This window comes from Pseudonaja textilis, chromosome Z, assembly GCF_049901715.1.
Source record: "Pseudonaja textilis isolate UNSWEBS1 chromosome Z, rPseTex1.2, whole genome shotgun sequence".
Lineage (NCBI taxonomy): Eukaryota > Metazoa > Chordata > Lepidosauria > Squamata > Elapidae > Pseudonaja > Pseudonaja textilis.
The window spans coordinates 106,847,106-107,114,876 of NC_142008.1; the positions used below are offsets into that span (position 1 = coordinate 106,847,106).

A 267,771-nucleotide genomic window follows, 5' to 3' on the forward strand; every position below is an offset into this window, starting at 1 on the left:
GTATGCATATTCACAAACACACATGTGCACAAATTTTCTCAATTGTTAGAATTTGCTCTTCAACTTTGTAAAAAATTTGAAGTTACTCTGACCCCAAAAAAGCACACAGGAAATGAGCCTCAATTCCTGTTTCTAACATCAGTGAATAATGTGGAACAGAAATCCCAAATGACAGTTTGATTACTATACCAGACGGGGAAGAAGGCACAAATAATCCTTTATCCTGATTTGCTTTGCAGCCACACTTCGTTGTTAATAGTAAATTACTGCTTAGAAACTGGAATGCTTTGTTTTAGCTAGAGCCTGTTTCTGAAACTCTGTGTTTTATTTGTTCAAGAACAACAACATTCAAAAACATGCTATCTTGTCTAACAACTTTGTACCAAACTAGTAGATGCAGTTCTAAAGTTCTTTGATGAACTCTTGTTGAACAGTGTAACCCAACCATGGGCGCCCACCACTCAAACTATAGCCAGTGTTCTCAAAGAGACCAACAGCAGCTTTAGCCACCACAGAGACCTGGGCCACCAGTAATTTGAAGCCCCGTGCACGAGCCTGTGCCTCTAGAAAATGAAGGAGGCACCGACCCACACCAGAGCGCCTGTACCATCGGCTGACAGCCAATCGCTTGAGCTCAGCAGTGTGTGGCTCTCTATTAAGAGGCTCCAAAGCCACACAGCCACACACATCATCATCATCATAAACAGCAACCCACAACCCACGATGGCTTGCACTATAATAGGCATGCAAGTGTTTAAGGTCTGGTGAGCGCCATAGTAGAAGTTTCAGAGCCACCACAGTGAGGAGTACTGGCAGCACAAGGGCCACTACAAAGGAGTTCAGGAAGAAGCGTAGACCACTGCTCACAACTGCCATCAGTAATAAGGCTAGAGGCCGTGTCAGCACATAAAGTATCAAGCGGTTTTCTGTATCCTTGAATCCATCCTGGTAGGAGAGAAATAGAAGAACATAAAAAGTCCTCAGAGTTTAGAGGAACTCAAATGAAAGATAAATTATCAGGCATACATAACGGTTTCTACCCTGTCTCAGAGAGCTATCATACTCTTGCCTGGACCTGTTCAAAATCAACCAGTGAGCTTTATCCTACAGTAATGATATGAATTCAGATATTCTTGGTTCTCTCCTAGCATTCAAAACCACATGATCATATTGTCACAAATCATTTCCCACTAATTAAAATCCTACCTATTACTTTCATGTTACAAGAAAAAGTCAAAAGCAAAAGGAATGATATCTTGTAAGAAAATTTTTATGCTGTTAAAACTTTAACTGAAAAATTCCAGAAAATAATCTGGACAGATTTGGGACTCTCCAAGACTAGACCCGAAAATACAATTAGACTTCTCCTATGTATTTGATAACAGTTGAACCCATGAAACTTTCAGAGCCCAAATGCAAGTGTTACAAACTTGTTGAAGATATCTTCTGAAAAAAATGTTAAACGTGGATTAACATACAGAAACTTCTCAAAAGAAAAGCAGGAGAACTGATGTAGCTAGATCCATGTTTCTCCTCCATCTCACCTTCAGAAGTTCCAAAACAATGGGGGCTTCATCCTCTCTCATTTCCCTGATTAACAGCTGTCCCTGGTCCAAGGTAGGCATATTGTTAGCAACTGACATCTAAAAGGAAAAAAAATTCAAACATTGACTGAAAAATAATTCAAAAGGGGGAAAAATTCAAACATTGACTGAAAAATAATTCAGACTACAGTAGGAGAGAATCTTTTACTTAAATGGGGAAATAAATACTCATCAAAAGTCCAAGAGAAGGCAAACTCTGACTACTCCATAAAAGGGTACCTCCACCACATCCACCATATAAAATAAATATAATTTGGTAAATATACATAAGCAGTTGGTGAACGTCTCATCATATCTTCAGAATTGTTCCTACTTTACACTATAATGCACAGCCTTCTTTAAATTATGAACAAAACTGTGATAAGTATCACCCTGAAACAGAACAATTAGCACAAACTATTTCATTATAAAATCACAGACTGATACAGCACAGGACTAAACCAGAGATTGTTGATTACAGCACAATAGATGGATGCCCAACTGTACTTTAAGGTAAAACACATTGTGGTTTACAGTATGATGCATGATTATTTGAATTTCAGATTCTTTATTGTCATTGTACATATATACACAGTATACGTACAATGAAATTCACATAAAACCCAGAGACCAGACTCAACATGCACACACGACAATCCCCAAACCGGCCAAAATTCCCCACCTTCTAAAAACACACAAGCATCCACACAACAATCACTGGTTAGCTTTGGGCCACCTGCTCTTTTCTGGCTTCCGTTGTTTTCTTTTGTTATACAGGGTCCCTTACTTCAAAAGATTGTTCTGAAAGGGATTGTTGAGGAAATGATGGGTTTTAGTGCTTTGCATCTACTGCAAATATCATTTTTCTTAGAGTGAATTCAAAAACAGCTTATCAGATGCAAACGAGCAATAAAGTTTTCTTCATAAAATTTATAACAGGAAAACTTCAACACTTGTATTTTGCCTAGCCCACTCCCTTTCATAAGAGGGCTACCTCAGCCACGCCCCTTCACAAAAAATAGAAGCACCTTATCTAGCATACTCACTACAGTTAAGCCTTTTACGGTCCCCCCTCGGTTCCCAATGGACTCACCCAGTTTGCAGGCTACGGCTGACTTCTCCCCTGCAGACAGGCGCATGGGATATTCCAATAACTGTTACATTCTCCACTTTTTCGTCAAAAAGCACGGGAGGGGTGGATAGGAAACAGTCCTGACCCAAAGGCCCTATAATTCAATCTCATCCCAGACTCAAGGCTCCAATGAATATGCGCATGCGCTACGTTCTTTCTTCTTCGACCCTCTATCCCTTCCTACGCAGCCCTTAGTTACTGTTGCTAAGCGGGACTAATGTGGCCTTTGGGTATGCCAAGACAGTCGAGTTGCAGAGATGTCCCAGCTCTTTTTCTTCCTTGGTCTTTTTCGGGAAACTTAGGAAATTTGGGGGGGATGACTGATCCCCTTCTTTTCTGTATGGTATAACAAACAAAAAACAAAAAAAACTTGGATGCGTAAATCCTGACAGGAATTTAACAGATACACCTATGTGCAAATCCCGGCAGACAAATTCAACAGGTAAATCTATACATAGAAAACGATACATTAGCCCTTTGCCTATCTGGATCTTATGGCAGTATTAAAAATACTGTAAACCCTGAGGAGCCTATGTTGTTCGTACATGGGGCGGGGGGGGCGCTTTGGGATTGACATGATATAGGGATTTTTTTTGCCTAAATCTTCAAATTACATACATAAGCTAGAAAACTAGCCTTGATCTATGTAGAATGCAGAATTTTTACTACTAATGGGGGAAACTACCATACCAAGAAATCTTAGAATTGCAGATTAGAACAGAGGAGTGTTTTTTAAAAATAAAAAAAAACTTCCAGGGGAATGGCCGTGACAGCCCACTTCAATATCATGGCCACCAAAGTGCCTAGATTCAGTCATGTATGTCACTAATAGTTTAACCTGACTTAAAAATGGATTTTATACAAGTTTAAATTTTACCTTCCCCCTGTCTTGGAATATAGATGGCTGCACATTTAAATATGTTGACCAATTATATAATAAGTTTACCAAGCCCCAGTTTCAAAAACTACCAAACCCACAGAAATTTACTATGTGGCTGTGCCAATAATTTTGAGTTCAACCAACCCCATAGGATTCAGCTGTGGGACAAAATGAAGGGCTTACACATCTAAGCCACCTTAAATTCTTGGAAGATAGCATAAATACAAACAAAATGTGTACCAATTTGAAGTACTCATGGTGGCAGTATTTGATCTATAAGTTTCTTTGCATCCAGCTGGCTAATGTTAATATTAAATGGAATCCTGAAAACAAAATCAGTGCTGTTCTGAAAATAGTGTGGTTTAAAAGCTGTTGCTGAAAATAAAAGATGGTTCCCAGTACCAAACCACTATATAGTTAATTGGTCTGCACTTCATTATACAATGTACATATTACTTGTTGAAAATGTTAATTTATTTTCAGGATCCATTATATGTAGTACATAGGTGGTCTGAATGCACCCTCCTGTGGTGAGAGGAAATACTGAATGCATGAAGGCAAACGGTAGATTATCATGGGTTTGATTTTATGTGCAGATATTCATTGTGCCAAAATGGTAACATGAATAGCAACTATGGCAGCAAGGCTGTGATAAATAAGTCTTATAGTTAGTAAGTTACTAAACCTTACTTATGCCTATGAAACCCTTGTATCACATTAATCTACATTGCAGGGACATTTAAATGCCTGCTTAATGCCCCAAACCTCATGAGGGCGGAAATTTTGTCTTACAACTGATTTTTGAAAGTAAGTACAGGGGGACAGAGGACTGGTTCTATGGCTCATCAAAGGTCTGGGCTTTTGTTCTTAGAAGAGTACATTTTCTAGTTGTCTTCTGTTTAACATCTACATGAAACTACTGGATATCTTCATAAATCTAATAGGGGAATTCAGCTATTGTAAATCCTTGACTGAAGATCTCTCACTCTGCTCTGGGATTGTCATCCTCTCCCATCAAGCATGCAACGTCAAGGGGAATGTACACAAAGCTGTGAAAAAGAGTACAGCTGTATAACCAGCCAGATCAGCCAAATTAATCTTAATGATCAATGAGGTGACACTGATAGATGTCACAGGCAGATCACTCTCACATTCCCTTCATAAGTCTTGATCCTTGACCTGCTGAGTTAAATGCCCAAAGTTCTACTGATTGCCTGAAGCAAAGGAACAAGTTCAATCCTGGCAAAATCAAATGGCTGTGCTTACTTGGTCCCCTGATTCTAGAGATGTTCCATCAACTTTCAGTGGATTTGCACTTCTCTATTTGAGCTGCTTGTGCAATCTTGCAGGCCTTCTCAAGACTGCAACCTTCTCTGAAAGAGCAGGTAATACCTGTGGTCAAGGGGAACTTTTGCATATATATGTTAATATGCCAGTTGTGACTTTTCCTGGATTGGGACATCTTTCATGTCCTGGTCATTCCCTCTCTCATTAGAGCTTATTGTAATATTCTTTATATAAGTCTGCTGTTGAAGACCATCTTGGAGCAACAGCTGGTATAGAATCTGGCAGCACAGGTAGTGTTGGTAATGTTGTATCACACTCATATGACCCTATTGCTTCACAAGCTGAAAGTTACCAGTCAGCTTGCTTGTGATACAAGGTGCGTGATCAGCTTTAAAGTTTGCCTTGTATGATCAGGCAAAGAGGGTGTGCTTTGGGCCCTTAAACCAATGCTTTTTTAAAATATAGTCTTCTCAAAACTAAAATTGCTAGCAGCCGATGCTGAAAAATAAAGCAATATTAAAATCTCATCAAGGAATTGTATGAAGTGGTAGCAAAGTTATCAATTTTTATTTTTAACATGGTAAGCTTCAATAAATATAACCAATACAAACAAAAGCTCTTTTGGGTTATCTGAAATTTTTAAAAGTGAGAAGGGATCCTGAGGGGAAAAAGAGTTTTAAGAAACACTGCATTAAACAATGTTATATTATGGGAACCAGGAAGTATGCCTTCTCTATTGCAATGCCTGCTCCCTGAAATGATGGTTCTCCAGTCATGTAGCTTCCACCATTGTGTTTAGAAAACCTGTTTATTCTCCTAGGCCTTGGGAAATGTTGAGAAGAGAGGCCTTACATTTGTTATGTCTTCCAAACAGCTTTGTATACTCTTTTTATAGTTGGATAGAGTTCTGCTTAGGCCTGTAAATAACCTTTATGTTAAGGGGAAAAAAACTTCTGACCCACTAGACCTCCACAATTGCCTCATATGTAGCCCCTACCTTGATAACAAAAAAAAATATTTCAAGGGTTGGCAATTCTGAAAGCAAGAAGATATCAATATAAAAACTCTTTTGCTAATTAATTGGGTATTAAGGATCTTACCTGGCAAGAAGAAAAATGAATGAAAAAAGACTAAATGAAATTGAAGATCATTTTGCTCAGCAAAAAAATAGGATTAGGGCAGGTTTTGTGAGATGGGTTTTCTGGATGTTATTGTCCTTAATATGAATGATGCATTTTTCCAGGATCATATCAAGAATAATAAAATATAGGAAACCACAATATTCTTAATATACTATCAATTCATGAAAAAAACCTCAGTATTGCAGCCCTCATGTGAATGAGCTAGTCCTCATATGACACTTGTGATGAAATCTCTCATTTAAAGTGTGAGTATAAACCTTAAAAATTATTTATGTGTAAGGTATGTTTGCTTCTGGATTTCCTGCTTCCTTTATGAAGCTATTAAACTCTACAGACAAGGTAGAAAATGATTATTGATTGTTAAAGCCTTGCTTTTCTGGTGAAAGAGCTGACCATCTTCTGCCTTGCTGCAATGTACTACCTCCAAAACTTCGTTGGGCTTTCTTTCTAGATTTTAAAAAAAACTTTTAGTACTAATTTTAATGTATGTATTTACTGATATTTGCTTTTGGTATTAGTTTAGTTTGAAGAGCAGAATTTCAACTGAATACTAGATTTTCACAGCTAAGGTGTAAATAAATCATATTATGACTTAATTTAATTTATAAACCCAGTTACCAAGATATAGTACTTATTCATCTGGCCCAGTTCTGGCTGTTTATGTCCCAATATTCCTTGGTTGCTCAGCTAGAATTAAATCAATGGCTTGTCAGTATTTTGAATCACAAACTAGCTATACACATTTTAGTCTGGCATGCTTTGCAAGCCTACTGTCTACCCAGAGGTGGGCAACTTTCTTCTTATAGAATATCAAGAGGCTTGATAACCTGTTGAATTGTTCAAGAATGTTACCGAAACTTCATTTTGTTACCTTTTATCTATGCTACTTTAGTAGTAGCTATATTCAATATGTACTATGTCTGAATAAAGCAGCATGAAACTGGGAAAGCCAAGAGTAATAATACCACCTAATCCTTTCTTGTCCCTTCAAGTTTTCACGTTTTAAAAAAGGCCTTAAGTCAGTAGTTTAATGCACAACCTGCTTCTCAAGTTAAAGGCAGAAACCCTGAAGAACCTACCTTACATTTTCTTACCCCAGCTCAGTAACAGATAAAATATTTAAAAATTACTAAAAAAAGTATTGCAGAAATATTTAACATTATTGCATCATAAATGTGATCCAGCGTATGTATGATGGTACACTAAAAAAATACAACTGAATAATGATCTGCATCAAAGCAGTCTTTTATTTTCATTTCAGCTCACAAGGATCTTTGATTCTGTTGTGTTTGTTAGCACCAGGAACTAAAAGGTCCACTCAGGAAGAAATGTACTTCTACACATGATAAAAGGGCTATAATAGAAACAGAAGGAATTAGCCATAAAAGCCATTGTAGCTGTATGATGCAATCTATAATAGCTCATAAAACTGTCTCCTATAAGTATCAAGCAATCTCAAGCCTGAATGACCCCAATTTCCTATTTTACAAAAGGATTATGCTATTTCACAGCAGTATGGTCCATGGTCCACAGAAGCGAAATGGAGAGATCAGCTACCCATTAATCACATTCCTGTTTAACAGAATGGGTAGAAGTCCTGAATTAGGCGCTTTTTTTTTTTGCTAGAACAAAATGTTTTAAATATAGGGATGGATTTGGGTAAAAATAAAAGACTGGGCTGGCAGTTTCTTGTGTGCAATATATATGGATGCTGAGAGGCATGGCACAAGGATTATTGTGGCTGCAGGGATAGAAGCAGCAGTGGCAGGCCATATAGGATCAGAAGAATAACAAAGGACATGCTTTGGATTAGCAGGCAAGTAGTTGAACCCAGTTATTTTTTAAGAAAATTTGTCCCGAGGAATCCAAGCAGAACTCACTTGGTGAGTTGACCACCTCAAATATAGTATATGTATTCTTATTCTTTGCCCCATTCTTATTTTTTGTAGAAATCAGACTGTTTCTGACCAATACTCCAGTTCAAGTATGTGAAGAAGCTGTTTTTTAGAAGGTGTGAACAAGTTGCATGTTTGGTACTGTTTGCACAATCTGAATGGAAGGCAGTCCTTGGGATGCAACTGGGTTTTGTAAAAGCTGCACCATTTGAGGACTGCTGCTTTCAACAGCAGCTTGACTGTTATCTGGACTACCTACCTGCAGGGTCGGTAAACTCTCTAGTACTTGGAGAGTCTGTTCACCCTGTGCATTGCGGATAATAAACAGATTCTGCCCAGTCCCTGAGCTACCATCAGTACTATGTAATTGGAGGCCAGGCAGTTCCTGCAAAGTCTGGATGTTTTCTACTTCCTGAACACACCAACGGGTTTGTTCTCCACTTGCCCTCCTCAACACTAATACATTTTGAATCCCTTCTTCAGTCTGCAGAGTCTCAATATGCATGTCTTGCACACCCTCGAGGTTCTCAACCTCACCTCCAGGCCCTAGCAGTTCCTCTTCTGGAGAATTCTGTACAACAATCAGGTTTTCTTCTTCCATGTTGGATTCCTGGTGGAGGTCCACTTCAGAGAGCTCATGTGAACTAGGCAGAGCAGTTCCAATCTCATTCATTGCTTGAGCTGAGCCCAGAGTCTGAAGTTGGACACTGGCCATCTCTTCTGGAGGCTGAAGCTGCTGTCCTTCCTGGGAAGATATAAGCCCCTGGATCTGATTTGCACTATCCAACTGTTGGGAAGGAGCAAGGCCTTGGATTTCAACACTGTTCACAGACTGATTTGACTGAGGCAAATTTTGAATCTGAAGAGAGTTGGCCTGCTGACAAGATGTCAAAGTCTGGATCTGAAGAGAGTTTACTTGTTGGGAAGACTGGAGATTTTGGAACTGCAGGGTCCCAACCTGCTGGGAAGATGTTACAGCCTGAAATTGCACAGTATTCATCTTTTGTGAAGGCTGAAGTGTTTGGAAATGCACTGTGCCAGCAGGTGGATAATTGGACAGACCCTGGATTTGCACAGTGTTCTGGGATAGAGGCAGACTATGAATCTGTACAAGACCAGTCTGTGGAGGGTTAGGAACAGCCTGGATCTGAATTGTGCCAGATTGCTGGGCAGTAGGCAAAGTCTGTATTTGTAGTGTGCCACTTTGCTGAGCAGTGGAAAGGTTTTGGACTTGCTGAGGCAGAGTTTGAATCTGGATAGCACTTGTTAATGGATTGGGTGGTATATATTGTATCTGCACTGTGCCCAACTGCTGATCCGGTAAACTCTGGAGCACCATAACATTCTGTCCATTGGTCTGCAGTCCTGGTGACCTCTGGATTTGTACATTAGGGATAGGCTGCATATTGGCTCCAGTGGTACTGGGCATTAAAATAATATTCTGGTTGCTAGATACTGGTGGTGCGGGGGTAGGTACTGACACAGGCTTCTTTCCCTTACTTTGACGGAGTATGACAGGTTTGTTTGGAGTAGTGGAAGTATTTGGCACCAGGGTAAAAGTTGTTGAAGCAACAGGTGTAGTCGTTACCATCTGTGGACTAGGCAAAAGAATGAATTTGGGGGGTGAACTTTGCAGAAGTGGTTGCTGCTGCTGCTGCTGCTGCACACTGGGAATGAGCTGCAAGCCCTGAGCTGTCTGCACTAGCAAGAAACTTTGACTGTTGGAAGAAAGAGCTGGGGATGGGTTGCCACTTAGCTCAACATTCAGAGTGGCCTGCATGTTGGGCACAATTTGTACCTCCTGGGTGGCAGCAGACAAGGCAGTTGGATGATTGGCTGCCTCACTGCTGTTATGGGTACGCAAATGACGCTGTAGGTAAGATGCCATGACAAAAGCCTTGCAACAAACTGGACACTGGAAGGGACGTTCCCGGGAGTGGGTGCGTCGGTGCAGTGCTAAGTTGGATGAGTGAGTGAATGCCTTGCCACAGTCTCGGCAGCAATAGGGCCTTTCACCAGTGTGTACCCGCTGATGTTGCCGGAGGTTGGATGTCTGAGTGAAAGCTTTGCCACAAGTCTGGCAGGCAAAGGGACGTTCCCCCGTATGCAGCTGTTGGTGCCGACGGAGGCATGAGGTGTTCTTAAAAGCTTTCCCACAATCCTGACAGGCATATGGTCGCTCTCCAGTATGCTGGCGTAAGTGGTATTGGTAATGAGAGGCCCATTTGAATGCCATGCCACAGGTAGGGCAGGTGAAGGCACGCAGCCCTGTATGCACCCGCTGGTGAATGCGCAGCAGCGAAGAGCGCTTGAAGGCCTTCCCACACTCACTACAAGCATAGGGGCGCTCCCCTGTGTGATCACGGAGGTGATAACGTAGCCCCGAGGAGCCCTTGAATGATTTTCCACATTCTCCACACACATACGGTCGCTCAGGTGGTGGAGGTGGTGTTGCAGTGGTTGTAGGCACTGGCTCAGCCTGTGCCGGGCAGGTCACTTCAGCTTCCTCCAGTCTCTGTTCAGCTGCAGGATGTGAACGCTGGTGGCCTAATAAGCTGGCCAGTGCAGGGAAGGAACGCTCACATACCACACACGTGTATGTGCGATCTGATGAATGTTGACTCTGATGCCTTGCTAAACCTGCTGCGCTCTTGAAAGTTTTACCACACACTGAGCAAGATACTGAGGGTGTGGGAGATACTACAGGTGCCGTCTCCTCCTGCACTGATGGTGATGGCATTTCTGGCAGAGGCAATGGCTCTATTGGAGCCAAGTGTGTTTCTTGGTGACTTAGCAGTTGCTCTTGCAAGGAAAAAGTAAGATGGCACATACTACATCGAAACATCATCTCTACCGTGGTGGTTGGCTCCTCTAAGAAGAGTTGTGCTGGAGGTGCAACGTCAGCATGAGTCTCCAAGTGCTGCTGCAAATAGGTTTCAGATGCAAAAGCTTTACTACAAATAACACAGGTGTGAACAGAGCGGGCAGTGTGTGCTGATCGGCAATGCAGTGCTAGATTAGATGAGTGCGTGAAAGCTTTACCACAGTCCTGGCATCGATAGGGTCTCTCACCAGTGTGCACTCGCTGATGCTGTCGTAGGTTTGTGGATTGAGTGAAAGCTTTGCCGCACATAGGGCAGACATAAGGACGTTCACCTGTATGTGTGTGGCGGTGCCGTCGCAAGCTAGAAGAGTTCTTAAAGGCCTTATCACATGCTGGACAGGGATAGGGGCGTTCTCCAGTATGTTGGCGCAGGTGATATTGGTAATGGGAAGACCACTTAAAGGCTTGGCCACAATGAGCACATTTAAAAGCACGCAGACCAGTATGTACACTCTGATGGATCTGAAGCAAGGATGACCGTTTAAAGGCCTTGCCACATTCACTACACTTATATGGTCGCTCACCCGTGTGTCCACGCTGGTGATACAGCAAGGCTGATGAACCTTTGAAAGCCTTGGGGCATTCTGAGCACTTATAAGGCCGCTCGCCTGTGTGAGTCCGCTGGTGATGGATGAGCCGTGATGACCATTTGAACACCTTGCCGCATTCTAAGCATTCATATTGATGATCACCACCGCCACCACCAGGACCTCCACCTGTTGGGACCACTGAGGGCACTGCTGCTGCCTGCATCTCTATCTGCTGAGCTCCCACCATTGCCACAGATTTCACCTGCTGGAGAGAATCAGTATTACCTGTTTGTCACAATTTCACTAACATGTTAGCAAGACCTATTCAGAAAAATATGTCACTAATTGATCTGCAATTCAATATGTTGCATGCATCTATCAAAAAACAGATTGTACATCTGAGATATAAACAAAATTTTCTCTATGTGATCTTCCCCCACTCCATGTACTTTGCCCCAGAATTTAAATAAGGTAAATAAGCAGTACTATCAAAGTTTAGGGAACTGATGTTGTCTACCATCATCTTCCAAGGAAGCCCTCTGCTTCTGGCAAGAACCAAGAGACCAGAAAAGGAGATAACATATATTCCTAGCCCTGGTTGTTAAGAAGCAAAGATACATATTAACACTGGGATTATTTTTCCAAACAATTACCATGTAACCTAGGAGTTGCACCAATGTATATAGCAAGTGTCTTCAAACTTGGTAAGTTTAAGATGTGTGGACTTCAACTCCCAGAATTCCTGAGCTAACATGACTGGTGGAGGAATTCTGGGAGTTGAAGTCCACAAATCTTAAAGCTGTCAAGTTTGAAGACCCCTGGTATACAGCTACAGCAACAGCCTGAAGAGCTGGTATTTTCTATCCTCAACCTTATAATACTTATTCTAAATATATTACACTGTAACATATTCTAACAGCCCATTAATGGATTAAAATAATGCTAATCCACATGTACATTGCATAAATAATCTCTGAAACTTGAATATCAGGCTGAAATAACAGGAACTGTGTTTAATATAACAACAAAAATAATATATTCAAATATAATAGGTGCAATATTTTAATTGGCACTAGAATACTAGAGCTGAAAGAGGGATCTGAGGGAAGGAAAACTGACAAGAAAGGATATTACTACTCAGATATGAACTCTTGTTCATCTGTAGCAATTGGTAGGCAACTAAAAAGAAACAAAGAGCTGGCTACTAGTGCTGAGCAGTCATGATAAATTGAAGGAGTTGGAATGAGGCAAATCTAGATGCTTTGCAGCCAGAGTTCAGATTATGGATGAGAATTTCATACTACCAAAGTGATGGTGGTGAGTCACAATTCCTATTATATCTCACTTTTGGCCAAACTTGGAAAGGCAATTGACGGATGAAATGCAGATCTGGAGCCACATTTTCCCAATTATATAATAAACCATTAATTTAAATCTCAATCTCTCTGTCTCTCTCTCTCTCCCTCTCCCGCTCTGTGTGTGCGCAAGAGGGGGGAGGGAGAGGGGGGTAGGAGAGAGATTGTATTATTATAAAATAGGGAAATTATGACTCCAGATCTGCATTTCAGCCCCAGTTGCCTTTCCAAGTTTGGCCAAAAGTGAGATATAATAGGACTTGTGACTCACCACCTTCACAGGTATCCCACAGAGAGAGAGAGAGAGATAAAATATGATTCTTGAAGATGTAAAATCTTTAACCAGTGTCCCATTTCCCAGCATTCATGTAATACTTTAGAAGCCAATTGTAACTGAAGCTCAGAAAAAGGGCTACAGGGTGAGTAGAGGGTTTATTTTCCCTTTGAGTTTAATTTCTCTCTCCCGTCGTTTTTGAAATTTTGCATAGATTCCACTTTACTTTAAGCAATGTTCAGCCTCATAACGCTGTGAAGAGGTCAAGCCACTCTTTTCTCCCCCAGTTTCGGCATCCTCCACAGAAGAATCTAAGGGCACCAGGAATGAGGTGCTGCTGTCAAATGTACTGAAATCCAGCTTTAGCAGTTTAGTGTACGCCAACTCCAATTTGGAGCCTATTAGAGGTGTTGGGCTTCAGCCTGCATCCTCCAGCAGATACCACAATGCAGGTTGGGCACTGATAGGAGTTGTAGTCCATCCTAAGGGCACCAAGTTGGAGAATGGTGGCTCAAAGATGAATCTCTTATGAACCGCTAGATGAGAAGGAATTCCACATTCACTTAATTCTCTCAATTACAGCCCGTCCTATTGCCTCAAATATTGTAAGATGAAGAAGCGCCCTGTAATTAAAATTGCCTTCTCCATTTCTCTACCCGACCGCCTTGGGAACAAGCGAATATTCTGTCGGGGTAAGAAAATCCCCTTTTGTGACATGCCCCTTTAAAGCCTTCCCTTTAAGGAACCGAGCTCCGCCGCCCCTCCCCCTTCGCTGCCGTTCGGCCTCGCGACGTCTTTTTTCCCTTTCCCCCTGATGTCCCACTAATGCTCTAAGTTTTCTCCTCACCTGGACCTTTTTCTTCCTTGCCGCGAACCTCGTTGCAATGAGGGGGTGATGGGAGAACTTCCCCGGGGCTATGGGGGGAGGGGCACCCCCTCCACCCTCCTAATGGCTAGGGGCGCGGGACACCCAACCTTTACCTTGCTCACACTAACAGCCCGCGACGCCGGCCAACCCCACCTCTTCGCTCTTCTGCCATTGGCTACTCAGAACATCTTGGGAGTTGTAGTTTAAATACAAGCCTTTCGCCATCTTGGCTATGGGGCACGTGACCGCAAGGTACATATTGTTGGAGGCTCAACAGGAAGCGCTTTCTGTGCTAGTTCGATGTCAGGCGGCTGCGTGGTTGAGCCGCAGATTTGGGTGGGCGCAGAAGTGGCATGGTGCGATAAGAATTCGGGTATTAAGAACACATCAGTATGCATAGATTCTGAAAGCATCGGGCATTTGTTTCAGTTGTTAATTGCTCCCATGACAAAGTGTTTATCTGGTCCCTAATTACCTCGAATGAACAATTGCATCAGTATTTGTAACGCCGTACTCCGTCATACTGTAAAGCTTTAATGCTAAAAACGTTAACTTCAGAAAGATTATGCATTAATTTTATTATTTATTTATTTATGTATTAGTCAAGCAAGTATTAGATAACAGATATAAGTATATAAGCATGGTTATGAATACATGAAATGGATACGAATAAAAAAAGCAATAGGACAGGAATGGTAGTCACGTTGGTGCATGCACGCTCCCTTTTTAGACAATACATAGAGTTTCAAAGTATCAGAATCATTGTTTAAACATAAAAAATGTATGTATGCTTGGATATTAGTATAGCAAAATTTCTGAGTGATGGCTTTTCCAGAGATAGCTAGGATTTTTATTCATACAGTTTTAAAGGAGTTGGAATTCTTTGGCAAAGAGAGAGAGAGACCTGCTGCTGAGTGAAGTTTAATGTTCCCACCTACAGCACACCTTCACACACATCCAACCATGCAAATACAGGCTACATCACTGGTTCCCTGAATCACAACAATGGTACCCCACAACTCATACATTTGTTTGCTTGAAATATATTGAAATATATATTGAAATATATCTATTCCATTGTTCATTAAATTTGTTAAGATTGGGTTCAATGCAACAGCTTTTAGCTCTAATTGATCATCAGTTTTTTTCAGACATATCACACATAGGTGTATTACAGCAGCGGGCCCTAATCTTTTGGGCATTAGGGACTGGTTCCGTGGAAAGAAGTTTTTCTGTGGACCAGAGGGGGCATGGTTTCATGTATTGCCTGCATCCCATGGATTGGGCTTCGCTTGTTTGCGCAGCCCAGTTCCTGCCATGCTGTGGACCACTTCTGGTCCATGGATGGGGTTTGGGGACCTATATTGTAGTACAGATAGCCCTCAGCTTACAACAATAATTGAGCCCAGACTTCCAGTTTGTTAGGTTGCGGCGGCGGCAGGAATCTGCGATCGTGCGCGGTTCCTGCTGCGCTCGCTGCTGGAGTGCCCCCGATCCAGCTGGATTTGGAGGCTATGGTTACCCCGTAGAGCAGGGGTGGGCAAACTTTTTGGCTCGGGGGCCGCATTGACTTTTAAAATTTGACAGATGGGCCTGGTCAGCACAAGATATGATACATATAAAAAACTGCATTTGTTAACAGTACATATCAAACATAAACAGAAAAAAGCATTAAACTTCGCTCTCTTTTGCTCCAGTTAGGTGCTCCCAGCATGCACAAGGAGCATGAAGGGAGGCAACAAGGGCATGTGATGGGTCCCTCCATGGTCCCCTCCCAGGTGACAGCCAGGGCTTTGGCACCTACTTTTTTCCTGAGATGTGTGGTGTCTGCCTCCCTTCATACTCCTTGTGGAGGGACACACATGCCCCGTCACCCCTGCCGCCACTATGTTTGCTCGGCTTCTTCCATGGGGGCACTCTTAAAGTCAACCAATAAGTGGTCCCGGAACATCTGCCCACCTGCCCAGCACCCGCCCTCCCAGAGCATGCTTTCTTCCTTCTGGAGAACGTGCCTCTTCCAGCCCAGCTAGCCAGCAGGTGACCACATGTCCTGGGGCTTGTCATGAGATGCCTGCAGCATGCTCTGTTCTATGTGTCAGGCCCAGCAAGTCCGAGCAGCCGGTGCATAGAACAAGGTGGTGCCAGACCATTGGAGAAGCGGAGCAAAGCCGGAGATTAGTAGCTGCCTCTTTCGGGGCAGAAAGCTTCCCCCAACCAGCCAGCTGGTCTCCTCGGCCATACAGAACAAACAGGCAGAGAAGGAGGAGAGCAGCTGGCCAGTTGGGGGAGGCTTCTTGTGCTGCGAAAGAGGTGGCTAATGATCTCCGGCTCTGCTCTGCTTCTCCAACATCTGGCGCCGCCCTGTTCTATGCGCCGGCTGCTCGGACTTGCTGGGCCTGACACAGAACAGGGCAGCGCCAGATGTTGGAGAAGCAGAGCGAGCCGGAGATCATTAGCTGCCTCTTTTTGCAGCACAAGAAGAACAGGGTGGTGCCGGACCATTGGAGAAGCGGAGCAAAGCCGGAGATTAGTAGCTGCCTCTTTCAGTGCAGAAAGCTTACCCCAACCAGCCGGGGTCGTCTCCTTCTCTGGCGGTTTGTTCTGTATGGCCAAGGAGGAGGAGACCAGCCGAGAAGCATGCTGCCAGGCGGGGCCACGCGGCGCAGGGCAACATGCCACGCCCAGCCCTGGCGAGGAAAGCAGTGGGTGTTCTCCAGGTGGCGGCCTCGGCCCCGCCACCAGGAAGCGGCTGCCCAGCTCCGGAGCTGATCCACACCTGACCGGCTGGAAAGGAAGGGTGTGTAGCGTTGGTGTTGTGTGTGCGATTTTTTGGTGCACGGCACGGGGTCTCTTTTGGCCAGCCCCGATTTTTTTTTTTCAGAGGGGTTTTTTTTTTTTTCAGAGGCGGGCGGATTAAAAGACCAATGGGCGGTTGTGCAGCCCATGGGCCGTAGTTTGCCCACCCCTGCCGTAGAGGTAACTGAAGACAGGGGAGATCCGGGTAGGGGTCCGGGAGTATCGCAACCCCGCTTCTCAGCCGGCACAACTCCCTTTTCCAAAGGCGGTGGAGCGGTGGTCAGCAATGGCCGCCACAAAGAAGCTTGCAGCTGGACAAGATTGTGCAGGAGGAAGTCTGAGAAAGTGAAAGTTTTTGGCTGAACCGGGACAATAAGGAACTTCTAAATACCCTGGAAATTTAATTTCTTAAACAACACATTGTTTCCTAAGAAGATCGTAAAAGGCAGCGGCAGAAAGTAGAAAGGGGAAGTTATTTTCTCTCACTCTCCTTCCCTACGGAAATAGCAGATGGAAATCCGAAAAACCTGCTTTGGCACAGAAGGTAACTAAACTTGAAAATTAAAGTCAAGGGGATATTAAAGATCTTTGAACATTGGAATTAAAAACTAAAATCTTTTTGCTATAAATGGGAAGGGAGAGGTAAAGAACTTATATTAAGATTTTACTGGAGGAGACGGCTTGGAGCTTATAAGACCAGAAATAAATGGCAATAAGACTTCTAAAAAATTATTTTGGAACTGTGTAACTGAATTTTACCCCAGGAAGAGAAAATATAAAAAGAAGAAAGTGCTAAATGAAACAGTTTGTCCTGATTTGGATTGCTTTGTGACTTTGTGACTTTTGGAAACTATTCCTTGAAAGACTAAAAACATTTGGGTTGTTTAAAAAAAAATTTTTTTTTTATAATGGCATTATCTGTTGAAGAATTGCAAATGGAATTCCAAAAGTTAAAAGAAGAGGAACAAGAAGGCAAGGGCTCTTCTGAATCTATCTTTCACTTTTTAGAAATGGCGATTTCTACCTATCAGGAATTACAACAACAAGAAAGCTGGGATGAAGAAGAAGAAGCCATCTTTAATGAACAAATAATTTTAGTTGAGGAAGAAAAGAGAAAGAGGGGAAAGAAAATGGAGAATTTAGAACTTAAAAAAGCAACCAAGAAAGGGAAAAATAAGGTGAAAAATCGATACAATGTCAGAAAGCAACAGAAAAGAGGAATACAACAGAGAGGGGAGACTAAGAGAGTGGAGATTGAGAAATGGTGGGGTAAAAATGCTAGAATCGACAAGAAAAGAAGGGAAAAAGGGAAGAGAAGTCACAAAGGCTTAAAACAAGATGTTAAAAAACGGCTTTTTTAGAGACAAAGGGTAAAATACAATTTTTAAAAAAGATTCTGCAAAAGTACATAAGACTGTATTGTAGATATTAGTATTTGAAATAGAGTTAGAAAATTGGAATATTATATGAGTTAACAATACATTAAAGGGAATGTATAAAATGTTTAAGATTTAACAATAGAGTTTAATTTCCTATGGAACATTGTTTTTACTATATTATAAGCATATTTTTTCTTTTTTATTATTATTCTAAAATGTAGTATTTAGAATGTACTAAGCAGAATCAGTATGGAAAGTATGTATTATTTTAAGTGTTAAATTTAGGGGAAAGATAAAAAGGCGTCATACTTCAACCAGTATTACAGGAGAAATATTGTATTAGAAAGAAAAGATAAATAGATAATTGAAAAAGAACGGACAAAAGATGCAAGTATAATGATTTTAATTGAGATGAAATAAATAAAATAGAATTAAGAGAGTGAATAGAGGAGAGAAAACATATATTAAATACAGAATGTTAAATAAGATATGAAATAGTATATAAGCTGAGCATGAATTTGATTTATGTCTGCATAAAAAGTTGTAACCCGGGGTTAAGCCGCTTTCCAAAAAGAAGTTTAATGTATTTATGTTTTGTGTTTTGTTTGTCTATGTTTGAATTAATAAAATTCTAGAAGAATGTTGGAAGAGAACAATGAAATTGTAAACAAGACAGATGGAAGTATACAATGAATAAAAAGATATAGAAATCAAGACAAAAGAAATATAATTGAATAGGAAAGGGAGAAATAGAAGTTGGAAAAAGATATGAAGTTGAATATATAAGATAAATATGCATATCAAATTGTGTTTGTATGGAAATGTGATAATCTGGAACTGCTGTTTTTAAATAAGATGTTTTATTTGTTTTGTTAAAATTCAATAAGCAGCTCTCAGAAAAGATGTCTTATGTTCTTATATTCTATGTTTTGTTTGTTTGTGTATTGTTTTAAAAAATTAATAAAATTTGTTTAAAAAATAATAATAATAATTGAGCCCAAAACTTCAGTTACTAAGTGAGGCAGTTATTAAGTGAGTTTTCCTCATTTTACAACCTTTTCTTCCATAGTTGTTAAGTGAATCTGAATTCCCATTGCTATCTGTATTTTACACTAAATATTACTAAGGGATGGCTGATGGAGGGAGGGCCTTTTGCTATTAATGGAAAAATGCTCAGAATACTATGATAGTTCAATAGGGACAAATTAAATGGAGGAATGTATTAATTTAGTAGTAAGGAGTGGAATTAAAATTCAGAATAAATATATTTCTAGTGTGTACATGTGTATGCAGGTTTTCTGGCTTGTTCACAGTAAATCTGGCCTGAAGCCAATTAAACAATTAACACAAAACCAAAAATATTCAGTTAAATATTATATTATAGAAAAGCTCAGAAGCCATTACGAAATATTTTGTGACTATTGTGCATCAAAAGGGATTCCTATTTGTAGTGAAATCAATTTTTTTTCTAATTTTGCTACTCTTTCTCTTGTCCAAATTATGCAGTGAGCTTCATGGTTTCCTCCTTTGGGTGAGAGAGCCAATTTCCATTTGTTTGTTATTTTGACAGTAGACAAACAAAATACCAATGTTTTTCTTTGACCATGTAGAGTATCCCATACCCCAGCTTATTTCCAAGGTGTGTTTCAAAGTTCTTGCTCTGTCAATGTCCTGGGATATGATTATTTGTAATGTGCTCTGATATAAATCAGTATGGTTGGATGGAGATTGCTTTCAGTCCCATTAGCAAGCTCACAAACAACAATTTCAACATTTTTTTTTCTCTATCTCTTTCAGTCCTAGGGAGCATGACCTAGGTAACTTGCTGAGTTGTCCTAGCTAGCAGTTACATGGCATCCTGGGAGCCAGCCTAACTATTAGCCTACTGGAAGAGATCCAGCATGTTCCAGGACAGGTGTGAAAGCATAGTTGACAAGAAATTACACAAACACTTTTGCTGTTACACAATAGCCTTTTGGCTGTTTTTCTAACTAGTGATCAGAAAGTCAGAATGTCAATTGCGAATAGACAATCAGAGTTTATATTTCACTACAGAACATCTGTCAGAAGTTAGATAGTGCCTACTGCATTTTAAAAGTTCTGAAAGTTGTTATAATGCACATCAGAATCAACTTTTTTGCCCTCTGAAACTGTTTCAATACATGTTTAGATAAAGTTCTAAATTCTAGTCTTAAACATATAGAATGAATTGAGGAACCAATTACCCAGATTATTTTATTCTGAATAAATCTATACAAAATAAAAGGGTACACTGACACCTTTCCCTGGAAAACAGAATTATTGTAGGATTTTTTTTTCTGTTCATCTTGCTACATATAGTAATTGTTTAGAAGAATCAGTTATATGTTAAAGTTGGAATTTCCAGCTTGATCTTATTCAGCACTGGCATGCATAAAATAACTGACTTTATTTAGACTTTGCACAAATGAGATAGTCTATAGCCCTAGTAAAAAAGTACATTGGTTTAATTAAATTGAAAATGTTTAAGCTGGAAATATTTGAATGGTGCCTTCCAGCTCTGTGATTTAGTGATCCTTTGTTTATATGTGATCCAATAAACACCTGCATGAGTGGAAGCATGGCAATCCAACTTTAGGACAATCTGTCATTCTTAATTACATTTTAGTGACTACAAAGCTTATGTGAAGCTAAGGATTTGCACAGTTAAGTTGAACTAACTTGTAGATGCTCCTTAGTGATCTTTCAGAGGGTGTTTTTAAAAAGATGTCAAGCATGCTTAGTCTCTGGACAGCTTAGCGTACCTCAGAATTCATCAGATTTCAAAAAAATTAAAAAGTTTTGCAGTGCTGTGAGATGGGGAGAAAAGGCAGAGAAGAAGCCTTCTTTTCAAAAGGTATAAGGAGCACAAAGTTTGGCCATTGACCTTTATTTGGATTAGAGGAGAAGTGACAAAAGGCTGAAAGACATTGAAAGAAATCTGGCAGATCCATTTTATTTACTATGTGCTTGTTCCAGGATTGTTGATGACAGCTGCACTACTCTGAACAGGACTGGAAATCTAAATCAGATGGAGAACGACATTCCTGGATTGGTGCCATGATCAGAATTAAAAGTGTTGTGTGGCCATAGGCACAGTGAGCCAAGCCACTGCAAAGTTGGAAAGGAACACAAATGGGATTGCCACCTGCCTGCCTGAATTTTGTTTGCTGTTAGCAGCAGTTTTCTTGCTTTCTTTTTAGAAGTTTAGAGCAATTAAAGCTTTTGGCAATTAGATGAATGATTTACTTTAACAATATATGCACAGTAAGTGACTTTGGACTATTTATGTGCTGACAAATGCATTAATTGAGGACAGGGGGAAAATACTGTATAAAAACACAAATGAGTATTTTGAATACTTACATTTCAGTGCCTAGTGGAAAACTTTCAGAAAAGAATTTGGTGAAAACAGAAAAGAAACATTGCACATCTCTCCTCAAGTGTGAGGTGGAAATCTTACAACTGCTTGTTGGCTTGTTGTATTATAGGTATGATGACTTTTTAATCACTTGTCTTGTAGAATCTCAATAAAATTCTGAATACTATAAGGACTTAATCCCAAACAAATGGGAAAAGGAATGATTTGGGGGGGGGGTGTAATATTGTGCTTTGTACGATCTTTAAGTGACAAGTGTGAGTTCTATTAGTAGATTGCCTGAACCTGACTAGCTGGTCTTTTATAACAGAAATATTACATAGTTTTCATTTAGTGCACCATAGTAGCAAGAAAATTAAGTTTAGAATAGAGATTGGACAAATTCTTTGACTAATCATTCAACTTTATCAAATCTATCTGGAAAGGATTTTTCCTGATACTAAGTTGACGTACTATACATCCATCTATGAGTTGGCAGAAAACTTCCAATATAATTTTTTTTTATCCCTATTGCTGACCTAAGTCTTTTCTTTGTTGTCTCTATTTCAGGTCACAGCAGCCTGTGGGCTTCTCTGAAAAAGCCTATTAGATTTTATACTACTTGATATTGCCCTGTGGATAGTGTTGAAATGAGATTTATGTATGATAACATAATTGCCACAACTTACCTACGTGCTTCTAATGTAGAGGAGTAAATTCATAATGGTGGGTTTTGTGTGATCATGTCACCATGTGTGTAGTCATTTCCAAGGTCCCTTTCAACTCTGTTAATGTTACTGTTACATAGGAATTCAGTCCAAAGAGAACATGGTCCCCAACAGCTGCTTAAAAATGGTAGGCTTTAATGGCTGCTTAGTCCTTCATTCTGTCTATTTATCTGACTCTCCAACTTCGGAGAATAGCCAATTTTTTGTCAATAAAACAAAGTTGGAGTCTTTGTAAATGGGCTGAGAATAAGCACTTTTTCATGGAACAATACAGAAGTAGCAATAGAAGTTTTTTTAAAAAAACTAAGGGTAAAAACAACTGGTTCAAAAATTCCTAGAAACTTTTAGCCTAAATTCAGCTCATGATATGGCTCTGGAAGACCGTCATATATTTCCACCCACTCCTGCCCTGTGTTCTTAACAATGGTTAACTGAACTGTAACCTTTGGGTGATTATTTCAGATATTCTTCAATGCCTTCAATGATGATATAACTTAAATTCTTAAAAATTCAGGGAGAGCTTCAGATATATATGTCTTCAGGGCAGCCTGTGCTGCATAGCACATGCTCCCTTGTTACAGAATTGAAGGTTCAAGGTATACCATGCCAGTCGGCTTTTTCTAAACTTTTTTGTGAGCTCTGATGATTCTCTACTAAGTAACTGGAAATGTTTCAACACTATTATAGAAACTCAGACATCCCAAGGCAACATGTGCTCAAATTCACATAGAGTTCCAAATTACCCTGGCCTGGGAAACCAATTATAACATGGGGAAGAAGTCTGGCATGTCCTCTTTAAAGCAGTGTGCATCAGTTACAAACTTTGCTGATAATAAAATAATTACTGCTAAGGTTACAGGATATCACGTACTCAGAGACATAACTTTATCTTTGGCTTATAGTGTTGACTGAAAAGTGTTGTAGGAAAGATTAAAAACAAACATTTGCAGAGTTTTGAGATACCATGTGTTAGTTTGTGATCTCATTCTCAACAGTCTTTCCCTAACTCCTACATTATGATGTCACCAATAGACTTTCTAATCAGAACACCAACAAGAGTTTTGGATATTTGAAGATAAGCTATCTTCTCAGTGCCTGGAGTATCTGATTTTCTTTGTACAACTTTTTTAAAAATAAGTTAGTGATAGTTGACCTTTCTGCTTATTCCACATCAAGCATCCCATGTTGCTGCAGCTGAGTTATTGTTTATTGTTATTGATTAAAAGTCTTTTCTTCCAAGTTCTCATCATTACAAATGCATTATGGTTCAGGACAAATCCTTTATCAAATTAGAAAGGTTAGTCCATTGGCATCAGTCCAGGGTAAGTTCAGTTAGCAAAGCAGGATATATTATACCTTGGATTAACTTTATGGACACTTTTTCTGTACTGTAATGTTAATGTTGACTGTTGTGAAATGTATTGAGACTTCAGACATCCAGTCAAGATGGATACATTCTAATAACACTTATTAGATTGGGGAAATGAGCATGGGGTTTGATTTCAGATTTCCCCTGAAGAACTAAGCATCGCTGCATCCATTTAGGTGATACCTATGTTATGAGACACAAAACAAAGTTGAGAAGAGATCAAAAAGTTCTGGAAAGAGTTGCAGGGAAGGATATGTTGTCCTAAGAACATAAGGGTATGTGTGGTCATGACCTGACTCCAGGAGAGCAACAGTCCCTGAAGTCTGCCCCAACTATCAGATAACTATGATGCAATAATTATGGCAGGCTGCCATTGGTTGTAAACTACATTTGTCATGATTTCATAGGATGTGCTGAGAGCATTTGACTTTGGTCGTATAACAGTAGCAGATACAGATTACAGATACAGATTAACAAGAGTTGGAAAAGACCTTGTAGGTCATCTAGTCTATTCCCCCCCCCCCACAACCAGACCGTACACCATTTTTGACAGATGGCAGTCCAGTTTCTTCTTGAAAACTTCCAGTGATGAAGCTCCCACAACCTCTGAGGGCAAGCTGTTCCATTTGGTTGATTGGTCTCATCGTCAGAAAATTTATCTTTATTTCCAGGTTGAATCTCTCCTTGTTCAGCTTCCATCCATTATTCCTTATCTGGCCTTCAGGTGCTTTGGGAAATAGCTTGAAACACCCCCACCCCCCACCCACCCCCGTGGCAGGTCCTCAAATATTGCTGCTATCATATCTCCCCTGTTCCTTCTCTTCACTAGACTAGCCATGCCCAGTTTCTGCAGCCGTTCATCATGTGTTTTAGCCTTCAGCCCCCTAATTATCTTGGTTGCTCTTCTCTGCAATCTTAGAGTCTCAACATCTTGTTTATAGTGAGGTGACCAAAACGATGCAATGCTCTAAGGGTGGTCTTACTAAGGCCTTATAGAGTGGTATTAGTACCTCACTTGATCTTTATTATGTCTCTCTGTTAATGCAATTTAGGATTGCATTGGCTTTTTTGGCTGCCGCCACACACTCATATTTAATTGGTTGTCCACTATAACTCCAAGATCACTCTCACAGTTACTGCTATTAAGGGTTAGGATTAGGGTGCTGAAGTCTATATTATGTCCACAGTATTTTGCTGGTTTACTAATTTAGTCACTGTTGAAAAATGAAATAAGATTGGTTTGGCATGATCTGCTTTTTAACAAACCCATGTGACTGCTGTACCAAAGGCAATTGTGTTATTGAGAGCACATCATGCTCTCTTGTCTGGAATAAGTTATCAGGGTTAGGGGAGATTTCTGTCCTTGCTGAAATTAGTTGAAATAAGAAATCAATGTATTTGTTTCTAGGTTACATAATATTGAGTACTTCTGTAGTGTGTATCAGAAGAGTAGGTCTATGCCAAAAGATTCTTATAGTGTAGGAATCTTGAAACATGCCCACCCATGTTTCTGACAACATTGAGGTCGTGTCTTCATCACTCATTGGCTTTTCACACCTGAACTATCAATTTTCAAAGGAGTTTACAGGCAGAGGATTAGACTTCTTCACCATCTGCCTAAAATTCAGCAAGATTGGCATGCAGCATAGCACATTCAGTCCTCGTCAACAAAATTATTATCACTTGACTTCAAAACTTGTTCAATCTTTTGCTTAATTGTAAGACATGGGCCTATACTTTCTTTTCCTGGCTACCCCAACCAACTTCAAAACAAGTATCAAGGCACCCTTTAATACCAACAATGGGCAGATTCTTTTTTGCCCTAGATAATCTGGTTATCTTAAATTCAAAATTACTTACATTAATTTCTGTGCAAAAGCTAAAAGAGAAAACTACCACTGTCTTAGTAATAACAACAAAATCCCCTAACCTGGCCATATAAATGTATTAGTAGTAGATTTTGTTTTGAGCATAAGTTTCCAAGCTTTGCTGACACTAATAATTATGGGGGCTGACAAACGAATAACTCTTTATGTTACTTTTTCCCTAGGAGACTGCCAGCCAGTATTAGCCAAGAATATCTTTTAGAACATTTGAGATGTATTTGCATATGAAATATGTGGAAAAAGAAAATCACAAAAAGGGTTTAGCTTTGCCACTTTGAGGTATCAGCCATAAGAAAAATGCTTGCAAAGTAGTCAGAATTTATTTGCACATCTTGATTAATAAACAGGAGTTTGCCTCTAAAGATATTCAGGCTAACTTCCGATTTGTCCTTTATCCTTCATTTTGAAGTGAGCATGTGTATGCAGTGTTGTTTTTCAACTGTTCAGTCACCACTGACTTTTGATACAAGGCCAGGACTTTCCTGGCAGAAATTGCTTTTCCAAGTTCTTGAAACTCATACTTGTATTATCAATTGTTGTACTTAGTCACCTTTTCTTGGCTTTTTTTATTGCCAAGCATCAGGGTCTTCTCAGTTGCTCTTACCCTTAAATTATATGCTCCAATTATCTAGGCTTTAGCTTTAGCTTTACTTTGTCTAGTATTGAATTATTATTCCTTCTCCTTTTGCTCTTTCTTTCTGCATCATTAAAGTTCAAGAAAACCAGCATGATCAAACCAAAGAAGCTAGATTGACACAGATTTCTGTAAGATATCTTTAATGTGGCTCTGGAGTAAATGTTGAATCATGAAAAATACACTAGTGAATTAAGGTTTCTCTTTGAAATTATTTTTTGGCAGATATCTCCCACTTGGGCTGAATTACCATTTAGAAGGCAATCTATTCTTTTCCAGCCTCTGCACAATATCTCACATCTCAGCTCTTAACCCAGCTCTCTTAAAAACAATCAGGTATATGTTTTCACAAGAGACTTCAAGGATTTTAGAGATAGTGCATTTTGTATTTACAGGCTGAGTTAAAAGACTTGGTTGGAAAAGGTCAAAGTTGGTTCATTTAGTCGACGGGCAGAATTAATTGAGACTATGACACATTGTTTTCATGTACTAGACAATGCCTCTTCCTCTCACCCTTCAGCAGTTCAACTTTCTATCTATCTATATATCCATCCATCCATCCAACCTACCTACCTACCTACCGACCAACCAACCAACCAACCATTTTAGAGCTACAATATAGGAATTGCTGGGTCCCACACCCTTGGGCTTCCTACCTGCTTTGCTCCACATACTTCTGAAGATCACCTCTGAAAGAGGATGAGTCCATGTACCACATAGCTTTCCTGTACAGAAACTGCCTTGTACCATCCTAGAAGCAGGGACCATTTTGAACCATAGAATTATGACCATTTCCAAATTGGCACCCATTTCTGGAATGATATAAAGTGGCTTCTCCAAAAGAAAACCACATGGCACATTGACCACTTCTCTTTTTTGTTGTTAGTTGCGAAGTTGTGTCTGACCCATCACAACCCCACAAACAGTGACAGGCCTTCCTGTCCTCTACCATCCCTGGAGTCCATTTAAAGTCATACCTACTGCTTCAGTGACTCCATTCAGCCACCTCATTCTCTGTCATCGCCTTCTATTGCCCTCAATGTTTCCTAGCATTGGGCTCTTCTAAAGTGAGTCCTTCTCGTTAGGTGGCCAAAGTAATGGAGTTTCATCTTCATGATCTGGCTTTCTAAAGAGCAGTCAGTTTGATCTCCTCTAGGACTGACCAGTTTGATCACCTTGCAGTCCAAGGGACTTGCAGGAGTCTTCTCCAGCACCATAGTTCAAGGGCCTCAATTCTTTGATGCTCAGCCTTTCTTATGGTCCAACTTTCACAGCCATACATTGCAACTGAAAAAACAATAGCCTTGACTATACACACTTTTGTTGGCAGGGTGATGACTCCTTTTTAGTATGCTGTCTAGATTTTATTTTTAGATTTTTTTAAAAAAAATTCTTCTTTTTTAGAAAGGTGATTTTCGAAGAGGACATGTGGCTACTTTATACCATTCTAGAAGTGGCTGCCACTCTTGTGAGTTCACAGAAGGGCTTCCTTCTGAGAGATTGTACAAATGGCACCCACCTTCAGAATGGCATGAAGTCTGCAGGAAGGTAGAGCATTGTATGGCCTGGGTGTTGTTTTGAAAAGTGTTCTATGGAAAAGGTAAGTGTAGCAAGGCACGTTGATGCAGGGAAGAGGACCAAGGATGTGGGATCCAGTGGGGCAGGAAGCTGTGCAAGTGATGCCTCAAGGGATAGGGAAGCCCTGGTATGGGGGGCGAGGTACAGGCCACAGGTGAGCTCGGGAGGTCCTGCAATGAGGGGCTTTTTTGATAGCCTGTCCCTACCCCAAGGCACCCTGTACTTCATATAACGACTCATGTGGTCACTTAATCACAATGGGGAGAGCCAAGATTGTGGTCATTAAGTGAGGTTATCATATGAATGCCTCACTTAATAACTGCAACAATGTAGGACTGTAATTCTAGGCCCAATTGTGGTTATAAGTCAAGAACCACCTATAATGATGTTCTAAAAATGGCTATCAATAAAACTAATAATGACTTTAATTCTGATTTTAGGAAAGCAAATATTTGTGAAGCTATATAAAAAGAGAGACCAAAAGAAGATAGATATGCCTGAGTATATCTTCCCCACACACCCCAGGAATGTGGTGGAATACTCAGAGGATAAAATAAGAATTTTACTTCACATTACTAACAAGGAGTATATCATACATCTGAATGTTAATATAAAAAATATCAAATAAAGAGGACTATGTTTGATTACTGGCTGAATGTTAATAAGGAATTGATAATGAAGGGAAACATTAAGAAATGTGATTTGCAGTCTGAAATGACAGAGCATATTTTAGTATAATATTCTACAGGTAGTCCTTGACTTAAGACTACATTGGGGACAGAAAAACTCACCCTTAATAACTATCCTTGGTAAACTGTGGTTTGTGACTTTCCTATTGACTGTCTTGTCAGAAGTTGCTTGGAAAGACGCCAAATCGGAGACCTGACTGCAGAATGCTGCAGCCATTGTAAATGTGTGATGGCTGCCAATTGCCCAAATTGTAATTATGTGACCATAGAGATGCTGTGGGAGTGTTAAGTGGGAGAACCAGTTATTTTTATCAGTTGTAATCTTGGATGGTTGCTAAACAAATGGTTGTTAAGTGAAGACTATTTGTATTACTGCCTTCTGCCAATTGTGTGGTTAAGAAAACTAAGAAAAGAACCAAGGATTTTAAAAAGTGGTAAGCCATAAAAAGATTTTGGGAAAAGACTGACAAAATGACAAAAAAAGAACTGTAATAATTAGCAACAAGGCCAAACAAAAGAGAACTAAAAAAATGTGAGAGGAGGGGAATGAAAGCATTTTGTAGCTTGGAAATCGGGGGAAAAGCTGAGCTTTTATATTTTGATTCAGATTTAGTTTAATATTATCTCTTGGCTTCAAACCGAGATAATCTTTCTTTAAAATAAAATGGCAGTAGAACCTGAAAAGAATATAAGCACCAATACCTTGTTTACGATATAAATCTATACACTTTATTTACAACTGTACACTTAAGTGAATATTATAGCATTAAATCAGTTATATACATACAGTGCTGGAATCACAACAGCATCAATTTCAGAACCCCAGTTTTATGCTCTCAGAAATTCTAGACAATTTTACCACATAAAAATCACAGGACTTTTTGCAATAAAACCTCACTTTGCCATCCTTTAGTTAGATAAGCCTCAGCAGAGCTGACAAAGAGCTATATAACTGTTCATTTATCATCTTTATATCCAAGTTTCTTGGGTAATTTAGAAAAATGACTCCATGCTTCACAACAATATCAAATAAATTTCTTGCATTTGACTGCTGTTTTAGGAAAGGGGGTCACTAATTTTTACCTCATTCATTCATAGTGTCATGCCCCCTCAGAGCCTGAATCTGCGGAAGAAGATGAGCCAGAACTGGAGCAGATGGAGATCAAAGGGGCAGCTTTGTGGGTGTCAGAGGAACATGGAGAGGAGCAGGCCAAGTCAGGCTAGGGCCTTTCAGGATTGGGACACCTTGTATGCAGGGAAGAATGGGGGCAGGATGACCAAGAGAGGCTAAGCAGTGAACATGAGAGACAGAGTTCAGGCAATGAGCAAGGACCACCCCCTCCTGATCCTCAAGCATGGAGAGTAGAGAGAAAGTAGGAACAGTGCAGGCTTACCCAACTACTCTGGAGGAGAGCGCCTACCCCACTCCATGTGGGGATTGAGATTTAAGGAGACGCTGTGGGGGGGGGGGCATTTGTCAGAAACAAACACTGAATATTGTGTGCCATTGCCAATGTTGGATGTTTCCTGGACTTCTTGTTCTTCTGCTTCCTGGATTAATTGCTTTGTTCCTTTGCTTCCTGGACTAACTGACTTATTCCCTTGCTTTGCTGGATTTCTTGTTTTGCAGCCATTGTGCTCAAAGCATTGTGCTAGACTTGCAGCCAAAGGCTGCTGGAGTGGTGTGTGTGTGTTATCACTTTGCTCTGGGACTTGTCACAAATGTGGGAGCATTTGGGGAACATTTTGAACAATAAAGGGGCAGTTTGAACTGTCAGCTGACTCTCGCCTCTGTGCCATGTTCCAGGTCATCATCACACATAGGAAATTATAAACTGTCTCCATTTTATCTCATCCAGAATGAAGGAAGGAAGCTGTGAGACTTTTTCACTTGGTTCCTTTCAAGAAGCATTAAGAATTTGAGGGATAATTCTTGATTAAGGAAAGTGTCAGGTCCACCATCCTGTCCTGCCATTCTGTTGGAAGGAGTGGGGAGGAGGCTCGCTGGCATTTTCACATGCTTTGACTGTAACTGAGTATTAGGGAGGGAGACTGTCTTCAGAGATGGAGCAGATTACCTCCCAGCCTGACTTTAAGGCTGTCTTGCTCTGAGGGTGACCTGTTATCTTCCTATCACTTCAGAGTTTCCATCACAACCTTGTGGCATCACATTGGCTGCCGATAGATTGATCAGGGGGGTTAGATTTGGGGAAACAAAAAAATGCTGTTTGCATCATGTGGACTTTTTCAGATTTCACCTTGCTTCCCTGCAATAACTTTCTCTCAGTAAAAGTTCTTTCGATTCAATTTAGTGCATTCAAGCGATTTCCTTTCCTGAAGGACTACCTGAAGCAGGTCCTTACAGAAAGACAACTCAAATCTTTTGAACAGAGACAGAGACTGATCTAGAACAGAGACAGGAGATTGGAAAGCAATACTTCCAAGATTAATTCACATAAGTTTTCCTTGAATCGGTTTCTCTTTCCTTGCTCAGTAAGCAGCTTGTTTTGTTTCCCAGTCATCTTTTGTCTGTTTCTCTGGATTGACTGATTTTTACCAAACAAAATGTCTTCATTAGGTGATGGTATTTTTGGTCCTTTCAAAGCTAAGGTGACATTTCAGAACCTCTTGTTTCTCCTTGCAATACTCTTGGTCTTTAGCATCGCCGAGTAGTGCCAAGAAGTTCTCTGCTGGGTCGGACACGACTCTTTATTTCCGGTAGCAACCAAGGTGTTTTGATGTAATTCATAATCACCTTGGCAGGGCTACGGAGTGCTGGGTTGGGTGTCAGGAGCCCTTTCAACATTTCTAATGCTTGGGGAGTGAAATGTTCCCAATGGGCTGGAAGTGAAACAAAACGGGGGCTACGATGCCAGGAGACAAAGCTGCGATAATACTGATCAGAAGGCACAGCTGTAAGCCAGGGGAAGTAGCCAGTTAGCACACAGAATAACAGAACTCCAAGAGCCCAGGTGTCAAGGCTGGGCTGGGCTTCCAGATGAGCTTTGGGGCCCAGGACACACATTTCAGGTGCAGTATAAGGCAAACTTTCAGGCAAGGCCTTAATGGCTTGGCCCCTCAGGCAGCTCAGCCCAAAATCAGTCAGCTTGATGCGCCGGCATTCAGGGTCACAAAGCAGTACATTTTCTGGTTTGACATCTCGATGGATTAGCCCTTTGGATTCCATGTACTCCAGGGCACTTGCAAGCTGCAGGGTACAGCGTTTTATCTGTTGCTCAGGTATGCCAACCTGGAAATATAAGATAACATTTGTAAGCCGCAGCCTCACAGTTGTCCTAGAAATGAGGAGAAATATCTGGATCCATTACTTGGTCCTTTTGAACTCTTAAAGGATAATTAAAATAGAATTCTTCATGATCTTAAGGTACTTTTTAAATATGTGGTGGTTCTTTTTAACAGCTTACAGCTGATTTATCAATTTGATCTGTAAGGCCAGCAAAGGGAACACGAAGTCTTTTAAAAGCACTCACATTTCAGGCAGCTTTCCAAGAAGTAACTTGAGACATAAACAAGAAGAGGAAACCGGCATAAGCTTGGGTTGTATTCAGTGTTTATCACGTAATGCAAACAGTGTCTGGCATCCAAAAGCTAGTATAGAAGATAGTTCATATCTCTTTCTAGTTATATATTTTCAAAATATAATAATTAGAACTTTTTTTTAATAAACAGTTCATACTATCTTCAAAGAAGTACTTTCCCTTCTCTCACAGTAGGAAGTACTTTTTCTGAGCAACTGTCCTCTACAACAGGAATGTGTGCAACAGTTAAAGACATGCTTTTTGTCTCAAAATATTTCTTCTACCCATGAGTACATATAAGGAATACATGTATAATAATAAATAAGTGCACATAAGGAATAAATCAACCAGCTGGAATGTTGCAATCCAAAAAAGCAAATTTGAATTCAATCTCATCACTAAAAGCATGGTTTATACATGGTTTATATAGGCTGAAAGTTCATTATATAGATTAGATAGCCTTGGGTAATAGAAGGAAGATGATATATAAAATTTCTAAATTAACAGGAATAATTCCAGTGTTAGGGAGAGCAACGAAAGTACTGTCCATATCCTTAATAGGAAATCCATCTCTCTCTCTCTCCTTCCCTCCCTCCACCTCTCTTTCTCCCTCTCCTTCCCCCTCCCCTTCTCCGTTCTCTGTCTCTGTCTTTCTCCCTTCCTCTTCCTCTCCCCCCCATCTTTCTCTCTCTTTCCTGCTGTCTCAAGACCACAGTCCTGGGAAAGCTCGGGATGTCATGCCTAGTACTACTAAAATTCATCCCCACAAAGACCCTCAATTGAGAAAATTGCGAAGACATCAATTGGAATTCCAATGGCTGAGTGTGAGCTTGAATCTCCCTATCATCACTTGCATTACAAAGTAACTTTGGTAGCAGCCTTTTTCTTTTTTGAAATATCTTGATGATGGATTATGTGTGTTGAAGGATGATTTCTGCATGTTTCACTATTTGTCATCTCATCTGTTTAGGTACTACTGTAAATTATTTGTTGTAGGTACTTACCTTTGGCACCATGAGAGAGAAGAGGTCACGAGCCAATGCCAATTCTTGTGCAAAGACATAGTGTTGGGGAGTTTGGAAGGCAATCCCAAGGGCAGTGGCAATGCAGGGGTGCGCCCGCAAAGTCAGTGCAATGCAATATTCACTAAGGAAATCCTGTAGTTCTGTATCTTTTTTATGTACAAATTTCAGTGCCATGGGGGTTCCTGAAAGAGAAGAGAGCTTGGTTCATGAAAAGGAGAAGAAATCCATGTTCTAACTTCTCATTCTAGTTTGAACTAGTTTGACATGGAGGTAGGTATTCATTTGATGTTATTCCTTCATTTTATTCCCATAACAAATGTGTAAGATAGGCTAGGCTAAGAAAAAATGATAATAGTATGTGGAAATGACCTTGGGAGAGAGGAAGAAGAGTTGCAGACTGGATAACTGACATGTAAAAGGTATCTTAGTCCACAGAAGGACTGAGAAGCATTTCAGAAGGGACCCTCCCTAGTTTTCTGGAGAGTAAAAGGAGAGGATGTGAGAAGTCATTTCAGTCTTAACAGAATAACAACGTTGGAACGGAGCTTGGGGATCTTCTAGTCCAACCCCCTGCTCAACCCTATACCATTTCGGACAAACTGATGTCCAATCTCTTCTTAAAAACCTCCAGTGTTAGACTACCCACACCTTCTGGAGGTAAGTTGTTCCGCTGATTAATTGTTCTAGTTGTCAGAAAATTTCACCTTATTTCTAAGTTGCTTCTCTCCTCAATTAATTGTTTCTTGTTCTGTCTTTGGGTGCTTTGGATAATAGGTTGACACCCCCCTTCTTTGTGGCAGCCCCCTAGATATAGTATTGGAACACTGCTATCATGTCAGCCCCTAGTACTTCTCTTCATTAAATTAGACATATCCAGTTCCAGCAACCATTCATATGTTTTAGCCTCCAGCCCCCGAATAATCTTTGTTCTTCTTTGCACTCTTTCTAGACTCTCAACATATTTTTCCAAGATATTAACAGAACAGTTGCACTCTTGCAAGATTCTTTTAATATAGCTTTAAAATAAAGATAAAATTAGTATCCATACTCATATTTCTGAGTCTGCACTGATTCAAGGGATTAGCAATGGCTGAATTCTTGCAAAATCCAAGGCACTTTTGTTTTGCTTGAAAACATTTTCCAGATGTGCACAAACTTTACTAATTATTTTGATTCATAGCCTTCCCTATTTCTTCTTTTGCCTTCTGAATCCAGACTTACCTTGGCGATGGTGAACTGCCATCACTACATGCCCAAAGGCACCACTGCCCAGCTCTCGGAGGATGGTGTAACTACTGGTCACCTCCACCTGAGGTAGGTTCTGAGCTGTCAGCTGCACCATTTCCTCAAGTCGTTTTCCAATGTCACCAGGGATTAGTTTCATGACTGCAGGGAAAGAGAAACATAGATACACATAGAGAAGGCTTGAGGTGAACATAGAAGCCATCATTAGATAAGTAGCACCTTATTTGTATGAGGCTTTCTTGAAGTTTGTCCTACTAAGACAAAATATCATTTTTATTATTCCTTTGAGTCCTTGGTTTTCATTTGGAGAAAGAATGTGGTATAAATCTCACAAAAGAAATAAACATTTTCCCTTTCACAGCTGGCTACCTTTGGAAGCCACGGAGTGCCTTTGAAAGATTTTGACAGTCAAAAGTTGCAGGACACAAAACAAAAATGGAATTACAGTATTATAGAATTAAGTACGTAAGATGCTTGGTAGTTTTATCCCTATAGAAGCTTGTTGTAAGATCATAGTTCTGCACAGCCACCCACTTGGCTTTCTGTAGGGGCCTTAACCCTCAACTTTGCTAATTGGCTTGGGCCCTTATGGGGGTGTATTGTACTGAAGGCGGCCAATGGATCAAGAGATGATTCTGGTTTTACCCCATTGCCCATTTCCTTAGGTATCTTTTAGTCTTATTGTTATTCATTTTTATTTAAATATATTACTGTTTTGTACTGCTGGTTTTAGTTTATTGTAAACTGCCTAGAGTCATCTCTGGGTGAGATGGGTAGTGAAAGAAAAGAAAAGAAAAAGAAAGAAAGAAAGAAAGAAAGAAAGAAAGAAAGAAAGAAAGAAAGAAAGAAAGAAAGAAAGAAAGAGGGAAAAAAGAAAAGAAAGGCCAGTGGAGGCTTTACAGATAATTTGGTTTATAGTATTCTGCCAAAAATCATGGCTGGGAATCATTCCTTGCTGTCAAGTATTGCTATACTCCTTCATATATTTTAAGCTGCATGTGCATGATCTATAAAATAGGAATTAAAGAAAACATACATTTAAAAAAATAGAATGAATGCATTAGTAAGAATCATGGTGGATCTTGCAAACTAATGAAGATAATTTGATTACTCCTTTACTTGTCTGCTCTTCAGTTGAGTTTAAAAGCTGAATAAATAGTCCTCAATTTATGATCATATGTTCAGTCATCATTTGAAGTTATGACAGCACTGAATGAATGATGGTTTTGAATGATCCCTGGAATTCCAGCTGTCTCAGCACTCTTGCGGTCACAGGACTGTAATCTGGGTGCTTGGCAGCCAGCTCTTATTTATCACCAGTCATATTGCCCCATGATCACATGATTGCCATTTGCAACCTTCCCCACCTCCAGAAAGTCAGTGGGAAAGCCAAGTTGTTGGAATAAGTCTTCTCTACTCGTGGTGGTGCAGTGGTTAGAATGAATTACCGAAGGCTACTTCTGATGACTGCTGGCTGCCTCCAGTTTGGCAGTTTGAATCTTACCTGTTCAGGGTTGACTCAGCCTTCTATCCTTCTGAAGTCAGTAAAATGAAGAGCCAGATTGTTGGGGGCAATATACCGACTCTGTAAACTTTACAGCTTAGGGAGGGCTGTAAAGCACTGTGAAGGGATATGTAAGTCTAAGTGCTATTGCTATTGCTATTGCTACTCCTTTAAACTACCCTCCTGCCACTCAGCACTTGTGCTGTGCTGGCCACTCACACATTCCAAAATACCTTGCTACAACTCTTGCTGCACCTCCTTGTACCCCAGTGCACCCTTGCACAGCTCATCAACCCTTGCTGTGCCTCCCTTATACCAACCCACCTGGCACCTTCTCCCACCTGGCAGTAGTCCTTTCCTGTTTATTGGCCTGCTTGCAACTTTCTGCTGATTTTCCTCACTAAGGTGGTTGTGGGAAACCAGCAGGAAGTTGCCTTGCCTAACAACCATGGGATTTGGTTAATGACAGCCACTGGGACTGCTTGCACTGCTATTCAAGCAATGTAACTGCAATCCAATGTAATCATAGCACATTATGATTACTTAAGAAAAGAACTCTAGTCATAATTGTCACCTTAAGCTAATGTGTACCTGGTTGCTATTCCTCCCATCCCCACCCCAACACACACAGCAATATGGACAATGAATGAAAAATGCTAGTTATCAGGGAATAACTTATCAAATTCCAGGGGAAATTTTGCCATGCTCTAAATGTTACATCAGGAATTAAAATGTGCTCGAAACTTCACTTACTGTTCAGCAAGATGTTATGATATAAATCAGATTTGCAGCTCTGGAAGATCATATATTTAGAACACTTCTGTCTCCCTGACACCAGCAATTTAAGGCTATATTCTTTAACTTTTGTTTGCATTTTTTCTCACACCAGCCCTATGAAATAGATTACACTGAAATTAGCCCAAAATTATACAGTGAATGTAATGCCATGGGATTTAAACCTGATTCTCCAATCCATGCAGATTCAAATAGAATAACTGCATAAAAAATAATGATTTCACTGCAGACACACTCTTAAGGTGATCATGGGTGTTTTGTCCTCAAATATAACATTACTTTCTATTTATTTTCACTGTTCCTTACTTGTTTTGAAGCAACATATATTCCAACAGGAGAACATAATTCTTTCTGGCAAAACTTCAGAAATAACTACATCCCTGTGTTTACATAAGCAGATAAAGCAAATTCTAGACTGTGTACATACTGAAGGACAACCCTTCAGTTTTATCAAATAGCAAAATAACACAAGACCCAGAATGCTGGCCCAGGCGCGTAGAAAAGTTATGGTAAATGCTGGAGTACATACACTTAAGTTATTAAGTACTGAATGCTTCTGCTGACATATAAATACCATTTTCTCAAAAAGCAACTGTAACCAATCCTATCAAAATTGGAAAAAAATACTTTTAAGATAGAGAATGTGTTTTATAGGCAGAGAGGTTTTACTTCTAACATTTCAAAGCACTGATAGCAGATGGAGGGGAATAATATAAAGAACTTTTGCATTCTCCACAAAGCACGACAATGGATTCCTCCTCACCCCCAAGAGTTCTACATATTCCTTTTAAGTTGCAACAAATGCCGTTGATGCAAGAGAATAAGCAAAAAAGAGCCATAGGAACTTTCAGTCAATTGCACCATTGGACTGTAGGCTTTGCAATTATTAGAAATAACAATCTAAGTGTCTCTACAGCAGATCCTTACCTGCAACTCTGGAGCTGGAGCATATGTGCCTCTTTTCCATGTATTTCTTCCTATTTTGTTGATTAAACAGTCAATCCTGCCTTGTCAGCCTATTCAGTACCTGTTCCATGCAGATCCCTGTAGCACCTTTTATAGTAACTACTTCCCATCTGATTCTGTCCAGTCACATTAATAGGGAACTGTACCAAACCACTCCTATCATCTCTTCTCCACTTTGCCCCAAAAGGTCAAGACTTTGGAAGTCCAGGCAGTTCCATGGGACAGGATTAACAGCCACTTATCAAGGTTATTTTTACTGCTCTTACCCAGATGGTTTCATATGTACCAGATGTTCCTGGAAAGAAATGCTTCTCCTGTCTCTGGAGAACTAATGGTTAAGCTTTGATGAGAGAAAGTCTTGAGACAGAATGAAAGGGGACTTTACTGGGGTCCCCATAGAAACTCACAGTTTCCATGCTGATAGATCAGCACAAGCTGCTTAAGCATACACTACTTTCCTTGCACCCTGGTTTTAACTCTGGGTCTCTCACATACATTTGTTGAATTCAATCCAGATGACACCAGTTTGTTTTGAGGAGTGAACATGTGGATAATTCTGGGGTTCTACACTGGTTTATCTGAAAAACAAGAGCAAATCTGAGCCTTTTCATTTTGTCAAGAATGAAAATGGTGAATAGTGTTTATTTCCCTACTGTCTTGCTTTGCTTTACTTCACTATGTTCTGGGTGCAAGCAATCCCTTCCTTCCTGCTCCAATCTAGGCATGACAGGCAAGGATTTAAAAAGTAAAGTTTCCTTTGTGTCAAACATTTCATCATGAAAACAACTATGTAGTTTTCTCAGCAATAGTATGAATGATTTGTCACTGTCTTCTTTCAGGGTTTTTTGATTGTTGGTGTTGGAAGTTAAAACCCACCCTCTCGTAGGAAAATGAAATATTTTAGGATATACTAAAAAGGCAGAATATTTCCCCTAAAAAGAAAAGTAGAAACTCAGAGAGACAGAAACTCAGCGCCGCCCCGCCCCACTTTGCCAATGGACCATTATTCTGGCCTAGGCTATTTTACATAGCAAAGATCTACTCCAGGTAGAGCGGTAATAGGAATTGCCCAAAGCCCTTTCATTACATCATCATCCAGCAAGGCTCAATCAAGCCTGGGACTCAGGACAGCCTACAGAGTTCCCCTTGCATGGCCCCATGGGAGTCTGACAACCAATCAGAATACAAGCTCAAATTCAAATTCCAACAGAGGGACTCTCAGCATTTCTGCCCTTTTTTCACCCAGGAGCTCCAAGGCATGTGATCCTGTCCACCATTAAGCAGTCACCATGTTTCCAGTGTCTTTCTTCCCCACTTGGAACTGAACCCAGAAGGCTATTTCTTCCAACAATTCCTGTTTTTCTTACTCTTTTCCTCTAAGTACCTTTATTTAGCCAACTTGATCTTCCTGTGTCATCTCTCAGCAAAGCCCATTTTTTACTTATCCTTTTAGCTTTTCTTTTTTCTTTTCCCTACCAGCTAGGACCATCATCTGCTGTTCATCCCAAGCCTCTAATAGCTCTCCCAGTGGGGTTCCATTCAGGACCCTCAAACTACCACTTCCCATGTTTCCTCTTCCAATGTGGGGTTTCACACTTTGGCTTAGTCAAGGCAGTTGGCTATCAGTTTACAGACAAAAAGATGTCTGGGGAGACTTTGGTTCCCTTTGCAAAGTATGTGCATTCCCCTCCAAGGGAACTCTCTGGCCATGTTTTTTGGACTGAGGGAAAAACAGTGCGAGGATTTATTATCCCCAAAAAAGACAGTCTGGGAGAACTTTCTGCCCCCCGCAGACAAGTATTGGCACTCCTCTCCCAGCTCAGGTTCTTGGATTTGGGAGAACTCAAATCTGGGAGGAATTGCTGCTCTTCTGCAAGCAAGTACTGGTGCTCCTATTACTTCACAACTTCCTAATTACCTAAATTCACAATTATCTAAAATCCTGAAGTTTGTTTTTGCGATACACTGGACAAAATGGGCATTGGTTCTTACCTGACATGCCATTTCTCTTCGAGCTGCGAGGAGCATCCAGAAGTGGGTGGTGCTTCAGTCTCTGCAGTTGTAGGCTGAGCTTAATTTTGGGGAATGCTCCTCCCTCCATCCCGTGGCTCCAGCATAGTGTTCCCCAGTTTTGTGAAGACAAGAGGAAACAAAATTCATGCTCTCATCCTAACAGTCTAACTGTTCATTGGCCGAAACAAGACCCCACCAGACGGTGAAAGATAAGAGAGGGGCTGGATGCTCCTCACAGCTCGAAGAGAAATGGCATGTCAGGTAAGAACCAATGCCCATTCTCCTTAGAGCTGCTCGGAGCATCCAGAAGTGGGACATACCAAAGCTGGGCCTGTCCTACGGAAGGGGCGCCGTCTGGTCTGTAGTCCCTTCAGGTTCTCTAAGAACCTTCTGTAGAACCCTTCTACCAAAGGAAGCCTCGGCTGAGGCATACCTGTCAATCTTGTAATGCCTAATGAAGGGAGACGGGGAGGTCCACGTCGCTGCCCGGCAGATGTTGATTATTGGGGCTTGGGTAGCCCAGGCAGCCGAAGTTGCTGGACTCCTAGTGGAGTGAGCCGTGATGCCCTTGGGCACCTGAAGGGCCTGTGACTGGTATGCTTTGGCAATGGCCACCCTTATCCAATGGCCTATGGTTGTTGGCGGAGCCTTGAGCCCTTGTGATTTAGGTTGAAAGGATATGAACAAGGCCTCAGACTTATGAAAGGTCTCAGTGCATTTAATGTAAACCCGCAAGGCACGTCTGACGTCCAGAGTGTGCCATTGCCTCTCCCTTTCCTGAGTTGGCCTGGGGCAGAAATTAGGGAGGATAAGTTCTTGAGCCCTGTGGAAAACCGAATTGATTTTGGGCAAGAAGGAAGGGTCAAGCCAGAGGACCACTCAATCAGGATGGAATACACAAAAGTCCTTCCTAATGGACAGTGCAGCGATCTCTGATATCCTACGGGCTGATGTGATTGCTACGAGGAAGACTACCTTGTATGATAGAAACTGAAGAGGAACCTCCCTTAAGGGTTCGAAGGGTGGTTTTGTGAGTGAGGTAAGGAACCTGTTGAGGTCCCAGGTTGGGTACCGGTGGAGGGTCGGAGGGTATAAATTGGTGGCCCCCTTCAGAAAGGCCCGAATACGGGGATGGTGAGAAAGGGAACTGGCTTCTTTACAGGAGATGACTGTAGACAAGGCTGCTACCTGACGTCTTAATGTATTGGGGGACATTCCCTTGCTGAGACCTTCCTGTAGAAAGTCAAGTACCTGGGCAATAGAAGGGGCAGCTGGGTCGATATGAAGCCCGACACACCATTTACGGAAAATGGCCCAGGTGGTGTCGTAGATTCTTATAGTTGAGGGCCGCCTGATTGCAAGGATGGTGCCAATAACCCTGTTAGAAAGGTTCTCCCTCTTCAAATGTTCCCGCTCAACCTCCAGATGGCTAGTTGGAGCCATTGGGGGTCCGAGTGGAGAAGTGGGCCTTGAGACGGAGATTCTGTCTGCTGGGATCCTCCAGGGAGGGGCCACTGATAGGCTGCGGAGGTCCGCAAACCAAGGGCGTTGGGGCCAATAAGGTGCTACAAGAAGCAGTTCTGCCTTCTCGTGAAGTACCTTTTGAAGGACTATGGGCACCAGCGCCAAGGGGGGGAAGGATAAAGTAGTCCCGTGGGCCATGGGCACCGTAGTGTGTTGTGGTTCTCCGCCCCTGGGGATGGGAATCTTGAGAAAAACCTTGGAAGTTGGGCATTGAGAGGAGAGGCAAATAGGTCCACTACTGGTAGACCGAAGATGGATGCCGCCTCCCTGAACAGTGATGGGTAGAGGCACCACTCCAACTGGTCTATGGTGGCCCTGCTCAACCAGTCTGCTTGGGTGTTTGATACACCCGAAATGTGATCTGCCCTGAGGGAAAGGAGGTGGGACTCCGCCCACCGACAGAGATGCTCAGCCTCCCTCATTAAACGTAAGGATTGAGTGCCCCCCTGTTTGTTGATGTGTGCTTTGGCCGTGATATTGTCTGTGAGGATGAGGATGTGGTGGCCGCGTACCTGGGGAAGGAAGCTGCGGAGGGCCAGGTGGATGCCATGAAGCTCCAGCCAGTTTATGTTGCACAGTTTTTCTGTCGCTGACCATCTGCCCTGTGCTGTAAGGGACTGAAGGTGAGCGCCCCATCTGGACAGACTGGCGTCTGTGGTGACGGTGAGTCTTGGGGCCTCTTTGAGGAGGCAGCCCTTGTTAATGGATGATTTGCTCCACCAAAGGAGGGACGTGAGCACCCTTGGTGGAACCCTGACCTTGAGTCTTGAATTGCTTGATCCGGTTCTTTGGTACGGAAGCAGGAACCACTGGAGGAATCTGGAGTATAAACGGGCCCAGGGAATAATGGAAAGACAAGATATCACTTTACCCAGTAATTGATAGTTCTAGAAGGGAAACCCTCTTAAGGCGCCTGATGATTTTGACAGATTTCTGGATGCTGAGGATTCTCTCCGAAGATAGGAACACCTTCCCCTTCAGAGTGTCGATTACCGTCCCCGGGTGGGTTATCCTGGTGGAAGGGGATAATTGGCTTTTCTTCCAATTGATAAGGAACCCATGTTCCTGGAGAGTGGCCAGGGTAATCTGAGTATCCCTCATTGCCTGATCCTTAGAAGGGGATAGGATGAGGATATCATCCAGGTAACAGTGGAGGCGCACAGGGAGGGTTCTGAGGTGGGCAGCTAGTGTGGCCAGGACCTTGGTGAAGGTTCTGGGGGCAGAGGCTAACCCAAACGGGAGGGCCACGTATTGGAAGTGGAGGTTATTGTAACAAAAACGCAGAAATTTGTAATGGGAAGGTCGGATTGGTATGTGAAGGTATGCCTCTGAGAGGTCAATAGAAAAGAAGGAGGTGGCCGTGGCTGATCTGATTGCCCAGGCATCTGACTGGTGAGCTCAGCATAAGGCCAGCTCGGACCGCTTCTCATCGGGCCTCAAGGCCTCTAAGGGGTCGCTGAGTATGGAGGAAGAGGCCAGACCTACAATGGGCTCATCAATCTCCGGAGTGCCCAATAAGTTGGAAAGTTCTGGATCCAGATTGAAATTTTTTTTATCGTGGGCTGATGGGGCGGGGGGGGGCGCTGAAGAAGCCAACTGCTTGGACACCAGGTCAAGGAAGATGGGAGGTGTTGGGATGACTTCGGCTTCCACTACTGGCTGTTTGAAAATGGAGTCCTCTGGACCTTCCGGGGCAAGAGGAGAGGGATCAGAGGGGGTCTGAGTCTTTAGCCCCAATATATTTCTGGCCTTGAACAGGAGGGATTTGAACAATTGGGGCTTGAATAGCCCTACAAAGGCAGGTTGGTCGGGAGTGAGACCCTCATCCTCGGACATCTCCGCCTCTGATGGGTCCACATCGGAAAGGAGTTCGTTATGTTGTAAAGACCCCAAGTCAAAGTCTTCTTCCTCCTCCCTAAGTAGATCTAAGTCCCTTTCCACCTCCTCCTCCTCCTCCCTTACTGAAGGGGAAACCTCCCCCTGAGGGGGTACCTGATCCTGGAACGGTTCCGATCTGAGTGGGAGGGATCTTACGGAATGAGATTCAGATTCGGGGGCCAGCAGATGGAGACCTGGCCTAACTATCTGCTGGAGTCCTTCTGCGATTCCTTGATGGATAGCCAACTCCATCCAGGATCTCAGTTGCTCCGGAACCTCTTGTATGAGTGGTTCCTCCTGGTGTAGGACAGCGGCTGTGGGTGTGAAGGTAGCCTCTGGTGTTTGTCTGGCCAATGTTCCAGGAGCCTGGTGACCCTGAGAGGGTGAGCTGAACCTGGATAGGGAGGAATAGACTAAAGGAGGGGGTTGAGTAGAGGTCAAGGGAGTGGAGGGTGGTAGTACCGGAGGCATTGAGCCTGCCTGCCTGGTGCATCTATCGATTTCTTTTTCTAGCTCCTTGTGGCGTCTTAAGGCATCCCTCTGGGAGGCTTTGGAGGTATACTTAGCCTGCCTGCACAGATGGTGGGTTTTTGATTTGGCCTTCAAAGAAGGACCCCTAGAAGGATTGCCCTCTGTCATTTCAAAGATAATTAAAGAAGATAAGAAAAAATATGAGGCAGTTGGCATGCCTAGGGGTCAACCTACAAAAAGGGTGGGAGCCCTGGAAAAATTCTTTCACGCCCTCCCCTTTTTACTTCTCTATTATTGTCAATAATATTATTTCCTCTCCCCCCCCCCCTTTTTTTTGTGAAATAAAGTCTAAAGAAAAAACAGGTCTAATCGACCAAATGAACACCAGAGGCCTTGGAAATAAAGCTAGGCCTTGACCAGCTGCCTTCCCAGGTGGGACTGGGCAGAAGTGGTGCTGTTATTGCTGCGCCAGCTGAGCCAGGCTGTGGGAAGCCAACAAGTCAAATTAGGGAATTAGTCTCCAAAGCGAAAGGCTGGAGCAAGGAAATAAATCTGGCTCTGAGCAGGCCTGTGGGTCCTGCTGCTTGAGCTGGAATCACACCGCAGCAATCGGATCGATAGAAACAGAAAAACAAAATGGCAGCCGACCACGAGGTGGCGCTTAAAATGGCATCTGCCTGCAACGTGGAAATACGGGGCCTCTCAGCAGCAGCAAGAAAAACCTCCCCAGGGACAATCCAGGTCCGCAACAGAAAAGGACAGGAAGGAAGAGGCAAAAACCTCTTCCACTAGGAGAAAAAATGGCATTCGGTGGTGGGGGGAACGGAGCAAAACGAAACGAGTTAAATCAAATCATTAGAAGAGGTGAGAAAAAAGGAAAAACGGCAGGGCTTAAGCAACAAAGAAGGAATGGGAGGGGTAGTGTGGGGACTGCTAGCCCTCCCCTTTGTCACCCACTGGGGCGAGAAAAAACGCTTCCCAGGGGAAATTGGCAGTCCAGACCAAATGCGCAGGGCTAAGAGAAATAAGGAAAAAAAATACAACCTGAGAGGAGCGAAAAACAATGAGTCAAACTAAGGATTTCTTGAAACGGCCAAGGAGAACTCTGAATCACTGCCTAGTCTCGCACGAGGCTGAGCATAAACTGGGGAATGCCACGCTGGAGCCATGCGATGGAGGGAGGAGTGTTCCTCAAAATTAAGCTCAGCCTACAACTGCAGAGACTGAAGCACCACCCACTTCTGGATGCTCCAAGCAGCTCTAAGGAGAAACCACAAATTTTCTTCCCTCCCTTCAATCATAACCCACTTGGCTTTCTCCTTCCCTAACAAAAGGTCTTGTGCTCTGGCAAACACCCCCCAAAATGCTCTCCAGACTCTTGGTCTTTCTGCAGTTAGAACATGCACAGAGGAAGCAAGGTTCAGTTGTGTTTGGGAGAAAAGTCCTCTCATACATATGCTGGCATACACATATTTCCCATGGTTTCAATTTAGAATTTAGAGGTACTCACCTTCCTTCCAAGCAGCCTTTGAGCTCAACACTCAACCCCTTTAAAACCTTTTTTTCAAATGACCAAGGTCCAGGAAAACTCACCCATAGACACAATGGGTCTGTTTGCTAGCAAAAGAATCTTACCTGGGTCTCTGGTACGTTGATTAGGTTAGCTTGGAGTCCCATCTGGGTTGCCAAATTGTTGGAAGGAAATAGCCTTCTGGGTTCAGTTCCAAGTGAGGAAGAAAGACACTGGAAACATGGTGACAGGATCACATGCCTTGGAGCTCCTGGGTGAAAGAAGGGCAGAAATGCTGAGAGTCCCTTGGTTTTATGCCCTCTGTTGGGATTTGAATTTGAGCTTGTATTCTGATTGGTTGGTAGACTCCCATGGTGCCATGGTTGAGCCTTGCTGGTTGATGATGTAACAAAAGGGATTTGGGCAATTCCTATTATAGCTCTACCAGGAGTAGATCTTTGCTATGTAAAATAGATTGGCCTAGGCCAGAGTAATGGTGGGGGAGCTGAGTTTCTGCCTCTTTGAGTTTCTACTTTTCTTCTTAGGGGAAATATTCTGCCTTTTTAGTATATCATAAAATATTTCATTTTCCCAGGACAGGGGTGGATTTTAACTTCCAACAGTTGGTCTGTCTTACATTTGGACATTCTTGGCTAATTTCCCATTTATCTGCTAACTTTAGTTTCAGATTAATTTCAGAATCTCTGTAAAGGCTTGATTTAAAAAAAAATGTTTATATATAACTCTTGCCCCCCCACACACACACACCTGTTGCAATTTATTAATTGGTACGATTGTGAAAAGCATTGGATTTAAAAATCCCACCGTAATATCTTTTCATGTTTTACCATATTTCCTGTATCTCATATATCAGAAGTTTTGTAGTAGAAACAAAAGGAATAGCATCTTTAGCATAGATTTTTGGCTCCTTGCTATTTGCTTATAAGGAGATTTAGAAGCTCCTATTTTCTTCCTATCCTGTTCTTTTAGTTTATTTATTTTTATTTATTTATTTATTTGATTTGTCAATCGCTTACAAGATAATAGATATAAGTATAAACATGAGTAAGAATACAGAAAATAGGTACAAATAAATGGGGACAATAGGACAGGGACGGTAGGCACGATGGTGCACTTATGCACACCCCATAAAAAAAAAAAAGCCAGACAGTGCCCGCGGGACTTGAACTGCTAGGAACTAGAGTTGAACATGAATTAGCAAATATTGAAGGAACCGCTAGGTATGAGCATATGCTCCCCTCCCCCTCCAAACACAGAAAGACATACAATGTTTGAGAGGGAGTCTGTAGTTTGATGGTGGTGGTGTTGATGATGATAATTCTGATGAACTACAAAGGTTTCAGAACATTTTCTGTTAATGTTGATCATACTTTTTTTCCTGTGTAAACATATAGAACAAGTTGAAGACAGCATGGCCTTTAAGATGGTGTATTCTAGAATCCCTCAAAAGAGAAAGTAGGGGAAACTGTTATTTATAACTCTGTTTGGAAGATAAGTAACATTGTGTTATCCAGATCATAATTAAACGATTTAAGTACAGGCTTTTGACTATTAGTTTATTGAGCACTTGAAGGTATGACTGGGTTGAAAAAAGTGATGTACAACTTGCACACTTATAACTGTTGCAGTGTCCCCATGGTCACATGATCACAATTTGAATGCTTGGCAACTAATATTGTAATTTACAATGGTTGCAGAATCCTGGGGTCGTATAATCTCCATTTGCAACTGTAGTGTATTTAAATAGAGACTTCTAGGGCGTTGTTCCTATTGGTTAACAGAAGCAACGATACGATTGGTTAGTAACGTTAGTACCTGATTGGCCGCCAATAGCAGCAGGAAGTTTAATGACATTGGTTGCGAGACATGGAGCAGCCGCTATAAAAAGGCTTCTGCGGTTTGACTGGAGTTGAAGTTGAAGTTACTGTTATTATTCAAGAGCTGAATTCAACTCCGGTCTGTGAGTCTCTTTTACTGGCGACAGAACAGCAACCTTCTTAGCAGACAGTCAACAAAGTCAAAGGAGGAAATGGGATTTGCTTGACAACCATGGACATAAAAGGTCATAGAATTTGGTGCAGTACAAGATGCCTGTGGATCATGGACCACTAAAGAAGGACCACAATGTTTAGTGACAGATATTCCAGTTCCAACTGTAGTCATAATTTGAGGAATTACACACATACTGCTTAATGACTGAATAGTTGCTTACTAGATTGCTTGCTAATGTTCCTTTTCTGCAAATCTATTTCCATGAAGTCACCTGTTTTTACAACTAGATATCATTCACACAGGCCAAGTCCCTTGCCTGTCAGCATGCCATCTTGCACTCAGATGGAAGACAGGTGCATGCTGACCTTTCCATATTCCTTGGCAGTGTTCATATTGCAGGTGGATAACTTGCACCCAAGGCCGCTAATGAACATCTGACACAGAAGGCTGCCCCTGGGGAAGAATGGGGGGACTTTAACTAAGCAGGTGGGCAAGACACTGTTTGTTGTACCCTGAACTTGGGTTTCCATGGAGAGTCACTCTCCAACATGGCCCAATGCTCTTGGGAAGCCTAGAAAAAATCTACAGAAGAGCTGGTTCAGTGCTACACAGTTTCAGCTTTGAAAGATCTGCAAGCAGTGCAATGAGGAAAGGGGTATCAACTTTCCCTGGTGATCAGCTGTATGGACTGCCTAGTCTACCTCCACAATAGTCTTAATTAAACAGGAAGCCAAGTCAGGGTCTCTGCAGATTGATCAAAGTTCCCTGAACAAAAGGACAAAGAGCACCTTGGAAAGCAATAGTAAACATCTCTCCCTTTTCCTGCATTTTTCCTCCCATAGCTGGCAGCAAACATTTTAGGGAGGTAGAAGTTTTGTATCAAGAAAAGCTTTAGTGCCTGTTTCATTATTTTTTTTAGTAAACCCTGCCAAAAATATGTCTCCCCTCCCTGCATTGAATGTGTCCAAATAGAGGCCATATATTATTTTAAGGATTACTTTTTTTTAAGTAGGGATGGTAGTTTACAAAATGATCACAGTTTTTTTAAAAAAAAACCAAACCTAGAACATGTGCATTTCCAATTCAATATATTTTTGCTTTAATGTTTTCTGGTTGTTGGTTGATTGCATAAGTCCTGCCCAAACTGTCATGCCCAATTCATTTTGAGGATGACAACTTTTCTTCAGTCATATTTATTAATACTGCCTCATCCTTCCCAGCTTTTTGGTTGATTACATGTATTCTCCTAGAGGAAATGGTTTAGACCTATTCATCTCAAAAGCCCTTCAAACTTGTATTTGTTATTCTGAGCTAACTTTGTTCTGTAATTGAGGCATTGGTTGGGTTTCATTCCTTGATCTAGAGTTGGCAGAGATTCTGCCCCTTTGTGATGTCCATTGTTCCATTCTGTGACAGTTCTCCTTAGCTATTTAGCTTCCTGCCCTGAAGTTGGCGGTAGCATATTCCTAGTTAATGAAGTGCCAGGCAACAGCTGCGGTTGTGGACTCTGTTTACTTTGGCAAGTATGCTTTATGCTGGTCATTACCTTGGCACAATAATAAGGAGATCAACACTCTCTCACTTTTTGAACAGAAGGTTTAACTTTACACACTGAGAGAAAAATCTGTGGTTTCAAATAATGCACATTGAAAGCTGCACTTTTCTATTCTGTATTTTGTATTCCCACTGTATTCACCCCAGCTGGCTATGTTGATCCTTCTATCGTGTTTCTCATATAATAAGGCCGGGTCTTTTTTTTTTTTGAGCCCCCCCCAAAATGGCTAGGCCATCTTTTCAGGGGTGATTTAATTCCCCTCCCTTGCATCCTCGGGTGGGTGGGTGGCAATGTCTTGGGTATTGACCTCGGCGTTGGTGGGGCACTTCATATCAGGAGACCTTCCACCACTGTTGCTTTCCCTTCTCCCCATGCCACTGAGGCATTTGGAGCATCGCTGCAGCATTTGGCACAGCCACGTGGCATTTGGCGCAGCCACGCGGGGTCAGCCAGGGCTCCTCCCTGAAACCGGAGCACGGCGGAGACTCGGCTTCAGGCACTCCTGTCATTGCCTTCCTGGGCATCATTCGAAGGCAAAGCCAATTCTTTTAAAAACGATGCCCTACTATGACAAAGCCTCCCCTGCCTGAGAGGGCAGCCCAACCCCACGTGGGGAGGCGAATCTCCTGGGGCCGCAGCACAAGATCGGCCCACCCCGGGAGAAACACCCAGCTGCCATCCCTGCCTGGCGCCGCGTCCTCTGAGCTGAGCTCCGCCAAGTGAGCGCCGATGCCCGTGTCGCTGCAGCATTTGGAGTGTCGCCACCGTGTGGACATGTGTGGGGATGGGGACGGGCTGGGCAAGGGGTGGAAAGGATGAGTGGCTTTGGGCTTTCTTCATTGGACCTGCCAGCCAAAGAAGCAGTGCTGCTGTCACCTTGCCTCCCATCATTGCCTTGGGTGGCCTCTCCTGGTGGCCCCTTCAGGGTCAGGCTGAAGGGATTTGGGAAGCCAAGCTTGGGTCGGCCTGGCTCTTTCGCTTGGCAGGCAGGCGCACGCCTGTGCCTCACTTTCCTGGCTCTGCCCAGCCCTCCTGGCTCTGGTGCGGCCCTGGCAGGATGAGCAGAGGGCCTGGCAGGGTGGCATTTGCTGCCTTGGCCAGAGATCTGCCGCCAGGCAGGAGGGCCCACCTGTCAGCTACGCTGGGTGCCCCAGGCAAAGCTCTTCATGCTCTGCCCGGTGCCAGGCAGGGATGGTGGCTGGGCACTTCTCCCAGGGTAGGCTGATCTTGTTTTGCAGCCCCAGGAGATTCACCTCCCCATGTGGGGTTGGGCTGCCTTCTCAGGCAGGGGAGGCTTTGTCGTAGTAGGGCGTTGTTTTTAAAAGAATGGGCTTTGCTTTCAAACAATGTCCAGGAAGGCATCAACAGGAGCGCCTGAACCCGAGTGTCTCCACCGGGCTCCAGTTGCAGGGAGGAGCCCTGGCCGGCCCCGCGTGGCTGTGCCAAATGCTGCAGCGATGCTCCAAATGCCCCGGCAGCACAAGGAGAAGGGAAAGCAATGGTGGTGGTCAACACAGGCAGCACCATACCCTGGTGTGCAGCAAAAGTACTTGGCAACAATAGGGAGGTTGGTGGCGAGGTATGGCTGCCAGCAGGGCGCTCCTAATGGCAAGCCCCCCACCCTCCCCCCCATTTCGCATGTTTTAAAATAGGCTTAATTTATGCCTATAAAATTTGCTGGGACTTCCTATTGGGGGAAGCCGTATTGTTGAAGAAACACAGTATGCTTTCTCTTTTCTGTTGCCCATTTACATAATATGGTAGTTTTCAATGTAAATATCAGCCCAGCATTTCAGTAGCATTAGACAAGCTGCTGTGTCTCATCTTCAGGGACTTCAATTTGTATTATTTGGACTAAATAGCATACTCCTTTACCAGACTGTTGTGAGATTCAATGATAATTGTGCATATTAGCTTTTCAATAATTCAGTACACAAAGTATTACTAGTGAATATTAAAAATAGTATTACAGTCAGTACACAGTGGAGTCACATAGATGACAAAACACACATTGAAAATGCTCTCAGAGATTTGCCATAATAACTTCTTGGTTTATGGGAATCTGTGACTGAATAGAAATCTAGACCACTTTAGCTAAATTTTATTATAAAATATTTAATGTAAGAAATAAAGTTCTTTTTAATAAAGAACATCAGTTCTAATTTCATTCTTCTTTCAAGAAACTTTGACTAGCGTACAGGACTTCAATTCCCCTTTTATCCTTTGAATGATAGACAGGGAGCAGCTTGCTCAATGTAACCCAGCTTTGAAGTTACTAAATTGTTACCAGTCTTAAGGGGTTTGAAAGAAAATCAGCCCTGGTTCAACACCCAACTGTTGTACCATCTGAGTAACTGATTAGACAGCTGCTACAACTGTCAAGTAGATCAGAAGATTTAAAAAAACAACTAAAGATACACATGTTGGGGACTATAGACCAGTTCTATGCTACCACCAGGTGGTAACATAGAGTTACAACTATCTTCCCAAAAGATGAGGGCCTCAAGGCAAAGTCTAATAGATTAAACCCTCTTTGAATTTTTTTAAAAGGAGAAAATCTCAGTGAATTCAACAGGCATGGAACTTCCACTTTCAGCTCCTTTTCCATCCCCATATGGGGTATTAAAAATGGCAGGAGAGAATAGCCTATAATATACATGGTAAAAGAAGAAGAAATATAGGTAAGAATGAATGAGGCAAGAAGGGAGACTGAATATTTGGTTATTGAGAGAGAATGGATGTGGATTGTATCACAAAACAAATATAGAGAAGAGTAAATGGTTTAAATGAAACAGCAACACTACTGTGCTTGGAGTTGATGAGATTACGAAAAAAAGAAAAATTCAAAGTTCCAGCCTTTCAAGTTGGCTTTTTTTGTGCTGACACAATAAGGTGGAAGCACAGATATGTCCATGAGAATTCCCAGTAATATTTCCTGCATGTAAGGTTAGCTAATGGAATTCACTTTTCTGTATGTAAACAGAGATCAGGAAAATCTACATCAAGCAATTGTATGTAATCAACCATAGCACGCAACTGCTACAAATTATGTTTTAATCCTAACACAATTTGTGTTTGAATGTCACATACCTGTAAGGCATTTCAATGTTTATCACATACAATATTTCAAGTTCATTTCTGTTTCTCTTTTCATGTAACTCTCAATGCTTTCAACTTCTCTCTTGCCTTTTCTGAATACTGTATTTAGTAAAATACTGTTAGAGATATCTTGGGCTTGCATGCAAATAGCATTTCAGACTGAAGTACAGCTTCAGAAATTAACCTTTCTACCAAATGTGACTAATAAATTTCTAACTGGATTGCTACTCAAATATATTGGGAAAAGTTATCCCTAATCTGGAACCCAGATTACAGACGATGTAAGGAGAAGCAGCACAGTAACATTACAGTTAGTCCTTGACTAACAATCATTTGTTTAATGATAGTTTGAAGTTATAATGACACTGAAAAAGTTACCAATGACCATTCTTCACTTGTACAGCCATTGCGACATCCCCATAGTCAAACAATCAAAATTTGGATGCTTGGCAACTTGTTCATAATGGTTGCAGTATCCCAAGGTCATGTGATCACCTTTGTGATCTTCTGACAAGCAAAGTCAATGGGGAAACCAGATTTACTTAACAACCATGTTATTAATATATGCAGTGATTCACATATCAACTGTGGCAAGAAAAGTCATAAAATGCAGTAAAACTCACTTAACAGCTTGCCTTGCTTAACAACAATAATTTTAGGCTCAGCGGTAATCATAAGACTACCGATATTGTTCTCCAAAGAACAGAAAGAATTCTCACAGGTAGAACAACATCAACCCAAAAACTAGGTCTCTACCATCAGAAGTCTCTATATATCTAAGGGAAAGTTCCTAGAAGTATTTTTTTTTTATTTGTCACTATTTCTCTTTGCAAACAAAATACTGTCAACTAGCAAAATAGAACTGTCAAAAGCATTTCATGATTCACTTTTCATCCTGAGATTTTAAAAACAGCTGGGAAATAGAAAGTTCAGAAATCCTCATGTTGCCAATGGACAATTTTCAAGCATTCTCAAGACTGGGCTGTTTAATAAAGAAAAGAAAACAAAGATACATGATTTTCTATTACCATCTTCCATTTCTTTATCAACATAAAACAAATTATACCCAACCTTTGAACAGTACACAACAATGGGCTATTGACTAAGAGACAGCAAAAATACTATAATTCATTGGCAGAGCATACATTTAAAAAATCCACTTACTGGAGTGGACTGGAACAATGGAACAAACCATTTTTTTCTCAACCATGGCTATTTGGGTAATGAGATTGAAAGTGTCTTATATAATAATAGAGAATGCTGGATGTTCTGGAGATCCTTCTACTTTTTACTTCTGTTAAAGGAGTTAAGGAAATGAGGAAAGAAAAGCTAATGTGAGCAAATAAATTATTACATACATTATTTATATTTTCTGTTTCTGCTTCTGTTTTAAATTTGGTGTTAGCCTCATGCTTTGTTAGAATGTTTTTTTCTTCATCCTGATTGTTTGGGAGTCTTGATCTGTGTTTATTGGTCTTGGAGTTTGCTGTGTTCTCCTTGATTGGTGTTTCTAATATCTTCTGTCTGTTTTGTAGCCTTTCTTTTGTCTTGATTAGCTGGCAACATTTGTGTTTTGTGTATTGGGGGCTTTCAGCATGGCTCATGTATTGGCTTCAGGTGAATGGCCAGCTATCTTTTATTAGGAAGCTAGGTTTCATCTGGGTGGCTGGCTGGGGTGTGTTTGGGCTGGAGGTATCGGTGGGTCTGTTTGTACCCAGATATTTGCTTGGCTTGTGGTGTGGAGATTTTTTGTTTGTGAATACACTTCCAGATAATTGACAGTCTGGTGGTCATCTCTTCTATTCATGCTTTCAGGTCGTTTTTAAATATCTATGGCTTCTCGATAATTCTGTAGCTGGGGTTTTCCATAGTGCCTAGGGTTTTGGTGCCATTGAAGTTGATGCTATGACCTGTGGTTTTCATGTGTTGGACTAGCGAGGAAGTGTGTTCCAGCTTTTTTACTGCATTTTTGTGTTCGTCAAGGCAGGTACTTATTCTTCTATTGGTCTGCCCGATGTATGTGGCAGGGCATGATGCGCAGGGGACTTCATATATTCCTTGGTTTTCCAGGTCAATTTTATCTTTGGGGTTTCTTAAGTGGCTGCTATTTTTCTGTCTGTTTTGAAAGCAGTCTTGATGTGATGCCTGTATAGTATCTTACTGATTTCGTCTATTGTACTTCTTATGTCAGGCAGGACAGCTGTTCCATAGGTCTGTTCATCTTTTAGGTCTCTATTGTGTCTCAGTGTGTTTTTGTGGATCAGGCCTGTGATTCTGCTTTTGTGGAAGTTGTTGGCTGTCAGTACTTTGGTCAGGGTGCATAGTTCAGTCGTTATGTGTGTCTTGTCTGCCAGGCATTTGGTTTTGGCAATTAATGTTTTTGCCATGGAGTTTATCTGTACTGGGTGGTGGTGGGATTGGGCGTTGAGGTAGCGGTTGGTGTGTGTTTTCTTCTGGTATATGGTGTGTCCTAGTGTGCAATCTGTTTTTTGTAGATTAGTACATCTAGGAATGTTTGTTTGTTTCCATTTCCATGGTGAATTTGATTTTGGGGTGTGTGCTGTTTAGGTGTGTTAGGAAATTGTTTAGTTTTGTTTTCCATGGGGCCAAATAACAAATGTGTCATCGATGTATCTTAATCATAGTTTGGGTTTGTGGGCAGCATTTGCCAGGGCTCTGGATTCGAATTCTTCCATGAACAGGTTTGCAATAATGGGTGACAGTGGTGATCTCAATCTGCTTGTATACAAAGGACAAAGATACAAGCAGATCGATGATGATCCAAGCTCTGTAAAGGACCTTGGAATACTCATCTCTAATGATCTAAGTGCTAGAGCCCACTGTAACTACATAGCCAAAAAGGCATTAAGAGTTGTTAACCTAATCCTACGTAGCTTTTTCTCTGGTAATATCACACTACTAACTGGTGCATACAAAATATTTGCTAGACCAGTACTCAAATACAGCTCATCAGTCTGGAACCCACATTACGTATCTGATATTAGCACAGTTGAGAAAGTCCAGAAATATTTCACAAGAAGAGTTCTCCACTCCTCTACTCGTAGAATACCTTATGCCACCAGACTTGAAATTCTAGACCTAGAAAACCTTGGATTACTCTGCCTTCGGTCTGATCTTAGTATATAAAATCATACATTGGAATGTCCTACCTATCAATGAATACTTCAGCTTCAACCATAACAATACAAGAGCACACAATATATACAAACTCAAGGTTAACTGCACCAAACTTGATTGCAGGAAATACGACTTCAACAACAGAGTCGTCAATGTCTGGAATACTCTACCTGACTCTGTGGTTTCTTCCCCAAACCCCAAAAACTTTAACATTCGACTGTCTACTATTGACCTCACCCCTTTCCTAAGAGGTCTGTAAGGGACATGCATAAGCGCACCAATGTGCCTACTGTCCCTGTCCTATTGTTTCTTTTATTTTTCTTATATGTACCCATTTCATGTATTCATAACTATGTATATACTTATACCTATTATCTTGTAAGCAATTGACAAATCAAATCAAATAAAAAAATAAACTTGAAAACTTAGCAGGGAACACCAGTGACAGCTTCATTATAGCTGAATCTTTTGGTATTGCCTTCTTATAGCAAAGCTCTAGAATCTTGAAATCTTCTACCAAGAGTAAGCTTTAAAAAAACTCTATATGCAGTTGCTGGTAACCAATGGATATACTTTCTTGAGGCATAGGTGTATTGTTGCCATGCAACCACAAGATTCACTTTTCTGTCTCTTCTATATTATTTCAGTGTGCCAACTAGACATAAAGAAATAGCAAATCTTAAGAAACCACAAAGAATAAACAAGCTCTTCATCTTTCAGTAAGTTTGGGGGTCACATGCAGATTTATTTGAAGATTCAGTGCTCATAGGTAAGAGCGCATATGGCTCTGAGTGCATAAAAAATACATTTTACTCATTATTGGTTAACCCGTTATTGGCAATCCACTTCAGAGAGGGTAACCTCCAGGCTGCAGGCAGTAATGGAAATATAAAAGAGGCATCTTTACTCTTTCTATCCCCCTGCCATGACAATTTCCCCTTCTGCCCATTTCATTTTGTTTTGTTTCATTTCATTTGTAAAATCTTTTCAAAAATATGGGTTAAAGGACCTGACCTGCTTTCCCTCTTCTTCTTGTCTTAGGAGAAAACCTTCCACCAAGGCCACAGCCTGGGTGCAGGTCTCAGGCCCATATTCCTGAACTTTATTTTGGATTTCCTTTGATAGGATGGTTAAGAATTCTCCAAAATCAGCAACTCCAGGATCTGTTCCTTTGTCTGGCTTTCAGGGTGCAACCACTGATGGCACAGTTCTCATAAACAGCTACAAGCTTCATGGAGTCCCCTGACTTCCAGGAACTGGAACCGATGGAAGTACCGATGCTGCAACTCCACATTTATAGATTCTTCTTGTAGAATGGTAACCTTTATCTTTCCACAAGTGCCCTTTTCGTTGGCTTTAGGACTCTTAAACTCCTGACTCTTAAACCCAGTCCATCCAAGGATTATTCAGTTGCAAATTCCAGTGTCGAAAAAGAGAGGTCAGTAAACTTACAAATATCAGTCCATTAATATATCTCCTCGCAGTAGAGATATGAAGAACTCAAAAACTCCTCTCTTCCTTCAGCAACTCAGCAGTAAGGGAAACACGCAGTTAACAAACCATCAACCCATGCAATCCAGTAATTGTCAGCGAATCGTCAGCAATCAATCAGGTTCTCTTGTTCCCTCTTATGGTGGTTTCCAAAATTACATGCTTTGCAGTTTTAAAGTGACACACACTTAAACTTACAATCATAGTTTATATATATTATTTTACCCAAACTACGTTAGGTAACCTATGTTATTCCTAACATTCTCCCCTTTTGGGTAATATAATAATATATATATCTATTTACAACCTTAACCCATAGTCATCACAACTCTCTTTGTGTTTGACTGCACCTTGGGCTTTTGTAAACTGATCAGCAATATTTTGTTCAGTCATACAATATTCCAATCTTATTAAACCATCTTTTATAGATTGCCTTACATTCAGATATCTAAGATCTGTATGCTTAGATCTCATTTTTACAGCAATATTTGTAGCCATCTGTATGGCTGCTTGATTGTCCTCATACACAACAATGGAATCATGAACAGTTAATCCCATATCCAACAACTGTTTATACAGAATTAAATCAGTACATAATAAGGATAGACATGAAAATTCTGCTTCCATTGTGGACATATTATGTGTTGCTGTCTAATTGACCTCCAACCAATCAAAGCTTTTCCTAATAGTATAGCCATTCCTGAAGTTGATTTCCTAGTGTTTATATCTGTTGCAAAACTTGCATCAGCATATGCACTTAAAATCAAATCATCTTTTGGCTCCAAATACAATGCATAGTGCATTGTCCTTTTTAAGATATCTTAAGATAATGCTTTGCCACTTGCCAGTGTCGCTCAGCGGGTTCAGCGTTGAACCTCGAGCCAATTGATTAACGCTATAGGCAATATCTGGCCTTGACCAATTACTAATATATGATAGACTACCAATTAGTGACTGATAGATAGTCTTATTGAATTTTGAACTCTGAGCATCAGTGCGGCAAAATTCCTGACTCATTGGAGTTTTTGCTGGTTTACAAAGTTCCATCTTATATGTTTTTAGTAATTGAGAAATCTTATCCTCTTGAGATATCTTATAGCCATTGTTGGTTTTTTTTATTGTCAATCCGAGATACTGTTTTATCTCTCCTAATTGCTTTAATTTTATCCTCTTACCTAATAATGATATTATTTCAGTAGCTTCATTATTAGTTTTTGTAATTAAGGCAATATCATCTGTAAACAACAATAATAATGACACTATTCCATTTGTCTCTCTTTTAAATAAACATGGATCAGCTAAACCTGCTTTAAACCCTATATTGTTTAACTCCTTAACAATATATTGGTTCCATTCATAACCAGATTGTTTTAATCCATAGAGACTCTTTTTTAGTTTCCAGCAGTCATTATTAGTTTTATCATCCTTAATCCCTACAGGTTTCTTTAGGTATATAGTGTGCTGCAATGGTGCATGCAGATAAGCAGTTTCTACATCTAAATGATTTATGATATAGTTTTTCTTAGCTGCCCACACTAAAGCTGCTCTCAAGGTTGTTGCTTTTAGACTCGGTGCAAACACTTCATCATAATCACATGCAGTTTGATTAAATCCTTGAGCTACCAACCTAGCCTTATGGGTAACAGTTCCATTTTTACCTGTTTTTAATTTAAATATCCATTTGCATCCAATGGACTTTTCACCTGGAGGTAATTTAGCATTCTCATAGACTCCCATCTGTTTTAATGAATTCAGTTCCTTTTGCATTGCTGTATGCCAGTTCCCTTGATCCTTCGCAGGATACATTTTTAGTTCTTCCACAGTAGTTGGAATTTTATTAACTTGGCAAACTACACTTGCTTGGTACCTATCAGGTGGTCTGCTTTCTCGTGTTGACCTTCTAGGTATTACAGGGCTTACAGGTGGACTTTTATCTATCACCTGTTCCTGGTTATCTATTTCTTCCTGTTTTGGTCCTATTTGCTCTTCCTTTACTTCCTCTTTAATTGGACTTTTCTTATTACTGATATGGTGGTTTGGTCTTTTGTAGGTTTCTATAATTACATCTTTATTCGAATCTTGCTCCAGTTTTTCCCATCCTACATGTTCCAGGAATTGTGCACTAGCACTACAGTAAATTCTAGTTGTCCCCTCTTCCCAGAACCTGTAAGATTTATGGTTAGATTCATAACCTACAAAAAAAAATCTTTTAGCCCTATGCTGTCCCTTATGTCTCAGTTGTGTAGGAATATGCACCCATGCTGGTGCTCCAAATGTGTGCATGTAACTTAGGTCAGGTTTTCTACCATGCCACCGTGTGAATGGTAATTCACCTGTTGTTGAGTTAACAACATTATTCAATATATGATTACCACACATTATTGCTTCTCCCCACAAATTTTCAGGTAATCCTGAATCGACAACATGGTACTGAGCCATTGCCTGTAGTGTTTGGCCTCGTCTTTCTATAAAGGAATTATGTTGTGGCCTATATGGTGCAGACTTTTTATGTTCTACACCTGCCATCTTCAGTCTATTTTGGAATTTATTATTTATAAATTCCTTACCATTATCAGTTACAAGAGTTACTAATTTCCTTTTAGTTTTTCTTTCTGCAAACTTCAACCAATTAAAGAAATTCTGATATGTTTCCGTTTTACTCTTCATTAAATAACAGAAACCATATCTAGAATAATGATCCATTATACTTAATATATAAAGAGCACCTCCCACACTTGGTTTTTTAGGACCTATAATATCAGCAAATACGACCTCTAGAGGCTCTTTAGTTTTAAATCCATTAACTCTATTTGCTGGTATTACCTTGCTTTTTTCTTGACTGCAAGCATTGCAGTGCAAATACTTACTGCAAGGCTTCAGTTTTATACCTTTAGACAGTTCAACCGTTTGCTTGAGCATTTTAAAATTTATATGCCCTAAACGTCTGTGTAACAAATGTATGCATTCATCATGAGGTTTAACGTTATTATACACTGTGTTAGCCACCTCTAATTGATTATCATGTAACACATACAATTCACCTTTTAAAGCAATAATTTTTTCTTGCCCCTTCACCTGAGTCAAAATATTTTTCTCTTTGTGTGGGTTGTTCACAAAGGCAGATAGATTGGAAGTATGAGTCTTATAAGTTTTCTTGTATTTAAATTCTTTTGTCTCTTTGACTCCTGAGTTTCTCCACTGAAATTTGGCATAAGTTTGGCCATGTCCTCATTTGGTGGCCATTGACAAGCTTTGACTGCCCATTCAAATGCAGACACTCATTCCAGGGCAGCAAGTCTGACAATTGAGAATTTGCCTAGATGGAGTGAGAGGTCTTTATTGTTTTCAGAAGTCCTTGCCATTGGAGATCTTCATGGAGAGGCATTCCCTCTTGTCTTTCAATCCTACTGTGCTGGGAAGAGGACCATCTTAAGAATTCATTCATTATCCCATGCTGAATGCCCCAATGTTTTCTTACCCCTTCACCTGAGTCAAGATTTTTTTCTTGCCCCTTCACCTGAGTCAAGATATCTTTCTCTTTGTGTGGGTTGTTCACAAAGGCAGATAGATTGGAAGTATGAGTCTTATAAGTTTTCTTGTATTTAAATTCTTTTGTCTCTTTGATATTGGCCTTAGCATGGATCAGGTCCACATCCCCTGAAGCCCTAGAACTTGGGTCATTAACCACCATACACAGTATAGCAATCTTCCATTCTGAGAAACTCAACTTGTTCTGAAAAAGAGAAAGAAGCAGAAAGAGCCTAGAATATTTGCACATTAAGATATACAACAAAAATAATTTCCTTCTATGCAACTCTTGCTCCAGTTGTTGGCTGGAGCTATGATGTCATAAAATATTTACCAAAATGGTGACTTCTTGTAGAAAGTATAACTGAATGTTGGAAAATCAAGGAAACAGAAGGCAAATTTTATCAGTGAAAGAAATATATTCTAAGACCTTGATGTGAGAAAGGGAAATTAAATACTGAAGACCAGAAATGGAATTTGGAAGACTTATAATATTAGAAAATTCAAATAAATGAAAAAACCTGTGATAACTTTTTTAAAAGGGATTCCACAAAATGTGTTGGATTACATTTCCCTGAACTGCAGTTTCCAGGAAATGTAATATTTGAAATTGGAAGTGTTCACATGCAGCACTCTGTGATCATATGACCTCTGTGATCATATTAAGAGCAACTGCGTTCTTTTTGCTGATGATGTAAAGCTGTTCAATACCACAGACAATACTGCTACCCTTCAAAAAGATCTTGACTGTGTATCAGAATGGTCAAACAAATGGCAACTTCAAATCTCAACAAATAAATGCTCTGTCTTATATATTGGCAAAAAAAATCCGAAAATAAAATACAAGTTGAATAGTCAAGATCTTGTTGATGATCCAAGCTCTGTAAAGGACCTTGGAATACTCACCTCTAATGATCTAAGTGCTAGTGCCCACTGCAACTACATAGCCAAAAAGGCATTAAGAGTTGTTAACCTAATCTTACGTAGCTTTTTCTCTGGTAATATCACACTACTAACTAGAGCATACAAAACATTTGCTAGACCAATACTCGAATACAGCTCATCAGTCTGGAACCCACATTACGTATCTGATATTAGCACAATTGAGAAAGTCCAGAAATATTTCACAAGAAGATTTCTCCACTCCTCTACTCGTTGTAGAATACCTTATGCCACCAGACTTGAAATTCTAGAACTAGAAAACCTTGAATTACGCCGTCTTCGGTCTGATTTAAGCATGGTATATAAAATCATAAATTGCAATGTCCTACCTGTCAACGAATACTTCAGCTTTAACCATAACAATACAAGAGCACACAACAGATACAAACTCAAGGTTAACCGCACCAAGCTTGATTGCAGGAAATACGACTTCAGCAACAGAGTGGTCAATGTCTGGAATACTCTACCCGACTCTGTAGTTTCTTCCCAAACCCCAAAAACTTTAACCTTAGACTGTCTACTATTGACCTCACCCCTTTCCTAAGAGGTCTGTAGGGGCGTGCATAAGCGCATCAACGTGCCTACCGTCCCTGTCCTATTGTTTCTTTTATTTTTCTTTTATTTTTCTTATATGTACCCATTTCATGTATTCATAATTATGTATACACTTTTACTTATTATCTCGTAAACAATTGGCAAATAAATAAAATAAATAAATAAAATAAAAAATCAGGTATGGTTGTCTTAACGACCTGCTAAAAGAATGCAAATTTCCAGCTGTCTGCAAGGAGTATAAATCCTTCCATTCCCCACCATCCAGCCAGAGCTGAAGAAGCTTCTTGAATGAGAAGTGAAACATCTTCAAAGAAAAACCAAAAAGTCCAGTTGCCTCTTGAAAAAGGCACCTTTGGGATGATTAGGCCCACCTGCCCCCAACTACCTCAATTCAAACTACAACTGGCCTAAAATGCAAGCTACTCAATGCAAGAAGCCTTGTAAATAAAATACCCGAATTTATCCTCTAACTAAATACAGCTAAATTCGACATCATATTTGTCTGTGAAACATGGCTTAATGCATCTCTCCCTGACTCCATTACCTCAATAAGAGACTATCATGACTATCATCTGATCATGAAATCCATAGAGGAGGTGGTGTTGCTTTTCTATAAAAAGTCTTTACATCTAAAAAACATCCAAGTTAGCCAAGAGCTTGCTCTTCCTGAAGCCATTATCTGTGAACTGACCTTAAATATCACATTTCAGTTCTTACTATGTTTCAGAGCCCCTGATTGTGACATTGAACATGTAAACAAGCTAAATACACTACTAACATGGGCAGCATCCTACCCACACACTTTTACCTTTCTTGGTGACTTCAGTCTAACTCATATTAACTGGACCCTAAACAAATGTACAACTGAACCCATAAGTGCAATCTTCCACAATGCTGTAACAAATCTGGGACTAGAACAATTAGTAACCAACAATACTAGGCTTAACAACAACAACTCGATCTCATCTTCTGCAATAGTTTGAATTCAATGTATGGAATACAAATTAAAGAACCCTTTTCTAACAGTGACCACAACTTGATTGACTTTTGTCTCAACATACGTCCACACAAAAATCATCACAATGACAAAATCCCCAATTATAATTTCAAAAAAGGCAACTATGATCTTATAATCAACAATCTCTCTTCCCTTGATTGGCAATTTTTATTCACTGGATGCAATACTGTTGAAGATCATTATAACATATGCTTACTAGAAATCAAAAGAGCGATCAAACTATATGCACCAATAACAACTCCCAAAACCAGGAAAAACAGATTACCCATAACAATAAGGAAGTTTCAATCCAAAAAGAGATCACTTTGGCGAAAAAACAAATCTGGTCACGTTGCCAACTTCAAAAGCCAATACAAAAATCTATGCCTCCAGATAAAAACTGAATGCACTAATTATCACATTAACCAAGAGGAACACCTTCTATGCACAAATTCCACCCATGCTTTCTACAATTTTGTAAAAAACAAACTAAAAGACTTAAGTCCATCCCACCCCTGAAAGGACCTAATGGCAAAGACTGCAACGACCACACCATCAAAGCAAGCCTCTTTCACGCATTCTTTGGCTCAGTATTTGTAAACAGCAATGGATCAAGCCCAGTACTTCCTAGTCAAATCACAGACAACTACAATGATCTAATACATATCGATTTTACAGAAGACAGTGTTGAAAAAGCACTGCACAATCTAAAACCATCCCTATCTATTGGACCAGACAGAATATGTACCTACTTCTTTAAAAAGCTATCCACTGCCATAGCCAAATCTCTAAGCATAATCTTTGAAAAATCTTTCAGGACCAGCTCCTTGCCTAACCTATGGTCACAAACCATGGCCATCCACATCTTCGAAAAGGGAGACCCCAGCCTAGTTGAAAATTACAGACCAATCTCCTTATGCTGCATCACCTGTAAAGTCATGGAATCAATTATTAACCAATCCATTATCCTCTACTTAGAGACAAACAACCTACTCTCCAATAAACAATTTGGTTTCAGAAAAAAAACTATCCTGTAATCTGCTACTCTTACACTGCAAAACCATGGACTACACAACTTGATCAGGGCAAAGCAATAGACACAATCTACATAGACCTCTGTAAAGCCTTTGATTCAGTAATACACGACAAACTACTCCTAAAACTAAAATCTTATGATATCTCTGGACACCTGCATAACTGGATAGAAGCATTCCTGTCAAACAGACAACAAATGGTCAAAATTGGAAGCGTCCTCTCAAATTCTGTACCTGTCAACAGTGGTGTCCCCCAAGGAAGTGTTTTAGGACCAACTCTCTTCATAGTCTACATAAATGACCTCTGTGATCATATTAAGAGCAACTGCGTCCTCTTTGCCGATTATGTAAAGCTATTCAACACCACAGACAATACTACTACCCTCCAAAAAGACTTCGACTATGTATCAGAATGGTCAATCAAATGGCAACTTCAAATCACAACAAATAAATGCTCTGTCTTACATATTGGCAAAAAAAAAATCAGAAAATAAAATACAAGCTAAATAGTCAAGACCTTGTTGAGGATTCACACTCTGTCAAGGACTTTGGAGTGCTCATCTCTAATGATCTAATTGCTAGAGCCCACTGTAACTACATAGCCAAAGAGGCATTAAGAGTTGTTAATCTAATCCTACGTAGTTTCTTCTCTGATAATATCACACTACTAAGTAGAGCATACAAAACATTTGCTAGACCTATACTTGAATAAAGCTCATCAGTCTGGAACCCATATCAGGTATCTGATATAAACATAATTGAAAAAGTCCAGAAATATTTCACAAGAGTTCTCCGCTCCTCTACTCATTGCAGAATACCTTATGCCACCAGACTTTGAAACTCTAGACCTAGAAAATCTAGAACTACACTGCCTTCAGTCCGATCTAAGTATAGTATATAAAATCATACATTGCAATGTCCTACCTGTCAATGAATACTTCAGCTTCAACCATAACAATACAAGAGCAAACAATAGATACAAACTCAAGGTTAATCACACCAAACTTGACTGCAGAAAATACAACTTCAGCAACAGAGTGGTCAATGTTTGGAATACTCTACCTGACTCTCTGGTTTCTTCCCCAAACCCCAAAAACTTTAACCTTAAACTGTCTACTATTGACCTCACCCGCTTCCTAAGAGGCCTGTAGGGGGCGTGCATAAGCACACCAATTGTGCCTATCGTCCCTTTCCTATTGTTTCTTTTTATTTTTCCTATAAGTATCTATCTCATGTATTCAAAACTATGTTTATTCTTATACCTGTATCTTGTAAACGATTGACAAATAAAACAAATAAAATAAAAATAAAGATTTAGCTTTTCTTCTGTTCTCTGAGACTGCTCATGTGCTTTTAGGCTTTTTTCACAACTTTAAAGACAAACTGTTATAATGCTGATCTAGTCTAGTATCTCCTCACAAGCAATGTGACAGCAGGACATGTGGCCATGAATAATCTAATGTTCTCCTGATGAAAGTGCCTTGTCATGATATTATTCTAAGCAAATTCAGCAGTGTAGTGTTTGCTAACTTGCTAATAATTTCATATTCTCAAAAAGAAGTCACACAAGCATGCACATAATTTTATCTGCAATCCTTTGCCCGTTTACCTGGAAACTGCATTGAATACTGGTTTTCTTTGGAGCAGATATACACTATACTGATATTTTCTGGATTTTTGAAGAAAGGAAGGTAAACAAAATATCAATAAAGTACAGTACACATGCTGTCCAGCCTCTTCTCAAAAGCTTCTAGGAGCTCCCACAACTTCTGAAGGCAAACTGTTCCATTGCTTAATCCAATGAACATAACCTCTAGATATTTGATCTGTGAGTAAATTTGCTCAAGGAAGGCAATGTACACAGTTAAAGCAATGCTGTTTATTGCAATCCATTGACAAAATAGCCAGAAAATATTTTTAGTTCTGCCCAAATGCAGAATTAGAAAGACATATCTCACTCAATAGATGAAAGACTATTTCAAGATTTTTAGCTCTTTGTCTGTTTATTACAGAATGAATAGGACCATGGACCCTTTAGTGGAAAGGATATCCATTTCCCCCCAAATTTCTCCCAAATGCTGCGGGCCATCATAACAGACTTGCCTTATTTTTGAAGACTCATCTTCCCTCTTGTTAAGAAAACATGCATCCAGAACTGATGCACCTTCAAACCCATTGCTGACTCACCTCTTAGCTCACCTTGGAGAATTCTGTTGCCAGATCTGTGATCTTTGGTGTTGCTGGGGGCACAAGTGGGTGGGATCAGAACTATCCCTGAAATAAAGGAACCACTCTATTTTATTTATTTATTGTATTTATTTATTTTTGTCAATTGCTTACAAGATAAGAGGTATAAGTAAAAACATAGTTATGAATACATGGATACATATAAGAAAAATAATAAAAGAAACAATAGGACAGGGACGGTAGGCACGTTGGTGCATTTATGCATGCCCCCTACAGACCTCTTAGGAAAGGGATGAGGTCAATAGTAGACAGTCGAAGGTTAAAGTTTTTGGGGTTTGGGGAAGAAACCAGAGAGTCAGGTAGAGTATTCCAAACACTGACCACTCTGTTGCTGAAGTCGTATTTTCTGCAGTCAAGTTTGGTGCGATTAACCTTGAGTTTGTATCTATTGTTTGCTCTTGTATTGTTATGGTTGAAGCTGAAGAATTCATTGACAATTAGGACATTGCAATGTATGATTTTATATGCTATACTTAGATCAGACTGAAGGTGGCATAGTTCTAGGTTTTCTAGGTCTAGAGTTTCAAGTCTGGTGGCATAAGGTATTCTGCAATGAGTAGAGGAGTGGAGAACTCTTGTGAAATATTTCTGGACTTTTTCAATTATTTTTATATCAGATACCTGATATGGGTTCCAGACTGATGAGCTGTATTCAAGTATATGTCTAGCAAATGTTTTGTATGATCTAGTTAGTAGTGTAATATTACTAAAGAAGAAACTACGTAGGATTAGATTAACAACTCTTAATATGTTTTTGGGTATGTAATTACAGTGGCCTCTAGCACTTAGATAATTAGAGATGAGTACTCCAAGGTCCTTGACAGAGTTTGGATCATTCTGATACATAGTCAAGGTCTTTTTGGAGGGTAGTAGTATTGTCTGTGGTGTTGAATAGCTTTACATAATCAGCAAAAAGGATGCAGTTGCTCTTAATATGATCACAGAGGTCATTTATGTAGACTATGAAGAAAGATGGTCCTAAAACACTGCCTTGAGGGACACCACTGTTGACAGGTCCAAAATTTGGTAGGAGGCTCCCAATTTTGACCATTTGTTGTCTGTTTGACAGGAATGCTTCTATCCAGTTATGCAGGTGTCCAGAGATACCATAAGATTTTAGCTTTAGGAGTAATTTGTCATGTACCACTGAATCAAAGGCTTTACAGAAGTCTATGTAGATTGCTTTGCCCTGATCAAGTTGTGTAGTTCATATGTTTTTGCAGTGTAAGAGTTGCAGATTACAGGATAGTTTTTTTCTGAAACCAAATTGTTTATTGGAGAGTAGGTTGTTTGTCTCTAAGTAGAGGATAATGGATTGGTTAATAATTGATTCCATGACTTTACAGGTGATGCAGCATAAGGAGATTGGTCTGTAATTTTCAACTAGGCTGGGGTCTCCCTTTTTGAAGATGAGGATGACCGTGGCTTGTGACCATAGTTTTGGCAAGGAGCTGGTCCTGAAAGATTTTTCAAAGATTATGCTTAGAGGTTTGGCTATGGCAGTGGATAGCTTTTTAAAAAAGAATTACAATCATGCGTTCCCATGCCACTCCCATATGAGATGCGTGGGGAGGATTAAATATCCATGTGCATTTGTTGGCTTTAAGGTAGCCATCAAGTGGCGACTCAAGGCGAATGCTGCCTTCTATCTGTAGTTCTTTACACGCACCTACAAAGTTCGTTCCACAGTCAGATCTGAATACTTTGACTGGGCCTTGGCTTGAAACCTTCTCAGGGCGTTGACGAAGCAAGAGGCGTCCATAGATTCGATGACTTCAGTATGGACCACTTAAATGCTGAGGCATGTGAAGAGTACTGCCCATCGTTTGCTGTTAGTTTGACCACCCCTGGTCCATCGGGCATACACAGACCAAGGGCTGAATGCATCGAGGCCTACATTGGTGAACAGTGGTTCAGAGCTCAGTGATAGGTCAGCCTATCGGGTGGTTCGGAGCTCAGGTAGTAGGTCAGCCATCATTTGGTGTAGAGTCTGGCCTCTTTTGCGACAATGGAAGCAAGACTGCAGAACATTTGTAATACATCTTTTGGCGCCTATGATCCAGAGTCCACTTGCTCTGAGGGCACCTTCTGTGAAGTGGCAACCTTGATGATAGATTAGTTCCTGGTGGTTGCTTGTGGCGGCCTTTTAGGATTGGAACGGTACTCTTGCTTCCTCAGTGTCAAAGGGTGTTGGGAAGCTGTTGGAAAGGGTGTTGCAAATCCAAACACCCGTATTTTTATAAAGAGAGAGAGAGAGAGAGAGAGAGAGAGAGAGAAATGCAGGCTTAGATTAACATTGCATATTCACTCCTGTACAGCAAAGAAGCCATAAGGGAGGGAACACTGAAGACATATAAAACAGAATTTTGCCACAACCCCACAATACACATATAGTAATGCAAATTACAACTAGGATTCTTCTGTACGGGATTTCCTTCAATAGATAAGCTGAAAACCTTGAAAGAATAGCCTGCAGTTTCTTGTAGTCTGATCTTGGCTGGGGCTCTCAGTCATACATTCTTCTTGCACCATTTATGAGTAGATGACCCCCTATGAAACCAACCCTTCCTGCGAGTATTTTCTCTGGGAAACCTTGCAGAGAAACCACTTAATTTGACTTTACTTCAATTGCAGTTTGGGGGAAGGGAAAAAACCACCTGCCCTATCGATTTGAAATACAGCAAGAGTTAAATCGAATGTGAACTCCCAGCCCTAGAGAGGATCAGGAAAAGGGTATGAGCAAAAAGGGGATGTTTTAGTGCAGGACACCCTTCCTTCTCCTTCTCTTCCCAGGATCAAAACTTGGGATTTTAATTTAATAAGATTGGTCTCTCCGGGTAACGGATCAGCTGCAGCTGGGCTTTGTTGAAAGCACGCAGTGAGTGGAAATAGGGGTGGGGTGGGGGATTGAGTAGATGAACAGAACTGAGAAATAGTGCTGCAAAAATCAAGAGGACAAACATCTGAAGGAGGTAAAAGGCTGGTTGACTAAGTGGAAAATTCAGGGAATTTTTATACAGTTTTATAAACTGGTCTCCTCTGGCGGTCTGGCTTCTATAGTACTGTGGAAAGGAAACTCCATGAGGACAGTGGTGACACCCAAGCAGGAAAAGCCCAAAGGGAACATCAGTCCAGCCATAAAACAAACTTGCATAGGAAAAGAGATTTAATAAAAGGTATTGAAAGAAGCTCCCTAGACAAAAGCCAAGTAATTAAGAAAGCTAGGGAAACAAAAAAAAGAAATCCCTTACAAACAACAGGTCATGCCAAATCAGCAAAACAAATATAAGAAAACATTAGGAAACTGATAATCCAATCAAACCACCCCGCGGAGTTTACCCTCCAGCGGAAATGAAGACAACCCTTGACAGGATTTAAAACATTAAGAAATACAAACACAAGCACTCACACACAAAAGGAGAAAAAAAGTATAAAAATCAGGGGTTTATTATACAAAGCTAGCTAGCCCCAGGAATGCAGACTTCTTGCTATCTCTCACCTTCCTGAAAAATAAAAAGAACCAGTTTTCAAGCAGTTGTCTGTATCCTTGCACCGGCTCTCCCAGCAGGAAAATCGAATCCTCAGAAGAAAGGCATTTTCCAAGCCTTTCAACAGTTCCTTGTGCTGGACTCACAATAGTAATGATTGATTGATAGGATCTAGTGGGCCAAAAGGTTTCACAGCCATCGCTTCTTGTATTATATGGTTTTAAAACTTTTTCGTGAGCAATGAATGTGGTCAAGCATGAAGCTTTAAAACAGGGTGAAATGTAAACGGTATACAGATACAGATTAACAGAGTTGGAAGGAACCTTGTAGGTCATCTAGTCCAACCCCCCCCCCCACCCAAGCAGGAGACTCTACACAATTTCTGACAGATGGCAGTCCAGTCTCTTCTTGAAAGTTTCCAGTAATGAAACTCCCACAACTTCTGAAGGCAAGCTGTTCCACTGCTCTCTTGATTGCTCTCACTGTCAGAAAATTTTTCCATATTTCAGGTTGAATCTCTACTTGTTCAGTTTCCATCCATTATTCCTTGTCTGGCCTTCAGGTGGTTTAGAAAATAGCTTTACCCCTTCCTCTCTGTAACAGCCCCACAAAAATTGGAACACTGCTATCATGTCTCCCCTGCTCCTTCTCTTCATTAGACTAGCCATTTTTGTACTTGTGCTTTTTGTCTTTCAATTTGTCAGAGAGACCTCTGTGCAGCCATGCTGATTTCTTCTTGGATTTTTTGCTTTTCTTTCTCAGTGGTATTGTGCTGGTCTGGGCTTTTATTACCATATTTTTCATAGCTTCCCAAGCTTCTTGATTTATTTTCCCCTTAAGGATTTTCATCTAAAAGAGCTTTCCCTATGGTATAAAGGAACTAAAACACAGGGGTATTTTAGAAGACATTATAAACGGGAGTCTCTGTAGTTAAACGGAGAAGACTAAAAGGCAATGTTATTTGAAAATTCCAGTCTAGCTATCGACTATTGAAGCATTTTCTTATCCTATAATATATAAAAAGGAACAAACAGTTAGATATGGTGAAATATTGAATGAAAAGGGTAAACTTAAATCTATACAAAAATTAGAGGAAGGTATAAAGATGAATCGGTTTTCATATGCGCAAATACATTCAAGGTATGACAAAGATTCTAAAACAGAAGGTTTCTATGATTAAACTGACTGACTTAGATAAGATTTTGACAGGTACTGATGAAAAGGTGATTAAAAAATTGTATGGATATTTATTAGAAATTAAACTAGAAGAAGAACAAGTTAAAGAAACAATGATTGCTTGGGGGAAGAATTTTGGATATGGGATTGATCTAGAGAAATGGTAAAAATTGTGGTCTCAAAATTATAAAATGACAATGTCAATAACATATAAAGAAAATTTGTATAAGATGTTTTACAGGTGGCATTTTCCCCTGACAAGAATAGCAAGAATGTTCAAGAACAAATCTGAAAAATGTTGGAAATGCCATCAGATACCTGGCCCATATTACCATATGTGGTGGACATGTGCAGATGCTAAAAAATATTGGACTAAAATCCACACGTGGTTGGAAAAAATGACAAAAAACTATATAGACTTGAAACCAGAGATGTTTTTATTGGGAATTTTCTCTGAAATATATAGTAAAGAATTGAAATACCTGATTGTAAATGTATTAACAGCGGCTAGGATTGTATTTGCCAAAAACTGGAAAAATGAGAAAATACTATTACAGGAGGAAATCACTAAGAAAATATTGGAATGTGCTGAAATGAGTAAATTGACATTTGAAATCAGAGAACAAGATGATAAACAATTTTATAAAATTTGTGATCTATTCTATCAATGGTTAGACAATAAAACATGGTAATGAAATATGTAGATTCTTAGAAAATAATAAATATATAAAGATGGATTCTTATTATATCTACAAAATGATTGTAGGATAGATTTGAAATGATAATATGAACTGTCGTAAAACAAATTAAGTAAAATATAGATTATTTCGTAAAACATGAATGAATAAACGTAGTCAAATGATTGATTAACAATGATATTAATGTATTTAATATTTGATTGAAAATATGAGAATATATACAATGTAATTGTAATTGAAGACTACGAAATGGAAGCACAAAACATTCATAAACCAACCAATACACTGTATATATATATATGGAAGATGGGTTGATGTTTTTAAGTTTTGTTTGTCTATGTTTGTCTTAAAAACCAATAAAAAAAATTAAAAAAAATAAAAATAAAAGAGCTTTCCCAAGTTCTCATTGAGATGACTGATTCAGGACCATTTGGTCAGCTTTGCAGCTTTGTGGCCCAGTCCTCTTCTTTATGCTGCTGCTTTTAATGTCCTATGAGTTTCTGATTCAGATTCTGATTCAGAAACTTGCCCTTTGCCCCCTCTTTTATCCATCTCTGCCCGATCTAGCTTTCCTTCCTTTAATAGTAGGAAATTAAAACAGGATCTAGCTGAGCAGAAGATATCTTGCCAAGGCCCTTCAGTTATTGTATTTGACAATTTTAGGGAAATGAATGGAAAAATTCTGATTGCTTCATTTTTTTTTGTAGTGTTTCAATCTATACCCACATGAAGTTTCCTGTTTATATGTATAAAGCAAGAGGGTTGTATTAGGAGCATTTACATCAAATCAACTTTAAATATGTATTCAAAATGTTGAAAGCAAATACTGGTGCCTTTGAGGAGAATGCTGGCCATGTAGTAGCCCACCAGCCCTTGCTTTGTAAAAAGCTAGCCTACTGGGAAGCTGGCAGAAGCCCCTGGGGGAAGATGGTGACCTGCTATGCATTAGAATCAAGAGGGTTGACTATAAATTTGTGGGTCAGACAGAGTAGGCTGGAATGTTGGCTTTTTTTCAATGTATATTTTACATTTAAATGAAGGGACTTTAAAGTTCATCAGAAGATAGTGTGGGTTTATCAGTGTGGATTTTGTAGAAGTAGAAAAAATGAGGAAGTACTAAAATTCCTAAATGTGTGTGTAGGGTGCAGGGAGCACAGGATAGCTTAACCTGTCCTTTCATTCTGTAGTCCTAGAGAATTTAAGGAGTAGCTTGAGAAGTAGAAACCTGGAGCAGGAACTCCTGTTTCTCTGTAGAATGTGTTTAACTTTATAGAATGTATTTAACTCCTGAGCCAATTAAAGGCTTGGCTTAGTCCACTCGGACTTCACAACATTTCTGTTCTCTCTCTCCCCCACTCCCCCCAAAAGAGGTTCTCCTTTCCTTGTAGAATCAGCTATTTCTTGATTAATATCTTTACCATTTGCATTTTCCTTCCCTTTTTTAAAAAGAAAGAACTGATAATTTTCATTCATGTCAGAAGAAGTGACTTAATTCTTGCCGTACCATCTAGAACTGTATTACAAGTTGGCACATGAGGTCCCCTATCTGCAAATTAGATCCAGGCAACAGAATTGCTGGCATCATTTGTTTCATCTTTTGTTTCAATGATGGTTTGCCAAACACACTATAAAGGCCGTGTTTATGAATAACTGTTAGCCCTAAGTGTAAGTTTATAAGCCCCAGTGGTTGCTTATCAGTTGAGTTAAAATTCCAAATAAGCTATCCTTACAGCTTAATAACAACAACAACAATAATAATATGTAGTAGTAGTAAATAAATAAGTAATTTTACTTAAATTGTTCAATACTTGTATAGATTTGGGTTTTGTCCTGTCTCATGTACATAGATGGATTTGCAGCTGTGCAGATGCAGATATATAATTCCACAAAACATCCATAACAAAGTACATTTATTGGTACATCAGGTATCTTCATGACTCACATTTGTGACAAAGTTCTTCTATAATGACCAATCCTTTGTATATCAGCCTTGCAGGTAAAAGATGGTTATTTTCCTAACCTATCTCGTAGCAGTAAGCTGCGTATCAGTTCATGAGTCCAGGCAAGAATGGAGGAAACCTCCCTCAACCCCTTGAGGGTCAATTTAGTGACCAATCGGGATTACAGATGTAGCCGTGTGACATGAACTACATTTCCCAGGATACCTTTAACTACATTTCCCATGATGCATTTTCTTAAGGGGACAACTCACAATTCCTAAGTAACTATCCAACTCCCATAGACTGGCTGGGACAGCATAGGTTTGAAGGAGAATGAGGGAAAAACTAAGTTTCTGGAGGTTGTTGGGTGTTAATGTAAGTTCCTTTTTGGCAGGAGGACACAACTTCCTTCCATTTAAGCATCACAGTAACCCCACTGAGAGATGGTGTGCCTAAAAGCAAACAGGAAAGGACCCATTTTGCGGACAACTTCAGTCATTTTAATGCTGTGTTTCTCAGCCTTGGCATCTTGAAGATACATGGACTTCAATTTCCAGTATTTCTCAGTCAGCACACTGTTGTAGTTTGAATTATTTTTCTGCATCTTTCCTTTTCTTTCTATTCAGAAACATACAAACTTTTCTTGGTTGAGAGCTCTTGGCTTTTTAACTGCTTTGTAAGCTGCCACTTCTGGGTTAATAAGAAGACATCTTCATCCAGTTTCCAAAGTAGGAATTGTGCAGTTGTATGATGTCTTTCTTTTATTTATTTGACATTCCACACATGAATTTGGAGACAGCAGGCTTAACCTTTCTTGTTGAGAGAAGTTCGGTCTCTAAGCCTCCAGGTGGACAGAGGTAGATTCTCTTCCGAGGAGAGAATCCTCTTCCAAATCTATGTGACTTTTTTTCAAGATGGAAAAAGACACCCAAGAAGGGCCTATGTCAGAAGGGCCTGATGGACCAGGAAGAAATGCTGTCTCAAAACATTCTAGTGGTGCTTGAGATCAGTGGTGGAATTCAAAAATTTTTACTACCGGTTCTGTGGGCAAGGCTTGGTGGGTATGGTGTGGCTTGGTAGGTATGGTGTGGCTTGTTAGGCATGGCAATGGAAGGACACTGCAAAATCTCCATTCCTTCCCCACTCATGGGGGAAAGTTACTAGAAAATCTCATTCCCTCCCCACCCCACTAACCTGCTTTACAGCTCCATTGTGTAGGGCAACAAAAGAAGACCTAGCCGATCGGCTGAGACTCAGGAAGCAGAGAATAGATGGGGATGGGGCCAGTCAGAGGTGGTATTTGCCAGTTCTCCAAACTACTCAAAATTTCTGCCCAATGGTTCTCCAGAACTGGTGAGAACCTGCTGAATACCACCTCTGCTCAAGATCTATTTCTGCGGGCCATATCAACAAGGAAGGGATTCCTCACTGCCCCAAAGGTCGGTGGAAAGAATATTTGAAAACAGTCCCACATCCAATCTCAGGATGAGAAGCTTCAAAGTTGCCAGATCTGATCTTGTGGGATGATCTGGCTACCTTTGACCATGTAGTTGGTGCCTGCCAGTGGTCTCGGGAAGAAGTGAGCCATCTCCTGCCGACCCTTTGGGCTGAAACCCAGCAGATCTTAAGTAATCTGAATGCCAAAGGAGATGATAGGAGGATTAAACCAATTTCCATAAACAACAATTCAAGTACTGCTGAGATTCAGCAGCACTGCTTCCACCGCTTCTGTTATCAGCAGGCTGAGGAACCCCAAGAGGTCTGTAGCCAGTTCCAGGAACTCTGCCACTACTGGTTGGAACCAGAGAGCCTCATGAAGGAACAGATCCTGGAGCTGCTAATTCTGGAGCAGTTTCTGACAGTTTTGCCAAAGGGAATCCAAAGCCAGGTCTGAGAACATGATACTGAGACATGTGCCCAGGCTGTTGCCTTGGCAAAGGGATTTCTTTTGCGTCAGCAGTAAATTTGGAAAGTGAGCCACAGGTGAGGAGATTTATTGCATAAATTATGTAGAAAACAGGGGTAATCTATACTTGAGAGAAATAAAATGCCAATTATGTTGCATAAAAAGCCAATCCATGTTAGCAGCATACATGTATACATCTTTCGGTTTATGATGGCTGAGTTCACACAACAAGCAAAACCTCAAACTGGATTAACAGTATAAAATTACAGGTGACTTACAACCAAAACGGAGGGGAGAATTTATATTGTTAAGGCAGTTGCCAAGTGAGACATGCCCAATTTTACAACTTTTTTTTTTTGCCATGGTTGTTAAGCAAATCACTGCAATTGATAAGTGAATCATGTGATAATTAAGTGAATCTGGCTTCCCCATTGCCTTTGCTTGTCAGAAGCTGGCTGGGAAGGTTGCAAGTGGCGATTCCATGACCCCAGGATATTACAACTGTTGTAAATATATGTTAATCACCAAGCACCCAAATTTTGATCATATAACCATGTGGATGTTGTGTCAATTGTAAGTGCGAGGACCAGTCATAAGTCACTTCTTTCAGTGCCATTGCACGAATGATTGTAAGTCAAGGGCTATCTATGGTGAGTTCATGTGCAGTTATGCTCAAACTAACCTTATGATGACTTAATGCATGCTAAGACAATGATTAGGATTTCAGAATACAGAAAGCTTATGAACCTTAGTCATTTCTAGTGCATTGTTCCAAACCAAAAATGTTTCCATGTGGCAGTTATCTATCCAGGAAGGAATGTTCACACACACACACACACACACAAAGCTGTCCTCCATATTGGTCTTGTGGATCGTGTTATGTAGGACATTTTGTATAGCAGGTTGTTCAATCATGTTAGTCTGTGGGATTGCTAAGAATCGACACCAGCTTATTGACACACCATCATGGAATGCTTCCTCACTACCATCACTTTTACATGTGGACCACATTCTGAAGTGTTAAGTTTCAGAAACAATTACATAGCTGAGTTTTTTCAGAGAACCTCAGCTTTCCTATTCCCCATGTTTGGAACCTTGTGGTTTTCAGCATGTAACTCTTCTACCCACAAGAAACCAGTTGAAGAAACAAGGTGAGAAAAGGCTACCAGCTTTACTTCTGATATCAGCATATTTGGCTGTGGGATACATTGATGTGCATATTGCTTAATGCAAATTTATTTATTTATTTGATTTGTCAATCACTTACAAGATAATAGGTATAAGTATAAGCATGAGTAAGAATACAGGAAATAGGCACAAATAAATGGGGACCAAAGGACAGGGATGGTAGGCACGATTGTGCACTTATGCACATCCCTTACAGACTTCTTAGGAATAGGGTGATGTCAATAGTGGATAGTTTGAGGTTAAAGGAGTGGAGGTTTAATTAACCAGGGGAAGTCTGTCTTTAGACATGGTGCAATGAACTCTGCAGATCCCTTTGGAGTTATGCAAGGGGAGAGGAATTATGATTCAGCCCAGCTACTCAGAAGTGCATACACAGCACTCCATACTATTTTCTCAGTAACAATGAGATTTAGTCTCACTTCCTTTTGCTCTCATAATGTGTGCTAGAAACAATAACAAAAAAAATCTTCTAGAGATCAGCTCTTCTGATCTTCTAGAGAACAGCTGGGAGGAAAAGAAGGTTGAATCTTTCTTTCCAGTGGTCCTTAACAAAATGGATTTTTGCCGTTCAACTGAAAATGCCCCTAAAAAAGATAGATATCCTGGGATTTGAGAGCAGGTAGATTATATATATAGTATCTCACATATTATCCTTATTTGACATCAACTGTGGCCACCTGAGTTGGTGTTCATATTGTTAGCGTGCCTATCAATACTTTTCTTGGTGCCTCTTGTATACCCTGTCCTACCTGAAAATTTATACATTTTAATGGGAAGCAGTCCCTCCATACTACTACTATTGTAATTAGCTATGCATGCCATGATGCCTCAGAATGCCTGTTATGCATTTTCAAAATTCCAAATACCCAGATGGAAAAAATTCCAAATGGGTCCAGAAAGTTTGCAACTTTAGGCCTAGCCTTGCAGTCTAATCATGAAGAATTTTTGGAATTTCAGGTTGGGCAACTTGCAGGCACAGCAGGGGCCTCTGGTGCCATGATAGCAGCAAAAAAAAAAAAAATCCCAGCTGATTTTTTTTTTAAGATGTGGGAAAGCCAAACAAAAATTAAGTGTACTAAGACCCCAAAGGTGCCATTGGAGTAGATATCAATTACTATATGTATATATAGCTTTAAAAAAGTAGGAAAGGGGAGAGAAATCCTAACTTCTGAAATCATTATGTTACTTACTTTCCTTTGCTTTGTGACCCACAGTTGCCTTCCTCCCCTCTGAAAAGAAAAAAAAATGTTATGCTTTGGCCAAATATGTAAAACTTAAGGTTAATACCACTGGGTTTGCACGTATTGGTCCCTTCATTTCTTTTTTAAAAAATGTTTTTTATTGGTTTTTAAAACGAACATAAACAAACAAAACATAAAAACATCAAGCCATCTTCCATATATATACATACAGTGTGCCGGTTGGTTTACAAATTGTTTTGTGCTTCCATTTCGTAGTCTTCAATTACAATTACATTGTATATATTCTCATATTTTCAATCAAATATTAAATACATTAATATCATTGTTAATCAATCATTTGACTATACGTTTATTCATTCATGTTTTACGAAATAATCTATATTTTACTTAATTTGTTTTACGACAGTTCATATTATCATCTCAAATCTACCCTACAATCATTTTGTAGATATAATAAGAATCCATCTTTATATATTTATTATTTTCTAAGAATCTACATATTTCATTACCATGTTTTATTGTCTAACCATTGATAGAATAGATCACAAATTTTATAAAATTGTTTATCATCTTGTTATCTGATTTCAAATGTCAATTTACTCATTTCAGTACATTCCAATATTTTCTTAATTATTTCCTCCTGTGTTGGTATTTTCTCATTTTTCCAGTTTTTAGCAAATATAATCCTAGCTGCTGTCAAAAATTTCCAATCAGGTATTTCAATTCTTTACTATATATTTCAGGTAAGATTCCCAATAAAAATATCTCTGGTTTCAAATCTATATGCTTTTTTGTCATTTTTTCCAACCACGTGTGGATTTTAGTCCAATATTTTTAGCATCTGCACATGTCCACCAGATATGGTAATATGGGCCAGGTGTCTGATGACATTTCCAACATTTTTCAGATTTGTTCTTGAACATTCTTGCTATTCTTGTCAGGGGAAAATGCCACCTGTAAAACATCTCATACAAATTTTCTTTATATGCTGTTGATATTGTCATTTTATAATTTTGAGACCACAATTTTTGCCATTTCTCTAGATCAATCCCATATCCAAAATTCTTCCCCAAGCAATCATTGTTTCTTTAACTTGTTCTTCTTCTAGTTTAATTTCTAATAAATATCCATACAATTTTTTAATCACCGTTTCACCTGTCAAAATCTTATCTAAATCAGTAAGTTTATCATAGAAACCTTCTGTTTTAGAGTCTTTATCATACCTTGAATGGTAATTATCCCTGTAACTTTAAGAATAAAGTAAAGAGACAAATACAGGCAGAGATAGAGCCCATAAAGGAAGAAATAGTACCAATAGCTGAGCAAGCTGAGGAACATGAACAGGTAGTAATTCAAAAAGTCCTCATACAAGCCCTGTAATTCCCAGAAGAACTACACGAATATCTAGACCGCCTGATAGATACCAGGCTAACACAGTGTGCCAGATTAATAAAGTTCCATATACTGTAGATGAAATAAAAATGTATCCTACTAAAGATAAGGAAAGTGAATAGGGAATTGAAATCCTTAAAGGATATGAAAGTATATGAAAATGCGAGATTACCTGTTGATATAAAACCCATTGGCTGCAAATGGATTTTTAAGATAAAAACTGAAAAAGATGGTAATATAATCTATAAGGCACGATTAGTAGCCCAAGGTTTTAGACAAAATGCCAATGACTATGACGAGGTATTTGCACCTAGCCTTAAAGCAGCAACATTAAGGGCAGCTTTAGTGTGGGCAGCAAGTAAGAAATATATAGTCAACCATCTAGATGTAGAAACTGCTTACTTGCACGCTCCACTAAGACATACTGTATACATGAAAAAACCTATTGGATTTAAAGGTGAAAATAATAATGATTATTGGTTGTTAAAAAAGAGCCTCTATGGTCTTAAACAATCAGGCTATGAATGGAACCAGTATATTGTAAAGGAACTAAACAATATAGGGTTTAAAGCTGGTTTAGCCGATCCATGTCTATTTAAAAGGGAGCCGAGGACTTCGCTCCAGCCAGAGACTTTCCTGAACTCCGGCGGTCCTGCTGCCATCGTAGACGACCGGCCTATTTGCGGGACTACGCATGCTCCTGGCCAGGGGAAAGGAGTGTTGTGTCTATAGAACTGGCTGGAGTTCCCAACCAGGTCCGCAGTTCAAGCGGGAGCGCCGACCGCTCCCATTGGCTGATGCCGTTTGACAGCCGGCTATAAAAGGAGCTGTCAAACGGCATCAGCTGTTGCTGCCAGCTGATCTGCCGAGTTAGCCTGGCAGACGTGGCAACCCTTTATTCACCTGAATAAAGCCCCATTAAAATGAACGCTCTGGCTCAGCCTCGTATCTCCGCCGCCCCACAACATAACCCACATCAAATTTGTAGCTTGGTAATACAACTCCCAATTAGGCAAACCAAATCCTCCTCTTATTCTAGCATCTTGCAAAAGTTTTAACTTTATTCTCGCTTTCTTACCTTGCCATATATATTTCAATACAATTTTATTTAAATCTTCAAAATAATCTTTTCCAAGCCTAATTGGAATTGTTTGGAACAAATATAAAATTCTGGGTAATATATTCATCTTGATTGTTGATATTCTCCCTATTAATGACAGTTGCAAATTTTCCCATTTCACCATATCTAGCACTATCTGCTGCTTAAGTTTGATATAATTATTCTCTTTTAGTGTCCTGCATCTTGCTGTCAAATGTATCCCCAAGTACTTGACCTTATTTGTGACCTGAATTTTCAATAGATCTTCCAGTTCTTCCTTTTGTCTTATAGCATATTCTTTATCAAGATCTTTGTCTTATCTTTATTTATTTTCAAACCAGCCACCTTTCCATATGTCTCTATCTTTTCTATCAATTTTGATGCTGTTTCTAGTGGATCTTCTAAAATGAAAACCAGATCATCTGTGAATGCTTGCAGCTTAAATTCTTCCTTTTTAATTTTCATCCCTTTTATGTCCTTTTCTTCTCTAATATTTCTGTTTAGCACTTCCAAGGTTAACACAAACAACAGAGGTGATGGTGGGCACCCTTGTCTTGTTCCTTTTCTTATATCAATAGAGTCTGTCAGTTCTCCCTCTATCATTACCTTTGCTGTTTGCTTATGATATATAGCTTCTATTGCTTGAATAAAGTTTTTGAAAAGCCCATCTGTTCCAGCTGTAATAACATGAATCGCCAATTCACATTATCAAATGCTTTCTGTGCATCTAGAAATATCAAAGCCATTTGTTTTTCAGGATGTGTCTCATAGTATTCCACAGTGTCCAAGATTACTCTCATATTATCCTTAATTTGTCTCTTTGGCAGAAATCCATTTTGATCAGGATGGATAAAATTCTTTAAGTATTTTTTAAGTCTTTCTGTCAATATTGAAGCAAAAATTTTATAATTTGCGTTTAGTAGGGAAATAGGTCTATAGTTCTTGATTTGTAATGGATCGGCCTCCTCTTTTGGGACAAGTGTAATATAAGTTTCTGACCATGTTTTAGGTATCTTCTTCTGTAACATAACTTCATTCATAACATCTAGCAATGGAAGGTTCAACAATTCTTGTAATGTTTTATAAAATTCTGCCGGAAGTCCGTCTGGGCCTGGTGCATTTTGCTTCTTGAGTGCTTCAGTTAACTCCATCATCATTGTATTGCTTTCTAACATTGTTTCAATCTCTTTAGGTATCTGGGGTAAATTAGCATTCTGTAAATACTGTTTAACTCTTTCCTCATCAATATTCTCTTGTGTGTATAGTTTTCCATAATAGTGTCATATGATTTCCTTCTTCTCTTTGCTACCATAGCAAATTTGGCCTTGGTCATCTATTAATTGCAATATTTTCCTTGATTCTTTCTCCTTTCTCAATTTATATGCTAACCATCTACCTGGTTTGTTTGCATCTTCAAAGTAGTTCTGTTTAGCACCATTTTCTGTGCTAATTCTTCTTTTTCCATTAGTCCCATTTTATGTTTAATTATATCCATTTTTAACTTAATGTCTTTTTTCTGTGGCATTATCTGTAGCTCTTTTTCATGTTCTTTATACTCATCCTCTAATATCTTAGAGGCTTGTCTTTTCATGGTATTTCTTTTCCTTGAATAGTCTATTATCAAGCCTCTGACATATGCCTTCATTGTATCCCATATGTTCTGGATTGATGTATCTTCTTTTTTGTTTTCTCTAAAGAAGAAAGCCAGATCTTTCTCCATCCACTGTATGAAGTCTTTCTCCTTTAATATAGTATTATTTAACATCCATTTAGATCTTCTCCTTTGTCCTTTCCATTTAATTGTCATTGGATTGTGATCTGCCCAAGTACTTGTTTCAATATTTATTTCTTGAATATTAGTTAACAATTCTCTTGACATCCATATCATATCTATTCTGGACCATGATAAATGTCTATTTGAGTAGAAGGTGTATTGTTTAGTTTTAGCATTTCTTTCTCTCCATGTATCTTTTAAGTTTATTTCATCTACCATTTTAAAAAAAAGATTTAGGGAGAATCTTTCTGTTTTGCTTTGTTGTTTTCTGTGCTGTATAGTCCAGTTTATTGTCTACAATTCCATTAAAATCTCCCATCATAACTATATTAGCATAGTCCGGTTCAATTATTTTCATATGTAATTTTTTATAAAATTCTTCTTGCTTGTCATTCGGGGCATAGATTGCAATCAGAAGTGTTTTCATATTATTGTCCATTATTTCCACCATTAGTATTCTTCCATCATCATAAATTTTGCTGGGATAATATCTTTAATGTATAAAACCACTCCTCTTTTCTTGCATTGTGTCAAAGAAGTAAATATTTTCCCTAATTTTGGCTGTATCAACAATTATTCATATTGCTTTTTGATATGTACTTCTTGTAGGCAGATTATATCAAATTTTAAATTCTATAATTTATGGAAAGTTTTCCTTCTTTTAACAGCTGAGTTAAGTCCATTTATATTAATTGTAATCAGTTTTTTCTCTTCCATGATTATACTGTATAGGTAGGTTTGGCAGCTCTCGTAGATCTTGGTTCACATTGTTCTTTAACTTCCACCTTTCTGCCTACTGCACCTTCTTCTTTTTCAGTCGCTATTTGGCAGTCCTCTTGGAATTCAATTAGTGAGATTTTTTTTTCTGCCTCTTCCTCTTTCCCTCCAAATATTCTGTGTAAAATGATTCAGCTTTTTCAACTGAGTCAATTCTATGTCTCTGTTCTTGCCATGTGAACATTAAACCTTCTGGAATCAGCCATCTATAATTCACCTCTTTTTTAAGTAGCATTTTGGTCAGAAATCGGTATTCTCTTCTCATTTCTCTCACTCTTCAGGGTACTTGTTTCAGGACCACAATCTCATTGTCTTTATATTTCAATGTTTTCTCTCTTGCCACTTGCAATATTTGATTTTAATGGCTTTCTTTGTAAATCTGATGTGAACTTCTCTTGGTAATCTATTTCTCATTGCATAACTTGTGAAGACTCGATAAACCTCATCTATGCCATCCATCATCTTCTCTTTAGTTATTTCCAAAGCTTCAGCCAAAATTTCTATCATCCCAGCTAGGTTTTGTCCCTTTTCTTCCTCTATATTTTGGAATCTGAGATAAAATTCTGATCTGTCCATCTCCTATCTCAACATCCCACTTTTATCTTGTTCAACCACAGTAATCTGCTATCAATATCTCCAATCTTCTTATCTCTTTGTTTATCTTCTTCAATTTTTTGGAATCTCTCCTCATACTTCATCATCATTTGTTGAATGTTCTCGACCTTTTCATCAGTTTTTCCTGTTCTTTGTTCAATGTTCTCTGTTCTCTTTTCAATATTCTCTGTTCTTATTTAAATATTTTGAATTCCTTGCATAATCATCTGCAGGGTCACTTTTTCCTGTTCTTTTTCTTACTGTAACATCATCTGTATTGAGTGTTGTCCTCCAGATGCTGAAGAGGAAGAAGTAGGAGTTGAGGAACCAGAGGCTATTACTTTCCTACTCATTTTGGACAATTCAAAATCTTCAGGTTCTTCTAGACCAGAGGTCTCATTCTCTCAGCCCACGGGCCAATTGCGGCCCGCAGGATGATGTCCTGTGGCCCCCACCGTGATATGAAAGTATAATATTAGTGCGGCCTGCAGGGGGAATTGACCTCTGAAGGAAGTCCCGCCCGCCGTTCCTCGTCATGGCTGACATTCGGTGCTAGGCTAAGCTACACCGACTTCATGCACACTATGCTTGTAACAACAGTGTGGCGGATGATGAACAGTCTGGTAGCAGTCGCCTTTTTTTGCAGTCGCCATTCTGGTACTTTCTACCATCAACAAACGCCATGATCAAACGCAGAGAAAGGCAACTGCTACCGGGCTGTTCATCATCAGCCGCGCTGTTGTGACAAGTAGAAGCGGAAATGATGCCACATGTAGAGACATTCTCCATGCGTCACTAGCTGGCTAAACACTTCGATGAAACGTGGAACAAGAGCGATGCCAAGTGGAATAAACTAAATTTTGTAACACCCTCATCATGTCTTTGTCAAAGCCTGCAGTGAAGAGAAAGATAGGTGATGAGCACAGACAATTTCAGCAAAGGTGGGAGACACAGTATTTCTTTGTTGAGCACAGGGGCATCCCGACATGCCTTATTTGTGCTGAAAAAGTTGCAGTGCACAAGGAATACAGCCTGAAACATCATTTTTCAACTAAACATGCTGAGGAATGTGCAAATATCAGGGGAATGAGAGAACCAACTGGGTTGCCAGCCTTCAAACATGTTTAGCGAGGTAACAAGATTTCTTCACGAAAGCAACCAAAGAGAATGCTGCAGCCGTCGAAGCTAGCTATATGGTTAGTGAGATGATTGCTAAGGTGGGAAAACCATTCACAGAGGGTGAGTTTGTAAAAAAATGCATATTACAGGCTGCAAGTATAGTTTGTCTGGAAAAGAAAAGTCAGTTCAGCAACATCAGCCTTTCTGCCAGCACAGTGGCAGAGCACATTTCTGACCTGTCAAGTGACATTTATCATCAACTGTGTGAGAAAGCTAGATGTTTTGATGCATATTCAGTTGCTCTTGATGAGAACACAGACATAACTGACACTGCTCAGCTCACAATTTATGTCCTTGGTGTGATCGCAATTTTGAAGTGAAAGAGGAGTTGCTCAGAGTAATTCCAATGCATGGCCAGACCACCGCTCATGAGATATTTCGCCAGTTGTGTGATGCCATTGAGAATGCCAGTTTGCCATGGAATAGGTTTGTTGGAATAACAAGCGACGGAGTACCATCAATGACGGGGAGGAAAAATGAACTGGTGGCACTTGTTCAGAGAAAACTTGAGGAGGAGGGTGTAGAAGAGGCTATTGCTCTGCACTGCATTATCCATCTTCAGGTTCTTGTATACCTTAATCCAACAAATTGGTTAGATAGCAGTAAAAACTCAAAAATGGAAGAAAAGACCATAAACACACACAAAAAAGAAAAAATTGTTAAATCCTGAAAAAGGTGGGAAAGTAAAAAATAAAAAACTAAAGAAGAAAAAAGAAAAGTTCTTCAGGTTCTTCAACACTTAATCCAATTAAAAAGTCTCAGGTATAAAAGGGTGCATAAGAAAAAAAAGAAAGCCACAAAAATTAAAATAAAAAAAACAATATGGAAGGTAAATAGAAAAAAATACAAGGGAAGGAGAGAGAGAAAAGAAAAGAGACTACTCCCTTAAAAGGAAAAGGAAGGAAATCATTAATACTAAAGTTTTTCCTTTAAAATAAAATGCAAACATAAAAATTTAACTTCAAAAGACAAAAAGAAAGACAAAAACAAATAGCTATTATGAAAAGTAAACTAATGAGGAGGGGTAGCGCAGTTTAGAAAAAATAAAAAGAGCACACTGCACCTTGTTTGATTATCCAAGGCTTTTGTTAAAATTTATAACTCTCTTCTCCAGAGTCTTGTCACCTTTTTTTTTTCCTATAAGCTTCAACACCAGATTCCAGCTGTTGATAGAAACCCAGAAGAGCATCTGCAATAATACTCTCCCATGCTCTTCCCTCTATCTTATCAATAGCAATGTCCTTGAAAAGAAGTCTCAGTTCTTTCTCAGCTTTGTCTGGTCAAGAAAAAGAAATAGAATATTTCCAAGCCTCTAGTTTGCAGTGTTACAAAGTTTCTTTTGCTTTCACTTTCCCTCTCCTTTCCCAAACAAAATATAATGAAAATAAATTAAAAAAGGAAAAAGATATTTAAAAAATGACTAAAAGGGAGTCTCTAGCCTAGAATATTATAAAGTCAAAAAGGAGAAAAAGAATAGGTGAAAGAAAAGAAGAAAAAAACAGTCCAGTTTCAAAATATAAAATCATGTGTAGAAAATCCAGCAATGAGAAAAAAAAAATACTTTGACATTCCTGTTTAAAATCGCCACTTAATCACTTCTGTCAAAACTTTTACAGATTCTTTCTTTTCCTTAGGGTGTTCTTTCAAATCTTAAAATAAAAAGTTCTCACCAAACCGGCACACACTCTCTTTCCGTTCTCTTTCATTTCGGAGCTGTCCCAACTTCAGCAGCTTTAATGGCTGCCTCTTTGCCTCTGGCAAAAAGAGCTTCTCCTGGATCTACCAGGGACTTTGAGGTATCCCTGGGATCGACAGGATGCACCCTTTACATTCACCATCTCTTCAGGATGGTTTAGATCCAATTGGACCATCCAGGAGCAAAGATATCAGCAGCGATCTCAGACCTCCAAGATCGCATGCTGTATTGTTGTGATGCCAGTTCCGCCCTCCTCCCTTCATTTCTGACCATATACAAAATGTTCAGAAACACCTAAACAGTATTCTGTATAATAGCTAATGTTTTAATGCATGACTTCTTATCTGTTTTCATTTCTTTTGGCTTTATCTGTTGGCATGATATCATTTTGCTAAAAATGTTTTTGGAAAAAGGGGCTTGGATATTAACTTACAGTGTCATTTCAGGAGTCTGACTCATTTCAAGAGGCAGCTGTAAATCTCTCTGAAGACCAGCAGGCCATGTCAGATGCCAGACAAAGGTTTCTTGCCAAGGAAGTCAAGAAACTTGATAATGGGAAAGCAAGCTTGTTAGGTAAGCCTTTAATTTGCAAGTGGTGATAGTCTTGCTCTATTCAGCTCAGTGTAAGGTCATATGGTCAGGCCCATGCCTCATTTTAGATTGCAATATTCTGAAAAGGACTACAAAAATGCTGGAAATGAGGCCAGCTTCACTCTTGAGATGTCCCTTTCAAACTTTGAATGGGCCGTTTTATAAAATTTCACTCAAAACATTTTGAAATTACATTTTGCAATTTCCTAGCTGTATTTCAAAAGAAGAGACTTTCTACAGCAAAGTTAGGAATTGCAGCTTGTGAAGCCTTTTTTGGTAACTCCTGGCACCATACACTTCTGACTTTTGCTTTCTCTCTGGGTTGGAGCAAAAACATACCCAAGTAAGTCTGAAGTAGGAAAACTAAGTTAAAATCCCAGTCTGTGCTGGAAGCATCATATAAAGTAAGGTTATATTTGAATCAAACTTGATACCTAATATTGGAAGAAATATCCTTCTGGGTTCCGTTCCAAGTGGGGAAAAGACACTGGATTCATGGAAGTTGCTTGGAAAGAAGATTTCATCTTGGATAAGATCATATACCTTGGAGCTCCTGGGTGAAAAGGAAAGAGATGCTGAGAGTCCCTTGGTTTTACACCCTCTCTAAGCTTTGAACTTCCTGGGATACAGGAAGAGTATACTGATTGGATGCTGTCAGGAGTCATAGTTAGCTTTTTAGGTTGTATGTGTGCTTAAGTTTGGTTGAATCCTGCTGGGTGATACAATCTTTCCCGGTACCATGTGGTGAGATGGGTAATCCTATCATTTCCTGAGGGCCATGTCTTAATCCCATCACCCTGGAGCTGAAGGAGGTTGGCAGAGAGCTTCAGGAAACTGCTGTGTCTTTAAAACATGTTTCTCCTTTTCTTCATCCAGGGAAATTTAATATTCTGCCTTTTTAATATTTCCTAGAATATTTCATTCTTCTAGGAGAGGGATGGATGCTAAGTTTCTACACTAGTAACAACATGCACTTAGTTGTGCATTCTTGAAATGATACAGAGTAGGTTGGAATTGCCTTTTTGCAAAGTTTGTTTTTACATCTAGCCTATGGTGTAGGGATTTCTTGATTTCCCATCCAAATACTGTAGATAATCCTCAATTTATGATCAAAATGGAGCCCAAAATTGATAGACAAGACAAGTTGTTAAGTGAATTTTGCCCCAGTTTGGGGCCTTTCTTGCCTACGGTTGTTAACTGATTAACTGCAATTGTTAAGCTAGTACACAATTGTTAAGTGAATCTGGCTTCCTTATTGACTTTGCTTGTTAAAAGGCTGCAAAAGGTATTTGTGTGATCCTACCATCATAAATACATCCAGTTGCCAAGCTTCCAAGTTTTGCTCATGTGATTATAGGAATGTGGCAATGGTCATGAGTGTAAAAAAAAATCATGTCATTTTTTTCAGTGCTGTTGTAATTTTCAGTGGTGACTAAATGGATGGTTGTAACTCAAGGTCTACTTATAATGCATTCTGATCCATTATATGCATATCCATCCATGTATAAGAAGGAGGCAAACCTTCCAATTCCACCTGTTGCCCTTGCCAGTTGCAACCTCTTGTCCTCCATTACCCCCAAAATACCAAGTTGTGGTTCCTAAGCACTAAAAAGTTACCAATCTCGAGAGGGCAGAGCTTGTGTCACAGCAATACAGCATGCGATCTTTAAGCTCTAAGATCGCTGCTGATATCTCCATTGCAGGATGGTCCCAATGGATCTAAACCATCCCGTAGAGACGGTGACAGAGGAGGGCACATCCTGTCGATCCCAGGGACATCGCAAAGTCCCTGGTAGATCCAGGAGATGCCCCTTTTTTCCCCGAGGTGGAGAGGCAGCTATTAAAGCTGCTGAAGTTGGGACAGCTCCAGAATGGAAGAAAGCTGGAAAGAAAGCATGTCAGTTTGGTGAGATAATTTTCTACTTATTTTTTTCTGGAGAGAACACCCTAAAAGACTAAAAATTAAATTTAAAAGTGAAGATAAAAGTGCTCAAGCGGCAAGATTAAGCACAAATTAAACCCGAAGGTTTTTTTTTTTTTATTGGAACTTTGGATTTTGTTAAAACTTTAAAACTTTTAAACTGGACTGGTCTTTCCTTTCTAGTTTTTATTTTTTTTTCCCTTCAAAATAACTCTTTGGAAAAGTTTTTTAATTTCTTGTTTTTTCTTTTTAATAATTTTAGATTCTTTATATTTTTTATTACTCCTGATTTTAAAATTAGAGGGGAAGGGAAAGGAAAGGGAAATAAGTACTGCTGCCCGCTGGAGGCTTGGATACATTGTTTTTCTTTCTTTCTTTCTTTCTTTCTTTCTTTCTTTCTTTCTTTCTTTCTTTCTTTCTTTCTTTCTTGTTGATACATTTGCTGTTACATTCAAGGACTCTATGCTTTTCATTGAAAAGATAGTGGGAAGAGCATGTAGATTGTTTGCAAGTGCTCTTCTGTGGAAATACTGATAGCTGGAGTCTGGATTTGAAATTGAAGAAAGAAGAGTGAAGTGACCTTGAAAAGAGAACTGGAAATTTTGTTTTTTGATTTAGTAAAGAGCCTCGAACATATAGTGGCAGTGCTTTGCTTATTGACAGAATTGCATTTTCTCTTTCCTTTTTTTTTCTATTTCCCCCCCCAGTTGGATTTTTATATTTGGACTTGAGTCCTTTGATGCAAGACTACTTTTTTCCCCCTCTCCTTCCTCCCTTTGTTTTACCTCTTTGGCAAGGGGAATATACACATTTCTGTCTTTTTAAATCTTTTCTTAATATTTTTATTTTTTCATCCTTTTTCCGTTTTTTTTTCTTTTTTTCCTTTTTTCCTACATAATTGGAACCAATTGGATTAAGGTATTCAAGTGCCGGAAGACTTTTCCCTTCCCTTTTTTATTTTTAATTATTTTTCCTTTTTCTTTTTTTACTGGAGTGGCAATTGGCTGCTCTTGCTTTTTCTTTTCAATTTTTCTATTGTACTTTAAGATGAGCAGAAAAATACCAGCCTCAGCTTCTTCAATCCCGACTTCTTCTTCCTCACCATCTGGAGGACAACTATCAATACAGGTGATGTTACAACAAGAGAAGGAGAAAGAAGTGACACTCCAGATGATTATGCAAGGAATTCAAAAGATACAAGTAAAAACAGATAATATTGAAAAGAGAACGGAGAATATTGAGCAAAGAATGGAAAAGACAGATGAAAAAATAGAAAATATTCAACAGATGATGATGCAATATGAGGACAGAATTAAGAAAATTGAAGAACAAGATGTACAAAGAGATAAGAAGATTGGACATATGGATACCCGATTGAGTGAAGTGGAAAGAGATAATGGCAGATCTCTGCAATCATTGGGATGGGAAATTGATAGATCAGATTTCTATCTTGATTTCAAAATATAAAAGAAGAAAAGGGTGAAAACCTTGCTGAAATGATGACAGAAATCCTGGCAGAAGCATTAGAGGTAACTAAAGAGAAGATGATGGATGGAATGGATGAGGTTTTTCGTGTTTATACAAGATATGCAATGAGAAATAAACTGCCAAGAGAAGTTCATATCAGATTTACTAAGAAAATAATTAAATCACAAATATTGCAGCCGACGAGAGAAAAAAACACTAAAGTACAAAGATAAAGAAATAGTGGTACTGAAACATGTAGCAAGAAGAGTGAGAGAAATAAGAAGAGAATATTTACTTTTGACCAAAGAGTTACTTAAGAGAGGAATAAATTACAGATGGCTGATACCCAAAGGTCTCATGTTTACCTGGCAGGAACAAAGACACAGAATTGATACAGTTGAAAAGCAGAGTTATTCTATCTGGAATATTTTAGAAGAAGGGAGGAAGATACAAGAAAAGAAGAGTCATTAATTGAATTTCAAGAGGAATGTACAGCAGTAATTGAAAAAGAGGATGGAGCTGTAGGTGGTGTACCCAGAGAACAACGAGAACCAAGATCTACTAAAGCAACAAATCCTTCTTACAAAGTCTAAAATGGATGAGAAAAAAACTGATTACAATTAATATAAATGGGCTTAATTCAGCTATTAAAAGAAGAAAAGTATTTCATAAATTAAAATTTGATATAATATGCCTACAAGAAGTACATATTAAAAACAACATGATTATATATTGAAACAACAAAAATTAGGGAAATTATTTACAGCATTATTGTAAAAAGAGAGGAGTGGTGTTATACATTAGAGATACAATCCCTGCAGAACAAATATATACAGATGATGATGGAAGGATTTTGATGGTGGAGATAATGGACAATAATCTAATGACACTTTTAATAGCAATTTATGCTCCAAATGATAATCAAAAAGATTTTTATAGGAAATTACATAAGAAAATAATTGAACTGGACTATGTTAATATCTGTCTGATGGGAGATTTTAATGGAATAATAAATAACAAATTGGATTATAAAACACAAAAAACAGCAAAGAAAACTAGAAAGACATTGCCAAAATCCTTCTTTCGAATGGTAGATGAGATAAACTTAAAAGATGCATGGAGAGAGAGAAATGAGGAAAATAAACAATATACCTTTTATTCAAATACACATGCATCATGGTCTAGAATAGATATGATATGAATGTCAACAGAATTGCTTTCTAACATACAAGAAATTGAAATAGAAGCAAGTACTTGGACAGATCACAATCCAATAACGCTTGTATGGAAAGGACAAAAAAGGAGATCTAGATGGACTTTAAATAATACGATATAAAAAGAAAAAGACTTTAAGCAGAAAATTGGGAGAGAATTGACTTTTTCTTTAAAGAAAAATACAAAAGAGAATACATCATTACAGAACCTCTGGGACATGATGAAGGCTTATACAAGAGGTTTGATAATGGACTATACAAGGAAAAGAAATATAAAACAGAAAAAAATCTTTAAAATATTGGAAGATGACTACCAGAAGTGGGAAAAAGAACTACAGAAATTTCACCAAAAAAAGGACATTAAAATTAAAATGGACATAACTAAGCATAAAATGAGGCTAATGGAAAAAGAAGAAATAGCACAAAAAATTAGAAATGCTAAGCAGAACTATTTTGAAGATGCAAATAAACCAGGCAGGTGGTTAGCATATAAATTGAGAAAGGAAAGAGACTCGAGAAGAATAAATCAATTGATAAATGAACAAGGACATGTATACTATGGAAATGTGGAGAAGAAAAAAATTATTCAAGATTACTATGGAAAACTATACCATCAAGAGAATGTTCAGGAAAAAAGAATTCAACAATACTTACAGGAAGCAAATTTGCCCCAGACACCCAAAGATATTGAAATAATGTTAGAAAGTAATATAACAATGATGGAATTAACAGAATCTTTAAAAAAGCAAAACATTGGGAAAGCACCAGGTCCAGACGGTTTGCCAGTGGAATTTTATAAGACATTCCAGGGAACATTGAATTTTCACTTATTAGAAATTATGAATGAAGTTATAACAAAGAAGAGAATACCCAAAACATGGTCAGAAGCATATATAGCACTTGTACCGAAGGAGGACACAGATCCACAGTAAGTTAAAAATTACAGAGCTATATCACTATTAAATTCAGCTTATAAATTTTTTGCTTCAGTTCTGGCAGACAGATAGAAAAGATACTTAAACAATTTTATTCATTCCGATCAAAATGGATTTCTGCCGAAGAGACAGATTAAAGATAATATGAGAATAATTTTAGATACACTGGAATACTATGAGGCACATCCTGAAAAACAAATGGCTCTGATGTTTATAGATGCACAAAAAGCCTTTGATAATGTGAATTGGCATTTTATGCTGTTACAATTGGAACAAATGGGCTTTGGTAAAAAATTTACTCATATATCATAAACAAACTGCAAAGGTTATGATAAATGGAAAGTTATCAGACTTCATAGATATAAGAAAAGGGACCAGACAAGGATGTCCACTGTCGCCTCTGTTGTTTGTGTTAACACTGGAAGTGCTGAATAGGAACATCAGAGAAGAAAAAGAAATAAAAGGAATGAAAATTAAAAAGAAGAGTATAAATTACAAGCTTTTCCAGATGACCTGGTATTTATATTAGAGGATCCATTGGAGTCTGCACCTGATAGAAAAGATAGAAGAGTATGGGAAAGTAGCAGGTTTGAAAATAAATAAAGATAAAACAAAGATTTTAGCAAAAAACATGTTAGTAAGACGAAAGAAAGAATTGGAGGAAGTCTTGGGGATCCAGGTCACAAATAAGGTTAAGTATTTAGGGATACATATAACACCAAGATGTAGCACACTTAAGGAGGAAAATTATCTCAAACTTAAACAACAAATTGAGACAGATTTGATAAAATGGGAAAATTTAACAATTTTCATGATAATCAATTATCACTGATTGGCAGAATATCTACAATTAAGATGAATGTATTGCCCAGAATCTTATACTTATTCCAGACAATTCCAATCAGATTAGGGAAAGAATTTTTTGAAGATTTAAACAAAATAGAGCTAAAATACATTTGGCAGGGGAAGAAAGTGAGAATAAAAGTTAAATTGTTACAAGATGCAAGAATAAGAGAAGGGTTTGCTTTGCCCAATTGGTAATTATACTACCAAGCGACAAGTCTGATGTGGGTAAAGGAGTGGATAACATTACAGAATACTAGACTTTTGAATTTAGAAGGACATGACCTGCTGTTAGGATGGCATGCCTTCCTTTGGTATAAGGGAACTAAAACGCAGGGGTATTTTAGAAGACATTATATTCGAGAAGCATTGTTTCTAAACTGGGAGAAGATAAAAAAGCAATATTATTTAAAAATTCCGCTATGGTTATCTACTATTGAAGCTTTTTCCTATCCAATAATATATAAAAAGGAACAAACAGATATGGTGAGATATTGAACGAAAAGGGTGAACTTAAATCTATGCAAGCATTGGATGAACAAGGTGTAAAAATGAATTGGTTTTCATATTTTCAAATACAATCTAGATTTGATAAAGATGTTAAAACAGAAGGTATCTATGATAAGTTGACTGATTTAGATAAAATGTTGACAGGTACTGATGAAAAAGTGATTAAAAAAAAACTTTATGGACATTTGCTAAATGGACATTTAAATTAGAGGAAGAACAAGTAAAAGAAACAATCATTGCATGGGGGGGAAATTTTGGATATGGGATTGATTTAGATAAATGGCAAAAATTGTGATCTCAAAATTATAAAATGACAATGGTGGCACTTACCCCCGGTGAGAATTGCAAGGATGTTCAAGAATAAAATGGGATAAATGATGGAAATGTCATCAGATACCTGGTTCATATTACCACATGTGGTGGACATGCTCAGATGCAAAAAGATATTGGACTATAATCCACACATGGTTGGAAAAAATGACAAAACAACACATAGACTTTAAACCTGATATATTTTTATTGGGAATTATACCAGAAATATATTGTAAAGAATTGAAATATTTGATTGTAAATGTTTTAACAGTGGCTAGAATTGTATTTGCTAAGAATTGGAAAAATGAAAAAATACCTATGCAGGAGGAAATTATTAAGAAAATCATGGACTGTGCTGAAATGAGTAAATTGACATTTGAAATTAGAGAACAAGAGGATAAAATTTTTTACATGATATGGGATTTATTTTATCAATGGTTAGATAAAAAGACATGGTAAAGAAATAGATTAGTAAGCCTTACAATAAAAGTTAATAGACTGATAAAGAATACAATATAAAATATATAACCATTGGATGAATGTGTAGATTAAATCATAATGAAAATTAGAATATCTAGCATAAAATGATGAAAAAATAGTCAAATGAATGTTTAATAATTGATACTGTATAAGCACAAGCTAGACTGATAAGGTGGGAATTTATATAACTTGTGAATAATGTAAAAAAAAAGATAGCACAAAATATTGTAACCAACTGACACACTGTATGTATGTAATTGAAAGGGGGCTTTATGTTTTTATGTTTTGTTCGTATGTTTGTTGTAAAAAATAAAAACTTAAAAGAAAAGTTACCATTCTCTGCTGTACAACATATATGAGGGCTATCCACAAATAGATTGCGTTTTCGTCTGTAGCAAGAAGGGGCGGACCTAGCGTGACCAACTTTGGTCTGTGTGTCTGCCGCTCAGTCTGCATCTAGTCGTGCTAGTGGGAGGTTCATATCATTGCCCGTTATTTCACAGCAAACGTTTGAAATGTGTGCTGCAATTGAAAATCCCTCGAGTTGTGAGGTGCGATCAGTGATAAGGTTTTTGTCGGCAAAAAACCATAAACCGATTGAAATTTTTCAGCAACTGTGTGAAGTGTACAGGGACAACATCATCACTGAAGGTGGAGTGCTCCAATCGTGCATTAAGTTTAAAAATGGCCGAACTACAGCACTCGAGAAGTCCTGAATGCTTTCAAGTGGGAGATTTTTCCTCATCTGCCCTACAGCCCTGATCTTGCACCAAGCGACAACCACTTGTTTCCAAGGATGAAGACCTGGCTTGGAACACAGCGCTTTGACGACGACGCGGAACTGCGGGCGGGCATGACTGACTGGCTCAAATCTCAGGCATCAAAGCGCTGTGTTCCAAGCCAGGTCTTCATCCTCGGAAACAAGTGGTAGTCGCTTGGTGCAAGATCGGGGCTGTAGGGCAGATGAGGAAAAATCTCCCACTTGAAAGCATTCAGGACTTCTCGAGTGCCGTAGTTCGGCCATTTTTAAATTTAATGCACGATTGGCGCACTCCACCTTCAGTGATGATGTTGTCCCCGTACACTTCACAAAGTTGCCGAAAAATTTCAATCAGTTTAAGGTTTTTTGCCGACAAAAACCTTATCACTGATCGCACCTCACAACTCGAGGGATTTTCATTTGCAGCACACATTTCAAACGTTTGCTGTGAAATAACGGGCAATGATGCAAACCTCCCACTAGCACAACTAGATGCAGACTGAGCAGCGGATGCACAGACCAAAGATGGCTGCACTAGCTCCGCCCCTTCTTGCTACAGATGAAAACGTAATCTATTTTGTGGATAGCCCTCGTAGTTTGGCTTATCTCTGGATCCTCTAAGCAACTTGTTTAAAATAAACTGTAAATTCCCATGTTAAATAGGTGTGGAATATCCAAAGCTGTTGCTGGTAGAAAATAACTTTTAATAGATTGAGATATCTTTTAGCTGTTTTCAAGATCTTGATCATATCAGCGCATTAAATACAACCTCTGAAATTCTTTCTGCGCTATCTCATAGGTTCTGGAGTCACAAAGAAGAGGAGAGGAACCATTCAAAATCAAGAAATCGAAGATGAGGGGACACATGGTACTTTGCTAGGGGTTCTAAAAAGGAGAAACCCTACAACTCTATTGACTGTGGGAAATGTTTTGTGAGGCCATCAGACTTGGCAAAACATGACAATATCCACACAAATGCCAAGCCTTTTCACTGCATTGTCCCACCTGACTAGACATCGGAGAATTCACATAGGGGGGAAAAAAAACCCCACACATGCACTTTATGTGGTGCATCATTTGCTCAGAGAGCGTCACTGGTTAGTCATCAGAGAATCCACTCTGGAGAACAGCCTTATCATTGTTCTCATTGCCAACAGTGCTTCAGTCATCAGTCAGCACTTAAAGTGCATGAACCTATCCACATGGTCCAGAAACCTTATATCTGCCTGAAATGTGGGGAAAGGTTTGTTTCTTCTTCTACCCTCAAATACACAAATGGATCCATACAGGAGAAAAACCATTTTCCCATGTCGAGTGTGGGAAACTATTCATCCAATGCTCTAACCTTATTTCACACCAATGGACACACTATGGGGAGAAACCCTTTTGCTGCACCATGTGTGGAAGAAGATTCAATTATCCATTGGACCTCACCCAGCACCAGAAAATTCATACGGGAAAAAAACAGTTTCCTTGTGTTGAATGTGAGAGGAGATTCACTAAGTTTTCAGATCTCCTTATACATTGGAGAATCCATACGAGGGTACACCCATATCACTGCCTGGAATGTGGGAGGAGATTCCATCAGAAAAGTGCATTGGTGACACACCAGAGAATCCACATGAAAGAGATGGCAGCAGGAAAAATCAAATTGTTACAGAAAAACAATGAACTGAAAATCTGTGAAACCGAAGAGAGGGCAGGAATAAAATGCTTCAAAGTTTCAAAATGCTTCAAAATTCACCTCAGCTTGTCTTCCTGATTCCAGGTCCATGAGATGATCTTAGGGAAGAAAGTCTAGAGAATGTGAAGAGCTCATGTATTGTTCGTCAATCACTTTCATTCCTCCTCCAGTGCTGATCTTCAAATTTCATCTTTATCTAAATGTCTGTTTGTCTATCCACACACATATAAGCATGCATACACAGATATTTTTATTCATTAGAATCATTATTAGGTTTTTCTTTTGATGGCTGAATGATTGGTGTCTGAAATATTTTTCATCCTTGCCTTCTGCACCGGAGTATAATCTTTTCTGGGAATTTGAATCTAAACAAAGGTACCTGCTTTTTGAAGAAAGGTACTTGGAGCCTCTGAAAAAGTAATACATTTCCTAATATTATTTCTGGATTTTAGCCCTTTGGTATGTGGTGTTCTTTTAAACAGTTGCACACTTTTATTTGATTTGCACTGCTATACTAATTTGCTTTATATTAAGAAACCTATAGTTTCACTGTACTGATCATTCTTGGTGTGATAGAAATGCCTAGATATATTTCTAAATGCACCTCCATTTCCTAGTTTATATATACATAGATGGTAGCTCTGAAAAACTTTCTAGACCTATTGGGGAAGTAATCTACTCTCCTTTTCCATATCTGAGTCACAAAGATTCTTCCAAAATAGATGAAAATGTGATTTTTGTAAAATCAAGAAGAAATACAATCTAGCTGTTATTTTACTTTTCTGCTTTCACTAATATAGTTGGAATTCATGCATTTGTGTTTGACTTCTTGGCTGGGATTCTGGGAAGTTGAGGACATCAAATTAGCGGAAATTATTCTAGGTGATAATGTTGGATTCATCCAGAGACAGATACTACATAGAAGAAAAAAGTAATCTATATATTTTTTAAAAAATCCTACGCCTTTAGAGCTACCTTCAATCACAGATATTTGTACATATCCTGAGTAAACAAAAACATACATTTGTTCTCCCTTTTATGACTTGAATTACTGTTGCTGCTACTCTTTAATTATTTATCTTTTGTAAACTAGGGTCTGCACACTGGCTAAAAATGTACTGCATTATCTATTTACTACATTGTATTGGGCTGAGAAGGAAATGAAAATAAGAGTGTCCGCACCCTTAGTCCTTCAGATATGTAGAATGGAAACAGATCATAAATATTTGCATATTTAATAAGAGGTAAATAATTATTCAATTTCAATGATTCTCAATGTAGAGTCATGGCATAAGTTGCATTTAATTTTCCAAATTTAAAAATTCAGGGTAAAATGAATATCTACATCTAGCTATAATCTCCATATTTTTTTAGTTGAAGGGCATAGTTATAATTTGGAACATAAACAAAATGGTTGCTGGAAAGTTATGGCCATTCACAAAATGGCTTCCCTGAGGAATATAACTTGGTAAAAAGCAATAAGTTACTAGAATGTAACTTAACTTTCCCTCTAACCAGCCTAGAAGATACTTCTTGCTATCCTCATTTCATGTACTAGGGGAAGGCACTTGCAAATCAAATATAAGGTTATGACCATTCATTTTTATTTCCTAAGTATAGGTGGCCTATAAAACTATTGAAATACAGATTAACAGATAATCAGAGTTGGAAGGGACCTTGTAGGTCATCTAGTCCAAACCCCCTGTCCAAGCAGGAGACCCTACACCCTTTCTGACAAATGGCAGTCCATTCTCTACTTGAAAATCTCAAGTGATGACACTTCCAGAACTTCCGAGGGCATGCTGTTCCATTGGTTGATTGTTTGTCAGAAAGTTTCTCCTTATTTCCAGGTTAAATCTCTCCTTGTTCAGTTTCCATCCATTATTCCTTGTCTGGCCTACAGATGCTTTAGAAAATAACTTGACCTCTTCCTTCCTGTGGCAGCCCCTCAAATATTGGAAGACTGCTATCATGTCTCCCCTGGTCCTTCCCTTTAGTAGACTAGCCATGCCCAATTCCTGTAACCATTCTTCATATGTTTTAGTCTCCAGTCCTCTAATCATCCTGGGTGCTCTTCTCTGTACTTTTTCTATTTTATTTTATTTATTTATTTTGTCAAGCGATTATAAGATAACAGGTATAAGTATAAACATAGTTATGAATACATGAAATGAATACATATAAGAAAAATGAAAAGAAACAATAGGACAGGGACGGTAGGCAGGTGGGTGCGCTTATGCACACCCCCTACAGACCTCTTAGGAAAGGGGTGAGATCAATAGTAGACAGTCTAAGGTTAAAGTTTTGGGGGTTTGGGGAAGAAACCACAGAGACAGGTAGAGTATTCCAGATATCGACCACTCTGTTGCTGAAGTCGTATTTCATGCAATCAAGTTTGGTGCAGTTTACCTTGAGTTTGTATCTATTGTATCTATTATTCTAGAGTCTCAACATCTTTTTATACTGTGGTGACCAAAACTGGATGCAGTACTCTAAGAATGTTCTTATTAAGGCTTTAGTAGAGTGGTATTAGTACCTCACTTGATCTTGATTCACAATGTGAGTAACAGACAAGAGCTGGTGAGATCTAATACTACTACTATTCAGTCTCAAGCCAATCAGCCCTCAGCATCACTTATAATGATAATGGGTTAGACTTCTATTCCTTGGATGAAGGAAGAAGGGATCATAAACATATATAAGGTATTCAGATTATATTTAGACTAAGTTAGTGATAGCTAATGTTTAGCTGAAGTTTAATCCCTTAAAATTAAATGCTATGATTTAATTGCAAGGTTCAATGGTGCCAGCCCCCTTTTTCCACTGCCCTGAGCTTAAAGCTGTACAAAATCCTTTGTACAAAATCCTCTATAGGATTCTACTCATGTATATTCAATTGAAAATAGTACTTAAATATACCTGGGATGACTTCTTGATCTCACAGTCCTGATCTGCTGGGTGATGATCCGCTGAAGGAACTCCCAGATTGAACTAGTCAGGAAGCTGCAAGACACTTTTCTAAATTGTGCCAAGTTGGTTTCCAAATAGGGCCAAATAATGTCCATCATTGAAGCTAACAGGACTGTCTATAAATTCTTAAACTAATGTAAACTTCAGAATTGCCACTTGCTTTCTGGCTTATTTTTTTCCACATGTAGAGTTACTGTCACACAGAAGAAAGTGTCTTTCTCCACATGTATTAATATGTTTGTGAAAATTGGCTAGATATAGGATAGAGCATCAGATGTAAATCCTGCCTCTTTTGTAATACATCAACACATACATGTTCAAAAGGGACAAGATTTGGATTGTGATGCTACACCCACCACCTTGTAGATTTTGAATTCTTATATGCTGTGGTGTATCTTACATTGCTTGGGGGGAAAGGTTCAGGGGTTTCTCAAGACAATGCAATCTCTTTTATTGTTATGGAAAAATCCACAGTCTGTAGATGGAATGCTCTGAGGAGACCATCACTTCATCAGCAGTGATGCCTACTGTTGATCAAACAAAGGACCAAAGTGACAGAACAATGACAGAGAATCTAAAGAGCCCTGTGGATGCTTGTCATCAAGAGATAGAAATTATGTCTAAGGGAAGATAACAGATAGCAGATAAACAGATAACAGATAATCAGAGTTGGAAGGGACCTTGTAGGTCATCTAGTCCAACCCCCTGCCCAAGCGGGTGACCCTACACCATTTCTGACAGATGGCAGTCCAATTTCTTCTTGAAAGTCTCAAGTGATGGTCCACCCACAACTTCCAGGGGCAAGCTGTTCCATTGGTTGATAGTTTTTACTGTCAGAAAGTTTCTCCTTATTTCCAGGTTAAATCTCTCCTTGTTCAGTTTCCATCCATTATTCCTCGTCTGGTCTACAGGAGCTTTAGAAAATAGCTTGATGCCTTACTCTCTGTGGCAGCCCCTCAAATATTGGAAGACCTCTATCATGTCTCCCCTGGTCCTTCTCTTTACTAGACTAGCTAAGCCCAGTTCCTGTAACCATTCTTCATATGTTTTAGTCTCCAGTCCCCTAATCATCCTGGTTGCTCCTCAGTACTTTTTCTAAAGTCTCAACATCTTTTTTGTAATGTGGTGAACAGAACTGGATGCAGTACTCTAGGTGTGGTCTTACTAAGGCTTTATAGAGTGGTAGTAGTACCTCACTTGATCTTGATTGTATCCCTCTGTTAATACAATTTAGGATTGCATTAGCTTTTTTGGCTGCTGCTGCATACTACTGGCTCATATTTAGCTGGTTGTCTACTAAGACTCCAAGATCCCTCTCACAGTTACTGCTATTGAGCCTGGTTTCACCCAGTCTATATGTGTACTTTTGGTTTTTCTTGCCTAAGTGTAGGACTTTACTTTTCTCTACATTGAATTTCATTTTGTTAGATATGGCCCAGTGTTCTACTCTGTCAAGATCCATCTGGATCTTAAGCCTATCTTCTTGGGTGTAAGCTATTCCTATCAGCTTAGCATCATCTGCAAATTTGGTAAGTTCCCCTTCGATTCCCTCATCTAAATCGTTAATGAAGATATTGAAGAGTACTGGGCCTAAGATGGAACCTTGTGGCACTCCACTGCTTACTCCCCTCTGTTGTGGAGCGAAGGAACGGACGAGGCTTAGACCAGAGCATACAAGTAACAGACTTTATTCAAGGGAATAAAGGGTTGTCGCGTCTGCCAGCTAACAAGGCAGACTGCTAGCGAACAACAACGGCTGGCTCTGCTCGACAGCCGGCTTTTATAGCCAACTGTCAAACGGAGCCAACCAATGGGAGCTGCTGATGCTCCCGCCTAAACAGCGGACCTGGTTGGGAACTCCAACCAGTCCCAAAGACATAACACCCCTCCCCCCTAGCTGGGTGCATGCATAGTCTTTGAGGTATGATGGTGGACTGCGCTGGCGACCCGAACGTCGAAGCTCAGGGAACTGCTGGTGGGCATCGAGTCCATGGAGCACGGCTCCGAGGCCGCCGTGGTGTCCTCTTGGTTTGGCACTGGATCCTGGGAATGAGATGTCTCCCCTCGTTCGGGCTGGCTCGGCAGAACGTCTCGGTCTGGATGGTCGGTGCTCCTGCTGGGTGGATGTGATGGAGATTCGGGTCGGCAGTCTAGGTCCGTTCTCGGCTCACTCTGTTCGAATGGGAATGTCTGGTCCTCAGGAAACTCCTTCTGGAACCTGGGCGAGGACTCGAGGGCTGGCTGGTGGATTCGGCTCACCGCTGGTCCGGTCATTCCGCCGCCCACGTAGTTGGTCCAGGTGCCTCCGCCACACGCGACCGTCTTCTAATTGTACCCGGTAGGACCTTGGACCGGTGATAGCCACGATCTGTCCTGGCACCCACAATGGATCCCCTGCATAGTTCCTTGCAAAGACTGGGTCCTGCAAGGCAAAGTCTCGCACCTGGCTGTCAGAACCCAAAGGGGTATCAGGGCAGTAATGAGGATGCAGCCTGTCAAGAGTAGTCCTTAAACGTCTCCCCATTAAGAGTTCAGCCGGGATTTGTTAGTGCTAGTGCATGGGGTTGTATGCTGGCTGAGGAGAAAACGGGATAACTTGGAATGCCAGTTTTCCTGACCGAATCTGGCTAGTGCCTCCTTAGCCGACCTGACAGCTCTCTCCGCCATCCCATTACTAGCAGGGTGAAAGGGGGCCGTGAGGACGTGTCTGATGCCCAGATTCGTGACATACATGCTAAATTCGCAGGACGTGAACTGCGGCCCGTTGTCAGAGACTATCGTGTCTGGGAGCCCATGAGTCACAAAGAGTCGGGTCAGGGCTTTGACAACTGCCTGTGTGGTGGTCGTGGGGAGCAAGGCAACGTCTATCCATTTAGAATACGAATCCACGACCACCAAGAAAGTCTTGCCATGCACAGGCCCAGCCAGGTCGATGTGTAACCGTGACCATGGGGCATTGGCGCTTTCCCACTTTGTGGGTGAGGCTGCTGGTGGGGCTGCCCTAGATTCCTGACAGGGTTTACAGGAGCTTACCCACTCTGCGATCTGATCGTCCATCCCGGGCCACCATACGTAACTGCGAGCCAATGCCTTCATTTGCACGATACCTGGATGGCCCTCGTGCAGTACCTTCAGTATGGGCACACGAAGAGTGGTTGGGATGATGACTCTGGTACCCCACAGCAGGCATCCCTGGAGTTTTGATAATTCCTGTTGACGTGTTTTAAATGGGACAAAGTCAACTGAACACTTTGTTTCCGGCCACCCCCTCCCCACCCAGTCCAGAACCTGGGCGATTATTTTATCTTTCTTGGAGTGTGCCGCGATGTCATCTGCAGTCACAGGTAGCTTAAGTTCGTTGACTTCGAAGATCGCGTGCACCGGAGCTGGGTCTTCAACTGGGGTCGGCAAGGGGCAGCGGCTGAGAGCATCTGCGTGGCTTAAAGTCTTACCGGGGCGATAGACCAGCTTGAACGAATAGGCCGCCAGGAACAATGTCCATCTAGTCATCCTGGGGGACAGAACTTGTGGAGTTTGCCTGTCCCCCGATAAAAGTCCCAAAAGTAGCTTGTGGTCGGTAATGAGTTCGAAATGGTGGCCAAAAAGGAATTCGTGGAATTTTTTGACTGCCGCTACTGCAGCCAGAGCCTCCTTATCAATCTGGCTGTAGTTTCTTTCAGTCATGGAAAGGGTCCTGGAGAAAAAGCAATTGGCGCCTCGGTGCCATTGGGGAGTCTGTGACTTAGGACAGCTCCTATCCCGAAAGGGGATGCGTCAGCGGCCAAGACCAAGGGAAGGCGTTGGTTGAACTGAATTAAAACGGCGTCAGAGGTGAGCAGAGATTTGATCGCTTTAAATGCATGGGATTCTTTGGGGCCCCAGTGCCACGGAGTGTCTTTATCTAATAACCTGTGTAAAGGTTCAGCGACTGAAGCTTTGTGTGGTAAGAATGAAGCGTAGAAATTTAATAAACCCAGGAAGGCTTGTAGTTCCGTTTTATTGGTAGGTGTGGGTGCCTCGTGGATGGCTTTTACTTTTGACTCCACTGGGTGGATGCCTGAGGCGTCTAGTCTATATCCTAAAAAGTCCACCTGTCTAGTGGTGATGGTGCACTTCTCCGTTTGAGTTTGAGACCATGCTGTCTAAACTTCTCCAATACTGCCCTAACCTCTGGAGGAGCTGGGGCCTGTCCATAGCTGAGACCAAAATATCGTCAAAGTAGGGGACTACTCCTGGAAGACCTTGGAGAATTCTCTCCATTAGTGACTGAAAAATACCTGGGCCACGCTAACGCCAAATTGGAGGCGTTTGCACCTGAATGCCCCCTCTATGCTACTATGGTTTGTAAGTCTGCTGTGTGGCTGTCGACAGGGAACTGTTGATATGCCTGTGACATGTCTAGCTTGGCAAAAATGGTGCCGGGTTGAAAGTGTGCAATAGGTGCTGGATGACTGAACGGGTATGCGCTAACCTGGAGATAACGGTTAAGTGTCGCCTTGTAGTCAGCACAAATTCTCAAACCACCGTCCTTTTTGAGTGGGGTGACAATGGGGTCTCCCACTTGGCTAAATCTGTGGGTTCAATTACCCTTGTTTGAGAAGTTTGTCTAGTTCCGCGCCTAATTTGGGGCGTGATGGCGAAAGGTACTCACGGAATTTCAGGCGGACAGGAACTGCCTGGGGGTCTACGGAGAAAGAGATGGGTGTGCCATTGTAGCAACCCAGCTCGCTACTGAAAACATCTGAATAGTCAGAGAACAATGTGTCTGCATCAGAAGTTGAGACAGCATGAATCCCTGTTATATTAAGGCCAAGAGAGGGGAACCAATCTAACCCCAGAAGACTAGGGAGGGTACCATTAACCACCACTAAAGGCAAATGGCCTTTGAAGGTTTGGAATTTAACAAGGAACTTGCCTTTCCCGAGGACAGGGATGTTCTTGCCTTGATAGTCTCTCAGAGTGAGGTGGCACTTTGCAGCTGCTTCCTGGTCAGTCTGGGTTGAATCTTTTCAGCGCCTCCCAGGAGATGATTGAGAGAGCTGAACCGGTGTCCACCTCCATGGTACAAGGTTTACCTTCTAGGGAGAGAGAGAGTTTAATCTTATTAGGAGTTTGGGATGTGTGGTTGGCGTGGTAACACGTGTAACAGTCTTCTACTTGCCTTTGGAGGCTAGGAGATGAGGGAAACTTCTGGGGAGGAGCGCGTGCTGCCTGGCAGACTCTTGCAAGGTGACCTTTCTTGTGGCAGTTAAGGCAGCTGGCGTTTCTAAATCTGCAAGATGCCCGGAATGGGAACCCCGCAGGTTAGGCACAAAGGGATCTGTTGTGGGCCACTGCTGTTTCTCTGTCTCGCTCCTACCTGTGGCTGTTTCAGCTGCTTTAGGCGATGGACATCTGCAATTTCAGAGGGGTCAGCTTCGCTCATCACCTCCTCTGAGTGGATGGTGGAAGTGCCAGGCTTTGGCGCGGTGCCTTGAATCTCAGCTGCTGACTGGACGGACAGTTCAGCAGCTAGGGCTTCCTCCACCACTTGGGAAAGATTTAGATCTTTCCTGGCCAGTAGACGTCGTTGGAGTCTCTGATCTCTTACCCCGCAGATGAGTTGGTCAAGAAGCATGTCGTCTAAGTAGTTCTTGAACTCGCATTGAAGAGCGGCTGTCCTCAGGGCTGCCATGTACTGGTTGATGGATTCCCCCTCGGCTTGCTTCCTCATCCTGAACGCGAATATTTTTACTATATTTTTGCTTATTATAACTTTTATTTCTGGTCTGTCTTTTACAGTTATTTTTTTGATGGGTTGAGCTATAGTTTCTTTTTGTGTGAAGACCGATGCAAAGAATGAGTTAAGCAGTTCTGTTTTCTCTCTGTTGCCTGTTACTTCCTTGCTGTCTTCTCTCTTTAATGGACCGACTATTTCCTTGATTTTTTTTTCTTGTTATTTATATGTTGGAAGAAACTTTTTTTATTATCTTTGACTTTTGACAGTGGAAGACCACTGCCCTGCAAGGAAGACTGGTAATATGGAAATATACCAGACACTTTTCCTACCAAGAGACTAAGAACTAAAGATATAAACATATCTTACAGAAATTCTTAGCCACATACCCTAAGGAAATCCAAACCATTTTCAGGAAGCTGGCCCAAAGACCTGAGCAGAGAGTTTCCTGCTAAGGCTGAAAGAAGGCAAGAGAGAACAGCAGACAGTAATATTTATGCCCATTTGTCACAATCCTGAGAACTCCAGTGGCAACAAAGGAGAAGTAATATCTTTGTTGGGAATTAATTCCATGCCCTTACATATCAGTAAGCCTCAATGAAGGGGTAACTAATGTCTGACATGCAAATTTTGGAAGACAGAGCATCAGGGGAATACTCTAGTGAAGAGTGTGGAAATGGGAGGTCAAGGCCGCCTTTAGTATTTTTAGTATTTATTTGATTTGTCAATCTCTTACAGGTATAAGAATAAATTCAAACTACAACTGGCCTTAAATGCAAGCTACTCAACCCAGACAGAATTTTCGTAAGCCATTTTAGAACAAGTCAGCATTAGGATGGGATGAAAGCTTTTATCTGTAGTTTTGATTATGGTCACCAAAGGAAACAAAACAACATGATACAGATGCTACCAAGTCACAAACGTACAGGAAATTTCATGGATGCCTCTAATCTATTTTTAGCAAGCGTGTTCGCTAGCTATAAAGATAATAATTAACAGCCCTAAAGGATTTTCAGTGAACCATGTTGTTGAACTTTTCTGTATTGATCCTAGGTAATCGGTAACCTTATTTTGTGGGGGTGTTTTGAAATGCATTCTCTGAAATGTTTTTAAATGCACTCTCTGAAATGAACATAGTAATCAGCATCACCCTCGCCCTTTTTGGATATTTTTGAAGCAAATGAAACCCAAATGTTTTAAAGTTATTTGATGTTTGGAATCTACATTTCTGTGGTATCTTAAATGAACATAGCCCTTGAATGAACATAGAAGCCATAGCAATGCAAGAAGAACAAGAGTGGGGCTTTGTGCTATCAAAGTTGCCATCTTGACTTTTGTACTCTGCTATGCACCCCTCAGTTTAGATGAATTTTAAAAGCCTTTCAGGTCACAAAGTGGCCCAAAACAAAACAACAAGACTCCCCCCACTCCCCCGAAATTATCAATCAGGAAGAAAAAGTAAGCAAGAGATTCAGGGAGTGAAAAGCCAGAAAGAGGAAGGCAACTGAAAGGAAGAGAGAGAAATGGCATCAGAGAGAGGAAAAGGGAATGCCCCAGTTTATGACAATCCACATTGCTCGCCTAGACTTTGGATTCTGGATCAAATGGGTTATGGAGCTTTACTTAGTATATAATGATCTTCTGGCAGGGAAAGATGGTCAATCAGTGATAGTCAATCAGTATTGTTTGAAGAATTTCAACATCTAAATGCCTGTGTTTCAGACATTTCCTGCTCTTGCTCCCGTAGAAAGAGCAAAGAAAGGCTAATAATTATGCCAAAATCCTAAGACAATTCTGCTGAAGAAAAAGACATTATCCTGTTTCATTATCCAACCCCACTCCTCTTACTAACTCAAGGAAGAACTATAATAGTATAATATCACAGATACCTTGTATTTCAGTTCTAAAATCTTTTCTCTTGAATCCGTTTTTGCTAAGTCTCAGTAGATTTCCTGAAAGGCAATCTTCAGAAAAAGAAAAAAAGCCCATCTCCTCAACAATTAACTTTAAATATCTAATTATGTAAAAGCAGCTAGAATATATAACATTCAATGGAAAGACTAAGGTGAAAGAAGTGGGAACAGATTAAGTGAAAAAGATGGAGTTAGAGAACTACATTTAGCTTGACTGGAAGGGTGCATTACTTTTTAGTACATTAAAGAGTAATTCAGTTGCATTTTTGGACAGGCCCACAGTCAAATTTTAGGGTCCACCAGTTGTACACCTTTATTTTTTGAGACAAACTTTTGGATTGTTGAAGGGATTTCATCAGTTACATTACATCTTAATTATAGTTTTTTTAATATTTTAAAAAAGAATTAATTTCAAGTTAGTGAATTTCAAATTAAAATTCCTGGTTTCATGGTTGTGTTCTTTAAATAGATAGAAGGAACATGGTCCCCTCTTCCCTTCAAACCTGTGTCCCATGCTTGTGGATTGAAAATTTTCTCTTCACACACCTTCTTAACTAGGATATCGACAGCTTATTGATGGACACTCTTCCTTTTTCTTTGGTTTATTAATGTTTATTAATTTCCCCCAATAGTGTATTTTTTATACAACAAGAAATTTTGGTTATACAGATTGCTCCTAGTAGAAATGCTCAGAATGAAGTTACATAACAAATATCTATGTAGTTTAGCTTTAAATGTAAAATTCATCTAGATTACCATAAGCAGCTAAACCATTTCCCCCATTAGACCAAAGGTTAAAGTAGGGAAAATTATAAATGGGAGTGAAGTTTTAGATAGACATACATGGGATGGAAAAGAAATTATGTACAGATTTTAAGGGATATAAATGTTATTATTTGTAAAAATGGCCCCTGGTGCAGCTTGAAAGCATTTGCCTTTCTCTGTCTCATCCTTCCAAAAATGCACAAAAAGGAGAATATTTGGAAAAAATAAATTCAGAAATGCCCATTTTGAGGCAACAAAAATACAATTTTCTTGAAGATGAAATTGGCTTGACAACATGGATATGTCCATGCTGGTTTTTTTTAATAGTAATACTGAAATGGTTTCTTATTGCTCTCTTTAAGAATTAGCCTACATCGCTGAAATTTCCTGGTAGTTTTTCATCCAATTGATATTACCCTTAGTTTTGTGAGATCAAATAAGGTTAGCTAAATTCTACCACTAAGATAACTGAAAAATTTGAGGAGTTGGATATAAAAAAATGCTATTTATAATTTAGAAAAAATATACCCAAGTGAAAGCTAACAAGGAGGATTTTAAGAAAGTTGTAAACATCAAATGTGCCTTGTCTAGCATTAAAAAAATACAAAGAAAATTTTGGTGGAAAGTAAATAAGTTTTGCACATCCCTGACACCAAGATGGACCCTATTCAGGTTGATTTGTTTATCCTAATATGCTTCAGGGATTGTCTAAACCTTAAAGGTCAGTTAGTTCAACCCTGCTTGTATTTCGATCTGGATTTGTAGGAAAGTTGATCTAAATGTGTGATATAGGATTTGTCTACACCTTGTACAAAATCTGTACTGTCTAATATTTTTTACACTGAGAGGTACTTCATCCTGTTTGTACGTTGGCTTTTTATTATTTTATTAGGGATTGGAAGTATAACTTCTGGATCTACCTTTTTAATATGCAGCAAGTGTGGTCTGTGGTGGTTCTAGTGAGGATATTAAGTCAAATGTTACATACAACAAACAATAATGAAAACAAGGAGTTTGAAAGCAATTTCCCAAAGCCCCATCTTGTAAGAAAACTAGCATCATGGATATTTCTAAGTACATCTATGTTGTCTTCAATCCTTGCCTAATTACTTCAATTTCTGGGATAGTGAGGATAGTGTATGGTCAATCCAAGGGATACCAGCAAAAGAGTCAAGTTTCTAAACATTCATGCTAACAACATGAGAACTGGTGACATGGTTATGCCATCCTGTGAATGGATCACAGGATGACCAATTTCTGATAGTTTGCTTCTGTTTATCCTAGCACTTAAGTTTTTGTCCCTTCCCAGTCTGTCAGTCAGTGGTGCTTGCTGAAGGATCAGATGAGGCTTTCACAAGGCAGATGGTATCCCCTTCAGGGTCCCCTTCAGAGGTGATTTGTTCTCTTCCCCGACTATACATTTCTCGAAGGCCGTTAACCATATTTGACCCAACACTGATGTTTTCCATGAATGGCTCTGCAAGAACAAAGAAAATTGTTACACACAGCTTCTATTTCGATTGGATCCTCTTTTCTTCTACTTGTTTCTTCATACATTTTAATACTGAACTATTTGAAGCATCCCCTGGTCATGTGACCATGATTTACAATCTTTCTGTAGGAAACTGGTGTTTATTTCCAGTTTCCAGCAAAAAAATACCTTATAGCAAATAACGTGTGCTTTTTTTAAAAAAATGACCAGACCATTAATAACTGTGGCACTTGCTTTACGGCCGCTGCAAAAAAGGTTGTAAAATTGGGTGTGGTCACATGGTGACCTGCTTAATGACCATCAGACTTAATTATTGTAATTGGCTCAATTAGGGCTGTATATCTAGGTGTATTTGTATATTTTTTTCATTTAGAATCAAGTTCAGACATATTGGAGCATGTCAGAAACAGACGTCATCTTCCATTTTTTCCTCTTACATTTTCATATTAGAGAATTTTGTGATTGTTATTGGTCTGAGCCTCATGCTATATGCCTTCAGACTATCTTCCCTTAAAGACCATGGAACAGGGCTTATATACCATATTTTCAGTGTATAAGACGCACTCTCCCCGCAAAGTGGGTGGAAATGTATGTGCGTCTTATACAGCAAATGTTGCTGAAGTCCCGCCCACCCACTGCCCCACCCTTTGGCCTCTGCCTCCCAGCAATTTGCCTCCTTGCAGCAAATAGCAAACAGCCTGGTCAGCCTCAGCACAGCCTGATTAGCACAAGCAGCTGATTGTCATTTGGATTGGCCTCCCACCATAGCCTATTACCATCTCCCTGCACCCCATTTTCAGCCTCTGCATTCTGTTTTTAGTCTCCAAGTGTCCCATTTTTGGCCCATTCTGATCCCTGCCTCCTGGAATGGGCCGAAACAGCTGATGTGCTGAAGCTGACCACACTTTTGCTGTTTGCTGCAAGGAGGCAAATTGCTGGGAGGCAGAGGCAGATTATTTTTTTCTTGTTTTCCTCGCCAAAAGCTAGATGTGTCTTATACTTCGGAGCATCTTATAGTCCAAAAAATACGGTAGCTTCAGATGTTAAATTAGCCAGTGACTAACAGGAGGCACTCTGTGATCAGATTCATCCATATTGGGACTCTTCAGGCATAAGTATTCTCCAAGGATTTGGGTTCAAATCTCATTAAAGGGTTGAATGAAGAACATCTAATATGGAGGATGCCTACGCCAGAAAATGTCCAATAAGGACAAAAGATATAGTGCCTTCTACTGATCACTAGCTAATACAACATCTATAGGAGAAGACTTTGTCAGCTATTCTGCAAATAGTGAACCTTGTACATAAGCAAATAAAATCTGGGATACCCTGCCAAGTGATCAAGTATTGAAAAACTGTTGTTAACTTCTTACCTCGTCTCTGGTTGAAAGGATTCAGTGCAGATAATTTCACTCCCTTTTTCCATAGGTAAAACAATAAACCCCCAATGAGTAAAACAATAGCTAGCAGAATCAAAATGACTGCAGTAGTTGCACTTGAGCCTGGAAAGTGGGCAAGAAGAAAAGTCAAGAGTAAGAGAACTGCAGTATTGTTCCCTTCCTGATCATAATTCCTAAAATTTGGACAGGATGTATACCTGGCTGTCTTTCACATACAGCTCCTGCATACGAGCCACAGATGCACTTCTTTGCACCTGTGGTTGCGGCTTGGCACTCAGCAAGGGATGATTCTGTTCCTTTACATTTCACATTATCCAGAAACGCTGGGCCAATACCCATGCCATATTCGTTGCCCTTGGGCACAGACAATGCTGAACCACAGCCCAATTGTCGACATATCACTGTGGCTTCATTAAGACTCCAACCTGAATCCCCAATAGAGAGCCAGGAGCCATTATAGTTCAACTCTACTCGTCCAGTACAGGCATTGGGGCCATTTGCTAATCGTATATCCAGGGGACCTAGAAAACAAAAGAGAGTCATTCACACAACTTGATCTTCCAAACTGATATGGTGTGTCCCAGTGCTCATTTCAGCCGCAATTAAGATTTTTGAAATATTTGTTTTCCTCTCTAGCATTCTAAGAGAATTTAAGAGAATAATAGAATTGGGAGGGACCTTGGAGATCTTCTAGTCCAGGGTGTCAAACTGGATTTCTTTGAGGGCCAGATCAGCATTGTAGTTCTTCTCCACAGGTCGGTTGGTGGGGTGGGGGGAGACAGGACAGATATCTCCTACAGAAACCTGATGGCCAAAGCTGGACGTGGGGGGGGGCTCACGCACACCCCACATGCCCCATTTTCAGCCTGGATGGCCTCCTGCAGTACCTTGCCAACCAAAATGGGGTGCTTTCTAATTTGAATATATGGTGCAAAAGACTATGATTGGCACAGTTTTGTAAGAAACGCTTTCATATAAATTCACCTAATTCATTATTCAATTACAAAATGGAAATTAATACTGAAAACATCTAATCAAGCAACAAAGCACATCAGGCAGCATATACACTTTCTTAAAGTTCATTTAAAATTCAAGTTGGAAGATGTTAGTAAAATAGCTTACTGGGGGTTTTGTTTTTTGTTTATTTGCATTATGTTTAAAGCAACTTATTAAGTGAAACTAACAAATTGGGGACAGGAAGAGACCTTTATATAATACTACAGAACATTAGTGCAAAACTTTTGGGGGGGCAAATAATTGGGTGGGGATAGAATAGAATAGATAGAATAGAATTCTTTAATGGCCAAGTGTGATTGGACACACAAAAAAATTGTCTTGGAACAAATTCCAAATAGAACAAATCTCATTAAGTTGCATTTAATTAACTTGAACTACAGGATAACTAGAGAGTAATCATTTGCACAATTAGCCTCCATTTATTTAATTAGGTCTTTTAATCACATAATTACAATTTAGTAGTAAATTTAGAAAGTTGCAGCTAAGGCATCACGATGCCACTTTGGGCAAGGCTGTGCATCCATTCTAATGTATTTAATGGGAAAGGATAGATCCTTGATTTATGCTTGGTTCACACCAAAAGAAAAAACTCAGGAAATTTCATTTCCACTTTAAAGTAACCACAATTCCCTGCTAAATTTGGAAACTATGGTTTGTTAAAACAGACCAAAACCCAAAGCATAGTTTGCTATGACTTTTTTTTTTTTTTTGCAAACTAGTTTAAAGGGGAGGAGATCTGTTAGGCTAGGTCTAGCCCACTGATCAAAAGGAGTAAAATAAATTGCTTTAGTAGGTTTGCTTTTTTGCATGTACTTACTAAGCCTTTAAGTGAGGGCTAAGGGATGGGGTGGCATATCAGATTTGCTTTGAAACTCAGAGTGCTCCATTTATATCCTTGTGGGGAAATTTATAACTGCACAGACTTTTGTACATAATGGAAAATCTGTAGTTACATTTAAATTGATTTAAATTTCTGGACAGGCATATTAATGCAAAGGAACTATTGCCTTTATTGAAGAAGGATATGCAATAACAAACTAAAAAGCTGTAGGAAACAAAGATATGTATGTTGTTTTGCTCTAGTTCATCCGCCTTCCATATTGCTTTCCATTCTCCATATTTTCAACTGTGCATTTCAGGGTAAATACAACACTGGAACATTTAAAGGATTTGGGGGGCTTTCTTTATCTCAAACTGAAGTTGCACACACCAACAATATTAAACTTTAAGCTACAAGCATTCCTCCATCTGTAAGTTACCTGAGCAAACTGCACCAGCATCTTCTGCATGATCACAATCATGCTCTCCTACGGAACGTCCTCGGCAATCTTTGATTGACATTTCTGTCCCAGTGCAGTTCACGTCATCCAAAAAAATAGGGCCAGAACCTCTTCCAAAGTGGGCCCCAGACAGGGATTCCAAAGGAATACCACACTTTAACTGCTTACACACCACAGCTACATCTGAAAGGCCCCATCCATCATCACACACAGTTCCCCATTGCTGTTGGTGGTAGACTTCAACCCGACCTGCACAAGAGTTTGGACCATCTTCCAATCTTATCTTCGCCACATTGAGGGTGAAAGTGTCTACAGAATAAACAGATTTCATACAAATTAAACAGTGTGTTAAGGCTTTCAATCCACTCAGATAGAGCTTTCTGCCCTCTCCGCAGAAAACCTTCCTGATTACCTCCCCTTATCCCAAGCACATGACAGTGCAAGTACAAAGTTTAGAAAGACTCTCCTCTTATTCAGAATAGACTCATCTCTTCTTAGAAGACCCCTCCCTACTCAATTGCCTCAAAATCTTTTAGGCATGCTATTCCCACACTGAAAAAATCTGGAAAGCCACTAGACAGCAGCATCTCTTCATTATCATGTAATAGTTACCCAGATGTTTGCAATTCTCTTTACCCTCATTCTGCATGAGCTGGAAATTAGTGGTGGAGGAGAATCAAAAGCGAGAGAAATCAGGCCTTAGCAGATGCCAGGGAAGCATTCAGGGTCTTTCACCAGCAGCAAAAACTGGGGCAACAGCATACTGTCCCTGTCCTATTGTTTCTTTTATTTTTCTTATATGTATCCATGTATTCATAACTATGTTTTTACTTATACCTGTTATCTTGTAAGCAATTGACAAATCAAATAAAATAAATAACAGGAATAGCAAGAGAGAAAGAACTGGGAGCAACAATATTCCTTCCTCCCTCCCTCCCTCCCTTCCTTCCCACTCATTTGACAATGTTCCTATTGAGGCCCAGCACTCCAGGTAATCACAAGAAATGGCAGTGAAGACATATCCTATTTTTTTGCTTTCACATAGTAATTATCCACATTTTTGTGGCCCAGATGTAGAATTCTTTCCCTGAGCAAAGATTTGATGAAGGTGTAGGGGAAGGGATAGTGATGGAGACTTCTTGTATCTAGGCTCTAAGGAGTCTAGCTTACTTGCCTTCACTCTATTTCCATCACTGCCTGTATCTAGCAACTTACTAGAACATTAGGACCTTTGAGAAAAAAAGGAAATTGTAGGTTGATCCTGTCTGTTAGAAATGAATGCAAGGAAGATATAGAGCAGGAAAAGCTCAAATTTGCCAAGAAACACAGCTGAGCTAATATGGCAAAACAGTTTCCATTAATTGAGGCAACTAACTGGGGTCAGTTTGTTACCAATATCTTTGCATCAGAAAGCTCAGTAAAGGATTAAACTGACATCAGGAAGTCTTAAAGGAAGATGTTAAACACAGTTGCTGACAATGATTATTCGTTCTTTATAGTATGCAAACTTTGTATCTCTTATGAATTAAGAGTGTCCAGCCTAGGTTCCACCCCAATTTGCAATCTCAAAATACTACTTCTTCCAAATAGAAAATTTGGTAGTAAATGTATTGTGTTTTCTTGGAATTCATATAGCATAGGCATATTATACATCTGTAGGACTTATGTAGGACTTAGCATGCTTAAGAATTTTTTTTAAAAATGCCAAGTCTTGTGAGATCAATGCCATGCTGACCTGAGTTGAAAAGTGATAAGCTGGATTGCTAAAGAAAATAATAAAATTTAGTAGTGTTGCTTAAGATAGAATCAGGTACAATTGTCTGGAAGTTGAGTCATGGCAACTAGAGTTCTTTTCTTATTGGTTTGAAATGTTTAACCACTTATCCAAGTAATTTCTTCAGTCTGAGCAAATTGGTTAGGGGGACCTCATATATGTCCTCTAGGGAGGTTTCATTACTTCCCTTATCCAGATAGACTCATTAGGTGACTAGATAGAGTCGTTGGGGTGTAAGTGTTCCAACTCCTAAACACTTTACCCTAGGTGATTCCTTAAGTGTAACTTCCCTGATGAACCTTTGAAGTGGTTTTAATCCTCCTGAGAACTGATGAAAGAGCAGCATGAAAAAGGGGAACAGGTTGTATCTGAGGCCTCCACCTCTATTGAGAAAAGAATTTTCCTCTCTGTCAAGATGTGAACATTATTGTCCTCAAAACACAATAGACAATGGACTGCAAAAATATCAAATTAAGTCCAAGACCTTGCCCAAAATATCATTAGAAGCAAAATCACCAAACAGAGGCTTCAAGTGATATGTTTCACGTGATACTTTGCCTACGTCATGCGAGCTGACTCACCTGATAAGTCAATCATACTAGGAGTGATCAGCCAAAAAAGGAGATGGGGAGATCCCAGTTTCTGCTGGCTGGACACTATAAAGGATTACACTATAAAGGATGGTCATAGTGGATCTGAGGGAGCTAGTGTGAGACAGAGGAGAATGGAGAATGCTAATCCATAGACTAGCTAAGGGTCAGACATGACTGAATGGTTGACAACAATGAAAGCCAGAACTTTTTCTGAAGTATGCCCCAAATAATATTTCTAAAACAATGCCACAATTTGGATGCTTATAACACTTACTGTATATCTGGAAGATCCTATTTGCCATTTCATACCAATCTCCACTGCTATTAGTTTACCCCCTTTTAATATGTTTAATAAAGCTATGTGTTATGAAGACTTAATCACTAATGCAAAAATGATCACAAATCATAACTTTGCTATCATGAATTACCTGAACAAATAACACTTGCATCCTGACCATGAACACAGTTATTTGTCCCCTGGGTATTTGCTCTGCATTCTTGAAGGGTATTTTCTGTGCCTTCACAATTGACATCATCCATCCAGATGCGGCCTGATCCACGCCCAAAATGAGCTCCTTTTGGAGCTGATCCAGCACTTCCACAGCCCAATTGCCTGCACACAACGTCTACCTCTTTTAAGTCCCAAGTCCGGTCACAGACTGTCCCCCACTCATCACTCCCGGATGTTCGAATCTCTACTCTTCCACTGCAGCGATTTGTGCCATTGACCAGTCTGAGATTCTCTGAAAAAAACAATCGAAGAGATAAATGTATTAGTCTCCTAGAAAATGTGTTTTAAAAGATCAGGATGTGAATAAAACTTTTCATGAGAGCCAAAAAAAGCATGTTTCAAACTCAGCTGGACCTACAATGCTCTTCAGAAAAACCAGCAAGATCAGAACAATTGAGAGAGATGATTTGTTTTGTAAGCATACACTTTGCTTCAGATTATGGAGATACATCAGTATTTTTTTTACATACCACTCTTTCTAGAAGTTAGAGTTACCCTGAGGTTAGATGGGTGGCCAATAAATTTTATAAGTAAATAAAATGACCTCCTTTTCCTGTGGAAGAAATCATTATTGCCTGGCAAAATAAAAGAGACAGGACTGGATAAGATCAAATACCAATGTAGTCAATATTCTATTACACACAGCAGAGAAACAGATGCCCTTGTGAAATCTATATGTAGAACAACAGTGTAATGCTCTATTACTCCTGCTTGGCTTTATTCTGAAGATTTTGGTGGAGAACAATTTACAAAGTAATTCTAACCAATAACTTCTCTGAAGATCAGGAATTGTTGAAGATTGAACATCAGTCTGATTACCTGTCCTTGTGTTTCTTTCTCTTAGTATAGAATGCATATTCAAAACCAGTTACCTGAACATACAACACCAGCATCTTCCCCATGGTTACAGTCATTAGTTCCCCAAGGCTTGGCCTTGCAAGAAGTAAGGGAAGTTTCACTTCCTGTACATTCAACATCATCCAACCAGATAGCATCATTTCCTCGACCAAACCGAGCTGAACGAGGGGCAGAAATGGCTGATCCACAATCAAGGTATCGACACACTACAACAGCTTCATTCAAGTCCCAGTTGTCATCACAAACAGTCCCATACTGCTGGAGATGAAATACTTCTACTCTCCCGGTACACCGGTGTGAACCATTGACTAGTTTGAGCTCCACTGGGTCTGAAAAGGTAGAAGATATTATCAGAAGACCATTGACATTGAAGAAATTCCCCACAAACAACTTTTATAACCTTTGACCACGTTGTCCCAAAATTCTAACAATCCTTATATCCACTAAAAAAATTTTTTGGCAAGGGAACATGTCAAGGAAGTCTGCTACAGACTGAGATAAGCACAACTTATTCTGACAAAATTTCATTTTTCAAATATTGCTTACCTGTAAGCATACATGGTAGAAACTCTCATTATAAAAAAAAAACAGCAATTGTGTCTGGGGGTGCTTATTCTTTTTTAACCTAGTAATTATCTCTCCAAATATATCCTGATTGCTTTAGATTATTTTTTTCTAATCTAATTGGAAAATAATCTACTTATATTTTCTAATCATCTTTAGAATAAACTGGATCATGTTCATCTTTAGAATAAACTGAATTATGTTCAGCATAATTCTTGTTTGTTTTTAATGAAAAGAAGGGCTAGGAATGGCATGATAGCAGTGTTCCAAAGGGGTGCCATAAGGGGGTGCCTTATTTGTCCTCTCTTATTTGCCTTATTTGTCCTCTCATTCTTTTGTTTTTACAAAGAGGGAGAAATAAGGGTTTCCTAATAACTGAGAATAAAAAAAATTGTTGCCATGATGTGGCCATGTTGTAAAAAAAGAGTTCAGAGAACAGCAACAAAGATGATTATGGGACTGGAGCTTAACTTATAAAAAATGGTTAGAGGAACTGGGCATGGATAGTCTAGTGAAGAAAAGTTCTAGGAATGACATGATAGCCATGTTCCAATATCTCAGGGGCTGCCACAAAAAAGAGGGAGTCAACCTATTCTCGAAAGCACCTGAAGGCCATACAAGAAGCAATGGGTGGAAACTGATCAAGGAGAGAAGCAACTTAGAACTAAGAAGAAATTTCCTGACAGTTAGAACAATTAATCAGTGGAACAACTTGCCTCCAGAAGTTGTGGATGGCCCCACACTAGAAATCTTTTAAAAGAGATTGGACATTTGTCTGAAATGGTATAGAGTTTTCTGCTTGAGCGGGGGGTTGGACTAGAAGACCTCCAAAGCCCCTTCCAACTCTATTGTTCTTGTTTTTCAGCATCAGATTTTCATTGTTTCTGACTGTTAGGCTTTGGGTTTATGGTAACAACCCACTGTTACTTCTCCTTTCTTTGTAATTTAGTTATTATTATCTATCATTAAATTAAATGTGACTTTGTTATTATTAATTATGAAGAACAATGATATTATTTTTTGGTTGCTGGCCACTGGAAGAACATTACTGAAGATTGTCCTCATTCCTCCTTTCTTTTCTTTGCTGGGAGCTTGTAAGGCGATAGATAGATTGCAAGATAAATAGATAGATCAATATTTTTCTCAGCTTAATAGAAGGAAAAGCTGAGCAGAAAAGTTGTCTTTTTGACAAAAAGCCAGGTTGATCTTTGTGAATATAAAACTGTAAAACCTTCCTCAATCATTATGCCAGTATCGCAGTAAAAAGTTTATAATCATTATTGAGTAATGAAATTGATCTATAATTTTTCATCCTCAAGACATCTTGACTCTTCTTTGCTAACAGTGCAATGTTACTTTCTTTCTAAGTTTGAGGCGCCATTGCTCCCTATAATATACTATTCATTATGTTTGTAGGAGTTAGTCCTCAAAACATTTATAGTATTAATTTGTGAGACTATCTGGGCCTGGTCTTTGCCTGTTTTTATTTGTTTTTTAATAACTTCTGATATTTCAAAGACAGTTGCTGGTTTGTTTATAAATTGCCACTGAGCTTGTGAGAGTTTAATGAAGTGTTGCCTTTATAAATAATAATCTATTTTTTGCATGTCCAGTTCCTGTTTCTTGTAAACATTGCAGTAGAAATTATAAAAGGACTTTTTAATGAGGCTAATGTCTGTCTTTACCATGTTGCCATATTGGATTTTGTCTGTTTCTCTTCTTTCCAGCCAATTAATTTAGTCAAAAATTTAATCATTCTCGGTCTAATGTTTTCTCCAGTCATTTCAGGAACTGCTCGAAAGTTTGGTTTTCTGGTGGAACTCTAGTTGCAAGAAAGCAAGCAACCTCTGAAAAAGTTTCATCATTTTGAATAATATTTCTCTCCCTCTGTCTTTATGATATTTTGTGGAAAGACTATATTTGCTAGAGAAGGACTTTCTGCCTACCTTCCTCTTTTCCAATAAACACACCACTATGAAGATCCATCTGAAACCTTTTTTATTCTACACTTCACAACTAGTGGAAACCAATTTTTACACATTTAGCTTTCCTACACCATCGACTATTCCCAAGGAGCACAACCCTAAGCTGCATTTGCTTCTAGTTGTTCCTACTTAAATTCATGTTGCATTTTTCAGGGTGGGGGATAGAAATGACAGGGAGTGTGAATCTTCTTTGTTCTTTCCATTGCTTATGACAGAAATAGTTCTGCTTTCAAACAAATAAACACCTAGCCAAGAGAACCATGTGTTCTGTACTATGGAGTTGGAAGAAAGCAAAACCTGGCTCTCCTGCCTGATCAGTAGTCAGATGCAGAGGTGGTATTCAGCAGGTTCTGACCAGTTCTGGAGAACCGTTAGCGGAAATTTTGAATAGTTCAGAGAACTGGCAAATATCACCTCTGACTGGAGATTTTACAGTATCCTTCCCCTGCCACGCCCACCAAGCCCACAGAACCGGTAGTAAAAAATTGTGAATCCCACCACTGGTTAGATGAGTTGTTGTTGTTTTTTGCATTTTATTCTGTGTTTCCATTCTTTAGTATCTAGAATGTCAGGAGCTGATATGGTCTGATGTAGATAATATGCTCATTATGGTGGGTCATAATATAGCTTATTAGTTTTCAACTTAATGCAATGTGTGAAGTCGGTCACCATAACTTGCAAATGATTCATCATGTGTATATATCAGGGGTGTCAAACTCGCCACCCACAGGCTGGATGCTTCATGTGTTGGCCCCACTCCTGTCCAGTTTAGCGAAGGGGGGAAAAGTCCCGATAGATCACATGATGCCGCCATGATGATGCAAGTTTGACACCCCTGGTATATATTATGTGAACTATAAGAACTCTGGGTCATTTAACAAACTACTTTTTTAAAAAAATACCCTTATAATTGTGTGATTTGAAAATCTGTAACCGTAAAACTCCAGTCTGATTTACTAAACATCAGAATGAAGCTCTCTTCACCCTCTCTGATAGCACGTTGATGCTCAGCCATGAGTTTATTTAAAATGTGCGAGAATTGCTTGTCTTTCTTGGAACTACCTTCTTGGAGGTTAGAGGAAAATCTTGTAGATTAGCAAAAATATTATTTCAGAAGATTTGTATTTTATGTTTCCTCCATATTAAATGTCATTTCATTATAGATTTAGATTAGAATTTATATTGCAACATTCAGCCATAATAAATATGCCCAAAACAATTGGAATAAATAAAATATAAATCCCAAATCAGCTAAAACTAACCTGCACACTCCACCCCAGCATCTTCTCCATGGTGGCAGTTATTTGTTCCCCAAGTGCTTGCTGTACATTGACTGAGGAAGTTTTCTGTTCCTTGGCAGTTCACATCATCTAGCCAAATTGGCCCTGTTCCCTGTCCAAAATATGCCTTTCTTCGGGCTCTCAAAGCAACACCACAGCCCATTTCCCTGCAGATCACCTCAGCATGCTTGATGTCCCAGCGGTCATCACACACAGTCCCCCACTGCTGGTCATGGAAGATCTCCACTCTTCCTGAACAGTGGCCTGAGCCATTTACCAGTCGGAGTTCTGATGGGAAATAAAAGGTTGAAAAACCACAACATCATAAAATAAATTGTGGGCAAGGTTCTTGAATATCTAACTGCTGAGCTGTTTAACCCTAAGAAGCATGGTGTTTCTTCTTCTTCTTCCTCCTCCTCCTCCTCCTCCTCCTCCTCCTCCTCCTCCTCCTCCTCCTCCTCCTTCTTCATCTTCACATCTAATTTTTGTTTTTCTCCATAAGGAGAAGTTTGTGACCTTTTTTGCTTCCAGAAATCTTGGTTCCTGACATTTATAGAAGAGCATTTTTAAGAAACAAATTACTTACTTGAGATGAATAAATTCATCCTTACTGAGGAAACAACTTTTTAATCTCAATATATAAGAAATAGAAGCAACAGAAGGTGAGAAGGAACAAATACTAATTGAATATTTAAATCTTAAATCTTCTTCAACTCAACAGCTACACTTGACTATTGGATGACATACCAAGAGCCATATATAGGGCAATTGTATGTAGGCAGCCAAAATCTAAATGAGTAGTAGATGCAGAGCAAAAAAACAAAACAAAACAATGCTAACTTATTATCTGGGTCAATCTCCAAACTCATTACCCCTCCTAAGTACACACCTGAACATACAGCACCAGCATCCTCTCCATGGTTGCAGTTGTGTTCTCCCCAACTTTTTAGACGACAGTCATGGAGAGCAGCTTCTGTTCCTTTACATTTGACATCATCCAGCCAAATGGGATCATTTCCTTTTCCAAATTTTGCTCCTCGTGGGGCTGATAAAGCTATTCCACAACCCAATTCCCTGCACACAACTTGCGCATTGGTGAGCTCCCAGCCATCATCACAGACTGTTCCCCACTGTTGGTTGTGCAGCACTTCAACTCTCCCAGAGCAACGACTTGTGCCATTCACCAATCTGACTTCATTGGGATCTGAAATGGTTAGAGTCATTGTTATTTTCCTACTTTTCACAAGAGCCTGAATGAAAACTAGGTAGAATCAACACAGGAGTCTGGACCTATATCTGACTTCATGTGTCACACTGAACCATAATATCTTGTTTAATTGTGATTTGTGAATGGTCAGGAATTAAACCATGATTTATTCTAACATAGTAACTCATGATCTGTCATTGTTGACTTCAACTGTTGCTTAACATTCTGGGTCATCAGAAATATGCAATTTGTTTATCATTTCCTGATTTATTCCTGATCAGTTTTATGCCCCACCGATATTTTAATGAAGCCTAAAGGACAAGGACACAAGAACAACAAAACTGCTAAAAAGGAAGGAACTAGAAACTGGCCAAACAAAATACTACTTTCCTGATCTGCAAGATTGTTTTCTTTTGTCTGGGTATGGTCTTGAAACAAGCCATGGCTTAAAGGGATGCTTCAAACCAGGTGTTTTTAAACAATTTCCAAACTTATAATTAGTGGCATCTATGGTGTGGAGTCAGGAGATTGTTGAAGGAGAGAGAAGAGGGCATCCAATGATGGGATTCAGACAGTTTGCACCACTTTGGGAAAACCGGTTGTTAACTTTCTGAACAGTTTGGTGAATTGGTTGTTGAAAGAAATCATTAAGGCAGAGAACCGGTTGTTAAATTATTTGAATCCCACCACTGAGGGCATCCATGACATCCCAATCCAAGACTGCTCATTTGGTAGTTAGTATGTGTGTTGACATGCACAGAGGACAAAAGTTGTACACTATTGCTGCAACTGCCATCTTTGTTGTTGTAACAACTTCTAACTTCTCCTCCCATGTTGCTGCTGATTATAACATTTCTTACTGTTTTTTTACCAAGACTAAACAGCTCAAGCAATCTCTGATTATGTGTTATGTAGTGATTGTTGACTTTAAATGGCAGGTGGTTGTTAGATAATTGCTTGTTCACATACCAGTTTGGGTCCCTCCCTCCTTTCTTTCTTTTTTCCCTACCTCCCTGCCTCTCTCCCTCCCTCTTTCTTTCTTTCTTTCTTTCTTTCTTTCTTTCTTTCTTTCCAGAGGAATCTGATGAGAAACCATTTAACTACTTTTAGGACGATCGACACAACTTTAAATGCTGCTATAATCTGCCTGCATGTCTGCCAAATATTTCTAACTTATTTCAAGAAATCATTCTTTACCCTCAGCTGAACCAAGCCATGTCAGTTTTATCCAGAAACTGTGCCATGGCTAAACAACTGGCAGCTAAACCAGGAGTCTGATCTTGATCTGAATGACTGGTTACAATATAACTGACCTGAGCATTCCACACTTGCATCATTGCTGTGGTCACAGCTATGTTCTCCCCAAGGCCTTTTGTGGCATTCATTCAGAAAAGCTTCTTTCCCTGTGCAGTTTACTCTGTCTAGCCAAATTGTTCCAGATCCTTGGCCAAACTGTGCTCCTCCAGTGGCCTTTAGGGCAGTTCCACATTCCAGTTCTCTGCACACCACGTTGGCATCATTTAAATCCCAGTCCGCACCACACACAGTCCCCCATTGCTTGTTGTGGTACACCTCAACCCTTCCTGCACAACGAGTGGATCCATCTACTAGTCGAAGTTCTGATGGGACAAAAGAAGTAAGCAAAGTGGTATATCCTCCAAATACAATATCCACAACTTTGAGGAGAAACATATTTACCAAGGGAAAACAAAAATATCATGTAAACTTTGAACACATATTAAAAAATATAACCAGAAATCAGATAATAATATTGGAGTAGCAGAAAGAACTCTATAAGCAAAATCACATCTGATTGTTTCTGATACGTCCAAGCCAGCTCATTCAAAGTCCCCCAGGGTTTTTATCATTGTCCACATCTACACTCTCAGTGACCATCTGAAAGTCTTCAAGCTACAGTCTTTTGGACAAGTTTTTGCTACATCACTTAATCTGAAGTTTTTCTTTTCTCTCTAAGAGGAGCCCCACTAGGTAGCAAGACCTTGATTAAAAAGTCAAGCAGCCCTGGATCTATTTAGTGTTTGAATGGGAGAACCCCTGGAGATAGGTTGGACTGGTATGTCAACAAAACAAATAACATACAGAAAATAAACTCCCTCCTGGAAGAAAACAATGGCTAACAACTTCTATATTGCTTCAAAAAAGCAACATGATACGTACACACAGTCTACTGGAATCAAAGCTTATTTCATACTTCTTCATTATTCTACCCTGACAGGAAAACAAGTTTTATGTTGCCATGATTCCACCTCCAATTCTCTTGACAAAAATATTTATCAAGAGAGGGGAAAGACTGCCTTATTTCATTGGCCCTGTCCTTTTCTCACAAGCATTATTGAAAGTTTTCTGAAATAAGAGGTGACAACTTGTTGATGTGCAAGTTATGTTTCAGAAATGTTTGCATCACAACAGGCCTTTGATATCTCAGTGAATTTTACTGCACTGGAATTATTTTGAATACTATATTGATTATTTATTTTGACATGCTCTTCCAGGCTTTCTTTCCTCTTAATAAGGAAACATGAAGGGCCTCTCAAAATTACACACCAGTTTTAACCACTTCTGCTTTCCTATTATTTTTTTCACTTATTTCTTTAGCATTCTTTTCTTACATTAAAACCATTTTGGGCTTACCTTTAAAAGAAAATGATAAAATAGATCCAAATATAAAACAAATAAATGTATAAATCAAAACAAAAAAAGAATAAACAAATAAATGTGTAACTATTAAGTAGTATATTTATCCACCAAACTATGTAAACTGAATTTATGATATGTTTTCAGAAAAAGTGATACAACCCCCCCCACACACACACACTCAGCTTCCTGAGTTTTCAGAAGTACTTCTTACCTGCACATACCACACCAGCGTCTTCTGAATGAGTACAGTCATGTTCCCCCCATGTTTTTGCTGGACATTTGCTGATGGCTGTCTCTGACCCTGTGCAATTCACGCCATCCAGCCATATGGGACCAGCTCCAGGTCCATAGCGAGAACCACGTGGGGCTGACAGTGCATTCCCACAGTCTAAATACTGGCATACAACCTTGGCGTCATCAATATCCCAGTCGTCATCACAAATAGTTCCCCAGAGTTTTTCATGCAAGATCTCAACTCTCCCTGCACAATGATTGGGACCATTTGATAATCTGATCTCAGGTGGTTCTGAAGAGAGAAATGTTGATAAAGAATGACTATTTCTGGAGATGGTTTACTGCACAATTGGTTTTCTACAATATACTAAGGTCTCTTTTAACACTGTAGCCCTCATTATATTTATACCTGTAAATGAATATGATATTTTAATATGGCATTCTAGGATGGCTTCATTCTTATTGTTAATATTCACTCTCTCCTATGCCTCTCTTATATATATTAATAATAAGTATTTTCCTGTTTCTTCATGATTTTTATTTTATTGATTTATTACTTGTACACTGCCCAGAATATGTTTTTGTGAGATGGGTAACCATATAAATTTGATAGATAAATAAAATATGTATTGTGGTTACGGAAAAGAGCAGTAGCCTATGTTTGATTCAAAAGAGGAACTTTTCCTACTAATGGTCTAAACCTGTGACATGATGCCCCTCTCATCAACTACTATGAGTAGTTTTGCAACCTTTGTAAAGTTTCATAATGAAGTTAATACGTTATTTTAAAGTGAATATTGGACAAAATGCATCCTGCATCGTGCTTTTCTTTGCCACTCCAAGTGATCATTTGTATATCATTCCTAGTATTACAAGTTGCTTATAATTCCATACTTCTGTAGTTATTATGACCATAAAGTACAAATGTTCCTCTTTATATTTCCAGGTACAAATGCCCAGATATATTAATGCAGGCATATATGTGTAAAAGTAAAAGGGCTGATTATCTGAGTGGTATTTGGGGGGGACGACCAATAAAGGAAATTAATTTTTATTTTTCATTAAAATATAAACTTCTCTGCAAATCAAATATTTTCTTCCTCTTATGAGGTCTTAGAGTATCACTGAACTTTGATTTCAAAGGTATAGTAGGAAATAAATAATGAATTTTCATAAGAAGATTTAGAGAATCTTTACCAAGGCAACATTGAGAAAAACAATAGAGAAACAAAGAGATGACAGTTAAACAGCACATGTGCCCCATCTTAATTTCTAGAAGACAGCAGCTACCCATAGAAGATTTTTTATTTCATCCTTATGATTGGTGAGTGCCATTTTCAGAAAAAAAGAAAGATGGAAATTTGGTGGATTGTTTATCTCTTTCAAGGAGACTTGGACAAATTTCCTATTATTTCCCTTCCCCATGACAATAATTGCTATTTCTTTTTGGATTTGTTGTCATTGTTTGTCTAAGACCTTTCCCCCTTTTAATTGCCCTATATTTTGAAAGACAATTACATCTTTGGAAAGACAAAAAAACAAATGGAGATCACTCTTCAAGGAATGACATTCATTATCAATCTGCCAAACTAATCCAGTTTGGTGCTAGAATTGATTTCACAGATCCAGAATTAACCACTACCACCACCACCCCAGGGTGGACAGAATATCCCACAGACAAGAACAGAATATACAATATTTTATGATTGTTACCTGCGCACTCCACACCAGCATCTTTACTGTGGCTACAACTGTATTCTTTCATGCTTTTTGGTGGACATTTTCTTAGACTGTCTTCTTCCCCTGTGCAGTTTACCTGATCCATCCATATTGGACCAGTTCCTTGTCCAAATTTAGCTGCACCTGCTGCTGCTAATGCATTGCCACAGCCTACTTCCCGGCACACCACATTGGCATCAGCTAAATCCCAGCCATTGTCACATATTGTTCCCCATCTTTGGTTAAACAGCACCTCAACTCTACCAGAACAAAGGCTAGAACCACCTGCCAGTCTCATCTCTGTGTAGAAAGAAAAAGAGAGAATAGAAAACTAATTTAGTGTAGGGGATTCTAACGTGGCAGCCATCCAGAGCAGCCATTCCTGGATTAAAAAGCAAGCAAAGAACATGTTTATAATCTACAAACAAAAGCAGCCACAGCTTTAATAACACCAGCACTCTCTGCTCTTGGCAGGAGCCCATCTAAGTATTTGTGTAGGATCACCATCAGTATACACTAACAAATGCATCGTCTTTGTTTATTCCAAACTCATAGAAATCTACCAGATTTTTTTATTTTTAGTAGCTGTAAATTGATCTACCTTTTGGGAATCAGCTGAATTTTTTTAGAAAGATATATGGACCACATTACATGGCAAAATGATAAATAAGTTGATGGTGGAAGGAATGGTTTTGTTCTGAGCAGATTTTGGCAGATTTTATGTAACAAAAATTTCCACTTTCCCAATCCTTAACTGCTATCTTTCCAGAACCTGATCCCATCTGAGGTTAAATATTTGGGGTTTCATTACTGAGTGTCATTCCATTTCCTTTTCCTCATGGAAGAATATCCTATATGAAAAATTATTATATCCTTCTTGAAGATATTGTACTGTTTGTAGTTTCTGACAGGAATCTGGCAAAAAAGATTGAAGTCCCAGCTGCACAGAAAGTAACCGTATTCTTCTTTCATCAATGTTCCCCTTCTTATAATGGTACTCAAGTTTGGCCAGTCTCAGAAGCTAAGTAAAATTAGACCCAGTTAGTACTGAGACAGGGCTGTATGGCAATCCAGAAATGTTAGATGGATTGAAATAACAAAAAAACCATTCTCAGAAAAAAAAACAATGATAATTATCTCTATAATGTTGCCAGGCAAACTACAAACATCAGAAATCAAATTTAACTAGAGGATATCTTTACAGTTTTGAACTCTTACATTGGTTCATGTGTTTTTCTGATGTTTCAGAAAGTTTAATGAGTTTAATTCCAAGGGATAGATAAACTGTCCTCTTGTAATGTCCTGGAGCTATTCTATGCATATGCCTTGCCTTTGTAATAATAAATACTATTTATCATCACATGAGAGAATGTTTTCACTAAAGTAGGTACAATACAAAAGTTATGCAGTACATTATTACTTGTGGTAAATTTTATCATTCCAAGGTTACCATTCCAAAGATGCTATCCATCTATCTATTTTGTAATGCCTATGGACATTTAACTGTTGGTTGGTGCTCAAATATTAATGGTTACAATAATTCCACCCATGCTATGAAAAGCTTTGACCTGTTGAAACCTTCATATCAATCAGCTTTTATAATACATACACAGGCCATGCCCAATATGACACAACTCTCAGTTGATGAACTCACCTGAACACACAACGCCAGCATCTTCTCCATGATGGCAATCATTGTCTCCCAAAGCTCTTGATGGGCATTGATTGAGGAAGCTTTCTGTTCCAATACATCGAACTTCATCCATCCAGATGCGACCAGTTCCTCGGCCAAAACTGGACTCCCTTGGTGCTGATATTGCACTTGCACAGCCCAACTGCCGGCAGACCACACGGGCATCTTCTATGCCCCAGTTATCATCACAAACAGTACCCCACAACCCATTATGGAGTACTTCCAGTCTCCCTACACAGCGACTTGAACCATTCACCAGGCGAATCTCTATTGGTTGTGTAGCAGTTGGTTGGACAGTCACAGCTAAACCTATAAAAGCCAAGTTTACAGAGTGGATTAATAAGGACAGGATGAATAAAAGAAAAGCTTCCTTTATATAATTGCTTTGAGAACATAGCAACAGGAGAGAAAGAAGAACATTTGGGCAAAGGTTTGAAAAGCACTTGCTGAATCAAGGATACTGCTTTTTTCCCTTCAATTCAATTAAGTCCAATTCTCAGAGTACCTGGACAAGTCTCTGCAGTTCTCTGGGCAAGGGTTTTTCACAAGTGATTTGCCATTGTCTTCTCCATAAGGGCAAGAGAAAGTGACCAGGCCAAGGTTATCCAGCTGACTTTGTGCCTCAGATGAGACCAAAATTATTCTTCTATCACCTTTGGTTGAATGCAAATCTTACTACTTATTTCAAAACAAAATAGATTGTTCAGGAATTTAGAGTAAACTAAGAAAACAATGATAAAGGGATGTTGACTAATTGAATAGATCCTAATATTTTTGAGATTTTTCTTTTTCAAAAATGTTCTGTGGTTTACAACTCTGTTTAGTACTGCTCTAAAGAAGTTAAAGAAATTGTTAGGAACTTACCTATAATTGTTAAGATATATTTTAACACTGATAAGGTAGTAAGACAGAAGTCATGTTTCTGAACTGAAATATAATTTATGAACTAAACTGAAAGAACTATTAATGTCCACCATACTACTTTACTTTGTTTAGCTTTATAAATAAATTGAATTTAATTACAAAAGTACAAATGATGCTTTATACATTTCTCCCAAGACACTTTACTTCAGATCTTAATTTTGGAAAAAAAAAGAAATTTAACAGCACAATTGATGAAGAAATTACTAAACTTACATCCATCAAAGATTTCAGTTATTTGAAAAGACCTCAACAATATGTATTTTATAGCACATTACAATGGTTAATTGATTTTTGTGATCTATAAATCTGCCTTCCTTTCCCTGCCTTCTCATTCCAATTTAAATTCTATATTAGTTTAGCCTAGTTTTTCTCAACCTCAGCAACTTTAAGACATATTGACTTCTACTTCCAGAATCCCCCAGACTCAATGAATTCAGAATATTCAGACTTGATGTGATAAGGTTTCTAATAGCTTTAATATAGTTAATAAGTGATTTCCTATAGTTAAGAGGTAGATATTTGCAAATCTTATGGTTTTTAAAAGGCTTTTCTCTGATTGAGATCAAGAAGTCTGATCTGATCATTTCCTGGTGCTCAAACCCATGGAAAACTGTTTTCTTGCAGTCCCCTCCTGAGCAATAGTTGTCTTGAGTACATCTGGATGATCTCCTGCTCTATATGGAGAGGTGGCAAAGATTTGGTTTATTCATTGATTTCTCAGCCTTTGCTGCTGTAATCAGCTTTGCTTTCACAGAACCATATTCTATTCTCCTACTCTCCCCCTGAAGTCCTCAAATCTTCTTTTTGATAAGATTTGGATCAAAAATTAATGTTTTCTCAGTTTCTCAGAGAGATGTAATGTAATTACTAGCCTAAATATTCTTGTAGCTATTGGAGTTCTGATATTTATTTATGTTCTGTCTATCCAGCTTTTATTATTTTTACGAATAACTGAAATGTGAACATATCCAAGTACCTTCTTCCTCTTATTTTTTACCACCACAACAACCTGTGAAGTGGGCCAGAGTGATTGGCCCAACATCACTTAGCTGGTTTTCATGGCCAATGCAGGACTTCATCTCACAGTCCCGTTTTCTAACCTGGTATCTTAAACACTAAACCAAATTTATTCTCTTTTAGTGTATTTTTGGTCATTCAAATGTGTTACTGTTACTGCCAAATTGTTTGGAAAAAATGTTATTTTTTTGTTTAGTTAAATAAACAAAATAAATACAATTGTTAATTTTATTTTAATCTTTTATGGAGCCTTCCATCTCACAACAGGTTCTGGGCAGTATATTAAATCCATTATAATAAATGCAAAATCATTCTGCTCTGATTAAATAGTAATTGCCAAGACTAAACTACATCATTAACAGTGCTTACCTAACTGCCTGGTCCAAAAGCTTGGAAGAAATGTTTTACAGAATGTTTCTTTAGCTAGTTTGGATCTGTTGAAGAATGTCTGGAATATAAATATCTTAAATAATTATAAAGCATAAGAGTGCACTAAATGTGCTAGAGGGCGTGAACCAGGGGTAGGATACTACCAGTTCTGCCCAGCTCTATAGAACTGGTAGCTCTGAAGAGCAGCAGACACCGAACCAGTTCTGTGTTTGCTGCTGTTTGGCCCGCCCACCTGCCCGGGCTCTTACCTGTCCTTTATTTCCTGCTTTTTCAACCTCAGCTGCTTTGTGCAGCACAGCTGAGCTTGGAAAAGCAGTAAAAAAAGTGATGTTTCAAATGCTGCACACCTGCATGCAGCGCTTCTCAGTTGTCCGAGTGGCACAGCTTAAGGTGTATTACACGTGTGCGCAGCGTGCATCAGCTGTGCATACATGCAGACCGTGCATGCGCACACAAAATGTAATCACTAAACCAGTAGTAACACCAGTTGAATCGCCCCTCTGGAGTGAACAGTTTCATAAAAATAATGTCATAGGTTTCATGTTACACATGAACCCATTGTTGAAGTACATAGTCCATACTGCATGAACAATTACAAAATTTTGATACTTCTCAAAATCCATTGCTGAATCTTGCACTGCAAAATACAAGTTTCCCACATATCACTTTAGAAACAAGTGTTTTAGTAGAAAAACCTATTCCATTCCTAATCTCGTCATACCATGGAAGTTCTACAAATCTAGTTTGCATCCCTGAGTCCATTAGGAATCGGACAAATCTCAGGCTTTGTATGTAAACGTTTTGTTTTGTTCGATGGTAATATTTAAAAAATATGCATTTCTAATAAATCATTTTCCTATTTTAATTTTTGGTTAACATAAGCTGAGCCAATAATTAATTTTTCCCTTTTCAGAAACCCATCCTGTTCACTACACTTTTTACATACATAATAGGTTTATATGTTCCAACATCAGAATATTCCAGAATATAAATGTCTTATTGGCTCATCTCTTCATCCTGTTTGCATTTTTCCATACCCTTTCTTTGGCTGTTTTTGTTTATGTATTTTTGAAATATTCTTCCATGACACTCAACAGAAAAAAAAATAGGCAGCAAAATGGGAATTTAATTTTTTTCTCCCAAGTCAAAATCATGCAAAGAACAGATGTAACTTAGAATTCAAGGCCACACGAATCTTTCTTATTCCCTTTGCTTACTCCCAGACAAACCCTTGGTCCAAAATTGTGATGATTTCCAAAGTCAAACTTTTCCAGTCCCAGAAAAAATAAAAAACCAATTTCTTTCATGGGATCTGGAATGCCATCATGAGTTTTTTCCCCTTTATTTTATATTAATTTGAATTGGAGACTTCTTAATACCTACTAATAATATAATTAATGAATTCTACTTTCAGAGACAATGTTGTCTCTCATCCCCTGGTTGAAGAACTCTTACTAACTTTAAGAATATAGCAAGTAATTGAAAAGGGATAGTTATAATACAATTGATCTTAGCACAAAATTTGAGCTACATCTCTTTTTCCTCTTTCCTTGGATTTATCCTCTAAATGTGTCTACTACAGATGGGCTGTAGTAAGCCAGGACTCAGATGATGGTTCTGAAGTTGAAGAAAAGGCCCCAGCAGAACCTGTGAATGTTAGCCTCAGGAAATACAAAGTTAATGATCACCTGAGGCTGATCAAACACAGATACCATCTAAAGAGCTGGAGTATACATAATGAGGACATACAGCCTCTCAGTCCCTGCACCTGAGGAGTAGAGTGACGAGCATAGTAAAGACATTCTGTGAAGCTCCTTGCCAAGTAAGGGCATACATCTCTTGAATAAAGGCAGCTGGCTGCAGCCTGATTTAAGAGGTAGCTCTGACCCATGATCCTTTGTTGGAATCAACAGGTGTAGTCTCCAGTTCTTGTGTGAGATTTGTTTGCATTCTGCCCACCTCTGGACTGATTGATAACCTTGACATGACTCTTGGAACTCTGGACTGGATTTTGTTGCTTTATATATTCTTGTTAAAAACAAAACCACTCAGTAAACTTATTTCAGAGGCTGTTGTTATTTCCTGATCTTGAGTAATCTGCTAATATGTGAAAGTATAATTGAAACCAAAAACATGGCTTGAGCAAAAATTGTGGAAATGAATGCAGATAATATGTCACCAATCACATTTCTTGATAGTCCTATGAGACAGCCTAGACTAAGAAATAGACTCCATTAAAGTCTAGTAATCCACTTCCATTTAGATGGGCTACAATAACATCTTGTAAATCTGATCTTTCTTCCCTTTTTATATACACGTGAATTAGGGAGATGCCTGTCTGAGATATTTTTTATAATCCTCCCTCATTATTTGGATTTAAGCACTATTTCCCTTTTTGTTGCTTTGGAAATGGATCTTCCCTCTCTCCATCCAGGTCATCCTCTTTATTCTTTGCGCTATTATACCAAGTCCCATGCCCGCCAATGAATTGAACTATTCTGCTTGCCACTTAATCTGCCTCTTCCCTCTTTCCTCCAACAATTCATTCCTTGAAGACTGAGAAAAGAAAGAAAAAATGATCATTAAACCCTGGGGAGAGGGGAGAGAGGAGAGAATTCAGTTACCTGAAAATATTCTGTAGTATGCATTCATTTGAAAGTAATCTTACATAATTATTACAATCTGCAACCCTTTTCAGGTTGAATCTCCCAGTAGTACAATCATTATTGCCTACACAGGTCTCTTGTTTCTAGAGATGGTAGTTATAGAAAAATGTGGCTTTTACTACTTTGTAGATGGTGGCGTAATTCAATGTGAGCAGGGCAGATATAACATGACCTTGGATTTCTACCTCCCCTTCAAACCCACTACAGGTTATTGCCATTCTAATTTCAAGAAATACAACAAAGGGGTTGATTATGTAAGGATCATTGTTTGTACTGGAGTTAACCATGGATTGTATCCACAAGTTTCCTAATCCTCTGATAATTTCAGTAGAAATGTGTGTGTGTGTGCATGTGTGTGTTAACTAAGTCTATATGTTTAAATGGTCAGTGAGATGGACAAATAACATTCTGCCTCCTTTTCCATTCTACCCAGTCTGGTATACCTTTGGGTTGTTTAAAAAAAATTGCCATTAAAACTCTAGATAGGATTGCTGTGCAAAAGACAAATAACACACATATTTAGAAAAGTTAACTTCTGGATTTTTTTCTCTATGCTCAAAATGTGAGTGCACAGTTGACCAAAAATTCTGAAATGTTCTGTAAGAACTAAGAGGTTTCATGCAGGGCAGTTTGAGAGAAACAGAAGCATTAGTGAAATTTGCAATTAATTAAATTAATTAAATTTGCTCAAGAATATTCCCTTTGAAGCAGCCTTGCAAAGATAATGGCCCTCTTTCTGGGAAAACCAAAATAGTACACAATAATGAGTTTAGTGGCAATTATTGAACTTTGGAAGAATGACTCAATATGTCAAGTTTGAACTGCAATACTATTGCAGTAGAGCAATGAAGCAAGCAGAACTCTGTGACAGTCCAAATCAGTTTTACTGGAAATCCAAACTTGGGTTTTTTTCACAAAATTTATTCTTCTCTAGCTGTCTTTGTGCATTTATTGAAAATGACTAATTAGCATATAGAAGTCCTGTTGCTTTAATCACAATTCAGATAAAAATTACCTGCCTCTACTATTCGAAAATTCCCATTGACTTTGATCAGTGAGACTAGTTTTTTTTCTCCCAAGCCTTGCTTTTAATAGTTGGGAGAAAAAAGACTTACAAGGATAACTCATCTTCAAGTTTAGCATGACTCTATCATCTTAAAAGTTGGTTTTGCAAGGCAACATTTCATAAACTCACTGAATTCCTAAGAAAGGGGTTGTTGCTTGGAAAATTTAATCATGAAATAGAAAATGGAGAATATTGCTTAACAGTCCTAACTGGTTTGCTCTATGAGAGAGAAGTTGCTTCAAAGCTCAGCTACAAGTGCTAATATTGCTTGCTTCAGAGGCAGAAAATTTCTATGCAAGATTGTTTTGAGTGCAGCCATTGAGTGATCATTGCAGCAATGTATTGAAATTAGAAAGGGAGGTGCCTTAGGAGAGAAATATTGTCTTTCCCGTTCATATATTTTGTTTTATTTGTGATACTCTTGCTCGTGTTCAAAAATCTTTATAGAAAGTTTTTCCATCTAGAACTCTTTAGAAAGTACCAGATTAGAAAAATTGGCATAATTTTTGCTGAAATGCTAAATCTGTAGAAAAGGAAGAAGAAAATAAAAATTCTGTCAGGAAAAAACTGGAAGACATAAGCATTAAGAGGTACGGTATAGTAAATTTGCTTTGAATGAAAGAAAAGAGCAAAGCCAGAACCACTGAAGAAGTGGTCCAAGGAATGTAAACTCATATTATGTAGAACTGTTGTCTTATATCTTATATCTTTGACAAGTGCACATGAGAAGAAACTTCACTGGCCAGCTTTTCTAAAACCTATGAAAGAAGATGGAGGTATAATTCTTTGCTTCTATGCACCCTTAATAACCTGTGCTAAAATAGCAGATTACAGACTAGAGTCTTCAATGAAAAGAATTTCATCCTACAATGAATTGATTTGGACTGATAAAGAATAGAGAAGAGAGAAAGATATGGACTGAGATAGAGAAATAACAAAAAGGAGATATATTCTATTTGGCAGCCTGAAAAGAGAGACAGGAGCATTAATGCAAACAAGTTTTTTTCCCCTTTAAACTTTCAACCCTTTTCATATTCTTAGGAATGAAAATTACTGATACCCATAGTAGACTTGGGGAAGTGCATTTTTCTAGGGCTAATTTGGAGTTCAAAATTGTCCTCTTCATCAGGATCCCACTTTTAGCTCCATTCCTGGTAGCCACTGTTTAGAAATTATTTGGAAAAAAAGTAAAACAATAACATACAGGTCCAATCTTTGGATAGTTTGGCTTGGATATATTTGGTTTGTGAGCCTGTTCTAATTTGGCAACCTTGTAATCAATGATCAAAGTTTGTTTCCTTTATCCCCCATTTTTATTTCATTTATTTATTTAGCCAACAGGAAATGCTCCTTGCCAATATTTGTCTGATGTCTAGATCTGGGTGGTCCAAAACACCCCACTACCACAGCTGTTGAAGTTTCACAAGCTCTTATGCGTGAATATAGCCTTGTATTGATCATAATAACCAATCTTCTCAAAGAGCAGCATGTACTCAAATAATCAGAAACCCCATTTTCACAACTTACAGTTGCTTGCATTGCTAGCTGTATGTGCACCTACAAACTGAAGATTAAAACCCGACAATAGATACACATATACATACATACTATGGGATCCTTGAGTTTGGTTGTTTCTTGCAGATATTTCATTATCTGATTAGATGTGCTAAAAGGATGTGGGGTTTGCTGCATGAAATCGGTTGCTGTCCTTATTTCAGAGACGCAATGAGATTAACAACTGATAAAGTAGAAAGACTACTGACATACTTTTCTATTGTCTGAGAAATTAGATGAAAACATATTAAGATGAAGAAGAGCCCTCAGAACTTTAGACATCATGGCTGGTAATAAAGGACAATATTTGGGAAGTCCTATTTCCTAAAATCTGGCTACAGGGTGTCTGAATCCAATTTGTATTTATGTTTGTTTATTTACATATGTACAAAAGTACAGTGAGAGCTTAAAATCAGATCAAGGGAAGGGGGCAAAGTTCATTCATTGCCTCCATTACAAGAATTGTGAAATCTTGGTTCCAAAATTCCAGTCAACCATTATTATGCAGCAAAACCTATATCACTTTCTTATCATCAAATTTCATCGGGATTTTTGCAGCCTCAATTATTTTCTCTTGGATATTTATGACTCCTTTCAATGTAATTTCAGTTCCTCCAAGCTGAAGAGGGGAAGAACTTCCCCATGGAAAAGCAAATTATTTGTTTGTCATTTAGCTGGCTGTTGAAAAGTAGGTTATATGCCTTTGTTTCTCCTCCTATCTTCCTAGTATAAAATTTATATAATATAAAGAGGATATGGGTTCTGATTATTTATTTGCATACCAGCATGATGTTCCCTAAGCTAACAAAGACTCATCTAAACACTAGAATGGTTGTATGTCAGATCATTAGGAACCGCATAGTTCAAAATGGAGAATATAGTCCAAGACTGATAGCTTAAGATATCCTCTCATATTTTGGACAAAATGCTTTTCTCCAAAAAATGGTTGAGAAAAGCAAAGCAAAAGCAGTCCATAATTTATGACATTGGAATACTTCTTATCCATCTGATCCACGTTTTATTCACTCAGGAGTTGCAAGGGCCTTTTCATGTGCTTCTTCACTGTAATTCTAATTTTTAGTGGCTCAATGAAAACTTTATCAGGTTTCTAAAAAAAGATATATATCACTAAATGGTTAGAACAACTTTATAAATGCTGAAAGCAATCTTCATTTTAGAATGTATTTATTCCAGAGCTGAGATTTAATAGTCTTATCTGAGAATGCATTTATTTATTGTATTGTATGAGTAATGCTATTACTATTAATATCATCATCATTACTGAAAGACACACAGGTAATCCTCAATTTACAATCATAACTGAGCACAAAATTTCTGTTGTTAAGGGGAAACATTTGTTAAATGAGTTTTGCCTCACTTTACAACCTTTCTTGTCATAATTGTTAAGTGAATCACTGCAGTTGATAAGTTAGTAACCTAGTTGTTAAGTGTATGTAGCTTCCGCCTTGTTTGTCAGAAGGTTGCAAAAGGTGATCATATGACCTTGGGACACAGCAACAGTCATAAGTATATGAATCAGTTGCTAAGTATCTGATCAGATGATCATGGGGGTGCTTCAAAGGACATAACCATGAAAAATGGTTGTAAGTCACTTTTTTCAGTGCCGTTGTAACTTTGAATGTCACTAAATGAACTGTAGTAAGACGAGGACTACCTGTAGTTAAGGCACAAGAAATTAGTGCAAAGCATTTCTAAGCATGTACTCTTTAAAAAGAACATTGAGAAAAGTTACCGGATCAGACTAGCCTTTATTTAGTAAACATTTCTTTGTAAGAACTTTGGCAATCATCAGATAATAGATATGCCGCAAATAACTCTTCATCCATCTTTTACCCACTTTGGTTTTACCTTGAAAGCTTATATTCTGGTAAGTTGCCTTGATTAAAAACATAATAGAAAAGCTAGCAAGCACTAAACTGTCCATTAGAAATTAGCTAGTGAGACCAATAAGTCACCATAAGTTACAATCATTGATTAGCTGGCATCAAGAAGTCCACCAGAAAGGAGTCAGGAAATTACCAGTAGTCAACAATTACTTTATTTTAACAACTGGCTTAGATTGATTTCTAGTAATTAAGTACTACACAGACAAACACATGTATACATAGGTGCATATTGGCAGATGGAGAAGGAATTTGTTCTGTTACTACCTGTTACAAAAGAAGGAGTGGAGGGTGGGAGTTAAAGGAAACAAACTTCTATTGCCTTAAAACCTGTAGAGCTTCTCAGTCATCCAGATCCTGGTTGTCCCAAAGGTGCTTTTTTTTTTCCAGGAGGCAACTGGACTTTCTTGTTTTTTTCTTTTAAAGATGTTTTGCTTCTCATCCAAGAAGTTTCTTCAGCTCTGACAGGATAGTGGGGAATGAAAGGATTTGTACTCCCTGGAGACAGCTGATAATCTGCATCTTTTTTGCAGACAGCTGGTAATCTTCAACAACCCTCTAAAAGGATGCAGTTTACCAGCTGTCTCCAAGGAGTACAAATTCTTTCATTTCCCACTATCCTGCCAGAGCTGAAGAAACTTCTTAGATACGAAGCAAAATGCCTTCAAAAGAAAAAACAAGAAAGTCCAGTTGCCTCCTGGAAAGAAAAAAAAAGCACCTTTGGGACATATATTAGCTTGTTGCAGAATAAAAAAAAAAAAGGATTACTCACCCCAAAAACAGGTAAAGAATAAAAGGGTCAAAGTAACCTCTTTGATTCTCTCTCCTAGGTATTTCTCCCCAAAGGGGAGAGAATAGGAAGCCATAGATCCCAATTAGGTAGAAGCAGATTATTCACTTGTGTAGTGGGCGAAAGCTTGGACTTAAACTGCAACTTGTCCTGATGGGACACTCTCATAGGTCAATGCCACGGGCAAAGCTTGGGAAGCAAAATACCTAGAGGGGGCTGGGTGAAACTAGAGGGAGGAGTCTAATCACTTGGTGAAATATACCATTTGCCAGTACTGCAGATATTTTCTGCGTATCGGACATTGAGAAATAACTTTCAGTTCCCCAGAAATACCAAGAGATGAAATGCAGGCGTAAATGAGCATTGTGTCTCGATTCCAGGATTAATTTTTGCTGTCAGTGATAAATTTTAGAACACACTAGAAAATGGCAGATGTGTTTCTGGGCATATGAACTCTGCTTTGCTTTTTTCTTCATTAGTGATTAATGCACCTATATACCAAAACCTTGATGTAGGTTTGAGTTCTTAAGTAGAGTTTATTTTCGAAATAGCCTGTCTTTCCCTCTTCCTCTCCTTCTCTCCAAGTAAATTAATGAATTAATACCAAACGGTAGCATTGTGCAGAGTAAAATCTTTCCAGATGATTAATATAAATTGTGGCAAGTAGATTACTGACTGGTCATAATAATTGTAAAATATCCCTCTTATGATATTTATTGACAGGTCCAATTCAAAGTATAAGCAGTCCTATTTATATGCACAATTGGGACTAGGACTTCTGTTGATAAGCAAGCTGGTCATTAAATAAGTTATGACCTTTTTTGTCACAATCATTAAGTGATCCATATCAGTCATTAGGTGAGCCACATAATCGTTAAGTAAATCTGACTTCCTCTCATTGACTGTTTGTTGGAGGCTATCTGGAAAGGTCACAAATGCACATAAACAAGCATGTTGCAACTGTTGTAAATATATTCTGATTGTCAAGTGCCCAAATTTTGGGTTGTTGGGTCACTGTCATGGCCATAGTGCAAGGACCTGCTCTAAATCACTTTTTTCAGCACTGTTGTAACTTCAAACAGTGCCTAAACAAATGGTTGTAAATTGGGGAGTATCTGTATTGCTATTGGCTGGGTAACAATATTTCCTCCCTATGTTCTATGGTGATGGTTTACAGGCCCTGCTCATCTTAGTGGTTTCTTATTTTTAATTGTCCCAGAAAGACACAAGAGGTGCTAACACCAAAATCATTATTACTAAGCAAAAAAATTAAAAAATATTTTAATAAAAATGTCTGTATTTTGTGCTACCAAGTAGCCTTTGAATAAAACGGATTTTGCTGTTTTCCAATACTGTTTAATGTTACTCAGAAATGGGCTGATGAAATGCATTACTTTAAATTTTTGTAAAAAGATCAAACTTTTACTATGCAGTTTATTTAGTGATACTGCTTTTAATTTAGATTTTTATTTATTCTAATAATCACTCATGCATACACATGCATATAGACATAATACGCATTTTCATATTTTGAATATATCATCATTATTTTCCTCTTCTGATTTGATCCCTGTTCATAATAAAATCATCTTTGTATCTAGGCTCAGTAAGGATTTCTCAAATGTTGGTGGAATATTTTTGTAACTTGTATTCTGTTCCTGCAGCAATTCATAAACTAGAATCTAAGGGGCCCCTTTATTCTTGCTTATCATGTGATTATTCAAAGGTGGTGTGTGCTCTAACAGTTCATTGACATGGGATTGGATATAAATTTTGTTTTCATTAATTTGTTCATTTATTTTATTGAATCTAAGTACATTCTCAGAGTCAAGCTCAATCCCTAGTCTTCATGGAGACACTCATATAGATTTTTTTGACAGCAAACACAAGCAATCTGCTATTGCCTTTTCTCACATTTTTTTAAACTTCTCATATTAGGATGTGTCCTTCAGTTCCTGTTGGTCTCCCATTCAAATATTAACCAGCTCCAATTCTTATTTTTTAAATCAGCAGACAATGAGATACTGCCAGTTTCACTGAGTTCATCTTATCAGCATAAAAACTGGTTCAATCCACTATAGTTAAGAGTTTTTGCTTAACTTGAATATTTGTACATTCTTGTACCCACCAATAATTCACTGATAAAGGATATCTTCTTTCTTGTGAATCATCACAATGACGTAATCCCCAATTATAACTTCTAAAAAGGCAACTATGATCTTATAGACAACGATCTCTCATCCCTTGATCGGCAATCTTTATTCACTGGATGCAATACTGTTGAAGACCATTACAACATATTTTTACTTGAAGTCAAAAGAGTCATCAAACAATATGTACCAATAACAACTCCCAAAACAAAAAAAAAATAGATTACCCATAACAATAAGGAAACTTCAATCCAAAAAGAGATCACTCTGGGGGAAAAACAAATCTGGTCACGTTGCCAACTTCAAAAGCCGATACAAAAATTTATGCCACCAGATAAAAAATGAATGCACCAATTATCACATTAAACAAGAGGAAAACCTTCTACACATCTGCGCTTTTTACAATTTTGAAAACAACAAACTAAAAGACTCAAGGTCTATCCCACCCCTGATAGGACCTAATGGTAAAGACTGCAATGACAACACCATTAAAGCAAACATCTTTTACACATTCTTTGGCTCAGTATTTGTAAACAGCAATGGATCATGCCCAGTATTTCCTAGCCGAACCACAGAAAACTACAATGATCTAATACATATCGATTTTACACAAGACAACATTGAAAAACCACTATGCAATCTAAGACTATCTCTATCTATTGGACTGGACGGAATATGTGCCTACTTCTTTAAAAAGCTATCCACTGCCATAGCAGAACCTCTAAGCATAATCTTTGAAAAATCTTTCAGGAACAGCTCCTTGCCTACCCTATGTCACAAGCCACTGTCATCCCCATCTTCAAAAAGGGAGACCCCAGTCTCATTGAAAATTACAGACCAATCTCCTTATGCTGCATCACCTGTAAAGTCATGGAATCAATTATTAACCAATCCATTATCCTCCACTTAGAGACAAACAACCTACTCTCTAATAAACAATTTGGTTTCAGAAAAAAACTATCCTGTAATCTGCAACTCTTACACTGCAAAAACATATGGACGACACAACTCAATCAGAGCAAAACAATAGACGCAATCTACATAGACTTCTGTAAAGCCTTTGATTCAGTGGTATACAACAAACTACTCCTAAAACTATAATCTTATGGTATCTCTGGACAACTGCATAACTGGATAGGAGTATTCCTGTCAAACAGACAACAAATGGGCAAAATTGGGAGTTTCCTATCAAATTCTGTACCTGTCAATAGTGGTGTCCCCCAAGGCAGTGTTCTAGGACCAACCCTCTTCATATTCTACATAAATGACCTCTATGATCATATTAAGAGCAACTGTGTTCTCTTCGCTGATGATGTAAAGCTGTTCAATACCACAAACAATAGTACTACCCTTCAAAAAGATCTTGACTATGTATCAGAATGGTCAAACAAATGGCAACTTCAAATCTCAACAAATAAATGCACTGTCTTACATATTGACAAAAAAAATCTGAAAATAAAATACAAGCTCTGTAAAGAACCTTGGAATATTCATCTCTAATGATCTAAGTGCTAGTGCCCACTGTAACTACATAGCCAAAAAGGCATTAAGAGTTGTTAACTTAATCCTACATAGCTTTTTCTCTAGTAATATCACACTACTAAATAGAGCATACAAACCATTTGCTAGACCAATACTCGAATACAGCTCATCTGTCTGGAACCCACATTATGTATCTGATATTAGCACAGTTGAGAAAGTCCAGAAATATTTCACAAGAAGAGTTCTCCACTCTTCTACTTGTTGCAGAATACTTTATGCCACCAGACTTGAAATTCTAGATCTAGAAAACCATCTTCGGTCTGATCTAAGTATGGTATATAAAATCATACATTGCAATGACTTACCTGTCAATGAATACTTCAGCTTCAACCATAACAACACAAGAGCACACAATAGATACAAACTCAAGGTTAACCACACCAAACTTGATTGCAGGAAATACAACTTCAGCAACAGAGTGGTCAATGTCTGGAATACTCTACCTGACTCTGTTGTTTCTTCCCCAAACCCCCAAAACTTTAACCTTCGACTGTCTACTATTGACCTCATCCCTTTCCTAAGAGGTCTGTAAGGGGCATGAATAAGTGCACCAACATGCCTACTGTCCCTGTCCTATTGTTTCTTTTATTTTTCTTATATGTACCCATTTCAAGTATATGCATAACTATGCATATACTTATACCTATTGTCTTGTAAGCGATCGACAAATCAAAATAAATAAATAGAATAAATAAATATATTGAGTTCTATTGAAATGTTGGAAGATAATTTAAGCATGATGAAAAGTGTCAATTTTGATGCAAAAATAAACACATTGACTTCATGATTGTATGTTTGTATCTTAACCATGTAATTAAGAATAGGAAATTAAGAGATGGTTTCATGAAGAAAGAAGATAAAAGAAATAGACCATCTTTTCTGCTTTATTGCTTCCATTTGGAGGGAATAGTCCACACATACATTTAATTGCTGATTACCCTTTCTATCACCTATGGCCACAATCTACCAGAAAAATTTCATTTAGCCTCTATTACTTATTGAAGAAATGCATTGCTAACTACATTGCCTTCGACCTGGATGTGTTGACATTTTGAAGCGGCAGGATCAAACAGAAATTCCCCTTGGGCTAAAGGTGTCTGTTTGCTGAAGCTAACTTTCAACTGTAAACAAACATGAGAGAGAGAATTGCCCAACATGAGAAATCTGGTTCTCCAGGTCATAACATGAAAAGCATGCGTGCAAATCCTTGAGCACAACCTGGTTTTCATTAACAACTTTCTTTTCATATGTTAACTGTGTGGATTGAAGCATAATTTAGATTCAATAGAAGTGCTACTGTTGGAGAAGTAGCTGAAAATGTATTAAGAATTTTGGTGGGATTGCATTCTTACTGAAGGATCAGGTTCACAAATTGTGTATGTTAACTCTGTCTTACTGTGGATTAAAGTCCTCTGTAACACATTTACTAGATTTGGTTGGAATATTAGTTGTACCTGGCATTTACAACATAAGACCTGGTTCTAGTCCAATGAAATTATCTACTTTAATGTAAGTGGGACTCCATTCTGAGATTCACCAATTAGATGCGACCTTTTCAGTTCTATTTCCAGAAAATTTGGTTATGTGATAATGTAAAGAATAGAATATCAAATGTATTCTAAAACAGTATACCTATTCAGCAGGTTCTGACCAGTTCTAGAAATTTTGAGTTGTTTGGCGAACCAGCAAATACTACCTCTGACTGGCCCCACCCCCATCTATTCTCTGCCTCCCGAGTCCCAACAGATGAGCTGGGTCTTCGTTGCCCTGCACAGGAGAACAGAGCTGGAAAGCAGGTTAGTGGGGTGGGGAGGGAATAGGATTTTGCAGTAACCTTCCCTCAGAAGTGGGGAGGGAATGCAGATTTTACATATCATTCCCCTGGAGTGGGATGGGAATGGAGGTTTTATAGTTTACTTCCCCTGCCATGCCCACCAAGCCACAACCACCAAGCCATGCCATGCCCACTAAGCACAGGACTGGTAGTAAAAAAAAATGGAATCCTATCACTGATCTATGAGCTTTCCTCAGTAGTTCAGTTAGTGCTCTTCATCTGTCCTTGAACTAGCAAAAAAATAAACTATTGCTTTCCCTACTGCTGATCTCTATCCTGTCTCTATAGCCATTGTTTTACCTAGCTACCAAATAGTAGAATCCCATTTTAGGATGGGAAACTCTTTACAACTCTCTCCCTTTCTCTGCATCACAGTCTGGTAGGAAACCACCCTCTAATCACATTATTGTAACTGCTGAGTGCTTTTGACAGATTGCTAGATCTGTGGATTTAGCTTTCTGTCAAAATCTAGAACCAAGACATCTACTTTGTGAGATGAGAAATTTCCTTTTTATTTTTACAAATTTGTAGCTGACTAGGATGCAAAGTGTATAGTAAGCAGGAAATAGATAAACTGTGGAAGAAAGAAAACAAGTTAAACTTGTAATTTAAATGAGTAGATATGTCACAGAGTTTGACCTGGAAAATAATTACAGTAGAAGTTCAATGTAAGAAACAGGTCCAATAGATTAAATTTATATGAAAGGAAACTTAAGGTACTAGAGGGAAGAAATAAGAGATATTATATAAACTGAAGAGGAAAACAATATACATAAAATTAAAAAATATTCCAACCTATCAAAAGCTGTACCATGAAAGACAAACTAGGAATACAAGTCAAAATAAACAAGAAAATGGTAAGACAAAGCCTATCCATTCTAGATTAATTCAAATCACTGGCATCAGATGGATAACATCTCAGAGTTCTAAATGAGCAGGCAGATGTGATCTCACCATATTTTTTAAAGATCCTGAAGCACAGTGGATATACCAAAGGACTTGAAAAGAGCTGATATGGTTCCCATATCCAGAAAGGAGAGAAAGTGGATCTAGGAAACTACAGACCAATTAGCCTGACATCAATACCTGGGGAAGATCCTAGAAAATATAATCAAGCAATAGATCTCTGAACATTTAGAAATAAAGCTATTGTAAACAAAGCCAACATAGGTTTGTCAAAAACAGATCATTCTAGACAAATCTCATCACATTATTTGACAAAATGACTAAATGAATGGACCAATAAAATGCTGTGGACATAAGTATACTTGGATTTCAGTAAGGCATTTAACAAAGTAGACTGCAACCTACTTCTTTGTAAGATAAATAAATATGGAATAGATAGCATCAGATAGGCTTATATTGCCTTCAACATGTAGTCTTCAGTGGAACCTCATCTACATGGAGAGAAGCCATATCAGGTGCTCCAGTACATTTCAACTTCTTCATAAACAATTTAGATGAAGGGATAGAAGGGAATCTCATCAAAATTTTCAGAAAACACCAAGGTGAGGGAAATAGCCAACTCTTTAGAAGACAAGCTCAAGATCCAGAAAGATCTTGACAGACTTGAACACTTGGCCCTCACCAACAAAATACAATTAGTTGAGAAAAATAAGGTTTTACACTTAAGCAAAACAACAACAACAACAATAACACAACCAGATGCACAATTATAAAATAGGTGGTACATGGCTCAACAGCACTAATTATGAGAGGGATCTAGGAGTCCTAAGGAGCAATCACTGAAGTAAGAGCCAGCAATGTGATGCAGATGCCAAAAAACCCAATGCACTCCTAGGTTGTATCAATAGAGGGATAGTATCAAAAGCATGTGAAATATTAGTACCCATTTATTCTGCTTGGTAAGACTACAGCTGGAATACTGGATTCAGTTTTGGTAAGCATAATGCAAAAAAAAAAGATGTTGGGATTTTACAAAGAGTGCAGAGAAAAGCTACAGGATGATTAGGGGACAGGAGATTAAATGGTTGTGGACATTGGGTATGTTTAGTCTAATGAAGAGGACATGATAGCAATCTTCCAATATTTGAGAGACTGTCATAGAGAAGAATTGATCAACTTATTATCCAAAGTCCCTGAGGGCAAGAAAAAGTAACAGATGGAAAAATATTAAGAAAAGAATCAATCTAGAACTAAGGAGAAATTTCCTGACAGTGAGAACAATTAATCAATGGAATGGCTTGCCTCTAAGGTTGTAGGTACTCCATCATTGGAGATATTTAAGAAGAGATCGGACAACTATTTGTCTTGTCCTTGAGCAAGGAATTGAACTAGAAGACCCCCAGAATCCCTTTCAACTGTGTTATTCTGAAGCAGAAAGATATAAGTGGATTTCAGAATATGCCACCTTGATATTTAGGGAAAGATGGAGAATAAAGATCTGGGGCCACAAAAAGAAAATATGGTGACTGAACACAGACTCTCAAAATCATGCAAGGAAAGCAGTGAAAGAAATGTAAATTAAAAATAGACCAACAGGGGAAACTATCAACGCTAACAGAACAAGAAAGTGTGAAATGTACATAAGATTAATAGGATTACTAAAGAATAATAATGGATCGAATTTGGTAGAAGAAAACATAAAATTAAGGTATAGAAAGATTTTTCAAATAAATAATACAATGACAAAATATTTTGAGAGACAATGCAGAGGAAAGGTAAAACTAAAGCTTTCCCTCAGTTATGTCTGACTCTAGGGCAGTGGTTCCCAAAGTGGGCGGTACCGCCCCCTGGGGGATGGTGGGATGCCTTAGGGGGGCGCTGAGAGGTGGCAGGGGGACACTGGAGGTGAGTGGCAGGGCACAATTCATGGGTGAGAAAAAATCCTGCCGCCGCTGCGTTCGAGGCAAGTCCTTGCAGGATCACCCCATTGACTTGCATGCTCTGGTGCAAGGAGGTCAATGTGGTGATCCTGCAGGGCCTCACCCCGAATGAAGTATTGGGAAAGAAAAGAAAAGCCAGAGTGGCTTTGCTCTCCTTTTCAAACATCCCTCCACCGCCACGTTCGGGGCAAAGCCCTGCAGGTCCACCCCATTGAGCCCCTTGCATTGGAGGCACCTGCCCAAGCAAGTCCAAACGGAGCAGTGCATGAAGTCAATGGGGTGAGCCTGAGAGAGGGAAAGAGAGAGGAAGAGAGAGAGAAAGAGAGAAGGAAGAAGAGAAAGGGAAAGGGAAAGAAAGAAAAAGGGACAAAGAAAGAGGGAAGGAAGGTACAGAAAGAAAAAGAAATAAAGAAAAAGGGACAAAGAAAGGGGGGATGGAAGGAAGGGACAGAAAGAAAAAGAAATAAAAAAGGAGGGAGGGAGGAGAAAGATAATGAGATATCTATTCTAGTCCAATCACCTGCTCCAGCAGGGTTAGAAGGGTGTGTGTGTGTGTGTGTGTGTGTGTGTGTGTGTGCTCCTTGTAATTTACCAATACATTTTGGTTTTGCCTTCTTCAGAATTGGCACTGGTAATACATTGGGAAAAAGTAATTTTTTAGGGTGGAGATCTGGTCCAATGGATCCTGTTTAAAGCCTCAACAAAATGTGAGAGCTTCCTGATAGTCTTGGCCATGTTTTGTCCACAAAACCTTTAATTAATAGAAGCCAAAGATGTTTCAATGTGCTGGCAAAGATGCTGGCAAAGATGCTTCAATGTAGAAAAGGGCCTCTAAACTAGGCCTCATTTCATTGATGCATCAGCGCTCTCTCTCTCTCTCTCTCTCTCTCTCCATCCATCCTTCCATCCCCCCCCCTTTCTTTGTCCTTTTTTCTTTCTTTCCCTTTTCTCTTTCTTTTCTTCCTTCCCTCTTTCTCTATTTCTTTTCTCTCTCTCTCTTTCCCTCTCTCAGGCTCACCCCATTTATTTGGTGCACCGCTCTGCTTGGACTTGCTTGGCCAGGTCCCTCCGGTGCAGCGGCTCAACGGGGTGGACCTGCGGGGCCTGTAGCTAGAATGTGGCAGTGCCGGCACATTTGAAAAGTAGAGCAAAGCCAGTGGTTGGTAATTTTTGCTGCAAAGAATCACAAAAGCTTCTGGGCTGTGCGCAAGAAGAGACACACATGTCAATGCAATTCAGCAACATAAAATAAAGAAATACAAATAAGACAAATCAACAAGAATCGGCAAAGCATCTCTGATTAGATTTTATTCACTACTAGAATCTAATCAGAGATGCTTTGCCGATTCTAGTCCAATGACCTGCTCCACCAGGGTTGGAAGGGAGTATGTGTATATGTGTGTGCATGGCTGTCAAAACTCCAAAAACAGGTCATATAGCTCTGGGGAGGCTAGTCATAAATTAGAATACTTGCTAAGCAACTGGCCATTAAGTGAGGACCACTTGTATTTGGTTTGCCAGTCACCAAACCACGCCCACCCAGTCACATGAGCAGCAAGCCATGCCACCAGTCACGTGACCAGCAAGCCATGCCACCCAGTCATGTGACCAGCAAGCCACACCCACCTAGTCACGTTACCAGCAAACCACACCCTCAAATTAGGCTACCCCCACAGAAATTTGAATCCTACCCCTGGGTGGGGGGCATTGAGGATGAGCTTGTAGCATGAAGGGGGCGATGGACTGGAAAAGTTTGGGAACCACTGCTCTAGGGCATAGTGCTTATCTCTGTTTCTTGGTCAAGGAAACCAGCATTGTCTGAAGACAATTTCCATGGTCATGAAGCCTGCATGGCTAAATACCAAAGATGCATGGAATGCTATTATCTTCCCACCAAAGTTGTACCTATTAATCTATTTGCATTTGCATCCTTTTGAACTACTAGGTGGGCAGAAGCTGGGGCAAGTAATGGGAACTCATCCTTCTTGTGCAGAGCTTGGATCTCGAACCCAGGCTCTCAGCTGAGGCTGAAAGCTCAGTGTCTTTAACTGATGAGCCATCATGCAGATATGGGAAATGAGAGGGCTGCTGTGAAATAGAAAAGTAAAGGACACAGATAGAATATCCATTGAACTTCTTAAAATTCTGAGAAAAAAGATGGATAGCGTGCTAATTATGTTGACCAGTATGAAACAAAATTCTCTGGCCTAGAGTCTGGAAATTATTAGTGTGTGTATCCATGGCAAAGAAGGCAAATGAAAAACGTATCAACTCATTCTATTAATATCTTTTGGAAGCAAAGTTCTGCTGAACTATTCTCATGAAGAATAATAGAATTATATACATGGAGAAAAAAATACAAATGAGTAGGCTGGGTTCAGGAAAGGCAGCCTAACATTACATCAAATACTTCATATATTTGGGAGAGAACAAGAAAATTTAAGGATTTTCCTTTGTGTGGATGTGGGTGGGTATTTACAGCAGGTTCTGAATTGTGTAAATCATACCAGAAAATGAAATTAAAGCTAACAGAAATGTCAGAAATCTGATTTTTTATTATCAGAAACTTTTTTGTATAGTTTTAATGAAAACTTTTAAGCAAGACGTTTAAAACCACACAAACTAATAGAAAGCAAGGAAGAAAAAAGTAAAAGAAAGAAATCAAAATTAGAGATACATTGTGGTATGTAGATCTAAGCTATTCTACTAAAAGTGGATATACATTGTGAATATAAAATGATCTACGTTAATGTTAAATATGAAGAAAAAACTTCATATTGACTATCATGCTTAGTGAATTCACCAGTGATCCCAAAATAGGTAAAAGGATAGAATTTTTATTTCCTTTTGCTCAAAACTAGAGATGGACGATGCTGGAGCAGTAAAGAAATTAATCCTAGAGAGAATCAAAAGGTAAGTTCAGACAAACCTTGAACAATATTTCTTTTTTCTAGATAAAAAATTTTCTATGGAAGTTGATACAATACCTGCCATTTTGTCACGTCAATACCTACATACAGACCATTCTTGCATTTTGATCAGCACTTACTGGAAAAATATCTTAGGAAAAAAATAGCTAAGAAAATATACATAGAACATTCTTGAAAGAAGAAGGGTGGGGTAATGAAAAAAGATGAATTCTGATGAATTGGCAGAAATAAAAGTTAGACTTGATGTAGAAATTTGGGAGGAGAAGAAGATCACTAGTAGTGGCTTTGGCAACTTTGAATATTAAATATTTCTCTGTTCCAGAACAAGATATAGAAATCTTTCAGAATTTGTCAAAAAAAGAAATGTATTGAATAATGTGCAAAGATGATCTGCAGAAGGATTATCTATCTATCTATCTATCTATCTATCTATCTATCTATCTATCTATCTATCTATCTATCTATCTATCTATCTGCCCTCTCAGTATTCAAAGCAACTGTGGGCAGCTTATAAATTGAATAATTGAAAAAGACTATATCCTGCCATCCCAAGAGACCAGTCAAGTGTAATTATTATCTTTACTTAATTCTAACAAACAGAAAGGTTTTTAAACTCATGAGTATTGGCGTTCTAGTTTTAGAAAAAGCCTAGCTTTGCAGAGAAAGTAAATGACTGAGAAAGGCTTGAACCAAAGCATCATAAATCAGGCTACTGTTTTTTGTTGCATGCCTATACCTTTTCTTTATTTCTATACTATTTTAGATAGGAAGGAATGATTTTATTATTGCATGTCAATTGAAATTTCTTAATTCATTTCACTTGATTCATTTCAAATAATCTAGAGATATACCAACTGATTTAGAGCTGACTTTTTTCCCGTGCTCTTTAATTTGCTGATCATGCTCATTCATTGCAATATTTCCTTTAACATTAGATTATTTTGAATCAGCAATTCTGATGTGCTTTTCATGTTCTTGCTACTGACAAATATTGGGCAAAACTAGGATATCTGCAGCATTCAGCATTTTTTAAAAGAAACAGGAAATCAGCTATGAACATTGTGTAAATTTAAATGGATAATGCTGCTGTGTAGACAATTCCTGCAGAATTGTAAACTAAGTTAATATAAAAAAACAGGAAGAGAGGATCTTTCTGGTTATTCAGGATAAAATGTTTGTATTTTACTGCCATATCCTGTTTTGGGGTGGGTTTGTTTATTTATTTATTTATTTATTTGATTTGATTTGTTAATCACTTACAAGATAATAGGTATAAGTATAAACGTGAGTAAGAATAGAAGAAATAGGATGGGGACAATAGGACAGTGCACTTATGCACGCCCCTTACCAGACATCTTAGGAATGAGGTGAGGTCAATTGTGGATAGTTTGAGGTTAAAGGAGTGGGGGTTTGAGGATGTAACAATAGAGTCAGGTAGTGCATTCCGGGCATTGACCACTCTGTTGCCGAAGTCATACTTTCTGCAATCAAGTTTGGAGCGGTTAACATTGAGTTTGTATCTGTTGTGTGCTCTTGTATTGTTGTCATTGAAGCTAAAGTAGTCATTGACTTGTAGGACATTGTAGCAGATAATTTTGTGTACTATGCTTAAGTCCAACCATATGCAACGTAGTTCAAAATTGTCCAAGTCCAAATTTCAAGCCTGGTGATATAGAGTATTCTGTTGTGAGCAGAGGAGTGTAGTACTCTTCTCGTGAAATACTTCTGGACTCTCTCAATTGTATTAATGTCCAATATACAGTGCGGATTCCAGACAGATGAGCTGTATTCTAGTATTGGTCTAGCAAAGGTTTTGCATGCCCTAGTAAGCAATTCAATATTTCCAGAGGAGAAGCTTCGTAAGATTAGATTTACAACTTTTAATGCCTTTTTGGCAATGCTGTTACAGTAAGATCTAGCACTTAAATCATTAGATATGAGTACTCCGAGGTCCTTGACAAAGTGAGGGTCATCAACGAGACCATATCCACCTAGCTTGTATTTGGTGTACTGAATTTTTTTACCAATGTGTAGGACAGAGCATTTGTTGGTCGAGATTTGGAGTTGCCAAATGTTTGACCATTCAGACACATAATCAAGGTCACTTTGAAGAACAGTAGCATTATCGGTGGTGTTGAATAGATTTATATCATCTGCGAAGAGGACACAGTTGCTTATAAGGTGATCACAAAGGTCATTTATATAGAGTATAAAGAGTGTGAGTCCTAGAACGCTGTCACATACCACATCTGCTTGCCTTTGAATCTTGACTCCTGGTGTCCAAATGCATAAGTCCATGCAGTTTGCTTGCCAACATTTTTCAAAAGTGATTTGTTATTTTTTTCTAGGATGAGAAAGAATTTCATCAGAATATCACCTGGGTTGGCTTTGTGTCTGAAGCAAAACTAAAACTATATATTTAGCTCAGTGTCTTTAATCACTATATCATACTGGTTCTCTATGCCTTGGTAGAGATATATTTATTTGTTTTGAGCAAAATAATAAACTGCATCTCATTCTCATGGAGAAATGTATAAATGTGAGAAAGAAATATTGTAGCACAGTATTGTATGTTTGTTGATTTAGAGAAATCAATATGATAAAATAATGTTTGATGGATATGTAGTGGAAAATTCTATGCTGAGCCTCATAAAACCAGTGTATGCTAAAAGTAAACCATGCATGAGAATGAATGACTCATTTAGAAGAAAAAATGTATGTATGCTGAGAGAAAAGCACCCACGAGAATAAATGGCTCATTTAGAAGGAAAAAGAAATGCCTTGAGGGACAGAAGAAGAAGAGCTGCTGCCAAAACAACAGTCAGATCAAGAAATCTAAAGTTGGAACAGAACTGTAACATAGAGAAATATCTCAGTCAAACCTCTCACTACTTCAAATGAAGATAAAAGGAGAGAGGAGTTGCACTCAGACTTGCAAGCTTCTGTTACTATAACTTCACAATATAAATAGTATTGATATAGATGCCTTTGATTTCCTAATCAAGTCAACTTGGATGACACTGAAAAGCAAATGGTCAACACTGAGCAAGAGGTTAGGTGAGGATATGTGAGGTCTCCTTGCTTTTTAAATATATTAACCATCTCTCTGAGGAAGATGGGCAGTTAAGAAATGAGAGAGAGAGAGAGAGAGAGAGAGAGAGAGAGAGAGAGAGAGATGCATACATAGATGATAGATAGATGGGATCTTTGTGGTAATGTTAAAATTATGTTGGTTGGGAGTGAGAAGGCATGTGCACTTTATTCAAGTGTTACAAGTTGTCCAAAAACCTGAACAATTTGAAGAAAATGTTAGATTATACAATGTTACAAAGAGCATGAACTTGAAAGTTAATATATCAAAGACCAAGGTGATTGTTTTTAATACGTAGTATAAAGTAAAAAATTGCAATCAAATATAAATTGAGGAAAAACCTAGAGGAAAAAACTACATTTGTGATCTTTAGCAAAATGTTTACTGGATATGCAGAAATGCATGATTGCTTCAGTTAGTGTCCATTTGCAAATATGTCAGTAATAAATGGTAATAAAATTTCATTTTCTGATCAAACCATGCATTTATGACAAATTCATGTATCTGACAATTAAAATGTTCAGTGTGAATCTGATGAAAGTTTTGTCAGTTTCAGGCAGCAGGGTGAGTTATAGGGGTCCTAATCAACAAATTAAGATCAGAGAGCTAAAGACATCTTAGGGAAATTGTACAGAGAAAAAGCATTACAGGAAGAAATATCTCTCCACTCTGAGATGTCCTAAAGAAAATGAGAATCCCAGAAATCTCATTGTTTTCATCAGAAGCTACAAAGGACAGAAAAAATATGATATAATAGACTAGATCCAGTCTGGAAAAGGTGATAGAACTATACATTTATTTATTCAACCTATATAAATATGGATTAAGGAAAGATAGATTGAAAAATGAGCATGGTTTTAAAAATGGAAGAAGAAACACCAATAAGCTGCATTCTGTTGATGGTACTACTCTGATAGCTGAAAAAAACAAATGATCTACAAGCTCTAGTTATGAAACTCCAAGAGAAATGTTGAAAAGGGGACTTAAGTAAATTTAAAGACCACGTTTATGACAAAATGCTTAGGGTTTTATTTGATATTAGCAATTAACTAGTTCTAGTTCATTTAGTGTTTAGGATAAGCAAAATAAGATTTGTTCATCATTTTTCTGGGCCAAAACTTACAAGTTTTAATAGTAAAAATAAAAATAAATCAGTGATGGTGTGGACTTCTTTAAGCCACTGAAAGGTAGCACTTCAAGGGAAACCTTAAAATAATTTAATATATTTTAGGATAATAAAATATCATTTTATAATGATGTAAGCTGACTAGTGTTAGCATAGGACCTGTTTAAAATGCTGTTTTTAGAATCTAAATTTGCATAACTACTTACAAATATTTATTATATATAACATCCCTTGACAGTTATGAAATATGTGTCTGTCTTATACAGAATACTAATACAAAATACCAGAGTTAAAAGGGACCTTGGAGGTCTTCATCCTCCTGCTCAAGTACTAAGGAAAGAGAGAGATAGTCTCTCCCTTATGCACACACATATCCTCTCTCTCTCTCTCCCTTCCTCCCTCCCTCCCTCCCCCTCTCTCTTCTAAATAATAATCATTCTACAATAATCTAAAGATATTGGACACATCACCATCTAGTGGCTAATTAGATATTTTATAGATAATAGGTGATCATGGATTTTCTTGTGCCCCCCCCCATCTAAATCAAATGGCCACAGTCCTAAATAATTTTTATAAAGATCATTTGTACATGTATCTGCAAAAAAAGACATTTTCTGTTTTACAAATGGCAAAATGCAATTGCAGGAAGTGCTATGCAATCTGGCTAGAAAAGAAGAATCAAAACCCCAGTTTCTAGCAATAAAAAAGCCACGAGGAACTCTCTCTCTCTCTCTCTCTCTTTCTCTCTCTCTCTCCCCCCTCTCTCTCTCTCTCTCTCTCTGTGTGTGTGAAAAATAGAGTTCTATTAATTAAATGTGATGGGCTGTCTGCTAACAGAGCAAGGTTATGCCATACACTTGCAAGGAGACTGGGAAACCTGTAATTGTGGAGTCAATCTGGCAAGAACAAAGAATGCTTTTACACAGGGAATATGCACATGTAAAGTGTTGCATCATGGGAAAGAAAGAGCCAGAGACAAAGGATCTGCAATCAATGTTTTACTGGTAAGTATTCAATTATAACTGCAACACAACTAGAGCTAACAGTTGACGGGCTCCCCTATACAGAGGTTGCCTATCATGCCATTAGCCAATTAAGCAACTGTGTTTTCCCACGCTACTAATGGTGGCTATTCTGTGTCTGCAGATGCGCAGACACAACACCCCTCACCATCCAGCTGGTACTTTAATACTTAACTATTATTTTATTATTACTTACTACTAATAGTATACTTTATTAATCTTTAACTTATTAGCTAATTAACTTCTTCTTCTTCTTCTTCTTCTTCTTCTTCTTATTATTATTATTATTATTATTATTATTATTATTATTATTATTATTATTATTATATCAAACTTTAACTACAGACATAGTCTTTAAGTAGACTGGTTATTTCCGGGATCAATTCGACCTTTGATTCTCCTGGACTCTGGGTTGCTCGTTACACACATCAGTGTCTTTTTGTTGAATTTCAGAGTCACTGGATGTGTCCCTCAGGACTTCAGCCAGTGGGGGCTTCATGACAGGCATCACCTCGGGTACTGCGATCTCCTTCTCTGGTAAATCTCTCTCCTCATCCCCCTGTGGTTCAGTGTCCTCCAATTCACCATCGGTCAGCCGCGCTGGGTGTCTCCTCAGCTGGTTGATGTGTCTGCACTACACCTTACCATTGCTGAGCTCCACATGGTACAACCAGGGCACTGTGACATCAAGTATGTGGCCGGGTACCCAAATAGGTTTCCCAGCATAGTTCTTGGCATATACCCTTTCACCTTGTTGGAACTGTCTGGTTGTTTCTTCCTCTCTTTGTTGATTGTCTGCCTCATAGTTGGGGTGTATCCTATCCAACTGTGTTCTCAATCTCCTCCCCATTAACAGCTCTGCTGGGCTTCTGCCTGTAGCCATGCATGGGATGACGTGCTAGGTTAATGAGAACTCTCTAGTTCTTTTTGTGAATTGCCTTGCCCCATTCTGCTTAGGGCCTCTTTTGTTGTGCGGAGCATCCTCTTCACTTGAAGATTTCCTGCAGGATGAAATGAAATGGTGAGCACATGGTGGATACCCATTAGCCAGAATTAGTTCAAATGGCCTGGCTGTAAACTGTGGCCCATTTTCAGAGACCAACACATCTGGCAGGCCATGGGTGGTGAACAGTCTGTGTAATACATTGGTGGTGGCATCTGTAGTGGTAGTGCTCATGACAACCACTTCCAATCATTTGGAGTAGGCATCAACAATAATTAAAAAGTATTTACCATGTACTGGCCCAGCGAAGTCGACATGTAGTCTGGACCATAGACCTCTTGGCATCTCCCATTCTCATGGTGGTGTGATGGGGGTGACAATCGCGTCTCTTGACATGGTTTGCAGCAGGCCACTCTCTGTTTGACGTCTTTATCCATGGATGGCCACCACAGATAACTGCGAGCCTTCATGCGGATGATCCTGGGATGGCCTTCAGGTAGCAACTGCAGCAATGAGTCTTGCAGTTGGTGGGGTATCACACATAGCTCCCCCACAGTAGGCAACCCTTCTGTACTGATAGTTTGTGTTGCCTCACTTTGAATGGCCTAAATGCTGTACTTGTTGGATCTTAAGGCCACCCCCTCCACACCCAGTTCAGTACCTGTGCTATAGTCAGGGCCTTTCAGCTTGTTGGGGAATTCCTCATGAAATTGGTTAATCAATCTATTGGCATGTACATCCCAACTTTTCACCCAAGTAGCCTCCAAGATTGGGTAACCCTTCCACAATATTAAGTATTGTAATCGTCCTTGGTATAATCTTGAATCGAGGATTCTCTTAACCTCATAATGCTTCTCACCCTGTACAATTAAAGGCTAAGGGGGAGTGGTTGGCAGTGGCCTTATCGTTGATGTAATAGCCGGTTTTAGTAAACTACTGGGACACTGGGTCTATTTTCCCCAGTAACCGGGGAAGACTTAATTGGACTGTGATTGGCTTGATTACTTTTGTTCTCAGGAATGGGCCTAAAAATTTTGGGCCCAACTTCTTACTAGGAAGTTTCAATCTAAGATATTTTGTTGACAAATATACTTTGTCTCCCACTTTAAACAGTGGTTGGAGGGATCTGTGTTTGTCTGTCTGTTTTTTGTAATCCTTTGCAGCTTCGGTCAAAGCTTTTTTTGTATCCTCCCAACCTTTTTTTAATGAGTTAATCCATTCTGTTATAGACATGGATGTAGGGGGTTCTCTAGGTAATTCTGGCATAGGGACAAATTCATGCCAGTGTTGATTTGGAATGGAGTTAACCCTGTGTTAATATGTACTGCATTATTATGAGCAACCTCTGCAAATGGTAATAAGTCCGCCCGGTTTTCTTGTTGATAATTTATATAGCATCTGATGTATTGTTCCATCATGGCAGTGGCCCTCTCTGCTGCTTTGCGTGCTGGATGGAACACTGAGGATAATCCTTGGGATGACCCAATAGATTTTAAAATCCCTCCAGAACTTAGCGGTAAATTGTACCCCTCTATCTGAGCTTACTATATGAGGTACTCCGTGTAGCTTATAGATATGCTTCACAAACAGTTTTGCAAACTTTTTTGCAGATGGGAGTACTTTACAGGCTATAAAGTGGGCCTGCTTAGAGAATAAGGCTATAACAGTCCAAATGATTGTATTCCCTCCACTCTCCAGTAATTCTACAATAAAGTCCATTGTGATTTCTTCCCACGGCTGTGTTGGTTCAGCTACTTGTTGGAGGAGACCAGGGGGGTTTCCAGTTCTGTTTCATTGTGGCACAAATTGAGCAGCTTTTCACATAGGCCTCAATGTCAGATTTCATTTTTGGCCACCAGAACTGTCTTCTGACTAAATGTAGGATTAAGAACTTGAAGTGTCCCCCCAGCTGCGAGTCATGGCTATGCTTTAGTACCATTAGTTTTAGATTTGTGGGTACATAAAGTTTAGTCCCCTTCCAAGCCAGTCTGTCATTCATTGTCAATTCAGGTTGATGCTCCAGTTAAAGATCGGTTAATAGGGCTGCTTTCAACTCAGTTGTCAGTTTGTCTTCCAGGTGTCTGGGGTTGTGGTTGGCTTGGCTTTGAATAGTTATTTGTCCTGCTGATTAAGCTTCTGATATCAGAGCCTGCACTATTTCCTCTCGGCAACTGTCAGATTGGGGTTTCCTAGACAGGGAATATCTGCCAATATGTTTTTCCCTCCAGGGATATATTTCATGTTGAAGTTGAACCGCTTGAAGTATTGAGCCCAGTGGACTTGTTTAGGTGATAGCTTCTGCGGTGTCTTTAGAACCTCAAGGTTCTTCTAATTAGTCCATACCTCAAATGGCTCCTTCACCCCTTCCAAGAAATGCCTCCAAGTCAACAAAGCCCATCATACTGCAAATGCTTCTTTCTCCCAAACTGCCCATCTTCACTCTGTGTCTGTCAGCTTTTTGGACACATAAGCGCAAGGCATCAGTCAGTTCTGAGAGTCCTTTTGGAGAAGAACAGCTGCAACTGCCACATCACTAGCATCAGCTTGTACTATAAAATGTGTGGTCGGGTCTGGGTTCTAGAGAATGGGCTCAGCTGCAAGGAAGCGTTTTTAGGTTTCAAAAGCTTTCTGACAGTCAATTGTACAAGCAAGGGGTTGACTGGGCTTCAGATTGGCAGGTGAAGGGCCTATTTTAATAACTCTGTCAAAGAGAGAGCAACCCTGGCAAAAGAAGGAGTGAATTGTCTATAGAAATTGGCAAAACCCAAAAAACTTTGAAGTTGCTTGCGTGGTTTGGGGGCTTGCCAATCTAGCATGGCTTTCACCTTCCCAGGATCCATCTCAATTCCCTGGTTAGATATTCGGTAACCAAAGTAATCCAATGATGACTAAAAGTTTTTTCAGCACTTGTCTGACCAATTTGACGTGTTCTTCGATGGTTTCATTGAATATAAGGATGTCATTCAGGTAGACAAGGACCCCCTGATACAGGTGCAGATGTAACACTTCATTGATGAGTTGCATAAATACAGCGGGGGATCCTTGGAGTCAGAAAGACATGACTCAGAATTGGAAACTACCCAAAGGGCAGTTGAAGGCAGTTTTCCATTTGTCTCCTTTTATACGAACTCTGTAGTAAGCTTCTCTCTGATCTAGCTCAGTGAAGATCTTGCCTTTTGACAGGGGTTTAATAAGTCCTTCATGAGGAGGAGGGGGTACATGTTTTTGATGCATACAGCATTTAAGCCCCTAAAATCAACACATAACCTCAAACCGCCACTGCACTGCACTGGGGCAGCTAACCTAGATTTGGCAGGTTCAATAAAACCTCTGTCCACATTATTATCAATGTATTTCCTCAATTCAGTCAATTCAGCTGGTGTCATTGAATACATCTTTGGTTTTGGCAGTTTTGCCCCGGGTTCTAATTCTATGGAGCAATCAGTGGCTCAATGTGGAGGTAAAACATTACATTCCTCTTCACTGAACGCTTCAGCCAAGTCTTTGTGTTGTCTGGGTACTTGGGGAGTACCTGGAGAAGGTTCATGGCTGTGGCTGCTGCTTCCATTTTTGGATCCAGGTCGGGTGATGTTTCCTTAGTGGGAGGAAGCGGGGCAGTGGGCCTACTCCTATAATGATTTTACCAGAATTCATCCTCCCACTTGATGGTAGGGGCCCATTTATTTATCCAAGCAAGTCCTAATATGACCGATTCTGACATTCTGGGGGCCACTATAAAGCATATGAGTTCGTGGTGAGGACCCATCTCCATTTTGATTAACTCTGTCATTTGGGTGGCTGGGGTCCCCCCACTTAATATCCTATCCACTTGCTCAAATCTGATTGGGTGTTTTAGTGGTTTAGTCTTTATGCCCAATTGTTCAATGATAGGGAGCCCAATAAGGCATCTAGAACATCAAGTATCAATGACAGCGTCTAATTCCCCTGCCTCCCCCGTGTTAGGTACCACTAACTTCACTTTGACAGTAAAAGGTATGATGGGAGCACTCACAATAGGGTTATCTTCATTGGTGGGTTTTCCATGGAGGTGGTGTTGGTTTGGAAGTGTGTTGCTCTCTTCTGTGTGGAGAGGACCTTCCAGGATGTGTCTAGCAAAGCGGCTACTGTCAGGAGGCTTTCCTTGATTTTTTTGAGCCCTGATGGCTATGCTAGACTTTGATTGTGGTGCTTGTGGAACAGGTGCAAGGGCCAGACAGTCGGCTGCTCTATGGCCATCCTGGCCACAATGGTAACACTTTATCATCCTGTTGGGTCAGATGGGCATAGTTCAGCTGACTGTCTGGCCCCCGCACCTGTTCCACAAGCTTTAGTTTTGAAATAGTGTCAGCATTCCAGAGCTTATCCATTCCATTCAGTAACTCTAAGACAACCATAATCTCAAAGTACTTTTATTAGAATAGAACTTGGTACTTCTGTGGAATTCTGAAACTAAAGATTCCCCCCAGACTTCCCACAAAGACCCACTCTACAACCCATCCCCTTTTTCCCACATCATACATCATGTGAACCAATCCTCCTTCAGCCCCAATTCTTGCTGCGCTGTTCACAATGACCTTGAATACTACAGAATCTATTTTGTCTACTGAGAGCTACTGAAACAACATCAGCCCCCTCTAATCCTCTGCAGCTGTGTGGCAGCTTTTAATAATGATTCCGAAGCTGACTGGTGTAATAGTTCCACGATGGATGCTTTCTATCTCAGGAAAACACTGTAGAAGTTAAGGAACCCCAGGAAAGCTTGGAGCTCTGTTCTGTTTGTGGGCATTGGAGCTTGTTTGATCACCTACATCTTTTCCTTGGTGGAGTGTATGCCAGCCACATTGATAAGACATCCAAGGAATTCTATCTGGTCCACGGCAACCAGGCTTTTCCTTTTTTAACTCCCAGTATTCCGTTTATTAATATATAAGCAAGAAAAGGATGAGTAAAGTCATGGAGGGACAAATGGCTCCTTTGATTTGGATCTTTCTGGTGCTATATGGTTTCCAAACTGCTCAGTTTTCTCCAGCAATTTCCAGATATTTAATTCCACAAATCTCTATTTCAAAGCTATAGCATCTATGCATGATGTATCAGAACTCCTAAGGGGGAAAAAAAATTATACTGCAGCAACGGATGCCTACACTGTAAATTTTATATTCAGGCGTGATGGTGCCTTTGAAATTAAAACAACAGGAAATAAAAGTTACTACAGTCAATTGTTATAGAAGAAAGAGATTGCATATTATCATGATTTCCTATCTAGAAATAACCTAAAGTGCACAATTATTTTTCAAGTAAATTTTGGGTATAACAAAACCAGAGGAAAGAGAAACAACTAAGGGAACATCCTACAAACAGAATATACTATGGAATATACATTAAGATTGAAATAAATTTAGTATGTTCTAACTATATTTAAGCCAATGATTAATAGAATTATCATAATTACCTCAGTTTGAGGGAATCCCTCTAAGGTAGCATCTGAGAAGCCTGTCGTACAGTCCTATTCCTAATAACAATTACAGAAATGCTGGAAAACATTTTTCAAGTAGGCTCTGAGAAAGATGTAAACTTGAAAACCTACTTTAAACATAAAGGTGAATTTTGGAAATTTCTGAAATTCTGCTTATAGCAAAATTAATTCTTTTTAAGATAAGATTATTAGCTTCATATATATTCAGGTCTGATGCCATTTTGAGCATCCAAATTCCAACATATCTAGTTCTATAGTCATAGACCAAATACAACCACATTGTGTGCCTTGTTTAAGCTCTATTAAGAAACCCAGCACTTATATATTAAGCAGCCTTGAAAATGCAGTTAGCTGGCACATTAGTAAGAAAGCAAACACTGTTCATAGTTCAAGCATGTAAAAATACCTTGATAGTAATTTTGGTTACTCTTCTCTTAACTTTCCTATGTACTTGCTCTGAGCGTCTATATGAAATTGTTTGTGTGACTTAAGAACTACAGGGTGTAGAGTAATTTACAAATTGTATAAATAGTCCCATTTCACCAAATTAGGTTTTATGGTATTTGAAGAAACATATGAAATGGAAACTTGAATGAAAAAGAAATGACCACAAACATATATTATCTTCTACTAAAGAAAAATCTAAATGAACATATATTTAAATTCATTATCAGGATGATCTATTAAATTGATAAGTACTGAAGCTGCATGTCTGTTATCATGTAATATAGTTATGCCACAGCTGAGCATTTTACATGGTATTTCAGGAGAGCCAATCTAAGAGCTCTGGGCAGCATGATAGACCCAAATATATTCCTTCATGCCCATGAGGGTTCAATCCAATTTATTTTTTAAAAATATGATAAACGAACGAAGAAAAAAGAAAGATGCCATATGTAAAAAAAAAAAAACCACCCCTAACTCTTTTATCCTGTGATTTAAAGGAGCACTTCTGAGACTCACAAAGGCTGGGTCCATGAACTAAGACTGAACATTTTGAAGGTTTCTTTAGGTTTTGGTTTACAGCGATTTTGTGAAGAATTTCAACCACCATGGCAGCCTCTTCCTGACTACAGTAACCAAATGCTGTTTAAATTTCAAAAGCACCCACAACTGTAAAACCTTGCCTATGTCTCTTAGATTAATGGGGCATGGAGCGGGACCTCCTTGAAAAGAGACAAGTTCTCTTTTCCCACAAAATAATGTGCCAGATATGATCCCCTTTGATGCTTAGTAATTTATGAATTTTATGCCCCTCATTTTTAAAGACAAAAGAATAATAAGTTCTGGAACTTGCGATTTGCAGCACTTCGGGGTGGGCAGAAATCTGCGATCGTGAGCGGTTTCTGCCTGCGCTCGCCGCTGGAGTGCCCTGAGCCACCTGGCTTCAGGGCTAGCCCCCTCTGTAGAAGGTGGAGAAAACAGGGGGTATCTGACAGGGTCAAGAGATATTGCACCTCTCTTCCCTAGCCGGCTAAACTCCCTTTTCCGACGGCGGTAGAGCGGTGGTCAAAACTGGCCACTACAAAGAAGTGCTCAGATGGAAAAAGAAAGTGCAGGAGGAGTTAAGAAGAAGTGAAAGTTTTTTTGCTGACCGGAACAAAGCAACAATGAAGGTACCCTGGAACTTAAAACTTGCAAAAGATACATCGTTCCCAGAGATTTACAAGCGGCGAATGGAAGTTAAAAGGGAAAGTTCTACTTTTTTCACTCTCCTTCCTAACGTTGACAGCGAACAGAAAAAAACAATCTCTTTTGTTGTAAGTGGGAAGGGAGGCTTTATTCTGCGAATAAAGGGTTGCCGCGGCTGCCAGGGCTAACAGGCACATCAGCTGGCAGCAACAGCTGATGCCGTTTGACAGCTCCTTTTATAGCCGGCTGTCAAACAGCATCAGCCAATGGGAGCGATCGGCGCTCCCACCAGAACGGCGGACCAGAGTGGGGACTTCCATCAGTTCTGTAAATACAACACTCCTTTCCCCTGGCCAGGAGCATGCATAGTCCTGCAAATAGGCTGGCCGCTTGCGCAGGTGGCCGGATCGCCTTAGTCTTGGAGGATCTCCAGCTAGAACAGAGTCCTTCGCCCTCTGGGTCGCACTGGAGGCTGCTGGAGCATGAGTTCGACCCACAGGTGCCTTTGTCCGAGCGTCCGTCAGTGGTCCAGGTAGGGTCCATCGTCCGGCTTGCTTCAGGAATAGCTTTTGGTGCGGCGGGTAGACTGGGTCGTTTGGCTGGGAAGCATCGGCGTTTGCTGGGTAGACCGGTTCGCTTGGCTGGGGACCTTTGGCGTTGGCTGGGTAGACCGGGTCATTTGGTTGGAAACAGGGATCATTGGCTGTCCTTCTCCAATGCTTCCTCAGCTGGTCTACGTGTCAGCGCCACATACAACCGTCTTCCAGGAGGATCCTATAGGACTTAGGTCCTGTAACTGAAACAACTTGCCCTAGTACCCATAGTGGGTCCCCTGCATAATTCCTGGCATAGACCAGGTCATGCAGGGTGAACTCCTTGGCTGTCAGAGCCCAAAGGAGAGCCAGAGACATAATGGGGGTGCAACCTATCCAGGGTGGTTCTAAGGCGCCTGCCCATCAGTAACTCTGCAGGTGATTTGTTGGTCGTGGTACAGGGGGTTGTGTGCTGGGTCAGAAGGTATCTGGACAGTTTGGAGTGCCAATCAATTTGGCCAAACCTAGCCAAGGCCTCCTTTACTGACCTAACTGCCCTTTCAGCCATCCCGCTGCTTGCAGGGTGAAAAGGGGCTGTGAGGACGTGCCTGATGCCCAGATTGGCTGCAAAAACTTCAAATTCACAAGAGGTGAACTGGGGGCCATTATCAGATACCAGGGTATCAGGGAGGCCATGGGTGACAAACACTCTGGTTAGGGCTCTCGTGACAGCCAGTGTGGTTGTGGAAGGAAGCAGAGCCAGGTCAATCCATTTGGAGAAAGAGTCCACTATGACTAGGAAAGTCTGCCCGTGCACAGGGCCTGCCAGGTCAATGTGAAGCCAGGACCAAGGGGCCCCGACATCCTCCCACCGGGTAGGAGTGGCTGCAGGAGGTGCTGGTCTGGTCGCTTGGCATGGCTGGCACGTGCTTACTCAGCTGGAGATCTGGACATCCATGCCTGGCCACCACACGTAGCTGCGGGCCAGAGCCTTCAGCCTCACAATGCCTGGGTGGCCTTCGTGCAAAACCTTTAAAATTGGCTCTTGTAGTTTAGTAGGGATGACCACCTTTGTCCCCCACAGCAAACATTCCTGTAGGGATGACAACTCTTGCCTGCGAATCTTGCCTGCGAATCTGTTTTGTTTGCAAAACAGTCACTAAGGCAGCAGAGAGACACCGAATACAAAGAGCTAGAGAAGATTCTATTTGTCTCTTGCTAATGGGGGATTTCTGGCCCCTCCCAGTAATTCAAACAGGCTTATTTGAAAAAGACTTCCTTGCTCAGGGGGAAATAGAGATCGAATGCAGGGTTTAAATGCTTCTTCTTTACTTTCCTAGGATATCAGTTTAATGACTTTTTTACTCTTTCACAGGCAATCAGATTAACTTATATCTTCATTTTGTTTAAGATTCAGATTAACGTATCCTGTGGGAATTCACATTTCATTATACTTTTCATTCTTCTCACAGGAATTCAAATTGCACTATATTTTCACTATTCTTAGGAATTCAAAAATATAACTATAATTTCACTGTTCTGTCTTTTAATTGCTGGCTGAATATAAAGACAAGCAGGCAAACTCTACAAAGGCTTTCATACAAAGTTTCTTTATTGGATCACAAGGCATTCTCAAGGTATAACTCACAGTTATGTCGAGATTAATCTAATGTCCAAATATTTGCATAGCTGACCTCATAGAGTGAAATTATAGTGATATTCATCCCATAACGATGGAGCAAAGGGTGAAACACTAGCACTGTGCTGGGGTCCAAGGAAGAGTAAAGGAAACTCCCCCAACCCAACCAAGGGACAATTCAATGACTAATCAGGATTACAGATATGACATGACATGAACTACATTTCCCATGATGCATTAACTACATTTACTATGAGGCATGCCCTCAAGGGGACAGCTCCCAATTCCTACTTAATTATCCCAATTTCCAATTAACTATATACTGTCTGGACAGCACAGTAAGAAAGAACATCTCACATCATCACATTATTGTAAATTCAACACAGGTGCTCCAAAAGAAAAAGAAAAATTATTCTGCATGGGCAAGTTCATTGAGAAGTTAATGACGCAGTCTAAGGATATTGTTGCAGGCAACAAATATGTTTTCTTCCAAAGAGACATAAAAAATGAATACTTTGGGGAGATAATTTTGAGATCAATAATTACTTCATCTTAATATGGTCTGTTTGGATTTAGCTTAAATATATTTCTGAAGCTATCAGTTTAATCATATAAGGAACTCTGAAAAAAATATTAATCTATGTAATTTGCTCAAATATATCAAGGAATTGGTTATTTCTTTGGTGACTTTCTTTTTTAGAGTTTACAGGTCATTTCAGTGGGGAGGAGGTTTGCAATGAAGTGTGATGTGAAAAGATTGCATATCATATCAAAGTGGGAATCACAAATTCCATGTTGAACAATCAATTCAGTAATCTCTCAAAATGGGATTTTGCTACTGTTTTTATGTTGCTGTTGTTTGATGCATTAGTATTGTACAATCAGGATTGTGTCTCAATCTTTCAGAGAATCTCCCAAAATGAACTCTTGGATGGGTCCAACTGAATTAACATACTTGATCAAAGCAAAAATGAGCAACTCAGGTTAACTATTTTTCTTCTTTTGGTGCAAATATGTGCAAACACGGTTCTGCCACATATTTCTTCAAATTCTCAGGGCCATCTGACTGAGGGAAACAGGCTTTTGCCTAAGCTTCACCAGCAAAAGTAACAATATTCCAGACTGTCAATGTGGTTAAGAAGCCATTCTGAAAGAAGAAAATTCATGCGAATCATACTCATTTCTGGACATGAAGGGAGGTAAGAATTAGTCACAAAATCCTTCCTTGAACCAGGTTGGACTACAACGTGGGCAAATTGTGAGAACCTGAACCGGGATGAGATCACCATTTCCCTATTGATGCATCTTTCAGTCATTTCGGCTGCAGCTTCCGTCAAATCCTCACAGCAAAGTCATAGGCCTGGGGGTTAGGAGAACTAAGAGTCCCAGAAGATGATGGTGAACTGTAGGAATTGTGGGAGTCCTGTCACCCACCTTCCATACTTAGGGTTTCTTTGTGCTCTCTGAACTTGTTTTCCTGGAGTCATTTCATTACCCAAAGTAGGTAACATCATCACTGGGCAGCAAAAGTAGCTTCCGTCCTTGTTTCTTTGCACACATTTCATTACCTGATGGTTCCCCTGCTTGTTTATTTGCAGATATTTCATTACCCAAACTAGGTAACATCATCAGTGCTAGTCACTGATGTTGCCTAGTTTGGGTAATGAAACGTCTGCAAGAAAACAAGCAAGCTCAGAGACCACCAAGGACCCCTCACGTCAACACCTGAGCTACAAATATTATTCTTTTATTGGTCCCTTCCGTGTTGGATTGTCATATTTGGGTAAGGGTGGGTGGGTGGAGTAACGGGAATTTCCAAGGATGACGCGGAGTCCACGTTGGTTGTAAGGTGAGGGACGAAAGAAAGACTGAAAGGCCAAGCTGTCTCTCCAGAGAGAGACAAAGAGAATGAGACGTTTAGCATCCTCGGATAAAAGAAATTTTGAAAGGCTCGCCGTTTAATTTTTCCAAAACGGAGGAAAAGAGGGAGTGGTCACAGGGCTAAGGAGTGGTCTCGCAGAGCGCAGCTACGGAACCGAGACTGGGGCTGCTGGGTGCTTCCCGAACAAGGGGCGGGGATAGTCGGGAATTTCTCGAGAAAACAGTAGCTTTCGCTTTCTGCTGGGTTTTAATCAAAGAGGAAAAGGCGACATCGTCCAGATCCTTTAAGGTAGGCAAAATTGTCTTGCGTACCGGAGCGCTTTCTTGCATCTTTCTCATGACTACCGTTTATATTGCTTCGCCTACAGGAAAAACAAAATAGTGTAAACTTGCCTTCCCGATAAGTTACTGTCACGATCTCCTGTTCTGGATTTTTTGCGAATTTCATCCCTTTGCACTCAAGTTTCTCAAAGAATCAAACAACTTCTATGCCGGGGATCTCCAAACTTGAAGACTTTAAGACTTGTGGACTTCAACTCCCAGAATGCTGGGGAATTCTGGGAGTTGAAGTCCACAAGTCTTAAAGTCACCAAGTTTGAGGACCCCTGTTCTATGCCCTTAATCCACTTATCCTTGAATTTCTATTTCTCTGTTCTTGGTCAATAACCTCTTGTGTCCCTAATCACATATATAGTCTTGTTCCCCTAATCCAAGACTCTTCAAACTTGACAGCTTTAAGACTTGTGGACTTCAACTCCCAGAATTACTCCTCCAGTCATGTTAGCTCAGGAATTCTGGGAGTTGAAGTCCACAAGTCTTAAAGCTGTCAAGTTTGAAGACTCTTGCCCTAATCACATACATAATTTCCAGCCAGCACTGATTTCTGGCCACTATCTGGACATGTTGGAGGCTAGAAGACTGACTAAGCAGGGAAATTGAGGAAGTCAATTTCCGCTCAAGATGAAGGAGAATTAAAACTGAAGTTCTGTTGCCTGCTCTGAAAAGAAAGTATATATCTACCCATACCCATAACACACATACACCATATATGTATGTAAGTATGTATGTATGTATGTATGTATGTATAAATATTAATCACTGTCTATTTTGAATACATAACGGAAAGAGGAAACTTGAGAGTTTATAAGGTTGGTGCTGTATGTAACAAAACTGTGACTGAATCTGGATGTTCTGCTTTGGATACCACGAAGCCCCTTCCAGAAGGTAACAAGGAAAACAAGTTCTGAAGAGGATGTGTAGCGTCCCAGACAATCCTGTGTTTTGCTCAAGCATTGCTTATGTGCTATGTCCTGGATAGAAAGAAGTGAACAGCCAATAATCTTTTCTGCCATCTTCACCACTCTCTGCACTGCCTTCCTGTCTGAAGCAGTAATGCTCTATTAACTAGTTACTCCCACTTCATTACCGTATAAGGTGACTACCTTTGGATGTGGTTTTTATTACGCTACTAGTAAACTTCATTCATCTCTAGACCCTGAGTGTCTGGAGGTCCCTAACCACTCTTTAAGGTAAATATCATGTCACCTTACATTTCTAATTATGGGCAGGCCTGCAATGTATTTTAGGTAAGTGTTAAAGCCACATCCTATCAGTAGTCTGTATAAGAGATATTTGTGGTCAGCCTATTTGTGTCAGCTCTTGCTGGCAGATGTTTAAAAAGTGGCAAAGGCACAGTCAGTAATTCTGGCTAATGTTCATCATAGCTTACAAATGTCTCTGATTGTTAATAAGTTAATAATTGGGGAAATTTCCACTCAACTTACAATATCACTGCAGTTCTCTAGGCACAATTTTGGAAGCAGTTTGCCATTGCCCCCTTTTTATGGCTGAGAAAGTATGACTGGCCCAAGATCACCCTGCTGGCTATATATATCTAAGGTGGCAGTAAAACTCAGGGTCTCCCAGTTTCTAGCCCAGTGCCTTAACCTTTGCACCAAACTGGCACTCTGAGAATTTACCTCTACCTTAAATCTGGAATTTCAAAACAGCCTGCATTGGACTGCAACATCCACATTCCAAAATAGGGTTGTTGCAAATTATTAGAATTAGATCTTGAATAGTATCTGGTTGGAGAAATGAGGTCTATGGCAAGTGGTACTGTCCTCAGCCCTACCCAGGCCCACTTCATTTCTAGATGTTTATGCGGGCTGAGCTTTCAAAATATTTGACTGGCACTGAACACTAGGTGAATTCCTATTGTCTAAAGAAAATGAAGAATGAGATAGAATGTCTACTGGGCAAGTGCTGAGCAGCCAGTGTTTCCATTCCAATTGCTATCAAGAAAGTTAAGTCCCCGATCAAAGCCGCCTTCTCCAGAGTTGGCTAACAGCCCTGCCTAAAATCTAGTAAATGCATTGCTCTCAAGAATGACTTCCAGGAGTCTAGTTAATCTCATAAATCAGAACAAGCAAAATGGTCATTTGTTACATTACACTTCCACTAACTTCTGATAATTAGTGATGTTGGCATGGGTTTATGGGAATCAAACAAGCTCTGGAACCGTACAATTCTTAGCTTTAACTTAGATTGGTATATTAAATATTTGGGAAATGTCTTTGTCTCTTACCTTGAAATGTATAGGGAGCCACAGATATGACTACGGAGAAGCCATCTAGAAGCTGTTAAGACAACAAATGGAGAAGGATCTGCATTAAAATGTATTCTAGACTTTCAGTGAAGTCATTTTTGTGATCTGTCTTATCTACCTTATAGGGTGACAATACAAAATTACATTATAGAAAGAATATCTGGCTTGAGTTTTTTCCATTTGCTGTTATCTCTTATATATAAAGGTAATTTTTTTGTCTTCCACAGTTGGCGTGCCTTGTTTCTTCTCCATAGAGCATTAGTTATGCATCGATGTGGCCTTCTCACATCCTTTAAAGAGCCAGGTAAATTGAGTATCTGATTGCCGGTTAATGTTGAGTAAAATGGCAAGTTGCATATGACTTTAAAAGGAAGCTATGATGTCTTTCAGCTTATGATTTTAATTGTATAGCTTTGAGGATCATTTGTATACTCTGCCCTTGAAGAATATCTGGATGTTTTAGTAGTGTAAAATACAACAAGGTAGACAGCTTTGTGTGCACCAAGACCTGCACAAATTGCACCTCTGCTCTGTAAGCTGCTTTGGTTGCCAGTTTGCTTCCTGATCCAGTTCAAGATGCTAATTACAGGTAGTCCTCAACTTATGATCACAATTGAGCCCAAAATTTCTGTTGTTGAGGCATTTGTTAAGTGAGTTTTGTCCCATTCTACGACCTGCCTTGCCCCAGTTGTTAAGTGAATCACTGCAGTTGATAAGTTAGTAACGCAGTGAATCTGGCTTCTCCAATAACTTTGCTTGTCAGAAGATCAAAAAAGGAGATCACATGACCCCAGGATACTGCAACTGTCATAAAAGTGAACTCATTGTCAAGCCTCCGAATTCTGATCACGTGACCATAGAGATGCTTCAAAGGTTGTAACTGAAAGGGGTGATGACTGAGTCACTTTTTTCGGTGCCATTGTAACTTTGAACAGTCACTGAATGAACTGTTGTAAGTCAAGGACTACCTGTATAACTTTTCAAACCTTACACGGCACAGGATTGGGTTATTTGAGGGACTGCCTCTCCCTAATTCCATTTATCTATTCTATTATATCTGGCAGATATGCTGTGGGTCCAATCAGCCAATGAACTTTATTTAGCAACGAAGGCCAAATATGGCTTTTTTTCTTTTAGGCTCATGCCTCAGTAGGCCTATTTTACAATGAGATAGACTGAGACAGAAAGATCATTTAATGACAATTTATCAGAATATGCAGACAAAAGGCATTCTTCTCAAAGAGGGAAAACAGATCCTTATTTTACATTCCATTTTATAGCTAACACAACAAAGACAATGCAAGAGGAAAAGTTGATAGAACAGGTTAAAAGTAACCCCTTTTAAATCAACTACATAAAGTCAAACATGCTACATGTATGTCCATTTAAATGAGATCTGATGTCAGAAGAGGCATAAAATTTAAGATGTTAGCAAGGAAAAGGCTGTTTGGAGTTCACAAACAGACAAACCAGAATTAGCACTAACAAACTTTTTCTTTGGGAGATAATCTCCAGCCCTCCCTTCTATAGTTTATCTTTTCAGTTTAGGAAGTTAAAAGCTATCAATCAATACATACAGCAACCGAGTAAAAACATCTCCTACATTCCAGCCTGTAATGAGCCTTAAAAGGTAAAGGTTCCCCACGCTAATCATTTCTGGGTTTAGGGGCGGTGCTCATCTCCGAAGAGCCAGCGTTGTTTGAAGACATCCCTGTGGCCATGTGGCCAGCGTGACTAAATGCTGAAGGCATATGGAACACTGTTACCTTCTCACCAAAGTGGTCCCTATTTTTCTACTTGCATTTTTACATGCTTTCAAACTGCTCGTCCGGCAGAAGCTGAGACAAGTAACAGGAGCTCACTCCGTTATGTGGTGCTAGGGATTCGAACTGCCGACCTTTCTAATTGACAAGCTCAGCATCTTAGCTGAGCCACTGTGTCCCAATGTAATGAGCCTTAATGCCATTTTAAAAGAGAGAAAAATAAGTTAAATTAAAATACAAAGTAATTATGTTAGTTAACAAATTAAAATCATGTCATGCCCCCCTTAGTGGGATAGCAATAAAACTTAAACTTATATACAGTGCTTTACAGGCCTCTCTAAGCAATTTACAGATCTAAGAAGAGAGCTTTTCTATTACGGCATCCATCCTTTGGAACAAATTTCCCCTGAGGTGAAGCTAGTTCCATCCTGCTGGGCCCTCAAAAAAGGCCCTCAAAACCTGTATATGCATCAAGCTTCTGAATCCCATGCAATTGTAGAGCCCCAATTGGTTGCATTGTATATAAGTTTAGAAGGTGTTCCCCTTGCCTTTTTGTTACTATGGTTTTTGCATTTTTAATTGGTTTTGATTATTAGATTTTGTGATTGTTCATTTTTTTAATTATGTATGGTGCCCAGGGTTTGCACATGTAAGATGGGTTGCCATATAAATCCCATATGTTAATAATGATTTGGGGGTTACAGATCTTGGGATAGGGGCATAACACCTACAAAAAATATTTTGCCAGCACTTTCAGCAGTTAACTCTTAGCAGACGGTTTTCTGCTCTGGGCCAGGCCAGATACTGAGTTAACTATCCTCTTTGTTATTTCCACACCCCAGTGCCTTTGAAAAGCATTTCAGTGGATGTCATTATACGAGGTTTCGTGGCTGACGTCGTATCGGAACTCCAGTACCAGAATGAGGAAAAGAATCCAGTGGAGGCCACTTTTGTCTTCCCTCTGGATGATGAAGCTGCAGTTTATGCCTTTGAAGGTCTGATAGATGGGAAACGGATTGAGGCCCAGATCCGAGAGAAGAAGCAGGTACAAAGTAATAAAACATTTCATTTTGCAAGGGTCTAGCTTTGGGAAGGCATAAGAGATTATACTGTTGCACCCAGCTACAGGTCATAATCAACTAAAATCTTATGGTATCTCTGGACCCCTGCATAACTGGATAGAAGCATTCTTCTCAAACAGACGACAAATGGTCAAAATTGGGAGCGTCCTGTCAAATTCTGTACATGTCAACAGTGGTGTCCCCCAAGGCAGTGTTCTAGGACCAACTCTCTTCATACTCTATATAAATGACCTCTGTGATCATATTAAGAGCAACTGCATTCTCTTCACTGATGATGTAAAGCTATTCAGCTCCACAGACACTATTGCTACCCTTCAAAAAGACCTCGACTATGTCTCAGAATGGTCAAACAAATGGCAACTTCAAATCTCAACAAATAAATGTTCTGTCTTATATATTGGCAAAAAAAAGATCAGAAAATAAAATACAAGCTGAATAGTCAAGACCTTGTTGATGATCCAAACTCTGTCAAGGATCTTGGAGTACTCATCTCTAATGATCTAAGTGCTAGAACCCACTGTAACTACATAGCCAAAAAGGCATTAAGAGTTGTTAACCTAATCTTACGTTGCTTTTTCTCTGGTAATATTACACTACTAACTAGAGCATACAAAACATTTGCTAGACCAATACTCGAATACAGCTCATCAGTCTGGAACCCACATTACATATCTGATATTAACACAGTTGAGAAAGTCCAGAAATATTTCACAAGAAGAGTTCTCCACTCCTCTACTCATTGCAGAATACCTTATGCCACCAGACTTGAAATTCTAGACCTAGAAAACTTAGAACTATGACGCCTTCGGTCCGATCTAAGTATAGTATATAAAATCATACATGGCAATGTCCTACCTGTCAATGAATACTTCAGCTTCAGCCATAACAACACAAGAGCAAACAGTAGATACAAACTCAAGGTTAATCGCACCAAACTTGATTGCAGGAAATATCACTTCAGCAACAGAGTGGTCAATGTCTGGAATACTCTACCTGACTCTGTGGTTTCTTCCCCAAACCCCCAAAATTTTTACTTTAGACTTTCTACTATTGACCTCACCCCTTTCCTAAGAGGTCTGTAGGGGGCGTGCATAAGCACACCAATGTGCCTACCATCCCTGTCCTATTGTTTCTTTTTTTTTTCTTATATGTATCCATGTATTCATAACTATGTTTTTACTTATACCTATTATCTTGTAAGCAATTGACAAACCAAATAAATAAATAAATAAATAAACTATGCTACACCAGTTTAAATACATTTCTTTCAGGTTTTATATATTTTCTTGATGACATTTGTTCCTCTACCATAGTGAAAAATTAAGTGATGATAGGAATAGTGTAACTGCGCACACCTGTGAATGTGTTTTTTATTTGAAAGGAAGACTATCTGGAAAGGTTACTAAACTCCTTGTCTGAGAATTAGGTGCATGTAATCTTGCCAACATTATGAAAGTGAATTGCCATTGCTGCCTGGGATTTTTTTTTTTAAACCCTCAGAGGTATTTTATTTGTGACTACTTTAATCACTTGTCCTGTTCTTGCTTCTTTCTCCCTCTTCTTCAACCCAGGCAGAGCAAGAATATGATGATGCCCTGAGTGAAGGCCACCAGGCTTTCCTGCTTGGGAGAGAAGAAAATACCAGTGACATTTTCATGTGCAACCTGGGCAATCTTCCTCCTGGTGGGGAAGCCACACTTAAACTGCGCTACGTTCAAGCACTAGCAGTGGAACCAGATGATGCCGTCCGTTTTGTCCTGCCAGCTGTCTTGAACCCCCGCTATGTTCCTGAAGGTAACTAACTATATTCCCAAGTACAGCATGGAGTCCCCAAAACAAAGCCTCTAATAGATCCCTTCACTGCCCTCCCTGCTCAATGTTGTCAGGCACTGGGATAATTAACTCAGTTTCATCCTAAAAACCAACAGCTGTGGCTAGATTCATACAAGATATGAAGGCAAAATGTCGACATGTTGTATACATTCTTTGGGGATGTGCAGCTAATAGTGTTTCAGTCACAATGTGCAAACACAGCTGTGGTTTGCCATTAAAACAATAAACTATTGAAGTAAGAAGCTTGAGAAAGATGCATGCTGCCACTGATCTTTTCCATTTAATTTTACCATTTTCTTTAATGGGTAGAGCTCAAAACGATGTGCAGCTACTAAACCAGACTTTTGCAAGATGGTGTCCTCCAGATGAGTAGAAGAAGATGTAAAGGTCTTGAAGACCTTCAGCTATCACATCCCATTATTTTTCTTTCCAAATTGAAAAGAAATACTGATATAAAGTGATTTTCTTCCCTTCCTATTTTCTTCTAACACCATCTTCATGAAGTAGGTTGGTTTGCAGGCTGGGGGCTTAGGACAAGATAACATGACCTCCAATTTGAGCAGGATTCTTTATGGTTTTGTGGACACCTCCTTTTCTTCGCAGGAGTAATTGGTTTCTTCTGTAGTAGCCAAATAGTAAGCATATCCCTCTCTGCGTAGCTTTGGGGTCCAAGTAAAGTATCTGCTGGAATAAAAAACCAGAGTGAAGATTGTAACCATACAGAGTTTTGAACCTGAGGTGTCTTGGTCTAAAGCAGGGGTATTAAACTCAATTTCATTAAGGGCCGCATCAGGGCTATGGTTGACCTCAGGGAGGCATGGCCAGCTGGGTGGGTGTGGCCAGCTTGATGCCACTCCCCAAACTGCTGTCACGTTTCCTCTTCACACTGGGTAGACCAGGCCAAAGCCACGCTGGCCCAATGTTTCCTTTTCGCATTGGGTATACTGGACCAAAGCAAAACAGGCCGGCCTCTTACATTTTCCAGGACAAGCTGGATCCGGCCTGTGGGCCTTGTGTTTGATACCCTTGGTCTAACGTAATAATCCTAGCACCACAGTGCCTCTTTCCTATTTTGGATGGTATGCTTGCCCCAGATTCAGGCAGCTATCCCTGCGAATCCTCAAAGAGCCTCCCCACTTTGTATAGGCAGAACCTCACATACGTTTTCTCTTATCAGGCTCAGAAGGGGGCACCGTTTCCCAGCAGATACCACGAGTGTCCACAGAAGCTCTACCTTATGCTCTCACCCTCAGTGCCAAGGTGGAGTCCCCCTATGGCATCAACCGGGTGGATTCAAAATGCAGTCTTATACAAAATATGTCAGAGGATCGCACTGCTGCCCAGGTAAGGCTGCCCAGGACCTAAAGAGTTGGATTGGGAGAAACTTTGGATAAAAAGTAATTTTTCAGCATGTGCACACTTCCTACACCACATCAATAGTTTGTATGAAGCCAACAACAAAATGAAATACAGGATTTTTCACATCATTTGAACTGCCTTTTAGAAGAAAAAACAAAAACAGGATGTGGGATTAAGACTGATGCTGAAAAGCAGTGGTGCTGCTGCCCCAATAGAACAGGCCCATGATAGCTAACCTATGGCACATGTGCCAGAAGTGGCACGCAGGGCCATCTCTCTGGGCATGCTAGCTGTCGCCCATTGCTCTTCCAGGTTCCAGCGCTTACCAGCCATCTGGACTTTGCGCAAGCGGGAGCGCCAGTAACCAGAAGAGCAGCTCCCAACGTGCATATGCATGCTGGCCACCTGATCTTCCAGTTTCTAATACACATGCATGCACAAAGAACAGCTGACTGGTGCGCAAATGTGTGATAGAAACTGGCTGGCCAGCTGGTTTTCACATGCGCATGCACATTAGAAGCCGGAAGACCAGATGACCAGTGTGTATGTGCATGCAGGGAACAGCTATTCTGATTTCTGGCACATGTGTGCACATTTCAGCACTTGATGCCTTTCGGGGGTGGGGGTGGGGGTTCTCCCATTTCGGCACTTAGTGCCGAAAAGGTTAACCACCACTGGAATAGGCTCTAAATGCATAGGAGTTGCCAGATGTAGTTCCTTTTAGAACTGCTGAAAAGTTTTAGTCTGCTGTGAAGTAAGAGCTACGAGTAATGCTTGTCTTAACATCTGCTCATTTATTTAATGATGGTGTAGAATTACAATAGCTTAGGAAAGGATGCTTTACATCCATAAAGCATCCTTTCCTAAAGACCACTGCAAAACCCCGACAGTCATAATAACACTGTCTGGGTGCCTGGCAACCTTACAATCAGTTGCCAAGCACCTCTCAATCATGTAATCGTCATTGCAAATCTTTTCTACTGGCTTTCCCAGAAAGTTGGTAGTTGTAAGCTGCTGCATCTGCTGTGAAAGGGCTCCCTCTTGTCTATAGATGCTGGCTGAAAGAGCCGCATTCTTGCACCTAATCAAAAGATTTCCCTTTTGTGCATTGAGGGGAGCTGAACTCCTTTGGCAGACAGGTCTTTCAGTCAGCCACCAAAGACAAGAGGGCACCAAAATCTAAATGGAGAGACTGCGTGGTAAGCCAAGGAGTGTGAGGTGCCTGATGGATGGGACAAGCCCAGCACAGGCCTTGCACAAATGTCTTTGTTCAGGGACTGAAAATCCTGCTTGGAGTTTGGCAAAGAAGACTTTCAGCTCCTGAGCAGAGAAGCAGTTTGATAAAAGGAGTGAAGAGGCAGGTCCAGCACAAGCTGCACACAAGTGTCTGTCTCTGCTGAGATTCTAGCTGTTGAGCAAAGCAGTCATATGGGGTCTCGTTCAATGACTGAGATTATGTGATAATTGTGGTTGTAAGTCAAGGGTTACCTGTACATGATTTCCCAAATAATTATTAGAAATAATCATTATTAGAAATAATAATTAGAAATAATGAACCAACCCCCACTCACTTGCCCTGATGATATTATTTAGGGTTCTAAGGACTGATTGTGCTGGCCAAAAGATTCCCAGTTGCCTGTTCTCCAATCAGGTAGTCTTCAGATATGTTATGCTACCAGTCCCATTATTCGCAAAAAAGCGTGGCATTCTGACAAAGGGTAGATGAGCTTGCAAGGCTAAACAAATCTTCTGAAAGTCCTCTTAGAATGGGCCAAATGGCTAGGTATCTGGATGAACTGCTCCTATCAGTGTTCCTATCACAGTTAAAAATGATAATGGAAGACTTAAGCCAAGGCAGTGTTTACATAACAAAATTTTAAGCAACTTCCTTGTTTTAGCTACTTAGCATAGCATTTGCCACAAGAATTAATGGCCTGGGGTCTACCACAATGTTAGAACTACAACCTGCAAGCACTTTGATTTCACTTATCTTCCTAAAGGTCTCCTTGGCTAAAGGGCACCAATTTGACCGTGATGTGGAACTGCTGATATATTATGAAGATGTGCACAAGACCAGTACCATTTTAGAGGCTGGGAAATCTGGAGCTACCCCAGGTAAGCAAAGCTGAAGGCAGAGGTGGGAATTTATGCCTCTGTGCTACAGTTCTCAGCAATACCTCTGAGAACTAGGCCTACCAGTGAAGGATGCTGAGACATGCAACTCAGCAACATATGGAGGAACACAGGTTCTTTATCTTTGGCATAAGCTATCTTGTGACTGAAGTAGAAGTCCTAAGAATTGGAAGGGTTCTGCCTTGAGTGAAAATGCCTCCTCCTCCTTGTGCCATATCCATCATCGGATGTTGGCAATCATGTTGGCGATCCTGCTTTTATCAACAGCCTCATGAAAAAGTGCTGTTGAGTTAAGTGTCCAAACCAATCCCATAGGTTTTGAAGCCATGATGTTCTTCTTCTGCCTGGACCTCGTTTGAAAAGACCTATTGATTGCTTTCTTCCTGCAAATATAGGTTCACTGATGGGAGACCCAGCCCTCCTGCTAAGCCTGTACCCAAACATTCCAGCTGCCAAAGCAGGTCAGTGTGTTCCTGGAGAGTTTATCTTCCTGCTGGATCGCTCTGGCAGCATGGGTACCCTCATTGGTTACAGTTCGGGCTCACAATCACGCATCGAGAGTGCTAAGGTACTTTAAAGGTGGATGAGTGGGTGAATCAGTTCGATTGTTAAAGAATGGAGAATGAAAAGTGGTCTAGAACAGTGGTTTGCAACCTGGAGTCCTGTGGGGCTGCTATGTCATCATAGGGGGGTCCATGAAAGCTTGAAGAAATATCGTGATTTAAATCATGAGTTAAGTCTGGGGGGTGGTCCATGGCCATGGTTTATGGCCACAAAAGGTATTTAAACGGGGTCTGTGGTGAAGAAAAGGCTGGTCTACAATATTTATAGGCTGCATGTATTGTCTGTGTAGAATTTCCTCAAATCTTTTAAGGTGCTTAATCTTTCAAGGTGCTGTACAAGGTCCTTTCCCTCTGACCTGTAAAAACAACTATGTGAAGTACAGTGGATTTAGTATCTAGGGAAGGTCACAAAGTGAGAGCTGGGATGATAATTGAAGCCCAAGTCTCTTTAACCTACATCCAAACACAACAGTTGACCTTGCAAAGGGAGGACCTCAGAAAAGTAGAGATGATGAATATGGAAACTGCCAATCTGAATCTGAAAAGATGTGCCGAAGTATCTAAAGTGACTCTGGATGTTTCTCTCCCCGTTCCATTTCAGGAGACCTTGATTTTCTTGCTAAAGAGTCTCCCTCTGGGATGTTACTTCAACATCTATGGTTTTGGCTCTACTTATGATTCATTTTACCCGTGAGTATTAAAAGATGCCCTTTTTCCATCTTTTTATTTCTTGGTTTCTCCAGCTCCTCCTTGTTATGTAAAATATAGTTGGAAAGAATCAAATGAATAATTGGCTTTTAACACAAATACAGGTTTAAAATAGAAGAAGCTCCAAAGTCCTGAAATTAAGAGTAGAAGAAAAAAAATATTACACAGTGATGTGTCTTGCATGTGGCACTTTCTTTTCTTAACTTGAAAATCATCTGAAAGCTTTATCATAGAACTTGGTTTAGCTTAGTAATAGCTTTCACTCTCTTGCACCCTCCGCAGGCAGAGTGTTAAGTATACCCAGGAAACTATGGATACATCTGTCCAACGTGTGAAGGAGTTGCATTGTGACTTGGGAGGTACAGAGATTGTAAAACCCCTGAAGGCTATTTACAGCCAGCCATGCTTTGAAGGACATCCTCGACAGGTATTCAGTTCTAATAAGATCTTTCTTTTTAGATAGAATCAGGATTTATACACGAGCACAAAAAGATTTATAGAAAAGCACATAATAATGCCTGTAACTACCAATAAGCTTTAACAATAAGCTAGAACAAGCTTTAAATTTTATTATATGCTATAAGTGTTACAAACATAGTCGTGTATGGCTTGCATAGTCTTTTTTGGCTTGCAACCAAATAGTTTTAGTTTATACCAATTTGTATTTTCTACCATACTGTTGAGACCTTTCATCCATAACTAAATGCTCACATTCTTTTCTGTATATATAGCAATGCTATTCTACAAGACCTTCATTTAGATCTATTACATCTTTCTCTTGTTCTTAATTTCACAGGTACATTTCTGTTTTTCTTCCATTTATTCCCTTAATCTGCATTCTATACGTTTCATACTCTTATATTCTTCCAAATGTAATGATTATCACCTGGTGGGCCCATAAATATTGACCTCCAAAGCCATCATGGCATTAGATCATTAAAGTCTTCACATGCCACTTTTAATAAGATAGGGAAAATATTGGTCAGGAATCCCCAACCTGCAGGTGGCGGTTCACTACTGGGCCGTGGCCTATTCAGAACCAGACCGCCTGATAGGTGGGCTGGTGAGTGCACACAGATCCATTCACATGAGCAGCCCCACAAAGACCTCTCTTGCATGAGTGTGCATGTGCATCCACCATTCACATGGCCCAGTGCCCCTCTCTCCCTACACCAGGCCACCAGCCGCCTGCTCCAAAAGTGGAGCTGTGAAAGAAGAGGCTGAGTGGGATAAGAGTGCCTTGCTTGGCTTTTCTGATTGAGTGAGCTGCCTGCACAGGACACCTGATCTGCTTTTGCAGGATTGGGCAGCCCCAGTGAGTCTGAAGAAGCATGAGACTGTGCCCCCAAAGGCTTCTCTTCTCCGTGCCAAAAGCTTTTGCAAACGAACAAAAGGATTTGGGGGAGTGATCTCACACAGATTCAAGCCTTCTGCCCCTTTGCAAAAGCTTTCGGTGCAGAAAAGCATGAAGGAGCTCAAAACAATGCCCCCAAAACTTTTCTCTCTTGTAAGTAGAGCTGCACGCACGCACGTACACACATACACACACACACCAGCCCACCACTCATGTGGACCAGTTCCCATCTTCACCACCAGCCGAGCCACAAAAGTTGGAGGCCACTGAACTAGGTTACCAGTCTCAGTTATACCAATACTACATGCAGCATTCTTTATTAATGGTAAATACTACTAATAACTTTGAGTATATTTTGGTCAATGTTCCACCAAGAAAACCAATATGAATTTCACTCCAAATTTGCTTGTATTATTTTTATCAGGTTAAAATTTCTAATCTAGAGACTACTTCGCAAGTCAACATACTCACCAACATTGGTAGAACAGAAACAGTGACTATATATGAGCAGGTCACCATTTCTAGAACCAAACCAGTTTTTGGAATGTTGAATTGTTAAGCAAATCCTTGGCTTCATTCCAGTCCTGTTGTCTATTTGACAAGCCATAGAAAGTTCAAATTAAATTTCTTCTTGTTTCCAATCTTCTTCTTCCTTTCCTATACAATTTTCACTTCCAAGTTATTCTCTATCTCCACAGATCTTTGTGTTCACTGATGGAGAAGTGTTCAATACAAATGAGGTCATTGCTGAAGTTCGACGTAACAGTCACTTCCATAGGTAAGAAAAGGTAAAGGTTTCCCTGTCAGTCATGTCCAATTCTAGTGCACAGTGCTCACGGAACAGGTAAGAAGAAAGGATGCAATTTTTTTCTTAATGTTTTTGTTGCTTGGTTTCCATCAGCTTCTTACTTCTTCACCAAACAGGTGCTTCTCCTTTGGAATTGGGGAAGGGGCTTCCACATCCCTGGTCAAAGGCATTGCTCGAGCTGCTGGAGGCAGTGCTGAATTCATTACTGGCAAGGAACGCATGCAGGCCAAGGTGAGGTCTCTTCCTCTTAAAGGGTTTTAGCTTTGCTGCATGTCATTGATATATACTGTAGTTCCAGGATTTACCATCTTTTTGGCTGCCACTTAATTATAAGTTTTTAATATTTCAGCTGCAGTAGTTTAATACCTTTGAGATAAGGTAGGGGGCATTAGAAATTATATGGATTCAGTTCTTTAATGCTAACAAGAACTAGTTGAAAACCAATTGTTTGTTTTGGTTTATAATATATGTTCTACATGAGGCACAAGTTTTGGGGTAGTAGATATAGATCCTTGTCTCCTTATTATTTGGAGCTTGGGGATTAATAATAAAATTATTACAGGTAATCTTCAACTTATAAGTTTAGTTAGGGTTAGGGTTGCCTCCTTTGCAGCCAAAAGCTACAGTTTATATTTAGTTTTCAATCAAGTTGTTTTGTTTTGCTACTATTATTACCAGTCACAGTCCAGAGGACTTGCTGTGTCATGTGGAGTGGGAGCAGAAGAGAACATCTATGTGCAGCTGAAATGTTGATTGTTTTTGCAGATGCTGTTCCGTAACCTCAAAGCTAGAGCAGTGACAACCGTAATATTTTAAGAATAAATTTTGTATTTTATTTCTCAGAGGATGCTGAAATCTTATACTGCTTCTTTGTAAAATTCCTGTTTCCTGCAGGCTTTGCAAAGTCTGAAGAAAGCCCTTCAGCCAGCAGTATCAGGGATCTCTCTGAACTGGGAACTGCCATCTGGCCTTGAAGCCAAACTTGTGGGGTCAGGCCCTCAGGTCATTTTCCAAGGTCAGCGCTGCCTCATCTATGCCCAGATCCAGGGCCAACTTCAGGCAAGTGATCCACCTGAGGCCCACCAACTTGAGCAATCCTCCCTCCTGTGGTGTGGACTATGACTTGTGCTGGCTCAGCTAAGGGTATTTCAGTGGCCCTTCCTTGGCAGCTCTAATTCCAAAACATCCTGGTTCTCAGAAAGAATTTTCCTTCTTTTCCCCTTCCTTTTGTTTTTATGCAGATGACAGGCTCCATGGAGGGGACAGCCATTGTTCGGTATAATTTCCAAAATGAGAGTCCCACAGAAACAACAAAGTTCTCACTCCAACTTGAGAAGACAGACAGGTAGAGCCCAGAACTTTTCCTTCAAGGTGGAACCCAAGTCTGAACAAACCCTTTAAAAGAGGCACATGAGTGTGTTAGTGGGAGCACATTCAAATCATTTATCTGAATCCTGAAGCAGATGCCTCTTTTTTCAGATTCACAGAGTTTCTTCATGAGCTGCTCCTAGCTATCTCTTCATACATGATGCGACCAGGAGCAGCTTATGAACCAAGAAAAAGATGAAGCTGTTTTGTTGATTCAAAGAGAGGTGCTTTTCACCCAGCACAGTCATTTCTTCTTGGAGATAATATGTCCTTTGTATGTTAATGCCAAATGAAAGTAGGAAGCCACCACCTTAATCAAGTTTATTGCTCAGATGTGTGTGTCATCTCTTGCCCTCTGGATTCATATCCTTCAGCCAAGAGATTTGGCTGGTTTCATAATGGTTCTGTCAGTTTTCAGAATGAAAATATAGTTAACAAGACATTAACTAAAGACCAACAGCTCAAGTCAATGCAAAATAAAACGTGTTATTTCATATTACTTCCAGGCTATAGAAGTGTTCCCCAAGGGATACATTCAGGCTCTGCTTTTTTTCTTTTCAGAGAAGAGACTGAACAAGGAGAGGTCTTTTTAGCCTAGATTTTTCAGCTTCATGAGTTAAAATGCAAAACAAGCAGTTAGTCGCTATTAATTTTTTCCTGTATTTACTGTCAGCTGACCCTCTGGGCAGAAAAACCTGATATAGAAGGAACTGACAATCAATTAAGGCTTGGTGTGTGATGTAATGTCAACCCTTTCTCTACCCATCCCTGCCCTTTCTGTGCAGGCTCCCTGTTCACCGTCTTGCAGCTCAGGCGCTGTTGCAGGAATTAGAAGAGGACAAGGAGACGGTGGAGGAAAAGCGGCTTCTGGCGCTAGAGACAAGCCTGAGCTCTGGGGTGGTGTGTTCCCAGACAGCCTATGTGGGTGTGAACACGGAGCTGGGCAAGCCGGTTCAAGGACCTCTCCTCCGCCGAGATGTCCCCCTTCCAGGTGAGTTGGGAGCAAAAGGTGGAGGATCAGTCCCAGACCTTGAGTGGCCATTGAATCAACTGGGGGTCCGATTTGCAGCTGAGCTTCTCCAGATAGTCTGAAGTCTTGCCTGGTGGAGCTTCTGTTAAAAAGCCCAGTGCTCCCTGGATTTTAGCTTTCCATTAGTTGGCAGAGCAAGTGGCAGGTATCCACTCGTATTGATTGCCAGGTATTGTCAACATACCATATTTTTGTAATGACCTAGCTGGATTGCTAGTTTTTTACCTTCTCCCTGAGCTGTCAGGTTGTTGGATGTTTAATATCTGAATAGGAATCGTTGATTGTACAATCTAAAAGAATAAATAAAGTAATGATTTCTGTATTAGGCTATTCCCTCTTTCCTTCAGAGAAGAAACCATTCCAGGCATTTTTCTGACTTCTCCTTATAGGCAGCTGCAAATCTTTCTTGAGAAAGTTATTATCCTTATAGGGATGGGAGAGCAGCTTTTTAGTAGTTTGGGGGTCACACTTAATGTTTAATGTTAGTAAAGAATTGGACAACGATGCACTGTGAATGAAGCTGCATAAAGCTGCAGATAGTCACTATTTTCCCAGGTTTTGAAACTACAGACTGGGGTTATTCTAAGAAGTATGTGTGTGTACTTGTGCCTTCAAATCAGTATTGATACCTGGTGACTGCCTCAACAAGTTTACTTGTCAAAGTTTCAAAAGTGGTTTGCTATTGCCTTCCTCTCAGAATTAAGAGAAAGGGGTGGGCTCCAGTTCACCCAGCTGACTTTGTGACAGGACTAGAACTCACATCTCCTACTTTCTGGCTATTTAAAAAGATAATTCAGGTTGCCAATCATATTCCAGCTCAGACTTGCTATCTCATTCACTCTGCATCTGCTGGAATTTAGGCTTACATTTCTTAACTATGGCAACCTTAAGATGTGTGGACTTAACCTCACTAGGGAATTATATAAACTTGAAGCCCATGCATCTTAAAAGTTGTCACAGTTGAGAAATACTCATCTATATGATCTATTCTAGACCATACAGCGCTCATGGGGGAATAGGACACGAAGAGAAGGAAAAATTAATCTTGTCTTATTATAGTTGCTATTGCAAAACATTTTCCTATGTTCTGTTTTACTTTGGAACAGCTGCAGTTTTCACATCTGCATCGCCAGTAGCGCTCCAACTGAAAGTGGGATCATCACGTAAAAATAAATGCAGTTCAGGTGAATATCTAGGGGCAAGTATGTATCAAAACCAGAAAGGTAATTCCTGTCAGTCATTGTACAAGCAAATGAAATACTATTCTCATTAATTTTCTTTACATTCTGTATGAAGATCAAACATGGAGTGCATTTGCTCATATTAATAAATACAATAAATACTTGTAAAATATTATTTGTGTAATGTTTTCAGTTTTGCTGCAATCACTCATTTTTGTGAGGCTGGCAGAATTGAGATGAAAACAACTGTTGGGAATCCAAAATTGGTCCTTTAAGACAATGCCTAACATTTGGGCCTCTGAAAGTCTTATTTTTGAAGCTGCAGGTAACAAAATGTAAAGTATTGTGACATGGCGGGAGGAATGAAACAGGCAGTTTTATTGTTAATAATAAGGAGCTCTAGAAACCTGTCATTTAGTGACTGATTGAAACAATTTTTAGTGAGGGCGTTTCAACCTTGTCAATTTTAAAATATATGGACTTCACTTAGCTGGGGAATTCTGTGAGTAAAAGTCCATGAATTTTAAACAGTACAATTAAAAGATGGACAGTGAGTGGTAGATGCAAGCATTTCGTACTGATCCATCAGTTCCAAATTTAGAATAACATGGTTAAAAGCGGCATAAAATAGAGGGTCTAGCAAGAACATTAATTAAACATATATCGTGTGTGAGGAACCAACCAATGACAAACCTTACACCCTCAGAAGGCATAGATTGATACAGCTGTTTCTGAACACGCAAAGGAGGCTTCAATCGATTGATGGCAACTGCTTCAGCAAACTGCAGAAAATGAGAGTTCCTGTGGCACAATAAAACTTAGAACGTGATGTTTGGATCGACTTGGTGACCCTTAGCTAGTATATGAATCGTGATAACCAAAGAAGGCATCTTATGGCCATGATTTGCTGGAACTCTCATTTTCTATAGGTTGCTGAAGCAGTTTCCATCAATCAATTGAATCCTTTGTGCATGCATTAACAGCGGTGTGTCAATCTACACCTTCCATGGGTGTAAGGTTTATCATTGGTTGGTTCCTCACACACTTTATACATTTAATTAATATTCTCGCTAGATCTCTATTTTATGCCGATTTTAACTATGCTATTGTAAGTTTGTACTGACTAGTCAATACAAAATGCTTGCATCTACCGCTGTTCATCTTTTAATTACTTTGTTTAAATTATTAAAGGGGACTAATTGTTTTAAATATCTTAAATGTTGAAGTTGAGAAATATTGTACTGATCTAATTGGAAAAGTTATTGGAAAAGTTGTCCTGTGATGTTTTATTTTGGAATTTCCACAGCTGCCAAATCAGATCATGGAACATATTTTGGCTCACAGTTGTTAGGTTCAGTTTTCAATGTGAGGGCGAAGAGATGTGCTGTACCACTAACGGAATTTGAAGGTAATTCCCATAATCACAGTGGAAGGCTATTTTTTTAAAAGGCCATTTTCACAAATGTCCATGATCCCAAAGGTGCTTTTGCAAGAGGCAACTAGACTTTCTTTAACCAGAAAGTCTAGTTGCCTCTTGAAAAAGCACCTTTGGGACAACCATGACCTGGATGACTGAGAATCTCCATAGACAAATGTCCCTTATATTTTGCGTATGTCAAACATGGAATGTAGCTGTGTCAATAACTGCAAGGTGACTAAAATTGTTCTGACCCAGCTTCCCAAACACAACAAACCCTCTGATGTGAACTCAAAAGATTCTTTTATTAGGAATGCCAGAAGTCCCGGCAAAAAGTTTCTTTTGCAGAATAACAAGTCCAGCCAGCCGGAAGATGAATAGTTGTCTGCCACACTTACTCATCTCCGCCCCCTGCTTTTTATCCCCAGAATTAGGTGGGGCCTTGCTAGCAGAGATGGTTCTTCCTTCCCCAGGATCGGCCAGGGCTTTCCACTGCTCGCCCCTTTTCTGCCTTTTGTGCAGCCGCACGTCAGGCACTAGACCCAGTGTTCCTCCTCTTCTTCATCAACCACCTCCGGACCTGGGGGCTGTTGATTCCCCTTCTCCATTTATTTATATGACTACCCAAGCTTGCCAAACCAAATCTGGGTGGCTAACCTAAAATAATCAACAGTAATATCAATAAGAACAAATAATACTTCCTATTGCCAGCCTTCTGAGATGGGTACATTTAACATCCCAAATATCCGGAGGGGGGGAACAGATTTTTAGTGTCTTTTGAAAAGCTGGCAGGATTGAGGTTAATCAAATCTTGAAGGTTTTTTTTTTCCGGGGGAGGGGAGGGAAGGACACAGAAATCAATCCAAGATGCAGATACTGCATAAAAAAGACATGTTTCTTTGATTCAGCCAGGTGACAAAGGGACCTAAAACATAACCTGTTCACAAGCACAAATGAGAGAGACAGGTGGTTCTACAAATAACCTGGTTACCATTTGCATATCTTTGTTTTAGGTTATGTTGTATTTTCTGATATCCAATATTTTGTGAGGTTAGTAGAATGGGGTGGAAAAATATGAGTGTTCAACATTGGATCTTTGAGCAGAGCCCTAGGATTTGTATCACCCAAAGTTTCATGTCTGATGTTGCAGATAGACAGATTTAAAGGATAAACATAGAGGAGGGATGAAACGGGCAATTTAGTAACCAGTAAGTGTGAGATCTAGAGACTTGTACTTCAAAATCCTGTTTTTAAATCTCTTCAAGGATCCATATTAATACAGGTAGATGACCACAATTGAGCCCCAAATTTGTTGTTAAGTGAAACATTTGTTACATGAGTTTTGCCCCATTCTACAACTTTTCTTGCCACACTTAAGTGAATCACTGCAGTTGATAAGTTAGTAACCCAATTGTTAAGTGAATCCAGCTTGCCCATTGACTTTGCTTGTCAAGAGGTCGCAAAATGAGATCACATGATCTTGGGATGCTGCCACGGTCATAAGTATGAACCAGTTTCCAAGCACCTGAATTTTGATCACATGATCAAAATTGTATCATCATGGGGATGGTACAAAAGTGAAAAATGGCTGTAAATCACTTTTTTCGTGCTGTTGTACTAAATGAACTATTGTAAGCCGAGGACTACCTGTAGCCAGATAACACAAAAAGGATCTAATTCCATTGTTCCAGCTCTGGTTAAAAAAGCTAAAATACAACACCTGGATTAACAGACATCATTGTTGTTTTCCCCTGCCTCAACTCTAAAATAAAATATAAATATCAGAATGGATTTGTTCTTTTATTTAAAGCCTATTTGGTTTTATTAAAACACAATTTCATCTTATTAAGAGTAGTCTCTTTGGTAAAAAGTTAAGATGGACAGCAGATGAAAAGGTGAAGATAACATTTGTGAGATGATCAGTTATATGGATATGATTAAATAAGTAAATAATCTAGAGTTATATTAGTAGTTCCACTCTTACACTATGATTTTTGCTTTTGTATTTAGTGAGAAAATCACCCCATCCAGCAATAGCTTTGAACAGGCAAGTTGACACATTCAATGTAAAACAACCAGCTAAGAGGAAATTGAAGGTAAACTTTGATGGGTTTTGAACATCTCCATTTCTAAGATCCCCTTTTTCACCAGCTCAAGAAGCAGAACTAAGGAAGAAGAATCTCCTCTTTTGAAATTGGTATCCCTGCAGAATGCAGATGGCTCCTGGCCTCATGGGCCTGCCTTAGCCACCATACTAGACCTGAGTGAAGCTGAAATCTCAGACAAAGCACCAACCCATGTAAGTTTCTGTAATGAACAGCAAAAGCTTTATTCATTTATTATTGTCTATCGATAGAAAAAGCTTTCTTGAGTCCACGTTCAGTTAATTTGAGGTAAAGGACTACAGAATGAAAATCATGTAAGCATTTTAGAACCCTTCAAATGCAGTGGGCATCAAATCACCCATTGCAGGTAGCAGGGATAGAAGCAAGAAATTGTGAAAGTTGTATTCCAGAAAATCTACAGGATAGCAAATTCCAGAGTTCAGAACAAATTAAAAAAACCTGTGACACTGATAGAAAGTAAGCAGGCATTTTTAGGAATATAGGAGCTGTCATAATAGGTAGGAAGACAAGGCAATGCGTGTTTACTCTGCCCTTAATCCCTGATTTTGCCATGATGGGGGATGGAAGAGCACAGCCATCTTATGTGGCCCTTCCTAAAAATATTTTAACATCTTCAATACTTCATACATATTACGGAGCATTTAGCTCACTCAACAAAGCTATCTCAGCATTAGGACACAGAGTGGACTAGACCCTGGAGGTAGTTGCCAATAATCAGGAGTTGGAAAGGTAGGGAAGATGTCTTAATTGAATTTCACTCCATGGAAAACATAAGAGTCTTAACTATTGTTAACTATTGTTAAATCCATGGAATCCATTATCTATTTTAACCTATTGTTTTGAATTCTGGGTAACAGCTCGCTTGTATTTCTGATTTTGTTGCTGAATAGTTATTTTAGCCATCATTTGGAAAAAATATTTTGTACTTCTGTACAGGAATAATATGTAAGGCTCATGTAGCATCTTTTCCCTACCATTGCTTTCAGGTGACCCCAGATATATGGGCAACAGTGCTGGCTATTCTCTGGCTTCATTTGAATGCTGCAGAGAAGAGAGATGAATGGGAACTGCTGGAAGGAAAAGCTGTCCATTGGCTCCAAGTGAATTCAGGTGATGTATTGAGAGCAGCTTGTCAAGGGAAATCAATCTCAGGATAAGAAATACAAGTGAGTGGCAGTCCTTAATCTACCTGGGGTGATTATGGAAACAACTAATCAATACCACATCTTGTTAATACTTGGAGACCATGGGGAAATCCTGGGACTGCTTCCCAGACTGAGAGTTGAAGAAGCATCTTAAAAGAAGCCAGTAGGATCAATTGTGCACTATTGCCAAGGCTACCTTGAAATGTCCATGAGGCAAACCAGGAATTTGATTCAAGGGAATCTTTGTTTTATGGAAAAAGAGTTTTGGTGAATACTTTTTTGATGGATCAGTTCCTTAAGATTCCCCCAGCCATAATAGCCGCTGCTGAGAATTCTGGGAGTGGACTTCCTAAAGTTTACAGAGCACCCAGATTCATGTGAATTTTGGACGTTGGAAGATGTGCTAAATGCTATTATGTTGTTTAAACTGAAGTGGGTATTGTTGAATGATCCTGATTCTTGACTATTCATTTACAGGAGATCAACTGGCTAAGTGTGTGAATGCTGGCAATGAACTTCTGGGAAGTAGAGTCAGCCCCCAGGTATTTGGGCTCTGAGGTTACAGTGTCATCCTATGCCTGAAACTGGAACATCTGCATCTATTCTGCTTCTTTTCTTGTTGCAATGTAATCTGCTACAACCTCTATTAGAATCTACTAGGTCCTGGGTTGTCATTCCCTTGAAAGTACCAGTGCCTTGCTTACAAACTCACTAAGTTCTAATGCATCACAAATTGCTTTACCAGTGCATTGATATGCAAGCATTCTAGGCATAAATGTAGCAATAGTAAGAGTATTTAGGCTTATATATCACCCTATAGCATTTTACAGCACTCTCTGGGAGGTTTACAATATTGAAGCATTATTTGCATATTGCCCCCAATTGTCTGGGTCCTCATTTTATCAGTCTTGGAAGGATGGAAGGCTGAGACAACTTTGAGCCCTATCAGGATTGAACTCCTGTGTGCAGAGTTTGCTGGCAATACTGTATTTTAAACACTATGCCACCAATAGATTTATATTTATTCCATGCTATATATATATGTGCCTGGGGGGAAAACATCACTTTTGAAAGAATGAAAATTAAGACTAATACCTAGCACCCCAATATTTCTGCTTTAATTTGTTAAAGTTTATATTAAGACCTTGGAACATAAGTATGTATGCATCCTCCACTAATTAAAAATTAGGGATGCATTCCTAATCCCACCAAAGCCTGAGATGGATTCATATAATAAATGTGATCTGAGAGAGCAATAAAGGATTAAACGATCTAGTTAAGAATAAAAAGATAATGTTAAGATAATGTTTCTGATTGGTTGTCAATTTTATTACGCTGGCAATATAAAATAATGAAGGAGATGCTTACAAAAAGAACCACTTTGGTATAGTGATTAAGGCATCAAGTTATTTTGAGTCTTGCTGCAGGCACAAAACAGCTGGATGATCTTGAGCTAATTATACTCTTAGCCTTTGGAAGCAGGCAATGGTAAACCACTGCTGAAAAACCTTACCAAAAAACAAACTGCAGTGTCTACTCTTAAAAATATGAGTTTCTCTCACTATTTTTGTAGTTTGATTTAATATCCATAAATATGTTAATAAAGTTTGGAAATTGGAACAATAAGTTTAAAATGAATTATGCAACACTTGGAGTTTATCAATATACAAAGAATTTTGGATTTATTGAATTTGAAGGTGATTATTCTCTAATAACCACCCCGACATCTTGAATAGATGGTATAAATTCATACCATTTATATAACGAATAGAATAACTACTCTGCATAAAGATTTAATGCTGTGTTTAAAAACTGGCCTTTGTTTTTCTCTTGGATATAAATGTGACTTTACTTTTTGGACAGGTACTTGTTGTGGAGGTCATCCTCAATGAAATAGATTACTGAGGGAGTGAAATTAACAAAGTTTCTAAGAAGCATTAATGATCTACTATTTGACAAGATGTGCTACAACAGACCCTTAAGTCAAATACTTTTCCTAAACAAATGAGAATTTTCTAGGACAGGCACACCTGTTCAAATTGTCAAGATAAAGCTTGTAAATAACACTGCATGTAATCTCTCAGCAGATGGCAGCATCTCTCCAATATTGCCTGAGCTAAGAAGATAAGCATAACAAGACCTTATTAAATAGAAGGCTACATAAGCTTTGGTCAAGGATATCAACAAGACCTTCCCCCACAGTCTTAAATCTTCTTTAAAGTGATCCAGTTCAGATTTGTTCCCAGATTAAATCAGTTTAATAGACTTTGACTGCAGATAGTCCTTGACTTATAATCACAGCTGAGCCCAAAATTTATGTTAAGGGAGACATTTATGAGTTTTCCACATTTTATGACCTTTTTAGCCACAGTTGTTAAGTGAATCATTGCAGTTAAAGAAGTAGCATAGCTATTAAGTGAATCTGCCTTCCTCGTTGATTTTGCTTGTCAGAAGGTTTCAAAAGCTGTTCACATGATTTCGTCATAAATATGAACTGGTTGCCAAGAATCCGAATTTTGACCACATGACTACAGGGATGCTGCAACGGTTGTAAATGTGAAAAATGCTCAGAGGCCACTCTGTTCAGTGCTGTTGTACAAATAATGGAATCCAATGCATCATTTTTGAAATTATCTCAGATTATATGCATAACTATTAGACTTTTGCCACATATAGCAAAGGTAAAATAGAAGGACAGTAACTGGGTAATAATTACATTTTTAAAAATTAATGAAAAAATATCCCAAAGTGCTCTGGAGTAAAGCAAATTAATAGCTACAAAAGTCTAAATATCCCCATAAGAGAGTTAGCGGTGCTTCTCCAAAGATTATATTCTACAATCCATCAGTTCGCATGACCAGTAGATGGTACTAAAAATGAGATTTCTGTATGTCTGTGTTGCCATCTAGTAGTCATTCAGATTTTTGCAGCTCAGATCTTTTTAAGTAGTTCTATACTTGGATGATAAGAGCTTATCAGATTTGACTCCATGACAACATATCTTACTAAATCTACAGCTTTAGTTTGGGGGACAGGGGTCCCATTCAAATCTAGTCTTAATCAGAGTTCACCCAGTTGCACTAGGTAAAGCCCTAATTTTAGACTTCAATTTTTAATAGAGATGCTAAGCTACCTTAAAAGGTTGCAGTAAGGTCTGCTGAGATATATGGAAATAACTGAAATTGGTTTTTATTTCTACTGTTTTGACCTCATTTTCAACATTTCTTAGATGGCATTTTTGAGTATGCTGAAGTTGTTTGTCTTATGTATCTCTCAATAACTCTGCAGTGTCCTTGATACCTAGGCTCCCTAACTGAAAAAGTCCTGCGGGAGATGTTTCCACACAATTTTCTCTTCTGGGATTTCATCAAAACAAGAGAGATTGCAGATCCCTAGGAAAATGAGAAATTAAAAGCCAGACATTAACACACTCAATCATTTCAGTTACGGTACTTCAGCAGAAGAATCTTATGACCCACTCAATATTACTAAGCACGAATTGAAATCATTGATTGTATTAGTGTGGCCAGTGGATATTAAGGCAGGGGTCAAAACTGATGACAGGGCATTCAAGAATAAATGTCTCCCACAAAATGTCTGGAGTGGCAAAGTATTTGATTACTCAAGAGACCACTCCTATATGCATGATTCTAAATCAATGTAATTGAATATCTCCCCACTGAGAAAAACAATTCAAATAACAACAAAAAAAATCACAAGAATATAGAGATACATATTAAATCATTCTAGAGCCCAAAGCCCCATTGAAATAAAGCCATTTTCATTGTCTTCCTGAACACAAGGAAAGTAGGAGAAAATTGTACTTCTGGGTGAAATATGCTTTATTATTTATTAAATTTATACAATTGGATTAGCAATGAGCCACCTCAAGAGCTCATTGGTCTCCTGAGAACCCTAGGCATGATAACAAAGCCAGGTCTTTAGGGATTTCTGGGAAATAAGGGGTGAGGCCGATCTCACTTTTGGAGGAGGGATATTCCATAATGCCCAACTCTTGCCATCTGGCCCCCAAAGTAGAAACGCCTCTTCTCTCATTTCCTGTTCTTCCTGAATAAACTGGATATGTTGTCTCCATTGTAAAAAATAACCTTTCTTGTAGGGCTATTGCAATATACAAGCAGTATATATCTACAGAGAAAATATAAAGAAGTCCATTATTTAGGCACAGCTCTTGTACCTATATAATATACAAATAGGCTACCAATAGTCAATGCAACCTTTCGAGTTTATAACTGGGTGCCATTCTCTCTTGCTTGTATGACATAGAACCTGCACCTTCAGGAAATGCTGTAAGTTGGGAGAGTAAAATGATCCCCCAAATTACAAGGAGAGCTAGGTTTAGATAAATATTTTTCATATAGGCCTTAGCCTCTTATGAGAACTGAAACACTGACTTAAAGATGGTATTTTGCTTGCTGAGCAAAGATAAAGACAAAAAATCCTTATAACAGAGTATTGTGTGAAGTAGATGCCTTCCTAAAAGATGATACTCAATAGGATGCCCTAAGGAAGTTTCGGACTGCAGCTCCTATCATCCCAGGTCAGTAGCTAGGACTTATGGGAGATATGTTCTAAAATATCCAGAAGCAACATAGTTCATGAGAAGTGATTTTTTTCCCCCCTAATAATACTATTTTCTCCCTCCTGGGAATCCCGTCACCTCTTATGAAAGATATCCAAAACAAATCAGATGGCTGCAGTTAATTATTTTGCTTCCTCAAAAATCACTTCCTCCACCCATATGCAAACAATCAGGAATTAAAACTGATTCTGACCTGAACAAACTACAGGACAGTGATCTTGGACTTATTTTATTATCCAGAAATTGAGGGTCCAAACAAATGATTTCTAAAACACAATATCGTGAGAGTCTTTTGAAGCTGATGACTTTCCACATTACAGTCTAACCTATAATGGCTGGATTTCCAATGCCTATTCTACTACTAACGGAGCCAAAGTCTGCTTAGCTTAACATCAGCCAAGGCCAACTAGGCACTGTCATCTGCCAATAAAACTGCTCTTAAAGGTACAGCAACAGACTAAATTTGAAAAATGGCCATCTTAAAAACAAAACAAAAAATATTTTAGGGGAGGATTCCCTAAAACAGAATACTACAGCATTTAAGAAGATTAACTGTCTAATAGAAATACTCGAGCGTTTTGAATGAAAAACCAAAAAGGGGTACAAACAAAGCAAGGAGCGGGTTGCAAACCTCTTTAGCAGGTCCAGGCTTCTCAAAGTGAGGTAAAAATGGGGTTAGCCATTAGTAAACCTCAGGATTACTGAACCAAGTTCGGTTCACTGATTAGTTTATAAGTCTGCTACACAAACATGCAACCTGCATGAAATTTGTATGTGAAATATATTCCAATTTGTATTTCCTACATCCACAATAACCAAAGTGGTATAGTTCATCCCTACCGTCTTCTTCCAAGCCTCCTCTTCTCTGGTGTCCTCACCCCAAACTCACTCTTAAAAACTTCTATACCGAATCCTCTAAGCCTTGCGGGATCGGGGAATTGGGGAACTAAACTCTTAAACGTCTTAAAAAGAGTTTTAATTCCCTAATCGTGACGGACGGTTCTAGGACCCTGAAGGCGCTGCCCCTTTTACTCGTTCTCACCTTACTTTCCAGTGTGAGAATTTGCTCGCTACACCGGGAGCCGCTTTTCTGCACAGAAAGCCTTAATGGTGGGAATAAATGAATAAGCACCCAAGGATGGAAGAGAAAAGGGTTAAAAAAAAACAACAACACCTCCCAACATTTCCAAAATACCTTCCCGCTGCAATGCATCACTAAAGTCAATTTCTACATTTTTGGGATGATTAGGGGGAAGGACTTCCCGGGTCAGGGGGAAGTGGCTTCCGGGCAGCTTTGAGCCCCGGCACCTTTTTTTTTTTTAATTTGGAAATTATCCGCTGGCAGAAGCTCAAGGGAAATAGCCTGCGGCATCCTTGGGCAAAGTTGCGTTACCAGGATTCCTTATTTGAAACCATGGTCGTGAATCTTACTGGGATTGGTGTTGAGTGCACGCTGCTGGGCAGAACTTAATTTCAGCCAGGGCTCGACAAAGGTATAGTTCTTCTCTTTGGAACTGCTCCATCAGCTGTAACGCCGTAGGTGAAGGGCTTAGGTTAAAGGATCCGGTCACTTTCCGTTTTAGATCAGAGATCTCTTCCTGATAAAGACTTTTGTGCAACCTGCAAACTGGCTGGGAAAGGGAAGGAGGAAGCAAATTGAGAAAGGGTCTAAGTACTCTGCTGACATGATAAATGTGCTAGTTTAAAAAATCCACTGTTGGCTTGGAAGATAAGTTGGGAGAAGGAACTTGTCAGAGTCGTTAACATTAAGGGAAAGGTGGGATCTTGGGGTAGGAGTGATCAGAAATATTCTTCAGGAGTTCTGTACTGTTCAGGGGTTTGGTTTATTTAATCTTCCTCCTAATAATCAATGGGCGGAGCAGATAATACTCCTCCCAGCACGCAGCTTCAGTCTGGCTCTTAGACAAATATAATCTGCGTTATATTTCGGGGACTTAATTGAACGCAGCGAGCCTTGCTCCTCAATACTGTACACAGGCTTAGGGTGGAGGTACAGAGGTAAAATAAATGAAATTAAAGGCTGGTGGGCAATGATAAAATATCTTTTTGAATGCTGGATTAATTGATTTTGTATTTTAAAAAGGCAAACCCTTTCTATTGCCTACTAGATACAAACCATATTGTTTCAGTAGAGCTTATACTTAAGCAAAGGCATCTACGGTTATGGCTTTATTACATCAGTGGAAGATACGTGTTTACTACCCAGATTTATATACTGCCCCATCCCAAGACACTCTTTCTGAAACACACCCTCATATTCCATTCCACTCCAAGGATAGTTCTAGTATCTTTTGTATCTAATTGTCTTAAATCTAGATCAGGGCAGCTTGGCCTCTGTTTTATTTAATTTTGGGGGAAGTTACTTAAGAAAATATCCAAGAAGAAGGAAATGTTGAACTACATCTGTATTGTTGCCAAGAGAAATTTGATGGATGTTGTAACACATTTCCATAGAATCAGTTCTGTCCAGAGAGGCCTTTATCTTAAATTGCTTTATCATTGTAATTTAAACCTGTCCTTGAGGCAAGTCATTCGACTCCCACTTGTTTGAGTCATCTGGACAGTCTGATAACAATTGTGTCTTGCACAGTAAATAGCCCACCTCATTTTAGCCTGCTGTGAGAAATCAACCCCTGTGGTCAGTCTGATATTTGTAAGGGGGGGGGGACTGGATTGAGTTCATTATGGTTCAGTTAACTATGGCTTGTACATGAATATAATGATGTCTTTAATGTTTTATTCAGATAAACATCACTCCTAAAAGCTTTTACTAACAAATAAGCTTCAGTAAAAGTAAAACTTCTTGTGAATAGATATTTCAAATATTCATGACAGCCTGAAATCAACTAGTTATGCTTTTCCTATTGAGAAGTGTTCCATTAGATAATTTCAACCCTTTTTCTCTTTCTAGGAACATTATATTCTGTTGGTGTTACTTATATTGTTTCTGAGCGCATTCTTATTTCAGGATCAGTCTGACCCAACTGCAAGCTTATACATTTTTTTTAAAATGGAGGTGCTAGATTCTGTGGCTATAGAATGGTGCATCATATAAAAATGATGTGCATGTAAAGATAAAGATACTTATTGGGCAGACCTCTGGAAAAAGAAGGAGCCAGGCAGTCTGGATAGCTGATGGCTTGCTTTTGTGAAGTTAATGCTGTTATGGGCTGGGCTTTTGTTTGCAAGCACACCAATGGCATGCATACTAACAGTTTCCCACTGTTTGTGGGAAATCTAAAATGGGTTGTTAGACCACATGGTGCAATGAGGCCTAGTCAGTTGCACAACTCTGTTAATCTGACCATGCTCTGAGATGGGGGGTGGGATTCCTGAATAACAGGTTCAAGAAAGTGAGGGCTACAAAGGCAGGAGTCAACTAAGTCTTTGAGGAGGGGTCTTAAAAAGTATTTTTAAAAAACTGACACCAAGTAAAGCATTTGGAGTGGGCAAGCAAGCACATGCTGGACTGAACCTACAGTTTTTGGTTGGCAAAGCTGGATGAGTAGAAGACTCAAAACTAGTAAGATTTCATTTTTTTGTCTCCCCCCTTCCCTATCTATCCTGGCATTGTACTTAAACTTGAAAATATTCTTTGTCTGTTTGAAACTATTTGAAATCTTCTTCCATTAATATCTTGAGTATGCCTTAGTTAGCAAAACTGCTGTTTGGAACAATGAATTTGTTTGCAGAGAATTAGATATTGGTATGGTGGTCTAAAGTCCCTATTAAAGCAAATTGGATACTTCTAAGAGTTACTTAGATTCAGATGTATTTCAGCTTTCTAAGGATTTTGGTCCCTTTCTTCTCCATACAGCAAGCAAGGAAGATTTGGAAAAATGGATTCACTTTTAGTGAGGCATAAGCTCGTAAATCCTAAATTTACTTTTGACCAGCATTGCATGCTTAGAAAAGGCACTTTATCTTTGTTACATTTCTACTGATGGCTATTTATGATCTGTAAATTGAGATTTAATATAATTCTTAGTTTTGTCTTGCTGGTCAGCCTGAACAGAAAAGCTTCCATCCACTTGTCACAGATTATATAATAGGAATAAATCAGGTTGATATTTTAAAAATGCCACCTCCAAAAGATTCTCTTTTTTTCTTTTTTAAACATCAATCTCAGGATAATGGATAAAGCTGGCACATTTTTAATGAAGGTAGCTAAAAATACTATTACTGTATTTTTACTGTAAACATGATTGATTGCATTATATATTATTGTTAAAATGTATAATAGTTAATTCCACCATGATTTCACACCACTGAATTACCAACTAAAAAAATCTGGTCAATCCTTACGCAGTTTTTGGTACATGTTGAAAAAGTTTTGGCATTTCTTGGCTCAATACCCTGTGCACTATTCAGCCAGTAGAATTCAGAGCTGAACTAATGGCAAAGACAATACATAATTTCTTGTTTCAGTAAGCCTATATAACAAAATCTGATTTAACACAACATCTGATAAGAACTAAAATATTCCTTTTCATGTAGATAGAAGAATTTAAAAGTTTGTGTTCATAGTTTCTGATGTGGAATATGTGAAATGCTTCTATATGTTTTGGATTTCAATTTCCATCATTTCTATCAACATAGGGAAATATAACTTAAATAACTACTGAATATAAGAATAACCCCATTGGATAAAACAAGGGCCCAACTTAGTCCAGCATTTTTTTTTTATTACAGCTAGATTGCCCTGATCAGAAGCAAGATATTATCCTGCAGTTGATGTTTAGAGTCATGCTGCCCTAGAGACAAACATTGATTTTTCTAGATGGTAGAAAATGTACCTAGTCCCCCTTTCAAACTATTCAAGATATTAATCATCATCACAACTTAGAATAATCAATTTTAGGAAGGTCCAGGACAAAACATCTGGAGGATGCAAAATTTCCAGCCCACAGGCTAGTACAACAGTTTTTAACATAAACTATGATCAATTATAAATGAATTGGCCTCAAACCATAACTTATAAAAACTATGGAAAGTAACATAAAACTAATAATAGTTTAAACCATTCATTTCTGCTTCTTTATTTCCAATCAAATTTAGAATATCCTTTTCTCATTGACTGGCTTTCCTCTTTCTCTTCCATGCCATGCTTAGTTCAATTCTCGAGATATTATAACATAGAAAGTATTACATTTAATAAAATGGGAATGTAATCATTTAAAGGGGAAAGTTGAATTCTTATACAGTATGTTACAAGTATCACCAGATAATTGCAAACTGAAACATTTTAGGGTGCTTGTCAAGAAAAGATTTTGCAAAGTTTTCAATCTGAAGAAAACTATGAACCTCTGGAATATATATTTCCAGAAGAATTATATTTATTAATTTTTATCTTGCCTCTATTATCTTTTTATAAATAACTCAAGACAGTGAAGATATATAATCCTACTTCCTCCTCCTATTTTCCCAACAACAATCCTGTGAGATTAATTCAAGTGAGAGAGAATGACTAGCCCAAAGTTACGCTTTCATGTACAGCTTTTATGCCAAAGCAGAACTAGATAGAATTCATTCTCCTGTCTTCTAGGCCATGTTACTGAATTCAAATATACAAAGGATTGTAGTTTTAATAGCTGAACAGATAACTTTAATCAAAATATCCTGCTTTCTCTAGTTTAGCTAACCTGAAACTCCACACAGTCATTTTACGGTACTATTAGTTTAAATAATTTTTAATGCAGCTTGGTTAGCTTGGAAAAAGCAAAAGACATGTGAAATGTGTCATCTTATCTTTCAAATACTAGCTTTATGTATCTTTGTAACCTGCCTCTCTAGTCATATCGAGCTTTCTTTTGATGTTAATTATAGTTATACATCCTATTGGACAGTCAAGTCTGATTTGTTCTGGTAGCATGTAATTGTAAAATCTTTATGTATTGATGTCATCAATTAATATATTAAAATAGGTAGTTCTATTGTAACTGAGTTTTTTTTATAAAAAAAAACACCTGTGTTCATATTCCTGTTTGTTGTGTCATTGTCTATCCCTCTAGTTTGAGATCCAAACCACTCAAGGAATTTCTCCACTTGATACCCTTTCTAGTTGGCAGACCAGTTATTGGAAGCTTCAGCAGAAGCCTACATAAACTCCAAATCCAAATCCAAACAAAGAATGAGGAGAAAAATAGCAGCAAAGCGGAATATGGTGGCCCAGTACTTTCCGTGTCAGACACCATTCGAACAACGAGTGCAACCATTGGTGAAAATAGAAAAAGAACCAGACCCAGCAGGCTCTGATTCGTTAGGAATGTCAGAAGGCTCTGTAAAAACATATCGTATTGTACCGGTAGGAACAGGAGGAGGAGGTATCCGGCTAGTAACACCACAGCAAACCAGGAATGAACGACTAGAAGCACCTCAACGCTGGGAAATCCAAGGGCAAGAATTGCCAACTCCAGAACTTACCCCAGTCCAATCACCTGCATGGAGGAATCTGCAAGTACCAGAACTCACCTTAACAGAAGACATTGAGACCTACTTGACTACATTTGAAGATGTGGCTGAGGCCTGCAAATGGCCTCGGGAACAGTGGGTGACCCGGTTAGTGCCAGCCCTCAATGGAGCTGCCCTCCAGGCCTACAACAGCTTGGATCCCAGAGAAAGTGGAGATTATGGGAAGGTAAAAGCTGCAATCTTACGAGAAGATGCTGTCAGTCTGGAGAGGCAGAGACAGCATTTTAGGCATTTCCGTTACCAGGAGGCTGAAGGGCCCCGTGATGGTGTGTTCTCGGGCTGCAGGGTTTGCAGCATCGCTGGCTGGACAGACACGCACCAAGAACAAATTGTAGAATTGTTGATCCTAGAGCAGTTTCTGACTGTCTTGCCCGAGGAAATGCAGGAATGGGTTCAAGAATATCGTCCAAAGACCTGCATTCAGGCAGTAACCTTGGCAGAACATTTTCTTCTGAAGCAGCAAGACAATGAGAGATGGGATCAACAGGTGAGCACTTTCCAGCATGAAACCTGGGAGCTTATGTCCTAACATGCAATTAGAGTTTAAAATCACTTTTTAAAGCACCAGCTTCTACCTAGACTCATGATAGTATCCAGGAACTGGGGGGGGAAATGGATGGGGGTGGCACTACCTACCTTCAGGGAGCTAGTTGTTGCTGAAACATTCCCCGCTTTTTTTGTTTTAGTTTTTACAATTTTATTAAGTAGTGCCCAGTTCCCATGAGAAACTTTTTCTTTTGTGTATTTTTTTTTAAAAGGGTGGCTCAGTTCTGATTTACATAATAGAAATGGTCAAGTTTTACAAAGGCCATTTGAGCACCTATTTCACTGGCAAGTATTTATTTGATAACATCCCTAATGTCAAAATCACATCCCTTTCCAAAAAGGTTAATGCTATGTTTGTTTTAATAGTTTAAAAAAGGTGCTTACTTTGTTTATAATATACAACTATTCTTTAAATGTAATGAAAGTGATTTATGAAAATTCATTGCACTGAGCTCTTACTCAATTTCTGCTTTTTAAATTTTCTGTTTGTTCGCAAAGAGAAAACAACTTGAAAGTGAGGAAGCGACATGGAGCATTTATTGTCTTACATTGTTTAACCACACAAGTGTTGATGTCCCTTTCCTTCACTAGAAAAAGTGTTTCCAATCTTTAGGGCAGAGCAGCATTCTGAGAGAACCTGAATGATATAAATGAATGCCAGCCGATACAGGCAACCTTATACACTATTAAAATTCAAAGAAATAATACCAGAAGACTCTTGGAGAGATTCAAGTTTTGTTCATTTATGTCATGCAAGTGTGAATTCTAAACTACCAGAAATAAAAGACTTCATGCATTTTGCAAGGTGATAGTGACATCCAGCATCCAGCCCAGAATTGGCATTGTCTGGTTAGGATTTGGTGACTTCCAGGTTAAGTTAAAGACAGCACGTGTAAAGTGTTTTTTCCTGGATTGACACCTGTACAGTCAGAGATATATTTGAATCTATCTTACACCACTGGCTTCCCTAGTCACTAAAGGTGATTGAAGATGTTTCTCATATGTTGCTGTTTTCCTGCTTACATTCTACCTTCCCCTGATAATATTGTATCCCTCTGCTTGGTGTATTCCCTTGCCTTGAATAGTGTCTAACTGCTGTTTCAGGTGCTAGGGCCATATATGATTGATGAGTCTGTGAATTTACCAGAAAGTGAGCAAGTGGTCTCAGATACCCAGCAGGTTCTGTGCAGAGAAAATAAGGAAGAGCTGAATGAGCATGCCTCCTCAGTAGGTAAGGTTTTTTGAGACTCCAAATATCTTGGGTCAACTCTGATAATACAGTCATTTAGTTAGGGATTATGGGATTGAAAAACAGCGTATCTGAAGTGACCAAATTGGGCCAGAGAGTCACTCTGGGACTAAGAAGATCCAAGTTCAAATAATTCTTCAACCATAAACTTCTGGTCTTCTACTCTTTCTTTTCGTATTTTATTTTGCAAAATTGTTGTAGAATTACAATGGCTGCCAGGGTTGGAAATCAGTCTCTTTTTTTCTCTTTTAATCCAGCAGGTGATGAAATCCAGACTAAAAATGAGGAAGAGTATATGTTACAGGAAAGTTCAAAAAGACAGAGAAGTCGCTTTCTTCCCAATTTGCAAGCGGCTGCCTTTGCTCACCAGATACCCAACAGTCAGCTAGGTTCAAAAAAACAGCCCTTGCACAAACAAGAGGCACTTTTCCCTTGCCCTGAATGTGGGAAGAACTTCTCACGTAAATCTACCCTCACTAGACACCGGAGAGTACATACAGGGGTCAAGCCCCATCAGTGCACTGAATGTGGGAAAAGATTCTTGCACAAATTCAACCTGGTGAACCACATGAGGACCCACATGCGAGAAGAATCAAGCCGTTGTTCATTGTGTGGAAAAAATGCAAAGCGGAATTCAGGGCAAGGGAGCCAAGAGCGAAAGGCTGGGTATTGTGAATGCACAGGCAGTTTGGAACCACAGTACAGTGTGGAGCAAACAACGCAGGACATGGGCGAATCCTTTAACTGACTTGAATCCTAGGAAGAAACACAGTATAGCTGACTTGAATGTGCAAATAATTTTTTAAGAAATAATTCTAAATCAGGGAAATGTTCTGTGCCCTGGAGTCTTCTAGAAGCCAGAACCACTTTCTGATGACAAGGCAGTTATCCTGAATATTGATCAAAGCAAAAATGCCTTCAGTAGCTCAGTTCACCTGTTTGAATGTTTTGTTATTTGTTTATTTCTAAAATCATCCAGGGGAAGGGAAGGGAGAAGAGCAGCAAAGTTCTAACCTGCAATGACAATAGAAATATTTTCTTCTTGATACCACAGTCAGAAGAAAGCTAGACAATCACACAGCAAAAGCTAGTGGAAATTCACCCTCCTCAGAAATCAAAATGTGATTGACCATAGAAATGTGCAAAATGCTTCGATATCAGTACACTTTGATACCTGAATATACTGAAAGCTGTCTGATCTTTAAATGAGTTTCAAGATTGGACCTCCTTTTGTATTCTCAGAAGAGATGCTCTCACGTCAAAATGGAACATTTCAAGGATGGAATGGTCCGATCTCAAAATGTTTTGCACACTCAATTGAAGGGCCTATACTTCAATGAACTGCTCAGATAGCTGAGGCTCTGCAACTGGATACAGAATTTCTTTAGTAAATATCAATTTTACAAATGTCCTTAAACAATAAAAAAATAAATCTCGCTTTCAGGTTGATCAGTCATGTTCTTAAGTGCAAAAATGTCTTTAATTGCTCATGCATAAAAATAATATGGATGGAAGCTTATCCAGTCATATTAGCTAATGAATGATGGGTGAGATTTTTTACAAATTTGGGGAAATTTCTAGGTAATGTGTAATGGAATGTCACCTTAAAGGCCTTCAATCCAGTGCCTCTTTCGTGGAGATCTTGAAAATTGTGTATTTGAAACTGTGATAGAGGTGTTGACCTGTCAATTTTGTGTGTGTGTGTGTGTGTGTTTTTTACCTCAATAAGGGATGGTAAAATTCACAATAATATTTACGGTTCATTGGAACTTTTCTATTAGACCTTTTTGTCCTAGGATGTTTGTTTTCCTGAAAATAGAATTGTTTTCCAAAAATAATCACCAGAGTCAAGATACAACCTAGAGAATGACTTGGCTTAGCAGACACCCTGGTCAGAAATACAAGGAATTTGATTTAACTCATCTGAATTAGCTCTCTTGGAAAAGTTGGCCTCATTTCCAAGGAAATTTACAGTTTGTGTTTGTCAGACAATAGTTCTCAGCAACACATGGCAAACTTTTGAAATGGTGACTTTAAAAACTGATGTGGCTAAGAATTGAAGAATCTTGTGTTTTGAAGATGGGACAAAAATCCAATTGAGTGTACTGCAAGTAGAAGTTTTTTAATTTCATCATCTAGTTCTTTGTAAATTCCTGTCAAGCACATCGTAAGTAATTCAGGGTCTTCTAACACTACCAATTTTAATCCCTCTAACACTGTTGACATACCAAAACTGCATGTTTGGAATTTTGCAATGGTTATAGCTGCACATGTAAATGTTAGTTTTTTTAAGAGAAAAAAATGTTTTTGTAATTTTTTTATTAAAGCTTTATTTTTTTCTAGTTTGCACATTAAAAGAAGTTTAATGTTGAAATCAGAATTTATAGTTCTTCATTTCTCACAACTGGGAATTGATAATTTTATTAATTTGTAGTTCAGCCATAAACCCATAGTTCTGATTTTTAAAATGTGCTTCAGAGCAAGCTAAGCTATTAATATATTCACCATATGAAATATTTTGGGAATTGAATCACCTGCAAGCTCCAACTGAAACCACTGGCAGTGGATCTGGACATTTCACAGGACATTTCACCAGCACCAAAATGACCTGCAAAATATACACAAAAATTGGATACATGTACCTGGGAATCAATCTAAATATAATAGGGTTTATCTCTTAGTAATACATAACATACTGATGCATCAATTATTCATTTTAAAATCCAATTAGAGTTAAATTTGTTTACTGTATATCTTCACAGATATAGTATGTCTCAAACTGTTAGTGTGCAGATTTATGAGATTGTCATGGTGATTAGAAATTTAAAATGATAATTCTAACACATCTGGTTAGAAAAGAAATGGATTCTTGCTAGATTTTTTAAGAAATGGCTCTTTGCTGCTTTATACTTGAGGTAGAAAAGACTCCTTGCATCCAATCTGCTGCCAGAAATCAGCAGACCATCTCAATAATGCCCCCTGGCAATCCAAATTCTATACTGAAAGCACTGTCCACGTAACTCTTATCACTGCCTCTTAAACTAAATAAACAATTGCAGCTATGTATTACTCTATGAGGAAGAGATTGCAACCTCACACTATTAAGAAATGCATGCTTTAACAGAACTTTTCATCAGCTAAATTAGCACAGAAATAAAAACATTCCACAAAATTCAAAAACCATACATTCTTTTGTAAAACTTTGGTTGTTTATAAAATGATCTTAGTTCTATATTTTAAATCCTTGCCATAGATATGGATATCACGTGATTCCTTGAATATGCAAAACTTTCAGTAATAATATTAGTTTTTTTTTTCTTCCAATCAGTTGTGCTCATTTCTTGGAGACTGCCTTGACAAGTCCCAGGAGTTTTCTTGCCAAGGTTGTTCAGAAGTGGTTTACCACTGGCATATAATTCATAATTTTCCAATTGTTAACCTGATGCCTTAACCACTATACCAAACTGACTATTGTTCGTGAGTGTGTATTTATAAATTTATAAAGTCTAGTAAATAAAATATTCAGTATAATATTTAATCTAACATGATAGTCAGAATGGTATTATATTTGGAGTCTTGGATTGAGTCAAAGAAGATCCAAATTCCTTTATTAAATTAAATTCCTAATGAAGCTGTATAACATTATGTCAGTCCATAGCAGTTCTCATTATGTTACCATGGTTTGCGTCATGATAATTTGTTAATTATCAAAATTAAACAAAATTAAGTTAGCTTATTGTATGAATCCAGGCATTACCTCCTAACATGACCCAGCAATTAATATACCCACTCCGGACTGCAAACATCTGGATGATTAATAGATGGTTTTTAAAAAAACCACCCAACTTTTGCTGCATCTGGGTTTTTGCTCCCAGATCTGGTAGTCCTAATTTAGGTTAAATTAGAATCTCCTGGTCCCCATTAGGCAATAGAGAATGGCTAAGAAAAAAATATAGAAGCTGCTTGCCATATATTAGCATGCTCTCTAATCTTTATCATGACCATTATTCCATCCAGTTAAATGACTAATATTTTTCTCCACTAAAAGGTTTAATTTGATTGCAAGATTCTCACTGTCAAAGGTCATCAGACAAATATGATGTAATGACTAAGTAAGTATGAAAAGATAGGTCCACTACCATTTCCTCCCTGAATTTTGGAATATTTTCTCTACCCTAGGCACTTAAGTTTTCTAAATAATCCTTGACAAGTTCCTCATGAATGATAATGCCACAATCTTCTTTTGTCATTAAAAGCTGTATTGGCTTGTTAAGGACTCTCTAAAGAAGATACTTGCTAAAAAGATAAGCCTAAAGTAACAGCACCAAACACTTCATTAACATGTTATATATTCTTCCCCCATTTCTAAAAAGAGAATTGATTTAAGACTCTAAACTATTTTAACATGCCCTACAGACTGATATTGCTTAAGATCAGCCAAGGGGGAAATTCCATGCAGAGATCTGAAGGAGATCTAGTCTGAATCTATGATGGGGCTATTCAAAACTCAAAAGGTTTGAGGGAGGATGCTTACTATCTTAGATGTGCTTCCCAGACCTCGCCTTTTGAATTGTCCATTGTGGAACTATTCTTTCTGTTCTTATCACATATTTCTAGATGATATTCCCTTAGCTATCTCTGCATTTCCTCAGGCAAAACAGTCAAGAGTTGCTCCTTAATTAGAAATTCCAAGATATCTTCCTTGTAAAGGAGAATATTTGTAATTCAGGGTTGTCATGAGGAGTCCTTGGTGCTCTCTCAGCTTGCTTGTTTTCTTGCAGATATTTCATTAACCAAACTAGGTAACATCATCAGTGCTAATAAGGAGTGCTATATGCTCTCAGTTATATTCTGGTGGCTTGCCCTATCAGTGTTGGTGGTGGTGGTCTTAGAGATTATTTGGTTGGGATGTTTGCTGTTGGCTCTTTGGCAGTTTTTTGATTGAGATATTATTTACTTGATTATTGACCTGATGTTAACTTTGGAAGGAAGATTAACCTAATATCTTCCTTGGTGTGGTGTTGACTTCAATTAGAACAACTAAGTTCCCCAAAGAAGCTACATAAGTCATAGATTTCTGTTTATGGTAGTGATGGAATTGCTAGATGTCAACTGTGCCCACTCTCAAGATGGTTGTATTTTTCATCCATCATATCAGCTTTTGTATCTGTAGCTCATCATGAGCCTACTTGGTATCTGCTAAACAATGGCACAGCTGAGTCACCCACTTCACTTGTGGGCAAGCCTGCAAACTCTGACCATTTACTAAAAGATAACCAGGAAGATATCAGTATTGGCCCCAAGTTCTCACAAATATTTTCTAGTCAGGAATTTAGACTGTATTGGCCCCAAGTTCTCACAAATATTTTCTAGTCAGGAATTCAGAATGAAAAATTTTCAGATGTTTCAAAGATGTCCTGAGAGGTAATGCTGATATTAAGAACATAGCACTGAAGATGTGATTTGGATGGATAATAAAACCAAGTTTAGAGCTCAACAAAATAACACATCAATCACGAGTTATGCATCTTGTCTGCCTTTGCCTTAGATCCTGAAAACACTGAATTGCCTGATTTGAGTTAATTTATCTTTGGATAAAATCTAGGTATATATTTGAACTATCCACACTGTACATGTATGAGGGTCTCCAATTGTAGCAGAACCAGGCTAGAAGTTTTCAAGTACAGCTTTACCTCAGACAACTGGTCTTGAAAACTCAACTGGAAATAGTTCCACAGCCCAGTAGCCATTAATGGACCTATGTACCCAGTCTCCATTTCACGGAGTTGTGACTTGTGAATGGAAAGTATAAATATTTAAAGGAACTCTTCCACCCTTCTATAAAAATCAGAATTAATGGATAAAGCAAATTCTGGAATTTTCATAAAAGCATCAGAAATCAGTTGGACTACATGCACATTATAAAAAAATTACTTTCAGCAAGCTCGTACCTTTGAAAAAGCAGATATTAGGAGGAATGTATGTAGCAACATATGCAAGGCTTCATATAGAATTTATAATATCTTAATTTAGCAAAAACGTCACATCAAAATAGTACTTGAGCTGTGAACTGCAAAACAGCAAGGCAGTGAAAAAAAACAGTTGTTATTCAAAGACATTTTACATGTGCAGAAATAAATTGTTTATAGAATAATCCATCCTGCCATTTGAGTTTCTCTTCCTACAAGAGGTGAAGGATCATACTTGAAATTCCATTTGCTTTCAACATAGTACAGTCATTATAGTGGGTCTATCAGATATCAGGATCCTACTGAGTTCAAACAGGAGCTATGACAACCTAAATAATCTGAATAGATATCAGACACAGTGGACCATGAGGATTGCAGATAGCACTAGTGATATAATCACTATACTATTCACAAATATTTATTCCATTTGACCCAAGATCAAGCTGCTGCTGTTCATCTGATGAAATGACTTTAGAAACACTGTCCCAGTTCTGCTAGATTTACAGGTTTATTTTGGACCTGATAATAGGTGTGTCTGGTATACAGTAGTGGACATAAATGCAGTAAAAGATATGGGTTTTTTTTTTCATAAGAACAACCCTAAGAGATTGATTGGGTTGAGAGAACACAAGTCAAAGTTATCCAGTAGATTAAGGGAAACTAGCATCTGGGTTTCTTTGCTTATAGGCCAGTACCATAACTACTATAACATATTTTGGGTTTGGCTGTCTTGGGGCAGTGAAAGTGACAGCATTGTTGAGCATGTGCAAAGTGTAAAGACTTGCTCATACTTAACCCATGCACACAGATATATTTGCAGATTGGCCTCTTGGAACTACTATGGTACTGAAGCATTTTCCCAATCTTCAAAGATTGGGTTATTGCTTTGCATGCAATAAAAAATATTTATGCTGCAACAGTGTAAACAGGTGGGATTCAATTTTTTTTAACAACCGGTTCTGTGGACATGGCTTAGTTGGTGGGCATGGCTTGGTGGTAATGTGACTGGCTGGGCGTGGCCAACTCAACATCACTCACATCGAGGCATGCATTTCCTTGCCTGGCCTCTCGTAACTGGGGATGCTGCAACAGTCGTAAGTGTGAAAAATGGTTATAAGTTACTTTTTTCAGTGCCAGTGTAACTTTGAGTGGACACTCCACACAAGCAAAGTACTAGCAAAGGAGGGGAAAATTTCCAGAGAAGTTCCAGACACAGGAAGTCTAGTCCTGCCAAGAATGTAATAAGGGTTAATGGAGAGGCAGTTTCTGTAAGCAACACCGGAATGTTTCCTTCCTGCCTTTCTTACAGGATTAGCCACTTATTTCTTCTAACAACTGGTTCTTCAAACCGCTTAGAATGTTAACAACCGATTCTAGCGAATAGGCGCGAATCTGTAGAATCCCACCCCTGAGTGTAAATGCAGGGAATCGGATTCTCATCAATATGCTGCGATGTCAAGCTTCCCGATTCAAAGCCCTTTATATATGCCTAGAGCTACTCTCTTTCACATGTCACCTCTTAACACTGCAAAACCTTCTGCCTAATATTTGTTAATTCTCGTCTCCTCTCAGCATCACTCGGATTAATTTTTCAACATTGGCCAGGTGACGTCATTTTAAATTGATTGTTCTGCTGGAAGCTCCAGCAGGGGGAGTGCACGGTTCATCTCTTTGCTCGGCCAGACAGAGGGATCAGGGTTTATTCCCCTGAGCTCAAGCCTGTTTTCAGCTGCAACCTGGGATTGGGTGAAAGCCCGGCAAATATGGTTCTACTGATTAAAAGACAGCAGAGGGCGCACTGCAGCTGAAATGGCTGGGATCCAGGGTTCAGAGCTCTGGATCGGTCAAGCTTAGAAAAATATGCCTATCTGTATACATTTCCCTTCTAGTGTGTGCCTCATCCATCATAATATATGTATATATTGATTTACTGCATTATATATTAAATACACAGATTTGTACTTCAAACTGGGTTTCTTACCTGCAGAGACAGGTAAATAATAAAAATCATAGGTTTGGGAGAGAATCAGATTTAGTTTAGTTTACTTTGTCATTGCACCTCGTACAACAAAATCAAACACCATCTTCAGTGCACATCATTCCAGACACTCTTCTAAGTATATTAAACCAACTAGCGGTACCTGAACACACTTGTAAGTGGATCATAAGCTTCCTAATAGACAGGAAGCAGCAGGTGAAGCTAGGCAGAATCACATCTAATACCTGTACAATCAGCACAGCCCCACCCCCCAAGGCTGTGTGCTTTCGCCACTTCTCCCTATATACCAATGACTGCATCTCAAATGATCCATTTTTAGACATCTAACATCAAAAACTTCATCAAAAAAGCACAACAAAGAATGTTCTTTCTGCACCAACTCAGGAAGCTCAAACTGCCCAAGGAGTTGCTGATCCAGTTCTACAGAGGAATGATTGAGTCTGTCATCTGCATCTGTATAACTGTCTGGTTTGGTTCTGCAACCCAACAGGATAGACACAGACTACAGAGAGTAATTAGGACTGCAGAAAAACAATTACTACCCACCTGCCTTCAATTGCACGAGTCAAAACGAGGGCTGTGAAAATATTTACAGACCTCTCACATCCTGGACATAAACTGTTTCAACTCCTTCCCTCAAAACAACGCTATAGAGCACTGCACACCAGAACAACTAGACACAAGAACAGTTATTTTCCGAAAGCCATCACTCTGCTAAACAACTATTACAAAGTCTGCACTTTGCTCTTCTCATCACTTCTTATCACCCATCCCCTCCCACTTGTGATTGTAGGACTGTAACTTTGTCGCTTGTATCCTTATGATTTATATTGACTGTTTCCTAGTATGATTTGATTGCTGATTATACCCTATGCCTATCATTAAGTGTTGTACATTATGACTCTTGTTTCTTTTCTTTTTTTTGAAAACAATTTTATTGATTTTTTAAAAACAAACAAAACAAACAAAACATAAAAACATCAGCTCTCTTCCATACATATATACAAACAGTGTGTGGGTTGGTTCATCAGTTTTGTGCATTCATTTTGTAGTCTCAATTACAGTTACATTACATAATAACTCATATTATCAATCCAAACTTATATATCCTAGTATCACTATTAGAAAATCATTTGACTATAATTTTATTCATCCATACTTTATGAGATAACTATAATTTAGGTGATTTATTCTATAGCAAATCATATAATCATACCAAATCTATCCTAAAAAAACTTTATAGATATGATATCAAATAACAAAAGAAAAAGAAAAAGAAAAGATATTCCTTATTATCTAACATTCTAAATATTCTATTATTGTATTTTATCATCCAACCATTGATAGAAAAGGTCCCAAATTTTATAGAATTGTTTATCCTCTTGCTCTCTAATTTCAAATGTCAATCTACTCATCTCAGCACATTCCAATATTTTCTTAATAATTTCTTCCTGCAATGGTATTTTCTCATTTTTCTAATTTTTAGCAAATACAATCCTAGCCGCTGTTAATACATTTACAATCAGATATTTCAAGTCTTTACTGTATGTATCTGGTAAGATTCCTAATAAAAAAACCGCCAGTTTCAAATCTATGTGTTTCTTTGTCATTTTTTTCCAACCACATGCAGATTTTAGTCCAATATTTTCTAGCATCCTCACAAGTCCACCACATATGGTATTATGAGCCAGGTGTCTGATGACATTTCCAGCATTTTTCAGATTTATTCTTGAATATTCTTGCTATCCTTGTCAGGGGAAAGTGCCACCTGTAAAACATCTTATACAGATTTTCTTTATAAGCTGTTGACATTGTCATTTTATAATATTGCGACCATAGTTTTTGCCATTTCTCTAAATCAATCCCATATCCAAAATTCCTCCCCCAAACAATCATAGTTTCTTTAACTTGTTCTTCCTCTAGCTTAATTCCCAATAAATAACCATATAATTTTTTTTAATCACCTTTTCATCAGTACCTGTCAAAATCTTATCTAAATCAGTCTGTTTATCATAAATCCTGTTTTAGAATCTTCATCATACCTTGAGGGTATTTGCACATATGAAAACCAATTCATCTTTATACCTTGTTCCTCTAGATTTTGTATCGATTTAAGTTCACCCTTTTCATCCAATAGTTCCCCATATATAACTGTTCCTTCTTATAAATTATAGGATAGGAAAATGCTTCAATAGTCGATAACCAAACTGGAATTTTCAAATAACATTGTCTTTTTATCTTCTCCCAGTTTAACCACAAAGACTCCCGTATATAATGTCTTCTAAAGTAACCCTGTGTTTTAGTTCCCTTATACCATAAAAAAGCGTGCCAACCCAACAGTAAATCATGACCTTCTAGTGTCAACAATCTAGTCTTTCTTAGTGTTATCCATTCCTTGACCCACATATTTTGCAAGATGCTAGAATTAGAGGAGGTTTTGGCCTGCCTAATTGGGAGTTGTACTATGACTCTTGATTCTTAACGAATGTATCTTTTCTTGTATGTATACTGAGAGTATTTACACCGACAAATTCCTTGTGTATCCAATCAAACTTGGCCAATAAAGTATTCTATCATGACCATGAAAATAAACACAAACACACATCCTTCACACTACACATATTGAACCGAAAACCCGCAACACCACACCAACACTGCACTATACAATAGAATTCAAAAGAGCTATTGCCCTGGGATAGAAGCTATTTTTCAGCCTATTTGTGCTTGTTTTTAATATTCTGTACTGTCTGCCAGATGGTAACAGTTCAAAAAAAGAGTGCCCAGGATGAGATGAATCTTTGAGAATATTTTGAACTTTTTTAAGGCAGCGGGAGCTATAAAACTTTTCCAAAGAGGGGAGAAGCAACCAATGATCTTCTAGACAATGATGTTAATCCTCTGGAATGCTTTCCTATCTGCCACTGTACAATTGGATGGTGCAGTAAGTTAAGATACTCTCTATGGTGCAGCGGTAGAAGGTCATCAACAGTTTTTCATTCAGTTGTTGTTTTCTGAGAAGTCTCGGGTAATATAATCTCTGCTGGGCCCTTCTGACCAGTGTTGCAATGTCTGAATTTCTTCAGACTAGTAGCATCCACACAGAAGGCATTTGTTTTATTTTATTTTATTTTATTTTATTTGTCAATTGTTTACAAGATAATAAGTATAAGTGTATACATAGTTATGAATACATGAAATGGGTACATATAAGAAAAATAAAAGAAAAATAAAAGAAACAATAGGACAGGGACGGTAGGCACGTTGGTGCGCTTATGCACGCCCCCTACAGACCTCTTAGGAAAGGGGTGAGGTCAATAGTAGACAGTCTAAGGTTTTTGGGGTTTGGGGAAGAAACTACAGAGTCGGGTAGAGTATTCCAGACATTGACCACTCTGTTGCTGAAGTTGTATTTCCTGCAATCAAGCTTGGTGCGGTTAACCTTGAGTTTGTATCTGTTGTGTGCTCTTGTGTTGTTATGGTTGAAGCTGAAGTATTCATTGACAGGTAGGACATTGCAATGTATGATTTTATATACCATTCTTAAATCAGACCGAAGACGGCGTAATTCAAGGTTTTCTAGTTCTAGAATTTCAAGTCTGGTGGCATAAGGTATTCTACAAAGAGTAGAGGAGTGGAGAACTCTTCTTGTGAAATATTTCTGGACTTTCTCAATTGTGCTAATATCAGATACGTAATGTGGGTTCCAGACTGATGAGCTGTATTCGAGTATTGGTCTAGCAAATGTTTTGTATGCTCTAGTTAGTAGTGTGATATTACCAGAGAAAAAGCTACGTAAGATTAGGTTAACAACTCTTAATGCCTTTTTGGCTATGTAGTTGCAGTGGGCCCTAGCACTTAGATCATTAGAGGTGAGTATTCCAAGGTCCTTTACAGAGCTTGGATCATCAACAAGATCTTGACTATTCAGCTTGTATTTTATTTTCGGATTTTTTTTGCCAATATGTAAGACAGAGCATTTATTTGTTGAGATTTGAAGTTGCCATTTGTTTGACCATTCTGATACACAGTCAAGATCTTTTTGAAGGGTAGCAGTATTGTCTGTGGTATTGAACAGCTTTACATCATCAGCGAAAAGAACGCAGTTGCTCTTAATATGATCACAGAGGTCATTTATGTAGAGTATGAAGAGAGTTGGTCCTACACTGCCTTGGGGGACACCACTATTGACAGGTACAGAATTTGATAGGACACTCCCAATTTTGACCATTTGTTGTCTGTTTGACAGGAATGCTTCTATCCAGTTATGCAGTTGTCCAGAGATACCATAGGATTTTATTTTTAGTAGTAGTTTGTCATGTACCACTGAATCAAAGGCTTTACAGAAGTCTATGTAGATTGCATCTATTTGTTTTCAATGTTGAGATTCTTGGGCTGAATTTATGGGAACTCAGGTGATGGGCTTCTGTACTGGATTTTATGTGTACAAACGTGCATACTTAAGTGGATATACATTATTCTTTCACATGAATATTTTCAAAAGTTAGATTTGACAGCTCCAGCATTACATTTATATGAAAATCCCAGTAAACAAACATATTTTTTGCTTGTAACAAATAAGGGTTCTTACTGTTCTTACTGATGGTTTTTAAAAGTTCTTACTGTTCTTACTGATGGTTTTTAAAGTACATATTAAAATATACCCATATTTATTATATTGTTCTTTTCCTTCTTGGGTTCCTTTTAGAATAAGCAAAGTATATTAATTCATAGAAAGGCTTGCTTTAAGCAAGAATGGTATGTTGTCCCATATGGTTGCTGGTAGATACTAATTTTGTAATGCTGAGGCATCATTTCCAAGTGTATTTGATATACCTTTTTTTACCTTATATACTGTAGATACTATCTGATTCACAATCTGTTACTCGATCTGGCTAAATGCTGATTCACCATGGGTATATAGCCAGTACCTGTGATTTGGAAGATGTGGCTCCACTCTCTTTTCTTCTGCAGTACTTAAGAGTGTTGGCATCACAGAGGCACATGGATGGAGTGTTGTGCTTTTGAGAAGAACAGAGAACATTCTTTTCTTGATCACCTTAATACCCACCACGATAAGCTGCTGACCACATTCAATCCTTCTATGGCTCTGGCTTCCTGGGTTCAGGATCTACTGGATTTCCAGGCCTTGCATGTGGAGACTTCAAGCCTCAATGTGACACCAGTGATTGCACTGTACCACACTTTCTTCCCTCATGCCTATGCATATTTGGTAGCAGAGGAACCCTGGTGCCCCATGCATATTGAGCTCGATGACATGCACAATGGGTTCCTCCTAGAAGGTAGCACATGTTTCTTCCTGGTGAGCCAAAATCTGACTACTTGTAGCTACTCTGTTTCTATGGTTCTCCGGTTTCCTTGCCAGTACATATTTGCTACACGTTTTGGGGTGGAGAGGCCCTCTTTGACCTCAACCTTCTATCCAGCTCATCAAACAGAAATCAAGATATTATGTAAGAGGAATGCCAGCTATGGTATCCCTTAATTTAAGTATTATCCTATGCCATATGTACTGAACAACAACAGGTTAGTGACTACCTTAATAGTTGCCATTTTAGCACAATGAAGATAGTGGTATTATACTCTCATATAGTTCTCAGTTTGAAATAAATAAAAAAAATTGAGAGTTGGCCACCATTATAAAAGCAGGCTGGCAATGCTTATCTATGCGCTCAAAGATAATGTGGCTGTTAAGTAAACGCTAGAACTGAGGTATTGAAAATCTCCACAGCTAATGCAAAAAGGATAGGGAAGCATGTTCAGCTATAAAAACATATTTGTAGATCCATCTTATATTTCATTGGTTCTAAATAAAAAGCCTCCACATACAGGGAGGCACATATTGACATTCTAATCTATATCCAAAACCAAGTTAATTCTGGAGATCAAAGCAGAACATTCCAAAGAATATGAATGTTCTGTGATTTAGCAGAACCAGTTGAGCAATCTTTTCTTCAACATTTCTTGCCAAGATAGCTTAAATTCTCTTGCAAGGAAAGATACATTTTGCACAGATTATGCAACTGAAATGTGTGAACCCGTGTGGAATTAGATGTATCTGAAATCACTAACTGTGTTTAATTAAACAGGACCAGGCTGGTAAACCTATTATAGAGATCCATCAAAGTACTATGCAGAATGCTAAAAAGATACTTTCTAACAACTAAAAGTCATGTTCACCAGCTTCCAGGTTTTCCCACAGAAAGGCCGACATGCATTGCCTTCACATTTGATAGTTGCCAAATACAGCAAACCAATAATAATCAGTGCTTCTAAAGATGCAAGTGTGACATTACCCTACTTGGCTTATGTGATCTATAAACACCTGATAGATTTAAGGATGCAGGGATGAGCAATTAGCTATCCTTTTTATTCTCTGAAATTGTGGGACAAATTCTAACAGGAAACTGTAACAGGAAACTTTTTTATCTATGTAAACTCTGAACTCAGAAAAAAAAATTCAGTGAAAGCATTGCAGTTTTCAAATTCTGAATTCAGTATTGAAACGCATCAATAAAAATACTTTAGGAATAAAGATTCGAATGGCAGAATGTCTCCTCAGTTTTAAACAAAAGGGCCATAGGAGCACCATTTTAGCTATTTGTGTCTTGGCATATACAGGTAGTCCTTTGCTTATGGCCACAATTAAGCTCAAAATTTCTGTTGCTAAGGGAGACGTTTGTTAAAGGAATTTTGCTCCATTGTGCAATCTTTCTTGCCACCATTGTTAAGTATCACTGCAGTTAAGTTAGTAACATGATTAAGTGACTCTGTCTTCCCCATTGACTTTACTTGTCAGAAGGTTATAAAAGGGCAGATCACATGATCCCAGGACACTGCAACCATCATAAATATGAACCAATTGCCAAGCATCTGAATTTTGATTATGTGACCATGTGAATGCTGCAATGGTCATAAGTATGAAAATGGTCATAAATTATTTTTCTCAGTGCCATTCTAACTTTGAACGGTCATTAAATGAACTGTTGTAAGTCAAGGACTACCTGAATAAACATCCTTTGAGTTAAGCTCAACTTTGTGCTGTGTTCCTGTCAATGGTGTGTAGTTTGCCATCATTGTCTAATACAGTGGTCGCCAACTGGTGGACCAAGGACCACTGCTGGTCCACGAGAAAATTTTGGTGGTCTGCAGAGAAATGTCCCCACCCCCAAAGTGCCTTCCCCCAAAGCAATTAATCCAGATTGCGTGGGAACACAAGGCTGCACCACCCACATGGCCCACCCACCTGCTGGCCCCCACCTTTTGAACAAGCACAAACCTTACTTTGAGTAGAGCCATATGAGCTGGAACTGGAAGGTAAGACCAACCGCAGGGGAGGGAAATCTACCCCGAGGTGGCTTGCTGACATTGGTGGGAAAGTCGATCCCATATTCCAGACCTGCAGTAATCACAGACTGACCCTTTGGTCACCCAAGAGCAGCTGCTCCTCACCCAGGTGTATTGACCTGCCATGGGTGACCTGCTCTGAGATGACCAAAGGGCCAGTCTTGTGACTACTGCAGCTCTTGAATATGGGACCGACCTGTGGAAGGGTTGGAAATCTCCACAGTAGGGGTTGGCACATGTAATGTGCAAATCTGTGGGAGGTGCAACATGCAAAAAGCAGTGCAGCCCTCGCCAACCAGGACAATGTAATGGTACTGTTGCAGCAAGAGGGGGCTGGTGGCACAGGCGGGTTGAAGCAGCTAGAAGATGAAGGAACACCACGCTACTTGCATTTGTGCGGTGCTCCTGCACCTTCCAGCCCGCCTCTCCTAGCCTGGGCTCTTCCTCGATGGCCACGGACTATAGGGAAAGCCCAGGGCAGAAAAAGTAGCAGTTGCTGGTGGTGGGAGGTGGCAGAGTGAGCAAGTCTGTGCCCACCATCCAGTTCAAAGGCTTGGAATGGGGTGTCGTCAGTTTTCTTGTCCCTTTCGGCACTCTGTTCTGCTAAGGGTGGGGCTCAGTGCAATGGCCAAGCTCCTGGAGTGCCTTCCTCTTCTTCCAACCTGGGCTCGCTGATGGTGGGTAGGTGGGGGCCTTGGGCAATGCCCTTAGCCCGTAGGGAGAACCCAGCACGCATGTGGCTTTGAGGCCTGGAGGGAGTGATCCTTCTCTGCTTGTAAGTGACAGGAGAAACCTGGAACTTAGCCTCTGGGAGTCCTCTTGTGTGGAGGCCGAAGGGGGAGGGTGTTGTAGAGCCTAGAAAAGCTTGAGCTCTCGCCTGCACAAACAGCGATGAGGCAAACTATGGGGCTTCCAAGGCACTCAGCTCAACCCAACCTGGAATTCCCGTTGGCCCCACAACAAGCCAGCAGCAAAGGTTGGATGCCCAGACCAAAAGACTGCCAATGAAGATGGGCTCCTAATAACCAGGCAACACCTGCAGTAGTCACAAGACTGGCCCTTTGGTCATCCTGGAGCAGCTCATCCGTGACAGGCCGATGCACAGTCCAGTCCTGTGACTATTGCAGCTCTGGAATATGGGACCAACTTTCCCACCAACATCAGCAAACCACCATCAGTCAAAATTCATGTTAGTGGTCTGCGGGATTTGAAATTATGAGTTTGGTGGTCCCTGAGGTCCAAAAGGTTGGCGACCCCTAGTCTAATAAGGACGCCTTTCAATTTCCTAACCCTTGTAGTTTGGTCTGATCTCCCATTCAAGTCCCATTCAAGACTGAATGGGTTTCGTTTCCAAATTCCAAGTTAGCCAGGCCATATAAACAATTATTTCCTTTAATTATGTTAGAAATACATGAATGGGTTTCGTTTCCAAATTCCAAGTTAGCCAGGCCATATAAACAATTATTTCCTTTAATTATGTTAGAAATACATGTTGAATTTTGTTAGGTTCCTTCATCAGCAACTCAATCAACAGCTTGATCATTTTCAATTCCCATAAGGAAATTCAGGTCAAACCAGCTCCAGTTCCAAAGCCCTTGATTTCTGAGGTAATAACACTTTGGGGCAAAGAGGAACTGCACAATTACAGTAGGTCTCTGCTGCCATTATCCCTTCACTATACTGTAAACTGGTTTCTCTTTTCCACACTAACCCTCTGGAGAACCAGGAGAGGATAGACTGGAAATCCACACTCTATTTTGAGTTTGGTCAATCACCTAAGGGAAACCAAAACAGGACTTTAGCTTGTAACCCAGCCAAGTTGAGAAGAGTGATAGAAAGCAACCAGTTAGGATTGAAAAACAAACTTCTTTAAAATGTGCCAAGGAAAATAATTTTTCATACACAGAATATACAGTTTAAATACAATACCCCTCCCCCAACATGATTCCAAATAATATAACCATCAACTTTGTTTCAGGCAACTCCCTCATCCGGCACACCAGATAAGCCCCTCAAGAAATTATCCCAAACTCTTGCGCCAAAACCATCTCTTCTTTCTGGCTCTTGGTGATCAGGCGCCACCCTCAATGTCTCTCAAATTGATTTTTGATTTAAAGGGCCAATTCCTCTCCACCAGTAGATAAATGGGCTCCACTTCTATGGGAAAAACCTAGCTGTGTTCATGTTTGTGAAGAACGGAAGCCAATGTTGGAGCTGGCCAGACGCAAGGCAACGCAACACGAGGCAGGTTGAGGCCTAGCTGAGGAGCTTGGAAGAGGTAACAACCTCAGCACCGCCAATCAGCTTTCTTTATTTTTATTTATTTTTTCACGTGATTATAAGATAAGAGGTATAAGTATAAACATAGTTATGAACGCATGAAATGGATACATGTAAGAAAAATAAAAAGAAACAACAGGACAGGGATGGTAGGCACATTGGTGCACTTATGCACGCCTCCTACAGACCTCTTAGGAAAGGGGTGAGGTCAATAGTAGACAGTCTAAGGTTAAAGTTTTGGGGGTTTGGAGGAGAAACTACAGAGTCAGGTAGAGTATTCCAGACATTGACCACTCTGTTGCTGAAGTTATATTTCCTGCAATCAAATTTGGTGCGGTTTACCTTGAGTTTGTATCTATTGTGTGCTCTTGTATTGTTATGGCTGAAACTGAAGTATTCATTGACAGGTAGAACATTGCAATATATAATTTTATATACTATACTTAGATCGGACCGAAGGTGGTGTAGTTCTAGATTTTCTTGGTTTAGAATTTCAAGTCCGGTGGCATATTCTGCAATGATTAGAGGAGTGTAAAACTCTTCTTGTGTTATATTTCTGGACTTTCTCAACTGTATTACTATCAGATACGTAATGTGGGTTCCATACTGATGAGCTGTATTCAAGTATTGGTCTAGCAAATGTTTTGTATGCTCTAGTTAATACAGTGTTTCTCCAACAATACACCCGCCCCCACAATAGGAAGACCCAGCATGTTTTCTAGGCATCAAATGAAATTAAGCCCTCCCCCCAAATTTTGGCCTATTTTAAAACATGTGAAATTGGGGGGGGAAGGCGGGGGGAACTTGCCATTAGGAGTGCCCCGCGGGCAGCCACGCCTCACCACCAGCTGCTCCTAATGGCCAATCATGGCGGAGCATGGAGGGCTCCCTACCATCAAGTGCCTTTGCTGCAGACCCGGGTCAGCAGGCGGGCAGCGGTGGCGTGGATGTCTGCCGGCAGTGTTTAAGCCGCTTCTCGGGCCTCCGTAGCGTCACGGTTCCTGCTGGCGCCTCTCTCACCAGCGCCATCTCCAACAACAGCATCTGAGCTGCTGTTCCCCCCCCCCCGTCCCTGCAACAACAGAGGAAAAAAACATTTTGAGGTACCTGGGAGTGCCATGTGCTGCATTTTCGTTTAATCCTGAGTGGCTGGTTGAGCATGAGAAGAGCCAAGCGAGCGAGCATCTCAGCCGCTGCTACCCTTGGTGCTCTAACCTCGGGCTCTGCAAATTTCCAAAAGTCCCGGTGTGCAGCCCCTGCATTCCAAGCATGCCCAGGCCAAGCTGCAGCTGTCCCTCTCTTGCCAGCACCATCTCCAACAACAGCGGCACCAGCGGCAGGAACCATAGAAGCATTTCAGCTGCTTCTTGGGTGGGGGAGCCGTCTCCGTAACTTCCACTCGCTCAGCTCTTCTCACACCCAACCATCCGCTTGGGATTAAACGAAAACGTAGCGCACGGCACTCCCAGGTACCTCAAAATGTTTTTTCCCCTGTTGTTGCAGGGACGGGGAAGGAGGAAAAGTGGGAGCGACTCAGACGCTGTTGTTGGAGACAGGGCTGGTGAGAGAGGCGCCAGCACCGGGGGAGTATGGAAGCTACAGAGGCCTGAGAAGTGGCTGAAACGCTGCCGGCGGATATCCACACTGCCGCTGCTCACTTGCTGACCTGGGTCTGGAGCAAAGGCGCTTGGTGGGGGTAGGGAGCCCTCGCTCTCTACCATGATCGGCCGTTAGGAGTTGCTGGTGGTGAGGCGTGGCTGCCCGCAGAGCGCTCTATGTGAGGGTGCACAGTGGGGGGATTAATTCACCCCCCAAAAGACATCCTAGCCATTTTTTCAGGGCTTTAAAAAAAAAAAGACCTGGCCTTATTATATGAGAAACATGGTAGTGTGATATTACCTGAGAAAAAGCTACATAGGATTAGGTTAACAACTCTTAATGCCTTTTTGGCTATGTAGTTACAGTGGCTCTAGCACTTAGATCATTAGAGATGAGCACTCCTTGACAGAGTTTGGATCATCAACAAGGTCTTGACTAATAAGCTTGTATTTTATTTTCTGATATTTTTTTTGCCAATATGTAAGACAGAGCATTTATTTGTTGAGATTTGAAGTTGCCATTTGTTTGACCATTCTGATACATAGCTGAGGTCTTTTTGAAGGGTAGCAATATTGTCGGTGTTGTTGAATAGCTTTACATCATCAGCGAAGAGAATGCAGTTGCTCTTAATATGATCACAGAAGTCATTTATGTAGCGTATGAAGAGAGCTGGTCCTAGAACACTGCCTTGGGGGACACCACTGTTGACAGGTACAGAATTTGATAGGATGCTCTCAATTCTCACCATTTGTTATCTGCTTGACAGGAATCCTTCTATCCAGTTATGAAGGTGTCCAGAGATACCATAAGATTTTAGTTTTAGGAGTAGTTTGTCGTGTACCACTGAGTCAAAGGCTTTACAAAAGTCTGTGCAGATTGCGTCTATTGCTTTGCCCTGGTCGAGTTGTGTAGTCCATGTTTTTGCAGTGTAAGAGTTGCAGATTACAGGATAGTTTTTTCCTGAAACCAAATTGTTTATTAGAGAGTAGGTTGTTTGTCTCTAAGTGGAGGATTATGGATTGGTTAATAATTGATTCCATGACTACAGGTGATGCAGCATAAAGAGATTGGTCTGTAATTTTCAACTAGGCTGGGCTCTCCCTTTTTGAAGATGGGGATGACCCTGGCTAGTGACCATAGGTTTGGCAAGGAGCTAGTCCTGAAAGATTTTTCAAAGTTTATGTTTAGAGGTTCAGCTATGGCAGTGGATAGCTTTTTTAAGAAGTAGGCACATATTCTGTCTGGTCCAATAGGTAGAGATGATTTTAGATTGTGTAGTGCTTTTTCAACATTGTCTTCTGTAATGTAATGTAATGTTGTAAGCTAGTTCGCCCCTGAGCAGGGGTGGGATTCTATCAGTTCACACCTATTCGCTAGAACCGGTTGTTAACATTCTAAGCAGTTCAGAGAACTGGTTGTTACATGAAATTACTAATCCTGTAAGGAAGGCAGGAGGGAAACATTCTGGTGTTGCTTACAGAAACTGCCTCTCCGTTAACCCTTATTACATTCTTAGTAGGACTAGACTTCTGGAGTTTTCCCCTCCTCCTTTGCTGGTATTTTGCTTGTGTGGAGTGACCATTCAAAGTTACAATGGCACTGAAAAAAGTGACTTATAACCATTTCTCACACTTACGACTGTTGCAGCATCCCACAGTCATGAAAGGCCAGGCGAGGAGATGCGTGCCTCGATGTGAGTGATATTGAGTTGGCCACACTCAGCCAATAACATGACCACCAGGCCACGCCCACCAGTCACATGAACACCAAGTCATGCCCACCAACTAATCCACGCCCACAGAACCAGTTGTTAAAATTTTTGAATCCCATCCCTGCCCCTGAGATGTACCAAGGATTAGGCACGCAAGCAACTAACACACTGATCCAGCAATTTAGGCTGTCAGGATTGCATCGTGTCTAGTGTAGGCAGTTAGCACCCACCCCTCTCCTAGAAAATTGAAATAATGTAGGAAATATTAAAAAGGCAGAATATTTCCTCTAAAAAAAGTAGAAACTCAGAAACAAAAACTCACCTCAGAAGTAGCTCACCCCCACCTTCATTAATGGGTGGGCCATTAAGGCCTGAGCCAGAATACTTTACATAACAAAGATCTGCAGGTAAAGCTATAGTAATTGCCAAAAGCCCTTTTAAGGGCATAATCATGCAGCAATGCTCAGCCAAGCCTGGAACTCAGGACAGCCTACAAAGCTGCCCCTGGGTGTCTGACAAACCAATCAGAATACAAGCTCAAATTCAAATCCTAACAGAGGGTATAAAACCCAGGCACTCTCAGCACCTCAGCCTTTTGATCTCTTCCTTCAGCTTGAAGCATGTGATCATACTTCCTTTTCACTCTGGAGCTCCAGGCCACGTGGCCCTAATATTAAATCTTCCAAACAGCCTCTATGTTTTCACTGCCTTTTTCCCCACTCTGAACTGGACCTAGAAGGATATTTCTTTCAACACTAGCATTTGTAGATTTTTCTGTCATTGTATGCCATTCGCTAAATAAATAAGTCTCCACCATCGTACAGCAGTACTGAAAGAGACGAGAAAGGGCAAAGCTTTGTGAACTTCCAAGGATGAGAGCCAACTACTTCTATCAGGCTTTCCAACACCAGTTCCTTCTCCTCATCTGCCTCCCAAACATGCCCTTCTTTTTCTGGATGCAATCACAGAAGTTCTTCAAACTCCCAATAAACAGAAATGAGCGAGACATTTTCAAACAACCATTCTTTTCCAACAGGTTTTGGTGGGGGGAAATGACGAAAGAAAACGGGGGACATTATATACGGAGTTTTTATCAAGGCGTCGAGGATTTATGACGTCAGGGTTCGGTCGCTGGCTTGTGTTTTTTTTTCCGCCGATAGCCCGCTTCTGTTTTCGCGCGAAAAAGAAAATGGGCGGGATGTTGCTAGGTGAGGGAGAGCCATTGAAGCTGAGGCAGGTAATTCTTTTTTACTTTTTGCGCGCCCGCGCAAGCTTGTCCCCGCTGCGGGGCTGCAGAAGGAGCTTTTGCACGGCCGGGCGAAGGTGGGGGATACTTTTGGCGGGAATAATTTGTGCGTCCAGGATAGAACGAGATGAGGGAGATTCCTTTCTAAAAATCGCGAGGAAGAAAATGGCGGGAACACTCCCCTATGAACTGTCCTTGTGGATAGCACTTCCCCGCTTTTTTCTCTATATACAAGCGAGACTTTCGAGTATTGCTATATGTATTAGCTGCTCTTTCTCTATAGTGGCTGCTGGACAGGTGGCAGTTTTTCTGTCGGTCTCACCTATTTAGATTGCCTTTTGATGCCCCGTGAAGTGTGTTTTGTAACGTATTTATTTGCCCCTATGATCAGGCCTTGCCCTTCACCAGAGTGTCAAATTTGGCAGGGAACAGCAAGAGGGGGAGAAATGGAGGCAAGCTAAATAATAGAAAGAGCTATCCATTCCTCTCAAAAAGAAATATTAGTCCCCAGAGATTCTTTTTACGCTGTTATTCTATTTGTATTCCCTGGTGTAAGTTATTGTGGTAAATTTTATGGGGAGGATATGATGTGTGACATTTTTTAAAATAAAGAAAAATCGACATAAACTACTCATAAGAAATGTATATTATGAAGATGAATTAAAAGGAGAAGCTGCATTGCAAAACATTGAAAAGGCGTTTTCAGACTTAGCTCTTTGTTGTATGATCTGTGGGATTTTATTTCTTCCCTTGCTCTTGTATATATATATTTCCAAATGTGTGTTAAATGAATGAGAAAGTATAGTGACCCTTTTTGCAAATATGTGTCCTGCAGACACATACTTGCAAGTTTGTGTAAATATTAATATGGAATAGAAGAATGGAGAAAGCCTGTTAACTTTTAACTGCTAGTACTGCAAATGTTATAAATAGTTTGATGCAGAAAAAAAGCTTTGAATAATTATGAAGGATGTCAAATAGGTTTTCTATATATGGGTTATATTTATACATTTTTACCATGTTGAACATTAAAATTGATGCATTCACTGCCACTACTCCTTTTCACAATTCGATATAACATTGTGTTATTTTTCAATATAGACATAAAAAAGTTTCATTTTGTAGACTCCTTGGGGGACCTAGAATTATACTTTAAGAAATTATCTGAGATTTGATTTAAAATCAATCCAGAAAAGTCATGCTATGCTTTTAAAAGTAGAACCAAAGAACATCCCTGCTGAATCAAGCTAAGGTCCTTATTACACCATTATTCTTTTTTTTCACATTAACCAAGAGGGGCTTCTTGGTTAAAGGGGTTTTTTGAGGTAAAGCAGGAGAGGGAGAGAGATGACATTATTTTTCTTTTGAAATTGGTATAGGGAGGCAAAGGAAGCATCAAGTCTTCCAAAAACTTGATAAACACACATTTCATGAATTTATTCAACCTTCTTTTAAAGCCATCCATCTTTGTGGCCATCACTACATCTTGATGGAATTCCAAAGGTTACATTTTTACACAGTTCAAATTCAATCATCTCTTACTTTCTTGCAGCTGTAAGAAAATAGAATATAATCCATATGATAATCCATGAATTTGTTTATGCTATTTTGTGAATTGATGAACTAAGAAAAAAAAATCCAGATCTCTTACAATGCAGAGCAACATAAGGTATGTGACAGCATGACATCTATAAGCAAATAAGGTGTATAGTAAGTTGAAATATTTCATTTCTGATGTCAAAGACAGACATATGAAACAAGGTGAATTGTCTAACTATGAAATGATTTTTCTGGACTGAACAGCATTACCATTTTTTTAAAATGCTAACAATTGAAGTATATAAAATGAACTTATCAGCAATTACAATACTTAACAAATATAGTGATACTCTAAAATAATACATTTTTAAGCAACACTTCTTTGTTTATACAGTTTATGTGGCCATAAACTCAAGCAGTGCCATCCAGTGGCTTACAATAAGGAAACCAAAATAAAACAACAAACATAAGTTTTCAGGCATAGAAAAGTATATCATCTTTTAAAAAATAAATATAGATATAGTATTTTTTGTGTGTTTTGAAGACCACAACTTACTTTGGGAGAAATTAGTTGAATTCTGTACTCACCATGAGCGGGAACAATACCAAAATAATGGCACCCTTTCTTCTTCATTAGAGTTTGGGCAAAGACAAACATACCAATGTTTCCAAAGGTGTTTTTTTTAATCAATGATTTTTAAAAAAATATTATGGTTGGTCAGTCAGGTTTTAAGACTGGATTTGGCATTTTTATCCACCTATCAAAAGTCTTCCCAAGGACCTGGGATAGGCAGATCTTTAATGTTAAAGGTGTCATTACAGAATGCAAGCTCTTCTATATAAAACTGCATTTACAATTGGTTTTGTAAGAGTTGGTGGTGTTCAAGTGGGGCTCCAATTGTTTGGGATTAAACACACTCCTAATGTTGTTTCTATCCATTTTATTTTTGTTTTCTTTTGCCACAGCCATTCTACATCTGTTTGCAGGTCTTTGTATTTTGGGATTTTCTCCAGTTCTTTCTCTTCTATTCTGGTGTCTCCATGTACTACAACATCCACTATTCAAACTTTTTTGTCTTTCTTATTGACAATTAATTATGTGGCAGATGTTTGTTTGAATTCTAAAGTCCCAGAGCACTTTAACTTCCTTATTTTCTATTACTTTGCCTTGTGGCCCAAAAGTTCTTGCTTGCAGGCAAATGGTTTCTTGCAGATATTCCAGTGCACTATTGTTGCCATTTTGTCATGCCATTTTTTTAGTTAGTTTGTATGACCTTCTTACAGCTGCTACAGTGGTTCATCATTTCTTCAGCTTCTTTGTAGAGGTAACATTTGCTATTACTATTATATATTTATCTGCCCTTTTATTTAGGTGTACTTTTCCATTATCTGTCTTAAGCTTTCTGTGTACTTGCTTATTATGAAAGATGGATTTTTGAACTGGAAAGCTGCCAGAAACTATGGTATCATTCTCTCTTATAAAAATTATTATGCACTCTGTAGCCCTGAGAATGGGGAAGAATATGTATAACCATGTTTATTTATGTCTGAACAGATCATTCTTCCAGCCTCTGGCACGAGTAAAGTCTGAAAAAGAAAAAACAGAAGACAACCACTTGGAAGATGTGCTTATTTCACAAAAGTGAGTTACTTTGAGATATGTACTTGTACTGCAAAGTCTGTTCATCATCTTAGACATTCTTACAGTGATTCTTTGCCAAATCTTCAAAGAATGCTAATTTTGAATGCAGACCTTGCTGCTAAAAATCTGTATCTGTCTATAACTGACTTAACCAATATATAAAATTAATAAACAGGATATTTAGTAGTTCAGTAATTATAGCTAAATGCTTGGTTCTCAGGAAATTAGTAAATGGTTCAGAACTCTGTGAAGACTTCGCAGTGAACTCTGCATCAAAAAAAGCTCCTAAGGTCCTTAAGAGTGATGATGGAGAAGATTCTGTGGAATTAGATAGAAAAGATGCACAAGCAGATGACAACAAGTTGGTAAGTCTGTTCCTATAACAGCTTAATCTTTGAGAGATTAATAATGGAAAACTCTTAATGAAGATTTTCTGCTTTCATCTTTTAAGAATACAGATTTTATTTTAAATACATGTTTTTACTTGTGATTGCCAGAGTTGTTGGGAGTAGGGGTTTCTCATTTAATTTAAACTGTAGCACATATTTCAAGCTAGGTTGCTCTTATCAGACTAACATAAAAATTACAATGAACATTGGTTTGTCCCTCTTTTATTGTAATGTTCAAGATTATGATTATCTTTCGTTATTATTTCTATATTTTGTCACTTAATAATTCTCCCTTTTTAGAGCCCTGACTGTGTTCCTGAGCAAAAGATCTCTGAAGAGAGCATCTCTCCAAGTACTAGCCCAACTACCTCCAATTCAGCCACATCTGTCAGTATCCCAAGGCGCAAAACTGGTAAGTGCACCCTCTTGAACATCCAACTTAAAAAAGTTTGTGTACAGAAACTGCTACACCACGTCGATATCTTTGCTTTGCAGGTACTTTAATTCTAACATTGTTATTTAAAAGACTATTATGCAGTCCTAATAGAATTAGGAAGTCTTGAACTTAGAGAGTAGTTCTAATTTTAGATAGCTTTCCACAACTTTCCATGTTGTTGAGGAATTTAGGAAGCAGAAGTTCATCCATTTAAGTTTCAGAAAGCTGGATGAGAATGGAACCTTAATTGCTGACCCCATCAAAGCAGTTTAGCTCAATTTGATTTTGATAGAGTGTTAGTTTTAATGCCTGACATTTATTATAGTCCCCTCATTTCATCATGTTTGGTGTATTAGAAATGTCAGCAAGCAGTGCTACTCAGCCTCACCAGCTTCGTTGTGATAGTTCTGCCATAAGAAAGCAGATTAAAATTTCAGCTTCTTGAAAATATTCTAACATATCTATACTATATAGAATCAGATCAACAATTTGGTTGCCTATGAAAACAATCATACATGCATTAATTCATGGAAATTGCCCAAATCCCAGTCTTCAATCAGCAATTAATCTACTAAGAATAATGGAGCAATGTTCTTTGAATTTTTAGAAATGTGGAAAGTTGTCATTGTCTTTTGAATATTAATTGTACTCCCCCACACCCATCCTGTCCCCACCTCACCCTGTACTAGCAGCAGCATCAGGCACTATTTCCTTAAGTACTTCAAATAATCTTTAAATAAATTAGGATAATGTTGCCTTCCTAGGTTTTCAAAAGCTCTCAATTGAAGCCTAATTCCCTGCTTCTTCCAACTCCCCATTTTTGCTACTTAAAAACATTTGCATTGAGTTTTGAGGAAGATCAGAAAAGCAGAGGAAATTCATGCTCTCCATTTAGAATAATGAGGTTTTGTGTGGCATTCTGTAGACATCTTTTAAAATTGAACTATTTTTTTATCTGTATCTTACCACTTTTGTAAATATTTTTTGCTTAAGTTAAGACAGCTTTTTGGTCAAGAAACTATATAGGCAGGACTTTTGATAGGAACTAAATACAGCATATCAAGTCTCTATGATATCTTATTTGCTTTAAGGGCAGCAAAAGGTTTTTAACTGTTGGGAAAAGTAGTGACAGTTTAATTGCAAATGAAATTTATTTCTACCTTTAGCCCGCAAGCAGCTCTCTAAACGTAAACCAGAAGAAGATGACAACAGCGATTATTCCCATGAAAATCGCAGTAGTAAAAGATGGAAGGAAGACCTTGATGGTGGTGGTGAGCACCTTATTGTCTGGTTTTTAGAAGAGAGTGGTTAATATGAGAGAATCAAAAGGGAATGTCATTGAATCATCTTGAATAAAAGTCTGGCTATTAGACAACTCAGTAGGAAAGCTGGTCTAAAATATTGGATGCAGCTTTTTTTCCTATTTTTGTTTGTTTGTTTTTAGGAGTAAAGTTTGTCTGAATTATTTCTGTAATAATATACTTTGCACAGTTAGAGAATAAGCTTATGTTCGACTCAGTCACTAAAACTACATGCCTTTTTATATATTCTAAATTAGATCCACAGTTTTAGTTGCAACATATTTTTTCATAAAAGACAATATACTGTAGAGTCCAGTCGTGTTTGTCAATGCTTACATGAATTTGTCCTGTTTTCAGATTTTTTTCAAGTTCAAAACATTGTTCTCTAAATATTTGTTTCACAGAAGCAGTTTGCAACTATCTTGGGTATCAAAAATAGGCATCAAAAAACAACTCAAAGCAAACTTGAGTTGAAGTGGGTTAGGCTTTAAAACTTAGTTGAATTTTCTACAGGTAATGTTGGACATTTGGTTTCTACTTCATAAACAGATTCTGAAGATAAAACCAATGAGAAACCCGTGGAAGTGGAAGAAGTTAAAAGTGAGAATGCAACATTGGTGGAGCATAAAACAGACAAAAATGCAAAGGAAAAAATCCCAGATTCCTCTAAGCCATCCAGCAAGTCCATTTCTAGTTTCTTTGGTAAGTTTGAAATGTACCACCATTTCTGCGTAGGAGTAAGTCCAATGAAATAGCCAATGTTATCAATTACTGTATTTGGGAAGTTTTTGTTTACAAAACTCCATAAACCTATCTTTTTTTTTTAACTTAAGGGTGCAGAAGGAGAAAATACTTGTTTATAAGAAAAGGTGTGTAATATAATCAAAGTGCCCTATTAAGAGAAAATGTACTGTCATATGCTTCCTCTAGGGGTCTGAACTAGTGATGACTGATGAGGAAAGACAGCAATAGCACTTAGACTTATATACCGTTTTACAGTGCTTTACAGCCCTCTCTAAGAGGTTTAGAGTTAGCATATTGCCACCAACAATTTGGGTCCTCATTTGGCACATCTCAGAAGGATGGAAGACTGAGTCAACTTTGAGCCTGATATTATAAATGGGCTGATAGCTGAATATTATTATTGTATTCAGTTACTATGAGAAGAAAACAATCTCCATTGGTGATAATTAGTAAAGAAATTGCAAAAAAGCGCTATATGATAATGATTTTTAAACAAACTATAATGTTACTGCACTTAGAATACTCTGTGTAATCCTAGTCACACCTCAAAAATTATATTGAAGAAATGGAAAGGGATACTTTGAAAAAAATTATTTGGTATTGTCCCAAAGATGCTTTTTCAAGAGGCAACTGGACTTTCTGTTTTTTTCTTTGAAAACATTTCGCTTATCAGAGTTAAAGAAGCTTCATGGATGAGAAGCGAAATGTCTTCAAAGAAAAACCAGAAAGTCCAGTTGCTTCTTGAAAAAGCATCTTTGGGGCAACTATAACTTGGATGACTGAGAATCTCAATAGACATTTAGTGATATATTCAATATTAACCAATGCTTTATAGAAATGAGGATTATTTCTAATATTCTACAACATACAATATAGATAGTCCTTGACTTACAACCACAATTGGGACATGAATTTCTGTTGCTACCAAAAGCGATGTGGTTGGTAAGTACATCATCATGTGACTCGATCTGATTTTTACTGTACTTATGTGAATCACTGTTGACTTTAAGCAAATTATCATTAAGTGAATCACATGAAGAGTAAATGCAGTTACCCCAATTAAATTTTCTTGTTGAATAGAATAGAATACCTCTATTGTCATTGCATTCAAAATACAATGAAATTTGAAGCCAGCTGGGAAAGTTGCAAATGATGATCACATGACCATAAGAAGCTTCAGCCACCATAAATGGAAGCCACTTGCCAAGCACGTGAATTGTGATCACATAGCAGATTTAATTCACTTCTTCTCAGGCCATCATAACATCAAACCATTGTTAATTGAATAGTCATAAGTCAAGGACTACCTGTAAAGAGAAAATATGCCCACAAGCCAGCATTCCAGATAAGTGAGATTATCATAATTCTTGGCTCTTTTGATAATTTTAGCAGGGAGATTACTATTTTGGCTGATAATGGCTTTGACCTGACTTAAGAACCATGGTAGGGACCAGAAAAGTTATCATTAAGCAGTGTAGTCATTAAGTGTGGCATCACATGACTATATCTAATGTATGACCTTTCTTGCTGCAGTCATTAAGCAAGACATCACTTTACTGCTTGCAACCTTCCCAGATAGTGTTTCCATTGACTTTGCTTGTTGAAAGCTGACTGGGAAAATTGCAGGTGGCAATTACATTATCACAGGAGACTGCAAAAGTTGTAAATGTGAGGATTGGTTGCAGGTCACTTTTAAACACTCATAACTTCAGATAGTTGGTAAATCAATGGTCTTAAGTCAAGGACTACCTGTAGTTTGGAGTGTCTTTGTGTTATGTTTTCACTTTCAGCTCCCAAGAAAAGTTCTGTGAAAATAGAAAAGAAGCAAGCATCTGTAGTATCAGAAAACATGCCAATACCAAAGTGTCTTAATAAAGTTAGTAATGATGAATCTAAAAATATGGCTGAAAAGTAAGTGATTGGTGGGTTTTTTCTATCTCATATTTATTTTAATACTACATCAGTATTCCAAAGGATAAGGTCATGTAGTAAGCAGAAGATCATAGTACTTTATGCCTTTTGTCCAGAAAGTATTTAACAATTCTTACTAAATCAGAAAGTTATTTCACGGAAAACCAATGTGAGTGTTAATGTCACAAACAGGGAACAAAGTATAACATATCTTATTTATAAATAAGTACTATGAAAATGATAAACATATATTTATTATTTATAAATACAATTACAGTATTTATCTAAAGATCTTTTCGACTGTTTTTATTGCTTAGGGAATGGTAGCTCCTAACAAACTGATCAAAAAGTATGGAAATAAAACTTGTGAAGTTTTTGCTCCAAGCAGTTTTCATTCTCATATAACCTGATTATTTGTGTTTTGTTTAGATTCCCAAGAATGCTCTAGTTTCACTGGATTCTGTATTCCAGCTAAAGATAGAGCACTGAGTCATTCTAATTATACAACATTTACCTGAAACAATAATATTTATTGTCCAGATACCTGTGAATAGAGTATGAGGGAATTACATTATTTTACATTTTCTAAGAATACAGTAATAGATGCAGATGCTCTTGAATATTGGATGGTGCAAAGTGACAGAAACACAGGAAAGAGGTAGAAGTTTTAAATTTTTCAAAGCAAATAGGGAAGAGCATACTAGCCTTGCCTTCAGTTGACAACCTCCATGTGTGGAGGGGAATATCTATAGTGGAGAAACATGCATCTAAATAGTCAAATAAAGAGACTTTAAATTGCACACACTCAATTTCTAGTGTAGAAGAATATAAAATGAAAATAAGACTAGAACTGAACTGAGTAACTTGCTGCAAAATAAGAATGTAGACAACACAATAAAAATAACACTGGAAAGTTTAGAACGGAAACCTTGAAGACTGAACTGCATTTTTATTTTCTCCTTTACATAATATAAAATATTATGTAGCAAGTTTTGCAGCCCAGCATCAGGCATCTATACATTCTTTTATATCATGTAAAGAAAAAAATTAAAATGCAGTTCAGTCTCCAAGGTTTCCGTTCTAAATTTTCCAGTGTTATTTTTATTGTGTTGTTTCCAGTTCTTGATGATAAGCAGAGAAAAGGTTGTATACATGATTGTTATGCGTATTTAAAACATTTTTTTCTGCCTGATTTTACTGATGTGGAGATGTCTTACTGTAATCATTATCTTTTCATGTCAGTGGCAAGGTTAGCATGTTTACTGATCTGATTGTATAAAATGTATTTCATTTGAAAACATTTAACTCCTATTTAAATTAGCCTTAATACCAATTTGTGAAAAGTTGCAATGATTCTCCAGGACTCAAGAAAGTATGAAAATTTATGCAGAAGTTACTTCTTTCACATGACACCTTTTATCGATGTCCGATTTGCTACAAAAGACTTGGATACTTTTGCATAATCTGATGCCAGACTTAGAAATACCAATAGCACTTAAACTTATATACTGCTCTTAATGCTTTACAGCACTCTGAGCAGTTTATATATGTCAGTATATTGCCCCCAACAATCTGGATCCTCATTTTACCAACCTCAGAAGGATGGAAGGCTGAGTCAACTTTCAGCCAATCAGAATCTCCTGGTAGAAGCAGAGGTAGCCTGCAATATTGTATTCTGACCACTGCGCCACCATGGTTTAAATCTTTAAAAAATGTGAATTAGTCATTTTGTGCAGGATAACTACATACTATGTATTTCTTCCTTCTTCCCCTGCTTTTACAGTTTTCTCAAGCCATCTCTTACACTTGAGCCTGCAGAGTACAACCCCACAAAGAGCAGTTATCATCCTGTTCATGATGCTTGCTGGGGCCCTGGCCAAAAGTGTGTGCCACTGAGGTTACATTTTATGCTACAAAACATTGCTTCTTTTAAAAATTTATCTCTTATTATTCAAGCACCACATTTCCTATCTGTTTTCATGTCAGTCAGTCTCATTATAAACTTCATTATTGAATGTTAAATTACTGTATTAACTATCTCATGTCCTAAACAAAGAATTGGTATTTAAGACCTGGGAAGAAGAGTTGTGTCTTATCTTCCAGTCATAGTTATCATCTAACACTTCTTTAATATAAACTACCTTTTGTTTACAGTCAAGCTATTATAATCGAGCTACTATTTTTTTCTAAAACACTAGTTAGTTATTTTGATCTGCATTATTAATTGTTATAGCTTAGCATATATGTGAACCCACCCAATGGTGCCTTATTTAACAGTCATAATATTTTTAAAAAATCATAGCTTATCACAATATGCAAGTCCAATTGAATAAAATAAATGAAATTTAGTATTGATTTTTGAGAGAGAGGAGGTTCTTTTTAAGATTTTAGCATTCTTTTTCACTGATTGCTGTTTTTTCTTTTTAGCAAATTCAGGGGATATAAATATATGCAAAGAGAAGGTTCACTTTGTTTACTCCTTCTGGATGATGCATTTTAGTTTCATAGTTTTAAATATTGCTGTTATCCTAATTCTTTTGACAGGATACCATACATGGCTGTTGCTCGTACTTTTGAATATATTGAGGAAGAATCTGCCCGGTAAGATGACTTGCTACAAATTACAGAATAAGTAAGGATAGTTGTAGAATTCAATCTTGTCCTCAAAAATAATACAATCTCTCTCTCTTTATAGATTGAAAATTATAGAGACCCTAAGCAATCTCTTTCGTTCTCTGATTGTCCTATCTCCACAAGACTTGCTCCCCTGTGTCTACCTCTGTCTCAATCGGTTAGGTCCAGCATATGAAGGCCTAGAATTAGGCATTGGCAAAACCATCCTCATGAAAGCTTTGGCCCAGGCCACAGGTGAGTCTGTCCAATTATAATCTTCCTCGGAGAAGTAACATTAGGCAATAGCTGCCAATAAAACAAAACAATATGCTGTTCTAATAAAGTTGAACGTTTTGGTTCTTATCTGAAAAGATGAAGGATAATAGAATTAATAATAAGATAGTGACTCAGAATCATGACTATATGGTCTTGTCTTCTCTCTAGGTCGGCAATTGGACCAAATCAAGGCAGAGGCAGCAGAGAAGGGAGATCTAGGTATAGTTGCTGAAAACAGTCGCACCACACAAGGAACAGTGTTTGCTCCACCCAAACTTGGTGCTGCTGCTGTTTTTGGCAAACTGCAAGCAATTGGTCACATGGCAGGAAGTTCTGTAAGTAATGAGTGAGAAGATATTAACAATTTTGAAACAGCCTGCTGTGTTGATTTATTAAGTGATATGGCAAGGGATCAGTTAGTTAAATGTAATATATGATATTAATTTTAATGTTTGTCTGGCACAAATATTTGATGTTATCATTTCTGAAAAAACAGTCTAATAGAACACTGGCTTGGAGGAAGATAGTGTTTCTGAAAGCATCATCCAGAGTAATCTATTTTCAATCCTTATCTATTTGTCAGTAAAGTGGGGTGATTGTAAAACTATTTTCTGAAGTGTCCTGACTCGTCATGTATGTATAGGAAGATCCTCTTTTGTGAGGTTGCTATCATTATGTGGAATGAGATTTTCTAAAATTACTATGCCTAGCTATCCTTCCTCCTTTTCTTCCACCCCCTATACATCTCAAAACTTATTTCCATTTCTTTTTCCTCAGTCTATGAACAAGAAAATTGACATTATTAAATCTTTGTTTGTTGCGTGTCGTCATTCAGAGGCTCGTTATGTGGCTCGGTAAGTGCAACTGATATGCCCTGATATTTAGTTTGCATTATCTTCAGTGATTTCCTAAACACTATTACAATAGTTATTTCTTCTACTTTACTTACTAGTTTGTGGCAAACCCTTAGCATTCTATTTCTCAGTGTCCTTAATTCCAACAAACATAAAGCTACGTATCTATAAAGTTCTCCTTCAGCCATCAACATCTTCAGCATTGTAATAAAGTTCTTTGTGCATTGCAGGTCACTAGAAGGAAAGTTACGGATTGGGTTAGCAGAGCAGTCTGTCCTCTCAGCTCTTGCCCAGGCAGTATCACTCACTCCCCCAGGACAAAGTGAGTTTGGTTTGCAAACATGAAATACCACTAATGCTGGATAAAGGGAAATTTATGGAGTTCTGACCAATACATGGGGATACCTGATTAGCATTCTAGTGCTGTCACCAATCTTTTGGACCTCAGGGACCACCAGACTCATAATTTTAAATCCCGTGGACCAGAGACACTGGGAAAATCCCCAAAAAAGTCTGCAGGAAAATTCTCCACCCCGTTTTCCTACCGATTAATCTTTCTTTATTTGGGATCTCAGGATACCAGCTCCAACTCCATTCTCAGGGGGAGAGAGAAAGAGAGAGACTTTTAGCTTCATACAAGGAAAGCAGCAGAAGTCTTTCTTTCTCTCCCCCAAACTCTGCCAGAAATGAGCAGAGACTTTGTGAGACTTGTTGCACCGATGCAGCCTCTTGGAGCAGGATGCCTTGCAAGGTTCCAAAGACTCATTTCTGGCGGAGTTTGGGAGAGAGAAAGAAAGACTTTTGCTGTTTTTCTTGCATGCAGCCAAAAGCAGAAGAAAGAAGCAGCCTGGTGCCAGGCCAGGTGTGGGGCATGTGGGGCAAGTTTTCCCCCTCCGCCCTTTCCCCCCTCCCATCACTACCTCATGTTGTTCTCAATGTAAGCAATGGAAGCCTTGTGTTCCAATGGGCCATGTAGGTGGCTCAGGCTTGTGTTCCTGTGCAGCCTGGATTAATTGCTTTGGGGGTTGCTTTGGGGGTGATATTTCTCTGCAGACCACCAAAACGTTTTCTCGCAGACCACCAGTGATTCCCGCCCCCCCCCCCCCACTGGTTGGCGACCATTATTCTTGTGCAAAAGAATTGAATATATATAAAACCATGTAGGAAGTTGGGGTCATCCATAGGTCAGAAAGTTTGTATTCTGTAATGAGTCAGAATTAATTAAAAGGCATAAGCTATTTTTATTATTGCTAAATCAGAATTTGAAGATTTGAGTCAGAGAACAAAAAATACAATTATTAAAAAAATGTAGGAGTACGTGCAACATGATTTTAGGGGCATGGAGAGCATATTCAGTCTCTTTTTAAAATTTCAGATAGAACCCTTATTTCTAAAAGTCCATGCCATTTAATATATAAGTATTCCTCACTTACCAACCATTCACTGACCATTTGAATTTATGACAGTGCTATAAATAAAGATTCATGACCGGTCCTCAAAGTTACAGCTTTGCAGCATCCCTTAATTACATGGTTACAATTCAGGTGCAACCAGCAGACATTTACAATAGTTGCAGCATCGTTCAATCATGTGATTGCTATTTGTAATATTCACAGCTAACTACTGACAGGCAAAGTCAGTGAGGAAATTGGCAGTAAGTCATAGTCACATGATGTTGTGCTTAATGACCTGCGGTGATTCATTTAAAGACCTCAAACAGAATTGACATCGTAAGTCAGCAGTCGTGTGTAATAACCATTCCATTTAGCAACGGAGTTCCCAGTCTCTATTGCATTACTTTGAAGTAATGGTCAGTCCCAATGAGATATTTTGTATTTTTACACAAAAAATGCCGTTCTGACTAAAGGATTCCAATCGTTAATATGTAAGTTAGTCACTATGCATATATTCTTCCCTTTCTAGAATTTCCCCCAGATGTTTTGGATGCTGCAAAGGGCAAATCTGCAGATGCACGCAAAGCATGGCTGGATGAAAGGGCCTTGATTGTTAAGCAGGCCTTCTGGTGAATATTTGTATTAATAAATTAGTCATAATGTCTTTTCATTGCCCGTAGCTTTCAGTTTTCATAAATTGTAATAGCTAAAGTCCCAGACAGCAATAAATGCTTCTAAGTGTATCTGGCTTCAATCATGTCACTCTTGTTTTTCCACTGGTAAAAGAAGCCTTTTGTGAATGGATAAAAAGGAAACCTGAGCAATTATGCTTTCACTTTCTTACACTTATTCACCTATTCCCCTTCCTAAGTAGTTTTCAGGCGAATTCAGTCCATATGTACTTACGCATAAATTTTCCTTCGTCTTTGTTTTTATTGTATAATTGCTAGGAAACACCCTGACAGGCAAGAGGAGTGACCAACTGTAGAACTAGCCTTGTATCCTATCCAGCCACAAGAGACTTAAGCTTAACCCCTCCTAAATTCCATGGAACCTTGGCTGTTTGTTCCCAAGTGAAGGCTAGCACTCTGGGAGATTCTTGCACTACTATAAGTAGAACATAATAAATGAATTTTTCATGTGTGGATTCAGTTGCTTATGCCTAACATAACTGGAATACTGTCAGATTCCCCCCCCCCTTTTTTTTATCGCTTATGTTCTCTAAGCTTTCTAGAACTTTTGAAAAAGGCAGGAAAGTGCCGGGGGGGGGGGACACGGGGGACTGATAGAACCTTACAGAATATTAAGGAAGTATTAGCTGAATCACTTCTGAATTAACAACCTAGAACTGTGAACAATAAAATAATCACTAAAAACTTTGGATTGGGACTTTATATCATTTAGCTAGCCAAGCTCTAGTCACAGATCTTTGTCATTTAAATTTCTTTCTTTTCAGCGAACTACCAAATTATAACATAATAGTACCTGTCCTTTTGGAACATGGTGTGGAGAGCTTGCCACAGTACTGCAAGATCACGCCAGGTATTTTTAAACTATCTCAATTGTAGAGAAGCACTTGATAAACTGGAAATCTATCACTTAAACAGAACTAACACTTTCTCTCAAATTTTATATGCTTTGAAATGTATATATACATTGCAGCTTGTTTGCTTTAGTTTTTCAAAAACACATTGCCCTCTGGCTCCGCTTTGGCCAGCAGGATGCTGCAGGTGGCCATCCAGGCCAAAAATGGGATACATGGGGGGGTACACGAGGTCCCCCTGGGCCGTTTTATCCGGTAGGGTGCTGCAGGAAGTATCTGTCCCATCCCCGTCCACCTGCAGAGGACAACTAAAATGTTGATCTGGCTCTCAGAGAAATCCAGTTTGACACTCCTGTTCTGCAATATACTTGTAATCAATTTCTTCTCTATAATCTTTGTGTCTGCTAACTTTTACCTGTCCTCTTGGATCTTACTATGCATTGAGTCAGATGTTAAAAAAGTTACTGAAAATTCCAGCTTTGAGTATTTTCTCCAACAGGTATTCCCCTGAAGCCCATGCTGGCTCATCCAACCAAAGGAATTGGGGAGGTATTAAAACGCTTTGAAGAAGCAGCCTTCACTTGTGAATACAAATATGATGGGGAGCGGGCACAGGTAACAATGTTTGGTGTGAATAAAGAAGAGAAGCTCCTATTCTCCTCCTTTCCATTTGTAGTTCATTAATTCTTTTTTTTTCCATACAGATCCACATTCTAGAGAATGGAGAAGTACATATTTATAGCCGAAACCAAGAGAACAACACAACAAAGTACCCTGATATTGTCACTCGTGTTCCCAAGGTGCAATTGCTGTTAGAAATTTCAGAACAACAAGGAAGCAAAATGGAGATGATTTTGCTGGCACAAGAGCAATTTCAGTAGTCAGTGGGGCTCCTGCAAGAGGAATGCTTTAAAGGATGAGACTGGATTGAGAATTTGCAGCATGCAAAAATTCAGTTGAGTTAAACTTATATTCTTGTGCAGGTGAAAAACAGCACTGTGGAATCATGCATTTTGGATGCAGAGGCAGTGGCCTGGGACCCTGTTTCAAAACAGATCCTTCCATTCCAAGTATTGACCACCCGCAAGCGCAAGGTAAAACATGGCTGGATGACTCTAGAATGTGTTAATCAGTGCCTGCTACAGTCCTTTCTTTAGGGCATATCATAACAAGTGAAATATTACTTTTTGGTGGATGCGGGGAAGAGAGGTGAAAGACACTGTATGTTGGAAGTTCTAATTTTTGAAAATAAAACACCTCATATAGGAAAGAAATATTTTTCTTCTAGCAAATATTAGTTGAGGGTATGTAAAAGTCGTGCAAATAAAATTAAGCCAGAAATGTTTTAATTAATATTCTGTAATATAAATATCTAGCTTCCCTTTCCCTTTATGGTGTCATTGTTCTCTAGGATGTGGATGCTGCAGAAATCAGAGTTCAAGTTTGTATATATGCATTTGACATGCTCTACCTTAATGGAATAGTAAGTATAACAAGTTTTTTCCCCTAAAAATGAATGCTTGATACTTTTAGTAATCTTCTTATTCTTTCTGCATCCTCAATTGTTTTTTGTAGTTACCTCTTTTTTTTCTTTACTCTTTTGAAGGTCCTTGCTTTGTGCCTTCTTTTTAAATGTGTATTTCTGTATTTTAGTCTTTAGTCCAGAAGCCTCTGTCTCAGCGCCGGACCTTACTGCATAATTCTTTCACTGAAGTTGAAGGCCAATTCCTTTTTGCCACTTCCATGGATACTAGTAATGTTGATGAGATAGCAGAATTCTTGGAACGCTCTATCAAAGGTATTGTGTAGCTGATACACATTTCAGTATTTTTTAAAATACCTTCAGTTGAGCATCAAATGAAAGCCAATATTGCAGAGTCTTAGCATTTAGAAGAACGAGGTTCACTGTCTTACTTAACTTTGTACCTCAGGGGATTAATTTGTTTTGAATTTATTTATTTTTTACATTTTTGAACCATCCATCTTCAGAGATGGATAACAGCATCAGTACAACTGTGAGAATAAAAAGTGAATCATTTCTTTATTTCACTTTTAAGCCTTTAAATAGTAAAACTGAATAATAACATGCTGTAGAAGATAATAAAATGGTTTGCCCTCCTCAGACTCATGTGAAGGCTTAATGGTAAAAACACTGGAAGTGGATGCCACATATGAAATTGCAAAGAGGTCACACAACTGGCTGAAGGTAAGAACTAAATGCTTGATCAGCTCTAAATACCATATGCTACAGTTGCTTGTGGCAGAATTGGCCCCTCTCCTCAAATTGCCCAGGCTATAGTATTGTTCAAGGTTGGGTGGTATTTTATTTGCCATTTTACTTGTTTCTCAGTTTGAATAAAAGAACCCAGAATGGTCAGGGATAAGGAATGCAAATAATAAAGGTTGTATTCCAGATTATTCTTTCCTACTTGACATATTTCTTCCAGTACCGGAAAAATCTGCCTAAATATTGCTTCAGACCCTCACTCCTTATGAATTATGTTTCCTATACCAGCTTAAAAAAGATTATCTGGAAGGTGTTGGGGACACCCTTGACCTGGCAGTGATTGGAGCCTATTTGGGCAAGGGCAAACGGGCAGGCACATATGGAGGTTTTCTTCTAGCATGTTACGATGAGGAAAGTGAAGAGTTCCAGAGCATTTGCAAGGTAAGATGTTTATACTACCACATTTAGGACATTTTGATAATCGATTTACAGGTTATAAATTTTTGGTATTGAATAGCATCAAGTGCCCTGTCTTTAACTGTGGTGGAGGGAAGACGATTGTGTGCATGTTTGAGTCAGTCTTGACTCTTAGAAACCACATGGACAAGTCTTGGCAGTTTTCTTGGCAACAGTCTTCCTTGCTCAGTCACTAGAGATTGTCAAGAAAAAAATTAAACAGCCATTTGTCCAGGGTAAGCTGAAAATTCCTGCAGAACTATAATGGAAGAGTTCCAAGATCCTTCCAAGCCTACAATTGTATGTTTTTGAAAAGTGATTTGCTGTTACCTTCTTTTCTAGGGCTAAGCAAGTGTCAAAATTACTCAGGTGGCTTTGTGGCTAAGGCGAGATTAGAATGCATAGTGTCCTAGTTTCTAGCCTGTTTTTAACCACTAGACCAAAATGACCTTGCCTATTAATTAGAATCTATAAAATGAGATTGTCATAATGACAGTTTATCTTACTACCAATTTTACCAGGATAAAGAAGGAAAAAACTACCAATAATACAAAGGAAATACAAAGTAAATAATTGATGTATAAAATTGGTAGCTTTTATATTTTCCATACCGTGTCTCCTTGTCCCTTTAGTTACTTGTATCTAATTGTCAGTATCCTTTATTCCTTCTCAGATTGGCACTGGATTCTCAGATGAGGACTTAGAGAAACTCCATAACTCACTCAAGGTAGGAATTTTTTTTATTCATTTGAATATGCTTTCCTGATATTTTCTATTCCTCCGTGTTTTAATATTTAAGTCCTTAAGAAGAACTAAAGAGGAAAAAGCAGACTCCTTGGATCTGATGGGGCATACTTTCGATTTCTTCTCTGATTTACATGCCTAAGGTGACCAACCTATCCACTGAATTCAGAATAGTATTATGCAATATTGCTGGTGCACTAATTCCTCCGAAAGTCTCTAATGCATAAATAATAGTTGTTGATAGTGATCTGCAAAACAAAGCTCAGTACTGAATTCGAAATAGCCCATTTTGAGCTGGAAATGGCCGATCGGACAAGATATTCAGAGGATTTGGGCTTTATTTCAAGTTCTAAATGCTTTCAAAAGTGTCAAAAAGTACATTTTATATATGAAGTAGAATGTTTCCAATTTTTAAGGGAATCGTATATTCTTAGTACTCACCCTAGTCTCTGCATTACAGGATTACGTGATTCCACAGCCACGACCATACTATCGTTGGGGTGGAACAGCTGAACCTGATCACTGGTTGGAAGCCCAGCATGTTTGGGAAGTGAAGTGTGCTGATTTATCCATTTCTCCCATCCATAGAGCAGCATCAGGTTTGGTAAGTGATGGAAGGGATCCATGTGTGTATAGCAAGGACTACATGTAATTTGTACTTACCACAAATAATGAATAAACTGTTAATAGGCTGTCACTAGGAAATATTTTGAGATCACATTTCTGGCAGTATTAGTTTCGCATTCTGTAGCAATTTCAACACATTTTCAGCATTTTCTTAGGCAAATTTGTAAAGCTACATCTTCAGCTGTTAAAACGACATTTTAAAATTAGAAATATGTTACTGTTTAATAAAGATAAGGATTTTATTTTTATGCCATGCATGTAGCATTGTAGTTTTTTTTAATTAGGCCCTAGTCACTGGAAGAGTTTAGTTTAGTTTTGTATATAAGTATATAAGCTCCAAACATTTAACTTGTAATGCACATATTTAAATATACAGTTCAGTAACTTATACTGGAAGGAAATGCAGAATTGTATTATGGGTGACCTGGCTGTAATCTTAAAAGTTTAAATTTTATTTGATAATTTTAAAGTTTAAAATGACAGTAATTACATAGGTTTTTGATGTTTAGCTTGAAATACTGTATTTCCAAATGCTGTGTCAGCAACACAATAGCTGGGTATAAAAAATATAAAATACTACTAAATAACGTTTAACGATGGGAATTGGGCACTAACTGGTGCAACCATAAAATGTGACATGATGTGAACATGTCACTTAGCAATGGCTGGAATGCACTGTCTGGTAGCCATTATTAAGCAAATCCCACACCCTCATTAAGCAAAGATACATATTTGCGATTTGCAACCTTCTGCCAGCTTCCCTATTGACTTTGCTTGTAGGAAGCCAACAAAGGTCACAAATGGTGATCATGTGATTGCAGCACCACTGCTAACATAATTGCAAGTCGGCACCAACCATGCAGGCTGGGATCACATGACTGGAAATGCTGCAATGGCCAGAACTTCAGTAACAAGCCATAAGTATCACTTGTTCAGCTCTATCACAACTTTGGTCACTGAATGCATGATCATTAATTAAGAACCACCTGCAATGGGGAAATAAATTTAGAATATACTCTTAACCTAATGTAACTTAATTAATGCTAGAGGCATGTCCAAGTATTTGCTGAGATCTGGTGGATTCTAAGCCCTTCACACAACTCATAAACCCAAAGCCTTTCTATGAGACTTCAGGTATCATTGTATCAGAAACCAGTGAAGAATCATTTTGGTAGTACTGACTTTTTTCCACTAATAAATCATATAGTAGGACCATACATGCCTTAAAAATGATCTTTGAGTATATTTCTGATCTCATGTAACCATCTCACTTCTCTGCTATTACACATGCCAAATTTATGTAAATCGAATATTATAACATTTTCATAGTCTGTTCCTCAGATTAGCAAGCAAAGTTGAAACAATAAATATTAACTATTATAGCCAGTGCCCTAACAAGCTTTTTTTATTTGAATATAGTTGCTTCAGAATATAAACAATTGTTCATAATAATGGTTTCTATGCTTGCAGAGTTGATAATTGGAAATCAATTTTTGATGTGTGGTCCTCTTCCGATGTTTCCCTGATGTGTGATGTGTGTGTGTGTGTGAGAGAGAGAGAGAGAGATATCAAAGTTGCCCCCAGAAGCTAGTCTTGTGGATGGATTAAAATTAAGATTGAAAGTCATCTTTGCTAGCAAAAGAAATCACTGGGAACTAGCAATTAACATTTATTTGCCCCAAAAACACTATTTCAAAGGAACCCTTAAGAAAGTAGCCTCTATGAAACTTCAAGAATAATTTATTATTCCATGCAGGTGGATGAAGAAAAGGGCATCTCCTTACGTTTTCCCAGATTCCTGCGCATCCGAGATGATAAGAAACCAGAGGAGGCCACTAGCAGTGCTCAGGTAAAGATGGCAAGACATCTATACATAAAGGGGAAATGAATCAGTCAAGAATTATTTGCAGTATATGCAAAATTGGATTCATGTCCTTTACATTATTACCTGTAATCACAAGAAGACAGACTAAGCAATCTTTATAGCCTAGGGCTACTTTTTTTTAATAAAACCGTTTTGCTACAAGTGCTAAAAGAGACATGTATGGGCATAGACAACATTTCGATCCTTTTGGATTGAGCTTCAGATTACTTACATTGCTCAATTGTCTAAATGAAAGAATTGGCCTGGCCTGGCCTGGAGTGGGGTTCATGGTAAAATAGATGCCTTATGTATACTAACATGACCTAGACCCATGAAAAGGGTCATTTCAGACTGCTCTTATAGCTACAAAGAAACACTGGTCAGAGGGGAGGGGGATGGGTGAAAAGGAATTTATCTTGCTCAGATAAATTTTGGGAATTGCAAAGATTGCTTTTGTATGTAAGAAGTATTAGTATAATAAAGAATGTCACCAAGGTTGTAGAAGTTTACTGAAAGTAGAACTGTAATGTTGGATAAGCAGGTAAGCAAACTACAAGTTTAGGACAAGAGACCATCCTACAATTTTTATGTACAAATACTCAGCCACACTTTTCTTAATACAGGTGGCTGAACTTTATCAGCGCCAGCAGCAGATCCAAAATCAACTGCCACTGGAAAAAGATGATGACTTCTATTAATAAAGCTTATCTAATTGAAGTTGTTGGGTTTTTTTTTGCAAGAAGTCATAAGCACTGAACGGAACGGATTTGTATTAAGTTTGGAGTAGAGTAAAATGGCAATATCGGTTACAGCTTTTCATTTCTAAGTTTGTTTCCCAGCTGAATGAAATATTCTGTGATCGGGTATGAAACTTAAGTTGGCAAAAGTATATAAATAAACATTGATATTTTTAAACATGTTTGTGTGGTTTGAGATATCTTCCTAGGACAACTATAAGTTTGACTCAGAGCAAGTGTTTAAAGTAAGTGTTTATTAGTGCATAGTTAGGTACAGGTAGCTTAAATTCTATAAAGTACATACAAAAAAAATGCTATTACACATCTTCAGGACTGTTGTCCAGCTGGGGAGGGGGGAAAGGACACCATCCCAATACAGCCTTCCCTGATAATCGTAATAGTGGCCACAAACTGGCTAATCTTAGCTCTTCCCTACAACAGTATCAATTTCTTTCAAACTAAATTCACTCTCCCTACATCATTGCTTAATCTCTAAAACTGCATCTGTCTTGCATTACTCATTATCTCCTACCCCAAAAGGTAATGCCGGCTACTAAATGCCAACATTTCCCAAACTTAATGTCTAACATGCTTATTCTGTTCTTGCCTATCTATATACTATCTTTTCCTTTCGTGAGTGTAGAGGGCCTTTAGAGGGCGGTTCGCAAACGCTGACTGCGTGCCTTGTACACTTCAATGAGCAGGTCCTTGACGTACTGGATCTCTCTCTCAATAGACTCTGCTTTCTCTCGCAGCTCACGATTGTGTGCCTCCAAGGCCTGGCACTCATCCCCCAATGCTTCATGTTCAGCTCGTTTACGCTGACGGTACCGCAGGGCTGCCGTCTTGTTCTGATCTCTCTTCTTCTGGCGTCGATCCCCTTTAGGCGTTAGCACAAGTGACTGCTGAACTGAGGCACATATTTCATTGCCCTGCAGGGGGAGCTCAGCAGGCATTTCCCCACCATAGAGCTCTAACAATTCTAAGCAACTTGAATCCAAGGTTTGCAAGGGTGCAGGTGTACTGTGGTGGTGGTCCAGTGAATGGAAGCCATCACCAAAAGGAAAATGAAAATTCCCATCAGAGGGAGGGGTGCTGGGTGCTACCTGATCAGGTGAGAGAGTTTCCTCCAAGAAATAATCCTCCATCTGCTCCAATTCTTTTTTGAGCAGTGAGGCCATGGCCTCCAGGTCCGGAGCAGGAGGAGAGGGCAGTGAGAGTGGCGAGGACTCCCCTGACACACTCAGGAGCGTGGCCAGGTCTGTACGTTCCGTCATCCAGTCTGAGAAGCCATCGCCTATGGAGCAGCAAAATCAAAATCTGACAAAGCCACAACTTACAAGACAAACTAGAAAGTAAACTTGTTTTCATGAGTCTTCAGACATGTTCCAGAATAAATCTCGTTAAAGTATGTATGGAATTTTTGAGAAAAATGTGTTATCTGAATTAGTAGAGGAACAACCAAATTATAAACAGAAACCAAAGTGATGATGGGAAGGAAGCTAAGGGAAAGAATATTGAAAGACTGTTAAAAGACCTATTCTTTCCTTGCTTAACTGTCAAATTTGTGCTGGAAAAAATTATATGTTCCCTAGATAATAACAAAAAGATTACTCACCATGCAGATTAGACCTCAGATCCTAAATGGATTCCTCTTTAATTCTTTACTATCATCCCAACACTATGAGGAGCCTGTCAGAATATTAGCACTCAACTATATTAAAACAGCCTAGCAAACTAGTATTAATCTTAATGTCCCCTAAGGCTGATATTCTTCGTCTCATACATGTAAATGTACTCAAATTCTAAGATTTATTCTATTCTCACTCAAACTGGTCACCTGTTAGCACTGGGCGCTCCATGCCGAGGGCAAAGCCCTGATCCACAGGTCCGGGTAGCAGCTCACTGTGACCGGCATGGGGCAGCCGGTGCTTGAGCAGCTCCGGCCTGTAGGACATGGTGCTAGCTGGGATCATGGCCAGGTCCAGGTCCAGGGTCACTGCTGCCAGCAGAGACACTGTATTGGTCATCACTCAGGTTCAGTGCAGGATTTGCACGTAGCAGGCAAGACGTGGCTCTGCTCCTGCAGGCAAGGATAGTGGTGGTGGTGGTGGTGGTGGCCAAAGGGGACCTGGAAAGAGATAAGAAATGAACCTTATTTTCTCAACGAAATCACTAGCCAAGATTTATTTGTAGAACAGACCAGGATTTGTTTTACCTGTAATCTTAGAAATCTTAGCATTTTGTTCTGTGGTAAAATCAACTTCTATGAAAAGAGTTGTAGAACAGGCCTCTGCTGACAGGCCAATAACGGATCTATAACTAGGCTGAGACCACATCCTATACAGGTAGTCCTTGATTTACAACCAGAATTGGTCCCAGAATTTCTGTTGCTAAGCAAACACTTGTTAAGAGACTTGCACCCCTTTTATGACCTTTTTGCCAGTTAAGTGAAACACATGACCATTAAGCAACTCTGGTTTTCCCCACTGACTTCTCTTGTCAGAGGTCATTTGGGAAGATCATAGATGGCAATCACATGACCCCAGGACGCAGCAACCATCATAAATATATACCAGTTGTTGAAGTTTGATCATATGACTGGGGATGCTGCAGCGGTCACAAGTGTGAGAATCATAAGTCACTTTTTTCAGTGCCATTGTAAATTTGGACAGTCACTAATTGAATAGTTGTAAGTCAAGGACTACACGTAGTAGGTATCTAATTACAATGTTAGCCAGATTGATGAAAATTAAGGGTTTGACTCTTCAAAATACCAAGGCATGCAATAGGGACAATGAGCTTTGCTCCCTGCACCAGTACTATAAGCACCATAGTACAAATTCCTCTTTTGCTAACAGCTGGAATCCCCCCACCCAACCATAATCCTCAAACCAGAGTAAGTTTTGTGGAAGTTTGGTCCAAGTTCGAGGGCAAGTGCGGGCAGGTGCAGACACGCATGTTTGCGGGATGCAGGGGAAGAAGAGGCAGTGACAGAGCTGCGGTCACACAAAGGCTCCGCTGAGGCGGCCGGCTTTTCTCAGTGGGGTTACGCAAGCCGCATCTGCTTCCTTCCCTAGAGAGCAGGATGTCTTACTGTACTCCCCGATGGAAAGAGAGGCGGGTAGACAAACAGGTTTTAGCATGCTAAGAAACGGATGGGGGTAGGGAAGAGAGGAAAAACTAGCACTTCTACTCTGCATTTATTCAGACATTTGGAAAACCCCAGCATCCTTGAACGTGTCGCCCCCGCTTCGCTACTTTTCCTTCCGTTATCCCCACCCGCACCCTATCCCTGGGTTTCAAGAGTCCTGCCACCGTAAGAGAATCCCCCCCAAATTTTCCTAGAGTGGGCCGGTGAATGGGAAGAGAGTAATCCCAACGTATTACTTACTCCATGTTGCCGATTCTGTTGCAGCGTGCAATACACGCACGTTTTCCTTCGAGATCCACGCAGCTCTAGAAAGCCATGTCCTCGATCTAGCGTGCCTCACCGGCGCTCTAAATCTCGAATCCTAAATTTGTGACAGGAGCAGAATGAGTCACAGTGGGGTGGAGCCTCCGTATATATATCCCTCTAGCAACCAAGCCTCATCGCAGTTGTGTCGCGTATCCTTCCGCCACTTTCCTGCCCGATGCTGCTTTCACTAATGCGCATGCTTCGGAGGAGGGGGAAGGAGGCTCTTTTAGTATTTTTTTTCCCCCAACCCAGTTAAGGTGGTGATTGATTTTTTTTTTTTTTGTAAAATGTGCCTGCAGTCAACATTTAGCTGATACATTCAGAGTCATGAAAAGTTAGATTGCCCTTAATGGATACACTTTGTACATGCTTAAAAATAACCTTGTGCCTTTGATATTATTGATTTCCAAACTATTTGCTTACATAGTTCTTATTGTGCTGGAAAGATAGTCCTCTTGTCCATGAAACCTGATAGTATTTATTTATTTGGGTAGGACATTCAGTATATTTCAAAACATGCGCAGAGGCAAGCCTGTTAGGCAATAAGTCTTAAACTGTAAACTCCTGAGTTTATGTTCCCACGGAGAATAAATGAAGCCACCAAATTATATGAGCCAGTAGTGTGCAGCAGCAGCCAAAAAAGCTAATACAAACCTTGGCTGTATAAACAGAGGCATAGAATCAAAGTAACGTGAAGTATTAATGCCACTTTATAAAACATTATAAGGCCACACCTGGAATACTGCTTCCAGCTTTGGCCATCACATTACAAAAAAAGATGTTGAGGCTTTGGAAAAAGTACAAAGAAAATCAACTAAGACGATTAAAGGCCTGGAAACTAAAAAAATATGAAGAATGGTTGCAGGATTTGGGTTTGGCTAGTCTAGAGAAAATAAGGACTACTGGAGACATGATAGCAGTATTCCAGTATTTGAGAGGTTGCCACAAAGAGGAGGGCGTCAATTTACTTTCCAAAGCACCAGAGGGCAGGACAAGAAACAATGGATGGAAACTAATCAAGGAGAGAAGCAACCTGGAATTAAGGAAAAACTTTCTAACTGTGAAAACAATTAACCAGTAGAACAGCTTGCCTTCAGAGGTTGTGGGTGCTTCATCACTGGAGGTTTTTGAGAAGGGACTGGGCAGTCACTTCTCTAGAATGGTATAAGGTCTCATGCTTGAGCAATGGGTTGGACTAGAAGTCCTCCAAGGTCCCTTCCAGTTCTATTCTGATTGGATTGGATTCAGTTTGATTCTTTAATATCCTTTGCTATCAGGAAGAACTAGAGAGATGGAATGAGAAGTCAAAAATCCTTTGCTGCTATATGGAACTTTTATTTTGTTAATTATAAAATATAACAAGTGATTTTGGATTGTCCTTATTCCATAACAACCTGAGCATGAAGGTTTTATTATTCCCACTGTATTGAGGTATAAAACAAATTACTTCACATATGATACTGTAGGTGTATTATGATAACCCAGTAAATTTGCTGGGTGGGAAGGGGCGGTATTAACTCATATTCATGCCACACATGTAACTTAAAATGACACACTTCATTTATACTTGTAATGCTTTAATAGGAAACAAATACGCTGCAAGTTGACTGCTGTCACCCCCACCCCTCAGTGCTCATGTTTTCAGAAATGCTTTTAGGCCTCAGATTGTCCTCATAAATATGACAGGCAGCTGTTTGCTCAATGCTAGGGGGAGACTAGTCTAGAAAAAGAGTAAAAAAGAAGCAAAGATAATAGGAAAGTGTATTCTGCTAAATATAAACAGTCATGTTATAAACAGCCATTTTGTAAATGGGTTACTGTTGCAGCATCAGTTTTGCCAAGCATGTCTTCAGCCTGCTCATAATATTGTTCCTTTGGAATCCTCAGATTTTTAGCCTGAGACAATACCAGCCTCAAAAAAATAAAAATCTTGTTCTAGGCCTTAAAAGATGGAAGAAGCCTTAGAAAAAAATTCTTTCAGACCGAACATTTTATTTTTCTTAACAGAAGATTTATTTGTCACAGTATAGTGTAGTGTAGTTGGAAGGGATCTTGAGGTCTTCTAGTCTGAACAAGGCAGGAAACTCCATGCCATTTCAGATAAATGGTTGTCCAATCTCTTCTTTAAAGCTATCTTGATCTCCTTTCAAAGAAAGTAAAATAATACTAACAAAACCCACATAGCACTGGGCAAAATCTTATATAACAGTCAAATAACTGATAGTTTAAACGCCCACTGCGAATTTTCTATGGCTCACAATGTTACACTCCTCCTTCCAGATCCCCATAAATGTAGCAATTAGCTGTATACTAAATATATCGCTTTTCCTAATCGCCTCTATACAGTGGAAATCCCCGATTGTGGCTCATGCCCTTTCATCACAGAGCCAGAGAGTCTAACAATCCACTCCGACTGAGATCGTAACTCCGGCTTTGCAATTCATTTCTCTACCGCCTACACGGACTAGATTGCAGAGACAAAATGAGATTTGAGGACTATTTTATCGGCGCAGACAGCGGAACGCTCTCAACCAGCCAGAGACACGGTGAATTGCACCAGAGTTGCATCAGCTGTGGGCGTTCTAAGTGAACTCTCAGAGTTTGGTTGCCTCTGATTGGCTACAAGTGGGAGAGTGCAAGCCTAAGACTGGTCTCAGGACACGTCAATCTCTCCACCGGTAAATTCCAAAAACGTTTTTTCTCCCCTAGTTTGACCTGGCAGTCATTGCGCCCAATGCAGGGCAATTCTTCCAGATTAAATAAACGTACTATTTGTTGTCCTCAGTGCTAATCAGAGTAGGAGTGACAAAAACTAGGTGAGGATTCCACAAGTGCTTCCAAGGAAGGAAAAGGTTTACAACCTGTCCTAGGGTGGGGTGAAGCTGGCTCTGCAGATTTGTCCCATGTCCATATGTGTCTATACATTTACAATGCCTCCAGAGATTCTTGAAAGAATGTCTGGGAAGCTGCATCAGAATCTAGGTTTCTGAATATTGGTTCTGCTTGAGAGTAGATTGCAAATTAAAACATTCCAGGTTTGTTTTTGGTGAGGAAAGAGGACAAGTGTGGGCGAATAACTGAATTCTTGATGGAAAAATCCCATCATTCTAGGATGGGAAAGTCCTAGCACAGAATTCTTAAATTCACTGGATTCAATTAAATTCACTAAATTCAATTATATCCTATAAGCCTGTTTCTTATTCACACCTTTTCTACCTTTGTCTATTATTTATTTCCCTCTGGCTTTTATCTTAATTCTGGTAAAGACTGGAAAATGACTAGACAAACCTGGACACAGAGAAGTGACAGAGAAAGTTGCTGTCAAAGAATTGTAAATAATTTGTGAAGAACTCAACCACACAATTTTCTTTTCCTAAGCAAATGTTCTCCTAGTCATTTTGAACTACAGTTTCTGAAAAACTGAAAAATCTCTATCCTTTTCTCTTACCTCAAACAAGCTTTCTTAATTTTAATTGTTTTAGAATACTCCTGCCCATCATACAATAATTTTTCCTACCATTTCCAAATATAGTGCTAACTACTAATTGTTTGCAGTTCACTCCCAATATATTAGTCAAAGGCTAAAAACAATTTTGTCCTTAATTATTCTTCTCTAAAAGGAAAATATACCTTCAAATTAGTAAATTAATTTTCTAAATCATAATTTGATTTAAACAATCTCAAGGATTCCAAAAAGCTTTTATGGAAGTACTAAAATCATTAAAATAACAATCTGGATATCTTCATCTACATTACTGGAATTTTCAAACTATGTTTTTATCAATGACTATTGGGGTCTTGGAAGGATAATTCTGGGACCACACTTAACGGAAGAAATTCTTAATGCAACTCCCCAATCCATTGATTTGTAGTATCATATATAATATTTATGGGCTCAAATTCAAAGGTATACAAAATGCCTCATGATGGCCCTTGTGAAAATCTGATTGAATGTCTCCAATTATTCTGAATTGTTTGTTTCACCTTCAGTATCAAAGACTAGGCTATAGGTCACCCCCACTATTGCCTCTGGTTCTGTTCACCAAAGAGATGATCCTTGCCCCGTTCCAGGTCCATTCCTAGAAGTCAATAGCCCTGGCAGGGCAGAGACTGCCACATGTCACCAACATGGCAGGAACAAGGCCTCTGACACTCAGGTTGTAATTCCACTCTGTTCCCTTGCCAGACATGAAGAAAGCACGTGGAGATTGCAAACTCTTGCCTAGTTGACCAGACAAGAAGAGATAGGGCCTGTGGATTTCCCTTTTCCATGAATTTTATCAATTAGATGTTGGCATTAACTTCATTGCATATAAGAGCAACACACACACAAAATATGTCCACAGTATCTCCAAACTAAAATTTGCAATGTAGGTAATCCATTGGGATGAGGAGTAGGCAGAGAAGAAAGCCATGATGAACAAAGCAATCATCTAGCTCTTCTGCTTTTTAGCAGAAAAAAAAGATTAAAATGTACATTTCTTATTTAATTGTACAATAAATTGGGAAAGACACAAAGTGAGATTGTTTCAGGAGTGATGAAAACTAAGGAGTTATGCCAAAGACTTCTTGAAAACAAGGTCTCAGGTTGACTTTTAGCTCTTAATCTAGACTTCCTGAAAATATTGTTTTGTGGGGAGCATTGAAGAACCGATCTCTATGGTATCTGGTGGAAAGACAGGATGTAAATTAAGCTGGTTATAACATCCTGAGAAATCTTCTTGTTTTGTCTAGACATTCATGGTTTTGTTGATCTACTGTTGTTTCTATTGTTTTGTTTATTCCTTTATAATGTAAACCACCCAGGGTCATTCTGAAATTGTGGCCTTAAATATAATAAAATAATAAATACATAAAATAAAACCAAATACAGATAGTACTAAACTTACGACCACAATGGACCCCCAAATTTATGTTGTTAAGTTAGAATGTGTTGAGTTTTGCCCTATTTTATATTTCTTTCCACAGTTGTTAAGTGAATCACTGTAGTTAAGTTAGTAACACGGTTGTTAAGTGAATCTGGTTTCCCCATTGACTTTGCTTGTCAGAAGGTCGCAAAAAGTGATCACAAGAGCCTGGGAAACTACAATGATCATAAATATGAATCAGTTGTCAAGAATCTGAATTTTGATCACATGATCATCGAGATGCTGCAAAGGTTGTAACTGAAAAGCGGTCACAAGTCACTTTTTTCAGTGCCGTTGTAACTTTGAACTGTCACTAAATAAATTGTTGTAAATTGAGAACTACCTGTATATTTCTTCTTGCAAACTCATAAAATATTAATTGCTTTTCAGTTAGGAAATTTTTACTAAACCTGAGGTGTTAAACTGAGACAGATAAAGGATGAAGTAGGCAAGAGTCTTTTATTAAATCTGTGTTCACTCTTGAAATGTGCCATTTGACATAAAAAGAGATGAATCATTTTGCCCTTTCCCATTTGGACTGATTGTTATCCAACTGGAAAGTGCCACGTGGCTGAAGCCAAAGTACAGTTCTCTTATTTCTCACTGCTGAGTAGAGGTCTCCCTTAGAGGATTGTGTGAGTAAGCCTAAAATCTCTATGGTTCCTAAGACACGCCTCTCTCTCTCTCTCTCTCTCTCTCCCTCCCTCCCTCCCCCCTCCTCTGGTATTATCAGAGATCCCTTTAAGAATAACAGTTAGTTAGTGTTCCATCCACCCTTTGCTTAAGGCACAGGTATTGCCATGACAATGGGCCACTCCTGAGGGATGTCACACAGCACCAGCTTTTCCATTGAGATTTTGGAGGAAAACATATTGGCCTAAGTTAAAGTGCAATTGCTAGCCTTGCATCAGAACTTAATCATTTAAGGCAGCCAGAGTGGCTGCCCCTATAATATGGTCCTAATTTTCAGATCAATCATTCCAGTTCTTACTTTTGAAAAAGCCTTATGGATATTCCCCACCTAGCCAAAGTGGTATAAAACAAAACAGACAGGACAGAAAAATATGGAGGATATATGTATTAAATCTTATGGAGGTAATAATTGTGTGACACAACTTCTCTGCTACACTTTTCTTCATGTGATTTACTTGATACATTTGAGAATAAATTTTTGGCATCATATTAATCTTGAACAGGATTTGTTTGGTTTTTGCTTAGCATGGTAAGTGAAGAAAGCCAACTGTGCTACATTCAATAGAACAGTAAATAATCTATTATTTAGCACAAGGTGTAAATCTAGCCATTCCCCTGTTGGCTGAAGATGCTCAGGCTGTAATTGGCTGCTGTCAGTCCCTGGAGTTTTCAGTAGTTCATTCTTTATGTGCAAAGTAGCAAACTGTTCCAATGTGCACTACTTGTTTGTTTTTCTTATTTATGACATTGAACATATGTACCTTTCAAGTTACCATCCAATGGGGAAAAAAGCCTTGAAGCACCAACTTAGCCATGATTACTGGTTATCGTAGTCCAAAAAACTCAAAATCAGAGCTGTGATAAGAGGGTGCTTTTGCAGAATGGCTAAACCTGTACCCTCTCTTTGCCTATTCAGGCCTGGTTTCCTGATCACTAGCGTCTTGCAGTCAACAAGGGGACACACAAACTTTAGCACTCTTTCAATAGTTGTCCCCCCCCTCTTTCTCCGAGTAAGCACTCTTTCATAAACTCCATATTTAGGAGTTTTTAAAGGGCAGCCCAGTAAATTCTAAACTGTGCCATTTTTAAAAGAGTCAAGTTAATATGGTTTTTGCTGAAGCACACACACACACACACACACACACACACACACAGAGAGAGAGAGAGAGAGAGAGAGAGAGAGAGAGAGAGAGAACCTGCCAGGAAAGCAAGAAATTTCAAATCTGGCATCTCACACTGAAAAGCTGATCATCAGGTTCCTGGAGTACTAGGTATAATGGAAAACCCAAATAGAAATAGTTAGGCTCTCCCACTCCCCAAAACAAATTGGATTTGGAGGAACAAGCCCAGGGACCAGAGGGGAAGCAGAGTACCCATATGAGTTTAAAATGTCCAGTAGGTACTAAATTAAGTTTCTATGAATCATCAGACTTTACCCGCAACAGCATGAGCAGCAAAATATATAATATTTAGCTCATCTTTAAATTGCCATTGGATATTGTCACCTTAGAATCTAATAGCAGAACAGGGTAATGTAGGGTAAAATGAAATGTCAGCAATATTATGACAAAATATTGCCAAGGAAAGTTTGATTTCTGCTTAGGTGCATGTGGGAAAGGCCCTGTATATCATACTCCAAAATTGACATGGGAGAAGGATCTTTCTCTCCCATAGTCATCTTTTGCAGCTCTCCAAACTAATGCAATTTTGTTATGTGAGATGCTGCCCAATAGGTGTCAGTCTCAGTGCTGTTTAAAGATTAATATCAATGCCATTCCATTAAGCAATAAGCAAGCACTGAGACTTTCAATACAAATATCATATGATCCCAGTACCTTGCGTCAGTTATTATCAGTCTATTGCAATTGCAGCTTCCACCCCTGTTTAAAGATACCCCTAATCAAGGTGTGATTAATTGTTCCCAAATTCTATACACTCAGAAACAGTTGTCATTGATACATTGTGTGTAATTTTGCTTCTTGCTCCATCTGTAAGATGTGAATCTGGCAACAGTTGAGGATCAAGACATAATCCCAGACCAAGAATATATTCCCTGAACTTCACTTTCATAGTGTGGTTTCCTATTTACTATTGCACCTTTCTCTTATTTAGATCTAATATCAGTTTGTGTTTCTTATCCAGCTCATTACCAGGCTTGTAGCAGAAGTTCAGAAATACCAACAGCTTCCTTTTGGAATTGGATAGTGAGGAGCAGTAGAATTGACTATCATCAGCATGCTAGTAACACATCACTTGATAATGCTGGATGACTTCCTTCAGCGCCTTTCTGCTAAACAATATTGGAAGTCAGATGGAACTCTGTGCGACTTCACAGATCAGTACCCTAGATGTGGAATAGTGTTGAATAACAATAACTCAAAATCACCTTCTGGAATACAGCAGAATGGAAGGAACCAGAGACATTGTAAAATAGTTGCTAGCATAGTTCATCCAGCAAAACAACCAGAATAATTTTGGAATCATATTCTGATTGGAAGCCTAAATGAAATGGTTCCAGATTGCTTGTATCATCTATTTGCATCTGCTGTTGTAAGATGATCATATTCTTGGTCTACTCTCCCAAAAATGGAATATTTGAGACCTGTCTACAATTACACAGATTTGCATGGTAGGAATTCAGGAAAACATACATACAACCTCTGTGTTAAAAAATACAATAACTACCCAGATTATCAATGAAATACAATCAAACCATTACCATACCTCAACAATACATATATTCAGCCTAGATAGTGCCACTACATCCACATATATTCTGTGGAAAACTGCAGTAATGAAACATAACAGAATTTATATGCTGTGTTAATTACTATAGATGGTATCTATACAACTCCCAGAGCTAAGTTTTTAAGATCCATCCTTGGCCTTTAATTATAGAAAGCTCCCTCCCTCCCTCTTTCTCTGTAACAATTCTTGCATATTATATATGAGGAAAATTTGTGATTTAGATTTTGCTGACTTAATAGCTCTCAAAACACTCAGCAGCAGCTGAAGCTATAGCTTAATTGAATTTATAAATCATAACGTAAAAGAATAACAAAGCAGAATAACAGTTGGAAAGGACTGTGGAGATCCACCCCCCTGCTCAAGCAAGAGATCCTATACTATTCAAGACAAGTGGCTGTGTAGACTCTTCTTAAAAAGATCCAGTGATAAAGCACTCATAACTTCAAAAAGGCAATTGTTCCCGTGTTAATTGTTTTCATTGTTAGGAAATTTCTCCTTATTTCTAGGTTGCTTCTCTTCTCGATTAGTTTCCATGCATTGCTTCTTATCTTGCCTCCTGGTGCTTTGGAAAATATAGTGAGACTTTATTACATGCACAGGAACAAACCAACGTTATTTGTTTCCTGTTTTGTTAGTGATCTTTCGATTAAAGTATGTGTATTAGTGTTATTAAATAGCATAAAGAAATGAGTTGGGATGCACTTGTACCTTTACCACATCCTTCCTGGATAATGTTCTAAACAATTCCTAAGATATTATACACCTATTTTTTAAATGAACATTAAATAACAAAATCAGTAATTGGTATCCCTTAAAAGTTTATATTTATATGTCTTTTATAATATCTAAATCATGTTTGTTCACTGATCTGGATTCCCTCTAGATGTGATGGGTTTGTTGGAAGAAAAATCCGGTCCGGTTCCAATCAGGTAGAAAAGCACTAGAAATAAAATGGAGGCTAATTGGAAAGAAGGACTCTGTTGATGAAAAGAACCAACCACAGCATGCAGTTCTGGGACATCTGACACATTGGTTTGAAAGTACATGGATTTTTATAGGGTTCTGAGATGTTGCAGTAGGGTTGTGCAATGTGGTGAGTCTGGTGTCTATTCTAATGGTGGTGGGTTAATCCTATTATGTCCTAAAGGTCATGTCCTGTTCTTAGAATTTGGGGTGGGAGGGTGGGATGTAAATCCTTAATCCCATCATCTGGACCTGAAGGCTAGCTTGGATTTCTTAATGGGCACAAAATATCCACTTCTAAAGACTTCAGGCATCTGTTGGAAGTTGTTGGGGCTGCTTTCTGCCTCTTAATATTCCCCAAAGTATTTCATTCTTTTAGGAGGGGTGTGTGTGATTACTTCTTACAGGTTTTAGTCTCATTACATTCTAGGGAAGGTGTAGTCTGAATCTGGGTCACCAGATTCCGGTGACCCAGATTCGGACTACATCTTCCCTAGAAGATGTATTGGTGACCGAACCAGATTTGATCTTGCAACATTATCCTGGCACATGTACATTTAACTTTATTCATAAGGTGGGGTCCATTCTGCCTGGAGACTGCATCACTGAGGAAAGACTTCTCTACAAAGTTGACTCTGCCCATCCTAATGGACAAGAAACTCTTAAAGAGCTAGTCTAGAGGTACAGTATAGGTCTTTGACTTGTCACTTTAATTAGGACTAATTTAAATATTTTCACTTTTAACACATTGATTCATGAATGGACGTGGTTTGATCCCTCTTAATAATTTTCTGTTAGCTTCTATTAAAAGATACAGTAGAGAAGTAATAGATTTAGAAACATTACAAAATAGAATTCCTGTCTGGAGAGGAAAAGAGACACATATGCCATCAGTAATCCAGATGGCCTTTACCCACCCTGTCTCCGTTCCCCCTTCCTAATGCCACTTTACAGGTTAACCAGCAGGGGGATAGAGACTGCTGGTCAGTACTGTATAATCTGGACTAGTATAGAAACCTGTAGGGGAATGGTTAAAAAGTGGATGGAGTCCAAGCAGAATGTGTGACAGTGTTAAAAAAAACTAGAGGAGGGAGAGGAGAGGAGGCTACAGAGGTGCGGGGGGAGGGACTACAGTAATTGGAATAGCTGTCAGTTCTGCAGAAGTGAACAGAGGGCTGAGCTGTGAGTTGTAGACAGCACACATTCGCTGGCTAGGGAGGAGGGAGCTTCAAAGCGGCCCAAGCGTGAAAAGGGGTGGAGAAAGCAAGAGGAGGAGATAGAGGCTGAAAGATGAGTGACGCCAAAGCTCCCACAGGAAGCAAAAAGGGGACTGTGTGTTTGCAGCACCTTATGCCAGGCGTGGGGCTGTCCTTTAAAGGGGATTTCCAAGCAGCTCTCATGTTTTCCCCACCCCAACGTCTGTTATCTCTTGAATGGAGTTTGGGGGGAGGGATCATGAATCTCTCTCTTACCCTTCAGTAAGAAAGCGGTGGCGCTAATTTATTGCAGGGAGAACCGGGTTTACTCTGAATGTTTTGTCTACATACACTGCACTTTTTAATTTGCTCACCAAGTAATTTAAGAATATTGGCAAAAGGCCACCAGATTTCCTGTTACTTTTGTCTCAAGGTAGCTCTCCTCCCAAAAGTAATATGAAACTCACAGCCCCTTATCTAACCATTACTTGGTATCTTCAGATATATGGGGTTTCAACTGCATTCCTTAGGTGGCAATAACCATGTGGAACATTGACATTAAAAACCAGTAGAAAAGTTAGAAGCAAAAAAACAATAATATTTCGATGTTTGATAGGATAATTTCTGCAGGTTGATTCTTTGCCTAAAACAGATATGTTCAACCCATGGCCCTGGGGACAAATGCTGCCCTGGACATCTAATAATGTGACCCCCCCCCATAAATGTAAACTTTATAATATATTTTATAATATATAACTTATAATTTATAATATATTACAATTATAAATAAGACTGTTATGTGATATTGTAACATTATATTATGTATTTTGCCAATTTGATCTAATGGTTAAGGCACCAGGCTAGTTTGTTAAGTGAATCATTGTAATTGTTAAGTAAATCAATGCTGTCATTAAGCAAATCCAGCTCCCACCATTGATTTTGCTTGTTGGAAACTGGGAAGATTGCAAATGGAAATCACATGACCCTGGAAAGCTGCAACTCCTGTGTATACATGCCAGTTGTCAAGCACCCAAATTTTGAACAGTTGCTAAATGAATGATTGTAAATTGAGGACTATCTGTATAATATTCAGTAATTTATATAGCATATTTTGTAAAATGGATGTCTGTAGGAGCAGAATATGGGAGCATCTGAGGAAACATGCAGAGTTTTGTCAGATGGTGGGATGCAAATCTGAAAAGCCAGCGATTGTGTGATAATATCCCAGTTCATGTGTCATCATTTTGGCATCATCATAATCTGCTATGGATGCTGCTATGTTAAAGCCAATTGCATGCCAAAAGGAGATTATCAGAAGAGGTCATAAATCACACGTGTTTGTGTGGCCTCTGAAGCCTATTACAAAATATGCTAAGTCATTCAGACTACTGGCTCTTTTCATATATTTTTTTTAATATTTCATGAAGTTCATGAAGGTTCAGCCCTACTTTTATAAATATTGGAAGAAAGTGTCCAGCATTATATATTTATGGTTGTATTGGTTTAGTGCTTGAGAGACATAGAAAATATTTGTTTTGAAATAATTGCTGTGCCTGTATTGATATTTCATCTCCTTCAGCAATAACGGAATTAGAATATTTATTTAGATAAGTATAAAACATGCTATGACTTTCAGGCTTTTATCAATTTTAAGTGTAATGGATTCCTGAGAAACAATATAGTACATGCTATGACTTTCAGGCTTTTATCAATTTTAAGTGTAATGGATTCCTGAGAGGACAGTACTATACTACTGTAATTGGCTGCCATTTTATTTGACATTTTTGGAAATTAAAAAAAAAAGAAAAGAAACGATTGGAAATGTCAGAGCTTAGCACTGAAAGCCTGAGTAAAGTGCATTCATTACTCAAATCATGCATAGTGGTAGTTGAACTCCAATGTATCTGAGATGTACAAATATGTTCCCAGGCAAGCCAGTATCAATGATTTTTCCAGATAAAAATTTCCACAAAGAGGAGAAGCAAAAATATTTTCTTTGATCCAAGATCTGCGTAATTAACTTTCTTTTGAGTAATTCCATGGTGTACAAATGTGATTGGCAACATAATTTCTTTGTAGTTATTGAATATTTCAGTAAAAATATCTGTGTGTATCTGTGTGTTTGCATACATATCTGTGTGTGTGTGTGTGTGTGTGTGCATCCATTCATTCATTGATTTTAGAAAATTGGCAAGATTTCATTGAAATTTAAAGTTTTTTAAGAACATGAAAAAAAATTATATACAAAAAAATCTCTTCTATTTTGGAAATAGCCAGTTAATTGCATATAGTATATGCATATGATGTTTATACAAGAATTTGCATTTGTGGCTTGGAATGCTTATACTTCTACATGTACTTTTTCTCTTCCTAGTTTTGGTGCAGGATCAACTAAGTGTTGATCCATTTGGTTGCAACAAGAATTGATCAACCATCTTGTTGTCTGAGTCTGATATTATGGGTTAAGAAAGTAACTGGCCCCAAATCATCCAGCCAGATTTCATGGTTAAGGTGGGATTAGAATTCAGTCTCTTGGTTTCTAGCCTGGTGCCTTAACCACTAAGCCAAACATACAGTAAAATCATCTGTATTACTTTGTTTATATCAATTCATGAATCGTGCTTATTTCTCTTTGTACTAAATACTTTTTATTAATATGTATTAATTTCATCTATATTTGGAATGACTCTTTGTAACTGTCCAAAATGTTATATGCTTGTATTACCAACTGGCTTCCTATAACTTCTGATGGAACCACTGTTGAAGTAAAGTCTAGAACCTACTGACATAGGATGTCAAAGCATCTTTGGGACACAGAGCATAGTCAATGATGAAATGTATGAAATGGAAGAGAGTCATCCTAACTATATTGGAAAACACTTGCTTCTTAACTACAAATTGAGATCTCACCAAGAGTATAGATTCTCAAGACAGTTTTAGATGAGCCATCACCTCTCAGCCATTGTTGTAGTACAGATAAAATGAAAAAAATATTGTCATGCAAAGAAATATTGTATAGGTATCAAAATTTGTTCAAATCTTTGAGCACTAAAGTACTAGATAAGTATCTTGTTGTTGTAACTAACCCTGCTCACAAAAGTAGCAGTACAGTATCTGTTATGAAAGACATTCCCTCTCACACACATGTAGGCTTAGATCTTTCACCTGAGATTGACTGGGATCAGAAATGCCAGTATTCTTCAAAGACTATAGTAGTGATGAAAAGGAGATGATTTCAGGTGGAAAATCTCCAAATATCTTCATGTCCCTTCTCAAGGCAAGGAAGGCACCATTGCTAACCTGCACAGAAAAATAAGCACAGCTGCAGCTCACCTGTCTCCTGTCACAATCTTCAGCGGTATTGAAAGGGAATCATGACCAAAGAGGTGGGAAATCCCTGACTAATATTAGTGAAGCAGAATCATCCTATGGGAAGTGTCTAAAGCTTCAGAAGAAAAGGACAGTGAAGAATGGCCAGATAGTGAGAGAATCACATGACATTTCATATTCAAATGATATTGTGCAACTAACTGATAAACAAGGAGTATATTCCTGAGCCAAGCTAGTGCCTGCTAGGCAGCTAAGCTCTCAAAGGAATGGGCAATGGGGATATCGCAGAAGGGACCTTCCTTAGTTTCTTGGACTGTAAGGGCAAGAGGGAGATGCTCAATTTTTTAAATTGTAATTTTACAATATAAAATAGAGGTAGTATAGGTAGTCCTAGACCTACAACAGTTCATTTAGTTATTGCTCAAAAGTATAATAGCACTGAAAAAGGTGACATGACCATTTTCCACATGACATTGCATCCCTGTGGTCATGTGATCAAATTTAGATGCTTGGCAACTGATTCATGACAGTTGCAGTGTCACAGAGTCATGTGATCACCTTTTGTAACTGTAGCGTTCAATGGACTAACCCGCAGTCTTCACTCCGGTCCGCGTTTCTAGCAGGAACATGGACTGCTCCTATTGGCTGATGCCGTTTGACAGCCGGCTATAAAAGGAGCTGTCAAATGGCATCAGCTGTTGCCGCCAGCTGACTGCCCTGTTAGCTCGGCAACCGCGGCAACCCTTTATTCTTGTAATAAAGTTACAGTTTGAAGTTCGCTCCGAGTTTTGCCTCAGGTTATTACCACTGCTCCACAACACTGGCGACGAGGACGGGATACCAATAAGAGGCAGCCGGGCAAAGAATCGCTGAGCGAAGTCACTACAAAAAGAGCCGAAGTCACTACGAGCTGATTGTCATTCAAAGAGCTATCATCACTATTTGCGAGCATGAAATTCAAATTCCCTGCAGAAGAGACAGCACTGCCGAAGCGAGAAGACTTCGAACCCTGCGTTCCCGCCTTTCAGACTGACATCTGAGACATGGGAATCCTACAGAAACCGATTTGACTACTTTCTAGATGCTATAGACCTTGCTGACACTACTGCCCATAGGAAAAAGTCCTACTTTTTAAGTTTTTGCGAAGCCGCAGTATTTGACACTGCTATGGCATTAGTGGCTCCCTGTTCTGTCAAGACTGTTCCTTGGGAAGAATTGCAGGAAATTCTTTCCAACCACTATTCCCCTAAGCCATCCCAAATTGCCAGAAGACATGCTTTTAGGAGGCGGATTCAAGCTGAGGGAGAAACTATTAGTGAATACATGGCTGCCCTAAGGACAGCCGCTTTGCATTGTGGGTTTAGAGACTATCTAGAGGACATGCTATTAGACCAAATCGTTTGTGGAGTCAGAGATTTGAGGCTGCAAAGGCGCCTATTGGCTAAATGAGATTTAACCCTAACGATAGCTATTGAAGAGTCTCAAGCTGCTGAACTATCTGCACTTTCAGCAGCTGAAATTCAGGGGAATCCAATTAGCCAGAGTAGCTCAGCCATCCATTACGACGAGGCATCCTTAGAAGAAGGCTCTGATGGGGCTAATGATGTAAATCTCCTCAGGCAGCAAAAAACCAGTCAAGGAGAAATCAGGCCAAACCCCAGTCTACCACCCAGGCATCAGCCCATTTGCCTAAGCTGTGGGGGAAACCACCTCAGGGCATCCTGCAAGTTCAGGAATGCCATTTGTCTAAAATGCCAAAGGAAGGGTCATTTAGCCAGGATCTGTCAAGCAGGAAAGACTTTTACCCAAAAGCCTCAGACAACCCAATTTTTCCAAAGACAAGTTGAAGACTGTTATACCTGCTATAACACCAACCAGACAAACAAAGGCTCTAACAAAATTAAGTGTTTTTGTTTCCATAGAAGGTAAACCTTGCAGGATGGAAGTTGACACAGGCTCAGCACTGTCCATCATCTCCTGGGGGACCCTAAAAAAGCTACTTCCCAGAATGACAAAGAAGAAGCTTCTCGACTGCCAGTTGACCCTACGCAATTACCAAGGCAGAACCATCCCAGTCCTCAGAAAAGGCAAGTTTTTCATACAATTCAAAAATTTTAAAGGATACTTGCCTTTAGTTGTAGTGGATGGTGCCCTCCCTAGCCTGTTGGGATTAGACTGGTTCCCTGCCCTTGGCCTCCACGTAGCAGGCATCCACTCTATTTCAAATACTGAAGTGGATACCTTGTTTAAGGCTATGCTGAAGTGTTCAGCGAGGGGCTGGGGTGTTACTCAGGAACCCCAATATCATTTAACTTGGACCCTCAGGCAGTACCAATCCGTTTAAAGCCTTGAAGGGTACCATTTGCAATCCGCCCCAAATTAGACACTGAGCTGGACAAATTAATCAAACAAGGGATATTGGAGCCTGTGGACTTCGCAAAATGGGAGACCCCAATAGTTACACCCCTAAAGAAAGACGGTAGCATGAGAATCTGCGCTGATTACGTCATTGAACAGATATTTACAAATCAGCGCCTATCCAGTCCCTGTTATCCAGCACCTCCTACATTCTTTTGAGCCAGGAACCATTTTCGCAAAATTAGACATGTCACAGGCCTAACAACAGTTCCCTATTGATGACACAGCCACAGAACTGCAGACTATAGTAATGCACAGGGGTGCTTTCAAATGCAGGTGACTCCAATTTGGCGTAAGTGTAGCCCCTGGAATTTTCCAATCATTAATGGAAAGACTTCTCCAAGGACTACCCGGCATAGTTCCCTACTTTGACGACATTTTAATATCGGCCATTGACAAGCCTCAATTACTGCAAAGAGTCAGGACAGCATGGCCTCAAGTTAAAAAAGACAAGTGCACTATTGCCACCAAACAAATAGAATTTTTGGGTTATAGAATTGACGCTTCTGGTATACACCCAATTGAGTCCAAAGTCAGGGCTATCCACGAGGCACCCACGCCTACTAACAAGACTGAGCTCCAGGCCTTCTTAGGCCTTCTTAACTTTTATGCTGCATTCTTGCCTCACAAAGCTTCCGTTGCAGAGCCTCTACACAGACTTTTGGACAAGCAATCCCCCTGGCACTGGGGACCTAGGGAAGCCCATGCCTTCCACACTGTCAAATTATTACTTACATCCAATGCGGTCCTGATACAATTTAATGAACAGTTGCCTTTACTTCTAGCTGCAGATGCTTCTCCTTTTGGCATAGGGGCTGTTTTAAGTCATAGACTGCCTAACGGTTCTGAGGCACCCATTGCCTTTTTCTCCAGGACCTTTTCTTCAGCTGAGCGCAATTACAGCCAAATTGATAAGGAGGCTTTGGCTGCAGTTGCTTCTGTCAAAAAATTCCATGAGTTCCTATATGGACACCATTTCGAATTGATCACAGATCACAAGCCTTTGTTAGGCCTTTTGTCTGGTGAGAAACAAACCCCTCAGATTTTGTCTCCAAGAATGACCAGGTGGACTTTATTTCTGGCTGCCTATTCCTATACGCTGGTTCATCGTCCTGGCAAGAGTCTATGCCACGCTGACGCTCTTAGTCACTGCCTCTGCCTGTTTCTGTGGAAGATCCTGCACCAACTAATGCTGTTTTCGAGATCAACGATCTCAGACTCCCCATCACTGCCCTTGACATTGCTGCCCACTCTTCTAGGGACAAGGTAATCACCCAAGTTCTGGACTGGGTGGGAAGGGGGTGGCCAGCAATTTCTTATGCCCCTGAATTCCTGCCCTTCAAGATTTGCCAGCAAGAACTATCTTCTTTGCAAGGCTGTTTACTTTGGGGAACTAGGGTAATGATCCCTTCCAAGTTGCAGGACCCAGTTTTAGAGGTCCTGCATGAAGGCCATCCTGGCACTGTCAGGATGAAGGCTCTGGCTCGCAGTTACGTATGGTGGCCAGGCATGGATGCTCAAATCACAAGTTGGGTGAACGCTTGTCAGCCATGCCAGGCTACCAGGCCTGTTCCACCCACATCCACTCCAGGCAGGTGGGAAGATTCAGGGGCCCCATGGTCCCGGTTGCATATTGATCTAGCTGGCCTTGTTCATGGGTGTACATTCCTGGTAATTGTGGATTCCTTTTCAAAATGGATAGACCTGACCTTAATGACCAGCACAACTTCACAAGCTGTTACTAAGGCTCCAACTAGGGTATTTGCTACCCATGGCCTCCCTGACACCATTGTGTCTGATAACGGGCCCCAGTTTACTTCCTGTGAGTTCGAGGTTTTCCTAGCCAACCTAGGGATAAGGCACGCCCTTACTGTTCCTTTTCATCCTGCCAGTAATGGCCTGGCTGAAAGGGCAGTCAAGTCAGTTAAGGAGGCCCTGAAAAGGTTTGGCCCTATAGACTGGCACTCTAAGCTTTCTAGGTACCTCTTGGCTCAACACACAACCCCCTGTGCCACCACTAATAAGTCTCCCCTGTGCCACCACTAATAAGTCTCCAGCTGAGCTCCTCATGGGCATATGTCTGAGAACCACCCTAGACAGGCTCCATCCTCATGATGCTCCAGTCACCCCCCTAGGGTCAGAAAGCCAGACAAGGGAGTTTGCACAACATGACTGGGTCTATGCCCGGAACTACGTGGGTTATCCCTTATGGGTGCCAGGGCGAATTGTGGCAGTAACAGGTCCTAAGTCTTGCAGGGTCCTGCTGCAAGACGGACGCATCTGGCGCCAGCACATCGACCAACTTAGAAGACAATGGAGTGTGGTTACAGACGACCCTTGATACAGCCCAAACAAAAAAGAACTCCCGGTGCACAGAGAGACTTCCTTTAGATACTACAAGCAAGCAAGCCTACCTGGTCTGCCGTCGGTCCCTCACCCAGGGTCGCCTGAATCCGAGACTCCAGCTCCTTCGACTC

General features: G+C 39.2%; 7 protein-coding genes, 3 long non-coding RNA genes and 2 pseudogenes across 27 annotated transcripts; 5 read left to right on the forward strand and 7 right to left on the reverse strand.

Annotated features, from left to right (window-relative positions):
- Positions 1 to 306: 306 nt before the first annotated feature.
- Positions 307 to 13,995, reverse strand: ZNF628 (zinc finger protein 628). 5 transcript variants are annotated; one of them, XM_087915451.1, is made up of 4 exons: positions 13,810 to 13,969; positions 8,179 to 11,598; positions 1,545 to 1,643; positions 307 to 945 (listed from the first exon to the last, which is right to left on the reverse strand). In XM_087915451.1, exons 2-4 carry the CDS (start codon positions 11,578 to 11,580, stop codon positions 403 to 405), a joined length of 4,044 nt encoding a protein of 1,347 aa, XP_087771577.1. In that variant the 5' UTR covers positions 11,581 to 11,598; positions 13,810 to 13,969; the 3' UTR covers positions 307 to 402. The 5 variants fall into 5 exon arrangements, with proteins under 5 accessions (XP_087771577.1, XP_087771576.1, XP_026575067.1 ...); XM_087915450.1 differs by lacking the exon at positions 8,179 to 11,598; XM_026719282.2 differs by lacking the exons at positions 8,179 to 11,598; positions 13,810 to 13,969 and adding an exon at positions 2,677 to 3,054.
- A 14,973-nt stretch (positions 13,996 to 28,968) lies between these two features.
- Positions 28,969 to 37,550, reverse strand: LOC113448577 (serine/threonine-protein kinase SBK1-like). Its single transcript, XM_026719281.2, has 4 exons — positions 37,301 to 37,550; positions 34,051 to 34,215; positions 32,809 to 33,011; positions 28,969 to 31,515 (listed from the first exon to the last, which is right to left on the reverse strand). Exons 1-4 carry the CDS (start codon positions 37,338 to 37,340, stop codon positions 30,922 to 30,924), a joined length of 1,002 nt encoding a protein of 333 aa, XP_026575066.1. The 5' UTR covers positions 37,341 to 37,550; the 3' UTR covers positions 28,969 to 30,921.
- A 36,000-nt stretch (positions 37,551 to 73,550) lies between these two features.
- On the forward strand, positions 73,551 to 96,238 carry LOC113448569 (uncharacterized; annotated as a pseudogene).
- An 11,111-nt stretch (positions 96,239 to 107,349) lies between these two features.
- On the reverse strand, positions 107,350 to 138,283 carry LOC113448573 (scavenger receptor cysteine-rich domain-containing protein DMBT1-like). Its single transcript, XM_026719273.2, has 13 exons — positions 138,083 to 138,283; positions 127,751 to 128,098; positions 126,091 to 126,396; positions 124,355 to 124,669; positions 122,799 to 123,104; positions 121,168 to 121,482; positions 120,261 to 120,566; positions 116,464 to 116,778; positions 115,509 to 115,823; positions 112,693 to 113,022; positions 110,614 to 110,937; positions 110,390 to 110,518; positions 107,350 to 109,001 (listed from the first exon to the last, which is right to left on the reverse strand). The coding sequence occupies exons 1-13, from the start codon at positions 138,174 to 138,176 to the stop codon at positions 108,838 to 108,840; spliced, it is 3,567 nt and encodes a 1,188-aa protein (XP_026575058.1). The 5' UTR covers positions 138,177 to 138,283; the 3' UTR covers positions 107,350 to 108,837.
- A 16,871-nt stretch (positions 138,284 to 155,154) lies between these two features.
- Positions 155,155 to 190,528, forward strand: LOC113448493 (von Willebrand factor A domain-containing protein 5A-like). Of its 5 annotated transcripts, none has more exons than XM_087915617.1 (20): positions 155,155 to 155,178; positions 169,581 to 169,657; positions 171,959 to 172,161; positions 173,770 to 173,992; positions 175,209 to 175,375; positions 177,391 to 177,505; positions 177,919 to 178,091; positions 178,688 to 178,776; positions 179,077 to 179,221; positions 180,847 to 180,926; positions 181,073 to 181,187; positions 181,851 to 182,015; positions 182,198 to 182,301; positions 183,110 to 183,315; positions 184,461 to 184,577; positions 185,842 to 185,943; positions 187,963 to 187,999; positions 188,104 to 188,251; positions 189,065 to 189,188; positions 189,701 to 190,528. In XM_087915617.1, exons 2-20 carry the CDS (start codon positions 169,618 to 169,620, stop codon positions 189,778 to 189,780), a joined length of 2,433 nt encoding a protein of 810 aa, XP_087771743.1. In that variant the 5' UTR covers positions 155,155 to 155,178; positions 169,581 to 169,617; the 3' UTR covers positions 189,781 to 190,528. The 5 variants fall into 5 exon arrangements, with proteins under 5 accessions (XP_087771743.1, XP_087771742.1, XP_087771744.1 ...); XM_087915616.1 differs by lacking the exon at positions 155,155 to 155,178 and adding an exon at positions 166,696 to 167,034; XM_087915618.1 differs by lacking the exon at positions 155,155 to 155,178 and adding an exon at positions 166,696 to 167,034 and having other exon boundaries at positions 184,461 to 184,556.
- Positions 190,529 to 191,844: 1,316 nt separating this feature from the next.
- Positions 191,845 to 195,100, reverse strand: LOC148124219 (uncharacterized). Of its 3 annotated transcripts, XR_015739964.1 has the most exons (4): positions 195,022 to 195,100; positions 194,869 to 194,929; positions 194,020 to 194,092; positions 191,845 to 192,615 (listed from the first exon to the last, which is right to left on the reverse strand). It is a non-coding gene; the product is annotated as an uncharacterized LOC148124219 (long non-coding RNA). The 3 variants fall into 3 exon arrangements; XR_015739966.1 differs by lacking the exon at positions 194,020 to 194,092 and having other exon boundaries at positions 195,022 to 195,090; XR_015739965.1 differs by lacking the exons at positions 194,020 to 194,092; positions 194,869 to 194,929 and having other exon boundaries at positions 195,022 to 195,091.
- LOC113448510 (uncharacterized) lies at positions 195,074 to 204,490 on the forward strand. Of its 7 annotated transcripts, none has more exons than XM_026719228.2 (5): positions 195,086 to 195,319; positions 196,759 to 197,370; positions 199,859 to 200,805; positions 201,969 to 202,095; positions 202,371 to 204,490. In XM_026719228.2, the coding sequence occupies exons 3-5, from the start codon at positions 199,978 to 199,980 to the stop codon at positions 202,859 to 202,861; spliced, it is 1,446 nt and encodes a 481-aa protein (XP_026575013.2). In that variant the 5' UTR covers positions 195,086 to 195,319; positions 196,759 to 197,370; positions 199,859 to 199,977; the 3' UTR covers positions 202,862 to 204,490. The 7 variants fall into 7 exon arrangements, with proteins under 7 accessions (XP_087771750.1, XP_026575013.2, XP_026575015.2 ...); XM_087915623.1 differs by having other exon boundaries at positions 195,107 to 195,319; positions 202,374 to 204,490; XM_087915624.1 differs by lacking the exon at positions 196,759 to 197,370 and having other exon boundaries at positions 195,074 to 195,319; positions 199,909 to 200,805; positions 202,374 to 204,490.
- Positions 202,091 to 210,716, reverse strand: LOC148124220 (uncharacterized). Its single transcript, XR_015739967.1, has 3 exons — positions 210,679 to 210,716; positions 204,648 to 204,721; positions 202,091 to 202,388 (listed from the first exon to the last, which is right to left on the reverse strand). It is a non-coding gene; the product is annotated as an uncharacterized LOC148124220 (long non-coding RNA).
- Positions 210,717 to 214,496: 3,780 nt separating this feature from the next.
- Positions 214,497 to 215,589, forward strand: ZSWIM9 (zinc finger SWIM-type containing 9; annotated as a pseudogene).
- Positions 215,590 to 224,147: 8,558 nt separating this feature from the next.
- On the forward strand, positions 224,148 to 245,757 carry LIG1 (DNA ligase 1). 2 transcript variants are annotated; one of them, XM_026719198.2, is made up of 27 exons: positions 224,148 to 224,273; positions 225,835 to 225,951; positions 227,377 to 227,463; positions 227,684 to 227,828; positions 228,153 to 228,264; positions 229,455 to 229,559; positions 230,139 to 230,291; positions 232,124 to 232,244; positions 234,028 to 234,126; positions 234,789 to 234,845; positions 234,940 to 235,112; positions 235,302 to 235,468; positions 235,911 to 235,987; positions 236,218 to 236,309; positions 237,911 to 238,010; positions 238,838 to 238,923; positions 239,424 to 239,539; positions 239,629 to 239,724; positions 239,908 to 240,018; positions 240,336 to 240,407; positions 240,578 to 240,722; positions 241,048 to 241,130; positions 241,440 to 241,592; positions 242,281 to 242,334; positions 242,812 to 242,955; positions 244,735 to 244,827; positions 245,466 to 245,757. In XM_026719198.2, the coding sequence occupies exons 2-27, from the start codon at positions 225,935 to 225,937 to the stop codon at positions 245,538 to 245,540; spliced, it is 2,733 nt and encodes a 910-aa protein (XP_026574983.1). In that variant the 5' UTR covers positions 224,148 to 224,273; positions 225,835 to 225,934; the 3' UTR covers positions 245,541 to 245,757. The 2 variants fall into 2 exon arrangements, with proteins under 2 accessions (XP_026574983.1, XP_026574981.1); XM_026719196.2 differs by lacking the exons at positions 224,148 to 224,273; positions 225,835 to 225,951 and having other exon boundaries at positions 227,179 to 227,463.
- Positions 227,370 to 236,158, reverse strand: LOC148124221 (uncharacterized). Its single transcript, XR_015739969.1, has 3 exons — positions 236,083 to 236,158; positions 232,083 to 232,138; positions 227,370 to 227,408 (listed from the first exon to the last, which is right to left on the reverse strand). It is a non-coding gene; the product is annotated as an uncharacterized LOC148124221 (long non-coding RNA).
- Positions 245,758 to 245,813: 56 nt separating the features above from the next.
- ATF5 (activating transcription factor 5) lies at positions 245,814 to 249,118 on the reverse strand. The gene is made up of 3 exons (XM_026719199.2): positions 248,974 to 249,118; positions 247,420 to 247,710; positions 245,814 to 246,876 (listed from the first exon to the last, which is right to left on the reverse strand). Exons 2-3 carry the CDS (start codon positions 247,607 to 247,609, stop codon positions 246,230 to 246,232), a joined length of 837 nt encoding a protein of 278 aa, XP_026574984.1. The 5' UTR covers positions 247,610 to 247,710; positions 248,974 to 249,118; the 3' UTR covers positions 245,814 to 246,229.
- Between the last annotated feature and the right edge of the window lie 18,653 nt (positions 249,119 to 267,771).

Excerpts from the sequence above, each read along its gene's own strand:
- LOC113448493 (XM_087915617.1), top strand. The coding sequence starts at position 169,618 with ATGCATCGATGTGGCCTTCTCACATCCTTTAAAGAGCCAG. Across the intron at positions 178,092-178,687 it reads CACGCATCGAGAGTGCTAAG|GAGACCTTGATTTTCTTGCT; the intron begins GTACTTTAAAGG and ends GTTCCATTTCAG. Across the intron at positions 188,000-188,103 it reads CCAGCAATAGCTTTGAACAG|CTCAAGAAGCAGAACTAAGG; the intron begins GCAAGTTGACAC and ends CTTTTTCACCAG.
- LIG1 (XM_026719196.2), top strand. The coding sequence starts at position 227,282 with ATGGTATCATTCTCTCTTATAAAAATTATTATGCACTCTGTAGCCCTG. Across the intron at positions 230,292-232,123 it reads GTCCATTTCTAGTTTCTTTG|CTCCCAAGAAAAGTTCTGTG; the intron begins GTAAGTTTGAAA and ends TTTCACTTTCAG. Across the intron at positions 236,310-237,910 it reads ACTCACTCCCCCAGGACAAA|AATTTCCCCCAGATGTTTTG; the intron begins GTGAGTTTGGTT and ends TTCCCTTTCTAG.
- LOC113448510 (XM_026719228.2), top strand. The coding sequence starts at position 199,978 with ATGAGGAGAAAAATAGCAGCAAAGCGGAATATGGTGGCCCAGTACTTT. Across the intron at positions 200,806-201,968 it reads ATGAGAGATGGGATCAACAG|GTGCTAGGGCCATATATGAT; the intron begins GTGAGCACTTTC and ends CTGCTGTTTCAG. Across the intron at positions 202,096-202,370 it reads TGAGCATGCCTCCTCAGTAG|CAGGTGATGAAATCCAGACT; the intron begins GTAAGGTTTTTT and ends CTTTTAATCCAG.
- ZNF628 (XM_087915451.1), bottom strand. The coding sequence starts at position 11,580 with ATGGTGGGAGCTCAGCAGATAGAGATGCAGGCAGCAGCAGTGCCCTCA. Across the intron at positions 1,644-8,178 it reads AGAGTTTACCGACCCTGCAG|ATGTCAGTTGCTAACAATAT; the intron begins GTAGGTAGTCCA and ends TTTTCCTTTTAG. Across the intron at positions 946-1,544 it reads TTGTTTTGGAACTTCTGAAG|GATGGATTCAAGGATACAGA; the intron begins GTGAGATGGAGG and ends CTCTCCTACCAG.
- LOC113448577 (XM_026719281.2), bottom strand. The coding sequence starts at position 37,340 with ATGGAAAAGAGGCACATATGCTCCAGCTCCAGAGTTGCAG. Across the intron at positions 34,216-37,300 it reads CTCCAGCTCCAGAGTTGCAG|TCATGAAACTAATCCCTGGT; the intron begins GTAAGGATCTGC and ends CTTTCCCTGCAG. Across the intron at positions 33,012-34,050 it reads GGCAGTTCACCATCGCCAAG|GAACCCCCATGGCACTGAAA; the intron begins GTAAGTCTGGAT and ends CTTCTCTTTCAG.
- ATF5 (XM_026719199.2), bottom strand. The coding sequence starts at position 247,609 with ATGACCAATACAGTGTCTCTGCTGGCAGCAGTGACCCTGGACCTGGAC. Across the intron at positions 246,877-247,419 it reads GGAGCGCCCAGTGCTAACAG|GCGATGGCTTCTCAGACTGG; the intron begins GTGACCAGTTTG and ends GCTGCTCCATAG.
- LOC113448573 (XM_026719273.2), bottom strand. The coding sequence starts at position 138,176 with ATGGCTTCCTATTCTCTCCCCTTTGGGGAGAAATACCTAGGAGAGAGA. Across the intron at positions 123,105-124,354 it reads CGCTGGTGTGGTATGTGCAG|AACTTCGACTAGTAGATGGA; the intron begins GTAAGAAGTACT and ends TTGTCCCATCAG. Across the intron at positions 109,002-110,389 it reads TCCTTTCAACCAGAGACGAG|AGCCATTCATGGAAAACATC; the intron begins GTAAGAAGTTAA and ends TTGTTCTTGCAG.